Source organism: Diabrotica virgifera, chromosome 3, assembly GCF_917563875.1.
Source record: "Diabrotica virgifera virgifera chromosome 3, PGI_DIABVI_V3a".
Classification (NCBI taxonomy): domain Eukaryota; kingdom Metazoa; phylum Arthropoda; class Insecta; order Coleoptera; family Chrysomelidae; genus Diabrotica; species Diabrotica virgifera.
Genome location: NC_065445.1, coordinates 166,834,160 through 167,108,791, shown reverse-complemented (window position 1 = coordinate 167,108,791; position 274,632 = coordinate 166,834,160). Strand labels below are relative to the sequence as shown.

At 34.0% G+C, this 274,632-nt stretch overlaps 2 protein-coding genes across 2 annotated transcripts; both read right to left on the bottom strand.

Annotated features, from left to right (window-relative positions):
- Positions 1-39,233: 39,233 nt before the first annotated feature.
- On the bottom strand, positions 39,234-61,847 carry LOC114329448 (uncharacterized). Its single transcript, XM_028278561.2, has 2 exons — positions 61,522-61,847; positions 39,234-39,554 (listed from the first exon to the last, which is right to left on the bottom strand). The coding sequence occupies exons 1-2, from the start codon at positions 61,801-61,803 to the stop codon at positions 39,258-39,260; spliced, it is 579 nt and encodes a 192-aa protein (XP_028134362.1). The 5' UTR covers positions 61,804-61,847; the 3' UTR covers positions 39,234-39,257.
- Positions 61,848-67,585: 5,738 nt separating this feature from the next.
- LOC114329458 (facilitated trehalose transporter Tret1-like) lies at positions 67,586-265,124 on the bottom strand. The gene is made up of 5 exons (XM_028278573.2): positions 264,932-265,124; positions 124,986-125,097; positions 113,383-113,521; positions 88,800-89,084; positions 67,586-68,612 (listed from the first exon to the last, which is right to left on the bottom strand). Exons 1-5 carry the CDS (start codon positions 264,937-264,939, stop codon positions 67,693-67,695), a joined length of 1,464 nt encoding a protein of 487 aa, XP_028134374.1. The 5' UTR covers positions 264,940-265,124; the 3' UTR covers positions 67,586-67,692.
- Positions 265,125-274,632: the final 9,508 nt, after the last annotated feature.

The window sequence follows — 274,632 nt, the reverse complement described above, 5'->3', positions numbered from 1 at the left end:
GCAGTCTAATTTTTGCATGAGAGTTTAATCTCTGTTCGAAGAGTTTAAGTCTGTTCTGTCGGACAAAATACATGTGCCGTTTTCGTGGTGTGACCGTTTCAAATTTTTAACCTGTTCCAAAATTAAAACTGCCCCTGTTCCAGTGTTCCCATCTTTCAAAGTTTATCCGACTAGACACCCTTAAGCTATTAACAAATTTTCAGCTTGCTATTAATCAACTTTTTTTTCATACGCGGGATCCAGACCTATATCTGAAAGACCAAAAAAGTTTAAATGTTGCTTATTTTTTTGATATTATGTTTTAAAGTTTGTGGACTTATGTTGTTTTCGAAATGAAACCATAATTGGTATAGTCGGTTCGCTAAACTCAGACGCAACTGGCTAGATATTTTAGTCGATAATTTTTTTGTTTTTTGCCAATTTTGAAAAAATTGGCAAAATTACTAACTATTTAGTGATTATTAACTATTTAGTAATTATTTTTTGCCAATTTTACTAAAATTTGCAAAATTACCGACTAAAATATTTAGAAAGTTGCGTCTGAGTTTAGCGAACAGACTATAAAGTTTTTTCTTTATTCTCAACAAGAAACAGTCATAATACGGACAACGCACACATCTTATGGAAAATATAATGTCACTCAAATTCAATAAAATTTATACGAATAGATCCGTTTTAATTTACCGATCAAATCTTATCATTGCGCCAACTCTTAATTATGATTAATTACGGCGCAAATTGCAATTAAAGTTTATCTAAATCACATTTTTGGAGTCCATAAAGTGTTAAAAGTGTTAAAGTTACAATCATTATTGCTCCGAGTGCTATTCATAAGAGCTTAAATCCCGCTGGGCCTAAGCGGATTAGTGAAACTAATCCGCTGATTTATGGAGTACCGAAAATCTGGGTAGTTTAAAATATTTTTTCTCTCTCTAACTTATGTACCTACCCATTTGATTTCAGATTTATTTGTATCAATTTCTGCTCTTATTTTTGAAAATAGAGAGTTGGCGCAATGATAAGATTTGATCGGTAAATTAAAACGGATCTATTCGTATAAATTTTATTGAATTTGAGTGACATTATATTTTCCATAAGATGTGTGCGTTGTTTTCGAAATGAAACCATAATTGGTGAAGTTTTTTCTTTATTCTCAACAAGAAACAGTCATAATACGTAGAAATTTATACTAAATTTAAAATCCAGATTCAGTAGAAATAAACAAACCAAGACACGTTAAATGCTACTAGGAGCACTCCCGAATCATAATTATTTACAATGTATTGTTATATTTCTATTTGATATGAAAATTAAATTTTGATGGTTGTAAACAGGATTCAATTTAATATAAAATATTTTCAATTTTCTCAACCACGGGCATATAAATTTAGAACACCCTGTATACAACAAATTGTTATATTTAATTTTAAGAAGTGATTAGACGGAACTCGGGACAGTGCGCTTAAAATAAACAAAGTGAATGACGCGTACCATTATCGTTCTTCTCGGAAGGTCGATCATTAGCCTATGCTAAATAAAACTCAGTGAAATAGATGATAGTTCATTATCGTTTTTCGCGGAAGGTTTCGATCATTAGCCTATGCTAAATAAGACTCATTTGAAAGAGAGAATAGGTCATTAAAATTTGTAAATAGTAGAAAGTGATTTTAGAATGGGAATTAAATATTTTCTTTTGAAATCCATTAAGCATATTTAGAAAGATTAAAAATTGGTTTTTGAGGAATACTGAGAATGAGAGTTGGTGGTGGAAGGTTGATTTGTGAATCTGGAAGGGATATTGAGAAAGTAGGTGAATGAATGACAAAGTGGGATCAGAATGTTTTGAGCTGTCGAGAAGTGAAGTCGAGTAGTAGACGGTAGTGTTCGAGGAGTGAGAAAGCCGGTAGTTCCGTGAGTGTGGAGTATCTATCGTGGAACGAGAAGTAGGCCAGGTCGAGAGTAAAAGAACCTCCTTGAGCCCAGAGTGTCCCGGTAGCTGATAGCAGTTTCGAAAAAGGTAGAACACAGCATCACGACAAAAGCAGGAACGAGAGCTATTCGAGCTAGTTTTTCAAAGGAGAACATCACTGGAAGCCAGGACGAGGTTTGATCGCAGCCAAGGATAGCAGGAAAGGGTTTTGTGTGAGGACATTTTCAGTTCACCAGGAAAAGGTCAGTCTCATTTGTTTGGACATGAATGTATGGGTTTTTCGTATTAAATTCCACATAAAAAATTGAATAACATAATCAATAATATCAGAAAAGCTTCATCAAACTTAAATAGAGTTGTCCCTAATAACTCCTAATAGTTAAATGTTAATAAAAACTTTCAATAGAAAACCAAAAGGAAATAAAATTCCCAGTTGTAAATGTTATGTTTAAGAATAATAAGAAATAGCAAATATTAAGCATTGATTGCCTTTTGAATAAAATAAAAAATATTTTGATTATAATTGTAACCCATATTTGTATTTTTTTTTACTCTTTTCTTTTCTATCCCGATTAGGAACCATTAAGAAATATTCAGAAGCCACGAAAGTAAGTAATTAATTTATAATTCGCCCTGAGATTGAAAACATATTGATATGTGATCTGGTTAATTAATTAGATTAGTATTAATACATTGATTAAATTAAGTGACATATAAGAATATTATCTCATATCAATAATCAAGATCACATCAGTATATACATTGTAAATTCCAAGTCATGATTTCCAAAGTTTACACATTGTAAATTATGATTCGGGAGTGCTCCTAGTATCATTTAACGTGTCTTGGTTTGTTTATTTCTACTGCATCTTTACTGTTTCTGTTAACTAATCTAAACGTAGAGATATTTTTTGAGATTCTTTAACTCTTTCAATGCTGGGGTTTGTCACATCCCACCTGTCTGTTAGTGGCAAAAAAGTTCACCTGTCGGATGCCGGGTTAAAACATGACAAATTAGATGTGGAATGAAAGCTTATAACCCAAAGATGGTACTAAAGGTGAGAAATTTGGCCTCCGACTTCAGGATAAAGAGTTGCAACCCGAAGTATTGTTCTAAATTCGCAGAAATAGTACAAACTATGTATTACTCGACGCGCCTTAGAAAGACGAGAACAAATATTTATGCCTGTCCGGTTTTATGCCTGTCTGTCCGTCCGTCTGTCAGATATAATCACAGAGGTTGAATGAAAGATTATAACCCATAGATGGTACTAGCGATTAGAAATTTGACGCGCATTAGAAAAATGAGAACAAAGAAATACTTTTTTTAGTTTTACACCACTTCCGGTTAAAATGGTGTACCCGGAAGTGACACACATAGTCACAGAAAAATATACTTGATCAATTTACGTGTATTAAGAGGTCGAAACCGAATTTCTTTAATTCTGGTTTTGATGTCATATGCGGTTAAAAAATTGTCTGGAAGTGGAAGAAACCAGTTTAATAGTTGTCCCCTTCGAGTAGCGAAAAATAAACAATACTTTGTAAAAACATTCAACATTGGTTGATATTCCGCTGTTTTCATATTATTTATTGACCTAAGTTTTTGTAAAATGCACTAGTCTTTTTTAAAGATATCATTGGACAATTTACTCACTGTTTTTGGATTTTACAAAATCGCTTGGATTGGCATGAAATTTGACATAAGCATAGCTAACATGTCAAAGAAAAAAGTGATATTGTGCCAGTGTGTGCTTTTTTCTGGGGATGAGTACCACCCCCTTCTCGAGTGTGAAAAAATATAGGTAAAAATATGTCCGTAAGTGGATAAACTAATTAAATTCCTTGTATTTTTTGTTTTTAGATGGTTTTTCGTAAATAAATCAAAAAGTAAGTATTTGATCGAAAAAACTATTCTTAGCAAATATAAAGCTTATAAAACAGTAAAAAAAATTATGTATGTATGAAGTCTGGACACACAATAAAAACAGAGTTGGAGCTGAACCACAGTTGGTTCTTATTCGTCGAATTCCAAATCGACTAGTTCAACGTAAAATATCCAAAAAATAACGCACTTTTCGGGGAAAACTCGCCACAAATTTTTTAAAGTGTTTAAAAAAGTTTTATTTTTGTTATTTAAAAAGTATCTATTCTATCACCATCAGCATCAAAAGTAAGTTACGCTTTAAATAAAATATGTCCCTTTTTTTGCTAAAAGAAATCGTGAAAATCACCACCTAATTAGCATTCCATATGAAATTAATAGTTACCGCCCTAGTTAATTTACTTATATTATACTGTTTATATGATCTATAAGATTTATTGGCAAGAAATGCTTATTAAAAAAAATTGGTTTTAAAATAAAAAAATTTTAATTTTGAAAAAAAATGCCTTGGTTTAAAATAACTTAAACATTAGTGATACTAAATATCTCAAAGAGTAAAAAATGTACATATCACATAAACAATACATAAGTAAATTAGGCGGTGATTTTTACATTTTTTTAACAAAAAAGAGACTTCATTTTGATGCTAACTAACTTTTGATGCTAGAAACGTTTATAAAAATACAAATAAAACTTTTTAGACATTTTATAACAGTTGTAAGTCATGAGTTTTTCCCGAAAAGTGCTTCGTTTTATGGTTATTTCATGTTAAAATATTCGATTTGTATTTTGACGAAGTAGAACCTGCTTTTCATTAAGGTGATACAGTAGCGATCAACAGGTAGCCAAAACGCGTTCCAAGATTGCGGCTGTAATTTTGAATATTTTTTCGAGATATTTGGCACACGTATTCGTAATATAATAAAGAATGGCGGTACAGAGCCGAATTTGAAAAATATATTAATATGTGGAAATTACTCTGTAATTAAATATAATATTAAAAAAACGAGCCTGTACCGCCATTAAGAAGAACAAAAAAATACACTTTCTTCAAATAAACTTTTTATCCGATGCCTAGATTTTGTGTCATTTTGGAACTACTAATGAAATACAAAATTTTAGTAGTTCCAAAATGACACAAAATCTAGGCATCGGATAAAAAAGTTCATTTGAAGAAAGTGTATTTTTTGTTCTTCTTAATGGCGGTACAGGCTCGTTTTTTAAATATTGTATTTAATTACAGAGTAATTTCCACATATTCATATATTTTTCAAATTGGGCTCTGTACCGCCATTCTTTATTATATTACGAATACGTGTGCCAAATATCTCGAAAAAATATTCAAAATTACAGCCGCAATCTTGGAACGCGTTTTCGCTACCTGTTGATCGCTACTGTTTCCTCTTAACTACAACTCTACTTTTACAGGGTCTACAGACTTCATACATACACCATTGTTTTCACTTTTTTATACGCTATATTTTTGCTAAGAATATTTTTCGTTAAAATACTTTTTGAGTTTTTTTCTAAAACCGTCTAAAAACGTGACTTTTTTGTTGAAAAACGAACATATATATTCACTTGCAAATAACTCAAACAGTATGTTAAGAAAAAATCTATAGAACAAAAACTAGCTTAGAATTACTCAGTTTATCCACTTTAGGACTTATTTTGAATGTATGTCTTTTCACATTATAAAAGTGGTTGTACTAACTCCCAAGCAAAAGCACACGTCGGCACAATATCACTTTTTCTTTGACCTGTCAGCTATGTGCATACCCAATTTCATGTCAATCCAAGCGGTTGTTTAAAATTCGGAGGTTTTGCAATATTTACCGTGAGTGGATGGACTACAGATATATGTATATTAGATAAAAATTATAGTCTCAGCGAATCTTTGAAATATCTCCATTCCTTTGAAATGTTACATTTTTTAAGCCTTGAGGGAGTAGGCGCAAAATTATGACCAATGCTATTTAAATGCATTCAGTTTATTCGAATCCTGAGAAAACTAATAAGAATTTTGGAAAAATTTAAACGCAGAATGAAAGATTACATTATAACCGAGGGCGAAACTCTCTAAAAACTTTTATGTTTATATTGATAAGTGAAAGGGTGAAAAAAAAAGAAAATTTAGTGTGATTTTTTATTTCAAATATTTAATTCAAAAGAAATTTTTGTTTATTCTATTCTTTTTGACATGAGGCTGTATTTGATTTCTCTATGTCATTGTATGCTATTGGTTAGTTCCTATCATTTCAGCCGACGTACGTCACGATTGGATCAATAGGGCCGAACATACATAACTAAGGCCCTTTTGGCATGATGCTGTATTATTTTGAAGTCGATACAGCCTGAAAATTTTTTTTTATTTTTTTACGTTCTATGTGATTAAAAAAATTAAGAATCACCGCAATTTTAGCCCACCACCCCCTTCCCCTTTCCCCACATCAAAAAATGTCAATTTTTCGATTTTATTTTTTTTTAAGTTGGTTTGCAATTAAATTATAAATTACAAAAAATTCACACGCACAGCTGAGGCTTTTACAAAACATATATTTTTATGGACCCGAAGGTCGAGTGTACATAACCTCAATGTTTTTTGTTTTTTTAATAGGTACGTATAACTTTTTTTGGCGATGGCTGCATGTCTAATTTTTTTGCGTTTTGTGAATTTTATCAAAATCTGTATTTCTGACTTTTTTCAGATTTATTCGTAAGGTGCGCCATCTTCAAAAATCCGGAAAACTGGTTTTTTCGGTAGTTTTTTGGGATTTTCTCCATTTTATATACTTCAAAATAGACTAACTCAAGGTTTTTTATAGGTTACGTATATATAATTTGAAATAACTGAGTTTTTAGGGATATTCAAAAATTATGTAAAACACCTAAACCCCCCAAAAACTATGTTTTTTCAAATTCTTAAAAGTTTCTTAATTCTTTCGTACCCCATGAAGTTAAATTACAAAGCCATTAAAATATAACTAGAGGTGATTCATACCTACTTACCATCTCAATTGAATGCAATCATCGGCAAAGCCATCTTTTAGTGTCATTGTGTCATCCCCAAAAATCTACCTGGGTCTTAAAATGCAGGTATGCATACTTGTTCCGTTATAACTCTTATCTTTTAAAATTTTGTAGTAAAAGCATTTCTATAGCTATAGTGAGTTTATTGCCCTACCTCTTTATGTGGCTTAATGATTTGGATTGTAAACACAGATAAGAAAGGGTGTGATAGACCAGAGAAATTAGCAAATAAATGGCCTCTTTCGTGACATCCGTTGATACAGGTATCTAAGAACTGCTTATGGCATTAGGGTAAATTTAGTTACAACAGTATCCAATATAAAAATTATGCAAAAAATCAAACGTACTTTTTAACTTATAAACAATATATAAACAATTAAAGATCGCTATTTGATTGTAAATATTAAAGGTGGAGACCGGTATGCTGTATGGAAAGGTGATACAATTTTACTGAAGAGCATAGAAAATTCTTTAAAATGAGTGTTTGGAAAGTTCTTTTTGTTAATTTGTTGCTTAGTTATTGGGAAAATAGCTTCAAAAGTCGATTTTTTGAAAATAATTAATAACTTTTCTAAAAATACACTAAAAGCTTTATTTTCGCGTAAGTAAAGGAACAATATTAGAAGTATTCAGCCGTTAAAATTTCAAGAAGTTTTACCTAATAGTTATTGCAAAATTGAAATTGTTTATCCCAAAAAGCTTCTATCTACAGCGTTATTATGCATAAACTATTAGGTCAACATAAATTCTAAAGACATCAAACCAAAGAGAAAGGTTCAATTTATCAAATTAGATCAAGTCTTGAATAAAAAGTTTATAATAAATATTATAAATAATTATAAAATAATTTTGAAAAAGTAGTGTTATTTTAAGCTTATTCGCGAACTCAAGCGAGGGTGCTGCCGCTTATTTTGAACTAGAGGAATTGGGATGAAGATTTAAACAAAACATCCGTTAACCTATATATCAATGTCGATTGAATGCTTGTCTGGTGTGTTCATTTAATGAATGATTTATTTATATTAATTAATTACATCAATAAAAATATTAATTATATCAAAATGCATTATCCCAATTACATCGGCCATTTTCATGCAACTGCACTGCCACCTATAGTCGATTGAGTTCGCGAATAAACAATTAAAATAACAACCGCATTAACATGTGGGAATTAACTAATTTTGATGGGAAATAAGCCACAATTTTACTAAAAAAAATGGTTTTATTTTGACAACGACACCCGATTTGAGCGTCGAAACGTTAATAAAATCAGTTTTTTTAGTAAAATTGTGGCTTATTTCCCATCAAAACTAGTTAATTCCAAAAATGCCACAAGAAAATAGCTTCAGAACAACAACACGTAGGAAGTTAATTTTTTTTATTCGACATGTTGGTATTCTTATAGAAACTGAAACAAAAATTTAATGCCCTACAACCCTTAAAACCCGAGTTAGCCACTTTTTTCAAAAATTCACCGGGGCTTTGTTTATAAATATTAGAAAATTTTAAAAGCAACATTTAAACGAATGAAAGAGCATGTTTATACAAAAAAAATTAAAACGATTCTTTTAAAAACGAGCCGTCCATGATGCGCCAAAAGTGAAGAGTTTAAAAGTAAAGCGATTCTTACCCTCTTGATTTTATTATCAAAAACTTAATTCACAACTACACATTTATAAAAGGCGCAATACCTCCGGTAAGATTTAGGTACAAAATTAACAAAACCCAAAAAAAAATATATAATACAATATTCCAGTTACCCGTCGTTTGTCACCATTAATCCCTTTATCCTAAAGATAAATAACAGTTTGTCGACGAAAATTCCATTCGATCAAATGTTCGTCGATGAATTGTCCATTCGATGAATTGTGCATTCGACCAACTGTTTGTCGACCAACTGTTGTCGACCAATTTTCCGTCGACGAAGTGTTCTCGACCAGCTTTCCGACACCGGATTTGGGTGTCATTGTATTCTGTTGGTTAATTCCTACCATTTTAGCCACCGTACGTCATGATTGGAAAAATAGCAGCGAATATACGTAACTAAGGCCCTTTCAATATTTTACTGTAATTGATTTTTCTGTGTCATTGTATTCTGTTGACTGATTCCTATCATTTGAGCCGCCGTACGACACGTTTGGACCAATGGGAGTGAAGATACGTAACTAATACCTAACAAGAGGTTTACTCAAACTTCTTTTTTGTACTTATACCACTCGGTAAAAGTACAAAAAAAAGTTTGGGTAAACTTTTGCACAACTGTGTAAATACTAACGAAAAATCTAAAATATTAAAAAAAATTAGTGGAATCCGTTAATCTGTTCTCGAAAAAATTAGCTATGAAAATGAGCATAATTTTCTATATCCCTAACTTTTGACGAGCAGTTTAGCTTAAATGGGGAAAAGCGGTAAGCTTAGACCAAACACCAGTAGGAGGCATTCAATTAATTGAGGAAAAAAATTAAATGGATAACAATATTTATTTCAGTTACACAAAAGGCATTGTCCCGCTAGAATGTTTGAAATCACAATTAATAGTCCTACAAAAAAGACAGGCGTTTAAAAGTGATAAGACCATTGAACAATAAGCCTGTGAGCTACCTTTTAAACACATTCTTAAAAATAATCCATAACACAATTAAAAAAAGGTTTGTTAAGAAATTCTTTTATAGACTTCAGAAATTCAACAACTTCTCCTGATTATGTTTAAAAAACGTACGGAATGCACTAAATGAAAAAAAAAAAAAAAGAAAAAGATTTATCATACCGTTATACTATAATATATCCTTACGTTGAATATTTGATGCTTCCCTGTGGAGTATAAAACGGACAGTTGTGTTTTTCCCGTGATCTGCCTTGTTTAGTCTTCTTTGTCGTTTTATTCGTTAAATCCTATCCTCTTAAGTCACAGCGTCAGAAAGCAGTGGGTATATGCAGTGAACGGGAGGCCTATGTCGAACAGTGAACGTTGGGGCCCTTTCGCGTTTATCATATGTAGAGAAGTCGCTTGTCAAAAACTGGACGTATGTAATCGTATTCTATTTGTTAAATACTCTCACATAATATGTCATACCATGTGCGTTAATCCATTTTATTTCTACAATTTTAAAGTGTTATTACATGCCGTCATTTTCATTTGTCTACACCATCGTATTCTGCCAGTTAAATCCCATCGTTTCAGGCGCTGTACGTCACGATTGAACCAATAGGACCGAAGATACATAACTAAGGCCCTTTTGACCTGCTGCTTGTTTGATTTTTCTGTGTCATTGTCTTCTATGATGCCTAAGGCATATTTATGACATGTCTTATTTTTAAAGAAAACAAGTAATTGGACTTCGTAAGTCCTAGGTTTTCACCCAAAGTAATCGAAAGTAGAATTGGAAGTCGATATTTGAATTCTTCGTGTAACTTTGCGTGGATTGATATACAAATTTACTAATTTTGAGTCATTTTTACTAAACTGTTTACACAGAAATAACTCTAAAGATTCAAACCTTTCAATACGCTTCGATTTATGTGTTCGTATACTATTTCTGAGTCTATTGGGACCGTGCAAGTTCGGCAAAACGACACCTGGTTTCTACGCTCTGCAACTTTATTCGCACTTTTAATTATATTGGCCAATTATATTAGTCCTGGTTACTGGATAATTGTCAAGGCCATAATCCAAAAAAATAATAAGAAGAAAAAATAAGATTCAGGTTATGTTATTAAAACGTAAACAATTGTATGTAGTAAATAAAATTAGTTATTAAAATGCAGTACTGCAAGCAAAATACAATTAATTTAATTTGCCTTCATATAATAATTGCATATAATATCAATATTGCAGAGCAACATATAATTTTTCTTCTTCAATGACAGTAGGTATGAAATGTACGTCAATTTGACAATTTCAATGGACAATATGAATTATTTAAGAAAGTTGCAATATTTCTCCGCTATTCGCGCACGATCGTTTCTCGTATCCGTTCCAAGTACTTGCACACCGCGAATAATGGCATTTCCGGTTATAACTTTTTAAGCGGAAATTACGTAAAAACCAAAATTTTACATTTGTTCTCATCTTGCTAAGCCACGTTGAATAATATATCACTTATTCTCTTTCGGCAACTTTAAAATAGTAAATACTTACGGTTGCAACTCTAAAACCGGAACTCCGACGTCAAATTTCTCATCTTTAATAATACCATCCTTAAGTTAAAAGCTTTCATTCGACACCCGATTTGTCATTCTATCTGTATTAATAACGGAGGATTTGTATTCGCGGATGGACAGACATACGGACAGACAGCCTAGGTAAAATTTTTCATCTTTAATACCATGCTTGAACTATAAGCTATCATTTGGCACCTCATTTGCCATTATACCTGGTATAATGACGGAGGATTTATACTCGCGGTCGGAGGGATCGACGGACAGACAGCCTAGGTCAAATTTTTCACCTTTAGTATCATCCTTGGATTATAAGCTTTCATTTGACACCTCATTTGTCATTCTACCTGGTATATTGACGGAGGAGCTATATTCGCGGTCGGACGGACCGACGGTCAGACAGCGTAAGTCAAATTTCTCACCTTTAGTACCATCCTTGGATTATAAGCTTTCATTTGACACCTCTTTTGTCATTCTACCTGGTATAGTAGAGGAGTTATATTCGCGGTCGGACGGACCGACGGACAGACAGCCTAAGTCAAATTTCTCACTTTTAGTACCATCCTTGGATTATAAGCTTTCTTTTGACACCTCATTTTTCATTCTACCTGGTATAATGACGGAGGAGTTATATTCGCGGTCGGACGGACCGACGTCTCACCTTTAGTACCATACTTCGATTATAAGCTTTCATTTGACATCTCATTTGTCATTCTACCTGGTATAATGACGGAGGAGCTATATTCGGGGTCGGACTGACCGACGCGACGGACAGACAGCCTAAGTCAAATTTCTCACCTTTAGTACCATCTTTGGATTATAAGCTTTCATTTGACACCTCATTTGTCATTCTACCTGGTATATTGACGGAGGAGCTATATTCGCGGTCGGACGGACCGACGGTCAGACAGCGTAAGTCAAATTTCTCACCTTTAGTACCATCCTTGGATTATAAGCTTTCTTTTGACACCTCATTTTTCATTCTACCTGGTATAATGACGGAGGAGTTATATTCGCGGTCGGACGGACCGACGTCTCACCTTTAGTACCATACTTCGATTATAAGCTTTCATTTGACATCTCATTTGTCATTCTACCTGGTATAATGACGGAGGAGCTATATTCGGGGTCGGACTGACCGACGCGACGGACAGACAGCCTAAGTCAAATTTCTCACCTTTAGTACCATCCTTGGATTATAAGCTTTCTTTTGACACCTCATTTTTCATTCTACCTGGTATAATGACGGAGGAGTTATATTCGCGGTCGGACGGACCGACGTCTCACCTTTAGTACCATACTTCGATTATAAGCTTTCATTTGACATCTCATTTGTCATTCTACCTGGTATAATGACGGAGGAGCTATATTCGGGGTCGGACTGACCGACGCGACGGACAGACAGCCTAAGTCAAATTTCTCACCTTTAGTACCATCTTTGGATTATAAGCTTTCATTTGACACCTCTTTTGTCATTCTACCTGGTATAGTAGAGGAGTTATATTCGCGGTCGGACGGACCGACGGACAGACAGCCTAAGTCAAATTTCTCACTTTTAGTACCATCCTTGGATTATAAGCTTTCTTTTGACACCTCATTTTTCATTCTACCTGGTATAATGACGGAGGAGTTATATTCGCGGTCGGACGGACCGACGTCTCACCTTTAGTACCATACTTCGATTATAAGCTTTCATTTGACATCTCATTTGTCATTCTACCTGGTATAATGACGGAGGAGCTATATTCGGGGTCGGACTGACCGACGCGACGGACAGACAGCCTAAGTCAAATTTCTCACCTTTAGTACCATCTTTGGATTATAAGCCTTCATTTGACACCTCTTTTGTCATTCTACCTGGTAAAGTAGAAGAGTTATATTCGCGGTCGGACGGACAGACAGCCCAAGTTAAATTTCTCACCTTTAATACCATCCTTGGATTATAAGCTTTCATTTGACATCTCATTTGTCATTCTACCTGGTATAATGACGGAGGAGCTATATTCGCGGTCGGACGGACAGACGGACAGACAGCCTAAGTCAAATTTCTCACTTTTAGTACCATCCTTGGATTATAAGCTTTCTTTTGACACCTCATTTTTCATTCTACCTGGTATAATGACGGAGGAGTTATATTCGCGGTCGGACGGACCGACGTCTCACCTTTAGTACCATACTTCGATTATAAGCTTTCATTTGACATCTCATTTGTCATTCTACCTGGTATAATGACGGAGGAGCTATATTCGGGGTCGGACTGACCGACGCGACGGACAGACAGCCTAAGTCAAATTTCTCACCTTTAGTACCATCTTTGGTTATAAGCTTTCATTTGACACCTCATTTGTCATTCTACCTGGTATAATGACGGAGGAGTTATATTCGCGGTCGGACGGACCGACAGCCTAAGTCAAATGTCTCACCTTTAGTACCATCCTTGGATTATAAGCTTCTATTTGACACCTCATTTGTCATTCTACCTGGTATAATGACGGAGGAGCTATATTCGCGGTCGGTCGGACCGACGGACAGACAGCCTAAGTCAAATTTCTCACCTTTAGTACCATCCTTGGATTATAAGCTTTCATTTGACACCTCATTTGTCATTCTACCTGGTATAATGACGGAGGAGTTATATTTGCGGTCGGACAGACCGAAGGACAGAAAGTTTAAGTCAAATATCTCACCTTTAGTACCATCCTTGGATTATACGCTTTCATTTGACACCTCATTTGTCATTCTACCTGGTATAATGACGTAAGAGTTATATTCGCGGTCGGACAGACCGACGGACAGATAGTTTAGGTCAAATTTCTCACCTTTAGTACCATCCTTGGATTATAAGCTTTCACATTTTTTCAAAATTGGGTGAAAACAACTTGATGCCAGAATGATTTGTTGATGAAAATAATATATACATTCTCAAATTGCCTATTTTTCGTTGTGGATAATATTGTATTCAACAGTGATGCCAAATTTCTGATGCCAAAATGATTGATAATGAAAGTGGGATATACGTTTTCATGTATATAGCGGCAGCGACAAAACGGTAAAACACTGAACTAAATGTATATAATATTTTCACTGTGCCATCATTTTGAACTCAAACATTTTATGGAATAAACTTATATAAGTCAGTAAGGAATAAACAAAGAAAGCTGATATATTAAAGTAACATCAAGGAATCAAATCTCTAACTACAGAGTTGATTAGACTTCTGCTAACAAGTACAGGAAAAAAGTTATTAAGGTAGTGTAAAGTGGCATCGATATACAGATGCCACTTTGCAAGACGATGCCAAATTGATAGTAGGATTTATATATATATATATATATTTATATAAATATATACATATATATGTAACAAGATTTTATATATATATATATATATATATATATATATATATATATATATATATATATATATATATATATATGTTGTTGTGATCTTGATTATTGATATGAGATAATAATTTTATATGTCATTTAATTTAATCAATGCTTTAATAATAATCTAATTAATTAACCAGATCACATATCAATATGTTTTCAATCTCAGGGCGAATTATAAATTAATTACTTACTTTCGTGGCTTCTAGTATTTCTTAATGGTTCCTAATCGGGATAGAAAAGAAAAGAGTAAAAAAAAATACACATATGGGTTACAATTGTAATCAAAATATTGTTTATTTTATTTAAATGGCAATCACTGCTTAATATTTGCTATATCTTATTATTCTTAAACATAACATTTATACATGGGAATCTTATTTTCTTTTGATTTCCAATTGAAAGTTTTTATTAACATTTAACTATTATGATTTATCAGCAACAATTCTATTTAAGTTTGATGAAGCTTTTCTGATATTATTGATTATGTTTTTTCAATTTTAAATGTGGTATTTACTACGAAAAACCCATACATTCATGTCCAAACAAATGAGACTGACCTTTTTCTGGTGCACTGAGAATGTCTTCACACAAGACCCGTTTCCTGCTATCCTTGGCTGCAATCAAAACCTCGTCCTGGCTTCCAGTAATGTTCTCCTCCGAAACTAGCTCGTATAGCTCTCGTTTCCTGCTTCTGTCGTGATGCTGTGTTCTACCTTTTTCGAAACTGCAATCAGCTACCGGAAACTCTTGGCTCAAGGAGGTTCTTTTACTCTCGACCTGGCCTACTTCTCGTTCCACGATAGATACTCCACACTCACGGAACTACAACGACTTTCTCACTCCTCGAACACTACCGTCTACTACTCGACTTCACTTCTCGACAGCTCAAAACATTCTGATCTCTATTTGTCATTCATTCCCCTCCTTTCTAAATATCCCTTCCAGATTCACAAATCAAAATTCCACCACCAACTCTCATTCGCAGTATTCCTCAAAACCAATTTTTAAACTTTCTAAATATGCTTAATGGATTTCAAAGAAAATAGTTAATTCCCATTCTAAAATTACTTTCTACTAATTACAACATTTAATGATCTATTATCTACTTTCACTAAGTCTTCTTTAGCATCGGCTAATGATTGAACCTTCCGCGAACAACGATAATGACCTATTTTCGATTTCACTTTAGTTTTATTTTAAGCGCATTGTTCCGAGTATCGTTTTAATCACTTCTTAAAATTAAATATAACAATTTGTTGTATACAGGTTGTTCTAAATTTATATGCCCGTGGTTGAGAAAATTGAAAATATTTTATATTAAATTGAATTTTGTCTATAATTATCAAAATTTAATTTTCATATCAAATAGAAATATAACAAATCCCCGCCTTGTATTCGATAAAATTTATCTGCATTTTTAAATAAATTTTCTCGAGGCAAAACCAACTCCCTGTATATTTCCTTACTTTAATCTACGTCTTATATCCTAACTTACTATCTACTTCATGTAATTCTGTCTTTTATTCGTGATATTTGTATACATCGTGAATATTATAAATTCCTCGGATCTTTTCCGAGTTCCTGTGCCTCAACTCATAACTATTTATCCCATTTTCATTATTCACGATGTACGGGCCTTCGAAAACAGGCATCAACTTTGCGCAAATGCCGCCAGGAAGATTTGATACTCGTAATGCCCTCACGAGTACTTTTTCACCCTTTTGGAAAGTCACTGGTCTTCTTTTTCTATTTTGTTCCTGTCTTTGGATATATTTTTCGTTGCTTCGCCGTAATCTTCTCTGTACGGTTTCAATCACCTGTTGATATTCTTTTGGCTCTTGGTCTTCCCATGGCCTTATCGGCATTACACCCTTCATGATGTATTCTGGGGTCTCCTTTGTTACTGTGCTCGGAATTGTATTTAGATACCTTTCTATTTCCGCCATTTTCCTGTCCCAGTGGCGATGTTGACCATCTGTTGCAATCATATTCTTTTCACTTTCATTTTTTAGCTTTATTTCTTCTTCTCCTGAGCCCGTCTCTTCTTTTGAGGAATCCCAGGTTTCCTTTGTTTCTGATACTCTCAAATTTTCTTCTTCTGGGCTCAACTCTTCTTTTGAGGAGCCACAGGTTTCATTTTCTTTTATCTTTTTCTGACCTTTTCTCCTTTTTCTTCTTTGTCCTTGCTTCGCTGCCAAATTCATTTCCACTGTTTGTTCTTTACCTGATTCGTCCATATTTTGTTTCTCCTGTTCCTTGTCCTGTTCCTTTTCTTTTTCTTCTGTTAGTTTCATCGTATTATTTTTAAAATCTATCACTACATGTTTTTCTGCCAATTCGTCAACTCCTACTATCATGTCATGTGACAGATTTGGCATTATTACACATTGTAGTGCATACATATTCTTACCCAGTCGTACCATTACTCGTATGCCTTCATTTATAGTTGCCAATGTCCGTTTGTTTGCGCCCACTAAATTTACCCTAGGTATTTTGTAAATTAAATTTGTTAAGTTAACTTCTTCTATTAGTTTTCTGTTGACCAATGTTATTTCCGATCCAGTATCTATCATAATTTTAATTGGTGTCTCGTTGATAAATCCATCCACAAATTTTAAATTAATTACATTTTTCTTTTCGTTGTTTCCTGCCAATTTAATAAACTCCTTGGGGTGACAAAAGATTCCTGTTTGTTTTTTTGTTTTTAGTGAGCGCCGTCGTGAAAAGACGCCGGTTGCTCATTGTTGTTTATATTTTCGTCATAATTTCTCTCTCCGTCATATTCTTCTGTCTGGGTATTATTTACCTCTCTTCTATTTTCTCTTGGTCTGTCGGATCTGTTTCGGTTTTCTCGATATCCCTGTTCATTTTGTCTACCATTATTTCTGTTTTCTTGATTTGAGCGTGTGGTGTTTCTATTCTGGTATTCTCGATTTCTGTCCTCATTCCATTGCCTATTTCTTTGTTCATAATTTCCTCTTCCGTTGTCTCTATTTTCGTTTTCCCTTCTGGGATTAAAATCTCGTCTTGTATAGTCCCTCCTATTTTGATTTCTATCTCTGTAATCTTGTGTTTCTCGGGGCCTGTAATCTTCTCGCGACTTTCTTGATTTTCTTTCTCTTAGACGTGATTCTCTTATTTGTAGGAATTGGCATAAACTATCTATGTCTTTGTAGTTTTGCAATGTGATATGGTCTTCCAGCGTTTCCTCGAAATGTCTTGCAATCAGTTCGACTAATTGTTCCGATGAGTAATTATATTGTAAATGTTTTGCATTATTGTACATTTGCAAAGCATATGTCCTTTCTGATACACCCATCCTATCATTGTATTTCCCATTTTGCAATTCCTTGTTAATTTCCAATTGTTGGACCTTTCCCCAGAAATAATTCAAAAATTTTTGTTCAAATTGTTGCCAATTGCCGAATTCTTCTTCTTTGCTATCGAACCATAGGCTTGCTTCATATTTGAGATGGTTTCTGATAGTTTCTTTTGCTGTTTCGAAATTTCCGATGTGCTGTATTTTCTTTTTCAGGCTATTTATGAACGGCACTGGGTGTAATCTTTTTACATCCCCGCCAAACCTTATCTTCACGTCATCTGTGCTATGTATAACCATTTCTCTTCTTTCTCCGACATTCTGTTGCGTCCTGTTTTCGGTGACTTGTTTTTCTATTTCTGTGATTCTTTTTTCCACTTCTTCTCTGTCTACTTGAATAGCATTTTCTAACTTATTTTCCAAATTTTCTAGTTCCTTTTTCTGGCCATTCGTTAACTCCTCCATTTTGTTTTGAATTATCATTTCTTGTTCTTTCATGTGGTCCTTCATTCTAATTTCTTGTTCTTGCATGTGATCTTTAATTTTCATTTCTTGCTGTTCTATCTCGTTTTTCATTGTTGTCAAACATCCTTTTATTTCCTTTTCATACTTTTCTATGCGTTCCTCTATTTTCTTATTGTTCTCTTCTATTGCTTGTTTTGTTTCCTTTTGGTTGTCATCCATTTTTTGATCCACTTTATCCATTTTCTTTGATGTTTCTTCCATGGCTTGTTTCGTTTCACGTTGATTTTCATCCAGTTTTTGTTCCATTCTTTGTGACTGGAGTTGCATCATTTGTAATATTTTATCTATTCCTGATAATTCTTGCTGTTCTGATGCCATGATTGTCGTGTCTAAAATGTCTTCTTGGTCTGAATTATTCTCTTGATTTGAATGTTCTTTTTGTTTTTTGTTGTCTTTGCTTTGGCTTCTTGTCACAGACATTTGTTTTCAAGAAGTACTGTCCCCGCCAAATATGAAATTTTACTAGTATGTTACCAAGACGACTTTTTCTCACCCAAATATTATAAATTGTCAATAAATATATCAAATGTAATATCGTAAAAATAAAATATTAAATCAGTTATGTAAAATTTGTACCTAAAGAGATCTAAAATTTTATGTTATCAAATGTAAGTATCTCACTTTTTACCACAGGCACATAAATTTTCAAATACCGGCTTTACTCTTTCTATCCTTCAAATTTGCCACCAGAAATACTTTACAATGCCCTCCACGTTGGACGACAGTTGTTGTGATCTTGATTATTGATATGAGATAATAATTTTATATGTCATTTAATTTAATCAATGCTTTAATAATAATCTAATTAATTAACCAGATCACATATCAATATGTTTTCAATCTCAGGGCGAATTATAAATTAATTACTTACTTTCGTGGCTTCTAGTATTTCTTAATGGTTCCTAATCGGGATAGAAAAGAAAAGAGTAAAAAAAAATACACATATGGGTTACAATTGTAATCAAAATATTGTTTATTTTATTTAAATGGCAATCACTGCTTAATATTTGCTATATCTTATTATTCTTAAACATAACATTTATACATGGGAATCTTATTTTCTTTTGATTTCCAATTGAAAGTTTTTATTAACATTTAACTATTATGATTTATCAGCAACAATTCTATTTAAGTTTGATGAAGCTTTTCTGATATTATTGATTATGTTTTTTCAATTTTAAATGTGGTATTTACTACGAAAAACCCATACATTCATGTCCAAACAAATGAGACTGACCTTTTTCTGGTGCACTGAGAATATCTTCACACAAGACCCGTTTCCTGCTATCCTTGGCTGCAATCAAAACCTCGTCCTGGCTTCCAGTAATGTTCTCCTCCGAAACTAGCTCGTATAGCTCTCGTTTCCTGCTTCTGTCGTGATGCTGTGTTCTACCTTTTTCGAAACTGCAATCAGCTACCGGAAACTCTTGGCTCAAGGAGGTTCTTTTACTCTCGACCTGGCCTACTTCTCGTTCCACGATAGATACTCCACACTCACGGAACTACAACGACTTTCTCACTCCTCGAACACTACCGTCTACTACTCGACTTCACTTCTCGACAGCTCAAAACATTCTGATCTCTATTTGTCATTCATTCCCCTCCTTTCTAAATATCCCTTCCAGATTCACAAATCAAAATTCCACCACCAACTCTCATTCGCAGTATTCCTCAAAACCAATTTTTAAACTTTCTAAATATGCTTAATGGATTTCAAAGAAAATAGTTAATTCCCATTCTAAAATTACTTTCTACTAATTACAACATTTAATGATCTATTATCTACTTTCACTAAGTCTTCTTTAGCATCGGCTAATGATTGAACCTTCCGCGAACAACGATAATGACCTATTTTCGATTTCACTTTAGTTTTATTTTAAGCGCATTGTTCCGAGTATCGTTTTAATCACTTCTTAAAATTAAATATAACAATTTGTTGTATACAGGTTGTTCTAAATTTATATGCCCGTGGTTGAGAAAATTGAAAATATTTTATATTAAATTGAATTTTGTCTATAATTATCAAAATTTAATTTTCATATCAAATAGAAATATAACAATATATATATATATATATATATATATATATAAAGTCATCCGCAAAGCAAATAATCATATTATTCTAGACTGGTATCAAAAGCCTACAACATCAGGAAGGTTTCTTAACTTTGCATCTAATCATCCTAAAAGTCAAAAATTTAATACCGTTATTGCAATGAAAAATAGAATAGAACAAATCAGCGATGAACAATTTTTACACCAGAACAAAAACAAATTATTCCAATTGTTTCTAAATAACGGTTATCCTAAAGCTATTTTAAAACAGCTAATCTTCAACACACGATTTTATGATGGACAATTAGATCATCCTCCACAAGATATTAAATATAAGAAACTTCCATATATTCCAAATTTAACTAATCAACTAACTTCCCTATTTAAAAACTACACAAATATAAAAATTAGCAAATACAGCAACCTTAAATCAAAAAGCATATTTTCTAAAATTAAAGACCGAACACCAGTCATGTATAATAACAATGTTATATATCAATTACAATGTTTAGGTTGCCAAGGATGTTATATTGGGCAAACAAGTCAGTGGTTACAACAGCGTATCAGTCAACATAAAAGCGACTGCAAAAGAAGAAATAACACATGCGCTGTTGTCGAACATTTTATACAAACAGGCCACCAGTTTGATTATGAAAACGTAAAAATATTAGAATCATTAACAAATTACAAAGATAGGCTGTTTCTCGAGATGTGTCATATTAATCTAAGTCAAAATTCTATTAACTATAAAACTGACACGAGTAACCTTAGTAACATATATTGCAATATTCTAAAAACTTCAAAGTAACATCAAAAATAATTTTCAAAATAACGTCAAAAAATACCTCTAATAAATTTAATCAATATGTAACATAGTACGTTAACCCTTGACAACTTAATAAGAAGTCATGACAACTTAATAAGAAGTTAGTCACAGATAAATTCCCGTTACCGCGCATAGATGCAATTCTAGATCAATTAGGAAGATCTAGGTGGTTTTCAGTCCTGGACCTAATGTCAGGTTTCCACCAAATCCCACTAGAAAAAGCCTCAAGAAAATACACCTCCTTCAGTACAGAGAAAGGATCATTTCAGTACACAAGATTACCGTTTGGGTTAAACATAAGCCCAAATAGCTTTTCAAGAATGATGTCGATAGCATTCTCAGGATTGACACCCGAAAAAGCATTCCTATATATGGACGATATAGTTGTAATAGGCATATCAGAAAATCATCACTTAACTAACTTAAGAAAGGTATTCGAAACATGCCGGAAATTCAACCTAAAACTAAATCCTGAAAAATGCCAATTCTTCCGAAAAGAGGTTACTTACTTAGGGCATGATTTATCTCAAGACGGCGTACGACCAGATAAAGCAAAATATTCGGTAATTGAGAATTATCCTACCCCTACAAACGCTGATGAAGCAAAAAGATTTGTAGCTTTTTGTAATTATTACAGACGATTTATTAGGAAATTTGCAGAAATTTGTATACCGCTAAATAGATTGGCAAAGAAAAAAGTGAAATTTGAATGGTCGACAGAGTGCGAAAATTCTTTTCAGAAGCTAAAACTGGCATTAACAAACCCTCCTATACTTCAATATCCGGACTTCAACAAACAATTTATTTTGACAACGGATGCATCTAATACAGCATGTTCAGCAATTCTGAGTCAAAACTATGATGGTATAGATCTACCCATAGCATATGCATCACGTGCCTTCAAGAAAAGTGAAATCAATAAGCCTATAATTATGAAAGAACTGCTAGCTATACATTGGGGCATAAATCATTTTAAATGCTATCTATATGGGGCACCGAAATTTATTATTAAAACAGATCACAAACCATTGACCCATCTGTTCTCCATGACAGAACCTACATCTAAACTCACAAGAATTAGGCTAGATTTGGAGGAATACAACTTTGACATACACTACATCACAGGAAATAATAACTACGCGGATAGTATTTCAAGAATATCCGTGGATCAGCTGAAAGACTTATATATTGATAATACTCATATCTTGGCAATAACAAGGGCCCAAGCAAAAAGAAATGCAGGGTCTAAGGTAGAGTGCGGAAAGCCCGTCCCGAATCAAGCAAAGATTAACACTCACAGTCAGGGAAAAGCTTTAAGGAAGGTACTAAATAATTTAGAAGCACATAAGCTACCAATCCTGTCTTTAGTAGATAACCGTATTTCTCTCGAGATGAACATACGGATCAGAAACAGGATACGGGTTTGCGAAAGACTGCCTACCAATTTTACCAACTTTGATTTAGGTCAAGCGTTGGGAAAGCTTAATAAGCTTGCGGAGGCTAGAGGAATCAAAAGAATAAAAATATATACGAATGACGTTATTTTCACACACTGCACAATCACAGAATTTATAGAGAAAGGAAATAAAGTATTAAAAAATATAGAAATATGCATTTGCGAAGTACCTAGAACAATAACGGAGAAAAAAGAAAAAAAGCAATTAATAGAGACCTATCATAACCACCCGATGTTTGGAGGCCATGTAGGGAATAATAGACTAATAAAGAAACTAAAAGCCAATTTTAAATGGAAAAATATGGAAAACGAAGTAAGACTGTATATCAAGAATTGCCACAAATGTCAAGTAAACAAACCAAAGAAAGGCCATACAGAGGAATTCGTAGTAACGGACACTTCAGAGAAACCATGGGATATAGTGTATATTGACACGGTAGGCCCATTCCCACGGAGCAGAGAAGGAAATCGGTATTGCATAACAATGCTCTGCGGACTGACGAAATACGCAGTAAGTATCCCGGTGCAGGACAAGGAGGCGCATACAATAGCTAGGGGTATATTCGAAAACTTCATACCCACCTACGGGCTAATGAAACAAATAAGGACGGATCAAGGGACGGAATACAAAAACGAAATAATGTCGAGTTTGACGAAAATGCTCAACATCCAACATAACTTCTCGGTAGCTTACCACCCTCAATCGATAGGAAGCTGCGAAAAATTACATCGCACACTTAACGAGTACGTCAGGTGTTTCATCAACGAAGGTAAGGATGACTGGGATGAGTGGTGTAGAATGTTCACATACTGTTACAACACCACCCCCAATTCATACCATGGGTACACACCTTTTGAATTAGTATATGGGAGGCCAGCAAATATACCTGAGAACCTCACCTCTAACATCCAACCATGCTACAATATAGACGCATATTATAATGAGCTTAAGTATAAACTTCAGTTTGCGCATACCAGAGCCCGCAAAATTTTAATACAACAAAAAATAAACAGGCAGGGGCAAAGCCAAATCGTAGCATCACCTCAGAAATTTAAAGTAGGTGACTTAGTCTTAATTAAAAACGAAGAGAACACCAAATTCGATTCATTGTACAACGGTCCATATAGGATATCAGAGATAGGTAAAGTAAATTGCAAAATTGAGTTAAAACCGGGAAAAATAAAGGAAGTTCATAAGAATAGGCTATATTCATACAAGAAGTGAATTAGTGTGAAAGAAAGACTAAAATATATTTAATTTGTAAATAAGATTTAATCTGGTTATAAAATAGGTACCAATTTATTAGAATAAGGAATAATATAAATATTTTATTGCTATATTTTGGATAAAAATAGGATTTCTGTTAAGTTAGGGTGATAATATAGTTGAGGACTTATATCTGACGATATAAGCCCTCCTCTCTAAAAGGGGATGATGTAACATAGTACGTTAACCCTTAGCATTGAATAAAATATTATAAGTATAGTTTATAGTAATGTAAATATGTTTCGGCATTGACCGGTATTGACCTTATGATTTATTGTATATAAACGAACCAAAGAATTGACGAGACATTCAGATCCATCGATTAGTCACGATGAAGCAATAATACCTTAGTTATTGTTTACATATATACTGTTGTTTAATTGTTTAAACGAACGCTGTGAAGTTCAAATATATTTATAAAGTGAAAATGGTATATTATTATACATCCCGCACTTAGGGCACAATAGCTCAGCCACCAGACCTAGTACCACGTCAAATAACATCCAGAAAAATAGTTAATAGTTTCCCAAATTAATCATATAATGTGTTGGCATGTAGTTTAACGATTCCGCTCTGTAGGTTTTAATTTTTTTTTGTAAGTATTTTTTAATTATTAATTGTTTCTTATTAAAATTTTAGTGTACTCCTGAAGAAGCCAATAACCATTGGCGAAATATAGAGTTTTCGAGAAAATAGAATCGTTTTTAATTTTGACCGCAAAACCTGATATAAAACACCTTTTTTACTAACTAAACGGTCGATAAGATATAAAAAAAAATACTATATATATATATATATATATATATATATATATATATATATATATATATATATAGATATATATATATATATATATATATATATATATATATATATATATATATATATATATATATATATATATATATATATATATATATATATATATTGATGCACGTTAAGTTGTGACTTCCGGTATACAGAAGAGGCTGTCCGACTTCCACCTTTTCTACTAGGAATTATTTTTTAAAAATTGTGTATTTGGTAAAAGGGGGGCTTATAAAATGGGTCTACCTATTGAGGGGAAAGGATTTAACAAAATAAATTTTGTATATATATACGTATATACCGAAGCGTACAGCATACGTTATGGCTTCCATATATAGGGTAGTTCAAGGCGCGTTGTCACTTCCAGCGGTGTTGTCATATTTTGGAAGTCACAACGACTCGTCTGCTAGATTTACCTCCTATTTTGAGCGTAATGTGTGATCTTTTGAAACTTTTACTGTGAATACAGTTGTCTGTGTTTTAAAGTTGTCTATTTAAATTAAAATATTGATATTCTTTTGATTATACAGGTTTACAAAAAAATACATTTCGGACTATTTGACGAAACCATATGACTAGGGGGGCTTTTGGGGTCGCTGGTTACGAATCCGGGGTTCGCTAACCTCTATCACGTCAGGTAAAGGTTATTTCAAGGACAAATCAAGATAAATCGACAGTCGCTCTGAAAAAGTATATTAGGAGGGTTTTGGGGTCGCTTATAACGAATCCCGGATCCGCTGACCTCTATCACGTGTAGCTGAAGGTCATTTCGAGGTCAAATCAAGATAAATCAACACAATCGCTGTGAAAAAGTATATTAGGGTGTTTTTGGGGTCCCTGATCACAAAACTGGGGCCCGTTGAGCTCAACCACGTCAGGTAAAGGCCATTTCAAGTCAAATCAATTTTGTTAACTCCTCCTGATTTGAACTTGAAATGACCTTTACATGACGTAGTAGAGCTCAACGGACCGCAGTTTTCATGATCAGCGACCCCAAAACTCCCTATACTTTCAGAGCAATTGTGTCAATTTATGTTGATTTGACCTTAAAATGACGTTGAACTAGACGAGATAGAGGTCAGCGGACTCCGGATTCATCTTCAGCGACCCCAAGAACCCCCTAATATACTTTTTCAGAGCGACTGTCGATTTATCTTGATTTGACCTTGAAATGACCTTTACCTGACGCGATAGAGGTGAGCAGACCCCGGATTTGTGATCAGCCACTCCAAAAACCCCCTTGTCATATGGTTTCGTCAAATTGTCCGAAATTTAGTTTTTTTTGTAAACCTGTGTTATTTATGATAATATGATTGATATTTATTTTAACAAAAATACTAATATATTATTATTGCTGTAAAATGGATTTATTGGAATTAATTAAAAAAGTGTTAATAGTAAGTCATTTATTTATGAAAATTATATCAAAAATGTTAATAAATAAATTTGAACTTATAGAAAATTTTAATATTTTAGATTTTATTACAGGCACCGTCCTTTTAATTTTTGATGTACCAATAATAATATGTAATAAAAAATTAAATGGCTAAACCCTCCAGGTGGGGATTACCCGCTAAAAAGCTATCTAGATCCATCTTTTTCGAGCAGATTTTTCCCAATCTGCTACTCGATACTATTGACTATGCTTCTCCATTTCTTTATCCTCTTTTGTTTTTCTGCTAGTCTCTAATTCCTGCCCTATATAAATCTTCCTTTAATTCCTGTAACCATTTATTCTAGTTCCTCCGCGTCTCCTTCTAACTCCGGGTCTCCATTGTAAAATTGAGTTTATAGTTGTTGCGCTACCTGCTCTCCATATATGCCCCAACAATCCAACTCTGTGCCCAAATCTGAAAATCTGGAATAATATCTACCCGGGTCGAAACATTTTTTTTTAATATATGAAAATAGTTATTTATGAAACGGAGTGAGTGCTATACATCGCGTAAGTTCGCAAAAAGTACTTCACGCACAATTTCATACAATATTTTATCTACGATAAACAAATAAAAATACTGTAACTCTTCGTCACTGAAATTCATTTCTATTCTACAATTCTTAGAACTGTGACATATAAAAATTCTAATTTCTTTCAAACCACAAAACTGTCAAATTTTTTTTTTGTAATTTATTGCTCATTATGTCATCACCTCTCTTGTGCTCTGCACAAGAGATCTAAGGTTAGAGCTAAGAATAAGGTTGGCTAGGTGCTACGTTTTCTCGACTCTGTTTTACGGAATGGAAGCTTGGACCTTGAATGCGGCATCAATGAAAAAACTAGAATCATTCGAGATGTGGGTATATAGAAGAATTCTAAAAATATCATGGACAGAACACGTCACAAACAAAGAGGTTCTGAGAAAGGTGAATAAAGAAATGGAAGTCTTAAATACAATTAAAACCAGAAAATTGGAATATCTCGGACATATTACACGTGGAGAGAGATACAACTTGCTCCAACTCATTATGCAGGGAAAGATTCAAGGAAAAAGAAGCATAGGGAGACGCAGAATATCGTGGTTGCGCAACCTGAGAGAATGGTACGGATGTACATCAAACGAACTTTTCAGAGCAGCCGTCTCCAAGGTCCGAATAGCTACGATGATTGCCGACCTCCTTCGCGGAGATGGCACTTGAAGAAAAAGAAGATGTCATCACCATGAAATTCGAAAGTTAAGAAAGAATATTTAATTATATGAAAGTGTGTCAAAAACAGTGAGAAAAAGTAAATCCCATTTAAAATACATTGTTACTTCATGCTTACTTTAAAGCACTGCTATCTATAATGACAGTTTTCACAAACTAAAAATTTATATATTATAATATGACAGAGTAGATAAAAGTCATTTATTAATTATTAATTGATTATAGTCAGAAGAAAATTAGATCATGCACCCCTTGTTTTTTATAATTGTTAACATACTAAATTACATATCCAATAATTATTGTTATCCATTAAATATATCGATGCAGATCGGCCTTATATCGGATCCTCTTCTATTAGTCCGTTCGCTGAGGGTAAAATATTGCAAAACCCATAAATTTTAAAAAACCACTTAAGATTGACATGAAATTTGACATACACATAGGTAACATATCAAAGAAGAAAATTGATATTGTGCCGATGTTTTCTTTTGCCAAGCAGACATTCCGTTAACATTTTTAGTCACAACATAATATCAATGTTAAAGTATTATTAGAGCAACGCGTTATGGTGTCACATTTCTTTTAACCCTTTCACCCCCAGCTACTAATTTTTTTGAAGTCAATAATCCCAGCGATTTTAAGTTTGGACAAACGGCATAAGTTTCCATGCTTATATACCAACGGCCGTACGTTGTACGTCATAGGAACGAACCTACACTGAAAAATGTTTTAACTTGTACAAAAAAAGATATTTTCTATTAAAATACATGATACCGTTGAGTGAAAAGTATAAAGAGACGCAACCAAATGTACTAATTTGTGCCAAATTTTTCTCACGGATAGATGGCACCTGTACAGGATTCTCCAGGATTTCCCACACTTTTTACTTATTTTGATTAGAGATTCAGTGGCGTATTGTTTTATAATAATATGATACAATTGATTCAAAAGATGGCATAACCCAGACATCCAAAGTGAAAGTTATCCTCCAACACCAAATTGTTCTATATGGTCCATATAATTTTCAGGAAAAAGTCACACCATTTTGAGCCTCGTGTTTGGGGGGGGGGGGGAGAGAGGAGGGAGAAATCGGTAAATTCGTAGTTTTTTACGTTTTTCGTCAATATTTCTATAACTATGCGGTTTAGCATGAACAACCTTCTATACAAAAATGTTCCAATTAAATTCGAAATAAAAAAGGCTCTATGCATACTCCTTCTAAAATGAACAGTTCCAAAGTTACGGAGGTAGTATGATATAATTATTGGTCCAAAAAGAGGCCAAACCCAGACATCCAAAGTAAAATTTTTCCTCCAACACCAAATTGTTCGATATGGTCCACATATTGTTCAGTAAAAAGTTACACCATTTTGAGCGTTCGGTTTAGGGGGGGGGAGAAGATGGTGGAGAAGTCGGTAAATTAGTAGTTTTTTTACGTTTTTGTCAATATTTCTAAAACTACGCTTTAGCGTAAACAATGTTCTATACAAAAATGTTCTACATAAATTTTAAAACAAAAAAGATCGTATGCATAATTGTTATAAAATCAACGGTTCCAGAATTTCGGAGGGTGAAAAGTGGAGGTTTTCGATACCTTTTATATTTTTTTGGCAATTGATAATGATTTTAGGTGGTGAGGTTGACGTTTCTTCAAGGGCTTATCACCATCGGCCACTGAAATAGCAAATTTTATTTACAAAACAAAATCGTGTTAAAGAAAATTCCTTTCATCAGTAATAATATTATAAATTGCCCAAAAATATAAAAAGTATCGAAAACCTCCACTTTTCACCCTCCGTAACTCTGGAAACCCTGATTTTATAAAAAATATGAATAGGACCTTTTTTGTTTTATATTTTATGTAGAACATTTTTATATAGAACATTGTATACGCTAAAGCATAATTTTAGAAATATTGACGAAAAACGTAAAAAACTACTAATTTACCGACTTCTCCCCATCTCACCCCAAACCGGACGCTCAAAATGACGTAACTTTTTACTGAACAATATCAGGGGTGTAAAAATAACACAGAAAGGGAAATACAGTTTTTTTATTGATATGATACATAATTTATACTTTTGTGATACATAAATTATTTTATTTGACATTTACAAAACATGATTATAATTATTAAAACAGTTTGGCATGCACAAAGCAGGTTTAGTAGGGCACAAATTGCAAAAGTATCTAGTATCGCGTCGTATTCTATTTGAAAAACACATAACGCATCTTCGTTGTGGACGCTGACGACGAGCAGTAGGTAGAAATGTCGAAGGAGTATGAACGACAGGTCCGTCTGGAACTACAATATGTTGTCTTCGACGTCGTCTACAGAGTGGCTCATTTGCATCCAATCTTTCAATCTCTTCAGAACGCCCTTCCACGAAATACACGATCACAAAATTTAAATAGGTCAATAATGACATATTTCTGCCGCTTAATTCTTTGTAAACATAATGTGAATTTAATACTGCACGTTGAAGGAAATGTAATCCTAATTTCTTAAACCAGGTGTAAGATTTTCGGCAGCAATTATAAGAATGAAGTAATTGATCTATTTTATCGACGCCTCGCATGCAGTGAGTGTATTGTTGAATTGCTGCGGGTTTCATGAAAAATTATCGTTACCCACCTGCAACATATCTCTCTCTTTCCGTAAGTTCTGCACTATTCTGCAGTGAACTCTGTCGATAAAACATAAACATCCCTTGTGTCAAAATATTTTAAAATAAGTATATTATTTTTTCTTGAAAATGCTGATTGGTGTCTATTGAGTAGAGAATTTTTTAGAATATGTGGAACCCCTCTATCTGAACGTATTGTACCAGTAAGTAGCGTTTCTCTTTCTAATAAATATTCAGCAAGTCGAGTGCTACTGTACCAATTATCTGTATAGAAAGAATAACCCAAGTTCAACCAATTTCTACCAAGATGAACTACAATTCTTTCTGAAAGGGATAATCTAGCATTAGCAATATCGTCAGGAAGAGCAAACTGCTGCTGACCTTGACCAGTATAAATTTCAAAGCTGTACATGTATCCATCTGAGGAACAAAGGCTAAAAACTTTTGCTCCGAGTCTGGACCGCTTTGATTTAATATATTGCCGAAAATGTAAACGGCCTTTGTACAACATCAATGATTCGTCGACTACAACATTCTTCTTTGGTTGGTAGTTATGTTGAAATAGTCTTTCTAAACGTTCTAGAAATGGTCTAATACGGCATAATCTATCATTTGCTTGTAGGTTATTTGGATCAGCAAATCGTAAAAATTTTAAAATTGGTAAAAATCGGTTTCGACTGAGACCTTTCTCTCGAAACCACGGAGTATTTAGATTAGCGCGCGTACTCCAATACATTGATATCTGCGCTTTTTTATTCAAACCCATATTTAGGATATATCCAAAAAAATTTTCATTTCTTCTACTGTTACATCGCGCCATTGTAGTCCATGAATTTTAAAATTGACTTCCGGATGATTTGCAAAATATATAATTGTGCTTTAGAATTTGTGCATTGCACAATAAAATGAAACAAGTCAACTGGTAAAAAGGCATCTACACACCTTGTAAAAGATACATCTTCGTCAGGAAACACATATGGATTTGGACCTGGAATCCCAAGGAATTCTGGCACATTATCAGGTCGAATATCTCCAAATGGATCACCTATCATATTCCACGCAGGTGGATTATTACCAACAGATGAAGCATCACTATTGTCTGATAAAAACTCATCATCACTACTATCAAAATATTCACTTTCAGTGCCGGACGTAATATTGTCGAACAAAAAATCGGGGTCTGAATCACTGTCACTCATGATGAGAAATAGATTTCGAGATAATATAAAATAATTTCAAAGAAGACTGCACTTCGAACTACCGTTTGAAACTAAATCGAAAACTAATATCTTTGCGATTTCATTTATTTATTTTAACCATAAGTAGCCTATCAGCAGAGACACATAAACTTTCATCCGGATTATTAATTTAATCCTCAAGAAACTGTGTACCTGCAAAATATACATTCTTCAAAATATACATTCTTTACCTGCAAAATATACATTCTTATCTGGAACTAATTCAGTGTTTACCTGTTGGAAAGTTTATTTACTTTTATTCAAATTTTGGGTAAATATACCTGAAATCTAATGACACAGTATTTATCAATCATAAAATAGGTTTTCCCAAAATGTACTTACTAATTCTGGTTAACTATTACTAAATATAACGGTCTTTTCTACCTGTCTAATCTTTGGACAAAATTGTTTGTTTGAAAAGGGGTCGACCCACGATATACTAAACTGTGACTGAACTAAATAATTGTAGACAGATACTAATTTTCAATATTTATTTACAGTGGAACCCCGATAAGTCGGCCTCCGATAACCCGGAAGTCCGGCTAACTTGGATCGATTTTCATCAGATAAAATAAAAATGTTTTCACTTTGACTGAGTTTTTTTACCAAGAAATAAATAATAATGTATACAACTGTACGTAATTTAGATGTACTGGACATAAGTATTTCATTTTTTTGGCAATTATAATTAAGTTTATCTGTAAGAGTACCGTATTTTATTAATTTTTACCATATTCTCCGGCTAACCCGGATTTTCAATAACCCGGATCGGCCGCGGTCCCGATTAATCCGACTTATCGAGGTTCCACAGTATTTATTTATTTTGAAACGTTTTTTCAGTGTAAGCAAAAAATCCAAATAAAAATAGTTCAAACGTAATAAAATAAATTTGACGTACGTCGTACGTCCTGAAGTATAGTAAGTGGACGTACGTCGTACGTCCACTGGTGTTGAAAGGGTTTGACCGACACACAAAATATTTTAATGACGGATCCCACACTAGAACCAGATTTTTATTACCTACTGCTGATAAGGTAAAGAGTTATTAAATATCACTCGTTGTCATCTCTGTGTTAATTTGAAATAATAAAATATAAATATTGTAGTTTTGTATTCTAAAATATTTGGAAAAAATATCTATGTATTTTTTTTTTCATTTAGGTACACATCATTTTAAGGGATTGTCCGGAAGAGTACAGGCTCAGTATATCGGCAAATGAATTTTGTTTTAAATACCGTCCGTATAGAGGAGGTGCTCGTTGGGGATAGGCGCAAAATCTTAGTCCAGTGCTAATTAAATGCATTATTTTTTTTCGAATTCTGAGAAAACTAATAAGTATGTTTGAAAAATTTAAACGCAGAATGGAAGCTTACATTATTACCGAGGGCAGAAAGTCCCTGAAAACTTATATAATGTTTATTTTAATAACTTATATACCTAATATATGTTTATTTTAATAAAGATAATGGGATGAAAAAACAAGAGAAAAGTTAGTGTGATTTTTAATTTCGAATATTTCATTCAAAAGAAACTTTTTTTTATTCTAAGGGACTTTCGGTCCCCCGTAATAATGTTATCTTTTAATTCTGGGTGTATGTTTTAAAAAATATTTATTAGTTTTCTCAGGATTCGAAAAAAATAAATGTATTTAAATAGCATTGGACAGAGATTTTGCGCCTACCCCCTTAAGAGAGAGTTTACTGTATTTTATATTATTACTAGAATTTATTACTTTAAACTTTTTATCGCTCTTGATTCATTTTATCGTGTATTTAATTCCATTCAATTATAATTGTACATTCAATTTTTTTGTAATTTTTACACGTTTTATTACTTTCGAAATAACAATAACTATAAAATCGATTTTTCAGCCTACTTGGGTCAAAAAAATACACAATTTTCGGAAATTTCGTTAAATGAGAACATTTACCTACATTTCTTGTATTTAAGCTTTTAATAAGATTTTTAAAAATAATTTAGATTATTTAATAGATACATTCACCGGCACGAAAAACGGGCACCCCAAAAAATGGGTCATTTTTGATGGCTCGTATCTCCTAAACCTATTCTCCGATTTAAGTATTTCTTTAATATGTTATAGCCTTATTCTTTAACTATATCGCTGTAATAATATTGTTTCTAGACAGGTAAATTATCATTGTATACTGGGCGTACCAATCAAACTGGTTTTTTTTTTCAATTTTCACAACACTCTGTGGAATATTCTAGCCTTTATACAATATTGAAATTAAAACCCAACTATAGCCCCAGGTTTTCTTAATGTTCTGTTTGTTATTCATTCGCTTATGTTGGATAATAAAAAAGTTAGGGACTTTAACAATTAAACATGTTCTTTATCAATACATGGTGTTTCTAAATAAGTGCGATAAACTTTAAGGGGTAATTCTGCATGAAAAAATAATGATCGTTTACTTGATAAAGCTATGTCCGCAAATGCTTGCAAATATAAAATTATTTTGCCAAACGATCATTATTTTTTCATGCAGAAATTACCCCTTAAAATTTGTCGCACTTATATTTAGAAACACCTGTATCGATAAAGAACATGGCTAGTTGTTAAAGTCCTTAACTTTTTTATTATCCAACGTAAGCGAATGAATAAAAAAACAGAATGTTAATAAAACCTGGAGCTATAGTTAGGCTTTAATTTAAATATTTTATAAAGGCTAGAATATTCCACAGGGTGTTGTGAAAATTGAGAAAAAAACCCAGTTTGATTGGTACACCCGGTATACAATGAAAATTTACCTGTCTATCAACAATGTTATCATAGCTATATTGTTAAATAATAAGGCTATAACATATTAAAAACATTACTTAAATCGGACCAAAGGTTTGGGAGATACGAGACATCAAAAATTACCCATTTTTTTAGGGTGCCCGTTTTTCGTGCCGGTGAGTGTAGATTAAATTAGAAGTTCATTGTAAAAAAGGAAGTAAACAAAAACACGAGAAAAATGAATTTATATAAGTAAATAGGTAAGTAAATATTATAGATTGAAATAAGTACAGAAAATATATAATTATAGAGATATATAATCACTTATTGTACCTTCATTTAAGGCTAACTTTAAAAGTAAAGCAGATCTGCTATTACTCATGTTTAAAAACAAAAGGCACACAAAACACTAAGTACGATTAGGACCGCGAATCTACAACAGATAAATGTCTGGAAACCGTTACACAGGGTTGCCAAAAAACGGAAGTCACAACGAGCGGTGTGGTATACGGAAGACGCTACGCGTTGTGTACATAACCTGTATAGTAGCACGGGAGCGACACTAGCGCTGGTGATATACCGTCGAACTAAAATCTGATCTTATGAGTATGTTAGATACGATATGACTTCCAGCGAAATTTTTAATATAAGCCTTCTGATACCATCTAGTAGCCAAATTCGTAAAAATATAGGCAAAACGTTGTGACTTCCGAAATCGGAAGTCATAACGGTATATATGAAGTAACAACGTATTACGAGAATCTACTTTGGAAGTCACATGGATACATGTATCAATATATATATATATATATATATATATATATATATATATATATATATATATATATATATATATATATATATATATATATATGTATATATATATATATATATATATATATATATATATATATATAAAAACATAAGATGTAGATCTTTGAAACACACTCAGTGAACCAAAGATCCAAGGTTATTGGTTTAACGACCACTCGTACGAAATCAAATAGATGAAATAGAGAATGTGGAAAAATCCCCTTACGAACAATTCACACATCCACCATTTCGGGCTGGGAAAAATTTTTCGAATAGAATCAAAGATCCAAACACCAGTTCTTAGAAATGTGTTTCGCCCTTTTTTTTTTGTTTTTTGATTAGAATGTGTCTAAAGATATTCAACCTCTTGTCTTTACCGACGAGCCCAGAGAGGTTGAAGAGGGCGAAACACATTTCTAAGAACTGGTGTTTGGATCTTTGATTCTATTCGAAAAATTTTTCCCAGCCCGAAATGGTGGATGTGTGAATTGTTCGTAAGGGGATTTTTCCACATTCTCTATTTCATCTATTTATATATATATATATATATATATATATATATATATATATATATATATATATATATATATATATATATATATAATCTGGGTTTTATTTCAATTTCTATCGATTCTCTGATTTCACGTTTTTTATTTTTATGTTAGCTAACATTGTTGTTTGGTTCAGGTTTATTCTATGTCCTGTATTTGCGACATGTTGTGCAAGGGATTGACAGCCAATCCGAGAGAAAAGCCCTGAAAAAACTTCAAGCAAATCCAGATCTAGTCATTCTTCCTGCCGATAAAGGAAACGCCACTGTCATATTAAACACTTCTTCGTACATCGATAAGCTGTCAAATCTCATTAACACCCCCCGACTACAAGCCAATTGCTAATAATACCACAACTTACTTAGAAAAAACAACAAAAGCCATAATCAATAAAATCTCTCTTCCTGCTGCCGTAAACCAAACTTTAATTCCTCGTGAAAAGTCTTCTAGACCACCTCGAATATATGGCCTACCCAAAATTCATAAACTCGATCTTCCTCTGCGCCACATTGTTAGTGCATACAACTGTCCCACACAACCTTTAGCAAAATATCTAGCCAAAACTCTTCAACCTCTTGCCGAAAATGCGTCATCTTTCGTCAAAAATTCTTTTCATTTCATAGAACTTCTTAAACATGTACCACTGGTGGTACATATCATTATTTGCGGTGGTACACAAAACACACAAAAACTTAAAATAGTAGTACATATAGTATTTTTACTACAAAAGCGATATTACGTAGGTCAAAATTTTTGACGTAAGAGAACTGTCAAAACATTAGAATGTGACGTTTCATTATTGTCATGTTTATTATAAACATGGCAATAATGAAAAGTCACATTCTAATGTTTTGACAGTTCTCTTACGTCAAAAATTTTGACCTACGTAATATCGCTTTTGTAGTAAAAATACTATAGTAAGCCTTGATTATACAATCTAAAAATATAGAAATATAATAAAAGAAACTTTAGATGGTACATGACTCAAAAAGATTAAGAACCGCTGTCTTAAACAATATCCTATCTCACCCTCAGACATTCTAGTAAGTTTCGACATCGTTTCACTTTTTACTAACATTCCTATAGATGAAACCCTAAATATTCTGGAAACGAAACACAATATCCAGTAAGACCACCTATCTCTCATTAAACATTGCATGTCCAACACATATTTCATCATCCAAAATCAATTCTACAGACAAATAAATGATGCCCCAATGATGTCACCACTCTCTCCAGTAATTGCTAATATCTTTATGGAAGATTTCGAGACCCGAGCACTATCCACATTTACGCTCAAACCCACATGTTGGCTACGATATGTTGACGATACATTCGTCATTTGACCCCACGGCAGGGATGCTTTAGTGTCTTTTCAGATCCATCTGAATGGTATACATCCCAGTATCCAGTTCACGATGGAGATGGAGACTGACTCATCCTTACCGTTTCTCGACGTTCTTATTAAGAAAAACCAATCCCAAGGTTTTCATCACTCTGTTTATCGAAAACCCACCCATACCAACCGCTACTTGCATGGCAACTCTCATCATCCACCTTCTCAAATTAATTCAGTCATTAATACTCTTGTCTCCAGATCAATACGCCTTTCCGATGATGCAAGTAGATCTACTGAACTCTCTTCTTTAAAACAAGTCCTCATCCAAAACGGTTACCATGAAAATCACATCAATAGGAGCATATATAAACTTCAATCTCCCGCTCAATCCCAACCCAAAGAGTCTGATCCTGATCATACAAAAGGTTTTCTTCCCTATATCAAAGGTGCTACTGACAAAATCGACAGAATTCTTAAACCACGAGGAATAAAAACAATATTTACCCCCCAACAAAAACTTTCAATCTCTTGTCCGATCCGTCAAAGACAACATTCCAAATGAACAACACGGAGTTTATGAAATTCCTTGTGCAGACTGCCCCCGATCTTACATAGGACAAACCAATCGTAGAATCCAAAATAGGATTTATGAACATTCCATATCTGTTCGCAATTCCGATTCAGTTTCAGCCCTAGGCCAACACATTCTTCATACAGGTCACAAAATTGACTTTGATCACTCCAGAACCATAGCCCCCATCCGCTTCTATAAACAAAGGATTATCCGAGAAGCTATAGAAATAGAAAAACGACCAAATTGCCTCAATAAAAGAGATGACGGCATCCGTTTACCTTCGACTTGGAGACCCCTCCTAAAGAAAACATCGTCTGCTCCAATTCCCGCCGTCAAAAATCTTCGCGCCAATCCAAATCCCGCTCCGAATAGTCTTCGCGCTAATACCCTTTCCGCCACGTCATCGACAGCCACGTCAGTCACGTCATTTCACGGTATAAATAACCGCCCCAGCGCCAACAACAACAGTAGTCCAGTGAGTAGTGAAGTAGTGAGTAGTGAGTAGTGAGTGTTGTGTCTGGAGTCTCAGGAGACTGAGACCCCGGAAGCTCTGAAGATGACGTCAGAGAGGACGTCGAAATCTAGGCCTAGAAACTAACGACGCGGTTCAACCCGGAAGCCTGGTGAGTTTATTTTTAATATTAATTCTTTTATTGATATTGATTTTAGCTTTAAGTTTCGTATATATAGATAAGGAAAACTATTGACAAACCTCGCAACATGGTATAAAGAATACCCAAAAATATTTGAAATGATGTAATGCAACCGCAGACACGTGTTTCTGACTCCTTAGTCATGATCAGTACGGTATAGCCAAGTTAGAAAAAGGTGGAATTTTAACTTGGGGAACGATCACTACAGGAGCAAGTGCCCAATTGTGGCAAAATGCTAGAAGACCCCGTTGGATTCAGGGCTACAACTAACACATCCACACTAAGGAGCTACAACTACCTGAGGAAAAGAACGCCAAAATGTTTAAAACATAAAAAGGATGTTGATTAATGCGAGTTCAAAGTAAGGTATAGATAAGGAAAAAGTATTGGCAAACCTCGCAACATGGTATAAAGAATACACAAAAATATTTGAAATGATGTAATGCAACCGTAGACACGTGTTTCTGACTCCATAGTCGTAATCAGTACGGTATAGCCAAGTTAGAAAAAGGTGGAATTTTAACTTGGGGAAGGATCACTACAGTAGCAAGTGCCCAATTGTGGCAAAAATGCTAGACGACCCCCCGTTGGATTCAGGGCTACAACTAACACAGCCACACTAAGGAGCTACAGCTACCTGAGAAAAAGAACGCCAAAATGTTTAAAACATAAAAAGGATGTTGATTAATGCGAGTTCAAAGTAAAGTATAGATAAGGAAAAAATATTGGCAAACCTCGCAACATGGTATAAAGAATACACAAAAATATTTGAAATAATGTAATGCAACCGTAGACACGTGTTTCTGACTCCTTAGTCGTCATCAGTACGGTATAGCCAAGTTAGAAAAATGTGGAATTTTAACTTGGAGAAGGATCACTACAGTAGCAAGTGTCCAATTGTGGCAAAAATGCTAGAAGACCCCGTTGGATTCAGGGCTACAACTAACACAGCCACACTAAGGAGCTGCAGCTACCTGAGGAAAAGAACGCCAAAATGTTTAAAACATAAAAATGATGTTGATTAATGCCAGTTCAAAGTAAAGGTATAAATAAGGAAAAAATATTGGCAAACCTCGCAACATGGTATGAGGAATACACAAAAATATTTGAAATGATGTAATACAACCGACAGGTGTTTATGACTCCTAAGTAGTCATCAGTACGGTATAGCCTAGTTAGAAAAAGGTGGAATTTTAACTTGGGGAAGGATCACTACAGAAGCAAGTGCCCAATTGTGGCAAAAATGCTTGTTGGGCACTTGCTTCGCTTCGCTCGCTCATTCTGCAAACTTTCACATGCGTGCCTTAAAATTGTACTTTCAACACTTATATCATAAATAACTATTATTTAAATGTTTTTATCATATATGTACATTTTCGAATTAAGCAGTACAAGGTTTTAGGCATGTTTATTAAAATAAAATAATTATGAAGTAAACTTTTCAAAAATGTCCTTATAACTTCCAAAATAAGGTTTTCTAACAATTTCGTACTGTTTAACAGACTCTCTATCTAATCGACTTAGTAAATTCAAATTTCTCAAGAGTCTGTTTTTGATAATAGTAATTCTAGCTGCCCAGATAAATTTGTTGAGAATAAGATATTTTCGAAACCATGGCTCTACGTTGCATGGGATTTGATGATCTTGAGCTGGTATTTCATGAGCTCGACGCTCTGTTCTCTTCTTAAGCAATAATCCACTTGACGTAATTGGTGCACCATGCTAAAAATGTGTTACTGATAAATTAGGAAACGCCGGATCATACGTACCAGAGTGACAGCTAATATGACATACGGAGGTAGCTACTTATAGTCCAGGGCGCATCGGTAAAAATATGACTACATTTGGATGTTAAGAGATTACTCTTATTTTTTTGCAGAAATTGCTTGGAAATAACATATAATAATAATTAAGTTATCCTCCCACTCAAAAAGGTTCGGAATATTGTTTAAATAATCAAAATGTCAAATAATGAAGAAAAAATTCGATTTTTAAAGTTATACTTCTTTACGATCGGGGGTGAAATTTTATAACTCCCTGGCGCATGCGCAGACACACAGAGTCAGGGACAGGGACAGGACAGACGCGTTGCTAATCTTTCAAATTTTGTATGTATCAGCGTAAATAAGTCATTAAAAGAATATATTATTGTTATTAATCTTCTTCTTCTTCTTCCTTCTTTTGTGTAGGCTTTAAAGCCTGTTTCTGCTTCAATATTAGCCTCCTAAATTATTTAAGTTATCGCACCATCTTTTTCTTGGTCTGCCAATACTTCTTCGTCCATTTGGTGACTTATCTCGTGCTATTCGTAATATCATATCCTCTGCCATTCTACTAATGTGTTCGTTCCACTCCTGTTTCCGTTTTGTCACCCCATCCATTTATGTCTTCTACATTGCATGATCTTCGTATGTTTTCGTTTCTCTCCCTATCCAACAGACTTTTCCCTGATATTCGTCGGAGTATTTTCATATCTGTTGTTTCTAGTAGTCGTCTCGTTTGAGATGTGTCAGGTCTTGTCTCCGCCGTGTATGTCAATATAGGTCTAATTGCTGATTTATAGATTCTTAGTAAATGTTCTTAGTATAGTGTTCTTAGTAAATGTATTATTTATTATAATTTTTGTGTCTTTAGATTTGTCTTCCTCGGGCGTAAGATAATAAAATATCTATGTTTATACTTCACTTTGATCTATTTGTCACTGTAATGTGTAATTATATCCGACACGTCAATAGCACGGGGCTTCATAGCTCGGTTGGTATAGCATTGGACCAGAGATCGAGAGATCGCGGGTTCGAATCCCAGATGATTCATATTCAGATTAATTTTTTTTTGGTTAATTTTTGGTAATTATTTTTAATTTTTGATATTGTAACTGTTAAGTATATTTATTTCGTTGAAATTAGAAAATATAATAGAAGTATAACTTCTTCCGTGCGTACAAATTACACACACATTCTTTTTTTCAATTTAATTGTGGTTTATTTCCCATCTAAATAGTTAATCATAGTAAAAATTAGTACAAAAAGGTTCCTATATCTCCTCCATCTTGTATTTTTTGATATAGCAATGGGGGTTGACTAATATATCACAGGAAAAATTAGTCATTAAATAAAGAACTAATTTTGCTGTCATAATTAAATGTTCAGGAAAATCATAAAATCGAAGATTAAAGGTTTATGAAATTATAACAAACAAAATAAGGATGCAAAACAAAATTCTTAGATTTAAATAGAATAGAATAGAATAGAATAGAATAGAATAGAATAGAATAGAATAGAATAGAATAGAATAGAATAGAATAGAATAGAATAGAAGAGATTTACAATCTCTTCTATTTGGGTTTGGTAAAAAAACATTTAATTGGTCCATTTTTTTCTTGGTTTTTTTTATTATAACTTTAAAAGTATTCATTTTCGAGAAATGTTGTACTCACTTAAAAGATGCTTAATTAAATTTCCTAAAAGATAGGATTGGTTCAAAATTTTAAAAACTGTCACCCTTGTTGCAAAATAGCAATAATTGCTAAAAATCCATAAAAAAAGAAGTACTGGCATTTTACGTTTTTCATCCATTTATGCTACACTTCAGAACCCTCATGTTTTACTCAGAAAAACATTATTATGATACACAATTACACAATATAGTACTGAAAACAATACTGTAAATTTCATTAAAATTGGATTAATACATTTTGAGAAAATAATTTCGCAATCCAGCTTTCGCAAAAAAAATGCAATTTTTTAAAATCTTGCAGGACTGAAAATAAAGAATATAGCAAGTGGATTTTTTTACATAGAAGAACACTGTAGGTACCTTTCATTCGCAATTTGCAAAATTAAAATCGGTTAGTCAGAGCGGTGGAAAAGATATTTTTAAATAAACATTGCTACGCGCTAAACTTTACTACGCGCAGCACAGCAGATACGTTTGCTCTGATTGGACATTCTAATGACCTGTCAAAAATGATCGAATATTGAGGCTGTGGACAAAAAAATGTATTGTTGTTAATAATTTGTTAAGTTGGTGTTTTAGTTTTTATTGTTGTGAGAACAGAGACAAAAGTAAGTTTATACTTTTAGTGACTTTTTAAACAGTTTTACTGTTTAAATGTACCCAATTAGACATGCGAACTGAACGTTTTAAAGTTTTTCACAGTTGGTCATAATATTTGCTTATTGTCTGAATTAATCAAATTAGTTTGATTTTTGTGGAATTAAAATATTAAATACAACAAAATATAGACTAAGAAAATAATATATTAGATAAAGGTTGGTAGAAATTTTGTTCGAAATCAAATTGTGTAAATCGGACATTTTACATTTTCCAAATAGAATATATAAATTTTCATTAGAATACTAATAGTGAAGCCGATATGTGAAACAATAATTGTGCATTTAATGATAGAAGTATATAATCTGCACCACATATACTACACATATAAAGGATTAAATTTAGATATGAGGCCATCTCAGATTTTGCCTTTTACAAAAATGGCGAGCATTCAAAATGGCGACTATACATATGTGACTAATATCACGACAACTTTTGAACAAGGCATCAGATTTTAACCAAATTTGGAATATAGGTTCCTTTTTATGTATAAGATCGAGGTATTAAACCGGAAGAATCGGTTTACCAGAAGTCGTGTTTTTCCTAGTTATCATGTAAAAATATGTTGTTGTTTTTTCAATTCTTTCACCCTGTATGTATTAATTTTTCAAAAAGTTAATACCGCCATTGAAAAGAGCGTAAAAATATGTTTTAGGACATATTTTGAACTTTTTAGTTATGTTAATTACCATTTAATAAATGCATAACCTATCTTCACTTGTTGCTATGTGCGGCAGATTCGGGCAAATATTATAAGAATTATTGTGCACTTAATGGTAGAAGCATATAATTTGGACCACATATACTATACATATAAAGGTTCAAATTTAGATACGAGGCCATCTCAGATTTTACTTTTTACAAAAATCCACGAGGAAAAATTTCCTGTAGTTGGCTGTATACCATTACAAAAACATAAAATCCTTTATAAAAGGTATATTTGTTAAAATCCCTATACAGGGCTACATCAAAGACAGAACTAGTTTTCGATCGGTTGACCGATCATCATCAGTGCAATCCTAAAATGTGTACAACCAGATAAAATGATGCAAAGTATTTAAAATGTTGACTAAGGTTATAAAAAGTTATAGGTTATACTCACTTAGAATCTACATGCAAGCCACCAAACTAAAAATAACAGGATAAAAACCCTTTACAATTGATCCGTCATCGGAACATATGACAAAGATGTGAATTATAACATGGATGATTAAGATTAAGATAAGATGATTAAGATTAAGAAAAACATTGGATATCTTAATCATCCATGTTATAATTCACATCTTTGTCATATGTTCCGATGACGGATCAATTGTAAAGGGTTTTTACCCTGTTATTTTTACTTTGGTGGCGTGCATGTAGATTCAAGTGAGTATAACCTATAACTTTTTATAACCTTAGTCAACATTTTAAATACTTTGCATCATTTTATCTGGTTGTACACATTTTAGGATTGCACTGATGATGATCGGTCAACCGATCGAAAACTAGTTCTGTCTTTGATGTAGCCCTGTATAGGGATTTTAACAAATATACCTTTTATAAAGGATTTTATGTTTTTACAAAAATGGTGAGTATTCAAAATGGCGACTATACATATGTGACTTAAAGCACGATAACTTTTAAACAAAAAGTCCGACTATAGTCAAATTTGGTGTATGGGTTCCTACTGTGATGTATAAGATCGAACTCCTGAACCGGAAGAATCGGTTTATCAGAAGTTGTGTTTTTCCTGATTTTTTATCTAAAAATATGTTGTTTTTTTTTTTCAATTCTTTCAACCCGTATGTATTAATTTTTCAAAAAGTTAATACCACCATTGAAAAGAGCATAAAAATATTTTTTAGGAAATATTTTGAACTTTTTAGTTATGTTAATTACCATTTAATAAATGCATAACGTATCTTCACATGTACCTATGTGCGGCAGATTCGTGCAAATATTATAAGAATTAAGCAAAAAACCCATTATGAACGCCCGGCACGGCACAGCCCGGCACGGCACAGCACAGACCGGCACCTCCAAAAACCCATTTGTAACGGCCGGCACGGCACGGCACCGGAAATATTCATGTATTTTAAAAACTATCGTAAAATAAAAGTTTTTAAAAGACATAAACTACACTATTTTAATAAATATTCGTCATGTTAAAAAAACGAATTCACGGTTAAAAGATCCCATACAGTACACAACGTCCGATGTACGTCCATATAACGTACATTTAAAGTCCAAACGTCCATGGACCAAAAATGGACGTACTATGTACGTACATTACGGGACGTCCATTGGACGTTTGATTTCAACGTACATTGGACATCCATTTGTGGTCCATGGATATGTTACACAAAACGCGACTATTAAGTCCCAATACAAACTAAATGAGAATCTTCTTGACAACGTTGTCGCTCTTCGCGCTATCGGTCGTGAAAGGTAGTATTAGGCAGGTACTTTTAGGGGATTATCGCTGTTAATTGTTGTGGAATACTGAAGGAGGGTTTATTTATGATAATTCACAGAATGGCAAACCTGCTTGTAATCTACAACAACGGTACAAGCCGACAAGCGCGTGACCTTGAGCGAAAATACACGGCGACAAATGCAGAATACGAGAAGGTCAGCCGCCACCACTCGCTTGTCGCACTGTACTGACTCTAAAAATAGTTTGGAACAAAAACAGAACAGAGATTAAACCTCTTTTAATGTGCATGCTTCCTAAGGCGTGATTATCTGAATCTCGTCTTTATGAAAATACATTTTGTGATATATTTGTGTTTTCTGTTTATCGTGCAAGTGCAGTCGTGCATTAATGAAGTTCCTAGTTCCTATAATAAAGAATATATTATAATGAGGTTATAGTAAAGAGAAATAAAAAAGGTCTTTTGTGTAATATTTTTAAGTATAAGTTTAGTATTATAAGGAACTATTTCCTATAAAGGCTTTTTGCTACGTATTCACAAAATTATGGATACTAGATTGCTTTCTGAAAAGTGCCCTACAAATGTACATAAGACGTATATTGAATGTACATAAGGTGTACACTGAAAGCTCCAATACAACGTACAATGTACGTTTGTAGCGGACGTTCTATGGACGTCCAATTTTGTGAACTCTGGACATTCGTTGGACGTCCATCGGATGTCTATTGTACCTTAGCGGGACGTCCATTGGACGTTCCAATGTACACAGATGTACGTCCATTGGATGTCCATAAAACGTACTTGTGCTATCTGGGATAATGTACGTACCTGTCCATTGATCAAAAGTTTCGAATATTTGTACCCATGTATTGTCCATTTTCTTACTATCATGATAACTTGAGTCCGATGCATCATACAAAAATGGGTATTCTCTGACACTCTCAATGAAAAGTTCTTCCATATTATTTTATTTCAAAAGAAACAACGCGCTTTCAATTAAAAAATCAACAATATATCTGCTTAATACCAACAATTATGACGCACCGGCGCCGACTGGCCGTTCAGGCCGTTCGACTTCAACGGATTTTATTCTCCTCGAAGAATTTTGGCCGTTCCGTTTGCGTGCTGGCCTGTGCCGGGCCGAGCCGGCCGCTCATAATGGGTTACGTTGCATTTAAAACTATACAAATGAATTTGGACTGTCCTGTGCCGGGCCGGGCTGTGCCGTGCCGGCCGTTCATAATGGGTTTCTTGCTTTATTGTGAATTTAATGGTAGAAGCATATTTAGACCACATATACTACACATATTAAGGTTCAAATTTAGATACGAGGCCATCTCAGTTTTTGTTCCTTTTACAAAAATGGCGGGCATTCAAAATGGCGACTATACATATGTGCCTAATACCACGATAACTTTTGAACGAGACGTCAGATTTCAACCAAATTTGGTATGTAGCTTCTTTTTTTAATGGATAAGTTCGAAGTCTAGAACCGGAAGAATCGGTTTACCAGAAGTTGTGTTATTACTGGTTTTTTATGTAAAAATATGTTGTTTTTTTTTTCAATTCTTTCACCCTGTATATATCAATTTTTCAAAAAGGTAATACCGCCTTTGAAAAGAGAATAAAATATTATTTTTAGAAATATTTTGAACATTTTAGTTAAATAAATTACCATTTAATAAATGCGTAACGTATGTTCACATGTACCTACGGGCGGCAGATTCATTTTGAATGCCCGCCAGTTTGGTAAAAGACAAAATCTGAGATGGCCTCATATCTAACTTTGAATCTTTGTATGTGTGGACGAAATTATATGTTTCTACCATTAAATGCACAATAATTCTTATATTAATATTTGCACGAATCTGCCGCACATAGGTACCTACATATGAAGATACGTTATGCATTTATTAAATGGTAATTAATAAAACTAAAGGGTTCAAATTATTTCCTAAAAAATATTTTTACGGTTTTTTCAACGCCGGTATTACCTTTTTGAAAAATTAATAATAACAGGATGAAAGAATTGAAGAAATAAACAACATATTTAAAAAAAAATCAGGAAAACACAATTTTTGGTAAACCGATTCTTCCGATTCAAGAGCTCGATCTTATACATAAAAAAAGAACCTATACACAAAATTTGGTTGAAATCGGACTTTTCGTTCAAAAGTTATCGTGCTATTAGTCATACATGTATAGTCGCCATTTTGAATGTCCGTTTTTTTTGCAAAAGGCAAAATCTGAGATGGCGTCATATCTAAATTTGAACCTTTGTATGTGTAGTATACAGGGTGTCCCGGAAAATAGTGCGTTCCTTCAAGGTATGGGCTAAGTGCACCATTTAGAGCAAAAAAGTCTAATAAATTTTTTTTGTTAAGTCAACCGTTTTCAAAAAAATAATTTATTAATTTTAATGCATTTGATTAATGTCCACAGAAAAGCAAATACAGCCGGCAGCGCTGCGTTCCTTCTGTGCTAAAATAATTTTACTGTAACTCAACTATCATGAATCATCGATCATAGGCATAATACACATTGATAAAATACTGATAACAGTAATAGAAAAACAGCATAATATTTGTGTTTATTAAATATCTAATAAATAAGGTTTGTATAGTGTTTTAACTTACATAAAAATTTTTTATTACAATAAAGCTACGTCTTCAAGAAGCATCGATAGAACATGTTGCAAACATTTGAGTACCTGCATTTCTCCATTCAATCTTCTGGGAAGTTCGAATGGTTCAATTAGATGATTATAAAAAATATTCCCAGCCCACAAATTCATACTTTTGTCAACCACGAAAGTTAAACACACCATTCGTAAAAATAAACTTTATCTGCACATAACCTTTACACAGAAATTCGGGTTCTCTGAAGATCTTATTTTACTTGGAGGTAAATAGCCTTGCTGTAAATCTTGCACTAAACGTAATTAACATAATATCATGATACTCGCTATCGAAATCATGACAATATCACAACAATAGGATGTACCTATTCTGGGGTTACAGGTGATTATGATATGACTGTTTGTGTTTACAATTTGTATATTTTTATCTAAGCTGTGTCAAAATAAATAAAACTGCCGTGTTGCCAAATGTAAATTTTAGTAAAATACATTATTTTAATTTTTTGGGGCAACAGATCACTTTAGAAAAAAAATTTATAAGAAAGTTTTCTATTAAATGGTGCATTCTACCCACACCTTTAAGGAACGCACTATTTTCCGGGACACCCTGTATGTGGTCCAAATTATATGCTTCTACCATTAAATACACAATAATTATTATAATATTAGCACGAATCTGCCGCACATAGGTACATGTGAAGATAAGTTATACATTTATTACATGGTAATTAACATAACTAAAAAGTTCAAAATATTTCCTAAAAAATATTTTCACGCTTTTTTCAATGTTGGTATACCCTTTTTGAAAAATTAATATATACAGGGTAAAAGAATTAAAAAACAACATATTTTTACATAAAAAATCAGAAAAAAACTCAACTTCTGGTAAACCGACTGTTCCGGTTCAAGATATAGATCTTATACATCAAAAAAAGAACCCATATACCAAATTTAGTTGAACTCGGACTTTTGGTTTAAAAGTTATCGTGCTATTAGTCACATATGTATCGTCACCATTGGCCTCATTTGAACCTTTATATTATGTATATGTGTAGTGTATGTGGCCCAAATTATATGCTTCTATCATTAAATGCACAAGTCTTATAATATTTGCACGATACGGTACGGTGCAAATGTATGGGCACACAGACTAACAAATAATAAAAATAGTGAAAAACTAAATAAAGCACAAAGAGGTTTCCTTGTTAGAATGACAGGAGCTTCCAGTACTACAGCAACAACAGCTTTAACAGTCTTGACTGGTGTAATGCCCATGCACTTGGAGGCACAAAAACGTGCATGTAGATATTGGCAAAGAAAAGAAAATTATGAAAAAATAATACAATTAATGGGAATGGAAATAACAACAAAAAGAGAATTAGAAGGAATAGTATATAGAAAATGGCAATACGAATGGGATAATTCCCATAAAGCAAGACGTCTCTATAATTTTATTCCAAATTTAAGTAATATAACAAATTATTTTAACCCAAAAAAAGGATTAATACTTTTCCTTACAGGGCCGGTCCGTACCCTACATACCTGCATAGATTTAATTTAAAAGATGATGAATACTGTGAATGTGGAGAAATAGGCACACCAGAACACATAATATTTAATTGCGAAAGCCAAACAAATACACAAGAATTACAAATAATGAGAAGAGACCTTGTTGGCATAAATATAGAAAACATAATACAAAATTAAGAATTATATAATACATTAAATAATTTAGCAGACATAATATCAAAGAAACAATTAGAATTATATAATATCAGACGAAGAAGAAATCAAGTAAATATCCAACCTATTTGAAAATGAATAAGAAATTATAAAATAAAAAAAATTAAAATTATATATAAAAATATGGATTAAAATAAATATTAAACCTAACTAAATAAATATTTACATAATAAAAAATTAAAAATAAAAATTTAAAATTAACATTAAATATAAAATAAAATTAGATTAAATAAATAAAAAATAAAAAATTCAATGGTTATTTTCGGCTAAGGGTCTGAGGCTCACCGAAATACCATTGGGAATATTATAGAAGTCAAGTAAATCTACACTTACAATTATTTATGACTATTTTTAGATTAATAGTGCTGGCATTTCTCATCTGAGAATGAGAACTGGAAGCACTATAAAAATTATTTTCACAAAAAAAAAAAATTTAAAATAAAAAAATAAAAAAAAAATTAAAATTATATTTTTATTAATAAAATTGTTTAGAATTGTTTATTAAAATTGTTTATTAGAATTATTTATAATTTATTAGTTAGAGTTAGTAATAGATTAGGGCCATTATTATTTATTTAAATTAAATTAAAAAATTGTTCAAATCAAAATTATATGTATCAACTATTTACTATAAATAAATAAAAAAATATTTCCACTAATTTGCCGCACTATAAAATATTTACATTTAGGTAATTGTTGATTTAAAAAACTATTTAAAAAGTTACTACAAGTATAAACTTACTTTTGTCTCTGTTTTCACAAAAATAAAAGCCAAAACACCAACTTAACAATTATTAACAACACATTTTTTTGTTCACAGTCGCAATATTCCATAATTTTTTACAGATCATTATAATGCTCAATCAGAGCAAACGTATCCACTGTCCTGCGCGTAGCACCAAAAATTAATGTTTATTTAAAAAAATTCTTGACGGCGTGCTAATTAACCGATTTTAATTTTGCAAATTGAAAATGAAAGGTACAGTGTTCTTCTATATCCAAAAAAAATCAACTTGCGATCTGCTTTATTTTGAATCCTGCAAAATTTTGAAAAATTGCAGTATTTTTGCGAAAGCTGGATTGCAAACTTATTTTTTTAAAATCTATTGAACTATAGTACGGTATAGTTAGACCCAAACCCAGACATCCAAAGTGAAAGTTATCCTCCAACACCAAATTGTTCTATATGGTCCACATAATGTTCAGAAAAAAGTCACACCATTTTGAGCGTTGGGTTTGGGGGGAGAGGGGGGAGAAATCTGCAAATTCGTAGTTTTTTAGGTTTTTCGTCAATATTTCTAAAACTAAGCGGTTTAGCATGAACAACCTTCTACACAAAATTGTTCTACATTAAATTTGAAATAAAAAATGCCCTATGCATAACCCTTCTAAAATGAATGGTTCCAGAGTTACGGAGGTAGTATAGTATAATTGGTCCAACAAAAGGCCTAACCCAGACATCCAAAGTAAAAGTTTTCCTTCAACACCAAATTGTTCTATATGGTCCACATATTGTTCAGTAAAAAGTTACACCATTTTGAGCGTCCGGTTTGGGGGAGATGGGGGAGAAATCGGTAAATTAGTAGTTTTTTTAAGTTTTTCGTCAATATTTCTAAAACCTTGCTTTAGCGTAAGGAATGCTCTATAGAAAAATGTTCTACATAAAATTTAAAACAAAAAAGGTTCTATACATAATTGTTATAAAATCAATGGTTCCAGAGTTACGGAGGGTGAAAAGTGAAGGTTTTCGATACTTTTTATATTTACCGATTTCTCCCCCTCTCCCCCCCAAACCCGACGCTCAAAATGGTGTGACTTTTTCCTGAGCATTATGTGGATCATATAGAACAATTTGGTGTTGGAGAATAACTTTCACTTTGGATGTCTGGGTTTTTGGTATAGTTATATAATAAATATTGCCCAAAAAATATAAAAAGTATCGAAAACCTCGAATTTCGCCCTCCGTAACTCTGGAACCGTTAATTTTATAACACTTATGTATAGAACATTTTTTGTTTTAAATTTCATGTAGAACATTTTTGTATGTAACATTGTTTACGCTAAAGCATAGTTTTAGAAATATTGACGAAAAACTTAAAAAACCTACTAATTTACCTACTTCTCTCCCATCTCCCTCCCAAACCGGACGCTCAAAATGGTGTAACTTTTTACTGAACAATATGTGGACCATATAGAACATATTGGTGTTGGAGGAAAACTTTTACTTTGGCTGTTTGGGTTAGGCCTTTTTTTTGGACCAGTTATACTATACTACCTCCGTAACTTTGGAACCATTCATTTTAGAAAGATTATGCATAGGGTCTCTTTTGTTTCAAATTTAATGTAGAACAATTTTGTATAGAGGGTTGTTCATGCTAAACGGCATAGCTTTAGAAATATTGGCGAAAAACTTAAAAAACTACTAATTTACCGATTTCTCCCCCCTCTCCCCCCAAACCCGACGCTCAAAATCGTGTGACTTTTTTCTGGACATTGTGTGGACCATATAGAACAATTTGGTGTTAAGGGATAACTTTCACTTTGGATGTCTGGGTTATGCCATCTTTTGGATCAACTATACTATACTACTAGTCTTAATGAAATTTACAGTATTTTTTTACTGTATCTTTTAGTTTTTCTGAGTGAAGCATGAAGATCCTAAGAGTAGCATAAATGGTTGAAAAGAGTAAAATGCGAATACTTGTTTTTTTATGGTTTTTTCGCAGTTATTGCTATTTTTCAGCAAGGGTGACAATTTTAAAAAATTTTAACGAATCCAATCTTCTAGGAGATTTAATTACGCGAAAAACTTTTCTCGAAAATGAATACTTTTAAAGTTATAATTAAAAACTAAGAAAAAAATTTAATTTTGATTATTTATACAATGTTCCGGACTTTTTTGTGTGGGGGGATAACTCAATTATTATTATATGAGTTATTTTCAAGCAATTTCTGCATAAAAATAAAAGTCACCTCTCAACATCCAAATGTAGTCATATTTTTACAGATGCGCCCTGGACTATTAGCTATCTTCGTATGTCATATATTAGCTGTAACTCTGGTACGTATGATCTGTAAAAAATATGAGTCACCTCGCAACATCCATCTCAAAACAAATGCGCTCAAAAAGTTGATTTTATCCTTTCTATACTCCAGCAGTCAAAAATGAAATGAGTCATAAGCGTGATCACTTACATTTTTTATCGTATCATTTATAGGCCTGGATTCCGCGTAAAAAAAGTTTATTAATAGTAAGCTGAAAATTTGTTAAGGGTGTCTAGTCGAACAAACTTTGATGTACGGGAATACTGGAAGAGGAGAAGTTTTAATTGTGGAACAGGTTACAGATTTGGAACGTCTGACTACGAAACCATCTCATGTATTTTTTCGGACAGAACTTCCAATTGATTTGTTACCCTTTCATTAAACTCTCATGCAAAAATCAGACTGTTATTTACCACCAACAAAATTTCTATCATTTGACATGTTCCACATGTCACATTAAAATGCCCAACATTTCTGCCAGATAAACATGTTTTCATATATTATATAAAGTTTGCTATTGAATAAACTTAAAACCAACCTGTTGACCTGTTGGTTTTCACAATCATAAATTTGTCAGGATGGCACGTTATACAATTAAAATCACGTTTCACAATTAAAACTTCTGCTGTTCCAGTGTTCCCATACATCAAAGTTTGTCCGACTAGACACCGTTAAGCTATTAACAAATTTTCAGCTTGCTATTAACAAACTTTTTTTTGGTACGCGGGATCCAGGTCTATTAGCTATCTGGATAACTTTTACCCCGACGCGTTTTGATAACGGCGAAACATATTTTTCCGAAAATCGGACAGGAATTTAAATATTTTTGACAATATTTTGGAAAGAAATGTTTGATATTCCCGTTGCTTTGAAACGAAAAATAACTGTACGGAATAGTTACCTATTTATTAAACAGTTCGTGAAGTATACCCTATTCTACGAACATACGCCTGTTTTGGATTACTTCGACAACGAATATTTTATTGTACTAAATAAGGAGAACGAAAGTAAATTGCAAATTACATTGTTGTTTATTGGAATAATTGTAGTGCTATTTATTTTCGTACTTCTTATGTTGCACAGTAAAATATTCGTTGTCGAAGTAATCCAAAACAGGCGTATGTTCGTGGAATGGCCCATATGCTTTTTGCGAATGCACGCGATGTTTAGAGCACGAGCGACAACGGAGTGAGTGCTATACATCGCGTAAGTTTGCAAAAAGTGCTTCACGCACAGTTTCATACAATATTTTGTCTATGATGAACAAATAAAAAAACTGCAACTCTTCGTCACTGGAGTTTATTTCTATTCTACAATTTTTAGAACTTTGACATTTAAAAATTCTAACTTCTTTCAAACCACAAAACTGTCAAAACTTTTGTCGTAATTTATTGCTCATTATGTCATCACCATGACAACGCGAAAGTTAAGGATATTTATTGATTATATAAAATAGTGTCAAGAACAGTGCGAAAAAGTAAGTCCCATTTAAAATGGCACGCATACTTTAAATACTTCACGCACTGCTATCTACAGGGTGATTGATTAGTAGGGTAAAGCTCAATAGCTCCGCTATAGTAATAGATAGCAATAAAAGTTAATAATAAAAATTTTAGCCACCTTTGAGCATCACATTACAAAATTAGTTAGAATGTTACAGGGTGTTCGACAACACAGTGGCAGACCTAACTTATGTTTTTTTTAAATAGAACACCCTGTATTTTATTTTATATTCGAAATCCTGTTAACTTCTCCATCACAAAAATATAAAGGCTTGTAATGTTATACAGGGTATTTACAAAGTTATAACCAATTTTGTATTAAAATCATAACAAGTTCAACTCCCTGTATAAATAAAAATAAGCACAACAGCAATGGTTTATTAATGCCATATTTTTTTATTTATTGTCAAAATTTTTAAGAATCATTGATATTGCTAGTTTTCTTTATATCAAATACTTTATGTCAAAACGCAAGTACATTATTTTCTCAGTGATGCTAAATAGAGCACCCTGTATTTTATATCATTATTGAAAAGTAACATTAACGTACTTTAATTTTGATATAACATTCCCTATGCCCAAATTTATTAGTTTTCGAGATATTTTCATTTTTCAGAGCAAATTATTTAAGGTGTTTAAATTTATCTAAATTTTAATTAAGCCATGACTGAATTGACAATTGAAGATTACCGATTATCAATCCGGTAATCAATGTAACACTGTAGCAAATAAAGAAATAAAAATAATTTATTAGTAATACATTTTACAAACAAAAGCACAACCACTACATGCAACAGTTTTGAAACAATTAAAAACTATCTTTTTATGTAAATGCAACAAATAAACAAAGAAAATTAGTAACAAATTTTACAAAAAAACACACAAACACAAAATACAATATTTTGTGAAGACAATTAAACACTACTTTTGTATGTAAATGTAACAATGTAACAAATAAAGAACGAAACATAATTTATCAGTAATACGTTTTGCAAAAAAACATGTTTGAAAAAATTAGAAACTACCTTTAATAAAATATTTTTAATATTTAATTACATAAGGTGTTCAAAATTATCTCTTAACACATTTATGTACGCCTAAAAACGATCATTGAATGAGCTACTTACTCTACACGGAGCATTTGTAAACTAACACATCGAAATACACTTTGTATTCTATTTTTCATCTCATCCCTTGTTGTTGGAGGTATTTTATAAACTTCATTATTAACGTAACCCCAAAAAAAGCAGTCCAGTTTATTAAATTCTGGTGATTTGAGTGGCCACGCTATTGGTCCATTGAAAAATGAAAATATCTCGAAAACTAATAAATTTAGACATAGGGAATGTTATCTAAAAATTAAAGTACGGTAATGGTACTTTTCAATAGTGATATAAAATACAGGGTGTTCCGTTTAAAATTACTGAGAAAATAATGTACTTGCGTTTTGACTCACCCTGTATTTTATATAAAGAAAATTAGCAATATCGACCATTCTTGAGAATTTTGACAATACGTTAAAAAATATGGCATTAATAAACCATTGTTGTTTTGCTTATTTTTATTTATACAGGGAGTTGAACTTGTTACGATTTTCATATAAAATTGGTTATAACTTTGTAAATGCTCTGTATAACATAAAAACCCTTTAAATTTTTGTGATGGAGAAGTTAACAGGATTTCGAATTTAAAATAAAATATAGGGTATTCTATTTAAAAAAACATAAGTTTGGTCTGCCACTGTGTTATCAAAAACCCTGTAACATTCTAACTAATTTTGTAATGTAAAGCTCAAAGGTGGCTAAAATTTTGTTATTAACTTTTATTGCTATCTATTACTATAGCGGAGCTATTGAGCTTTACCCTACTAATAAATCACCCTGTATAATGACAGTTTCCACAAACTAAAAACTTATAAAAAAACCTAAGTTTTCGATCTAAGAGCACATAAAACAACATCCAAAAATGTCATTCTACATCCTACCAGACTGAAAACAAGGTTATTTCGTGTTGCAATGAAATTGGAAATGGTTATTCATTTTTAAAAACTTATACATAATATGACATGCAAGCAAGCATAGTGGTTTAACCCAGCCTGAGAGACTTGCTCACCCCTAGAGAATGACATTCGGGTGATACAATTCATTGGGGCGAGGAGGATTAACTCCCGTAAGCAGGAATCACTCCACCCCGCTTCAATGCTCTAGACCATCCACTTACCCCCCGATAGCACTCTGATGCGCTATAGGGGCTCTCAATCAGCAAAGTGCTTATCATATAGGAGTCTTGGGTACACAGTTACACAGACTCCCATATGAAATCCTACCCCGATCAATGCAGGCCAGCGTAAGGCGCTCTATTCCCGCTATCTCTAGTGACTTATCTTCGATCTGTTTTGCTTGCTCGGGCGCCGAGTCCCCGCTCTGGGCTATGTCCAGTTCGGCGACTCGGCGCTCGAGGATGTGGGCCCCTCATGCCCGCTTTTTGGGTTTTGTTACTAATATTTTTTTGTGGCTTTCGCCTATTGTTAATATTTTATTGATTTGTTTAGTGGCTGAAGCCGTTTTGAAGTTTTTTGTATATTTTTTTTGAGGGATGTCTGAAAATTATAAAAATCAACATTAATAAATATAATGAGATGCCAAAGGTGAGCAAGTTGTCTTCTTTTGATAGAGCTACGATTATCTAGCATTTATTATATATTTACTAATATTTGTTGTTTGGGTCTCCTATGTTTCCATCTATGGTACACATCATACCTTAATATCTCTTGCAAGATCCGGTTTGGGTGGTCTTCTAGCTCAGCAAATTTTGTTCTGGCTTTTTCCTCCATAATATCCAGTACTCTTATTTGTTTTAGGTCTCTAAATAAGAACCGTTCGGCGACGTATCTGGGCACGTTTGCAGCTTCTCTGAGGCAGTTATTGTGTGCCGCTTGTATCTTATTTTTGTTACTTGGACTTATGTGACCCCATGCAAGAGATGCGTATGTAATTATTGGCAGTATAATGCTATTTATCAGTCTTAATTTTGTTTTCATAGCTAATTTGCTTCTTCTTCCTGTGAGTCCTCTTATTGCCGATCTGGCCGCTGCTGTTTTCTGGACTGTTGCGTTGACATGTGATGTGAATATAAGACCTTGGTCCATTGTGACTCCTAAATATTTAACTTCGTTTTGCCATTCGATGGGTCTGTCTTGCAATGTTAGCTGTTCTTCTGGGTTATCTCTTCTCTTTTTGAAGATGACCGCTTGGGTCTTATCTGGATTTATTGCTATTTTCCATTGGATACTCCATTCTTCTATTGTATCCAATGCCGTCTGTAGATTTCTTATAGCTATATCTAGGTTTATGTGTTTTGCAGCAATTGCAGTGTCGTCTGCATAAAGGCTGATCAATGTTCCGGGTGTTCTTGGAACATCTGCTGTATATATGCTATACAGAAGGGGTGATAAAACTGCCCCCTGTGGTACTCCAGCTTCCGGCATTCCGTGTTCTGATAGAACTGGTCCTATCCGGACCCTGAACTTCCGGTCGCTTAGGTACGAGGAGATGAGTTTCTTCATGGCCCCGCTGTATCCATAATCTCTCATTTTGTAGGTCAGTCCTTCATGCCACACTCTATCAAAGGCTTTGCTTACATCCAGAAAGGCTGCTCCCGTATATTGTTGGTCATTGAATCCAGCTACTATATATTCGGTAAGTTTTAATATTTGAAGTTCGCTGGAATGCTGAGCTCTGAATCCAAACTGTGATTCTGGGATTATGCCTAGCCTGTCTGTCTCTGATTGGAGCCTGGTTTGGATGATCCGCTCCACTATCTTACTGACTGCTGGAAGTAAGCTAATAGGCCTGTAATTTTGAGGAAATATGTGGTTCTTTCCTGGCTTGTGTATCATAATTACATGGGCTTCCTTCCATCGATTTGGGAAGAGCCTGTATCTTAGTATTGCGTTTGTTATATTTGTCAAATACACAACCGCTTTCGAGGGAAGATACTTCAGAGCCCTGTTAGTGATTTCGTCTGGACCAGGTGCTTTCTTTGGTGAACTTTTTCGAATCAGTTCACTTATTTCTCTTGGTGACATAATATGACATAGAGCAGATAAATATTATTTCCTTACTGTAATTTGACAATTCAACATTTTTGTATCTATAGCTACAAAACCTGCATTTGGTGGCATCACGAATATTTGAGTCAAAATTTTAACATGTTTATTTTAATGACGGTCATGACGGCTCAGTTGGATGAGGCGCAGTAGATCGACAAGTTTAGTGGATTTGCGATCGAGGTTCGAGCCTCAGCCAGGTCATTTGAAAGTAATAAAAAGCCAACTTCGTAGTATAAAATTCAACTTTATCTGGCAACGGCACCAATACCCATCTGTTTGGTCAAAATCTATATTCTTCCTTTTTTCAAAAGCCAAAAATCTCGTCTAAACCTTGATTCTTATAGACCAATAAACCTAACTTATGCAATGGGCAAGCTACTAGAAAAAACTATCAAAGCAAGGCTGATTTGGCATCTAGAAAGTTCAAACTTACTTATAAATGAACAAAATGGCTTTTGACAAAATCGATCTAGGATAGACAGCATATTAGACCTGGAAAGTGATTCACGAATCCCTGGCAATGAAACAAAATTGTATCGCGGTGTTTTTGACTTAAGAAAATCGTTTTACACATGCTGGAGATACAACATCTTAAGAAAGTTACAGTCGTGGAATCTTCGTGGAAATTGTCTTCATTTTATTAAGAACTTTCTAGATAATAGATCGTTTTGTGTAAGAAGTAACAGCTACTATTCCGAAAAACAAGAGGAAGAAAATTTGATTCTACAAGGCTTAATTATCAGCCCTGCACTCTTCTTAATCGCCATTAATGATATAATCAGAAATCTCATGAAACCTTAAAAAGCACTTTTATATGCAGATGACTTGGTTGTTTACGTAAAAGGCAAGGATATCAGTTTAATTTCAACAGGTTTCCAAAGCTTTTTACAAAATGTCGAAAAATGGTCTCGCGATACATGCTTTCAGTTCTAAGCTACAAAAACCGTAGGTATGGTGTTCTCTAAAAAGAACCGTACAAATAATCCTAATCTCAAATTTTTCAACACATCGCTTTCATTCAAACCATGTGTGAAATTCTTAGGTATATGGTCTGATAAAAAACTTACTTGGAAAGAACACATTAGGCAGTTAGTATTGACTTGTAATAAGAAACTTAATATAATGAGAACATTGTCAAACAGATATTGGGGCTCTGATCGCTCCACCCTGATAACTATCTAGAGAATGTTAATAAGATCAAAACAAGATTATGAATCAATTGCCTACGCCTCTGCATCCTCCATATTATTAAAACAGCTAGACTGTATACACAACACAGCACTAAGATAGACCAGACTAGATTAGATTATCTCTTGGAGCATTCCGAACATCACCTGTAGAAAGTTTATATAGTGAAAGTGGGCAGTCTTCTCTATATCATCGACGAATTTCCTTAACTCTGTCACATGCAACATCAATAGCTTCAAACCTAAAAAAACCTCTTTAATAACACATTCACTAATAAATAAATAAATCTCTTTACCAATAGTACTAAACACAAACCTTACTACGAGCGAGTATGGTGTTACCTGAGATGCCTCGACGTCGAATTCCCAGATTCTTTCAATCAATATTAAAAACCCCTCACCTTGGTTAATTAATACTCCTAATATAAATACTGGGCTATCCCAATTTGACAAACATAGTAGTCATGCAGAAATCCATCAAAATCTGGATTTAGTTCTCAAAGAGAATTACGAGTATAGTTACAAAGACTTTACAGACGCATCAAAGTGTGAGTGAGGAGTTGGTGCTGCCTTCCCTACCCCAAGCAATACATATAAATTTCGTCTCCCATCCTACTTCTCGATTTTCTCTGCTAAGCTCTATTAAGACAAGAGCTAGAGCCGAAAAATCATCATCATAAGTAATATGGAGTTTGGTATGTGAAATGTGTCTATTGTATATTGATAATTAGGACCCCTTTCAGGCTGACACCTCAGTGGATACAGGAAGTAGCAATAAGGGATGAAAGGGGAAAGTTAGTGTAGTCTTTAAAGGTTTTCACCTCCTATTTTGTTAAACCTCCAGCGATTTGCATGAAAATTGGTGACTAGTTAGAACATACCTCAGGAAATGAAAATGATTTGGTACCAACTTGCACTTTTACCCTGGGGGTGGATACCACCCCTTATCGGGGGTGAAAACAAGTTTATTAAAAATAACCCCACAAATCGATAGACGGACAAATTATAAATAAAATTTGTTATATCATGTTATTAAAATAAATCAATACTTTTTGAGTTATTAAAGATCAAAGATTTGTCTGTTTAAGAGCACATGCGTGAAGTTACGGATGATAAAAAGAACATATTAATTAATTGTATGTTACTAAAATATTATTTTTATATTATTTCGATATTTTAAATTTAGCAAAAATGTATTCGAATATGTCAAATGTACCCATTATTGGACACCCCCAGTTTCTGGACATATTCAGTTTATAATAAAAATAAATTCAATTAAGTATCGAAATAATATAAAAATAATATTTTACTAACACACAATTAATTACCATGTTCTTTTTATCATCCGTAACTTCACGCATATGCTCTTAAATAGACAAATCTTTGATCTTTAATAACTCAAAAAGTATTGATTGATTTTAATAACATGATGTAACAAATTTTACTTAAAATTTGTCCCTCTATGGATTTGTGGGGTTATTTTTAATAAAATAGTTTTCACCCGCGCGAAAAGGTGGTATTCACCACCAGTGTAAAAGTGCAAGTGGCACCAAATCAGTTTTGTTTCTTGAGGTATGCTCTAACTAGTCACCAATTTTCATGCAAATCGATGGAGGTTTAACAAAATAGGAGGTGAAAACCTTTAATGACTGCACTAACTTTCCCCTTTCATCCCTTATTGCTACTTCCTGTATCCACTGAGGTGTCAGCCTGAAAGAGGTCATAATTGTCAATATACAATGGACACATTTCACAGGAAAAACTCCATATTACTTATGACGATGATTTTTCGGCTTTAGCTCTCCGTCTATATGCAGTGCTCAAAGCTATTATTATCAATTCTAATGACATTTATAATTCAGCCATCTTAAGTGACTCACTAAGCGCTCTTTGAGAAACACATAAAGTTCGAACTGATGCAGGCTCAAGAAAATGCTAGACGAATCAGATTTATATGGATACAATCCCACATTGGCATTGCAGGCAACGAAAAAGCTGACCAGTGCGCGATTGAAATTATTGCCGTATGTGCCGATATAGAAAAAGATAAGTGTCAAAATACCGCAAGTGATATAAAAGCTTACATTAAGAATCATGTTTTGTGTAAGTGGAGAAACGAATGGCAATCATCTCAAACGTCACTGAAACTAATTAAAAATGATATTTCAACCTGGGAACTCTCAACTCGTAACAAAAGAGAACAGTTTTTGATAACTCGATTAAGAAATGGACATACAAGACTTACTCACTCATATTTATTGTCTAAAAGCGATCCAGCTGTATGTGATGTGAAATATGTAATGTACAAATTACTGTTAACCATTTGTTAATTGTATGCCCCCGATTTGCCAATTATCGCGCCATGTTTAACATACCTAACTGTATAAGTAATTTATTGGGCAGTAATTGTTCAACGGACAATATCGTAAAATTTCTAAAATCCATAGAAATATTTTATAAAATTTAGCTTTGTATTCTGTAGCCTCCGCTAATCACCATTAAGGTGGATGCGGCTGTATTTTCTAAATAAAAAAAGTAAAATTGTATTAGTATTAGTATTAGTATTGCACATTTTAAAATCATTTTTAAACAAAATTCATGTAAGTCTTCATAAAAAATTGTAGAAACTTAGATTTAATTTTGGAAAAATCTTTATACAAGGTTTTTTTTTGTAAAATTTTCTGAATTTTTCAATGATCAAGTCAGTTTTTTCTAAGATTTATATTTTCGTAGGTATTTAAAAAACAACTAATTTCGTAGTTCATTTGTTTAATAAAAAATGAATCACCCACTACTGCAGTAGAACTTTTTGATATGTTGTTTATTAAATATTTCTTAATCAAATTACAAAAAGTTCTATCTTGTTTGATTTTTTCCGAAGTGAGAATCTCTATTGACTTCCCTATAAATAAATCCATAAAAATTATTCTTACCTTTGAATTTCTATTATCCAGGAAACATAAATCTAATCCCTCGATATAATTCTCATGCAAGCGAATCTTATAAGTATTAACAGTATCGGCGTTCATTTTGGCATATTTATGACAAGCTTCTTCGAACATTCTCTTCTTCTCTAAGTAAATTTCACGGTTTTCGTCGTTATACCGATTGTAGGGACCCATTTTATCTTCATCAGATCGGATTTTTGGTGGATGCGCAATAATTTCCTTGTGTACTTCAGAATGTTTAAGAATATTTTGTTTATTTGAACCCATTTTGTAATTTGAACCCAAACTACTTCAAAATTAATAGCAGTGACATTAACAGTTATTTGATTCTCTTGTCAAATTTTAATGAAACAATTTACTCTAGGAAGCCACTGTGCATCCGCTAGAAAAAATATTCTGATTTGGCTTTTTTGCACAATATTACTCATAAAGGAGCCTTTTTAAAAAATTTTCATGCTGGTAGGTCGAAAAGAGCGTCAAAAATTGTTTAAAAATTATTTTTAATATTGTTCTGAAGCTATTTCTTTGTGACAATTATGTAAATTACTATTCTAAGTTAGAAATAAGCCACAATTTAACTTAAAAAATGATTTTATTGACGTTTTGACTTCCACCTCGGACGTCGTTATCAAAATACAAAATATTACTAAATTAAACAAAAATGTTGTTGCTAAGTAAAAAAATTATTCTAATAATTTAATTTAATCTGATTTATTTAGTCAGAATTTTGAAATATACACTGTTCTGCATGTACTTAACTTACCTTATCTTAATCTGACGATTTCGAGTTTTTTTAAGGATAGATTTTTCTTTAAGGAACTTTAAGGCCCTTAAGGAACTCCCCTGTGATTAGAGCCAATATATGGTACAGGTACATCTACAGGGTACCAGGTTTCTCCCCATATGATAATCTGACGCGCTCGAGTTACTGCAAAAATCCCCGCTTGGGCTACCCTACCATTTTGACTTTTTGATATCACTCAGAAATCAAAACAACGAAACTTTTTGCACAAAAAAGGACGAAAATCAACATCTTTATTATTGTTAAATAAAAAAATAGGCATAAAAAATATATCGACAGCGGAATCTCAAGGAATGTCTAAAGAAAATACCTATATACAAAATTCCAGGTGGGTCGGTCAAGTAGTTTCTGAGTTACAATGTCTACAGTCTTTGAAAAAAGCAGTTTTGAGAAAAAAGCATTTAAAGTATTGTCAACTTTTATTTTCAATTTCTCTTTCATCTGTCAAATCGTAAAATGATACACACAAATAATTTTTGAATCGCGGAGTAATTTACAAAAGAAAATGAGAACAGCTGTTGACCGTTGTTCATTACGTTCCAGCGTGCTGACGCGAACCTGCTGCAAAGCGAGTCGAAGGTAGGGATATTCAACACTATATTCCTACCTTCGACTCGCTTTGCAGCAAATTCGCGCCAGCGCGCTTGAGCGTAGTGAGAAACGGTCAACAGCAGCGCTGTTCTCATTTTCTTTTGTAAATTACCCCGCGATTTAAAAACATATTCCGGTGTGCATCACTTTACGATTGGACAGACAAAAAAAAATTGAAAATAAAAGTTGACAATACTTTAAAAGCGTTTTTCTCAAAACTTTTTTTTCAAAGCCGTAGACATTGTAACTCAAAAACTACATGACCAACTCACCTGGAATTTTAAACATATTTCCTTTAGACATTCCTTGAGGTAACACTGTCGAGATATTTTTTGTTTTGTGCTTATATTTTGTTTACCAATAATAAATATGTTGATTTTCACCCTTTTTACTGTGAAAAAATTCGTGGTTTTGACTTTTGAAAAAATCGTGAGTGATACTAAAAAGTCAAAGACCATTAAAGCTAAAAGAAACTTGACAGCGTTACCTCAAAAAACTTATAAGCTAATAAAATATATTTGAATTTTTTGTCTACCATGATCCAATGATAAATTCTGATGTCTACCGCAAAATTCATTGTTTTTTGAGGTGTCGTTAAAAATTTGCCACCGTTTACCACCGTTTACCAAGGCTTATTTTTCAATCAAAAAACAGATAAATGGTAACCTAAGAATGTTGTCTACAAAGGAACCAAACACGCACGTGGAAAACAAGTGGCAAGACTTAAAAGAAGCCCTAATAAAACCCGCTCAGAATATCCTTAGCAGAGGAAATACGACAAAAAGACAAGAATGGATGGCAGAGAAAATTTTAAGTCTCATGGAGGAACGAAGACAGTTTAAGGGAAAATGCAAACAAAAATACAACGAGATACACAAGCAAATTAGAGATGAAATAAGGTCAGCGAAAGAAAACTTTTACAAAAGAAAATGTGAAGAAATTGAAGAACTGCAATTAAAACATGATACGTTTAACCTACATAAAAAGGTAAAAGAATTGGCAGGTATACAAAAAAGGAAGCATCCCAATGTGCTATACAACGCAAATGGACAAATAATAACTGACCTACAAGAAAAGCTTACGACCTGGAAGAATTATATAGAAGAACTCTTTGCCGATGAAAGAGAGGATCATGATATTGGTAACATACAAGGTGAGGAAGGACCAAAAATCTCTAAAGAAGAAATACTATATGCTATAAAAACAATGAAAAATGACAAATCATCGGGTCCAGATGGACTTCCATCGGAACTTCTTAAGCTTGTGGAAGATGAAACAGTAAATGTTTTGGTTGACCTCTTTAACTACATTTATAAAACGGGAGAAATACCTAAGGAATGGCTTCTGTCAACTTTTGTGACTATTCCAAAGAAAACAAACGCAAAACTGTGCACCGACCATCGCATAATAAGCTTAATGGGACACACACTAAAAGTATTTCTTAAAGTGATACATACAAGAATTCACAAAAAACTAGACGCTGACATCAGTGATACTCAGTTCGGGTTTCGAAACGGGCTTGGAACAAGGGAAGCACTATTTGCACTTAATATCATGTGCCAAAGATGCCTGGATGTTAACCAGGATATATATATGTGCTTTATTGACTACAACAAGGCGTTCGATAAAGTTCGCCACGAACACCTGATGAGACTGTTGGTAGAGAAAAACTTGGATAAAAGGGACCTCAGAATTATTTTCAATATTTACTATTACCAGAAGGCGAATATTAGAGTAGAACGGGAAACAACCGAGGAACTCGAGATCAAAAAAGGCGTAAGGCAGGGATGCATACTTTCACCAACCTTGTTTAACTTATATTCAGAAGATATTATAAACAGAGCCCTTGCTGACCAAGATATAGGAGTTAAAATAAATGGCACTTTAATAAACAATTTGAGATACGCTGATGACACAGTATTAATAGCAGAAACCCCGGAAGATCTCCAAACACTGATAAACAGAATAGTAGAGTGCAGCGAAAAGTTCGGTTTATCACTTAACATCAAAAAAACAAAAAGAATGATGGTGTCGAAATCTCCACAAAATTTTTCTGACATTTTTGATCTCGAGTTCCTCGGTTGTTTCCCGTTCTACTCTAATATGATCAAAGAATTGAGCGTGTTAGAAAATATAATTACCTGGGAACTGTGATTAATGAAAACAACGACAACTCTGAAGAAATCAAGATCAGAATAGAAAAAGCTAGAGCTACTTTTACCAAAATGAAAACAGTTTTATGCGGAAGAGAGCTAAGTTTAAATCTTAAAATTCGCCTGATGAGATGTTACGTGCTATCAGTTCTTTTCTATGGAATGGAAGCTTGGACACTGAAAAAGATCGATACAAGGAAAATAGAAGCATTCGAGATGTGGATGTACCGCAGGATACTGAGAATATCGTGGACAGAGAGAGTGACCAACATGGAAGTGTTGCGAAGGATGCAGAAAGAAAAAGAACTTGCGCTTACTATTAAAAAGCGCAAACTGCAATACTTGGGACATATAATGAGGGGACAAAAGTACCAGCTACTACAATTAATTATTCAGGGAAAAATAATAGGTAAAAGATCCATTGGCAGAAGAAAACATTCATGGTTGAAGAATTTAAGAGATTGGTACAAGTGCATCAGCTGCCAATTATTTAGATCTACGGTATCAAAAATACGCATAGCCTTGATGATAGCCAAACTTCGGAACGAGGACGGCACCTGAAGAAGAAGATTTTTCAATATTTTTTCTTGAATTTTTTTTTGAATATTCTTTGAAGTATACTTAATTTGCATGCTTATTAAATTTAAAAATAAATTTATTCTCTCATACTTTCAAAAAAAAAAACTTACAAAAATGTACTTAAAATATTGATTTCAACCCGTACGCCCCCCCCCTTAAAGATAGCTATGACACGATTTTGATAGGCAACCCATGCTAGTCGTGTTTGTCTATGTATGAAATTTAATAAAAAAAGTGTTTCATCCAGCAAGCAGATGGGTACATTTCGACCTCATATTCGGATCCCGTACTAAATAGTAATTTACAATTTTTTTTAAACTGCATGATAATTCAAAATCATTTTAAAAAAACAATTTCTGAGTGGACTGCTGATATTTCTAGTGTTGTGTGTACAAACAGAAATCGTCAGCATATTGTATAATATTAATGACTAGTTGCACCAACAGATATTCAGTTTAAGACATACCTTAAGCTTAAATATAAATTTAAATCCTTATGCTGGCGCCACAGTAGCGTCCAATGCCGTTAATTGTCGCATTATTTGACAAATTTATTATGCAAATAATGCGATAATCAACAGTATTAGTTGATACATAGTGTGGCCCAGTGTAAGCTAAGCTTAGCTAAGCTGGAGCTTAAGATCTGTTGGTGCAACTAGGCATAAATGCAATAATATGAATAGTGATGTTGTGTAGATATATACAGGGTGTCCCAAAAGTAGTGGAACAGTCGAATATTTCGCGAACTAAACATCGGATCGAAAAACTGAAAAATACTTGTTCAATAATTTTCAAAAATCTATCCAATGACATCAAACAACAACCCCCACTACACCCCTGGAGGTGGGGTGGAGGGTAACTTTAAAATATCAAACGTAAAGCCTTAGTTTTTCTTGCAGATTTGGATTCGTTACGTAAAAGTAAGTAACTTTTATTCAAGACATTTTTTCGAACTGTGAATAGATGGCGCTATAATTGAGAAAAACGATTTATCCTGATACCATATGTAAATTGTAGAAACAGTCTAATATCTCGAGAAATACACTTCCAAATAAGAAACCAAAAAAAAAAGTTTTTAATACTTTTCTAAAACCTATCGAATAACACTAAACATGACCTTCCAACCCACCCCCTGGAGGTGGGGTGGGGGATAACTTTAAAATCTTAAATAGCAACCCCCACTTTTTATTACAGATTCGGATTCGTCATGAAAAATTAAGGAACATTTATTCGAAACATTTTTTAAAATTGTTGATAGATGGCGCTTTAATTGGAAAAATACGATTTATCAGCGCCATCTATCAGCAATTTTAAAAAATGTTTCGAATAAATGTTGCTTAATTTTTCATGACGAATTCGAATCTGCAATAAAAAGTGGGTGGGGGTTGCTATTTAAGATTTTAAATTTACCCCCCCCCCCCCCCCCCGTCTCCAGGGGGTGGGTTGGAGGGTAATTTTTGGTGTTTGTCGATGTTTTCGAAAAATATTTAAAACCTGTTTTTTGGTTTCTCATTTGGAAGTGTATTTCTCGAGATATTAGACCGTTTCTATAATTTACCTATGGTATCAGGATAAATCGTTTTTCCCAATTATAGCGCCATCTATCCACAGTTCGAAAAAATGTATTGAAAAAAGTTGCTTACTTTTACGTAACGAATCCAAATCTGCAAGAAAAACTAAGGCTTTCCATTTGAGATTTTAAAGTTACCCCCACCCCACCTCCAGGGGGTGTAGTGGGGGTTGGTGTTTGGTGTCATTGGATAGATTTTTAAAAATGACTGAATACGTATTTTTCAGTTTTTCGATCCAATGTTTAGTTCGAGAAATATTCGACCGTTCCACTACTTTTGGGACACCCTATATAATAGTTGAACAATAATATTAATTGTAATCGTCGAAAATAAAAAACAAAATATTCTATTTCTAGTATTTTATTTCTAATAATAAACTAAAAATACTGTAGTAAAACTTAAATATCTAACGGAGTATGCTCCCGAATCACAGATTTCAAAAAGATTAACGAATTAATCTGTTATTTTTTATTTTTAAAAGAATCCTCAATCTCATGTAAAGGTCTTCCCTTAGTTTCTGGTAGATAGAAATAAACAAATGTGCTTCCAAAGAAAGCCACTAGACTAAAAATACAGAATGTACCATGAGAACCGTACATCTCAAACATACTTGGAACGCTCTTAACTACAGAAAAGAACGCTAGAAAGGCCATGAATGAGGAGAAACCACTACCTATACTTCTATGTCTTAGAGGATAGAGCTCAGCCATCATTGCCCATGGCAAAGGAACAAAACCAATTGTAACGAAAACTATGTATAAAACTAAGCAGAGCAACGGAATGTACCCTGAAGATATTTGAGGATATATTCTAACAAAATAAGTGTACAATGAGAGTGCTACAAGAGTGGTGAAGGTACCAATTCCACTAATTAATGCAAGTGGTCGTCTTTTTACGGTTCTTAGTAAAACACATGCAACTGTTGACATCACGAGTCTCATTATATCTACGATAAGAGTTGCAAGGTATTCATTTATACCACCACCTACTATATCCTTCATTATATTAACGGAATAAAAACTTATGGCATTGATTCCAACCCACTGGTTAGCTATTATGTAGACGGTAATAATCCCCAAAGGTTTTAAAAACTCCGGTAATAAAAACTCTTTTAAAACCTCATTGAAAAACTTTTGTGTTTTATGAGCTGGTGCGTGGCGATCAACAATTACTTCCAGTTCCTTTTTAGTCTCATCAGTTGTTCCTCTGCACCAGTAGAAAACACGTTCCGCTTCTTCTAATTTATTCCTACCAGCAAGCCAAGATGGCGATTCTGGTGTGAAGAACATTAAAATTTGGCTCAGCAGAGGCAACAGTGAACAAACCAAGGCTGTGTTTTGCCAAGACAAGAATGTTCCTATTAGATGGGCTAGGAAGAGACCTGAAAAAAGCAATAGATACATTAAACATAAAATAGTAATGCTAAATTAACGAGTAATAAAAATATGGCACCAAATAAGCGGAAAGTACTTCGGGATAGGTCATAGAATAATTATACAGGGTGTCCCAAAGGTAGTTGGACGGTCAAATATCTTGCGAAATGATTATCGGATCAAAAAACTGAAAAATAGCTTTTCAATATATTTCAAAAAGCGAACGACACTAAATACGACCCTCCACTCCACCCTCTGGAGTTGGGAGGGGGGGGGGGGGGGATTTTAAAGTCTTAAATGGAAACACCCATTTTTATTACAGATTTCGATTCCTTACGTAAAAATAAGCAACTTTTATTTTAGACACATTTTCGAATTGTAGATAGATGATGCTATAATAGGCAAAAACGATTTATCGTAACACCATTGTTAAATTATAGACATTGTCTAATATCTCAAAAAATACACTTCCAAATGAAAAACGAAGAAACATGTGGTTAATATTTTTTTAAAACCTATCGAATGACAAATTATGGTGCAATAACCCCAGAGGTCAGCGATCGCAATCAGCACTTTTACCTTTTATATTCAGCATTTTGATTTTATATAAAAGTAATATCATTGTAATTAATTTCAGTTATTTTCGATCAATTAAAAGTGAAGTATATTTGTAAAAGTTAATAAAGGGTCTTTTTAAAAAGTACCTAAGTGAGTTTAAACCTTTAAGTGGCACAGTGCAGTAAGATAAGTGGGAGAGTCCTTTAGTGATCCTCGTCGTTTTTAAACGTTTACCCGCTACGAACCAACTTCCAGGGAAAACCACAGCCGTTAAACCCCAGAAGTCTACGGAAGACCAGTGTCAAAGTGTAAAAATCCATTTATATGCCGAAAGACGATAAGAAGAAAGCAGAAAAGAAGCCAGTTCCTTCGAGAAGAAATGCACCAAAGCATAATCTTCTATCTGTAAGCAAATTTAATATTTTTTCTAATCCTAATTTAATTGCTTTACAAATTTCATCGCTTAAAATTAGTAATTCTCTTGCAACTATCAGTGAATCGATTGTCGAACCTGGTGCTGCTTCTATTTCGCAAAATAACTCAGTTGCTCAATTTAGTTTAAAAGCTAACAATAATTCTTCAAATAATACTCCAATAAGCTTAGATATACCAGCCATAATTATTACTCCTGCTCCCGCTAGTCAATTAGATATTATGGCCGTGGCACCCGCTCCCGCTCTTGTTTTTGATGTCAATAAACATCTATTTGTCGTACCTGATTACGATGGAAACCCTAACGAACTGCATAACTTCATTGAAGTTACTACAATGGTTCTTGATCATTTCTGGGATCGTGCTAATCCCGAAAGCTTTCAAAATCATATGTTGACTCGAGGCGTAATGAATAAAATTAAAGGACGTGCTCGAGAAGTCATTTCTGTATATGGGTGTAAAGACTGGAACACAATAAGGACCACGCTAATACAAAATTTTGCCGACCAACGCAATGAAAATTCACTCACACGAGATATGGTAAACTTGAAGCAAAGGCCCAATGAGTCTCCCCAACAATTTCATGAAAAAGTAATGACACTTTTAAACACAATTTCAAATCATATCGAACTCCATAACGATAATGAAGCTGTAAAAGCAAGCAAAAAGACATTCTTTCAACAACAAGCCCTAACTACATTCCTAGCAGGATTAAGGGAACCAATAGGATCAACCATACGATCAATGAGGCCTACAAGCCTCGCTGTCGCTCTCCGATTTATCCAAGAAGAGAACAATATGAGATACTTACAAAGAACCAATTTCTCATTGCCAAATAAAACTACTCACATACAACCCCAGAGACAGCCGCAGTTCGTAACAGCACCACAATGACAACAACCCATGCCCAGGCCCCAGTTACATCAACCATTTTTTGGAAATAATCCAGGACCGTCACGACCACAACAGTCCACATTTAATCCAAGATAGCCAATACAACCCGATCGATTCCAACCACAGAAACAACAAGCCATAACAAATACACAACCTCCAAGACCTAACCCATGGGCAAGCAAACCACCGCAACAATACAAGCCAACACCGATGTCTGTATGCACACGCCAAACAGGATTTAACAGAGAACAAAGCTTCAGAAATTTTAGACCACAGCCACAGCAACAATACGCTTCAAATATCATCGTAGAAGAGCTGTTTAATATTGAACAGCAAGACGAAAACGACACCAATGCCTACTATGGAGAACAGGCATATTACTACCCAAATCAGGACACATATTCGGATGACTACCACGTAGAAGACTACCAGAATACCCAATACGAGGAGGAAAAAGATGTAAATTTTCCAAAACCCCAAGAGGAAAACGAAGAAACGTAGTCGAACTCAATTCTTATTCAGACAAAAAAGAACTTCCATATATCAAAATCCAAAATCCCCCACTCAAACTTCTTGTTGATACAGGGGCAACCAAATCATTTCTTAACCCCGAAATTGCTTTAAAATTAATAAAAATTTCATCAAGCACGAACCGTTTGTAGTCAGTTCAATATTTCAAAACCATTCGCAAGAATATTGTGCCGAAATTCCCATCTTCCCTGAATTTAATTCTAATATTAACCTAAAATTTTACCTTTTTAAATTTCATAAAACATTTGATGGTCTTATAGGCCTTGATAACTTAAAACTTCTACAAGCACATCTTAATTTCCCAGCATCCACACTAACTACGGCACATTCATTTCTCCCTATCTTTTATTATGAAACCAATAAGACACAGTTTTATACAATTCAATTAGAACACAGAACAATCACACAAGTACGACTTCCAGTGAAACAAACAAAAGGCACCATACTTATACCGAAACAAGAAATACAGGGGGCGATTTTAAGAGAAACTCTCAGCGAAGCCTGCAATCAACTAGCCTGGACCGAAATGATCAACAACACCGATGAACCTATTCAAGTAGCACTCACCGATCTTGTTAAGAGCAATCCAATAGATCTTCATGAATACCATCTGTACACTTCGGACATCATTCCTATGGAAACAGAAACACTAATAGACATTGATCCCCTCATCAGAACAGATCATCTAAATCCAGAAGAGGAGATGCATATCAGACGTTTATGTAGAAATTTGCAGACATATTCCATAATCCTGATGAGACTTTAACATTTACAAATCAAATAAAACACCATATAAGAACAACAGATGAAGTCCCAGTTTTCACAAAATCATATCGATATCCACATGTCCATCGAGAAGAAGTTAACAAGCAGATAACATCAATGCTGGACCAAGGCATCATCAGACCAAGTCAGTCGCCCTGGTCGTCGCCCATCCGGGTCGTGGCAAAAAAACCAGACGCCTCAGGAAAAATCAAATGGAGAATCGTAGTCGATTATAGGAAGTTGAATGAGAAGACGATAGATGATAGATACCCAATCCCAAATATCACGGACATCCTCGATAAACAGGGACGCTATCAATATTTTTCCACCCTTGATCTAGCCAGTGGATTTCACCAGATAGAAATGGCAGAGGAAGATATACAGAAAACAGCATTTAACGTTGAAAATGGCCACTACGAATATCTCAGAATGCCTTTTGGATTGAAGAATGCACCAGCTACATTCCAGAGGATAATGGACAACGTGCTTAAAGGATTTGTAGGAGACATCTGCTTAGTATACATGGATGACATTATCGTATACTCAACCTCACTCCAGGAACACATGGTCAACCTTAAGAAAATCTTCGAGAGACTACGAGAAACAAAGTTCAAGATACAGATAGATAAATGCGAATTTCTGAAAAAGGAAGTCGAATTTTTGGGTCATGTCGTAACTCCTGAAGGAATAAAGCCAAATCCAAGCAAAATTAAAGCCATCATAGACTATCCCATACCAAGGACAGCAAAAGAGATTAGAGGATTTCTCGGACTACTTGGCTATTACAGGAAGTTCATCAAGGATTTCGCAAAAATAACAAAGCCTCTCACCTCATGCTTGAAGAAAGATGCCAAGATAGAACACACTGAATAATTCCTCCACTGTATCAAAATCTGCAAGAACCTGCTAACCAACGAACCACTTTTACAATACCCGGATTTTACGCAGCCTTTCAACCTCACCACAGATGCAAGCAACTTTGCTATAGGTGCTATCCTGTCACAGGGTCCTGTAGGACAAGATAAACCCATCGCATATGTATCACGAACACTGAACGAAATAGAGCTCAAATATTCCCCTATTGAAAAGGAAATGCTTGCAGTCGTATGGGCTACTAAATATTTTCGACCTTATTTATTTGGAAGAAAGTTCAAAATCCTCTCCGATCATCGACCACTTCAATGGCTATTTTCTCTAAAAGATCCGAACTCAAAATTTGTTAGATGGAGGTTAAACTTGAAGAATTCGACTACGAAGTCATATACAAAAAAGGAAAATTCAACACCAACGCTGATGAATTATCCCTTATTGAAATCCACACTAAAGAAATGAACACCGTTGATGAGCACATGGAAGAAATAATCAGCCTATTATCCAGAAAAGAAGATGACGACATATCCATGGTCAACCACTCAAGTTCAGTATGCGATCCAGACGAAGTAATTCCTATGGATGACTTAGAAGAAATTATTAAAGAAAAACAAACATCCGGCCTAACTGCAGAAGAAATAAAAGTAATAGATGAAATTCTTCAGGAACAAAATCAAAAAATTGAAAGTCAGCCAGAAAGTCTCTATATCAACAAAGCAACAACACAGATAGTACCCAGCATTCTAAAGAAGAAAACCCAACACTCGGAATTCCAATCAGCGAAAGACCATTGAACTGTTACAACAATCAAATCATATTCAAATTGGTAAACTACAATCCTGCAAAACCCATAACAGAACAGTGCTTCGTAACAAAGAAAAGAATGCACGTCCAACTCGACAAAAGCGACCTGAAAAATGATATTTTCAACTTCTTCAAAAATTGCGTTGACACAAAAAATAAATACGCCATCCTATTCGAAACTGATGAACTCTACCAGACTGTCTGCAACATACTTCGTGAAACATTCAAGAATTCTGAATTTGATCTTGTCAAATTCAACAACCTCCTAGAAGATATAAACAGAACAGAGAGACAGAAAACCATCTTACAAGATTATCATGAAGGAAAAACAAACCATAGAGGAATTAACGAAACAGAAATTCAAATCAGAAAACACTATTATTGGCCAACGTTGAAAAAGGACATAGAAGAATACATTAATCTCTGCGATACTTGTCAAACAAACAAATACGACAGAAATCCCGAAAAACCGAAGTTTATGTTAACCCCAACACCAACGAAACCACTGGAAATTGTTCACGTAGACACATTCCAAGCAGCAGGACAAAAATGCCTTACCATCATCGACGCATTTTCAAAATACGGACAAGCATACCCAATAGAAGGATCAAACGCTATCAACATTTTAAACGCATTTCTGTTATTCATCACACATCATGGACTACCACATATGATAATTTCGGACAGTGGAACCGAATTTAAAAATGGACTCGTTCAAGAATTCGTGGACACTCACAAGATTCTAATCCACTACACAGCACCTGATAACCCGCAATCCAATGGAATGGTCGAGCGCTTTCACTCCACAATCACAGAGCATCTTCGAATATTAAAAGAAAAAAAGAAAACACTTAACATAAAAGATCAGATGCTTTACGCCATTATGGCATGTAACAACTCTATCCACTCAGCTACCAAACAGAAGCCCATCAACGTTCTCAATGGTCACATGGATGCCCAAGATCCATTCGACATTGACATTAACAGAACACTTATAAATAATTACACACAGGAGCACAGATTGAAAACAAAAGAGATGTATAAAGAAATAAATGAGAAATTGCAAGACAGCAAACAGAAAAATATTGAAAAATTGAACGAAAAACGACACTCACCTATAACATATAAACCAAGCACGAAAATCTACACTCGAAAAACAGTAAAACGAAAGAAATTGCTCCCCAGATTTTCATCTAAAATAGTCAAAATAACAATCCTGTTACTATTGATACCCAAGATAATACGGTGCACAAGAAGAACATTAAACATCTACCACCAATGAAAACTAACCCCAAAAATACTTTACAGATGTATCTCAGTAACAGCCCAAGAATTGAAGATCCAGGACCTTCGAGACAATCCAGGGATCTCTCCTGTTAAGATCGGAGAAGCCAAAATCCAAACTAGCACTCACGATTTCATCCACTATTTCCAATTAGAACCAATAGCACAAGAAATCGAAACATTAGAGTCTCAATATCAAACTACAACCATAGCTATAGAAAATGGACTCAGCCAACCCTACTTCGACAGTCTACAGAACTTCGACCAAACATTGCAATATCTCCTCAAAACAGCCCAAGAGAAACTCGACTCAATCTATCCAGCAATCAGAAATAAAAGAGGTCTTATCAATGGCTTAGGAAGTATTATAAAATCCATATCAGGAAACTTAGATCAAGAAGATGCAGTAAGATATGATGCTGCAATTCAGACACTTGAACTTAATCAACAGAATATTATTAACAACATGAACAACCAATTAAGCCTTAATAAGAAAATAATGAACAACTATAATGAGACAGTAACGTTGCTAACCCACAATCAAGAGATAATAGCAGCAGAAACCAATAGAATCAGAACGGATTTAAACCAATTCGTCTTTGATTTCAACCACTACATGCAAGTTCGAAACGTTCTAGACCAGATGAATTTAGCCTTACAAACTATAATACAAATATTAGATGACTTACAGACAGCAATTACGTTTGCAAAAATCAAAACTCTTCACAATGGACTTATAAAACCAGACGAAATCAGATGGACCATCCAGAAGATGCTAGAACATCATCCAGCTTCTCAGCTACCATACCTCCAAGAAGAAGATCTGATGAAATACTACGAGATAGTAGAAGTAGATGGTTACTATTCCAACCATTCTCTAGTCTTTATCTTAAATTTCCCCATTCTTCATTCCAAAGTATTTACACATTTTCATTTATATTCACTTCCCACCATCAATACAATAATTATCCCACCTGGGCCATATTTAGTTTCTAATTCGGAACTTTTCCAATACATGGACCTACCATGCAGAAAAAGCGAACCGAAGAAATTCATCTGTCCAGAGAAGTTCCCACAATAAAATACAGAAACCGATGACTGCATAAATCAAATCCTAAAATTATCCAACGACGCCGCTCAATGTCAAAACGTGCCGATCACAATTAGCACAACAATTATCCAAAAATTATCTGAAGCCCACTATATTGCTGTTTTTCCAAAAGCTACTAAAATTTCCACCCACTGTTCTGCTTCCAAAATTAAAGTACTAGAAGGAACATTCCTGATAGAACTACCCCCAGGATGCGGGTTCAGAACCAACAACGAAGTTTACATCAACTCCAAAGCAGCAGTAAAAGAAGAACTTTTAACCTCTAAAGAACCTCTAACGTTAGACAGAATCCAATTAGATGAACTGCATAAACTCTCAACCGAAGAAGAAAGACTCCAACCCGTGTCCCTGACAACAATGGACCATTCTCATCTGTGGACACCACCAATATATTTCTTGGTAATTGCCCTTATCATTCTCTTGGTTTACAAATTACGAGAGTTATGGAAAAAGGAGAAAATGGAAGAAGACGAAGAAGAAGAGGATGCAGCCGATCTGGAACCAACGCCTTCAGTTTTGTTCATCCCTCACAAAACTTCTCAAGGGGATGGAGAAATTATGGTGCAATAACCCCAGAGGTCAGCGATCGCAATCAGCAGTTTTACCTTTTATATTCAGCATTTTGATTTTATATAAAAGTAATATCATTGTAATTAATTTCAGTTATTTTCGATCAATTAAAAGTGAAGTATATTTGTAAAAGTTAATAAAGGGTCTTTTTAAAAAGTACCTTAGTGAGTTTAAACCTTTAAGTGACACCAAACACAACCCCCACTCCACGCCACCCCGAAGGTAAAGTTAGAGGTAACTTTAAAATCTTAAATAGGAACCTCCGTTTTTATTGCAGATTTGGATTCCTCATAAAAAATAAGTAACATTTATTCGAAATATTTTTTAGAATTGTTAATAGGTGATGCTATAATTGGAAAATACGATTTATTAGCGCCATCTATCAACAATTCTAAAAACTGTTTCGAACAGATGCTACTTATTCTTTCATATGGAATCCAAAACTGCAATAAAAAACAGGGGTTCCTAATTAAGATTTTAAATTTACCCCCACCTAGCTTCCAGGGTGTGGAGTGTGGGTCGTGTCCAGGTGTCATTCGATATGTTTTTGAAAAATATTAAACACCTATTTTTTAGTTTTTCATTTGGAAGTATATTTCTCGAGACACTACACCATTTGTACAATTTACAGGCTATGGTGTCACGATAAATCGTTTTTTATCAACATTTGGAAAAAAATGTCTCGAACAGAAGTTTATAATATTTAGGTAAGGAATACAAATCTGCAATCAAATTTGGCGGTTTCGATTTAAGATTTTAAAGTTACTCTCCTAGGGGGTGTAGTGGGGGTCGTGTTTAGTGTCATTCGATAGACTTTTGAAAAATGTTGAACATGTATTTATCAGTTTTTCAATACCTACGATGTTCATTTCGCGAAATGTTCGACCGTCCCGCTACTTTTGGGACACCATATACAGGGTGTAACAAAAATACTGGTCATAAATTTAGTCACATATTCTGGGACCAAAAATAGTTCGATTGAACCTAACTTACCTTAGTACAAATATGCACACAAAAAAAGTTACAGCCCTTTCAACCACCCCAAACCAAGGTTTTGTTCCTTTCAACCACCCCAAACTTTTGTGTACGTTTCAATTTGATTATTTTTGTAGTACCATTAGTTAAACACAATGTTTTAAAAACTTTTTTGCCTTTAGTACTTTTTAGAAAAGTCAGTTTTTATCGAGATATTTTGAATATTTGTCAAATCCACCACATATTTGTATATGGTTAAGTACGATTATGGAGACTTGGTAATAATATGAAAATTTATTTATGATTTACATTTTTAGGTACATTTTGAACCATATTAAGAAAGAAGCCACATCTGGATAAAAGGTGCCTTATCGAAGAAATACAAAGAGACAAAAAAGTTTTAAAAATACTGTGTTTAACTAATGGTACCGCAGTAATAGTTTACTCAGAACGTACACAACCCTTTGGGGGGTTAAAAGGCACAAAACCCCCATAAATTTTTTATATAAACATATTAAAGAAGAAGCCGCATCTCGATAAAAACTGCATTATCGAAAAAATACTAGGAGGCACAAAAGTTTTGTAAATAGTGAATTTAACGAATGCTACCACAATAATAATTTAATTGGCACGTACATAAAAGTTTGGGGTGGTTTAAGGGAACAAAACCCCATAAAATTTTTAGGGGCTGTACAAATTTCACTATAATTTTTCTTTAAGATGTCCCTGCCATAAGAATGCCACCTGTCCATTTTCAATAAAAAATCTCTAATAGTTTTCGATATATTCGAGAAAATCGATTTTCATTTTGTAATTTCAAAGGGCTGTAACTTTTTTTATGTGCATATTTGTACTAAGGTAAGTTAGGTTCATTCGAACTATTTTTGGTCCCAGAATATGTACTTTAATTTATGACCTGCATTTTTGTTACACCCTGTATATTGGAAAATATGTACTTCTGGATAAAGTAATAGTTATTTACGTACAAAGACAGTAAAGTTACTCTTTATGGGACGAGTCTAATATTATGAGCATAGCGAGCGAGGCGAATAACAGACGAGTTCGATAAAGAGTCTTTACTGACGTGGTGCATACAAAATTTTATCACCAACAAGTAAATATTGGTTTTAACACTTACTTACAATTTACAATTTAGAAAACTTTTTAAATTTAAGACGTCATAATAATTTCATGACAGTAATAAGGATGACAGATAACTTTTGCAAGATGGCCGCTTTCGATTTTTAATGGATAGATATCAATATTGAATAATTACTAAATCGGTAAAGTTTTAATTTATTTTATATGAATATAATTACAAAATACTACAGAGTTTTCCTTTTTGACATAAATGTAATTCATAATATCGCGAATAGTGTATAATATTTTTAAAAATTAAAGTAAATAAATTTTAAGTTCACTCAAATACTCGCCATTCGATTACTGCCATCGACCACTTACATTCAATCTCGGTTAATTTTATTAATCGCGGCAGGTAAAGTAAAATTCTTCTTTCAGTACAATAAAGTGTTACTTTACTGCCGCAAATGAGGGCAAATGAGTACAATAATGAATGACTTTAGTGACGGTTGGCGATAAAAATATATAATATCATAAGTTATTTTTCTGAAGCTATTTTATTGTGATATCTTAATGGCATTTATTATTGTGGTTGGCGATATGTCACAATTTTATTTTAAAATCAGGTAAAAAGACGAAAAACATAATATGTTGTGTAATAGAAAGAGATGAAACTCCTAGAGCTGGGAAATTATCAATAAAAACCTATAAATTTATATTATATTGATATTTTCCCAACTTCAGACGTATCAGAGTCAAACTGTCACAGGGGAATTTTATAAAAATCTCCTGTCACAGCGGCAGTTGCCAACCTCTTCCGATACGTCTAAAGGTGGCAAACTATCATATCAATATAACGTAAATTTTTAGGTTTCTGTTGATTATTTCGTTCATAGAGATTCTGACCAATACAAATAAAAATTACAGCGATTATTTCATTCATAGGAGATTCTGACCAATAGAAAACTACAGAAATCTGAATTAAATCGATAATTTTTGATAATCTCTCGTCGTTAAGTATATTACGTCAGATGCCCTTCGTTGCTACGAAAAAATACATTCAGTGACATTAATGACGATTAATGTTTTAAAAATTATAAAATTAATGACTTTTAATCGTCAAATATTTATAAAAACTATGTGTTTAATGGTACTTACATAAATAAATTACAATAAAATTTTGGTTTTGAACAGTTTTATTCATGAAATAATCGCAACAAATTGCACTCGACCTCTGAAATTAATATAGAATTTTTGCTCTCGTGACACTTTGACATAATTTCACTCGCCTCACTCGGGAAAAATTCAATAATTTCAGAGCTCTTGTGCAATTACTACTGATAATTTTTGATAATTTCCCGTCGGCAAGTACTACGTCAGATGCCCTTCGTTGCTACGCAAAAATACATTCAGTGACATTATGTAAAGACAATTAATGATTTATAAATTGTCACAGAGAACACCAGCCAATACGTTTAGCAAATATTTAGATGAAGACATCAATAAAATAGTAGTTAAAACTATTTAAAAAGACCGTTTTATTCATGAAATAATCTTATCGAATTACTCTCGAGCTCTTAAAAATTGTCGATTTTTTTTTCCCTCGTGACATTTTGACATAATTTCACTCCCCTTCGGGTCGTGAAATTAAAACCGTAAATGTGTCACTCGGGATATAAATTGATAATTTTAGCGCTCTCGTGTAATTATTACTGATTATTTCATTCATGTATTTAATTTATTAATATTTTGTATTTTGATTAGGATTTCCGAAGTCGAAATCGAAACGTCAAATAGACTTAATTTCAAAGTAAAATTGTGACTTATTACTTATTACCAACTAAAGCAGTAATAGTACATTGTTTACCGGGTAGGAAAAGCTTAACATTCCTGGACGACTGTGAAGATTGCTAAGTCGAGGCGCAAGCCGAGACTTAGCAACACAGAGTCCAGGAATGTGGCTTTTCCTACGAGGTAAACATACTATTTTTCCGCAAATCGTTTAAAATTCGACAGATATTGATTGATTTAAAAAAAAACGCGATAATTTTATTCCCAAATAAATGGTGCTTTGAAATTCCTAATAAAATTACTTGGGTTACTATGGAAACGTATTGAGGTTGAATTGTCAAACTTGACGCTTATAAATTTAATTGCTGGTGTTCTCGAAAGTAAAATGATAAGTGATGATGAAATTTCCATTCCTGGGACTCCTCCAGAGCTGGTTGAGGCAGTGAATACTGCTTCATTAGAATTATTGCCAAAGAAATCAAGAGAAAAGTACGAAAATGCATACAGACGTTTTATGGATTATCGCATGAGTAAAAATACGAGTTCTTTCTCAGAAAATGTTGTAATGGCATACTTCCTAGACCTTTGTTTAAAGATGAAATCTTCAACATTATAAGCAATGACTTGATGTTTTCAAAATATAAATTAATTCCTTATAAGCAATGTGTTTTCTATCATTTATGTAGAACACTAACAACTGTACGGAAATATCATTTCCTTACAGTAAGGAAATGACATTTCCTTACAGTAAGGAAGTCCTGACTTTTTCTTCAAGAAATTTTGACAGGAATGTCAAAATTTCCTGGCGATTTGCGGAAAATAGAATTTTAATACAGATTAAAAAAAATAATTAAAGCTGCAGTGTTTGTAGCTTGGGATGTATGTTAATTAGACATGGATCCCGCGTACCAAAAATAGCTTATTAATAGCGAGCTGAAAATATATTAATAGCTTAAAGGTGTCTCGTCGGACAAACTTTGATGTGCGGAAACACTGAAACAGGAAAAGCTTTAATTGTGGAACAGGTTACAGGTTTCGAAGTTCAGACTACGAAAACGTCCTATGTATCTTGTCGGACTGAACTGCCAATTGATTTGTTACCCTTTCATTAAACTCTGGTGCAAAAATCAGACTGATATTTACCACCAACATAATTCCTGTCATTTAATATGTTCTACCTGCCGGACTTATTAAAATGCCCAACATATTTGTCGGACAAACATTTTTTCATATATTATATAAAGTTTGCTATTGAATACCTAAACTTAAGCACAACCTGGTAGTTTTCACAGTCATAAACTTGTCAGGATGACACGTTCCACAATTATAATCACGTTGCACAATTCAAATTCCCCTGTTCCAGTGTTCCCGTACATCAAAGTTTGTCCGACTAGGCACCGTTAATTTAGGCTATTAACAAATTTTCAGCTTGTTTTAAACTTTTTTTTTGGTATGCGGGATCCAGGCCTCAATATAAAAGTATGCGTCGATTTAATTTTGTAGTTAACGTCCTATAAAAGTCGATTATATTATAATAAAGAAGTGTGACTGATACAAAAATTTTTCTGCACAGTTTGGATTTTGACAAAGCGTTTTTATCGTCAATACCAATAGGCGAGACAATGTTTCATCTCAATGAAACTACATATTATGTAATTACATTCGATTCGTTAGGCAGGCCGCACATCAAAGAAACATGAAACGTAAATTACGTTTCATGGAAATAAACCACTGCTAAACAAATATACGTCCGGCCATTTATGAGACTCTCCGAAAATAAAAATGTGTCATGAGCATGAATCACACTCGTTTCATTGGTAGGCGGACTTTGAGATTTGTTTAGCAGTGTTTTAGTTTCATGAAACATGTTTTTCGTTTCATGTTTCATGTTTTTCGTTTCATGTTTCTTTGGTGTGCAGCTTGGCTAAGAGCGCCTTATTAGGAAACTTTGTTATAAGTGATGATGACGAAATGAAAATTGCATTTTAAAGTGATAAAAAATGATAAATTTGTAATTCGCAAATAATTTGCGGAAATGAGTTCAATATTACTACTCGGGGGATTTTGGACTCACCGAACACACATTCGATACAAAATCAGTGTTAACTCGTTACTCAGATGTTTTTCGGATCGCTGAAAACATATATTGTATCTGAGATAGTCTCTGAGGCATCTCTTAATTATAGCGATCCTCACCTCCTGGAGTTTTGTGGAAATTCAATGCAAAATATGTGCAAAAAGGTTATAACGGTTTTTTTCTGCGGTCGCCGGTCGGTTAATACGAATATCAACTCGGAGATGGAATGTAAGGCACCTGAGGCAAAAGGACCTACTGATTTTATATAAAATTTCCATAAAACTCCAGAATACGAGTCTTCTCATGGGTATCTTGTACCTCGGAGACAATTGTCGACAAGCTACTCGTGTTCAGTGATCCCAAAAATTTACCAATAACGAGTTTGCGCTGATTTTGTATCAAATTTTTCATAACACTCTAAGCGAGGCCTATCCTTGAAAACAGGTGCCTCGGAGAGTATCGTCACAGTATAAAAAGGGACAGTAGAACCACTCTCCGAAAAATTGGAAGTAAAATCTGTAGTCGCGCATGGCGACCGCGCAATGTTGGCAGTCGCTTTTGCCCCACTCTCGCATTGCAAGTCGCATAGAAACGTACGACCGGTATTACTCCTTGAGATTAAAGCGCCGACAGAGGAGTGATTTTACTGTGGAACCTCTATATACTGTGGTATCGTTGTCATTAGGCGCGATGATTCGTATCGTACACCGTGTTGTTCCAAGCTTCAGATCCATGTACCGTTTCGAAATCGGTAACTGAACGGTCCTTTTGATACATGCCTTCAAGCAGAAACTATTTGTACTGCCTTGCGCAGTTAGGATTGTTTTCATTTTTACTGGTCGCTGCTATGAGATCAGCTGATGATTCAATAATAGAATAATCCACAATCCACGCTATTAATACCTGTGAATCTTGATTTTCGTTTAAATAATTGTTAATTCTTTGTTTTTTTTTCAAATTAATCTTAGAAATATGGATAATTCTTTTTTTCATAGAAGACAGCGATTTTATGTCAGATATCGATTCTGATGATTTTGAAGTTGAAGTGATGTTTAATGAACATGTTAGAAATGATAATTTCTAACCATGTAGCAAACTACTAATGGTAGGGGAGAGTTGGATAAAACGGGATACCTATCCTAGAGACCCAACTAGTGCTGCTATCAATCGGACAGCGACGAAAACTTGTTTTTAGTCGTCTTTTTAACATTTCTCAGTTCGTTTTACTTCGATGCTATTATGTGATGAAAAGTTGTTGTGTTTAGAATTGTTTGACTGTATTTTTTTGGTACTTTGTACTTTTAAGTGCGTTGTTTTCTACATTATATTGCCTACATATCTGAACATATAATTCCGGTGACTATTACATTTAATTAAGCACTCATTAACGAATATTCTCATGTGTAGTCTATCTAATTTTACTTTCACGTTTAGGCAGGAGCCATTCTTGTTTTGAAAAATGTCTTAGTTGGACAAAACGGGACACTTATAATAAGTTGGATAAAATGGGATACAGTTTTTTATGTCCCGTTTTATCCACCTATTTATTTGTTGGCCTAATATTTTTTTAAATAGCGATAAAGCGTGTTGTCATACTACTGAAAAGAACAACATATTTTTATGTGACTTTTGTTCTGATATACGTACCTAGTCCTAAATAAAATTCTTATTTCCCATTTTGCAATAAAACATAAAAAAGGCCTATATTTTTAAGTTTCTGACTATTGAAGATATTGTTTTTTCAAATGCAAATTTTGCTTTGCAGTCTTATATCTACTTAAATATACTTTTTAGATAATTTTATGCAAAAAATTAAATATTGTGAACCTATCCCATTTTATCCAACCGCGGTATGCTAAAACGGGATGTGCAGGACTTTAATAAATATTTTATTTTACTATTTTCCAGTCATTAAAAATAGCTAAAAAATATGTTTTTTGTGTGCTTCAATAAATTTTATACCTATAAAAAATAATAATATGATAATTTCTTTAACATTTTTTCCGTAATAAAAATAAACACGAATGGTATCCCATTTTGTCCAACTCTCCCCTGCTAGTACTGAAAATGGCTCAGGCGCAACTCGAACTTGAAATGGTACACAAATACGTTCCAAGAGAGTTACGTACCGGTAATCGGTTCGGGATCGAAAGAAAACCGTTCAAGGGCGATTCTGCGCATTAAAACAGTCCAATCGATTTCATGACGGTTCAAGGGATCGTACAAATGTGTAGTCTTGGAACGAACCTATTATGTTTGTGTTCAGCCTACCCAAAAACCACCGAGTAGTAATATAGAACTCAATTTCACGATCTAATAATTCGCGAAATTAAGATTGGATCGAAAAACTGAAAAATAAGTGTTCAATATTTTTCAAAAATCTATCGAATGACACTAAAGAGGACCCCCACTCTACCCCTGGAGGTGGGGTGGGCGTAACTTTAAAATCTTAAATGGAAATCCCCATTTGTTATCACATATTTGGATTGCTTACGTAAAGATAAGCAACTTTTATTCGAGACATTCTTTCGAATTATGGATCATCATCATCAACCCGTACTCGTCCAATGCTAGACATAGGTCTCTCTCAGCTCTTTCCATCTTTCTCTGTTTTGTGCGGCTTGCATCCAGTTGCCGACAATACGCTTCAGATCGTCAGCCCACCTGGTTGGTGGTCGTCCTCTGCTCCGTAGTGCTTCTTCTCGTGGTCTCCACTCGACAATACGTTTTGTCCATCGGTTGTCTGACAATCTGGCGACGTGTCCTGCCCAATTCCACTTGAGCGACGCGATTCTTTCGACGGCTTCCGTTGTTTTTGTTCTACGACGTATGTCTTCGTTTGGGATTCGATCCCTCAGGGAGACACCCAACATCTGGCGCTCCATAGCCCTCTGAGTTATGCGAATTTTGTTCACTACCTTTATTGTGAGTGTTAATGTTTCCGCTCCATAAGTGAGTACAGGCAATACACACTGGTCAAAGATTTTCCTTTTCAGGCATATGAGTAAGTGTGATTTAAATACATATCTCAGTTTACCAAACGCTGCCCAGGCTAATCCTATGCGACGTGGGAGCTCGCACGTCTGGTTATCTCTTCCCAACCGAATTTCATGTCCCAAGTACTTATCAGATACAGTCTGCTCAATACCCATTCCATCAACAACAATATTACGATTTAGCACCACATTAGTCATTATTTGGGTCTTGTTGATATTAATCTTTAGTTCGACCTCTAACGAAGCCTGATATAACTTGTTCAATATTATATAAAGGAAAAGATTCCTCTCATTGGCTGTATACCATAATAAAAAACTTACTAATGAAGTAAAACTTCACTTGTAGGTAGATGGTATATAAATTTATTAAAATTTTTATCTAAAAAGATCCAAATTGGATTGAAGTGGGTACATCTATAGTACAAAAGACACAAACGTTTTCGGACCAATCAGTCCATCATCAGGTTGAAACTTTAGATCCAAAGTAGTTGGAACTAGCTACATAGATATGTCAAAAGACGTTAGTGTTAAAATAATTAGGCCATTTCGGCTACAACAATGTCGACAATAAGTCGATGTTAAAAGGATATAGAAATGTAGTGAGTATGTTTATGTCCTCACTACATTTCTATATTCTTTTAACATCGACTTATTGTCGACATTGTTGTAGCCGAAATAGCCTAATTATTTTAACACTAAGGTCTTTTGACCTATCTATGTAGCTAGTTCCGACTCCTTTGGATCTAAAGTTTCAACCTGATGATGGACTGATTGGTCCGAAAACGTTTGTGTTTTTTGTACTATAGATGTACCCACTTCAATCCAATTTGGATCTTTTTAGATAAAAATTTTAATAAATTTATATACCATCTACCTACAAGTGAAGTTTTACTTCCTTAGTAAGTTGTTCAATAATATTATTGCATCATCCATACGATCGGCTCTAAGGACGATGTCATCTGCGGATCTCAAATGACTGAGCTTCTCTCCATTTGTATTGATACCATATTCGTTCAGATCCGCCTTCTTAAAAGTGTCTTCTAAAAAGGTTGTGAACAGCTTTGATGAGATGGTGTGTCCTTGCCGTACTCCTCGCTGCATACAAAATTTATTAGTTTGTTGATCAGAGAGTCTTACGCTAGCCGTTGCCTTGTGGTAGATATGTTTTATCATGTTAGTGTAGCGATGGTCTATTCGGCACTCTGTCAATGGTTTTAACATTTTCTGCTGGTTTATGGTATCGAACGCTTTCTCGTAGTCCACGAATATCAGTGCCAATGGTTTGTTGTATTCCGCCGACTTCTCTATCAAGTTTTTTATTACCAGTAAGTGGTCGTTAGTGCTATATCCGGATCTAAACCCAGCTTGTTCGCTAGGCTGATAGAAGTCTAACTTAGCCTCCAGTCTTTTTTTGATAATTTTTGTGAAAAGGTTGTGTGATAGCAGACTGATACGACGGTAGTTTTTTAGATCTGTTGTCGCCTTTCTTGTGCAATAAAACAATGACTGTATTGTTCCATTGGGAAGGGGTTTTTTCTTGGTAAATGCATTCGGTGAAAAGTTCGGCCAAAACCTGGATAATTTTATTTTCACCTTGTTTAATTGCCTCGATCACTATGGATTATGGATAGATGGCGCTATAATCGGAAAGAACGATTTATCGTGATACCATTGTAGGGAAATTATAGAAACGGCCTAATATCTCGAGAAATACCAAATGAAAGACCAAAAATTACGTGTTTAATATTTTTCAAGAACTTATCGAATAACATCAAACACGACCATCTACTCCACCCCCTAGAGGTGGGGTGGGGTAACCTTAAAATATTAAATAGGAATCCCCGTGTTTTATTGCAGATTTGGATTCCTCATGAAAAAATAAGTAACATTTATTCGAAACATTTTTTACAATTGTTGATAGAAGGCGCTAATAAATAGTGTTTTTCCAATTATAGCGCCATATAACCTATCGAATAACATCAAACACGACCCTCCACTCCACCCCCTGGAGGTGGGGTGGGGGGTAACATTAAAATATTAAATAGGAACCCCCATGTTTTATTGCAGATTTGGATTCTTCATGAAAAAAGAAGTAACATTTATTCGAAACATTTTTTACAATTTATTGTTGATAGATGGCGCTAATAAATAGTGTTTTTCCGATTATAGCGCCATATATCCATAATTCTAAAAAATATCTCGAATAAAAGTTACTTATTTTACGTATGGAATCCAAATATGCAATAAAAAATGGGGGCTCCTATTTAAGATTTTAAGTTTACCCCCCACCCTACCTTCAGGGGATGGAGTGCAGAGTCGTGTTTTATGTTATTCAATAGGCTCTTGAAAAATATTAAACACTTATTTTTCTGTTTTTTATTTGGTAGTGTATTTCTCGAGATATTAGACCGTTTCTATAATTGACCTACGGTGTCACGAAAAAAATATCTCGAATAAAAGTGGCTTACTTTTACGGAAGCAATCCAAATCTGCAATTAAAAATGGGGTTTCTATTTAAGATTATAAAGTTACCCCCGTCATACCTCCAGAGAGTGGGTTGGGGCGAGGTCGTAATTAGTGTCATTCGATAGATTTTTGAAAAATATTGAACACCTATTTTTCAGTTTTTTGATCTAAAATTCATTTCGCGAATTATTCGATCGTCCCGCGAATTATTCGGTCGTCCCAGGCGACAAGTTCCACCCTGGGCACCAGGTACCTCGGAGACCATCACCGTCATGAAATTCGTGTTCAGTGACCTCCAAAACCCCCAAGGTTAAAAGTTGAACTCATTTCCGACAATATTTCCTTAGTTCTAAATTTTTTATTTTCCATCTCTTCGAGATGCACTTTAAAGATGCATTTTCTCATGCACAAAAATTTCTGCCCGAGATCAATTTAGTTCACCAAATTGCCTGACACTCTCTCGAATCGAATGCAAAAAGTTGCATGACGATTCATCTTACTTCACAAAATTCCTAGGTTTAATGCTTCGTTGCCTCGTCTATTAATAGTATTTGACTCAAGATATATTATCTTACGCAAATTTTCCTAAGGCTCGTACGAATCGAATGCAATAATAAGGGAACTTCACATTGCAAGTCAACGTAGAAATATAATAAATGAAAGTAGAATTGTTAAAATTCCTCAAAAAAATCTCTTTCTGAGAAAGTCTGAGAGGAAAAAGTTATGCGATATTTTAGTATTTACTTGAGAAAAAATCTATGGAAGAAACTTATTATGGACATAATAAGAAAACATAATAAATTCGTATAAAAGGCCTCTATTTTCCTTTTTGAAGGGGAGTTGAACGCACCTTTTAACTAACGAGTCCCTAATCTTTAAGAATTATAATTTAAATTCAAAAAGATAGTGACAATTTGATATAACACAATAGTCAAATAATTAACTTATTCATACGCTTTTTGATTTTTTTTTACGAAAACTATGTACTTACCAAGAGCAATACAAAATGATATTGCACCCAATAAAAATCCTCTATACTTAGGATCTGATGTTTCGCCAATATAAACTCCGGTTACTGTGGCTAGCATTCCTGTTGTAAATCCAGTAATAAATCTTCCGATTATAATCATGTACATTTTGTTCGCTAAAAATATTGTCAACCAGCCCAAAAAGGTGGGAAGGCAAGAAATTGAGTGAGTCATTTTTCGACCAAGCTTTGCGGAAAATATGCCTCCAAAAACTGAGCCTACGGCCATGGGTAGAGCTGCTACGGATGCTGTAAAAATACAATATCATATTTAATATATTATTTTCACCCTCTTATCACCGTCTATTTTAAAGTGACTATCTATAAAATAAATGTTTTTTTAAGTCAGATATATTAAGGAAGAAATATTTTTACAACCCACAAATCAAATATTCATGGGAATCAGTAATAGTCCAGAAAGCCACTGCGCATCCGCTAGGAAAAATGTTCTAATTCGGATTTTTTGCACAATCTTACTCAAAAAGGACCCCTTTTAACAAATTTGCATGTTGCCAGGACCAAAAGTTGGTCAAAAATTTTTTAAACGTTTTTTTTTGTTTTTTTCCTAAAATTATTTTTTTGTCATGGAACAAAATTTTTTTATGTTTATTGGATCATTCCATACCGAAAAGGTCTTTAGTGACTTTTCTCTAAAGTTGATAGTTTTTGACATATAAGCGATTAAAAACTGAAAAATTGCGAAAATTGGCAAAAACTATGTGAAAAACTGAAAATTTGAATGTTGCCAAGCTAGGTAGATATTCTTTAAACATCGATTGATGAAATCCCGAAGAGTTTTTTGTAATACAATATCAAAAACCCCTTTGTTTTCTAATTGCCAATCAAGCGTGCGCGACACTATTTTCCACCGTTGCATGTGTATGCAGTATGGTGCAAATGAAAGGAATAAATTCGTTATTTCGTAAACCGGCGACTTTAAGGAAAAATCCTGAAACAAGTCGATTTTTATTTTTAAGTTATGATATTGTGACGTATATGGTACACTAGTGACGTCATCCATCTGGGCGTGATGACGTAATCGATGATTTTTTTAAATGAGAATACGGGTCGTGTGCTAGCTCATTTGAAAAGTTCTCCATTTATCTATTCAGTAATATAAACATGTACATAATTGTTTACACAGGGTGTCCAAAAAATTTTTATTAAATTAAATCATTTGGCAAATTGACAAAAAAATTAAATTATTGAACACCCTGTATAAATAATTATGTAAATGTTTATATTACTAAATAGACAATTGAAGAATCTTTCAAATGAGCTAGCACACGACCCCTATGCTCATTTAAAAAATCATCGATTACGTCATCACGCCCAGATGGATGACGTCACTAGTATACCATATATGTCACAATATCATAACTTTAAAATAAAAATCGACCTGCTTCGGGATTTTTCCTTAAAGTCGCCTGTTTACGAAATAACGAATTTAGTCCTTTCATTTGCACCATACTGCATACACATGCAACGGTGGAAAATAGTTTCGCGCACGCTTGATTGGCAATTAAAAAACAAAGGGATTTTTGATATTATGTTTCAAAAAAACTCTTCGGGATTTCATCAATCAATGTTTAAAGAATATCTTCCTACCTTGGCAACCTTCAAATTTTCAGTTTTTCACATAGTTTTTGAGGGTTAAAAATGGCCGATTTCGCAATTTTTCAATTTTTAATCGCTTATATGTCAAAAACTATCAACTTTAGAGGAAAGTCACTAAAGATCTTTTCTGTTTGGAATAGTCCAAAAATTTAAAAAAAATTTGTTCCATGCAAAAAAAAATAATTTTAGGAAAAAAACAAAAAAAAAACGTTTAAAAAATTTTTGACCAACTTTAGGTCCTGGCAACAAGCAAATTTGTTAAAAGGGGTCCTTTTTAAGTAAGATTGTGCAAAAAATCCGATTTAGAATATTTTTCCTAGCGGATGCGCAGTGGCTTTCTGGACTATAACACCATTGCTAAAGTTGGTTGAGAAAATATCTCAGAAAATCATAATAAATGCTAAATCATAATTTAATTCTAACAAGAGAACAAAAACTCGTTTAGTATGTTGAATACGATAAATGGTTTGATGGACAACAGTATCTATGCTTCTTTCTTTTATCCTTCTTCTTCTTCTTCTTTGGAGTTTGTCATTATATAAGGTTCGCCGTTTTCATCCTCCACAGAACTTTATTCTTTAAGTCACCTTCTCTGAGGCCTCTATCTCTCACAGCTTTATGAACTTTATGAATTTTATGAACGTTTTCCACCTCACAGCAGGTTTTCCTCTTCGTCTTCTTCCCGGCGGATACCAGTCCAATAATCTTTTCGGCCAGCTGTGCTCTAGTATTTTTTGTACATGCACGTATCACTACATCGCTCTCTTTTCCAACTTTTTTGTAATTTACCATTCTACTTCAATTCTGTTCCACATTTTTTCTGTTCTTATTCTATCCCCTCTGGTGATTTGTAGACATCTTCCCATAAAGTCCAATTCAACTGTTCTTATTTTATTTAATAATGTAGTTGTCATTAGCCATAATTCCGCTCCATATAGGGTAATATTCAACACTATTAATTTATTCTCTGAAAGATCTGTTATTTGTTTTCTTTTGTTGGAGTCTTGTTTCATATTACTCCATGTCGTATTGTTGTGGCTTGTTTTTCCCGTCCTATTTTCATTTCTATATCTTTTATACAATTATACTATCTTGTTAAGATTGGAAAAAATCATTGAACCTAAATACGTAAAAGCCTTAATAGTCTGTTCTTCTAAACTTAAGTTGAAATCTGCAAGCTCGGATAAAATACATAAGTATTCGGTCCTCGACATATTTATCTTGAGTCCATGTAGTTCATATTCTTTCTTTAATTTTCTTATTGTATATACCATGTCCTTTCTGTTTTTTTTTCAAATATGACTCGGTACTCTGCAAAGGTAGTAAATGAATTAGGTACATATATAATATACTCTTGTACCGATATGCTCATTGTTCCACATTTGATACTATCTTTTCAAAGCCTGATCTATGAATACCTTTATTAAAAAGTGTAGGTGATAGACTACATCCCTGTTTGAGGCCTTTTGTTACGCTGATTGTTTTTGTTATTTTGTTATTTCATTGCGTAACTTTTTTGCACTCGTTTTTCTTTATGCAGTCCTTGTGTTATATTCAACCATTTCTCTCTAACATGCATTCTTCTCATTACTTCCCTATTGTAATGTTAATGTTTTCCGGGAATGCTATCGTATGTTATGTCCAGGTCGATATAGGTCATAACTATATGATTAAATCTCTTTTGTTCTATGCATAAAATATATTCTATTCACCTATGTTCTCTTTGCTCTATACAGTATCTATGCATTTTAGTCCAGAAAGCCACTGCGCATCCGTTAGGAATAATATTCTAATTCGGATTTTTTGCACAATCTTACTCAAAAAGGACTCCTTTTAACAAATTTGCATGTTGCCAGGACCAAAAGGTGGTCAAAAATTTTTTAAACGTTTCTTTTTTGTTTTTGTTCCTAAAATAATTTTTTTTGCATGAAAAAAAGTTTGTTTTAGGTTTTTTGGATCACTCCAAACAGAAAAGGTCTCTAGTGACTTTTCTCTAAAAATGATAGTTTTTGACAAATAAGCGATTAAAAATTGAAAAATTGCGAAATCGGCCATTTTTAACCCTCAAAAACTATGTGAAAAACTGAAAATTTGAATTTTGCCAAGGTAGGTAGATATTCTTCAAACATCGATTGATGAAATCCCGAAGAGTTTTTTGCAATACAATATTCAAAACTCCTTTGTTTTTTAGTTGCTAATCAAGCGTGCGCGACACTATTTTCCACTGACAGTATGGTATGGTGCAAATGAAAGGAATAAATTCGTTATTTCGTAAACCGGCGACTTAAAGGAAAAATCCCGAAACAGGTCGATTTTTATTTTTAAGTTGTGATATTGTGGAATATATGGTATACTAGTGACGTCTTCCGTCGGGGCGTGATGACGTAATCGATGATTTTTTTAAATGAGAATAGGGGTCGTGTGGTAGCCCATTTGAAAGGTTCTTCAATTCTCTATTCAGTAATGTATACATTTACATAATTATTTATACAGGGTGTCCTTCTACTTCTTTTTTTGTCATATATTTTAATTTAATAAAAATTTTTTGAACACCTTGTATAAATAATTATGTAAATGTTTATATTACTGAATAGATAATTGAAGAACCTTTCAAATGAGCTAGCACACGACCCCTATTCTTATTTAAAAAAATCATCGATTACGTCATCACGCTCAGATGGATGACGTCACTAGTATACCATATATGCCACAATATCATAACCTAAAAATAAAAATCGACCTGTTTCGGGATTTTTCCCTAAAGTCGCCGGTTTACGAAATAACGAATTTATTCCTTTCATTTGTACCATACTGTCGGTGGAAAATAGTGTCGCGCACGCTTGATTAGCAATTAACAAACAAAGGAGTTTTGAATATTGTATTGCAAAAACTCTTCGGGATTTCATCAAACGATGTTTAAAGAATATCTGCCTACCTTGACAACATTCAAATTTTCAGTTTTTCACATAGTTTTTGAGGGTTAAAAATGGCCGATTTCGCAATTTTTCAATTTTTAATCGCTTATTTGTCAAAAACTATCATTTTTAGAGAAAAGTCACTAAAGACCTTTTCTATTTGGAATGATCCAAAAACCCTAAAAAAACTTTTTTCGATGCAAAAAAATAATTTTAGGAATAAAACGTTTAAAAAATTTTTGACCACCTTTTGGTCCTGGCAACATGCAAATTTGTTAAAAGGGGTCCTTTTTGAGTAAGATTGTGTAAAAAATCCGAATTAAAATATTTTTCCTTGCGGATGCGCAGTGGCTTTCTGGATTAATTGTAACGATCTAGAAATATCCTTACTCACTTAGTCCTAAACCTTTCTACCTTTAGGTGTAAGGCTGATGGAGTTAAGTTTTTGCACTTTCCAATACTTCAATCCTTGCTTCTCGACTTCTTTTCTCATTTCATCTACCCACAGAACACTTGGTCTTCCCCTTTTATTTTTCCCCGGCACTCTCGTTTCGATCACTCGGTATGTAAGTCTCACGTTCAACATTCTGCATACGTATCCGAGCCTGTCCGAATCCGAAGTTGTCCCTCTACTATATTTTCATTTATTGCTTCTAGTTTTAGGTTTTGTGTGATTGGTTTGTTTCGTATTTTGTCTGTCTTTTTTCTGTTTGCTATTTTTCCTAGGGATCTAATTTCCATAGCATTGACTCCCCTTGATTTTTGTCTCCCCGTCAATGTTCATGTCTCGCTGCTTTACATGAACATGATTTTTGGTCTAACTACTGATCTAACGATTGCCGTTTTTAGGTTCTCCGGTATCTTTTTTTTTTCACAAAAATGTTGTTTTCATAGTGTTAAATAAGCTTTCTCTTCGTCGAATTCTCTCGTTTATTACCATGTCTTGTTTACCATTTGATTCAATTATTACTCTTAGGTATTTAAAATATTTCACCTCCGCTAGTTGTTTTCCGTCTAATTTTATTGCGTGGGTCTTCCTCGTATTTTAAATTATCATTGTTTTTGTTTTCTCTGTATTTATTTTCATATTTATGATTGATAGTCCTTCTTCTAGGATTTCAAGATTGATCTGTAAATCTGGTCTGTTTCTACTATCAATACTATGTCGTCTGCAAATAGTAGCGCCGATACTTGAGTTTGTTTCATTTGCCAGTATCCTTATATTAGTTTTCTCATTCTTTTCTTGGCTTCTTTATTGCTTCATCCAGTACCCCTGAGAATAGCGGTGGACTCAACACGCATCCGTGATTGTTGCCTTGATTTGTAGTAAATTCGCTGGGTTCCTTGTCATTGTTTCTTACTTTATTTGTATTATTTTTGTACATATCCTTTATTACTTTTATTATGTTCCTATCAACTCCCGTTCCTTTTAGTGTCTTCCATACGTCCTTTCATCGGATTCTGTCAAACACCTTTTCCAGGTCTATGAAGCATACATGTATCTCTCTATTTTTATTGATAACTTTCTCACTTACTTGTCTTATTGTGAATATTAGGCATTTCGAGCTTCTGTCCTTCCTGAATCCACACGGTGTATCTTCCGTAGTTGTTTCTATTGGGGTTTTTATTCTTCCTCGGTGGTGGTACCTCTATGTTAATACCTCGGTATTTATTACAGTTTCTTTTATTTTCATTTTTGTGTATTGGTAATATAATATCTCTCTTTCAGTCCTTTGGTCTTTCTGCTCTATTTATGATATCATTCATTAGTTCTTTCATGATGTCCATTCCGTCTATTCTCATGAATTTTATCATTTCCGGGGTAATATGACCCTTACCTGGTGCTTTTAGAAATGTTCTCTCCATCTTTCCATTATTTGTTTTTTTTCTGTTAGTACGTTTCCATTCTTGTCTTTTATATTCGGCATCGTGTGCTCTTTTTTTTGTCTGAGTTGTTTTAATGAAAGCTCCTACAAATTTCAAATCACTTATTTTAAATCCCGTCCTGTATATCATAAAATGTTTAGAGTTACCGAAACCCATAAAAGATTTACGCATTATATCAGGACGGTAGTGTGTTATTCTAAATTAACAAACTTGGGTGTTTGTATAAACTTCTTGAACATTTCTAAGTGAAAAGTACTTTGAAAAAGTTTGTTGATTTAAAGTATAGCTGAGATTCATGAAAAAGGATTAAAACCAAGGAATAAAGGAGCAATGACTTTGCTCCTTTCTTTGATAACAGAAATTCCGATAAATAAAGTACATATATCCGTCCGCGCCATCCACGAATATTGCAACCCTTGAAGCAGAATCGATACTGTCTGTGTCGACCATGTCTGTTATACATAAGTAGTGTAAAAATTCTTCAACTGGCAGTACAAATATAATTGTAGAGAAAGAAGCGAATAAATACTAATTACTTATTGTTATGATCAGTAAAGAGGATAAATAGTTGTAAAGAAAAAGGAAGAGAAAGTAATTATCACGTCGAATTATCATGTCAGAAAGTGTAAAACAAAGAGTCAAAAGAAAAATAGAAACTTATTTGAACCCATTTACAGTTAGAACAATTATATATATATATATATATATATATATATATATATATATATCTGAATTATTTGCAAACAATCTACCTACTTGTTTTGGTAATGAAACCTGTATGGCCTTCCACTTTGAAGGCACTAGATGGCGCCCGGTATTTAAAATAAAATACCTAGAACGCCGAAAACAAGAGGCAATAATTGCTGCTTTCTACTTTAACAAAAGTATGAAAATAATGTGTAAATAATATACGAAATTAATATTCACACCTCCGTCTCTCCCACCATTCGTAGACCGGTTTCTGCATTATTGCGTCATCAGTACGACTTTATAGGAAAGACGAAGATGAGAACATTCCTTTCGTACATCTAAGGCCGCGATGCAGCCAAAAAGTCATTCAAAGACTGGTGCAATCTGAATTATTTGCAAACAATCTACCTACTTGTTTTGGTAATGAAACCTGTATGGCCTTCCACTTTGAAGGCACTAGATGGCGCCCGGTATTTAAAATAAAATACCTAGAACGCCGAAAACAAGAGGCAATAATTGCTGCTTTCTACTTTAACAAAAGTATGAAAATAATGTGTAAATAATATACGAAATTAATATTCACACCTCCGTCTCTCCCACCATTCGTAGACCGGTTTCTGCATTATTGCGTCATCAGTACGACTTTATAGGAAAGACGAAGATGAGAACATTCCTTTCGTACATCTAAGGCCGCGATGCAGCCAAAAAGTCATTCAAAGACTGGTGCAATCTGAATTATTTGCAAACAATCTACCTACTTGTTTTGGTAATGAAACCTGTATGGCCTTCCACTTTGAAGGCACTAGATGGCGCCCGGTATTTAAAATAAAATACCTAGAACGCCGAAAACAAGAGGCAATAATTGCTGCTTTCTACTTTAACAAAAGTATGAAAATAATGTGTAAATAATATACGAAATTAATATTCACACCTCCGTCTCTCCCACCATTCGTAGACCGGTTTCTGCATTATTGCGTCATCAGTACGACTTTATAGGAAAGACGAAGATGAGAACATTCCTTTCGTACATCTAAGGCCGCGATGCAGCCAAAAAGTCATTCAAAGACTGGTGCAATCTGAATTATTTGCAAACAATCTACCTACTTGTTTTGGTAATGAAACCTGTATGGCCTTCCACTTTGAAGGCACTAGATGGCGCCCGGTATTTAAAATAAAATACCTAGAACGCCGAAAACAAGAGGCAATAATTGCTGCTTTCTACTTTAACAAAAGTATGAAAATAATGTGTAAATAATATACGAAATTAATATTCACACCTCCGTCTCTCCCACCATTCGTAGACCGGTTTCTGCATTATTGCGTCATCAGTACGACTTTATAGGAAAGACGAAGATGAGAACATTCCTTTCGTATATCTAAGGCCGCGATGCAGCCAAAAAGTCATTCAAAGACTGGTGCAATCTGAATTATTTGCAAACAATCTACCTACTTGTTTTGGTAATGAAACCTGTATGGCCTTCCACTTTGAAGGCACTAGATGGCGCCCGGTATTTAAAATAAAATACCTAGAACGCCGAAAACAAGAGGCAATAATTGCTGCTTTCTACTTTAACAAAAGTATGAAAATAATGTGTAAATAATATACGAAATTAATATTCACACCTCCGTCTCTCCCACCATTCGTAGACCGGTTTCTGCATTATTGCGTCATCAGTACGACTTTATAGGAAAGACGAAGATGAGAACATTCCTTTCGTACATCTAAGGCCGCGATGCAGCCAAAAAGTCATTCAAAAACTGGTGCAATCTGAATTATTTGCAAACAATCTACCTACTTGTTTTGGTAATGAAACCTGTATGGCCTTCCACTTTGAAGGCACTAGATGGCGCCCGGTATTTAAAATAAAATACCTAGAACGCCGAAAACAAGAGGCAATAATTGCTGCTTTCTACTTTAACAAAAGTATGAAAATAATGTGTAAATAATATACGAAATTAATATTCACACCTCCGTCTCTCCCACCATTCGTAGACCGGTTTCTGCATTATTGCGTCATCAGTACGACTTTATAGGAAAGACGAAGATGAGAACATTCCTTTCGTACATCTAAGGCCGCGATGCAGCCAAAAAGTCATTCAAAGACTGGTGCAATCTGAATTGGCTTTGCAAAGACTTTTGGCTGCATCGCGGCCTTAGATGTACGAAAGGAATGTTCTCATCTTCGTCTTTCCTATAAAGTCGTACTGATGACGCAATAATGCAGAAACCGGTCTACGAATGGTGGGAGAGACGGAGGTGTGAATATTAATTTCGTATATTATTTACACATTATTTTCATACTTTTGTTAAAGTAGAAAGCAGCAATTATTGCCTCTTGTTTTCGGCGTTCTAGGTATTTTATTTTAAATACCGGGCGCCATCTAGTGCCTTCAAAGTGGAAGGCCATACAGGTTTCATTACCAAAACAAGTAGGTAGATTGTTTGCAAATAATTCAGATTGCACCAGTCTTTGAATGACTTTTTGGCTGCATCGCGGCCTTAGATGTACGAAAGGAATGTTCTCATCTTCGTCTTTCCTATAAAGTCGTACTGATGACGCAATAATGCAGAAACCGGTCTACGAATGGTGGGAGAGACGGAGGTGTGAATATTAATTTCGTATATTATTTACACATTATTTTCATACTTCCCTAATAGCACAAGGACGTCCAATGGACGTCCATTGGACGTCCTTCACGGACTTTAGGGACGTCCTTTGGACGTCCGTTTTCGTCCGAGGAACGTCCTTTATACGTCCTATTTTGGTCCAAATGTCGCGCTACCGAACGTCCATTGGACGTCCATCTAAGGTCCGAGGGGACGTATATTGGAACTTAATCGGACGCAAATTGGACCTTAATCGGACGTCCTAGGGGACGTAAATTGGACCTTAATCGGACGTAAATTGGACCTTAATCGGACATAAATTGGACCTTAATCGGACGTCCTAGGGGACGTAAATTGGACCTTAATCGGACGTAAATTGGACCTTAATCGGACGTAAATTGGACCTTAATCGGACATAAATTGGACCTTAATAGGACGTAAATTTGACCTTAATCGGACGTAAATTGGACCTTAATCGGACGTAAATTGGACCTTAATCGGACGTAAATTGGACCTTAATCGGACGTAAATTGGACTTTAATCGGACGTAAATGGGACCTTAAGCGGACGTAAATTGTACCTTAATCGGACGTAAATTGGACCTTAATCGGACGTCCTAGGGGACGTGAATTGGACCTTAATCGGACGTCCTAGGGGACGTGAATTGGACCTTAACAGGACGTCCAATTTTGGTCCAAAGGCCAAGTTGTTAAACGTCCAATGGAGGTCCACCTAACGTCGGAGGGGACGTTCGGTGGACGTCATTTGGGCATTCATAGGATGTCCCAGTTTGGTCCAATGTCTTGCTGCTGAACATCCATCTAACGTCCTGGAAGGTCATTCGGTGGACGTCTAGCGACGATATTTAGACCTGTGGAGAATGTATTGTGGGAAATAAAAAATATATTTTTTAAGGAACTTATATTTCATCTTATATCAAATTACAATTATTGGATATTACAGTATTTACATTAAATTACAATACACTTCTCCAAGAAATTAACGCACCACCTTAAATATGGGGCATATTTGATGTCTCGTATTTCCTAAACCTGTTGTCCCATCTAAGTGATGTTTTTATAATATTATAGCCTAGGCTATAGGTTACCTCCTTAAGCTTGTCATGCTGTAATATATGTATATTATATCATATCGCTCTCTATAGTAATGTGATATAATATATTTTACAGTATAGCTCCCTGTGCATGACAAGCATAAGGAGGTAACATATTCTAGGGCCTAGGCTAGAATATTATAAAAAAAATCACTTAGATGCAACAACAGGTTTAGGAAATTCGAGACATCAAAAATGCCCAATTTTTAAGGTGGTGCGTAATGGGCTGTATATACAGGGTGTAACAAAAATACAGGTCATAAATTAAATCATATTATTCTGGGACCAAAAATAGTTCAAATGAACCTAACTTACCTTGTACAAATATGCACATAAAAAGTTACAGCCCTTTGAAATTACAAAATGAAAATGGATTTTTTCGATTATATCGAAAACTATTAGCGATTTTTTATTGAAAATGGACATGTGACATGTGGCATTATTATGGCAGGAATATCTTAAAGAAAAATTATGGTGAAATTTGTGCACCCCATAAAAATTTTATGGGGGTTTTGATCCCTTAAATCCTCCCAAACTTTTGTGTATGTTCCAATTCAATTTTATTATTGTGGTACCATTAGTTAAATTCAATATTTTTGTTTCTTAGTATTTTTCAGATAAGGCAGTTTTTATCGAGTTGCGACTTCTTTTTTAATATGTCCACGTAAAAATTTTATGGGGGTTTTGTTCCTTTAAACCCCCCAAATGTTGTATGTTCCAATTAAACTATTACTGAGGTACCATTAGTTAAACAGAGTGTTTTCAAAACTTTTTTGCCTCTTTGTATTTTTTCGATAAGGCACGTTTTATCGAGTCTGGCTTCTTTTTTAATATGGTTCAAAATATACCTAAAAATGTAAAGCATAAATAAGTTTGCATATTATTACCAAGTCTCCATAATCGTACTTAACCATATACAAATATGTGGTGGATTTGACAAATATTCACAATATTTCGATAAAAATTGACTTTTCGAAAAAGCAATAAGAGGCAAAAAAGTTTTTAAAACGTTGTTTAAATGGTAGGTACTACAATAATAATTAAATTGAAACGTGCACAAAAGCACATTGTTTTCGATACATTGGAAAAAATCACTTTTCATTTTGTAACTTCAAATGAGTGATAAAGGCACAGAGACTTAGATCACGAGGTCACATTGAAAGGATGCCAAAAACGAGGACTCCGAAAAGGGTACTAAACTACACTATAGCTTCAAGAAAGAGAAGAGGAAGACCGGAAAATAGATGGAAGCAAGAGGTCGAAAAAGATTTGGAAAGAATGGTGTTACAGGGTCAGAAAAGAAAAATGAATAAGAGGAAGGAATGGAGAAAAATCACATATCAAGCCAGAGAAGATCTCAGTACATAAAGAAACGTGAAAATGAAGAAAAAACAAACTTTTCAAGCCATGGGCCTCTAAGGCCCTTGGTGCTATTAATATATAACTTCAAAGGGCTGTAACTTTTCTTTTGTGCACATTTGTACTAAGGTAAGTTAGGTCCAATCAAACTATTTTTGGTCCCAGGATATGTGATTAAATTTATGACCTGTATTTTTGTTACACCCTGTATATATATAAAGGTTATATTTGGTTCTTGGGACATCAAAGTATATTTTTTAAACATTCCCTGGATATAGTCACTGATGTGACATACCTCCGATTTGTTTTTTCATGAGTTTTGTAAGAGAGACTAAAAACTTTTTTATGGTTACCTCCTGTTTTCATATATTTTTTGACATGTTTTGTAGTAAATTCAACTATCTATTTACTACAAGACATGTCAAAATTTACATGTGAAAGCAGGAGATGATCCTAAAAATGGTTTTTCGTCTCCTACAAAATTCATGAAAAATCAGATAGGAGAATTTGTACATTACAATTCTCTGATGTTTGGGAAAAAGGGCTTAAGTCAGAAATGCACATCGATAATGTTTTGATGATTTCTGGACCAGAAAAATCGGCTCTTTTTATTGTTACATACAGTTTACGTCTACAACAGTTTTTTGCTGGTCCAGAAATCATCAAAACATTAGCAATGTGCAATTCTGACTTACGCCCTTTTTGCCAAACATAAAAAAAGCAATCTGGTCATAACTGACCAATGAGCAATTTTAATTTAACCTAAATTACTAATGTTTCTTAAAATGAAGAGCTTACCCGATAGCATCTCTTATCTAATCTAACAAGATCGTGCACTATTCTAACATACACAGCCACATCACGCACTATGCTCTGCTTTTCACTATCACCTATCACTCAAACTAGTTCAAAAGGCTTTGTCCTCTTCAATCTTCTAGTTTGCCCAGTAGTATCGAGGAGGATTTCCTCAATATTCTTGTACTTATTTAAGTTGTTTGTCGGGATTCCTGCTATCTTCTTGATGATTATATCCAGGTTCCATTCCTAGGTATTAATATTTGTTTATAAAGTAATAACTTATTATGCATGGACTATTATGCATGGATTATTATTTCTTCCAATTAGCCAATACACTTTTTATATCTTTATTTTGGTTATATCTGGTTTTTTGTAGACCACTTTCAGCTGATTCTAAAAAAAATTAAAATGAACGGTAATTTTTCTATTCTTTACAATTAAAAATCAAAATATTTACAGGTAATACATGCATAAATGATTCGTTTCATAAAGAAAATTGAAAACGGATTTTATAATACTTACATAATTGTTTAAGAGATCCAGCCATAGCCAAAACTAGCATACTAAACAGTACAGTTGAGTACAGCAAAAAAAGCCACTAATTTCCATTTTTCACCCCCTTATCGATGCATTTTTTTCCAATCAAAATTTTTACTAAATTTTTAGGTTATCTTATGATGAAAATGAAATAATTGATGACTTGATGACCAATGACCACGCGACGCTACATAGATACTCGCGCGGCAAATTTGAAAATGAACGCAAATTGAATAGTAAATGGCCTCTCTTTAGAGTATGGAAAATTTTACCCCTCCAGGAGGACATTGTACTCTTTTCATAGAATATCTTGTGGTAACTTTCCAGCCATAATTTAATCAGATGTTCACGGAATAGAACTTTGATAGTAGAATTCCTGGAATGTTTTGTTGTTAGGGGAAACTTTTATTTTATTTATTCTTGAATATTTCCTGTTGTTAAACATTGTAACCAATAATTTACAAATAAGATTTTCATTACATTACATGAAATCAAAACATGTTTTGGATATTAAACTATATAGTTTTATAATTGTAATAATTTAATATACAATTTTGAATTAAGATTTAATCTTTCGATCTAATCGATTTAAACTACAGTAAAACTTGTGTTACCGGCCCCCTGCCAACACCGGCCACCTGTACTAACGGCCAGTTTAAAAATTCCCCACACTAATTATAGTAAAACCTGTCAGTAACGGCCGCTAAAAATGAAAAAGCTATTGGCCGATATAGAAAGGTGACCGGTATTGCCAGTTTTTGTAGTCTAGATATAATTGGTTTGGGGAATTTTTAAACTGGCCGTTAGTACAGGTGGCCAGTAACACAGGTTGTACTGTATATCTAGGCTACAAAAACTGGCAATAACGACCACTTTTCTATATCGGCCAATAGTTCTTTCATTTTAGTGGCCGTTAGTGACAGGTTTGACTGTATTTCATTAACGTAAAGTTAACGCAAGTTAATATTTTATTGAATTATTTTGCTATTTGATCTCGTAATTGGTATAATGTGTCCAATATAAGCGTTCATAAAACGTCCGTATTTCGTCCAGTATAGACGTCCAAAGTCGGACGTCCAAAGGACGTCCATATTTATTCCGTCCGAAGGACGTCCATATTTATTCCTTCCGAAGGACGTCCAACATGGGACGTCCGTTTATAGTCCATGGACGTTAGGACCAAAAATGGACCTATTTTGGACGTCCAAATGACGTCGTGTGCTATTAGGGAATTGTCCGTATTTCGTCCAGTATATATACGTCCATATTTGTTCCATCCGAAGGACGTCCAACGTCGGACGTCCATTTTTATTCCGTCCGAAGAATGTCCAACGTCGGACGTCCAAAGGACGTCCATATTTATTCCTTCCGAAGGACGTCCAACGTCGGACGTCCATATTTATTCCTTCCGAAGGACGTCCAACGTCGGACGTCCAAAGGACGTCCATTTTTATTCCGTCCGAAGGACGTCCAACGTCGGACGTCCAAAGGACGTCCATATTTATTCCTTCCGAAGGACGTCCAACGTCGGACGTCCAAAGGACGTCCATTTTTATTCCGTCCGAAGGACGTCCAACGTCGGACGTCCAAAGGACGTCCATATTTATTCCTTCCGAAGGACGTCCAACATGGGACGTCCAAAGGACGTCCATTGATAGTCCATGGACGTTAGGACCAAAAATGGACCTATTTTGGACGTCCATTGGACGTCGTGTGCTATTAGGGTTTTGTTAAAGTAGAAAGCAGCAATTATTGCCTCTTGTTTTCGGCGTTCTAGGTATTTTATTTTAAATACCGGGCGCCATCTAGTGCCTTCAAAGTGGAAGGCCATACAGGTTTCATTACCAAAACAAGTAGGTAGATTGTTTGCAAATAATTCAGATTGCACCAGTCTTTGAATGACTTTTTGGCTGCATCGCGGCCTTAGATGTACGAAAGGAATGTTCTCATCTTCGTCTTTCCTATAAAGTCGTACTGATGACGCAATAATGCAGAAACCGGTCTACGAATGGTGGGAGAGACGGAGGTGTGAATATTAATTTCGTATATTATTTACACATTATTTTCATACTTTTGTTAAAGTAGAAAGCAGCAATTATTGCCTCTTGTTTTCGGCGTTCTAGGTATTTTATTTTAAATACCGGGCGCCATCTAGTGCCTTCAAAGTGGAAGGCCATACAGGTTTCATTACCAAAACAAGTAGGTAGATTGTTTGCAAATAATTCAGATTGCACCAGTCTTTGAATGACTTTTTGGCTGCATCGCGGCCTTAGATGTACGAAAGGAATGTTCTCATCTTCGTCTTTCCTATAAAGTCGTACTGATGACGCAATAATGCAGAAACCGGTCTACGAATGGTGGGAGAGACGGAGGTGTGAATATTAATTTCGTATATTATTTACACATTATTTTCATACTTTTGTTAAAGTAGAAAGCAGCAATTATTGCCTCTTGTTTTCGGCGTTCTAGGTATTTTATTTTAAATACCGGGCGCCATCTAGTGCCTTCAAAGTGGAAGGCCATACAGGTTTCATTACCAAAACAAGTAGGTAGATTGTTTGCAAATAATTCAGATTGCACCAGTCTTTGAATGACTTTTTGGCTGCATCGCGGCCTTAGATGTACGAAAGGAATGTTCTCATCTTCGTCTTTCCTATAAAGTCGTACTGATGACGCAATAATGCAGAAACCGGTCTACGAATGGTGGGAGAGACGGAGGTGTGAATATTAATTTCGTATATTATTTACATATATATATATATATATATATATATATATATATATATATATATATATATATATATATATATATATATATATATATATATATATATATAATATAGCTCAACAGATCTTAAAGGCCCATGGCTTGGAATTTCTCCACGGTTTTTCTCCATTTTCTCCTGTCCATGGCCGCAGTTCTCCAATTTGATATCCCGATTGTTTGCAGGTCTTCCTTACATGCTTCTAGCCACTTTTTCCTGGGTCGTCCTCTTCTCCTCTTTCCTTCCCCTCTCAGCAGCGAGTCCTTTGCCCACCTTCCGTCAGCCATTCCCGCAAGATGACCTAACTAACTTAGTCTCTTTGTTCTGACCATCTGGCTTATTTCTGGTTTCCGGTACAGCTCTCTGATCTCTGCATTTGTTCGTCTCCTCCAAATGTCTTCATCGTTTTTTACTCCCCCGAATATCTTCCTTAGGACACTCCGCTCCCAGATGTTCAGCATATTTTCTTGGTTTTTGTTCATGACCCATGTTTCGCTCCCGTAAAGAACTGTGGGCTGGATCACTGTTCGATAAAGTCTTAATTTTGCCTCTCTGGAGATCTTTTTGGCTCTTAGTAGTTTGTGTAGGGCTCCGACTGTCTTTCTTCCTCTCGAGATTCTTTTTTCGATTTCCTGGCTTTCTTCCCATTTACTTGTTAGCGTTACTCCTAGATACTCAAACTCCGTCACCTTTTTGAAGCAATACTCTTTATTCTCATTGTTTGTGGTAGTTTTCAGTTGTGTGTCTTCATTGGAGTGTCCCATTTCCATATACTTTGTTTTTTGCTCATTAATTCTCAGTCCATATTGCTTAGCCTTTACTTCAAAGAGTTTGAAAATCCTCAGCAGTTCCCTTTCCGTTCTTGCCATTAGCACTATATCGTCCGCAAAGGCCAGAACCTGGTTTCTGTTGTCAAAGATCATACCTTTCGTTCGTATTCCACTCTCTCTCTCAATATTGCCTCCAACAAGAAATTAAAAAGTACTGTGGACAGCGGATCTCCCTGCTTTAATCCCCTTTTAACTTCAAATTTTCCTGATAGGCTTCCTTCTATCCTTACTCTGTTGTCGGTCTTCACTAAGGTCATTTTTACGAGTCTGATCATCTTTTCCGGAATTCCAAGAACAAGTTAGAACAATTAGATATTTTGAAAAATATTATACCATTCCGTATAAGAACTTGATGGTACTGGAAGAATCCAAAAAGATAATGAAATAATAATGAACATAGCATTCTTCTTCTTACGGTGCCTTTTCCTTAAGGACGTTGGCCATTACATTTGCTCATTCAATCTTATTTGCAGACGCCCTGAACCTGAACAGTTCTATGGAGGTCATATTCGTCCATTGTCGTAGGTTTTTATGCCAAGAGTTGCATCTTCTTCCTAGTTCCCTTTTGCTATTTATTTTACCTTCGATTATAAGTTGGAGCAGTTCATACTTTTGATTTCTTACGACGTGACTAAAATATTGTGTTTTCCGTTCTTTTATCATAAGCATAAGCTCTCTTTCCTTATGCATCCTCCGCAAGACTTCCGCATTTGTCGTATGGTTCATGTAGGATATTCTGAGCATTTTACGGTAACATCAGAGTTCCAATGCTTGGATTATTTTTTGTGTTGCTTCTGTCATTGTCCAGGCTTCAACACCATAGAGCAAATTGAAGAAAACATAGCAGGTAAGTACGGCATCCGCCAAAGTAAACAATACCGAAATCAGGAGGGCTGTGAAATTGGGCACACAAGTTGAATTTATATTTGGTATAGGTACTTGTCATTAGTTGCCAACTTGACATTACGTTACGGTTAAAATTGTTATCATTGCGGTTCTTTCTACCAAAGAAAAATTTTTTTTAGTAGAACATTATTTCCGCTCATACGGAGTTGGACAGAATAATGGCCCACGTTTAAAACAAGTGTCAGAAAGATATCAATAACATTTTAACAAGACGTGCCCTAGTAAAACTGTAATGCTAGCGGTTGTTGAGAAATTTCGTCGCACTGGTAGTGTATTATGTCAACGTAAATGCTCTTTAGGTTGTCGAAGAACAGTTTGTACCAATTCAGGGCACGTGTACAGGGCACATGTTTAATCAAATCATCCACTCTTCGCAAAGGAGTTTTGTACGAACAGCCAGTCCCAGATTCTGAATCTTGAGGCCCCTAGGCCACCCAAGCTATGAGGTCCCTTAAGGCCTCCGCCTTCTCCCTCCAAAAGCACCTTGGTTAACTCCTCCATATCCATCCTCCATCTGCTGTTTTAAGTTCAATCTCTTCCCTCTGTAATGATTTACTGGCAGGGTTGATTTAATTTACTGATGCGTTCTAAAATTGTTACCCAAAACTCATTTATTACGAATGTTTCTTTTTTTGACATTTCTTTCAACAAACACTTAGCCTCTTGAACTGTTTTGTCCTTTTGACTAGTGTTTTCAGCAAGATAATGTACAGCAGATTTAAAGACGTTGTCACCTTTATACAAAGCTCTTGTTGCGTCAGTCCTTGCACTCCATCTAATCTGTTAATGACTAGATTGTGGCGAAGGGGTTTGCTTAGTGAATTTTCATTTAAGCATTGACCATGTCTTTTCAACGGTGGGTAGAGTCTGAAAAAAGTTGTACACGGACTGAACAAACCCAAAACACGATATTGCTCCAACCTAACTTTCAGCAGCATTTTCTCCAACTACATTAAGCGAGTATGTGACAAAAGGAATGTAAATTGCAAGTTTGTTTCTTAGATAAATGAGCCTGGATACCATTATATTTGCCTGACATGTTTGCTGAATGATTGTCCCCTCATGTCGTTTTCGTCAATGTCACAGTCGTTTAAATTGATTAAAACAGCAAAAGAAAGATTTTCTCCAGTATGTCTACTCCCTCATACACTTTACTATCTGCTGGATTTACACAGCTCAATTAATAGTCAACTGCTCAATATGAAAAAGATCTGGTATTGAATCGACATTTTAGGAGTATTATTTGGCTTCCTTAATTTCTTTAACAATTATTGTATTCAAAACGTGTTTTCCCATTACTTACTTCTATTATTTCCTTCCATATCTTTGAAGATAAGTAAGAAGACTTTCCAGGACCCTTATCGCCATACTTAGCTAAATGAGAGCTTAAAGAGTATCGTAATTAGCTCTAAAATGCCTAAGTAGTTCCTATTATTTTGTGAACGAAGGATATCTGTATCACTTCTAAACGCTAATCCGCGAGAAGATAGAAACTTAACAACAGAGACTTAACTACTATTTTCAGAACTTGAATCCAGTAATCTCGTTCGTGATTAAATTGGATTTTCAAAGAACTGTCATTTCGATCATGAAGGCGCTGCCTTATTCGCCAAAATGAATATCTGGAAAGCAGTAAATATTTCCATTTCATGGAGAGTACGTTAGCCAACCTCTTTTAATTTTTGTTGCACTGATATATTTTCGAAAAACCATAGATTATGTAAAAAATCTTGTAATGCCTTTAAAATTTCATTTTGATGCTGAAAAACTTCCATCCAGATTTTTCATTCTGAAGAACCTTTCCCAATTCAAAATCTCCATATTTCTTCAGGTCTGGTATTCCATAATCCTATGTTGTTTCCTAATTCTGGGCCCAATTTATCTTTAACTTCAATTTCTAACTTAGTTTCGGTCTCTGGTTCTTTTCTTGAACTGGAATATAATTATCATTGCATGTTTTTTCATCTTCTTCAGTTAGGGAAGCTATGTTTTCCTCAGCTATTTCTATTTCATCACGTGCATTTTCATTGGTTGCAGCTTCACTAGCTGTGAATTTCCGTTTGAAACCGAGTTTACGGTATTGCGCGATATTTGAATTTTTCAACATACATACCTATATGATTTATAGTTTTTATTTAATTCTAATTATTATTTTTTCGTTTTGGACCCTTTGGGGCCGAGGCCCCTAGGCAACTGCCTACTTTGCCTAATGGTTAATCCGGCACTGTGGAACAGCACGTTAATTGAATATACATAAGTGACACATCTAAAGGTCGAATGTTCAAATCTATTGGCGGTTTACTATACCGAATTCAAATGGGACAACGACTAAATGTTGTTGATAAACGTGAAAGAGAAATTCAATGTAGACGCGTGCTGAGCTTAGTGTATGAAGAGCCCTATTTTTTAAGAAACGTATGGTTTTCTGACGAAAGTAATATTCACCTCAATGGTTACATCAACCGACAAACAAATGTCCTTGTGTTTGGATGTCCTGGTGCCATTGCTGAAAAGCCTCTCTACAGTGCTCGAGTAACCATTTGGGTTGATGTGTCTGGTCATGGAAAATTGGTCCTTATTCTGTTGAAGGCGGAAATGAGCAGCCAGTTACTGTCAACAACTGACACCTTTTGTCAGAGGTTTGAAGACCTTTTGTCGTGCGCGTAATTTAAGAATCTGTAAACAATGGTTTCAACAGGATGGCGCAACAAGCCATGCAGCCGAATGCTCCATAAAGGGCCTAGCCGGTTAACCTTCCGCCGGTAACGTGAATTCTTGTAACATAGTTGGTAACGTCGGTCTACGACACCGACTTTTTTAATAATGAATATCTTAGGTTGTGATTTTCTGTTAATATTTTGATATGACTAAATGTTTAATATAACTATATTTAAATAAAAATATAGTAAGAAATGATCAATATTTATTTATGTTCGAGAAAAAAATGCACATTAAAAAAATTGGCTTCTTTTAGATACTAACGTAATTGACAAACAATTTACAAAAACATGTCAAGTTTTTGAATACAAAATATCAACAAACATATCGACAAGGTTTGAAATGTCACAAAAAAAATAAAATTATTCAACAAATGTCCAACACAAACTGAAATTATTGTCCGTTTGTTTCCTCATTTTTTTATACACTCCACTGCACCGCACTGTCCGGTTCTGGTTCGGAATTAGCAACAATTTCGTCGAAAAGTTGTTGCAACCTGATTTGTTCTCTTTCATAATAAATATTCACATACAAATCCTAAAATTAATATCTATTATTTAAATTGACTATGGACCAAAAACAACAAAAACTATCCGTTAAGTATAGCATAAATGGTAACCTCGGTCTCTCACACCGTCAGGTCAAATAACATATGAACTATCCACACTTGGCCACAGATATTTCAAGACTAAATAGTGTGATAAGAATTTGAAAGCTACCTGGCCGCGCGGACAAAAAAATATGCGCATTTGAATTTTACCGCGAAAAATCCATTACGTCGGTGTCAGGGACCGTACGTTACCACTCGAAGGTTAAGATGATGAAAACTGCCCCCAACTCGATTCGAATTCCATATAGGTCACCGTACAGCATATATAGTGAAACTCACTTTCTGAAATTTTCAGACCCCTACGTGGTCATGTGACCCACCTAGAGCCTAATTAGGGTTTTTATGTATTTATTTTTTATCTCAGCCGCATCGAGAACTAGCGAAAAACTTTAAATAAAAAAGTTGTAAGCTTTAAAAAGTTCTGTCCGATTTTTTTTTTTTAATTTTTAGCGGGAAATTTAATTTTTAGAACGATTTTAAAATTTTAAATGAGTATAAAAAAATAACTAAGACATTCGTTTTCACGAAAAAAATATATAACGTGTATTTTTGCATAATGTTTCACCATGATTTTTTTCAAATTTTTAAAATTGGTGAAACGCACCTTTAAAAATAAAAACCGCATTTTTTCAGTTTTTTTTTTCTTTTTTGATACAATTTTATATATGTTTTTCAAAAAAGATAACACCGTCACTAGAATAGGTAAAAAACTGAAAAAGAATTGGGGTTTGCTTAATAAAAATTTTTTGTAACGGCATCCATTTTCAAGATACAGGGCGTTGAAGAAAACAAAATTTTACACATTTTTTACGATTTTGCCGAAACTACTGGCAACATTGTAATAAAACTTGACGGGTTGAAGAGGTAGTTTTTGTGAATGTTTTGACATACAATTAAGGATTTGATATTCATAATTGGCGGGCATAGGGGTAATGGTCTGAAATTTTCAAAGAAAAAAAGATAGTACGCCACCGACATATTTCAAATTAACAATCATTTTTGAATTCCTCGTTCAATTTGCGATAAAAAAACTATCTTCTTATTTTTTCATATGACGTGCCGTTTTGCTGCAAAAAAGAAAATATCTTAACGCTTCCAAAGTATTCGAATTAGTTTTTATAATGGATGTACGAGTTTATGTAGATGTAGAAACTACTAAAAGTTCGAATTCTTTGTAAGGGTTAAGATGTTTTATTTTTTGAATAAAAATGGCGCGTCGTGTGAAAAAATAGGAAGATAGATTTTTTGTCACAAATTGAACGAGGAATTCTAAAACGATTGTTAATTTGAAATATGTGAGTGGCGTACTACCTTTTTTCTTTAAAAAGTTCAGACAATTACACCTATGCGCGCCAATGATAAATATAAAATTCTTAATTGTATGTCAAAAAATGCACAACAACTACCACTTAAAACTTGCCAAATTCCATTACAATGTTGCCAGTAGTTTCGGCAAATTCGTAAAAAATGTGTAAAATTTTGTTTTCTTCAAATCCCTGTATCTTGAAAAGGGATGGCATTACAAAAAATTTTTATTAAACAAACCCCAATTATTTTTCAGTATTTTATCTATTCTAGTGACGGTGTTACCTTTTTTGAAAAACATGTATAAAATTATATAAAAAAAAACCGAAAAAATGCGGTTTTTTATTTTTAAAGGTCTGTTTCACCAATTTTAAAAATTTGAAAAAATTCAGAAAAATTCAGTGAAACATTATGCAAAAATACACGTTATAAATTTTTTTCGTGAAAACGAATGTCTTAGTTATTTTTTTATACTCATTTAAAATTTTAAAATCGTTATAAAATTTAAATTTCCCGCCCAAAATAAAAAAAAAAATTAGACAGAACTTTTTAAAGCTTACAACTTTTTTATTTAACGTTTTTCGCTAGTTCTCGATGCGGCTGAGATAAAAAATAAAAACATAACAACCCTAATTAGGCTCTAGGTGGGTCACATGACCACCTAGGAGACTAAAAATTTCAGAAAGTAAGTTTCACTATATATGCTAAATGGTGACCTATATGGAATTCGAATCGAGTTGGGGGCAGTTTTCATCATCTTACCCGGCTAGGCCCTTTGCTCCGTGAATATTTTGGTAACAGAATCATTTCTCGTCGCACAGATTTCGGGCATCCACCTCATTCACCGGATTTAACAGCACCTGATTTCGCTCGGAAAATCTGCCAGAAACTGTTGGAGAACTACGGCAAAGAATAATAACATATTTTCAACATTTGCAGCAACCACTTTTCTGAAATATGTTTAATGATCTTCAGAAAAGTTATGAAGCTTATTTGCAACGCCATGTTGCACGTGCACATTTTGGACATAATAATATGTATTATAAAAATTAATTCATAAATATATTTTTTTATCTTCGGTACTGTTTATTTTGGCGGGTACTGTATTATATTTCTCAATGAGATACCTAGCTGGTGGTTGCATAGAACGTTTTGTATTTTGTAAAACACACGTGCCTTTTCTAGACGTATCCTTATATCTAGTGAGTGGTCCCAAGTTTCATCAAGATTACTTCTAAAGTGCGTTATTCTTGTTATCCATTCCAGATCTGTTCCGTCGACATTGACATTCACCCTTCTGTTTTGGTGCTTGCTGATGACCATCATTTTTATCTTCTTTTGCATAACATTACGCGCTTTATAGAGAGTAAAGCGCTGGTTTCCTCGAAAGCGGTGCCGACAACCTGCGCTCGTAACACTACGATGAATGACATCATAAAAAACTGTACCATGCAAAATAATAGCGTTGGTTTCCAAGGATGCGTTGGAAGCCACCGCTTGCTGAGCTTGCACATTCCATTGCCCCAGTGAAGAACCTTGAATTTATCACCGTAATCTGACGTAATTTATCGCAGTGCTACGGTCGCTGTTTGTCGGTGCCGCTTTCGAGGAAACCCAGGCTTAAGTAACATTTTTAAAAGCTGAAAAACCAATATATGATGAGGCTAGACAATATAAAAATAAAAACTGATACGAAAACTAAAAAAAATATGAGAGAATGAGGATGATCTTAGAAAGATAAACGTATAATAGTGAAACAGTCATGAGAAATAGTAACTCCGAGTTATAAGGCAAAATAAAAAGAAGTGTATATTTGGTAAAACCTTAAATTGTTAATACATTAATTACCTGGTTCAAATTCTAGTTAATTTTATTTGTAAGTTCTTACCAATCCATGATGCCTCTTCTCTGTCAATGCTTAAGGTAGAATTCTCTAAAGATTGCAATTGAGGCAGCAGTATAGCTGAATACCCTACTGTCATTCCAGAACATATGGTCAGAAGCATTGGTCCCAATGCAATAAAAGCCTAAAAATTGTTGTGGCAGTTGATTATCTTGTCAATGTCAATTGTTAAAAGTACTGGTGAGAATAATATGAATAATAATTAAAGGTATATACAGCGTGTCTACTTAAGTTGGAAACATATGGGAAAATTTTTTATTATTAATTTTACGAAAAAAAGTTATTTTTTATAAAAAGTTCTGCATGCCCCAAAACCTAAGATTCAATCATCAGATATCAAATTTTCTCAATATTATACGAGGTATGTCAAAAAATATGAATTTCGGTCCGGAGTAAAATACCTTTATTTCTCTCAACATCGAAAATTCTTATGATAAAAAGTTGTTTGGAATTAAAATCTAAGATCAAATATGCAATTACATATTTCTAATTGAAAAAAAATTTTTTTCTCAAATTTATGGATACCCAACATCGTTTTTAATTATTACAAATATGATAACTCGTTTATTATTCATTTCACGAAAAAAAGATATTCTTCATAAAAAGCTTTGCATGGTCTAAAATTTAAGACACAACCATGATATATCAACATTTATTAATTTTATACGAGGTGTGTCAAAAAATATGAAATTCGCTCAAAATTATAAACACCTTTATGTAGATGGTAAATGGTAAATAGTAAATGTAAATGGTACCTTTATATTTCACAATATTTCAATTAGAAGGATGTAATTGCATATTGAAACACAGTTTTTAATTATAAACAACTTTTTTAATAACCGTTAAAGGTATTTTACTCTTGAGTGAAATTTATATTTTTTGACATACCTCGTATAAAATTAATAAAATGTAATATCTGATGGTTGCATCTTCGGTATTAGGACATACAGAGCTTTTTATGAAGAATACCTTTTTTTTCGTAAAAGTAATAATAAAAGAGTTATCGTATGTGTAATAAATAAAAACGAAGTTAGTCTCAATAAATTTGAGAAAAATTTGGAAAATATTTTTTTCCAATTAGAAGCATGTAATTGCATATGTGATCTTAGTTTTTATTTCCAAACAACTTTTCATAATAAGAATTTTCGATATTGAGAGAAATAAAGGTACTTTACTCTTGAACGAAGTTCATATTTTTTGACATACCTCGTATAATATTAACAAAATTTGATATCCGATGATTGAATCTTAGGTTTTAGAGCATGCAGAACTTTTTCTAAAGAATAACATTTTTTCGTAAAATGAATATCAAAAAAGTTTCCCATATGTTTCCAACTTAAGTAGACACGCTGTAGGTATTTTTTTCACATGTTCACAAAAGCTCTTTATTTCTAACATTAACTGCACATTATGGAGGTTCAGTGTTCAGTTAAAGTAAATAGTTTTTTAAAAAATTTAAAATTTAAAATTTTTTTGACAAAATCTTTGCATGCTTTTCACTAAATGGTTGTAGACCGGGAAATATTATACAGAAGTTCAGCCACGATTTTCTCAGTCCTGCCTTTTGCAATACTGGAAGGATAGACGAAGTACCTACAATCTGTGGAAACATCCTGTGACAATCCAATTTCCTGTGACATTTTCCTGTAAAAACTAGATTTTCCCAAAAAATAAAAATAAGGTTTTGCGATGAATTTCTGAGCCCTGCCATATCCGTAGAATGACAGGATATTATCGATTTTATGAAGAAAATTTTTTGGGCAGGAGGGTTGCAAACGGGCTAACGGAGTATATACGTATACAAACATGTAAGAAAAATAATGAAATTTTCATGATTTTCTGGGTCCTGCCAACTAAATAAATTAAACATATCGTGGGTGTACTGCAAAAACTGACCAAGTCAATTTTTATCGATTTTTAGTTTATGTGACCAAGTCACTCCAAAGAACTCACCGAATACCTGAAAAAATTCCCAAGGCAAAATTATAAGGTTTGATGCCGCAACACACATAACATACAAATGTCTATGTCTGGGTATGCGTATCAACAGATTGGAAGAAATTAACATGTTGACTTGGTCACTTTTGCATGAAATATATTTTATTCATGTCAACATTGAACTGCGACAATTGGATATTATGACTTGGTCACTTTTCTATATTTTAGTTTTATCTATACGTTCTATGCAGTGGTGTCATGGTGTGGGAACGCGTGGGAACGCCGTTCCCGCACTGGTTAAGAAAAGAAAAAAAAATAATAGAGAATTTAGGTTTTGTAAACAAAAATTAGCAGTGCGTTCCGGCACTGCGTTCCCGCACTGCTAATTTTGCCATGACACCACTGGTTCTATGTTTATTTGTTGAACGATCATGTGTTGGAAAAGTAGATATTAAGTTTATCTTTCATTTTATCGTATAAAACAGCAATTTAAATATTGTGCAGCATAATTTTTTAGAATCTAGACATTCTTACATGGAAGTAGATTATATGCACAGTGCCATAGAAAATGCTAAAAATAATGTTCCAGTACACACTATGCATGATTAGTTACACATTTTTAGACTGACCGAAACAAAAAAAGTGATGCATATAACGTACAGGAATTAAGGTATAATATAATGCTTTTCTTGATATATGTAAATACTCTAGCTGCTAATGTAGGTACTCTTAAAAATAGAACCATTGACGAAAACTGAAATCGTGTTAATTGGCTAAAAATTATATGTATGTGATATGGAGAAGACAAACCGCAATATATTATTTTTTAAGTACCTATATAGTGATCCAGACTTTCTTATGTTCAATGTAATTGGGCGTACTAAACGAGTTATAAATCTTATAAAAGAAATTCAACTACTATTTTACTCCAAAGAAATTCCTATTTCTAAACTTAAAAAACAGGATCTTCTAAAATTGTGTAGACAGGAACAACTCACTCTGAATTCCATGCTTGAGTATCAGTCAATACCATCAGAGTCGGAAGATGTTGCTCCAGAGCCATCAGTAATGTCCGATTCGGATTCAGATTAATTCTACTAGAGAAGCGTTTACGTTTTTCTTATTATTTTCCAATTTAAAAAATAAAGTAAATGTTTTTATTTGAAACTTCAGCCTTAAACTGTAAATAAATAAAATTAGAAGTATTTTCTTTGTGATTTATTGTTGATAAATAAGCACCTTTTTGTGACCATAATTTAAATTTGAGCAAATTTCTACATCAAAAAGTGACCAAGTCAATTTTTTTTCGAAAATCAAAAAGGTTAATGCGATTTTTAGAGCTACTTAGATCCACTAACTTCAACCATTTAATACCTGGAAAGAAAAAATACATATCCTTTTATAATGATTTAAAAAAAATTAAATAAAATTACAGAATATTCAACATCAATTATCTCGAAAGCACGATATTTGACTTGGTCAGTTATTGCAGTATGCCCACGATATTTATTTCAAAATGATCAAAAAAATATTGGCATGACGTCTCCTAATGTTTAAGTATACTTATCGCTTGGAAAATTCTGCGCAAAATTTTCACCCTGATTCCGTAATTTTCTAAGTCCTGCCTTTAAAAAGTTTTAATACTCAAATGCAATCAATACTTTTTCGGTACTCGGCAGGAAGGTTAAACGGTTCTAGTAAGACGGCAGGAGTCCCAGATTTTTAAGAAAATGCGTGAAAAATTCCACGATGTTTTGAGTCATGCCATTTTGCATATGTTTCAAGAATCTTAATATAAGTCTATTTACAAAGAGGCAGGATGGTTTTATAGTTATTTCGTATACAGAGCGGGGCATTAGTGTGATTAAGTCTAATTACTCGTTTGTCGTAAGAGATACGAAAAAAAGTTATTTAGGTAAAACGTGGGGCAAAGATAGGATCATAATTTAAAAATATTTTCTAATATACAGGGCTACCCGTATTGACAGGGCGACACAAACTTATGTTTTTTAAATGGAACACCCTGCATATAATTTTAAGATTCCTAACATCATTTTAAGACAATTTAATACAATTCACCTAATCCAAATATGTTTCCTAAGGGAGCTAGAGCTCTTTGAAGATGGCGCCTTGTAATTAGTTTTTTTATATCTTCAGAACGCTTCCATTTCGATACACAAAAACTAGTCCGCCTTTTTATCTGCCAGAGATAAATTGATTCCATCAATTGCGAATCTCTAGTACCGGCCATAGGAGTCCGTTTTGGGTAGGACAACGGTTATTTTATCGCATAACTTTTTTGTCTTTACCTTTTAACCTTTTTTTGACACTATATTATTAAATTGTTAGGTATTCTAGTACTAAAAGGTACTCTTGCTTTAAGTCGGTAGGATGCACCGTTTTTTAGAAAAATCAATTTTCAAATTTTTCGTATTTTGAATTTAAGAAAAATTTTAATAAAAAATTAAAAAAAACGGTGTATTTATCGACTTAAAGCAAGAGCAACACTGTCAAAAATGCTTAAAAATTAAAGCAAGCTATGAGATTTCGTTGATCTACCCAAGACGGACGCCTATGACCGATACTAGAAATTCACAATTGATAAAATCGATTCATCTCTGGAAGATAAATAAACGTACCAGTTTTCGTTTTTCTAAATAGTTTTTTTTTTATTTTCTTTTTTCAAATTTAAAAACCGCAAAATTTTTCAAATCGATTTTTCTAGAACCTGGCGTATCCTACCGACTTAAAGCAAGAGTACCTTTTAGTACAAGAATACCCCATAGTTTAATAATCCAGTGTCAAAAATGCTTAAAAGTTAAACACAGAAAAGTTATGCGATAAAATATCCGTTTCCCCACCCTAACGGGACGCCTATGACCGGTACTAAAAATTGACAATTGATGAAATCGATTTATCTCTGACAGTTAAATACGTGTACCAATTTTCGTTTTTCTAAATAGAAGTGTTCTGTAGCTATTTAAAAAAAACTAATTTACAATACGCCATCTTTAAAGAGCTTTAGCTTTCTTAGGAAGCATTTTCGGACTAGGTGAATTGAGTTAAATTTTCTTAAAATAATCTGAGGAATCTCCGGGCTTCGTTTGTTAGAAGAGTTTCTGGACACCCTGTATAATAGGTACAATCCCCTACTATAACCAATTAATTGTAAAATTATTGATTTTCTTTCTACTACTTTTATTAGGTTTACTTAGGATACACATATGATCTAATCGCTTAAAATAAAGATCTTACAGTTTGGTATTAGATTTGATAGGTGTGTAAAAATCCGAGACATTACTCAGGAAAATAATAGGTTTGTTCTAGAAAATAGTCCAACTAGTCAGAAACCGTCAGCAAACAGTTGGTCAGTGAGAAAACATAATACAGTCACCAGTGCTATCCCCTCTACTTGCGCTGGTCCACTATTCGCTGATGGTTTCAAACCGTTTGAAACTGATGCTAGAACAAACTTAATATTAAAATAATATATATAATATAATAAAAAAAAATTAAAATTAACTTTTTTTGTATTAAATATCTTTGCGTTATCCTGCCACGTTGTAAACGGTTTTAGATTAGTGTTTTTTAAGCATACTTGACATGCTATGACTCAGAAAATTGTGGTTATATGAATAATATGTTTGTATAACAACCAGCAATAATTTTACAGACTTAAAATTTTTATATTTTTATATACGAAATAACTACACATATGTGCAAAATGGCATGACTCAGAAAATCGTGTAACTTTTCATAAATATTCTTACACATTTTTTAACTCTGTATAGAAAAAAAGGTGTAACTGAACATCCTGCCATTTTAAATATTGTCTATTTAAATTATTTATTTTATAATACAATTTATTTTATGACACAGAAAATCACGGAACCAGGGTGAAAATTTTCCACAGAATTTTAAATGGGACAAGTGCAGTTAAACATTAGGAGACGTCATGCCAACTTTTTTTCGATCATTTTCAAATAATAATTATGCTTAATTGATTAAGTTGGCAGGACGCAGAAAATTATGAAAATTTCATTATTTTCATTACATGTTTGTATATCTATATACTCCCTTAGTCCTTTTGCAAACCTCCTGCCCAAAAAATTTTCTTCATAAAATTGATAGTATCCTATACGGATATGGTAGGACTCAGAAATTCATCGCAACTCCCCATTTTTTTCCTCATGAAAAATCTAATTTTCACAAGGAAAATGTCACAGGAAACCCGTGGATTTTTCCATAAATTGTAAGTATTTTTTGTTAACCTTCCATTATTGCAAAGGGCAGGACTTAGAAAATCGTGGTTGAAGTTCTGTTAATATCTCCCTGTTTATTGGTCCATGCTTATTCTAGTTGCATTCACAGTTGACCGAGTAGCTACGTTAACTGCTGAAAGGATATTCCAGAATGCGGTTCGAATGTGACTAGTATTTTATGTTGTTGACTCTAACCGTCAACCAGCATATCTATATTTTATAGACGTGTCGAAGGCTGTCGATCGCATCCAAGTCGAAGATGTCTTACACTTACTGTATAGAAGAAACGTAAAAATCAATATTATACAAACCATCGAAAACATCTACTTCCATAATCGAATACAGGCAAAGATAAATGGAAAACTAACGGAGTTTATACCAGTACAAAGCAGAGTCAGACAAGGTGACTAATTAAGCCCTCTGCTCTTTAATATAATAATGGACGAAATAAGAGAAGCAGTACGTAAATTTCATGGTTACAGAATGTGGAACAAAGAAATCCAAATATTATGGTATGGTATACGCCGCATTAATCGCCGAGACAGAAGACGATCTCCAAAGATTAACACGCATCTTCAATACAACAGCCAAGAAATGCAATATGATAATATCAGCAGGCAAAACCAAATGTATGACATCTAAATACCCACTACAATGTAAAATAGAAATTGATGGGAAAATAATAAAGTAGGAAGTAAAGTTTAGATATCTGGGATTACATAGAGCCAGTTACGGAGATGTTGAAGAGGAAGTAAGACAACAAAGCTTAAAAGCAAGTAAAGCCGCGGGATCTCTTAATGACACAATCTGGAAGAACAAACACATTAGACAAGACACAAAAGCCAGAATCTATAAAGCAGCAATTAGACCTATATTGACATACACGGCGAAGACAAGACCTGACACGTCTAAAACGAGGAGACTACTAGAAACAACAAAGATGAAAATACTTCGACGAATATCAGGAAAAAGTCTGTTGGATAGGGAGAGATGCTAAAACTTAAGAAGATCATGCAATGTAGGAGACATAAATGGAGGGTGGCCAAACGGAAACGGGAATGGAACGAACACATTAGCAGAATGGCAGGAATTAGGACAGTACGAATAGCACGAGATAAGTCACCAAATGAACGAAGTATTGGCAGACCAAGAAAAAGATGGTGCGATAATTTAAACAAGTTAGGAGGCTAATATTAAAGAAGAAACACGCTTTAAAGCATACATGCAAGAAGGAAGAAGAAGAGGAAGACCCTAAGCGTATTCAATGCAGTTGAATTCAACGGAAAGTAAAGGCAAATGGACATAGCCTAAATTTTGCCGAACTTGAAGTAAAGTGGTAGACAGTTAAGGAATTGCATTAAAAAAATATTGCCCAATAGCAATAATATGAAAACTTTACTAGTATATAATGCAACGAGCATTTAATGATGATTACTATGAAGCGAGTATAAGGGACACGAAACGAGCCGCCTAGCGGCGAGTACGAGCTCCATAATGATAATTAAATGCAAGTTGTATACACGATTTTTTCTATGATCATTCAAAACAAAAAATATATTCAAATTTATTAATTTTGTAACGCCAACAAATTAAGTAGTTTGTCAATTTGACAGTTTGTTTACATATTTAGAATTCTCAAAGCGTATTTATTTGACTCGCCATTGGTCACTGAGCGTGTGCCACCTTCATCGCAAATGCCATATCGCGATTCTATTGGTTAAAAAGCTGTATCGTAATGATAATCTCTATCATAATTAAGTTCAATATGAAACAGGTAGTGAAATCATAATTGATATATTATAGTACGAGAATAGAAAAATACTATTTTTCTATTCTCATACTATAATATATCAATTATGATGTCACTACCTCTATCATAATAAACTTCATTATGATACAGATTTTCATTAAGATACAGATTTTTAATCAATAGAATCGCGATATGGCATTCGCGATAAAGGTGGTACACGCGCAGTGACCAATGGCGAGTCGAATACGAATACATACGCTTTGATAGTTCTGATATGTAAACAAACTGTCAAACTATAGTATTTTTACTACAAAAGCGATATTACGTAGGTCAAAATTTTTGAAGTAAGAGAACTGTCAAAACATTAGAATGTGACTTTTCATTATTGCTATATTTATTATAAACATGGCAATAATGAAAAGTCACATTCTAATGTTTTGACAGTTCTCTTACGTCAAAAATTTTGACCTACGTAATATCGCTTTTGTAGTAAAAATACTATACTTAATTTGTTTGCGTTACAAAATTAATAAATTTGCATACATTTTTTTGTTGTGAATGATCATAGAAAAATAATGTAAACAACTTGCATTTAATTACACTGGTAAACACACAGTTTGCTGCCGGAAATTTTTTGACTGTTTCTAGGTAATTTGGGTCTGCTGAATCTAAAAATGCCACCAGATTTGCTCCATCAGATCGTTTTCAGAAAATACGACAAAAGATCACATTTCTAACACTAATTTAACGCAGCACTACCAACATATATGTAGTGCTGCTACCCATGAAATAAACAAAACACGAATAAAAAGTAAGATATGTATTGTACAACAATATACTTACATAAATCATGACACATATCTGCCAAAAAAAAACTTAACTTTCCATCTAACCTTACCAGCATCGCAGCAAAAATGTGTTATTCGGCGTCACCTAAAAACTTCCTTTTATATAATTTTCTTGTAAGGCTTTAAAATGACGGTCTCTTCGAAGACTCCAGCAGTAATCTGCCATCATGTGATTGCCCCATCTCCCCTGATACCTCTCTTCCATCGTTTTGATACCTTGGTGGAAGCGTTCCCCTTGTTCCTCACTAAGGTCACCAAGATTTTCTAGGAAACGGTCTAAATGGCTGTAGAGGTATTTCAGTTCTCATATGACAACCGTGTTTGTTAAAGTTGTTGAGCATTTCTTCCACTCTAATGCCCAACTGATATACTTCCATATTTTTTGCTATTATGTAGGACACACTTGTCGCCAAGTGATCTTGTGTATATTCCGATACACCCATTTCTTCTAACAGTCCTTTAATATTGTTATAAAAAACCATGTAATCTTGCTGAGAAAAAAAGGCAAAAGGTTTTTTTATCTATTACGGTAGTATAGAATTTTGGTGTCTGAGTGAAGAACATTCTTTTCTTTTAGTCCGGAGGCAAGCAACTCGGAAAAGTCCTTTGGAAGGTTTAAATCTCTGATAAGATCGCTTAGCTCTTCCTGAGTAAAGCGCTCAGGACGTGTTGAATTCCCTTCAAAATCACTGTCGTCTTCCTCAAATCTATTAGTCTGTAGTTCGTCAGATAAAATTTTGACATTATCTTCTGGTAGCGTAGGTAGACTGCTAAATATTGGAATGGGTATCTGCTCAAGCTGATGTGGAATTGGTCTTATTGCTGAACCAAGGTTAGGATGGTCTTTGCTGAATCGTCAAAATGATTTTTGGTTCCCTCCATACCATTGGAACACCAAACTTTAAACATTTTCGTTGTCCTTTCGTCCACTGTCGCAAGTTTTCAAGACAAGTTTTGCACACAACATATGGAGCCCAGGATTTATCTTGATCTCCTAAATGAACACCAAAATAGTTTTGATATGTCCTTTTGTACATTTGCCCATTTGTCTTGGAATTTGTTAAGTTTTTTTACAAACATATTGCAATTATAGTGGTGGAATATACAGAAATGTAATAATATTTAAGTATTTGATGAGTATGTTATATCTCGAAAACTAGAGCTGATACAAAGGAAAGGTTTGTATTTTTGGAATCAGGACATATGAATTAACTAAAATCAGTTGATTTTTTTTCGGCAGCAAGACAAAAAATTTCTTTGGTTGGGCTGTGTTATCATTATGAAGCTCGTACTCTATACGAAACTCGCCGCATACGGCTCGTTTCGTATCCCTCATGTGACCAGCATTAAATGCTCGTTGCATAGTATACTATTATGAATTTATGACGAATTTCACTCTATAACATTATTTTTCTTAGTTGTTAACCTGTTTCAGATATGTCGATATCATGATTTCATGAACTCATTTCTCCGATATCCCTCCAGTTCTATAAATCTTCTATCATTTGACTTTTTCCTGTAAGGTAAGCTTCTCGAGATCACCTCTTCAAAAAACTTATAGTTATAAGTATACGAGTATAATAAATAAAGCAAAATGTGTGAACAGTACTGGAGAGTATGAAAAGTGATATCTTTGTAGTTTAGAAGCAATGAAAAATGAACAGGAAATAAAAAAATGAGGAGATTTATTTATGTATGATGTTGAAATCCAGTGGCAGTTTCCTAAAACAAGTCCTGTCAGAGCAACAGTATGCGTACTCTTTCCATCACTGCGTACTTTTAGCCTTATGAAAATGATTCCTTTTTTCTTGGTTATGCAAATATGCAAAAAGTTTGCCACTCCTACACCCATGCTTCCATGCTTTTCCCCAAAACCCCCCCCCCCGAAGGGGAGAAACTGAAAACGTCGATTTACCAAGAATCTGTACGCCATATCTGGTTCGAGTCCAGAATTCCTGTAGAGTCGTGGAATGCCACTTTAATAATGTGAACCTGTACTCTAATGAAACATTTCACTAATTAATTCAGTCCAGTTAACTATTTTTTGTCGGACTATTTTTCATTCCATCTAGGAATGTTGTCGGTTATAGTTGAAGGACTATTTTTCATTCAAGCTCGCTCATTCCAGCGCCACTGGAAAAGTGTGGACGGCTAATCCAGTTCTTGATTATGACACAAAAGTATTGTCACTATAGTGTTACCGATCTAACAGCTTTTGAATGACTGGAATACTGTGGGCTATATGATCCACTCCAACTGTACTGGATTAACTTTATGCATACTGGACTGGAATAATGTGAACCGGACATCTAACAAGAAATGTATTCTCTTTCTGAAACCTCTAAATTCCTACTACAGCCTTCGTCCTATGCACCGCGAGAGCAACATAGCGCTTAAAACATAAGCTATTTGAAGATTTGTCTGAAATCGGAAGCCGCTTTCAAAATATATTTTTTAAGAAAGAAGGAATATTTATGTGAGAATGAGAAAGTATCTGGTGTCTGGTATCTGGTGTCTAGTGTGGAAACCACAGACACTAGTCCCACTTATAATTTAATCTTAACTATCTGGCTTACGTTGACAAGTGAAACATATCAATACACATTTTAAAGTACGAAATTAAAAAAAATAATAAAATAATGCTGCCAGTAATTTTGTGTTGAGTTTCTGTGGCTAGTAGTTCAGTTGATTTGATTTGCATTATTAAATCACCGCTAAAATATGATCTGGACTTTTGTAATTTACTTTTGTAAAAAGCGTTTCTGGACTTCCTGAATAAAAATCATTTACCTGTTTTAGAAAAAGTGAAACATTTTTGTCGGTTTTAATTTCTTTTTCTTGAATTTCATTTTTTTCCAGTTTGATACGTAGTATATACGCAGATAAAAACTTCTGATGTAACCTGGAAAAAAAGTTTAAATTAATTTCATAGTATTTTATTTATAATTTAATAATAATAAATTTAATAATAATTTTAAATTAAAGTACAGATACAATTAAAAAACTTTTGGGAAAGGATCTTACATCTACCAAAATAAATAAATAAACTAAGCAGCAAAATTAAGGGCCTCCATAAATATACGGATTGCAGAGTGCAGTCGAGACACAACTGCACGAGTGCGGTCGTGTTGCGGTTGTATGTTTCACATCAATAATTCCATAAATATAGATTCATGTGATTTAGTTTCATTTATAAACCAATCATCATCCAAATCAGCTATATTTTGCATTTTTCTTGATAGTAAGCACGATCATAGTATGCTGTATCGTGGTACAACACTGGAACGATGAATGATCTAATCGGAATTCTCGAGAGAAAAGACGCGGTTTGCAGTCTGGCTGCAGACTGCTCCATGCGGTTCGTGTGTGACGTGTCCAACCTCATTTTGCTGCCGACAGCACGGCGAAACTCGACCGCAAATCAACTGCAATTTTGCAGTTGGACCGCATGTGCGGTCCGTGAATTGTGAAATGATAATTTTTTATTGAAACTGCAGATCGCCCAACGGCGACCGCATGATGCTGCTTGCAGTGACCGCACTTTGCAGTCCGTACATGGAGGCCCTAGCGCACCACCAAAAATGGGACAATTTTGATGTCTCTAATTTCCTAAACCTCTTGTCCGATTTTAATTATTTTTTTAAATGTTTTATAGCCTTGTCTTATTTTGTCTTGTTTATTTGCCTCTCCACCGTCTTAAAATAATTTTTCGGCCATATTGCAAGATCAAGTGATGATAATCTTGAGAGACTTATAATTTCGGGAAACGTTGAAGGGCGCAGAAGTAGAGGTCTCTCACCGACTCGATGGACGGATCACGTACAGAAAGCCAGTGAAAGCCAGTGAAGCTCAGGACAGAAGCCGATGGAAAGAGATAGTTGCTCGTATTATAGGGAATCACGACACTCAGCAATGAGGAAACGACTGAGGAGGAGGATAGCCTTATTCTTTATCAATATCCCTGTAATAATGTTGTTGCTAGACAGGTAAATTGTCTTTGTATACCGGGTGTACTAATGATACTGTGTTTTTTCTTAAATTTCATAACACCCTGTGTAATGTTCTAGCATTTATAAAATGGTAAATTTCTTAAAAAGTCGATTGTAGCATTAGGCATTCTTAACATTCTATTTTTTGATTCATTCGCTTATATTGTAAAATAAAAAAGTTAGGCACTGTAACAACTATTCATGTTTTTCGTCGATAAATCCTCATTTTCTGTTTAGTTTAATATCCAAGCCTACGTGGGCTAAGAAACAATTACGAATTTGATAAATTTCAAATTGGTAATAGTCAAAAATTGTTTCAATTAAGTCCGTAATATTTTTTGTAGTTTGGTGGAAAGGGAACGCGCTACAAAGAATTTGACCCGCAATGGGTGTGTTTAAGCAGTGACCTTACATAGTGAAGGATTAGCTACCATGCAATCGGCTCCTAATATTCTTAACAGTTTTCGCTAATTCACAATAATGCAAGACCTCACGTTGCACGAAATGTTACCGAATATTTACAACAGGTAAATCTTCGGACTTTTGAATTGTCCACCGCATAGTCCAGATCTTAACCCAATTGAACATTTGTGGGACATAATTTGCAGAAGACTACGACAGCGTTTGCCACCTGCTAGAACCTTGCAAGAGGTAGAAAGATAATTTAACTAATACCCAGCTCTAACGGTAGAGCAATGGTTGTAAAATTAAAAACCCTAACTGGCGAAGTAATTCGTCCAATCACTAAATTATAACTACTACGCCAATATTTTTCCGGAGTCTTCGAGCAGCTCTCCCCCTGTTTTTATAATTCACTTTAGCTTTAGCCCCTTAGTTTTTTTAAATCATTATAATTTCCCCGCTTCCCGTAGGAGCCGAGTTATGTTTCATAAAGCTGGGCACACACGAAGGTGATTATTAACAGATTTGAACTGCCACCGAAAAAATCCTTTATGAATCACTCTATTTTATCTACACGTTTATGCCCATGCCCATCATAGTCCTGTCGCCAGGGGGGTACAATGGCCTCCTTTATTCAGATGGACTTACCCAAGTTTTTTTTATGTATTTTGACCCGTAGAACACGAATTTTTTGGGTAACAGTTGATCCGGATGTCGATAAGATTGTTATAAACAAAGAACTTGACGAATTACATAACAGCGATTTCTCGCAAAATAAAACATGTTTTTGTATTTTTTGGGTCATTCTAAGCAAAAAATCTAAAAGTTTTTTTTGTAAGATGCATAGTTTTCGAGATAAACGCGGTTGAACTTTAAAAAAATCAAAAAATTGCAATTTTTGAACCCGAATAACTTTTGTTTAAAAAAGAAAATAGCAATTCTGCTTATCCTATTTGAAAGTTCAAGTCAAATTATATCGTTTGATTATTTGCATTGCTAAAAGTTTATTTTTTTATTGTTAAACAAAGCTATAACACATATAGTGTTTGAGTGATGTTTTCAATGATTTACCATTAAAAATCGAACGAGTAGGTAGAGTAGCGAACAAGTACAAGCGAGACAATTTCTACGTAGCATGCGTTAAAACGCATGTATTGTCCACGGGAAACGCTATGTGTTTATAGCTTATTTTAACAATAAAAAAATAAATTTTTAGCAATGCAGATAATCAAAACCGATATAATGTGACCCGAACTTTCAAACATAAGCAGAACTGCTATTTTTTTTAATCAAAAGGTATTCGGGTTCAAAAAGTGCAATTTTTCGATTTTTTTAAAGTTCCTACATCCTACGAAAAACTTGTAAGAACATTTTTTGTTTAAAATTACCCAAAATATACAAAAAAATGTTTTGTTTATCTAGAAATCGCTGTTATGTAATTCCTCAAGTTCTTCATTTATAACAATCTTATCGATATCCGGATCAACTGTTACCCAAAAAATTCGTGTTCTACGGGTCAAAATACATAAAATAAACTTGGGTATGGCCATCTGAATAAAGGAGGCCGTTGTACCCCCCCTGTTGACAGGACTATCAGACATTCTAGATAAATGAAATATTAGACCGCCAGTAGTTTGGATCTGGGTCCGTCGCGGGATGTTTTTTTAATAGTATTTACCGCGTGAAAAGTATATTATGCACATTCCATCAAAATCTACATTCAAACTTAGGAATATACATAATAGGGTGGTGCGAAAAAAGCCAAGTTGATAATTCCGTATCGCTATAGTGCGGAAAAGTTGCGATTGGTAATTACAAGAAAAACAAGAAAATAATTATTCAAATCGGATTTTATCTTCCGATCCCGCAACGAACCTAGAGATTAAGAAAAAAAATGAAATTTTACCTTTTTTTCAAACTTTTTTATTTATCCTTCGAGTACGTTTTATTTATCGCTATAGTAAAATTACCAGAGAACATACCTGGCAGTTCTCGCCAGTGGCGCACACCTACACCCCCTACACGCGACACTATATATTATACACGAAATTTTCGATTTTCTAAATCTAACTGAATTGAAAATTGGGCCAACCCTCATCTTAAAGTTCAGGAAAAGACTCACCCATTCATATGTCAAGCATCCATTTTGGTCCAAGGGTGTGGATTTTACGGCCCTTCCTATTTAGGGTCTGTTTTTCGCCCTCGTCCCCAAAACTCCCAAAAAATTCGAAAATTTAACTCCGACCTTTGCGGCTGCTAATAGTACTGATCATTACCATTCCAACGCATGTCTAATTTTGAAAATCGGTTATACCGTTCAAAAGTTACCGAGCTCAGAAGTATGAGTTAATTTTTATTTAAAAAAGGGAAAATGTTGGTGGATATATGTATGTATGTATGTATGTATGTATGTATGTATGTATGTATGTATGTATGTATGTATGTATGTATGTATGTATGTATGTATGTATGTATGTATGTATGTATGTATGTATGTATGTATGTATGTATGTATGTATGTATGTATGTATGTATGTATGTGTGTGGAAAAGTTAAACCGATTTGAATTTTTTTTTCTGTGTTTGAAGAGGGGGTGAGGGCCGATTCAGAACCGGTGTAGTTTGTGAGTTTTGACTACCTATAAGCCAGCTATAGGACTTATATATATATATATATATATATAGTGACTGTACACCCCGATATGGGGCTAAGTCGCGTAAGCTTTCTAGATCCTATTTCTTAGGAGGATCAGTCCCTTTTGCTTATGTTATCTTCTTAACGATTTCTCTCCATTTTTTCCTATCTCTAGTTTTTCCCCGCCGTTCTCTGACTCCTGCGTTTTTAAGTACATAGGACTTGGTAGGTACAAAACGGCATATTTTTTGGCGGTATATATCTTCGGTTCAAGAAGAGACAGGAAAACAGTAAATAGACCAAATCAATAGACCATATCAATTTGAAGTAAACGCGCCACAAAAGAGTTTCAAAATTCAAACTGTATCAAAGTTACTCTTTTGCGGCGCGTTATACTTCAAATTGGGCAAATATTATGAAAAAATCTTTTAAAATAAAACAAGAATTTTGTTTTACATCAAAATGAAAATACATTTTCGCGCCACGTAATATTCATATCAGACCTTTGTAGCTGGAATATTGTATGCGCCACTCATTTTTACGGCGTTTAGCGGTTTTTTTATTCCTGTTTATTTACACTTCACATGGTTGAGTACTAAAAAAATTGTTTTACGCATTTAACAGATATTTTCCGATCCCGCAAGATCAATCAAAATCTATAAAAATTTGAAATTTTTGATGATTTTGAAAAATTAAAAAACATTTAGTTATCTCATTTTTTTGTTACATTGTGAAGCTCTTCGCTTGTTTAGATATTGTATGACAATATTTAAACAACCCAGATCTCAAAACGAGAGGGTGGTTGCTCTTCCAGCTCCACACGCACCCTTCTTTCTAACCAACCAATGAGTGTGTGCTTTTTACATTATTTACATATGTACATTTCTTTTTCATCTTTTTGTGTCCAGCTCTCAAACACCAACTGTGCATTGTGATTTCTTGGTAAAATCTGGCAGCATGGACCTTGATTTAAGTGTTGTCCTGATGCATCCATCTCTTGATTGAGGCCCACATACATTAGCATTAGACGATGCTTCCGTGGCCAACTTTAGACAGCGCTCATAAGTTGGCTTGTAGCAGGGATAGTTTTGTACATTCCAGTCTGACATTTCGTCCGATGTAATACAAGGAGTTATATCTTCATTTGAAACTCTTCGAGGAAGTGGTGGAGAAGATTGTTTTGGAACATTCCAGTCTATTATTTTAGTTTAGTCCTGTGCTTCAAAATGTTCAAGTAGTAGGGAGAATGGAAACACATTAGAGAGCTAGGGCCAAGGAGAGTGTTAAAAGCCGGGCAGACTAAAGCCAAGGGCAAAAAGCCAAGGAAAAAAGGTAAAATTTCATTTTTTTCATAATCTTTAGGCCTGTTGCGGGATCGGAAGATAAAGTCTAATTTGAATAATTATTTTTTTGTTTTTCTTGTAATTACCAATCGCAACTTTTCCGCACTATAGCGACACGGAATTAACAATTTGACTTTTTTCGCACCACACTAATACATAATAATATGTTAGTTAGGCTGTAGTGCCGCAGAAGATGGAGAAGAAGAATTATGAAATACTTTTGTTCGTCAGGTATATTAGCGTTACTTAATCGACCACTTATGGACAGGAGGGCCTTTAGCGCCGGACTCCACTTCCAATTTGTAGTCGCGCGATTGTTTTGTTCCGAAAATTAAACACATTGTTTCAATTTTCATTGTTTCAATTTAATTTGCGACTAAATAATCGTGGATTGACTTGTATTTGAAACAATGTGTTCAATCTTCGCGACAAAACAATCGCGCGACTACAAAATCGCAAGTGGAGTCGGCGCTTAGAGTTCAAAAATGGGTTTAGATTGCAAATATATAATTATTAAAAATTGTTTTTGAGAGTTTTAGTTCAAGAATTTCTTTAGAGAAGTGCAGACTTTATGCAGAAAATCTGGAGAATATTTCGTTGATAAAAAATGATAAAGCCGTTCTTTTAGTGTCTAGAGAAGTGTGTTCTGGTGAAATAGGGGCAAATATGAAAAAGTGAACTTCATTACGCTGCCAGGAGAGACCTAGTACCTTGCTACTTATATTTTCAACATTAAGTTCATAATTTAGCGGAGGGTTGCTTATACAGGGTATTTCATAAGCAATCGAAGACCTGAAATGATAATAGATCAAAGTTTCACTTTTTACAAATATCCTTTTATTGTTGCTAAGTGATATATGTCCCTATGCTAAAGCACTGTTAAAAAATCTGTTAAAATTTTTTGTAGCCGTTTGGAGAGTGTTTGGTACATAGATGTTTTAGAAGTGCATTGGCATAGCGACATAGATCACATAGCCACAATAAAAGGTAATTTTTAAAAAGTGGCACTTATATCTATTAGCATTTAAGGTCTTCAATTTTCCATATCGTAACTGGAGAAACCTTAGCAAAAAATACGAAGATTTTAACACAAAACACTTAAATAAAATATTCATCCTTACCGAGATACAGAGTCTTTTATTACAAATGTTCTAAAATGATTTTAGCCGATTGTTAAAGCACCTTTTAATATTTTTTGTTCAAACGTGGTAAGGGCGCACTGCCGCGACGGACGTGTAGCACGTCCCGACTCGTGGGAACTACATGGATAGATTAACACAAAAAAAAAACGATAGGGAGAAATGACGAACATAGGCAAAACATACAGGAAAATAAGAAGGAAAACGATTTAAAAACGAATAGGCGAGAACAGTCGCCAAAAGACTTTAGAAAGGATGGAGAAGAAGAAATGACGAGTTTCGAAAAAGAACTCTTAAGCACGCACAACGAACGAAGGAGAATGAATAGGTCGACTATCCAAAAACAGTCAACATTAGTCGGGGAGACAATCCATTTAGAAGACAGCGAGAACGATGAGGAAGATATAGGGGAGGAAAAATCGCAGGCAAATGCAGAAGAAATGGAGGAAGGATGTCGAAATGTTCTTCAAGAGAATATGCTAGCCACCGTCTTGCTTGAAGAAGAAAGAGATGGGGGAGTATAAACATAACAAAAAGAAAGGGCGATAGCGTAGAGAAGATAAATGACCTCAAGAGGGAAATACTAGAGCAAAGAATAAAATTCTCAAAAGAAAACAAGAAAAGAAAAAATAAATACAAAATTGCAGGAACTATTCGAGAAAGTAAGCGATAAACTAGGGGAGGGAATGGATACCGAAATAAGAAAACTGTTTGGGATTATAAAATCTACCAACAATAAAATAGACGACAGCATAGACGAAATCAACAAAAGCCATGAAGACACAAAATGTGAACAATGTGAATTAAATTGGAAAGAAAAAAACAGAAAGAAGAACAAGAAAGAATTACAAAGGCATTACATATGGGGGGAGGGAAAAATTTTTCCTAAGCATATGCAATAGTAAATGGGAGGAAAAGGTATTTACGAAAACAAAATGGGAACAAGGGGGGCTACTGGAGTCAGCTGAAAAGAAAACAAGCTTACTAATAACCCAACAGAATACTAAAGATAAAGGGGTAGAAAACATTTTAAAGAAGACATGGGAGGATCTAGCGGATATGTTAGAAAAAGGCGAGGAAAGAGAAATAGAGTACTTATTTAGAGACCTCCAAGAAAAGAGATAACAAAAAGACAACCTGGTATACCTTTGTGGCCAGGATTGGAAAAGAGAGGGGAGAAAGCCTATACGACATGGCAGAGAAGGCAGTAAAAGCAATGAAACGTGTAAGCGAAATCCCAACGGTCGTACGAGTGGTAATTGGAAACGATCTGAACTAAGAAACAATACGAAAAGTACTCGAGTACGCAGGACAAAGCGAGGATATTTCCTGGGAAATAATTATAAGAGGTAAGGAAATAGGTGTAGAGAGAAAATGAGAGCAAGAGAAAGCCCTCCTAATAAAGATAGGAGGAAGGAAGTACACTGAAGTCTTAACGGAGATGAGAGAAACAATTTATATAGGGAAAATGGGAATACAGGTAGAGAAATTAAAGAAAACAAACGAAGGAGATCTACTAGTAAAACTAAAGGGCAGGGGGCTGCACAAAAATTAATAACGGAGTTTGATCAAAAAATGACTGGTATGGACACCGCAATACGTAGAAAAGAAATGTATTTCACGATAACGCGTTTAGATCCGGGGTTAATGAAAATGCCCAAAAAAATCTATAAGAATCTACCTGGACATCCCAGAGGAGGAAGTTAATGTAAGAGTCCTCCTCAGGACAAATAAATATGGGGAGAAAGTAGCCACAATAGCCGTACGACCCTCCAAAGCTGAGGAGTTGAGGAAGTACGGCGATAAAGGTAGGATGGGTGATATGCCCAGTCATAAAGAGGCACAACCCGATACGGTGCTACAAGTGTCTTAAGTTCGGTCATAATACATATAACTGCAAAGAAGAAAGTAGAGCGGTTTTTTGTTACAACTGCCTGAAAAATGGGCACACGGCAGTAAATTGCACAAACAAAGACTTTTGCTTAGTGTGCAAGGAGGAGGAACCTTGGTTTACGGCAGGAGAGGAAAGGGAGAACCCCCCCCCCCCCCCAGAAAACGAATAATAAAGAAACAACAGATTTCTTGGGAAACGAAGTTGGGCCCATATACAGCCCACCTAGGGTATATATTTTAATTATTTATTTATTTATTTATTTATAGTAGTAACTATTTTACTTATATGTCTATTTATTTTATTTATTTATTAGTCAATTTTATTTATACTTATTTATCTATTTATTCTATTTGTTCATCTTATCTATACCAAATTTTAATAATTTTAAATTTATTAAAAATGGAGAATCCAATGTAGGGGCGACTCTCGGGAACTGAACCAAACGGACCTCAAGCATCAACCTGGCATACGGATATTGCAGGTGAATGTGGGCAGGGCTCGAAGAGCACATGACCTTCTCCACGCAAAAGCCTGCATGCCAGAAATTGACCTGCTCATCGTCCCCGAACCGAACAAATAGATAACCTCGGAAGGTGGATGGGTACAAGACAACGGAAAAAATGTGACGGTGCTCATTAGAAATAGTGATCTAGGAGTGTGGGGGTATTGTCAGGGGCGGAAATCATATCCTCATTAAACTGAGGGACTTCAGCCTTCTGGTATGCTACGTATCTCCGAACGTCCCTATGCAGAAATACCAAACAATCGTAGACTAAATAATGAGTGCCGCTACAAACGAAAAAGACGTGATCGTTGCCGGGGACATCAACGCGAAGTCAAGGTTGTGGGGTTCCCCCATAAATGATAAAAAGGGGGAACTCTTGAATGAATGGATAGCCCAGGCTGGTCTCCAAGTTCTGAACAACAACAAACCAACTTTTGTGAGAGGGGCCAGCCAGACACACATCGATGTAACATTAGCAAGTGAAGGGCTATCCCGCAGAATACACGGCTAGGATGTCCTCGACGACCAGCTGTTTACCCACCACCGATAAATTAGGTACGAAATTAAGGTGAAGGGGTGAATAAGATGGCCGATAGGACACACTGACATCTATTTTAACAAAACCACGTACTTGTCGGAGGTCAGAAAGATCAACGAGGAAAAGATTTCTGACCTTAGCCAACTGAGAAGAGCACTAAAAGATGCAGCAAAGTTGGCCACCGTGAAAAAAAAAGAATGATAAAAATCCCCCTATTGGTGGACGGATGAGATGTAAGGTCTACGGGAGAGATGCCACAGAGCACGCAGGAATTATACGAGAAGCCAGGGCAGCCTCGAGCTCAAAGAAATATACAAACAAGGAATTAAAGAAAGAATTAAATAAAAAAAAAGAGGAAAAAAGGAAAAATGGTAACGAAGATAATAGCATAACTATTAAGGCCCCGAAAATAATCGCCCCATATAAATTGGATGAGGACCAGCGGATGGAATCGCCTGAACTCCTCTTCCCTACCAAAGACATCCAGAATTTTATAAAAATATTTCCAAACATGGTGGAGGAGTCCACAGAAGAAGAAGAAATAAAAACCGCTGGCCAAGAGATGAAAACAAGGAAAGCTCCTGGCCCTGACGGCTACCACCAGAAGCAATCAAGATAGTAGCATAGTAGCAACGGAGAAATCAGGTGTGATCAGATGAATATGCAACAACCTACTGCAGAAACAAGGAGTTTCCCAGAGACCTAAAGAAGCCAACCTAGTTCTGCTCCTAAAACCTGGAAAACCCCCCGATTCGGCATCCTTTTATCGGCCAATATGCCTCCTGGACGGCCTTGATAAGTTCTATCAAGCGCCTATCAAGAAGAGACTGAAAGGCGTGTTGGAAGATGAGAGAGTGCTATTAGACCAGCAATATGGATTAAGAAAAGGCCGATCGGCAGTCGATGTTGCGGCCTGGATAAGGGACACGATTAGAGTAAGCAAAAAAAGTGGGTGGCCCTTGTTCTGTTGGACATTAAAAACGCTTTTATCTCTGCAAACTGGAGCCTTAGTATAGACAGAATAGTCGAAAGTGGGGCTCCGGAATATGTGTCCAACATAAACCTATCTGAAAGAACCGTACGCATATCCAAGAAAAAGAAGATGAAAATGACCGCGGGAGTAGCCCAGGGGTCAGTGCTGGGACCCTCACTATGGAATATAACGAGGTACTAGAAGTAAACAAGGAGAGAGGAGTAAGGGCGATTGCATACGCGGACGACCTGGCCTTACTAGTCGAAAATGATTGGGGCATAATAGAAAAAGTAAACCGAGCAATAAAAAGAACCGCGGAATGGATAGAAAAAAATGATTTAAAACTAGCAGTAGAGAAAACAGAAGCGATACTCTTGAGGGGACCGAGATATAGAGAAAACATATTATTCGAGTACAAAGACTACGTAATGAGACTCCATAGAACAGTTAAATACTTCTGAATAACTTTTGATGACAAAATATAATTCGGACCACACATACAAGAGGCATGTCGGAGGCGGAATAAAGGACATCCACACTAAACAAATTAATGCCAAATATAGGGGGTCCAGGATCACAAAAACGAATTGTAATGTTGCAATCAATCATGTCCATCTTATTATACGGTGCCCCAGTGTGGCACGAGGTTCTAGAGATGGCCAAATACATAGACATGCTTGTTAGAGCACAGAGGAAACCTCTGATCAGGGTGTGCAGCGTGTACAGAACCGTTTCAACCATTGCCTTACAAATGGTGGCTGGGTCTGTGCCGGTGCACATCCTGGTCAGAGAAAGGGTCCGAATGCATCAGAGGGGCAACGGGGCAATTGGTTCAGTGACACAAGAAAGAAAGTCGGAAAGGCTGCCTGGACGAGATGCCTGATTCCGGATGTAGTGAGGTGGTACGAGTGCCGACATCGTCGCGTCAACTACTACATCACACAGTTCTTGACGTGGCATGGATCGTTCAGAAACTATACCTTCCGTATAAGGAAAACGGCGGACAATCTATGTCCTGAGTGTGGGGTGGTGGATGACGCGCGGCATGTCGTATTCGTGTGCTCTGCATATCGTGCGGTCGAGCTGGATCTTGGGTCTCCTCTAGGTGAGCCACAAGAGCTCATGGATAGAATTATCGGGAGCAAGAGGGACTTCGACTTGGTCATTGCTTTTGTCACAACAACCATAAAGCACAAAGAAGAAAAAGAGAGACGACTACAGGCGGGATGACCCATATTATTTATTTACAAAAAAATCGTTTTGTGTTGTGGTTGGTAGTCAGCGGGGGGAAGACCCTATACACCCTAACCATCTGACTGCCTATTTTATTTTATCTATTTTACTTTTTAGCTGATTTTATCTTTTATTTATTATTTTAGCGGATTTTATTAATTACTCTATTTAATTTTATTTTAACTCTTACCGTTCTTTAAACATTTATTTTCACTTTCCGCTTTTTCCTGTTCATGTTCTCTATCTTTTGTTTCTATTCTTTGTTTCTCTTCCTTTTATTTTCTCTTCTTTTCTCTCTCTCTCATACCCTCTCTGCTCTTTTCTTTTTCTCTTTTCTTTTATTCTTGTTTCTTCTTTATATGTTATATTTGTCTGTATCGTTGTGGGGCAGTCGGTGAAGAAGGACCTTTTACATCCGACCTACACAGACTGCCCCATCTTAATATCAGAATGAATGGGTGGATGAGAAAGTGTGCATAGATAAAATCATAAATGACTGGAGTTGCTCGTAACTGTCAACTGACATTCTTCGGTTGGTTCCATTTTGCTTTGGGTGGCGCTCTGGGAGTGCCGTAGGGAAGCTATTAGTAAGGTCGACGGGTCAGATATGCTCGCTAAGAGCGGTTCCAGACCCGTCGGCTGGAGAAAGAGGGGGTGGGTTTAGTCGGTAGGCGGCCCGGCAAGATAGAGATAGGACGGACTGAATCCGACACACCTAGGACAACTTCCTAGGTGGTCTTAAGAAGATTCCCACCTCCCAAAAAAAATATATTTTTTGTTCAAACTTGACACACAGTTTACACATGTTAGGAAACTTTAACTAGTGCTAAAAGATAGTTTTCCTCTGTTACCAGAGGCGTGCTTTAGGGATATATACTTTATTTTCGCCCCCTTTCCCCCCTCACAATCTACGTCACTGTCGTAATAATCATTTCAGAATGTTTTTTTATTCCCATTAATTTTTACGTAAATATCATCCTTTTGTTTCAATGCGATAGAGAGTAGTTTTCAAGTTATTTGCGTTTAAAGGTAATGGATTTAATGAGATTATATGTATTTTAAACACATCATCTGATTCAAGGGGATGGGTACGTAGTTTCTGCTCCAATGCTATTTAAATTGAATTCATTTTTTTTCGAATCCTGAGAAAACTAATAAGTATTTTTGAAAAATTTAAACGCAGAATGAAAGATTACGTTATAAGCGAGGGCCGAAAGACCCTGAGAACTTCTATAATGTTTATTTTACTAAATTACAGGGATGAAAAACTAAGAGAAAATTTAGTGTGATTTTTAATTTCAAATATCTCATTTAAAATATACTTTTTATTATTTATTATAAGGGACTTTCCGCCATCCATAATAATTTAGTCTTTCATTCTGCGTTTAAATTTTTCAAAAATATTTATTGGGTATTTCAGGATTCGAAAAAATGAACAGAATGTTCGTGGTAATATTTTCCAAATCTATCTTTGTCATACAACGCACTCAGTCGAATAGAATATTGTCAGCATATTGCCAGAGAGACAGTGACAATTTTATATATTTGACATGGCATCGGGAATATTTTGAGTTGTTGATTAAATAATATTGATAGTGTATTTCATAGATAATTGATTAAAGACGTGAATTTAATAAAGAGTTATTTATTATTTATTATTTATGGAAGATCCAAGCAGAGAATACACCAGGATATTATTCAGTGATCCAAGTATTTTGTTTTTAAAGATGTTCAAAATTGTAAGCGTTTTGTAGTAACAATATATTTTATTAAACAATTTATAAAAAATCACCTGATCACTTTTCCTCTTTTCTCGATTGATTATTAGTTTTTGTTGTACAGTAAATAAATTATTACAATCACTGAATACACAGTTAGTGAAAAAAAATATCATATTAATTAACTGAATTAATAATTAAGGCAATTAATTATACAAGTAACAGTTATCCAAGAACATTCAAAAGCCATCTTAGCCAAAGAACTAAAGGAGTATATAGATATAGAAACCTGTAATGAAAATAACTGCCAACTTATAGGGCAGTCAATGAGAGCAAGAACAGGTTATTACCTCCGAATTCTATCCTACTGCATGGATTTTAATGAAATTTCAGGAATAGCCTGAAAATATCTCCTTATTCAAAGTCTACCCTATGCCGATGTGTGCTTTTGTCTTGGGGGCGGTTCCCACCCCTTCTCGCGGGTGGAAATACGGAAGTTGCTGGAGAACCTAATTCTAAGCAAAACCTATTCTATAATTTTTTTTTCGAACACTCAATACTTTTTGAGATATTCGTGGTTGAAAATTGGCCCTTTTCATTGAAATATAACACCTTTTCAAACGGTTTTTTGCGAATACCTTAAAATAATGCATCTAACCGAAAAAATTATATACAACCTTTTTGTAGCTCATAAAAACAAAGAGATTCGTTCCTTCTTCAATCGTCTAGTTATAACACAAAAAGGGATATGGTAGGTAAAAGGAGTTTGTTTTTTTGGTGCATGCTCAAATCAGTGTATTCAACTTGAAATAACAGAGAAACGGCCGATATTATGTGTATAATGCTACCAATACCTTTTATTGTGCTTGAAAAGTCCTTTCAAATAAGCAATATTAAATGTCGATTACATTCAAACTAAGCGAGATACGCTGCAAAAAATTGAGGACTAACGAATTTTAAGAAAAAAATTCAGAATTATATTTAACCCCTCATCCACAAGAATTTAAATACATCGTTTTCCTCCTACAATACATTTTACTACAGTGTTATTTTTATGTTCAAAAAGTTGAGCGGGTTTAAAATGATTGGTTTTTGAAAAAAATAAGATCAAATTAGAGAGCGCCTATATACCTGAAAATTATCATTAGTATTAATAATTCTACATCTAGTTTACCAAAATGCCGACAAAAGAGGTATAAATTAAATCAACGAAGAAAACTTGTTAGGTTTGGATCCCGCGTATGAAAAAAAAGTTGATTAATAGCAAGCTGAAAATTTGTTAATAGCTTAAGGGTGTCTAGTCGGATAAACTTTGATATATGGGAACATTGAAACAGGGGCAGTTTTAATTGTGGAACAGGTTAAAAATTTGGAACGGTCAGACCACGAAAACAGCACATTTATTTTGTCCGACATAATAGACTTAAGCTCTCCGAACAGAGATTAAACTCTCATGCAAAAATCAGACTGCTATTTATCACCTGTCAAAATTCCTACCATTTGACATATTCTACATGTTTCACTCATTAAAACGCCCATTTGGTGATAAATAGCAGTCTGATTTTTGCATGAGAGTTTAATCTCTGTTCGGAGAGTTTAAGTTTGTTCTGTCGGACAAAATACATGTGCCGTTTTCGTGGTCTGACCGTTCCAAATTTTTAACCTGTTCCACAATTAAAACTTCCCCTGTTCCAGTGTTCCCATATATCAAAGTTTGTCCCACTAGACACCCTTAAGTTATTAACAAATTTTCAGCTTGCTATTAATCAACTTTTTTTTCATACGCGGGATCCAGACCTATGTGTGAGATGGGGAATATGGAGTCTCTGCGAACCATACGTGCATCTCAAGACTATGCTAATATTTATAAGATTTGACAACGAAAATATCCGCCAATAATGCAAAAAAGCCGATAAGGCTGCACTCATACGAGATATCTGGACAGTGCGGAATAAAAATGTGCAATAAGACTACAAACCATCCCAATGCATAACCATAGATGAACAATTGTTTCCGTTTAGAGACCCTACCTACAAAATGTACACAATATATATCTTCCAAATACACTAAACATGGTATTTTTGGTTTGTAATGCATCAAACACCTTATCCCATACAAATTCATCTTAATATTTGAAAAACAGAATATAGTTCCCGACAAATTAACGTTGGCAAACGAACAGTTTTGGATCTGGTCACGTCTTATAAAGGTTCTGGGCGAAAGGTTACCACAGATAACTTTTTACCAGTTTTGAACTCGCTAAAGTCTAGAATTCGTGTCACATGATGTTAGTTGGCTCATTTAGATAAAAAAAATAAGAGATTTCTGATCACCAATATGATAGCTAGCAAGGAAATAGCTGTTTTTCTACAAATCTGGCATACAATCATGACGCTAGCTAAAGAAAAACAGCAGTAGTGTTACTCTCGTCCATGTATATGACAGGACAAGTAGCCTGAAATTATTAAGTATTAGAGTAAAACTAAAGGGAGGTTGATACGATGGATAAAATGCTGGGTGAATGTACGCTCAAGCGTCGGACATTAAGTTGGTGCTTGACCTTTTTTTTATAATATGATTGACGTCACTGGCTTAGCAACCTACATTATATAGAGACCACAATGCATTAGGAAAAAGGACCAACGCTTCTTGCGTTGTCGTTTTTTTTGAAGGATCGTTTGCGTTTTTGAAGGATCTTTCTGAAGATCTTTGTCTTGCTGTAGATACTCCTCCTCAAGTATCTCACAGCATTCGTAGATCTACTTCACTAACCGGAAGTTACCATGTTTGTCGAAATGAACGGAAAAACAGCCTAAAACCAGAAAAAGTTTTGTAGTATGTTTTCTACCTGTGTGTGACGAACATTCTTTGTCTAAAACGATATGTATATTGCGAAAATCCACACTAACATTCAGTTTTGAATTTTAGTTCAAATAAACTAACATTTAAATACAAAATGTATTGATTTTTTATAACATTTATTTAAAAAAAAAATACAAGGTACAAATGTACCTATGTCGTCGTTTATGGGGGTAGGAACAATTTAAGCCCCCTGCTGGGAACTGAATGAAGATTTCTTTGTTATATTTGGCTCACATAATCTATTGGATAAATGTAGAGATGTCACAAAAGTTCAAGTCTCTATCTCTCTAACAAAAAAAGTTATCACAATTTAAAAACTGAAAAGTTACAATTGTACCTTTGCCGCCCGACGAAGGTTAACTTACCTTATCTTAGTCTGACGATTTCGAGTTTTTCTAACGATAGATCTTTTATCGGACCCCCCTTAACGAACTCCCCTGTATTAAGAGACAATATGGTAGGGGTACATTTACAGGGTACAAGGTTTCTCCCCATATGATAATCTGAAGCGCCCGAGTAACAGCATATATCCCCGCTTGGGCTGCCTTACCATTATGTGTTTTATGTAGTTTGGGCTAATCTTTCTTTATATCTTTTGGTTTCGGTTTAATTGGATGTTCAGAAAACTGAGGAAGAACTATGACGATATTTACTAGAGCAACATAAGACATCTCACGTTTTCATGCACATACCTGACTTCAGCATTGCAACATCAAGATTTCGTTGTCAAAAAAACGCTAAATCACTATTTTAAAATTAAGCACCTTCTTTAGTTAACTAAAGAATCTATAGTTAACGGGGTGCTTCTCTACAACATTAAGGCGCGGTACTTTATGTCTCGATTAACAGCCGGTTAGTTCTGGGGTTTAATCGGGACCCCTTTAGGGTCTCTTGCGTTGTAATAAATGCAATTACAAGTATTATTATAATTATAAATAAGTATAATAATAATTATAATTGCATTTATTACAACGCAAGTGACCTAAAGACGTCCCGATTAAACCCCGATTAACTAACCGGCTGTTAATCGAGACACAAAGTACCGGGCCTAAATATGCCGATGACGCAGTAGTTTGTGTAGATAGGTTAGGGTTAGGGTCAGAGGTTAGATAGTTTGCAAAGAATAATGTCGCGCATATCAGATATAAGTAGTAGACATAGACTTGCTCTAAATACGAAAATAACAACGTACGTTGTAGTCAGTAACCGCGAAATATTAAATACACGGATTGTGGTTAACATACAACCAATTGATAGGGTCGACGCCTACAGATTCCTTAGTACCAACATAAACAGTCAATAGAACCTCTTTACTGAAATAAAACAACGCATGGGAAAAGGAAGATCAGCGTTTGTAAGTCTCTTGAAGTATCTTTTCAAAAGTTACGACTTAACGTGGTATCGAAATCTCTATTAGGTATCAGATGCTATGACATGTATTTTCGACGTTAACCCGTCAGTGGTCGCTATATGAGATTTCCTCTCACGGTTTCAGAAAATTGTGCATAACTTTTTTCAGGGAAGTTATACGCGCTGTAGTTCCTTCTAGTCTCCTAACTATCCTCCCTCGACAATCTAATAGACTCGTCCGTTCACATAGTGACTCAGTCGACTTAGTATCACCATATTGTTGAGTCAGTGCGCTTCATGTGAGAGATTCTCTCATCAAGCGACCACCGGCGTCACCAACTGTGTACAAAAATTAATTTTATTTTTCCCATTAAAACCTACCCCACAAAAAGCAAACTATAGTGCAATGTAAACGATGCCAAAGTTATGGACATACAAGAAACCAATACACTCAACAATTTCGCTGCGCGAAATGTGCTCAGTATCACGACTACCGTACTTGCAAAAAGAAAAAAGAGGATGGCAATCTAGCAAAATGTGCATTATGTGGAGGAGCAAATCCTGCAAATTATAAAGGTTGTCAGGTATACCCTTGAAATTTTAAATAGAAGATATCCCTCCAGTAATGGTGTGGCTGTACAAAATCAACTGACAAGACCAAAAGTACAAGAAAAAGAATCACAAAACACTATAAGCAGCTCACACGCTCCAGTAGAGGTGAAAACATATGCACAAGCAGCTTCAAATCAAAATCAAGTTCAAAATACAAACAGGGTAGAGTTATTACCGCAGTCAACAAACAATCAATTCACCACGTTCCTTCAACAGCAAAATAATTATCTCCTGCAACAAAACGTTCAACTTCAACAACACATAGAAAAGCAACAGCAAGCAATCCTTGAACTAACCAAGGAAGTAAGACATTTGAGAGATCTAGTACAGCAATATACTAAATACAATAATTAATGGCTCAAATATTTAAAATAGCTTTAGGGAACGCCAATGGGGTCATAAACCGGAAGAATGAAATTGAGGCATTTTTAAAATTTCACAACCTAGATATAATTCTAATATCTGAATCTCACTTAACATCAGAAAATAGTTTTAGAATATCCAACTATTCAACGTACAATGCTGCCCATCCAGACGCAGCAAGAAGAGCTAGTGCTGGAGCAGCTATAATCATTAGAAAGGGTATAAAACACCATATTTTACAAAAGATTGAACAACCAGATCTACAAGCAGTCTCCATTGAAATAGAAGATTGGATCGGACCAATCTCGATAGCTGCTGTATACTGCCCACCAAATTATAGAGCTAACAAAAATTCTTTAAGTAATCTCTTTAACCAACTTGGTAACCGTTTCCTGGCAGGTGGAGACTATAACCCCAAACATACTAGTTGGGGTTCAAGATTGTGTGCTCCTGGAAGAGGCAGGGTACTACATCAAATCATATCAGAACAACACTTGGACCATTTGTCTACGTATCAGCCCACATACTGGCCATCCAACCCGCAGAAAAATCCCGACTGTTTAGATTTCTTTGTTACAAAAGGGTTCTCAAGGGGATATCTAAGTATCGAATCAAATCTTGATATAGAGTCTGATCATACTCCTGTAGTAGCAACTGTACATTCAGGAATTAAAGAAAAAGAGCCTCTGCCCAAGTTGCGCAATTACAAAACCAACTGGCAAGCTTTCAGAGAAAGGGTTGAAGCAAATATTGAACTAAATGTATCACTAAAGTCACCAGAAGAACTAGAAAAAGAAATCCAAAATTACACAACAACGATTCAGGAAGCTGCATGGAAATCAACACCGCCACCAAAAAAAGCAAAACAAAAAATTAATTGTCCAATAAATGTCAGAGAAAAAATAATTGAAAAAAGGTATCTGAGTAGAACTTGGAAGTAAACTAGACATCTAGATGACAAGTTAAGGCTCAATAGAGCAGCACGACAATTGAAGGAACTACTAAAACAACTAAAAAATAACAGCGTTCAAGAATACCTAGAAAATTTAACGCCGTTAAATGCCAGCGATTATGCGCTATGGAAGGCTACAAAAAAATTAAAACAGCAACATCGTCATATCCCACCAATTAGAAAATCCAACGGAACATGGGCCAGAACAAACAATGAAAAGGCAGAAACTTTCGGCGAATACCTAGAAGAAGTTTTCAAACCTATACCAGCTGCTGCAACAAATAACGTTCAAGAAATTTACAATTTCCTACAGAAACAAACTCCGACAGGAGAAAACACACTACACGTTTCACCCAAAGAAGTTCAAAACATAATCAACAATAATCTAATAAAAAAGAAAGCACCTGGCTATGACTTAATCACAGGTGAGGTAATTAAAAATCTACCTACCAAGGCAATTAAAATGCTAACTCAATTGTGTAATGCGGTACTAAGGCTAAAACACTTCCCAATCCAATGGAAAATTGCGGAAATTATCCTTATACAAAAATTAGGAAAACCTCCAAATGAGCCCACTTCATATCGACCAATTAGTTTAATGCCAGTAATGTCTAAGATCATGGAAAAAATAATAGAAAAAAGACTTCTACAAATACTAACAGACAGAAATATGATACCTGACCACCAATTTGGCTTTAGGAAAGAGCATGGTACCGTCGAACAAGTTCACAGAGTGGTCAACGTTATAAATAAAACATTTGAAGAAAAAAGTTACTGTTCAGCAGCATTCCTCGATGTTAGCCAGGCTTTTGATAAAGTTTGGTATCAAGGACTGTTGTATAAACTGAAAAAGGACTTACCAGAGGAACTATATACACTACTTAAGTCGTATTTATCAGAAAGATACTTTCGAGTGGAGTTTGAGTCAGCCTTTACAAAACTGTATCCCATTAGATCAGGGGTACCGCAAGGAAGCGTTCTGGGACCACAACTGTATCTGATTTACACAGCAGACTTACCCACAAATCGTGATACAACGACCACCACCTTTGCAGACGATACTGCAATCCTAGCAGTACACAAAAATCCCGTCGAAGCTGCTGCAAAACTCCAGAGAGTATTAAATCAAATAAATACATGGGCACAAAATTGGAGAATTAAATTGAATGAACAAAAATCAAACCGTATTGTTTTTACAAAATGTCACGGTGAATCACCTACAGTAACAATAAATAATAAGGTAATTCCCTCAGTTACCTCTGTAAAATATCTGGGCATGCACTTGGACAGGGGATTAACCTGGAGAACCCATATATGGAACAAACGGAAACAACTGGGCATAAAATTTAGTAAGCATTATTGGCTTCTAGGGCGTAAGTCTAATCTCACGACAAGAAACAAACTGCTAGTCTACAACGCAATACTCAAATCAGTCTGGGCATATGGTCTGCAGCTCTGGGGAACAGCATCCAAGTCGAATGTATCCATAATTGAGAGATTCCAGTCCAAGGTGTTACGTTCAATAATCGATGCTCCGTGGTTTGTTACTAACAGTGAAGTGATAGTGGAGTTAAGTGCAAAATACATCGTACGTCTTGAAAGCCACGCGAATGTGCTTGCAATTAATTTGTTAGACAACAGTCAGGAAACAAAACGGTTAAAGAGACAGACACCATTAGATTTACCGCACAGACATTAATATTGTTACAGTAGCTAAGTTAATATATCTAATACAGTAATTTAATATTATCACTATAGAGATGTGTGGCGCTGGTCACAATCTCTTCATGTCATTATTTCTCAGATAAAATTTGCCTATTTTTATATGTTATAACAGATTGACTAATAAACAAAAAAAAATTAAAACCTAAAATAATATCCTTTTATGATGTAATAAAAGGCGCCGTGGATGTGGTCGATGATATGAAAATCCTATATTATGTTTGACGGGTTAGTTGTAGATGGTCACCTAACCATATATTTTTCAATGTTAAATATTGGCGGCATCAATAGTCACATTTTATATAAAGATAATAATGATAAAACAAAAAAACGTTGTGCCTTTTTAAAACAAATGGTTTTATCGTTGATGAAACCTAATCTTTTTTGTAAAATTTTGTAAATAAAGGCAAAAGTTGGATATGTGAGAGAAAATCTCACGCGCGACCACTCGCGTAACAACCTGCCTAGCGACCAATGCCGGGTTAAAAAACGCAGTAGAGGACTAGACACTTTCTAAAGGTTTGTTAACAAAACTCGAGGCCTTCTAGATGCTCTAAAACAGGATGCGTCTATTTTTGACAACAGATGCATATGCAGCACGCAAATATGATCATAAAATCATAAAAAATATTTTCGTTCACTTTACTGTGAATTAGAGGACTTGATGTACACTGAACTCCTGAAACCAATACATTCAGAAGGCTGTAGCTTCAGAATAATAGTTTTTCAGGCCTAGGTCCCATTGAACTTTTTAAGCTACACACTTAGAACTATCATTGAACAAACATTCGTTAAATTTGACCGGAGCCACTTTTCCATAAGGAGTCTTGCGGTGTCACTTGCAATTTCGTTTAATCAAAGTGTTGATAAGAAACTGGAACAAGTAACTCCATAAGTAATAAAAGTAAATTCGATGCATTTCATTTGGGTTAATTCTCCAGAGAATGTTTTGGCGAAAAGTTTGTTCGGGGTTTAAATATCAAACAAAATAAGTTGTACCTGATATCCAGTGAGTCAAATTTTATTAAGACAGTGCCCAGAAGTTGATTTAGAGCTACAGCCGAAAACTACTGGAAGTTTGGTAGCCGAAGAATCTTTTAGAATGCAGTGATGGGACAAAAGTATTTATTTAGAGAGTGAGAATTGCGCAGAGTTTAGAGATTCGTTTTTATTGAAATTTAGCACACGTTTTTCTAGGCGGAATATGGAGGATAAATGTTATGTTCAAGGGATCGAAAATTTTTTAAGGAAAAACTACATTTTTTGCAGTTATTTTTTCCAATTATTGCTATGTTTTAAACAATAAACCTTAAATTTTCAATTCCTAGCTAGTATTATGTAAAATTGAAAATCAAAAATTTTTCCTTCTATTTTATGTGCGCAAAAAGCAAACATTTTCGACTTTTCCAGATTTTTGTTAAATAAAAAATTAAGCACAAGGTTTGCGGCTGGCGCATAAAATATCGTGATTAGTGATTATTGATACAAGGTATACATCCTGGGGCGATTCCACCAAAAAAAGTAGACTCCTATATGTAGAAAAAGTCATTATGATCTGGTTTTCAAAAGATAGACCAATAATTTTTAATTTATTTCCACCGGCACACTATTTCGTTGTTACATATGATCATGTAAACTGACGATCATTAAATTAATTGTCAACCATCTACGTTACCGTATTTGAAGAAGAAAAATTCAAATACGGTTATGGTTGCTGGATAGTGAAATGTACGGAGACAAATTAGTGAGATATGGAATAAATAAATAGAATTAGTTCATTTTAGTGCTGGCTCATATCTTTAAAAATGTTCTGCTTACCTTAAATACAAAATATACGCGTAATAGTATATGTAATATTTTAACAACTACGTTTAATTAAATTATATATCTTTACATGCATGAAATAATCTCTTAATGCCACGACATACTTATACTTTCACCGATTATATCTGAAAATATCTTAATAACCTCTCGTTACTCATACCATCAATTAGATACACGAATACTCCAAAAAATGACTATTTATTGTTGGATTTTAACTAATGGAATAAATAGTACATTTCCTTTTTTCACTAGACTTTTTGTATTGTGAAATAAACAAACACGCCTAAGTAGACACACATTATTAGTTATTTCGAGAATTGTATGTAAGTACCTTGAAATCATGAATTTCTCAAAGAAGTAGGTATTTCCTTGATGAAGAGATCTTATGCAACGCTCTTCATATACATATATATTATGTTCAAGTATTGTCACGAATAATTTCTTACTTACGCTAATAGAAAAACAATCATGGTTAGATCATACATACACAGTTTGGATAATCATATTATGGATGTCATATTATTATTTTTTATTTAATAAAACTCTAACAGGAATCTTATGATTATTGTTATCTGATCAATCAATGACCAATAAGCAAGTTAGTTCTAACTAAAAAATATTACAAAAAACATATCTAAGGACATATTCAGCAATAATCCTTAGGCTCTAATATACAATTAATATGTATAATTAATTAATGTGTAATAGTACTACTAGTTAACGTGTACACTATAGCCGCACTTTGCTCTGCTTTTTCACTTAACGCACTTATGTAACTTATAGCACTAACTCATGTTGACGTGCTTGCAGGATTTTCTTGGACCCACTGACGTCTACCCAGCGTTCTTCTAAATGTTCACGGATCTGTTTTACGGAAAGTTCTTTTAAAAGTCCTTCCGAATACCGAAAAATTAACCCACTTTAATTATTCCCAACAAGTAAAGTTCAAAAGTCTTTTTAAGTCTTTTAAAGTCACTTTTATTTCTACTGCACTAAGTTTACCGCATTAAGTTTACCGAACACCTAACACCAACTGTACCCGACTTACAGTTAAAATAAAACGATCGGTTCAAATTTATATACGAATATTTATTTATACAAGTTTACAGTACGAAATTCTATCTATAACTAACTTTAAAATAACGCGCACTGCTTAAATAGTAAACAGGTTCTTTTCTAGAAATGTCTGTCCATCTCTAGATCTGCTGAATATTCCAGAGAGATCCTCGCTCATCTCTAGCACAGCGCGGTCGATTCTCTGACGTCAGGCCTACTGTTCTCCGCACGGTTGGTTTTTTAGTCGTGAGAATCGTTTATTGCGTCTATTCGAAACTCTTTCGTTACATAACAATATATACAATTACAGATTTTCGTGATACATTGACAGTATAGTTCTGACATCGTTTAAAAATGCCATGAAATTTAGTTGCTAAGTACTTGAAGTCCGTTATGTGAGGTCTACCCTCTGGTAATTGTAACCTACGTAGAAAGAATCATGTGATGCCTGGTAGTTAAATCCAGGAATATTTCAAACGTCACATCTTAGTTTATAATATCATGTAAATAATTGTTAATGTTATATCAATTAAAGGGGGTTTTATCCACATATCTTGGTGGCTCAAACATATAATGTGACCTATAAGTATAACCGTTATGTAATTTTTTTTCAACCTTAGTCAAAATTTAATCTCACGTTTGTCTCAGTGTTCAATTACATCCTTCTAGTTAAAATATTGTGAATAATAAATGCACTTAACTTTTAAGAAAAATTCATATTTTTTACATACCTCGTATAAAATTACAAAACTTTGATATCTGATGGTTGCATCTTAGATTTTAGATCAGGTAGAGCATTTTATAAGGAATAACTTTTTTTCGTAAAATTGATAATCAAATAGTTTTTATACCTAATTTTAATAAAATGATAACAGGTATCCATAATTTGAGAAAAAATTGAATTTTTTTTCGATTAGAATGATGTAATTGTATACTAAAAGATAGTTTTTAAATGCAAACAACTTTTCCTAATACCATTTTTTGATATTTAGGAATATAAAGGTACTTTACTCTTTAACGGAATTCATATTTTTGACATAACTCGTATACTATTGATAAAATTTCATATCTGAGGGTTGAGTTTTAGATATTTGACTATCCAGAGCATTTTAAGAAGAATAGCTTTTTTCGTAAAATTGATAATAAAAAAGTTTTCCATGTGGTTCCTAGCTACGCAGACATACTGTATAAGAGCTTCTGTATAAAAATTTTCAAATTTTATTGCCATATTCGGATTCAGCATAATCAAAAACAAAATAGAAACATGTTTGATCAAAGTAAAATGATGAATTCAACTAATTTTTAAAATTATTTACACAAAACAATTTTTATTGTTTAAACAATAATTAATAAACAATGAGCGGCCAAATCTGCGAGTAGAACTTTTTATTTTAACATGTATGTATATAAACTAACAAAAAAAGTTTTGGAAAAATATAAGCTAGTTTGAATTTTTCCGAAAAAATGCATGTTTTCGTTCTAGTTGCACTCCCCTAAAGGTAGGCCGTTCATTTTGCCAGTGAGTGTATTAATAATAATATATTGCTTTTGATATTAGTAAAGTCCAAAATACATATTTATATTTGGCCTGAAACACGCTTTTTAAATTTGGTTTTCTGGACGACAAGTAAAACGCTTAAACGATTTCATCATTTGTAAATGTATTCTTTTGGATAATAGGCTTAAAGGTAAACAGATAGAGCCTTTAACGAACGTATGTATACTAAAGGACAAAAGATTATTAGTGCGGCCGATATGTGAAACAATTGCACATTTAATGATACAACCATATAATTTAGACCATATATACTACACATATAAAGGTTCAAGTTTAGATATGAGGCCATCTCAGATTTTGCCTTTTACAAAAATGGCGGGCATTCAAAATGGCGACTATACATATGTATTTAATAGTACCATAACTCTTGAACGAAAAGTCCGATTTCAACCAAATTTGGTATATAGGTTATTTTTTTGATTAACAAGATGGATGTGGTGAACCACATCCATCAGAATAATCGGTTTACCAAAAGTTGTGTTTTTACAGGTTGTTTATGTAAAAATATGTTTTTTTTCAACTTTTTCCCTCTGTATATATTAATTTTTCAAAAAGGTAATACCGCAATTGTAAAGAACGTAAAAATATTTTGTAGAAAATATTTTAAACTTTTTATTTATGTTAATTACCATTTATTAAATGCATAACGTACCTTCACATGTACCTATGTGAGGCAGATTCGTGCAAATATTATAAGAATTATTGTGAATTTAATGGTAGAATCATGTAATTTGGACCACATATACTACATACATCAAGGTTCAAATTTAGATATAAGGCTATCCCAGATTTTACCTTTTACAAAAATGGCGGGCCTTCAAAATGGCGACTATACATATGTGACTAATAGCACGATAACTTTGGAACGAAAAGTCTGATTTTAACCAAATTTGGTATATAGGTTCTTTTTTTGATGTGAAGTCCAAGGTCTTTAACCGAAAGAATTGATTTACCATAAGTTGTGTTTTTCCTAATTTTTATGTAAAAACATGTTGTTTTTTACCAATTCTTTCACCCTGTATATATTAATTTTTCAAAAAGGTAATACCAGCGTTGAAAAGAGCATAAAAATATTTTTTAGCAAATATTTTGAACTCTTTAGTTATGTTAATTACCAATTAATAAATGTCTATTAAGCTAGAAAGACCATTTCATAAGGGAGCCATAAGACACACCCCATATTTTTTTGCTATTTTATTGCTAATTTATTACGCAAATTAAAAATTTATTGCTTCATCCCCTTCAGAGAAACAGGTGGCCATTCCAGCTTAATATTAAGCTAGAAAGGCCAACATTCATATATCCGGAACGAAAGTAGATAGAGAGTTGCTTCTGGTGGCCTATTTTATTGCTAATTAATTGCTAATTTATTACGCAAAACAAAAATTTATTGCTTCATCCCCTTCAGAGAAACAGGTGCCCATTCCAGCTTAATATTAAGCTAGAAAGGCCAACATTCATATATCCGGAACGAAAGTAGATAGAGAGTTGCTTCTGGCGGCCTATTTTATTGCTAATTAATTGCTAATTTATTACGCAAAACAAACATTTATTGCTTCATCCCCCTCAGAGAAACAGGTGGCCATTCCAGCTTAATATTAAGCTAGAAAGGCCAACATTCATATATCCGGAACGAAAGTAGATAGAGAGTTGCTTCCGGTGGCCTATTTTATTGCTAATTAATTGCTAATTTATTACGCAAAACAAAAATTTATTGCTTCATCCTCTTCAGAGAAACAGGTGGCCATTCCAGCTTAATATTAAGCTAGAAAGGCCAACATTCATATATCCGGAACGAAAGTAGATAGAGAGTTGCTTCCGGTGGCCTATTTTATTGCTAATTAATTGCTAATTTATTACGTAAAACAAAAATTTATTGCTTCATCCCCTCCAGAGAAACAGGTGGCCATTCCAGCTTAATATTAAGCTAGAAAGGCCAACATTCATATATCCGGAACGAAAGTAGATAGAGTTGCTTCCGGTGGCCTATTTTATTGCTAATTAATTGCTAATTTATTACGTAAAACAAAAATTTATTGCTTCATCCCCTTCAGAGAAACAGGTGGCCATTCCAGCTTAATATTAAGCTAGAAAGGCCAACATTCATATATCCGGAACGAAAGTAGATAGAGAGTTGCTTCCGGTGGCCTATTTTATTGCTAATTAATTGCTAATTTATTACGCAAAACAAAAATTTATTGCTTTATCCCCTTCAGAGAAACAGGTGGCCATTCCAGCTTAATATTAAGCTAGAAAGGCCAACATTCCTATATCCGGAACGAAAGTAGATAGAGAGTTGCTTCCGGCGGCCTATTTTATTGCTAATTTATTACGCAAAACAAAAATTTTTTGCTTCATCCCCTTCAGAGAAACAGGTGGCCATTCCAGCTTAATATTAAGCTAGAAAGGCCAACATTCATATATCCGGAACGAAGGTAGATAGAGAGTTTCTTCCGGTGGCCTATTTTATTACTAATTAATTGCTAATTTATTACGCAAAACAAAAATTTATTGTTTCAACCCCTTCAGAAAAACAGGTGGCCATTTCAGCTTAATATTAAGCTAGAATAGCCAACATTCATATTTCCGGAACGAAAGTAGATATAGGGTAGCTTCCGGCGGCATATTTTATTGCTAATTAATTGCTGAAAGATTGAGTATACAAAAATTTACAAACTCACCCCCTTCAACCCCTACCGGTATCATCATTCCCTGGAATCCACAAAAAGTGAAAATAACCAATTTAAAGAGTTAAAACCACGTACGTATTTTTTGCTCATTAATTACTACATGTCTAAGCCAAAAATGAATGTTTTGCTTCCTCCCCTAACGAGCCACAATGGCTACAGTGGTTTAATACTTAAGGCTGAAATACTCAACACTCCTATTTCAGGAAAGAAAGCAGATAGAGGGTTCGCTTCTGGCGGAATATTTAATTTTTAATTAATTGCTGAAAGATGGGTTATACCAGTATTTACAAACTCACCCCCTCCAACCCCTACCGTTATCATCGTTCCACGGATTTCACAAAGCGTGAAAATAATCAGTTTAAAAACTTAAAACCAAGTGGGTATTTTTTTTCTAATTAACGGCTGCAGGTCTACGCCAAAAACTAATTTTTTGCTTCATCCTCTAACGAGAAACAATGGCTACTGCGGTTTAATTCTTAAGCTACAATTCCCAACACTCCTATTTCAGGAACGAAAGCAGATAGAGGGTTGTTTCCAGCGGCATATTTTATTGCTAATTAATTTCTGAAAGATAAGGTATACAACAATTTGCAAACTCACCCCCTCCAAGCCCCACCGTTGTCATCATTCCCCGGATTTCACAGAAAGTCAAAATTACTAGGTAATTTGGTATTTTTTTCCTAAGCAACTGCTGCAGGTCTACGCCAAAAACGATTGTATTGCTTCATCCCCTAACGAGCAACAATGGCTACTGCGGTTGAATACTTAAACTACAACACTCAATTCTCCTGTTTCAGTAACGAAAGCAGATAGAGCGTCGCTTCCGGCGGCCTATTTTATTGCTAACTAATTGCTTATTTATTACGCAAATTACAAATTTATAGCTTCAACCCCTTCAGAGGAACAGGTGGCTATTCCAGCTTAATATTAAGCTAGAATAGCCAACATTCACATTTCCGGAACAAAAGTAGATAGAGGGAAGCGGGTATTTTTTGCTTATTAATTGCTACAGTTTTAAGCCAAAAATGAATGTTTTTCATGTAGCCAAAATGGCTACTACGGTTTGATACTTGAGATTACAATACCCAACCGTCCTATTTCAGGAAAGAAAGCAGATAGAGGGTCGCTTCTGGCGGCATATTTTATTTTTAATTAATTGCTGAAAGGAGGAGTATACCAGAATTTGTAAACTCACCCTCTCCAACCCCTACCATTATCATCGTTTCCCGGATTTCACAAAGAGTGAAAATAACCAGTTTAAAGACTTAAAACCAAGTGGGTATTTTTTCTAATTAATTAACTTCTACGCAGGTCTACGCCAAAAACAAATTTTTTGCTTCATCCCCTAAAGAGCAACAATGGCTACTGCGGTTTAATACTTAAGCTACAATACCCAACACTCCTATTTCAGAAACGAAAGCAGATAGAGGGTCGCTTCCAGCGGCATATTTTATTGCTAGTTAATTGCTGAAATTTGTTGTATATAACAATTGACAAACTCACCCCCCAACCCCAATCGTTATCATTCCGCGGATTTCACAGAAAGTGAAAATTACCAGTTAAAAACCTAAGACCAAGTGGGTATTTTTTTTCCTAAGTAACTGCTGCAGGTCTACCCCAAAAACGATTTTTTTGCTTCATCCCTGAAGGCCATCGCTGAAGGGCAACAATGGCTACTGCGGTTGAATACTTAAGCTACAACACTCAACCCTAGTATTTCAGGGGCGAAAGCAGATAGCTGGTCGCTTCTGGCGGCCTATTTTATTGCTATATTATGCAAAATTAAAATTTATTGCTTCAACCCCTTCAGAGAAACAGGTGACTATTTCAGCTTAATATTAAGCTAGAATAGCCAACATGCATATATCCGGAACGAAAGTAGATAGATAGTTGCTTCCGGTGGCCTTTTTTGTTGCTAATTAATTGCTAATTTATTACGAAAAATAAAAATGTATTGCTTCAACTCCTTCAGAGAAAAAGGTGGCTATTCCAGCTTAATATTAAACTAGAATAGCCAACATTCAGATTTCCGGAACAAAAGTAGATAGAGGGTAAGTATGCAATGTCCTTAAAACAACGAATTTACTAAGAGAGTTGACCATAATTTTTGTACTTATGCGTGCTAATAATAAGCTGCGAAAGAATTTAAGCATAGGTTTCAAAAAATTAAAGCAAGTGTTGTTTATTTAATTTTAATTTATTTTATCTTTAATGTAAATTAGTAATCTGGGCGCTAATTTTTTGTTTCTTTAACGAAAAATTATTTTTCTAGTAAATTATGGAAGCCCATCCAAGATGTGTTTCCTCTTCGATAGGTATAGGTTATGTAGTGACCACCTCGATTTTCATTAAAATCAGACAAACTGGTTCCTCCTACACCAGTGTATCCGATAGCACCCATTAATACTAGCTGATGATCGTCGTCGTGGGGTATGTTTAAATTTTTATGGAGTGCATTTAATGGTATGGTTTTAATTTCTTCATGTTCATTATAGACTTGAAAAACCACAACATCCCCTATGTAAATTAATTAACTTTTGTTTTTTATAAAATACCTGTAGAGAATTTGGAATGAAATTGAGTACAAAAAGACAAAAAGGGTGGTCATTAGCAAGCACCTAAACAGAAGTGTGAAGGTCAATGTCGACGAAACAGATCTGGAAGGAGTGAAGGAGTAACAAGAATAACGTACCTTGGAAGCAACCTTGATGAAACTTTGTACCACTCACTGGAAGTAAGAACACATCTGGAAAAGGAACGTAAAGTGTTTTACAAAATGCAAAAAGTTCTATGCAACCTCCAGCTGGATATCTCATTGAGAACTAGAATACATAAGTGGTATGTTTTCTCCATCTTCCTCTATGCGGTTGAAGCCTGGACAATGACAGAAGTAACACAAAGAAAAATCCAAGCATTCGAACTCTGGTGCTACCGTAAAATGCTCAGAATGTCCTACATGAGCCATACGACAAACGCGGAAGTCTTTCGGAGGATGAACAAGGAAACAGAGCTTATGATTATAATAAAAAAACGGAAAATACAATTTTTTTTCATCGTAAGAAATCAAAAGTATGAACTGCTCCAACTTAACGAACATAATCGAAAGCAAAATTAATAGCAAAAGGGGACCAGGAAGAAGACGCAACTCTTGGCTTAAAAACCTACGACAATGGACGAATATGAACAGGATGGCTGCAAATAAGATAAAATGGGAAAATGTAATGGACAACGTCCTTAAGGATAAGGTACCGTAAGAAGAAGATAAAATATATGAGTAATTCCACATAAATTCTCTAGATTTCTGTCACAGATTGTGGATTTTTTGAAATTTAGGGGCATGCTTCTGAAATAACTCTTTGTTTGTTCTCTAGGACCTGAAAGTCAAGCTTTTTTGGGAATTAAAATTGAAACTGATGTCGCAATCTGTCCGAATTATCTTTCCTATCCTTGTTTGCATTCATTAAATGCTATTTTGTAAATTGTTTGGTACAATATATCAACACTCTCGATGTAAACTTGCACGCTAAAGTCCAAAGTAACGTTCCTATTACCTATTTTTGAAAAAGAGACAAGTGTATTTTAGCATGTTTTTAAAGCGAAGGAACATTCCTACTAGCTATTTTTGAACAAGTGTATTTTAGAATTTTTTGCGTTTTTCTGTACTCCGACTATAATTTCAACACAAAAAAAGATACAAGAAACATTTCCATATGGCATAAACAGAATTTACCTAAAACCGTAAGGAACTATCCTATAAGCTATTGTTTTAATGAGAGATTAGAGTATTTTAGCATGTTTTTTTTTCATTTTTATGCATTTATTTGTAGGTACTCTGGCCATAATTACAACGATAAAAAGTAACAGGTAGGTAATATTTTCGATGTAAAATTTTACACTGAAAAACATGATACTAACAGAATTTAGCTAAAGCCTGAAGGGACTTTCCTATAACCAATTTTGGAAGGAGAGATTAGTGGATTTTAAGATGTTTTTTTAAGCTTAATTACTTTTTCTACAATCCGTTTTGATGCGCCATTTTGGTGGTGATTTAGTTTGAGATTTTTATCTGAATACAATATTAAGAACAGTAAGGGTATTAAATTACTTTTAAGTATAAAAGTATTATTTTTAATCAATTCATCACGAGAACGGCACATGAAGATGGATTATAGAAAAAATCCACTAACATCTACTTTAAAAATAGCTTATATGAATGTTCCTACGAGCATTGTATTAATTGTTCTATTAGTGTCATCTTCTTTATCCTGCAATATTAAATCCAAAATGTTACCTGATACTTTTTTTAGGGTTGATATTATGGACAGAGTGCAAATAAATACATAAAAATGAAAAATGATGCTAAACTACACTTGTCTCTAATCTATCCTTCCAAAATTGGTTATAGGAAAGTTCCTTCAGGCTTTAGCTAAATTCTGTTAGTATCACGTTTTTAAGTGTAAAATTTTACATCGAAAATGTTACAGACCTGTTACTTTTTTATCGTTGTAATTATGGCCAGATTACAAATAAATGCATAAAAATGAAAAAAAAAACATGCTAAAATACTCTAATCTCTCATTAAAAAATAGCTTGTAAGATAGTTCCTTACGATTTTAGGCAAATTCTGTTTATGCCATATGGAAATGTTTCTTGTATCTTTTTTGTGTTGAAATTATAGTCGGAGTACAGAAAAACGCAAAAAATTATAAAATACGCTTGTTCAAAAATATAGCTAGTAGGAATGTTCCTTCGCTTTAAAAACATGCTAAAATACACTTGTCTCTTTTTCAAAAATAGGTAATAGAAACGTTATTTTGGACTTTAGACAAATTCTGTTAAGGTCATCTTCTTTAACGTGCAAGTTTACATCGACAGTGTTTATATATTGTACCAAACAATTTACAAAATAGCATTTAATGAATGCAAATAACGATAGGAAAGATAATTCGGACATATGACATAAGTTTCGATTTCAATTCCCAAAACAGCTTGACTTTCAGGTCCTAAAGAACGAACAAAGAGTGGTTTCAGAAGCATGCCCCTAGATTTCAAAAAATCCACAATCTGTGACAGAAATATAGAGAATTTATGTGGAATTACTCATATATTTTATCTTCTCCTTACGGTGCCTTATCCTTAAGGACGTTGACCATTACATGTTCCCATTTAATCTTATTTGCAGCCATCCTGAATATTTGTGTGGATGTCATATTCGTCCATTGTCGTAGGTTTTTAAGCCAAGAGTTGCGTCTTCTTCCTGGTCCCCTTTTGCTACTGATTATTTTCGTTAAGTTGGAACAGTTCATACTTTTGATTTCTTACGATAAAAAAAATTGTATTTTCCGTTTTTTTATTATAAGCATAAGCTCTGTTTCCTTGTTCACCCTCCGAAAGACTTCCGCATTTGTCGTATGGCTCATGTAGGACATTCTGGGCATTTTACGGTAGTACCAGAGTTCGAATGCTTGGATTTTTTTTGTGTTACTTCTGTCATTGCTCAGGCTTCAACCTCATAGAGGAAGATGTAGAAAACATAGCACATGTATTCTAGTTCTCAATGAGATATCCAGCTGGAGGTTGCATAGAACTTTTTGCATTTTGTAAAACACCGTACGTTCCTTTTCCAGATGTGTTCTTACTTCCAGTGAGTGGTACAAACTTTCATCAAGGTTGCTTTCAAGGTACGTTATTCTTGTTACTCCTCACTCCTTCCAGATCTTTGTTTTGTCACAGTGTGAAGGTCAATGTTTTGTCGACATTGACCTTCACACTTCTGTTTAGGTGCTTGCTAATGACCAGCTTTTTGTCTTTTTTTGTACTGAATTTTATTCGAAATTCTCTACAGGTATTTTATAAAAAACAAAAGTTAATTAATTTACATTCATTGCAGGGGATGTTGTGGTTTTTCAAGTCTATAATGAACATGAAGAAATTAAAACCATACCATTAAAGACACTCCATAAAAATTTAAACATACCCCACGATGACGATCATTAGGTAGTATTAATGGGTGCTATCGGATACACTGGTGTAGGAGGAACCAGTTTGTCTGATTTTAATGAAAATCGAGGTGGTCACTATATAACCTATACCTATCGAAGAGGAAACACATCTTGGATGGGCTTCGATGATTTACTAGAAAAATCATTTTTCGTTAAAGAAAAAAAAAAATAGCGCTCAGATTATTAATGTACATTAAAGATAAAATAAATTAAAATTAAATAAACAACACTTGCTTTAATTTTTTGGTACATATGCTTAAATTCTTTCGCAGCTTATTATTAGCACGCATAAATGCAAAAATTATGGTTAACTATCTTAGTATATTCGTTTTTTAAGGACGTTGCATACTTTATTTTAAATGTACAGATTTTAGAGAATCTGCCAATATTACCATTTAGTTATTAAAAAACGATATACAAAATCTGAGCATTGGGTCACGTGCTACAGATATGTGATAATGGATATCGACAATTTAACATGGACTCTAAAGTATAAAAAACTCTACAAATCAATATTGAACTGTACAGATATTCCTAATGAGCATTTAAGAAAATTATAAATGAAATATGAGTGTTGGGTACTGTGGGTTTATTATAAAACTGCAGTAGCCATTCTTGCTCGTAAGGGGATGAAGTAAAAAATTCATTTTGGGCGTAGACCTGCAGCAATTAATTAGCAAAAAAATGCACACTTGATTTAAATCTCTAAACTGGGTATTTTCACATTTTGTGAAATTAAGGGGATGAAAATAACATTAGGGGTTGGAGAGGGAGTGTCTGTAAATGCTTCTATACCCCACCTTTCAGTAATTAATTGACAATAAAATATAGCGCCGCAAGCGACTCTTTATCTACTTTCGTTCCTGAAATATTAGTGTTGGGTATTGTAGCATAAGTATTAAACCGCAGTAGCCATTGTTGGTCGTTACGGGGATAAAGCCAACAATTCCTTTTTCGCGTAGACCTGTAACAATTAATAAGCAAAAAATACCCACTGGGTTTTAGGTCTTTAAACTGGTTATTTTCACTTTTTGTGGATTCCGAGGAATGATGATAACGGTAGGGGTTGAAGGGGGTGAGTTTGTAAATTCTTGTATACTCAATCTTTCAGCAATTAATTAGAAATGAAATATGCCGCCGGAAGCTACCCTCTATCTACTTTTGTTCCAGAAATATGAATGTTGGCTCTCCTAGCTTAATATTAAGTTAGAATAGCCACCTGTTTCTCTGAAGGGGTTGAAGCTATAAATTTCTAATTTGCGTAATAAATAAGCAATTAATTAGCAATAAAATAGGCCGCCGGAAGCGACGCTCTATCTGCTTTCGTTACTGATACATGAGAATTGAGTGTTGTAGTTTAAGTATTCAACCGCAGTAGCCATTGTTGCTCGTTAGGGGATGAAGCAATACAATTGTTTTTGGCGTAGACCTGCAGCAGTTGCTTAGGAAAAAAAATACCCACTTGGTCATAGGTTTTTAAACTAGTAATTTTGACTTTCTGTGAAATCCGGGGAATGATAATAACGGTGGGGGTTGGAGGGGGTGAGTTTTTAAATTGTTGTATACGATATCTTTCAGAAATTAATTAGCAATAAAATATGCCGCTGGAAGCGACCCTCTATCTACTTTCGTTACTGAAATAGGAGAATTGAGTGTTGTAGCTTAAGTATTCAACCGCAGTAGCCATTTTTGCTGGTTAGGGGATGAAGCGATAAAATCGATTTTGGCGTAGACCTGCAGCAGTTGCTTAGGAAAAAAATACCCACTTGGTCTTAGGTTTTTAAACTGGTAATTTTCACTTTCTGTGAAATCCGTTGAGCGATGATAATGGTAGGGGTTGGAGGGGGTGAGTTTGTAAATTCTGGTATACCCAATCTTTCAGCAATTAATTAGCAATAAAATATACCGCCGAAAGCTACTCCCTATCTACTTTCGTTCCAGAAATATGAATGTTGGCTCTTCTAGCTTAATATTAACCTGTTTTTCTGAAGGGGTTGAAGCTATAAATTTGTAATTTGCGTAATAAATAAGCAATTAATTAGTAATAAAATAGGCCGCCGGAAGCGACGCTCTATCTGTTTTCGTTACTGAAACAGGAGAATTTAGTGTTGTAGTTTAAATATTCAACCGCAGTAGCCATTGTTGCTCGTTAGGGGATGAAGCAATAAAATCGTTTTTGGTGTAGACCTGCAGCAGTTGCTTAGGAAAAAAATGGCCACTTAGTCATAGGTTTTTAAACTAGTAATTTTGACTTTCTGTGAAATCCGGGGAATGACAACAACGGTGGGGGTTGGAGGGGTGTGTTTTCAAATTGTTGTATACCATATCTTTCAGAAATTAATTAGCAATAAAATATGCCGCTGGAAACGACCCTCTATCTGTTTTCGTTCCTGAAATAGGAGTGTTGGGAATTTTAGCTTAAGAATTAAACCGCAGTAGCCATTGTTTCTCGTTAGGGGATGAAGCAAAAAATTAGTTTTTGGCGTAGACCTGCAGCCGTTAATTAGAAAAAAATACCCACTTGGTTTTAAGTTTTTAAACTGATTATTTTCACGCTTTGTGAAATCCGTGGAACGATGATAACGGTAGGGGTTGGAGGGGGTGAGTTTGTAAATACTGGTATTACCCATCTTTCAGCAATTAATTAAAAATTAAATATTCCGCCAGAAGCGACCCTCTATCTGCTTTCTTTCCTGAAATAGGAGTGTTGAGTATTTCAGCCTTAAGTATTAAACCACTGTAGCCATTGTGGCTCGTTAGGGGAGGAAGCAAAACATTCATTTTTGGTTTAGACATGTAGTAATTAATGAGCAAAAAATACGTACGTGGTTTTAACTCTTTAAATTGGTTATTTTCACTTTTTGTGGATTCCAGGGGATGATGATTACGGTAGGGGTTGGAGGGGGTGAGTTTGTAGATTCTGGTATACCCCATCTTTCAGAAATTAATTAAAAATTAAATATTCCGCCAGAAGCGACCGTCTATCTGCTTTCTTTCCTGAAATAGGGTGTTGAGTATTGTAGCCTTAAGTATTAAACCGCAGTAGCCATTGTGGCTCGTTAGGGAAGGAAGCAAAACCTTCATTTTTGGCTTAGACCTGTAGCAATGAATAAGCAAAAAATACGTACTTGGTTTTAGCTCTTTAAACTGGTTATTTTCACTTTTTGTGGATTCCGGGGAATGATGATATCGGTAGGGGTTGAAGGGGGTAAGTTTATAAATTCTTGTAGACTCAATCTTTCAGCAATTAATTAGCAATAAAATAGGCCACCGGAAGCAACTCTCTATCTACTTTCGTTCCGGATATATGAATGTTGGCCTTTCTAGCTTAATATTAAGCTGGAATGGCCACCTGTTTCTCTGAAGAGGATGAAGCAATAAATTTTTGTTTTGCGTAATAAATTAGCAATTAATTAGCAATAAAATTGGCCACCGGAAGCAACTCTCTATCTACTTTCGTTCCGGATATATGAATGTTGGCCTTTATAGCTTAATATTAAGCTGGAATGGCCACCTGTTTCTCTGAAGGGGATGAAGCAATAAATTTTTAATTTGCGTAATAAATTAGCAATAAAATAGCAAAAAAATATGGGGTGTGTCTCATGGCTCCCTTATGAAATGGTCTTTCTAGCTTAATAGACATAATTAATAAATGCATAACGTATCTTCACATGTACCTTTCAACCTATGTGCGGCAGATTCGTGCAAATAATATAAGAATTATTGGCACTTAATGCTAAAGATGACGATGGAAAACACAACAAACGAAATAGCTTCGAAAGGGTATACATCCAAAAAGTTTGAAACCAAGGAAGGATTACGACAAGGAGACCCACTATCAACAATGGCATTCAATCTAACATTGGAAGGAATAATCAGGAAAAGCAGAATAAACATGCAAGAAAGGATATTTAAAAACGGTCACCAATGCATAGCATTTGCAGATGATCTGACGCTATTAGCAAGAAGCAAAAAAGAACTACAAAAGTTAATGAAAAACATAATAACGGAAACCAAAAAATTCGGACTTAAAATAAATGAAGAAAAGACAAAGTATATGATAATGGGAGAGATCCAAAAAGAAAAAGAGAATAACATCATAGTACAAATAGATGGAGAAAAAACATACTTGTTCAAAAGAGCCAAAGAAATTATTTACCTGGGAGCCAAAATAGATGAAAATGGTCATGAAGAAGGACAGATAAAGGCAAGAATAGCTAAAGGAAATAAAAAATATGGAGCATTACGCACATTATTGAAATCCAAATACGTATCAAGAAAAACAAAAATAAGAATTTATACGACTGTTATCAGACCTACAGTAACATACGCAAGTGGTGAAACATGGGTGCTCAAAAAGTCAGAAACAGACCTATTAGAAAGATGGGAGAGAAAAATGCAAAGAGCAATATATGGAGATGTGAAAATAGAAGGTCAGTGGAGAAGAAGAACCAATAAAGAATTGGAAGAACTATATCAAGAGCCAACGATTATGACGACGATCAAAGCACAGAGAATACGATACTTGGGGCACATAGAGAGAATGGGAAGTAAACGAATGCCAAAAATGTTACTCTCACGAAAACCAATACAAAAGAGGAGGAAAGGCAGGCCAAGGAAAAGATGGAAGGACAGTGTATATGAAGACTTTAAGAAAAGTAACATTGAGAGATGGAAAGAACTAGCATTGGACAGAAGGAGATGGAGAGAGGTGGTGAAGGAGTGTATAAAAAGACTGAAGTGTATTTAAATAAAATTTACAAGTTTTATAAGTTATGTAAGTTATACTAAGTTATTTATTATATTATTTATCTAATCAGAAATGTAAACATTTTAGCCCTAGGCCTACAAGGCCTGCTGCGCTTAATAAATAAAAATAAATTAATGCTAAACGCATTTAACTTGGACCACATACACTACACATACAAAGATTCAAATTTAGATATGAGGCCATCTCAGATTTTGTCTTTACAAAAATGGCAGGCATTCAAAATGAATCTGCCGCACATAGCTACATGTGAAGATACGTTATGCATTTATTAAAAGGTAATTAACATAACTAAAAAGTTCAAAATCTTTCCTAAAAAATATTTTTACACCCTTTTCAATGGAGGTATTACCTATTTGAAAAATTAATATATAAATAGAGTGGAAGAATTGAAAAAAGAAACAACATATTTTTACATAAAAAACAATAAAAACACAACTTTTGGTAAACCGATTCTTCTGGTTCAAAACCTAGATCTTACTCATCAAAAAATGAACCTTGGTGCCAAATTTGGCTGAAATCGGACTTTTCGTTCAAAAGTTATCGTGCTATTAGTCACATATCTACAGTCGCCATTTTGAATGTTCGCCATTTTTGTAAAAGGCAAAACCTGAGATGGCCTCATATCTAAATTTAAACTTTTGTATTTGTAGTATATGTGGTCCAAATTATATGCTTCTACCATTAAATGCACAATAATTCTTATAATATTTGCACGAATCTACCACACATAGGTACATGTGAAGATACGTTATGCATTTATTAAATGGTAATTAACATAACTAAAAAGTTCAAAATATTTCTTAAAACATATTCTTACGCTCTTTTCAATGGTGGTATTACCATTTTGAAAAATTAATATACACAATGTGAAAAAATTGAAAATAAATTATTTACATAATTTAAAATAGTTTTACAAAAGAAACCAGATAAAACATAACTTCTGGTAAACCGATTATTCCAGTTCACGATATCGATCTTGTGAATCACAAAAGGAACCTATGTAGTAAATTTGGTTGAGATCGAACTTTTCATTCAAAAGATATCGTGCTATTAGTCACATATGTATAGTCGCCCATTTTGAATTACCGCCATTTTTTGTAAAAAGCAAAATCTGAGATGGCCTCATATCTAAATTTGTACCTTTATATGTGCAGTATATGTGGACCAAATTATATGTTTGTATCATTAAATGTGCAATTCTTATAATATTTGCACGAATCTGCCGCACTATATTGAATATTAAAAACCGTGCATTAGACTCGATGAGCTGAACTCGAAGAAAAATTTGTATGCGTGAAGACATCTCGCGTATGTTCTAATTAATAGTTTATTGTAGCTATTGTATACAAATAACTTTCTTTGTCAATTATTATTATTTTGAAACGATACTTTCTGTGCCACTGATCGCCATGGTTAGCGTCCCGTAAGCAAAACAAGAGTATTATATCGTTCGACTTTCTAAATAATATAAGTTTTAATGAACTGAAACCATATAGATCAATGCAATTAGTGTGCAACAAAAAAATTTATTTCGCAGACTGAAAAATTGCAGCGTATTTCTGAAATAAAGTGGATCAAGGCGTTTAACTTTATAGCATGCAAAATACAACCGTATCCACCAAAATAAACAATATCGATTATAAAGACAGGTATTGCATTCTTCTGTGATAAGTATATATTTGAGGAAAGTGATAATAGGGGCTTTATGAATTTTTTTAATAAATCTTTTACCATTTGGTACATCATGTACACACGTTCTTTAACCTTTCGATGACCAACCTTTTTTTGTTACACAGATGACCAACGGGGGTAAAAAATGACCCCAAGTCAAAAATGACAAATGACAAAAGAAATACGTTGTTTTAAGGAATAAAATAATGTATTCATAATTTTAATATTATCCTCATCGTCAATGGCGCTACAACTCTTCGTGAGTCTTTGCCGCGTTTACTATTGCATTCCATGTTTGTCGGTCCTGTGCCACTAATTCCCATTGTCGCACTCCCATTTTCTCTAGATCTTCTTTGACTGCATCTTTCCACCTTTTTCTAGGCCGCCCTACAGACCTTCTTCCATCTGGCCTTTCCCAGAACACATTGTTTATAAGGCGATATAAGGCGATTGTCGTTACTGCGTATCACATGCCCTGCCCATCTGAGTCTATTTGCCTTTATATATCTGATTAGATTTTCTTTTCCGAATAGAGACTCTAGCTCGTTATTGTATCTGCGCCTCCATTCGTTTGTCACGCTGTCTCTGCAAGGGCCATATTATGTATATCATTCGAAGGATTTTACGTTCCCACACCAGCAATTTATTTACTTCTCTTTTTGTTAACGTCCATGTTTCGCTTCCATACGCGACTGCTGGTCGTATTATGGTCTTATATATCTGGATTTTTGCACCTCGTGAAAGAAGTTTTTTACTTCATTAGATGTTTCATGGCAAAGAAAGATCTGTTTTCTGCCATTATTCGCGCTTCAACTTCTCGCTCTAATTTGTTGTCATTTGTGATTGTTGCTCCTAGATATTTAAATTCTTTAACGATTTCGAAATGATCGTTTATAGTAATATTTTGCATTATTCGTCGTCGTTCTTGTTTTGAGACGACCATGTATTTTGTTTTGTCTTCGTTTATTTTTAGACCGATATTTAATGCAGCTTCTGCAAAGCTCGAGAAAATCCTTAATTTCTAATGTTTATTGTGCTACTGCGTCTACGTCATCGGCAAAAGCGAGTATAATTTTTGCTCCCCGAGCAGTTATGTCTGGTTTGATTTTTGGATAAATTTTTCGCATGACATATTATAAGGCCAGGTTAAACAACAATGGGGACAATGGATCTCCCTGTCTCAGTCCAGAATTTACGCAGAAAGCATTTGATATTTTTCCCCCTATTCTAACTTGTGCAAAGGAGTTACTTACACACATTTGTGTTACCGCAGCAAGTTTTTTGGGTACGCCGATCTCGACCATTGCCTTCCATAATGTTGCACGATTAATTGAATCATAAGCCTGTTTGAAGTCTATAAAGATCTAATGAACGTCCTGATTATATTCCCAATACTTTTCAAGCATTTGACTTATTGTAAATATTTGAACAATAGTCGATCTGCCAGGCCTGAAAACACACTGGTAGTCACCAACTATTTCTTCGGCGTATGGTACTAATCTATTTAATAATATCGAAGCCAATTTTAATATTATAATTGTATCAATAAAATTTCAATCACAACTGAACCAAAAGAGGAATCATCATTCTGAACATAGAACTAAAGAAATTTTGAAATAGGCATACACTAATTTACGTCGCCACAGGTTCAACAAACTACTTTTTATCAATATTGGAATGTTTCTTACAAACAATTCCACATAATAGACGGTATTTCGACTGTCGATCGGATAGCTCAGTGTGACTAGCGGCTGACCCACACTTCACTTCGCCTTGAGGTATGTGAGTTCAAGCCCAGCCCAGGCCATCGGAAAAACAAAAAGGCTAACGCGCCAGTATAAAATTCTAAATATGAATCTGGCGCTTAGACTGGAATATGCGGGCATCTGATCGACCTATGAGGGAGCAGTACGGCAAGGGATAAGGGCTTGCGGCTCGGTGATACCTCCCCATAGATCCCTACCGAAGGGCGTTGACGCCTAAGAACGGTGTAATACACACATTTAGTTAATATAAAATTGGAATATGAAAGGCCAAGGGAGTTTGTGTTTGACCCCAAATTCAGAAAAAAAAAATTTTTCGTAAAATATAGGGAATTTTTTTTATTACAAAATATGAGGGTATCTAGAATTATATTCTAAGGCCAGGTTAAACAACAATGGGGACAACGGATCTCCCTGTCCCAGTCCAGAATTTACGCAGAAAGCATTTGATATTTTTCCCCCTATTCTAACTTTTGCAAAGGAGTTACTTTCACACATTTGTGTTACCGCAGCTAGTTTCTTGGGTACGCCGAGCTCGACCATTGCCTTCCGTAATGCTACACGATTAATTAAATCATAAGCCTGTTTGAAGTCTATAAAGATCTGATGAACGTCCTGATTATATTCCCAATACTTTTCAAGCATTTGTCTTATTGTAAATATTTGAACAATAGTCGATCTGCCAGGCCTAAAACACACTGGTAGTCACCAACTATTTCTTCGGCGTATGGTACTAATCTTTTTATAAGCCAATTTTAATATTAGTATTGTATCAATAAAATTAAATTTCAATCACAACTGAACCAAAACAGGAATCATCATTCTGAACATAGAACTAAAGAAATTTTGAAATAGGTATACAGTAATTTACGTCGCCACAGGTTCAACAAACTACTTTTTATCAATATTGGAATGTTTCTTACAAACAATTCCACATAATAGACGGTATTTCGACTGTCGATCGGATAGCTCAGTGTGACTAGCGGCTGACCCACACTTCACTTCGCCTTGAGGTATGTGAGTTCAAGCCCAGCCCAGGCCATCGGAAAAACAAAAAGGCTAACGCGCCAGTATAAAATTCTAAATATGAATCTGGCGCTTAGACTGGAATATGCGGGCATCTGATCGACCTATGAGGGAGCAGTACGGCAAGGGATAAGGGCTTGCGGCTCGGTGATACCTCCCCATAGATCCCTACCGAAGGGCGTTGACGCCTAAGAACGGTGTAATACACACATTTAGTTAATATAAAATTGGAATATGAAAGGCCAAGGGAGTTTGTGTTTGACTCCAAATTCAGAAAAAAAAAATTTTTCGTAAAATATAGGGAATTTTTTTTATTACAAAATATGAGGGTATCTAGAATTATATTCTAAGGCCAGGTTAAACAACAATGGGGACAACGGATCTCCCTGTCCCAGTCCAGAATTTACGCAGAAAGCATTTGATATTTTTCCCCCTATTCTAACTTTTGCAAAGGAGTTACTTTCACACATTTGTGTTACCGCAGCTAGTTTCTTGGGTACGCCGAGCTCGACCATTGCCTTCCGTAATGCTACACGATTAATTAAATCATAAGCCTGTTTGAAGTCTATAAAGATCTGATGAACGTCCTGATTATATTCCCAATACTTTTCAAGCATTTGTCTTATTGTAAATATTTGAACAATAGTCGATCTGCCAGGCCTAAAACACACTGGTAGTCACCAACTATTTCTTCGGCGTATGGTACTAATCTTTTTATAAGCCAATTTTAATATTAGTATTGTATCAATAAAATTTCAATCACAACTGAACCAAAACAGGAATCATCATTCTGAACATAGAACTAAAGAAATTTTGAAATAGGTATACAGTAATTTACGTCGCCACAGGTTTAACAAACCACTTTTTTTTAATATTGGAATGTTTCTTACCAACAATTCCACATAATAGACGGTATTTACTTAATATAAAATTGGAATATGAAAGGCCAAGGGAGTTTGTGTTTGACCCCAAATTCAGAAAAAAAAAATTTTCCGTAAAATATAGGGAACTTTTTTTTATTACAAAATATGAGGGTATCTAGAATGATATTAAAGTTAAATAAAAAAATAATGAGCTTAACATTACAATATTTCTGAAAATTTATTAAATAAAATCATACATTGGGGTCGAAATTTACCCCCCTTGGTCATCCGAAGGTTAAAATTAGTAGGTAAGTGTAAAAGTGGTGGTGATGTTTCCAGGAGACATTTCCGCTCATTGTATATCTTTTTTAATCTCTCTTGTCCATTTTGTATAAGATGATGTTGATATTGAAAAGTGAATGTGATGGTTCAGTTTTTGCAAAGTAATACGTTCTTGACCAGACTTTCTATGATCATAAAACATCATTCTTGATTTTCTCGTGTTGGTAATGTTTAGTGTATAGTGTGAACACACCTTTAGGTGTCAGTGTATTTGTCACATTTTCAACGTCAATCAGATCAGAGCACTTGTCACGGTCTAAAATAAAACATGTACAAAAGTTTGTAATCATATATGTTTAATAAATATTTACCGTAATCTGTAATCCTTTATTCGATTAGTTATCGGAATATTAAATATTAAACATGGCGCTGCGAAAGTAAAAGAATATTTCAAGAAGGATTGTGACAGATAACTGAAAATTAACAGTGCTTGAATAGAGGTTAGGTTATAAATTCAAATAACCAGAAAAATGGCAACAAATTTAGGCCTGGTGTGTGTAAAACTTCCCCCCGATTTTGACTTGCAAGGGCAGAATGCTGCTACAGAGTGGAAGTTTTGGTACACGGCTTTCGAAGACTACTTGATAGCTATAGGGCAGCATGAGTCAACAGATAGGGTAAAACTGTCCCTATTGAGAAACATAATGGGAACCGAGTCAGCCTGTATTATGACAACATTTAAGATTCCAGATGACCAAGTTGATAAATATGATTATATGATAAAAACGATATCGAAGTATGTGAATCCGAGAATGAACGAATGTTTTGAACGTTATAATTTTTTAAAGAGGACCCAGAAAGAGGGTGAAGTATTCGAACATTTCCTAACAGATTGCAGACACTTGGTAAGAACATGCAACTACAATCGTAATGATCCAGATGAGACGGCAGAAGATAAGGCACTCCGTGATAAAATTGTAATGGGTATCAGAGATACAACAACTAGAGAAGCCCTTCTTAGGATAGATAAACTAACACTGGAAAAGGCCATAAGTTTTTGCAGAACCAGTGAGCAAAGTAAAAGTCAAAATTTAAAATTTCAGAGTACAGGAAGCAATGAAACAGGTTTTGAAGTAAATGAAATAAGAAATAAAAAAACTGTAAGTACAAAATTTTTAAAAAGTAACAAAAATTTAAAGCAAGGTCATGAGAAAATTTCAAAATCTACTGAGACGTTTCGCTGTAAAAGGTGCCAGACTCAGCACGGCCCCCGCAAATGTCCAGCTTATGGAAAAGCTTGCAATAAATGTGGTATTCTAAATCATTTTTCAAAATCATGTAGGGTAAAAAATGTTAAAAATGTTGAACATGAAGATGGCGACAGTTCAAGTGAAATTTTTGTAGATAATGTAAACTTAAGTAATAACGTTGTAGCTTGTAATTCTAGCAGAGGAAGTATCTGGGAAGAGTTTTTAGAGATTGAAGGGAGAAAAATAAAAACTAAATTGGATACGGGTGCTGACGTAAATATAATTCCTTTAAAAATATTTAAATATGTCAACAAACAATTTAGAGTCAGGCCAACAGAGTACATTTTAAAAGCTTTTGAAGGTACTGTTGCCAAACCGATAGGCATAGTAAATTTAAACTGTAAATTTAAAAATAAGGAAATTTTTGAGGATTTTGTGATCGTGGAAGGGGCAAATCAGGTTCTAATAGGTGGTCAAGCTTGTTTGCATTTAAATTTAATAAAAAGAATTAATATTGTTTCTACTGATAAATTCCAATCAGACATAACCAAACAAACTTTTATAGAGAAAAATATGGATATTTTTTCAGGTTCAGGTGTTTTCCCTGGTACATGCCATATAACCACTAACAAAAATTTTGAACCGGTTAGTCATCCCCCAACTAAAATACCTTTAGCCATACGTGATGCTTTTAAAAGCGAGTTAAACAGATTAGTTAAAAGAAATGCCATAGAAAAAATTGAACAAATTGACTATAGAGCGAGTATAAATGTGTGTGTGTGTGTGTTTATGTTTTATTGGCACTGGTTTAAGCAACCAACTGGCCAGTCAATGAGCGAGTATAAATAGAATAGTCTTAGTTGAGAAATCTAATGGAAAAATTAGGTTATGTTTAGACCCATTAGACTTAAATAAAAGTATAATTAGAAAACCCCGTACAAATTTAAGTATTGAAGAAATAAGTTTAAAATTAAGTGGTAAAAGTATATTTACAGTCTTTGACTTATCGGAAGGTTATCATCATTTACAGCTTGATGAAGAATCATCCTGGAAATGTTGCTTCGCTACCCCCTTTGGAGTATATAGGTACAAGGTGTTACCTTATGGACTTTCAGACTCACAAGACTTGTTTGAAGAAGAAGTTGAAAAACATTTTGGTGATCTTGAAAATGTTACAATTTGTCATGATGATATGATCGTTTCTGGAGCCACTCAATTGGAGCATGACAAGGCAGTCAAACAAGTACTAGCGAGGGCCAGACAAGTAAACGCAAAATTTAACAAAGAGAAATTTCAATTTTGTCAATTAAAGGTTAAATTTATGGGTCAAATATTTTCAAAAAATGGTATGCAAATAAATCCAGATCGTATTGAGTCCCTAAATAAATTAGAATCGCCTAAAAATAAAACAGAACTTCAAAGAATCATTGGTTCTTTTAATTATGTGAGACGATATGTCCCAAATATGTCTGAATACATGAGTCCTTTATGTGAATTATTAAAGTCTAATATTGAATGGCAGTGGTTGCCAAAACACCAACAAGTTTTTGAAAATTTAAAAAAAATTATTAATGAGGCACCAGCTCGTTTCTTTTGACGTAAATAAAAAAATTGTTATTCAGTGTGATGCCTCTAAAAATGGTTTGGGGTGTTGTATGTTTCAGGAGCACGAAAATACTCTTAAATTAGTAGCATGCGCTTCTCGTACAATGAACGACCATGAAATTAACTATAGTCAAACTGAAAAGGAGCTGCTTTCAATATATTTTAGCACACAAAAATTTCTCAATTTTATTTATCGTGCAACAGTAGATATACAGACAGACCACAAGCCTATAATTTCGATAATGAAAAAACCGATTTGTAAGATAGGGTCTGTACGTTTACAACGTTTAAGATTAAAATTATTAAAGTATAATTTAAATGTATATTATGTCCCTGGGAAATATGTCCATTTTGCAGACATGTTATCCAGAGCTAGTCTTAAAGTCAAGACACTTGATCTTGAGATGTTAGAAATGGTACACACTGTATCAATACATTTGCCTATGTCTGATGAGAGAAAATTAAATTTTAGAAGGGAAACTGCCAATGATAAAATATTAAAGAAAATTTCAGATTTTTATTATAATGGTTGGCCAAGAATAAATAGTATTTCACCATTGTGCAAGCCTTACTATGTCCTGAAAAATGATTTATATGTTGAAGCAGGTCTGATTTTTATGGGTGATAAGATAGTGGTACCAAATAGTTTAAAGTCTTTTATTTTAAATTTAATACATAAAGGGCATTTAGGCATTAATAAAACTATACATAAAGCTAGGCAGTTATTTTTTTGGCCAAATATGTCATCTGACATTACATTATTTATCAAACAATGTCGAACTTGTGAAAAGTACATGCCAAGTAATCGTAGGGAACCCCTATTACCCCACTCAGTCCCAAAACTACGTTTTAATAAAATAGGAGCAGACATACTGGAATTTGGAGCAAAGGCATATCTAATCTTAATAGATCATTTCTCTCATTGGATTGAAATATGTCCTTTACCAAATAAAACTTCAGAATCTGTTATAGATGCGATGCAGAATGCGTTTACAAAATTTGGTTACCCTCAGCACTTAATCGCAGATAATTTACCCTTTGTATCATTAAAATGCAGGGAATATTACAAGAACAAGGATATCACAGTCTCTACTTGTACACCATACCATCATCAGAGCAATGGTTTGTCTGAAAAGGCTGTTAGCTTAGGAAAACAAATTTTACGGAAAAGTTTAGCAGAAAAAAGTGATTTTAGAGACTTGCTCTTGGAATATAATAATACCCCTATCATTAGTTTAAAAGCCTCCCCTGCTCAAATTTTACAAAGTAGAACACTTCGAACACAAATTCCAGTGACCCAAAATAAATTAGAACCAGAAATTCACATGCATATTGTCAATTATCTAAATGAACAAAAACAAAAGATGAAAATACATTATGATAAAACGAGTCCTAAATCCTTAATAGAATATAAAAAGGGAGATAAAGTAGTAGTTAAAAGTAATAGAGATAAAATATGGTATAAGGCAGTTGTTCTAGAGAAAGCTCGAGAACCAAGAGCATACTGGATACGTAAGGAAAGTAATAATAAAGTTATTAGGCGCAACAGCAGTCAATTAAAACCATCTTTAACAAAATCAAATTATGATGCTATGTTGGAACCCGAATTGTTTCCCGACCAGTATATACCTGAACAAAAAACATATTTGAATAATCAGATTCCTATAAGTAATAATGATATTGTAGATGATATCAATCTATTATTTAGGACAATAGATGTTAATAAAAATGAACAAGTAATCTCTGACCCAGATACTTCAGGTTATCAAAGATCTCGTTTTGGACGATCTATTAAACCCCCAGCGAAACTTGATCTTTAAGGGGAAGGTGTTTAGTGTATAGTGTGAACACACCTTTAGGTGTCAGTGTATTTGTCACATTGTCAACGTCAATCAGATCAGAGCACTTGTCACGGTCTAAAATAAAACATGTACAAAAGTTTGTAATCATATATATTTAATAAATATTTACCGTAATGTGTAATCCTTTATTCGATTAGTTATCGGAATATTAAATATTAAACAGGTAACAATATCTTCCAAGGGTTCGTATAACTCATGATTGCGTATTTTTTCATTTTCTTTGATTGGCCCTCATTTAATCATGACGGAAGATTTTTTTAAAAAATTTTACGACAGTGATTACGACAATAAACTTGTGATAGGTCAATTCGAGTTTATATTCCAGCCATAACAATTGTTTTTTTAAATATAATTCTTTGTGTCCATAGAATGATTAGATGTCTTTTCTATTCGCAGTAGATTGAAAACATGGGATGGCTGGCAAATAAACTCGGATTACCCACTCAAGTCTAGCGTCATAATCACTAGACCATTTCGGCGATAATGCTTAAATGGATTATACTTTTGGAGTTCAATAACTTCTAAACGACTTAAACAATTTTGATCACTAAAAATGAGTTTGAAAGGCACTGACAAGTAGTGTCTGATGCACTCAAGGTCAAATATAATGTCTGAACTTATTATAGGATTTAGTGCGCTTGAAAATCCATTTATGGCCATAAGAAATTTGATCAGAGTTATGAGGCAGATATTAGGTATACGTACACCGTTAGACGCGTCTGGATTCCTACAAATGCTCAGTTATTGGCGTAAGTGGTAGGTGGAAATTTGAAGTAATTACCGAAAACCAAAATTTTCAAAGTTCAATTTTTCAGTTTTTCGGCTATACTGATCCGTGTGTATGTCCGATCCTGACCACTTTGGCACTATTCGACAGCTGGACTCAGGCGCTATTTATTTGGTGTATTTGTGGTTTTCCTGTCTCTATTTGTACCTGAGATATATTTACCCAAAAAATATGCCCTGCTATACCTACCCTACCCAGTCCTATGGCTGTCTTATGGGTAGTCAAAAGTCACAAACTATACCGGTTTTGAATTGGCCCCGACCCCCTCTTGTAACGTGAAAAAAATTCAGATCGGTAGGTAATACCTACCGATCTGAATTTTTATTTAGTTGTATTTACTAGATATAACTTTTCCACAAACATACATACCCACCTTTTTAAATAAAAATTGATTCAAATTTCGGAACTAGGTAAGTTTTGAATGGTATCACTGATTTTAATAATAATTAGACATGGATTAGTAAAGTAATCGGTGGGCTGAAAAGTTCGTAGGCTAACATGGAAAGAATTTTTTTTTTTTTAAATTTGATTTTATTATTCAATATTGTTACCTTCGACGGAGACACAACGATTATAGCGGTCGTACAACTTTTCAATACCATTTTTATAATACAATCTGTCTTTGGCCTCAAAATAAGCCTCAGTTTCGGAGATTAACTCTTCATTGGCGCTAAATTTCTGTCCAGCGAGCATTCTCTCGAGGTCAGCGAACAGTTGGTAGTCGCTGGGAGCCATATCTGGTAAATACGGTGGCTGCGGAAGCAATTCGAAACCCAATTCATGAAATTTTGTCATCGTTTTTTATCGATGGCCAAATTCGAATTGGTTGTTGTTTTTGATCGATTGCGAGCTCTCGCGGCACCCACTTTGCACAGAGCTTTCGCATACCCAAACATTCATGCGCAATATATCTAACATGTTCCTTTGATATTTTTATAGTCTGAGCTATTTCGATCAACTTCACTTTATGGTCATCCAAAATAATTTTGTGGACTTTTTTGATGTTTTCGTCGGGAACAGCCTCTTTGTGGCATTCACTGCGTGCATCATCTTTAGTGCTCATTTCGCCTCTTTTAAACTTAGTAAACCATTTCTCAATGGTTGATTTTCCCGGTGCAGAGTCCTAATAAAGCTTATTAAGCCAAGCTTTGGCTTCAACAGTGTTTTTTCGCCAAAAAGCAATGCTTTATTAAGACATGGAATTCCTTTTTATGCATTTTTGTTAAACTAACACAAGTTCCTTTACTCAAAATGCTATATCTCAAAAATTAATAATTCGACAGCTGTCAAATTTATACACGCATCTTTTGAAGGTTAGGGCTCACTAAAAATCATATGAATTTAATACCAGTAGTACCATCTATGTGTCAACCTACGAACTTTTCAGCTGTTAATTATCACTACTATCAGAACCCGCAAAGGTCGGACTTGAATTTTCAAAAATTTTGGGAGTTTTGGGGATGAGAACAAAAAACAGACCCCAAATGGGGAGGTTTCGTAAAATCTACACCCTTGGACCAAAATGGATGGTTGCCATATGGATGGTCGATTATTTTCCTAAACTTTATGATGGGATTGTAGTCAGATTTAGAAAATCGAAAATTTCGTATATAAGTGTCGCATGTAGGGGGTTGGCGCCACTGGCGAGAACTGCCACTCTCTGTGATATAAAAAAGTTATTTATTACTCTTCTTCTTGTTTAAGCTCCATCTTCTATCTTTCTATGGCTGGAAATCATCATGGCAATGCGGACCCTGTTGACTGCCGCTCTAAATAGCTCTGCACTACTGCATTGGAACCATTCCCGTAAGTTCTTAAGCCAGGATGTATTTCGTCTTCCCACATTTCGCTTTCCTCGGATTTTGCCTTACATAATAAGTTGTAATAATGAGTATTTTTGCCCTCTAGTCACATGTCCCAAGTACTCAAGTTTTCGTCTTTTGATAGTTATACTAAATTTACGATCAAGATGCAGTAGAAATAAACAAACCAAGACACGTTAAATGCTACTAGGAGCACTGCCGAATCATAATTTACAATGTATAAACTTTGTAAATCATGATTTGGGATTTACAATGTATATACATTGTAAATTATGATTTGGGAGTGCTCCTAGTAGCATTTAAAGTTTCTTGGTTTGTTTATTTTCTACTGCATCTTGATTGCAAATTTAGTATAGTATTATTTCTGGTTAATTTCCCATCCTTCTAGTTACTTCCACGTTTGACATTTTTTGACATTCATTACTCATGTCAAATTAAATTGGAGATAAAGTGGACCGCGTTATGTAATAGCGGATTAAGCGCCAAAATGTAGTTTTGAGATAAATCGGTTTAAAGATTTTAAATTTGTTTTTGGTACTATTTCTAAAATATAGTACTGACATGTTTCATATTTAATATATTAATGCAAATGTAAATAGACTTTTACATGTGTATAAAATTTTTTAAAATAATTTATATTTTAAAAGTTATTCGATCAAATGTCGCTTAATTCGTTAATGATTTTTTAAGATATGCATGAGTTAAGATCCGAATACCGAATTAAAAGACATATTTGGCGCTTAAAAATGATGTTACCTGACAAAGGATGTTTTCTATTCGATATCTTAAACGTTAGTAAATATGTTATGTTTTGTAATAAAGAATTAACCGACTATTCGTGGCGTTTGATTCGTTATTACACTTACAAAGATGCGGATTTTTGTTTATGACAATGGATTATGTACCATTATTGGCGTTTAGTTCGATATTACAAATCCTAGTGTGAGATTTTTTTTAATAAAATAAAAAATGTCGCTTAATACATGCATTTAAAAACAGCTTTTTTTTAATTTTTTTACAAAAAACATATTTTTATACATAGATTTGCACCCTAGCTGCAAGATAGCACTATTATCTCGATTTTGGACTTTTGGCGGTTAATCCGTTATTACATAACGCGGTCCAAGTAGAGTATACCTATTACTCGCAATAATAATGGCTAATTTTCTCCTACACATACCGTGTGTCCACGGATGGGTGCCAAGAGGAAAAACTTTTTATTTTCAATTTTAGCGAAAAATGTTACTCTTGATCAAACGTTTTGCTTGTTCTAAAACCCCATAAAACGAAATAAAATTTAAATGTAAATCCCTATAATTTTTTGCACCAAGTTCGAAATCGTAACAATAATCTAGTGTTGCTAAGCTACAATGTTGCTAAGTTACTAAGTTTTTAAGCTACATTGTAGGTTAGTAACTGCCAACTCCGATAAATAATTTGTGAATTGTCTTTTTTTCGACAATGTTAAGCGTTGAACAAAGAATTTATTGTTGGATGCTTAACATTGTCTTGTCGAAAACGAATGACAATATGCAAAATATTGATCGGAGTTGACAGTTACGATTTCAAACTTGGTGCAAAGATTTATAGGTATTTACAAAAAAATTGGCTACAAAACTAAACAGATTTTAAAAAAATTAAATTTTCTTTCGTTTTATGCAGTTTTAGAACAAGCAAAACTTTTTGACAAAAATGACATTTTTCGCTAAAATTGAAAATAAAAAAAATTTTCCTACCTAATACTTTCTAAAGGTATGTTACTATAAAAAATATATAGGTATGTGGATACGTAAATAAGCAAATTTATTGTACTGTTTTTCAATGTTGATTTGTTTATAATGCCGGTTCAGATATGGAAACTAGACGGTAAAGCACCGAGATCAAAAACAAAATGACGAAGATCAGAAAAGTTCAGAATTATTTATTACCAGATTTAGAAAAAGAAGATCAGAATTTATTACCACCCTAAGAATTTTCCCCCTCTCAACTACCCCTTTGTGGGGAGTCAATAATTCTCTTAGTTTAAATTTGACGTGAAAAAAACCTTTTATATTTCCAAAGCCAATACTATTTTTAGAAATAATTGAATATGATATGTACCTAATTATAAAACCTGTTATAAATACAATATTTTCGAAATACAGCGGAACCTCGATTATCCGTCTCTCCATTAACCGTCACCTCTGTTAACCGTCAGGGTACATACAGACGTTGTATTGACTACATAAGCAAAAATTTTAATGTAAAAAATAAAAAAAAAGTTAATTTGATTTGTGATAAGGATACAAACGGCTATCCATTGCTGACAGATAAAAAAACGTTGAAATGGCAACAAAGGCGGACGAAACAGATTCAGAAGCTGACACAGACTTGAAATTTGATTGTAGATATGTTGATGAACCTATTGTAACTGACAAAGATTTGCGTCAATAACCTAGAGAAGCTGCATCGCACATGCAATAATTCATCGAGTGGTATTCTCAACAAGAAGAAGCCAATAAAGTAGATTACATGATCTTATGCCGATTAAGAAATTCAGCCGTCGCAAAATGTGAAGAAACAGTAAAACAAGCAAAGATTTCAGAATATTTTAAATTGATTCGATTGTACGAACACAAATCCCTCTTATATTGTCAAACAAAACATATAAATGAAATTTGAAAGTTGTACTATGAATTTTTAATTTTTTTTAATGTTCTGTTAACCGTTTTTTCGATTATCCGTCATACCCTGGGTCCGGTGCCCTGACGGATAATCGAGGTTCTACTGTATATTGACAAAGTATATATTAGTCATAAATATTTATGTTCTACAATAAAAATTACCTCAAAGGTTACTAAAAATAAATAAAAAGTAGAAAAAATAATTGTTTAAACAAAATAGATGGTTTATATATTTAACAATTTATTTACATATCCGTAATGTACGCACAAAGTACATACGAATTAAAAAGAAATCATCGAAATCCATAAACAAAAACCAGTGATACAGTGAACAGAACAGCTCCTTCCTTATCCAACGCTCTCGCCAGTTTCAAAACCATATTTTGAAGTTTTGTGGATGAGTCCGTTAAATCCAATATTTTTCGAATTTGGCGTATTCAAACTTAAGTATGTTGCTTCAAATGACGCTAATTAGATCTCTTAATTGTTATAAACAAAGCTGCTTTGAATTAAAAAAAAAGAGTAACTTCGTTCCAAAATGACATAGAACAACTTGTATTCTTTTAAAATTATGAAACAATACAAGCTTTATTTTTATTTTTTACGTGCCATTTCCGCGACGAAAGTTGGCAATCATTATTTCTATTCTAACTTTTGACAGTCTGAGGTTTCCTGTCATTATTTTTTAATGCAGAATTTCCCCTTAAATTTTGACATACTTATTTAAAAAAACACTCTGTATTGATGAAAAACAAGGCTAGTTGTTAAAGTAACTAACTTTTTTATTAGGGATCCAACATAAGCCAATGAATCAAAACAGAATATTAAGAAACATGAGGCTATAGTTGGATTTTAATTTTAGTATTTTATAAATGCTAGAATATTACACAGGGTCACGCGAACTTTGAGAAAAAATCAGTTTTATTGATATACCCGGTATATAATGATAATTTACCTGTCTAGTAAAGATAGATATTATCTAGATATTTGTGAGAAGTGAAACGATAGCCTCATCTGTGGGAACAACAAATGTAAACGGCATAAATATAATAACCATTGAGATCGGAAAATGCACAATAACTTTGGTATACAAGCCCCCAAATGAGCCTTTTATATTTTCACCCCCAACTAACTTCCAATCACAACCGAATATCAGCTAATACTGGGAGATTTTAACAGTCATAGTTTACTATGGGCCTATGCAGACTCGGATGCAAATGAAGACGCAGTAGAAGCATGGACTGAAACGAGTTACCTCACGCTAATCCATGATCCTAAACTACGACCATCTTTTCAGAGCAAAGTTTGGAAAAGAGGATATAATCCGGATATCTGTTTTTCAAGTAATAACCTCGAAGACCGATGTTCCAAAGTAGAATATGGCCCCAATTGGTATAAAAACCTTTCCAATTGTCAGACTACAAACTATTCCATTCAGGAGATTTAACTTCAAAAAGGCAAACTGGTAAAAGTATGCAGGCATACTATATTCTGAGCTGCTACGTCTTGAGCAAAAAGTAGAGAACTACGAAAAATTTTTATAGGTAATAAAAAATGTGTCTAGAAAAGCTATCCCAAGAGGATGTAGGCAACAAAATATTCCCGGAATGTCCAGCGAGTTCAAACAACTAATGAGAACATACGAACCCTTCTATTTCACTGACCCTTTTAGCCAAGAAAAGGTTGACTGCGGAGCAGTCTTACTCCAACAGCTGAGTCAAGCCAAAAAGAAAAAGTGGATTGAAACCTTGGAAAAAATGGACATGACACATAGAAGCAAAATAGCATGGAACGTTGTAAAAAACTTAGCGGTAACCCAAAACAATATAAACCACCTTGCAAGGTTACAGCAAACTAAGTTGCTACTCAACTCCTTTTGAATGGGAAGAACTAAGAGCACATATAAAGACCCATATACTAAAAAAAGATTGAATCAGGAGACAAACCGCTAGGAACTCCTTTTACACTAAAAGAACTCCACGACGGTATGAACAGGTTAAAAAACGTGAAAGCTGCAGGTGTGGATGATATATGCAGTGAACAAATAAAGCACCTAGGCCAAGGAGCAAAGGACTGGATCTTGTAACTTTATAACACGTGCTGCAAGGACTGCAAAATTCCAAAATCATGGAGAAAATCTAAAGTATTAGCCTTGTGAAAACCAGGAAATGACCCAGAATTCCCAGTAGCTACAGACCTATTTCGCTGTTGTGCCACTTTTTCAAAGTACATGAGAGACTCATCCTCGCCAGAATAGAAAAAATGTCGACAAGCACCTCATCCCACAACAAGGAGGATTCAGACCCGGTAAATGTTGCACCGGTCAAGTCCTTGCCACAGTATATAGAGCAGATTGTCCCAAACTACTTTTTCTCGTAGACCACTTTAAAAAATTTACTGGTTTCGGTGGACCCCCAGCAGAAGTGGTATTTCGTGGCTGTGCACGTCAGTGGCGGGTCTAGAAAATTACCTGGGGTGGGGGGAACTTGGATGGAAAAAATAAGACATTAATGAAGGTCGAACCGTCTTTTTCTTCTTTTTTCTTCTCAAAATATCATTCCAAGCGATTTTACAGTGATTTGTAATTTATTTAAACTTTGCATTTTTTATCTTAAAGTATCAATGGAAAAAATAATGTTTTAATAGAAGAAATTTTAGGGTAGAATACTGTTTTTTACATTTACCTCCATTCCCAAAATACATGTTCTTCTATTTGGCTGAAATTTTGCCCAGAGATAGTCAAAACACAGGACTTTAAGTTGTTAAAAGAATTTGTATAGTTTTACAGTACAAGAAAAGTTACATGCACTAATATCAGAGTCAAAATTATATAGTCCAGTCGGGTTAGCATTTGATCTTGCATGCCGAGCTACCCAAGCAAGATTCTATTTTTCTAAGCTTGAGGGGGTCAATAGTAGTGCAAATTTAAAATCGCGAATGAATTCTGCCGTTGCGTTAGCCGACATCTTGATTTTAAAGGAGAACCGTTTTTGCTCAAAATAACTCCGCTATTTTTAACTTTCCGACAAAAAGTGTAAGGGCTGAAATTATTGAAAATATGATTTCCTATAAGTAATTTCTTTTATTATAAATTTTTTTGTGCCGTCTATATTTTTCGAGTTATGGGGTGAAATAGTGACAATTAGAGCATAATAATTGAATTATCTCGTGTATTATTAGTTTTATAACAAAAATGTACCTATACAAAAATGAACAGAATTAAATTTTATACAATTTTAGTCTCTTTCATTTTTTTTGCTAAAATCAATATTTCAGGTAGTACCTATGCGGTAAATGCGCGAGCATAAGACCTGATTGGTTTGATAGCAGTGGTTTTTGTTCAATATCTCCGCCATTTTGAAATTTTCGACAAAAATTTTATGAACTGAAATTGTTCAAAATAAATCGTGTTTACAATAATTATTACAATTTTTTTAACCATTTTTTTCGTACGGTCGATATTTTGACTCTGATATTATTCCACCCGTTTTTTATATAGTAAATCTATAAAAAATAAACGAAAATTTTCGATGAAAATTTAACCACTTAAAGTCCTATGTTATGGCTATCTGTGGGCAAATTTTCAGTCAAATTGAAGGACATGTTTTTTGGGAATGGAGCAAAATATAAAAAACGGTATTTTAACGTTCTCTACACAAAATAAAATTTTTAATAAAAATAACTTATCTATTATATTGCGATATAATGACATTTTTGTGTCCCTACTATTAAAACATTATTTATTGATTTCCATTGATATATTACGAAAAAAATGAAAATTTGTTTAAATAAATACCAAATCACCATAAAATTTTCGTGGACCCCCACTTACAACTTGTGAACCCCCATTTTAATTTCACGCCAACGTAGACCCCCGTTGAGTCCCTCGTGGATCCCTGGGGGTCCACCTGGACCACTTTGGGAATCACTGATATGGAGGTTCCACAGTAAAATCACTCTTCTGTCGGCGCATTGATCTCAAGAAGTAATACCGGCAGTACGCAATTGGCAATTCACCAGTGGTGAATCCCTAGTGGATCCCTAGGGCTTCTACTAAATCTCTTTCAGTCACTCGACTATTTTCCAATACCATATCCTGTATTTTTTCCACGATTTCTTGGGTTGTTACTGTTTTTGGACGTCCTTGACGTGGATCGTCTGCTAGGCTTGTACGACCACGTTTAAATTCAGCAACCCATCTTTTTACTGTACTAATTGAAGGGGAAAAGTCCTTATACACTTTCAACATTCGTTCATAAAGTTCCTTTGCTTTTAAACCTTCCAAAATAAAAATACTTGATTGTTTCCATTTTGATAAAGAGTGTGACACGTCAATAATAAATGGCTTGTAAACAAATAATTAATTGACAGATTGGCATGCAACTTCACACACGTTCATAGGAAGAGTCTACCAACATAACCTAAAAAATTTATGCTGGTAGCAAAGCTCACTCTTATCGAACCGCAAAACTTATTGAACAACCTAGTATAATGTAAACTAGTGGATTCTTTCTCCTTCCTGGTCTGGTCAGTCCTTTGTTTTTGTTCCTGTATTTTAAGCTGATGATGGCTCGTGATGAGCCAAAACGCGTTCTTATATGACGTTTTAATATAAAAATTTTGTGGTACTTCTTCGAGTTTTTTGTACTTCGTTAAAAAAAATCAACTAAAAAGCAAAAATAAAAAAAAACAAAACTCGGCGGATTATTTGAAAAAAACGTTCGTTAAAAAAATGAAAAAATCTAACACATTCGTTAAAGAAAAACAAGGGACGAAACCCGTTTATTCGATGAAGACACGCTTTTCTTTAACGAATGTGTTAGATTTTTTCATTTTTTTAATGAACGTTTTTTTCGAATAATCCGTCCAGTTTGATTTTTTTTATTTTTGCTTTTTAGTTGATTTTTTTATATGTTCACTTTTAGTTACTCATAACTAAATAAAAGCGTTTTAAAAAAAATTTCATGTTGTTTTATTTTTTACTTTTTAGTCTTACACTTCTCAAACATAAATATATCGTCATGTTTAAACAAAATGATGTAGATCAAAATCTCCCAGACAGTGTGTTGGGAGTCCTCATCTCTCTAATTAATGATTCTTTTGAGAAAGGTAAATTTCCAGAGTTCCTAAAGACGGCCATCATTATTCCTCTTCATAAGGGTGGTGAAAAATCAAATGCCTGCAATTATAGACCTATTGCATTATTACCGCTACTCTCCAAAATTATTGAGAGACTCATAAAAGCCCGACTTATGTCCTTTCTCGTTGATAACAATATTTTATCACAAAATCAGTTCGGCTTTTTAAATAATAAATGTACCACAGATGCCGTGTTTTCTGTACTACATGAGGTTTATCAAGCATTAAACAATAATCTGCACACTGCCACTGTTTTTTATGATTATGTCAAAGCTTTTGATTGTGTGAATCACGACATTTTGATAAAAAAACTAGATTCCTACGGAATTCGAGGTATTTCTTCGAACTGGTTTCAATCTTACTTGGATAATAGGAAACAACTGGTTAGAGCAAATGATATAGACTCTAGTCTCAAAAATGTTGTATGTGGGGTATCACAAGGTTCAGCATTGGGTCCTATACTTTTCCTTATCTTTATTAATGACATCACTAACTTAAAAATCGATGGAAAAGTTTTTCTTTTTGCTGATGATACCAGTATCACTTGGAGCAACTCAAATATCGCTCTTCTGATCTACTTACAATGAAATCCTGGTCCGATTCAAATTTACTCTCTTTTAACGTAGATAAAACAGTAGCATTGTCCTATAAAGGAGCTCTTCAACCCTTACCTCTTTATAACAGCCAGATCAGTATCGTTGATTCTGTAAAGTTTCTTGGTATTTTTATAGATAGCAATCTGAAATGGTCCCTTCATATTGATGTGTTAAGCAAGAAACTATCCTCAGCTTGCTTTGCAATGAGATCTGTTTCGAAGGAAATGAATTTAGCCTCTTCCAAAATACCATATTTTTCTTTGTTCGAGTCACATCTTCGATATGGTCTCCCTTTTTGGGGTTCTGGTACGGCTGCTCAATCTGATGTTATTTTTAAATTACAAAAAAGAGCAATAAGATATCTGTTTGGCCTCAGAAGAACAACACATTGCAGAAGCTCCTTCAAAGATCACAGGATTCTAACACTACCTTCTTTATATATTTTAGAAACTGTTTGCTTAATTCGTAAACATCTACATGTCTTTCCAGCAAGACCTAGACATGACTATTCCACCAGAAATTCTACCTTTGACATCTATTTACCGATCCCGTCCAGTGAGTTAGTAAAGGAATCTATATTATATTCTGCAAAAACACTTTACAACCATCTCCCTCTACAACTTAAATGTGCAACATCTTTCCCCAAGTTCCGTAAATTGACTAAAGTCTATTTATCTGAAAGACCATACTCTTCAACAGCAGAGTTTCTTAACCAATAACTAAGAAAGTACAGTATTCTTATTTATAAGTATAATCTTAATCTATATTTGAGTGTGATATGCAGCAGCTTAACTTAACTTATTAAATTTCTTAACCTTTAACTACCCGCGCATCAAGTTATAACATAACTACACGCGTGGCGTACTTTATACGCCACAAGAAAATCGAAATGGGACGTTTCGATACCGCCGGTTCATCGCCAGTCCATTTCATCGCCGTCATATCTCGCATTTCCTAGAATTCCTAATTAATACTATAAATAACTAATAATGTAACTGTCGAAAATTCGGAAATATATCAGATAGCGATTAATTGACTGGCGATGAATCGGCCGGCATCGGCATCGAACTGGCGGCATCGAAATGGCGGCATCGAAACGGCGGCGATGAAACGTCCTAGACCCCAACAAAATACATTTAAAAACAGCGGATTTGTTTTTTTTTTGAAAAAATACACTTAGTTGTTTGTATAAACCTTATTCGGCATCAGTGAATATTTGGAGTTCCTTCTCAGTAAGCCAATTGGGATTTATAACTGGAATAATGGAATAACTGGATTCCATGATAAATAAAATTACTAATAAAAAATTTTTTGAAATGTGATTTTTTACAGGAGAAAAAGTATTGTTGATAAAGAAAAATATATTTTGTGCCATAATGACTAAAAAACAATTGAAATATGTACTTATATTGCTACTTATATTAATATAATCATGGCGTATATTGTCCACCACAGAAAGCAACAAATAATAAACTGTAAATTACGATCGACCCAGAACGCCGATTATAATGAAACTAAAACCAAATTGTAAAGCACATTCCAGTGATAGGTTAGAGAGATAAACAAGGTCAAAAATTAAATTTTTTAATATATTTTCATTACAATTCTTTTATATGGCGTACAAAATACGCCAGCGCGTGTAGTTAAAAGTTAAGTTAGATTATGCAATTTGAATTTTTTTTTAAATTTTGCAATAGATTGTTACTGTTCTTTTTTGTTTCTTTTCATTATTTTTATTTATATAGACGATTTATATCATTTTAGTAAATTGTATTTGTTATTTGTTATTGTTCTTATTTATGATTCTTGTAAGCTTTGTCTATAAAATTTTTTAATTTTTCATGACAATCAAACATATTTCTATTCTATTCTATATATGACAGATACCTTTTTTGCATTTATTTTAACTTTTGATACATACATTGTAGATTTTCTGTAATTTCTTCATACATTTCTTAAATCAAAATCATTATTTACGACTACTACAGTTTTCGCAGTATTTCCATCTCTTGTAATACTTTACTATTGCACAGTGTAGACGCTGTTAATTTCTCGCAATGCAGTTCTTCGATGCGCAAGCCGTCTAAAGGTACGTATCCATACAAGGGTAAACCTCGCTCGGTGTAGTAGCTCCACTTAGTGGATACGTCGGTGATCGCCGCTTGGCGCGCACACTCTTCGTTCCAACCGGTTTGCGGTTTATATGTAAGGGAGCGCATGCTGTATCCATTTGAGCAGCTACACCGAGCGGGGTTCACCCTTGTATGGATACGTACCTTAATGATCGAACTCGGCTCAATGAAACGTAAGCTTTGCAGGCTCAATGCAGGCTTTTAAGCCTGTCCTTACGCAAATACTTTCGGGCCCAAGTTCACGACAGCACAGCGTAGTCAACAGTCGAACCTGGCGTTTTACGGACAGTCAAAGCCCACGACAATACTAAGGGCAGCATTCGTCCCTCTGCGGTGCCATAAATTTTTCGCTGAAAACTGGATAGAAATCGGACAGAAACTGGATAAATTTGAAACTTTATTGTTTATATATGAAGCATAACGTAAACAAATAACATAAAAAGTGAAATTATGCATAGTTCATATAATTAGCTACAATCTGTAAAAGTTTCAAGATTCTACATTGTAAAAAACAAAAGAATTAAAGCATTTTCCATTAATTTTTTTTTATTTTAATAATTCATAAACATAAAAAAATTTTTTGATCGACTATTCGTGTATTGTTCTCGCGAATCCTTATGTCTACAAAATTTCATTCATTTCCATTGAAGAAAAGGCAGTAAAATTAACGTCTAAAGATTTGACGCCAACGATTGAACTAAATAAAACGTTTAAAAACGATAAATTAGACCTCCAATCCTATACCAAGAAGGAAATTGAGGAATGCAGTGATGGAATATTTCAATTAGTTGAAAATCAGAGATTGGAAGCTGACAGCTAGGGATAGAAAACGATGGAAATTATCCATCCAGCAATGGGCCTAAAATATCTGTTAACGTTATACACACATACATAAGTGCAATATTTGAAAGATTAATCGCCACTAATTAAATTTTCTACTTTATTGTATTTTAAGTACTACGTTTTTATAGGCTATTAATTAAAGTAATATCCCATGTTCCGTGAAGAATTAAACGTAATATGTTTCCTATCTACTTTACAGACATATGCATGAATAGTGACATAACAACCGGTCCTTGAAAAAATACACGTGGAAAATGAAACGGAATATAAACCGGCACAACACGATATTATTACCAAAAAGAAAGCTGAAAATTACCGTAAGTGGATAAATATAAGGTATTATGAATTTTTTATTGCACAAAATTAACGACTGACATGTATTAGTAAATATTTACATAAAATGCATAACGTTTCAGATTTTGCCTTATTATGCCGTAATATAAATGAATATTACGAGGCGAGAAAATGTATTTTCATTTTAAGGGAAAATAAAATGCTAGTTTTATTTTGAAAGGTTTTTCAATAACATTTGCCAAATTTGAAGTAAAAAGCACCACAAAATAGTAACTTTGATACAGTTTGCATTTTGAAGCTCTTTTGCGGCACGTTTTACTTCAAATGTTTCAAAATAAAACTAGAATTTTATTTTCCCTCAAAACTAAAATATATTTTCGCCCCACGCCATATTCATATCAGCTCTTTTGTGTCTGGAATATTGTATGCGCCACTAATTTTTAAGGCGTTTAACGGTTTTTTGTTCTGGTATCAATAGTTTTTAAAGTTTTTATTAATTAAATGTCTTAAGTTAAATGTAATGTTTCTCGAAGCTACTCCTAACACGAATGCTGGATATATGTGTTATAGTCAAAGCCCGAATTTCAGGCACTCCTAGGTTTGACTAGGCAATCCTCAGGTCTGATTGACGGTCTTGGTCAAAGCCCGAAATAAATTACAGTTTCGGCCTTTCACTAGTCAAACCTAGGAGATACTAAGTTGGTCAGGCAAAGGTCGAAATTTAATTTTATGAAATCGGGGTTTGACTAGTCAAACCCCGATCAGCTATTAAGATGTTGTAATTTGTTAGATTAGGTTTATTAAAACGTAATTTGTTTAATTTTAATGTTTATTACTTTTATATTGTCGTAATTAAAATTAAAAAAATAGTGTTTATTCTCACATGTTGAGGCATTATGGCATTTAGAGTTGCACAATGCGTTACACCGTTTACACTTTTGAAGAGCATTTCGTATTGCAGTAGCATTTTATAAAGCCTTGTCCCCCAAATTTAGAATTATTTGTACTCATTTCTCTTAGACACAGCTTAACGTCTGGAACATCTTCGAAACTAAGAAAATTATCTTTGCATTCTCTTATTTGATTTTTTGAAGCAAGTTTGTTTGTATTTCCGTATTTCGTACCAACTCTATATAAACCGTCAATTGTTTATCTTGTGTGATACTCAAAATATTTCGAGCATCTGCTTTGGCTCTATCAAAGCTGGGGATAGGTATTGTTACAGTTATTCCGATCGAAATTGGAGGAAATTTTTTTTTCACTTAATTGTTTTATAGTATTAGCCTGGGCATGAAGACCTTCAATCGCCTTTCCTATATTTATTTTAATATTTTCTGTCTGTGTAACAATACCTATCCCCAGCTTTGATATAGCCAAAGGAGCCAAAGAAGGAGGGCCCGAAATATTTTTGGTATCATAAAAGCTAAAACAATTTACAGTTTATATAGAGTTGGTACGAAATAGGGAACAATAAACATTCTTTTTTCAAGAAATCAAATAAGAGAATGCAAAGAGAATTTTCTTAATTTCGAAGATGTTCCAGACGTTAACATGTCTCTAAGAGAAATTAGTACAAAAGATTCTAAATTTGGAGGACAAGGCTTTATAAAATGCTACGGCAATAAGAAATGCTCTTCAAAATTATGTAAGTGTAAAAAAGGTATTAGGTATTGTGCAACTCTAAATGCCATAATGCCTCAACATGTGAGAATAAACACTATTTATTTTATTTTAATTAAGAAAATATACAAATATTAAACATTAAAATAAAAAGTGACGTTTTATTAAACCTAATCTAACAAATTACGACATTTTAATAGCTGATCGGAGTTTGACCAATCAAACCCCGATTTCATAAAAATAAATTTCGACCTTTGCCTGACCAACTTAGTCTCTCCTAGGTTTGACTAGTCAAAGGCCGAAACTGTAATTTATTTCGGGCTTTGACTAAGATCGTCAGTCAGACCTGATTATTGCCTAGTCAAAGCTAGGAGTGCCTGAATTTCGGGCTTTGACTGTAACATATGCATTGAAGACACAACGAGCAGCTGCAACATTACAATAATATTCGAAGAAGTTTCGAATATTATCAAAGAACTGCATAACTGGAAGTCTCCTGCACCAGGCAGTGTTCAAAACTTCTGGCTAAAGAAATTTTGGAATATTCAGGACTGTTATTCAATATTAATTAATCATGTTCTTTCTATATTTTCGCCGGAAAAACAATCATTATTTGTTATTCACAGAACCACTTATTTATTGAATGATCAAAATAACATCCAAGTTCCAGCCAATTGTGTACACATTGGTTACATCCTGTGTATCCCGGCATATCTACCAACACTGTGCTCTAATTCTACATAATATTATTGAACTTCGACAAAAAGGATGCACTAAGGCAAGCCGCACACCAAAGAAACATGAAACGAAAAACATGTTTTATGAAAAGAAAACACTGCTAAACAAATCTCAAAGTCCGCCTATCAATGAAACGAGTGTGATTCATGCTCATGACACATTTTTATTTTCGGAGAGTCTCATAAATGGCCGGACGTATATTTGTTTAGCAGTGTTTTATTTGCATGAAACGTAATTTACGTTAGGTAAACAAATATACGTCCGGCCATTTATGAAACTCTCCGAAAATAAAAATGTGTCATGAGCATGAATCACACTCGTTCCATTGGCAGGCGAACTTTGAGATTTGTTTAGCAGTGTTTTCTTTTCATGAAACATGTTTTTCGTTTTATGTTTCATGTTTTTCGTTTCATGTTTCTTTGGTGTGCGGCTTGCCAAGAGTTTTGTGGATTGCAAAGAACGAATTTTTATCGATCCCGATATTCTTTTTATCCTTTTTATGACTACAAGTTCAGTACCACATGATGAATAACTTATTAAAAATATTTGAAGTGGATGACAATGTAGTGGTATTTTTAAAGCATATAATAGCGGAGAGGAAGACCAAAACTCACCTTCAAATACTAAGTGAAGACAACATGGAAACTGAGGATATTCCAATTAATTGGGGCCTTTTCAGAGGGACTCGTTAAGTCTACTTTGGTTCTGTGTAGCGACGAACCTACCACTATCTCAGTTACTGAACTCCACTGGCTCACGTTTTACCATCAAAAACAACAATACTGTTGTGGTGAAGCTTTGTCATATGTTATATACGGATGACTGGAATTAATGAAAATGAAAATATGTAATCGGTTTCGTTTTGATTCAAATTGAGGCTCTTGCTATTAAAGAGTCTTCGCAAGAAGACTGATTTAAATCAAAACTCACCGAGAAGAGGGTGTAAATATTTAAATATTTACACCGGAGTATGGTTAGACTGACCTCTAACGGGAACGATGAAATGAGTAAAATAAATGCCCACAACAAATCAAGTAATCTGTTAACCCAGGTACTATGGCGAATGGATTTAGTGTCCGCAGTCATATAAAACCAAACAAAAAAAAACCCAGGTAATAAAGTTCCAACGGGCGACGCTAGAATATTATTCCAATGCATCTCAGATTACCCATATGAAACGCCATCATTTTGTACTCTAATAAATACAGAGTATGGTATTTATATATATATATATATATATATATATATATAATATATATATATATATATATATATATATATATATATATAATATATATATATATATATATATATATATATATATATATATATATATATATATATATATATATATATAGTCTTTTGAGTCCCTTTTACTTTTCAGTGTCGGGACTGGCACATCCTTTCACGTGTGTACAAATGTTGAACATTGTTTCTTATTGTATGCTAATCGGCTTGCTTCTGCTATTGTTTTCCCCTTCCTTTGGATGATTTTAGCGACTACTGTATCCCAATCTTCTCTAGGTCTTCCTCTACTTCTTTTCTTTTGTATCCTGGCTTCCCATATTTTCTTCACCGGTATGTTGTCTTTCATTCTTTTCATGTGTCCCCACCAACTTAGTTGTTTTTCTTCAATATACTCAAGTACAGATTTCGTCTTAAGATCTGTGCGTATGTATGTGTTTCTTATTCTGTCTCTCATTGTCACTCCTCTAACTCTTCGTAAATACTTCATTTCTAGGGCTTGTATCTTCCTTTTTAGTTTTCTAGTTAGTATCCATGGTTCACAGCCGTATGTAAGCACTGGTCTATATATGGTGTTGAATACAGTTAGTTTGGTTTTTCTTGTGATTTCCTTTTTGTTTAAGAAGCTATTTCTTATTGCATGAAATAGTTTTGATGTTTTACTTATCCTCTCTTCAACATCTTTGTCCTGCCTTCCATTATTTTCGATTGTAACGCCCAAGTATTGGAAATGGTTTACTTGTTCTACTGCCTCCTCATTAATTTGCATATTTATTACGACTGGTTCTTGCGATATTACCATGGTCTTCGCCTTATGTGTATTTATCTTCATACCGTGTTTACATAATGCGTGATTCCATGCTTGCAGGTTATTTTGCAGGTCTTCTTCTTTTTCTGAGATAACTACTACATCATCTGCGAATGCACATTCCGAAATGGTTACGCTATGGAGATTCCTATACCCTACATGCAATTTCTTTAGTTGTGGTGTGCACTCTATCATGATTTCGTCCATAAAGATGTTGAAGAGGGTTGGGCTCATGACACCTCCTTGCCTTAGTCCTTCAGTTGTTTCGAATTCTGTTGATTTCATGTTTTTATGTATTATGTAGTTCCTATTTCTCTTATAAAGACTATTGATGATTTCAACTAGTTTATCGTCAACCCCTCTTCTTATCAAGCTGTCCCACACAGTTTGCCGTTTCACCCTGTCGAATGCCTTTTCCAGGTCTATGAAGGCCATATATGTTTTCTTTTTAGACAGTAACGTTTTTTCAATTATTTGTTTTACCGTTAAAATATGGTCTTGTACTCCACTTCCCTTTCTAAAGCCACTCTGTGCTTCATTTAAAGTAGTTTCTGTAAAGTTTCTCAGCTTTTTTTCTAGTACTGTTTCATAGACTTTGAGAGAAGAACATAACAGTGTAATTCCTCGATAGTTGTTACAATCTTTGCGGTCTCCTTTCTTATATATCGGCACTATTACTCCTATCTCCCAGTCCTTCGGTATTGTTTCTTGTTTGCTTGCTTCTTTGAATATTTCAGCTAATTGTTTTACGCCTTTCATTCCCATATACTTCAGCATTTCCGGTGGTATATGGTCGTGTCCAGGTGCCTCTCCGTTTTTAAGTTTGCCTATTGCTTCTATTGTATCTTCGATTGTTATCTCGATGCTTGTTCTCTGTTCTATTTACTACCTGTCGCGTTACTGTTTTCTTTATTCCGATCCTCTTTTGTGGTAGTTAATATTTCTTGGAAGTGTTGTCGCCATCTCTCAATAATTTCTTTTTCTTCTGTGATTATTTTTCCTTCTTCGTTTTTAATTCTCATATCCTTACTAGGTTTGTCTGTTCTCAGAGATTTTAATGTTCTATAAAAAAGTTTTTGATTTTCTTTGCTATTGTGTTCCAGCTGTTGTCCAAATTGATGCCAACCCTTTTCCTTTTCTGTTTTTATCATATCGCTTACTGCAGTTCTTGCCTCTTTGTATTTGTTGTAATTGTTTACTGTTTTGTTTCCTAAATAATTATTCCAAAGTTTTTTCTTAGTTTTCACTTGTTGTTTTATTTCGGCATTCCACCAGTTTGTTTGTTTCACCTTGTCATTCCTTTTACAAATGCCACATACTTTTTTCGCCGCTTCCAGTAATATATTTTTAAATGATTGACATTTTTGTTCTAGGTTGTTACTATCATTTGCATTTTCCATAGCTGCTATTTCTAAATCAACCATTTCTTTGTATATTAGGGCAATCTCTTTGTTTCTGAGCTTGTAAGTTCTGATTGATTCGTATTCAATTTTTCTTTTGTCTTCTTTTGTATGTTCCTGGGGTTTTTTGTTTTTATTCTTTATTCTAGTTTCCAACAAATAATGGTCACTACTTATTTCTGGTCCTCTTCTGACTCTAACGTCTTGAATTACCTTTCGATTGTCGCGTTCTACTGATATGTAATCAATTATTGATTTTTCTGATTCTCTTGGTCCTTGCCTAGTAAATTTATGTATGTCTTTTTGTTGGTAGTGTGTGTTTGTTACTATTAAATTATTTAGTACGCAGAATTCTATTAACCGTTTTCCATTATCATTTCTCACTTCTTCACCATACCTTCCAATTACTGTCTCATCTTTGATTCCTACTCTTCCGTTGACGTCTCCAATGACGTAAATCCGCCCTTTACTGTTTTCTATTGCTATATTTAGGTCTGTCCAGAATTTTTCTTTGATTTCTTTTTTCTCATTTTCATCGGGTCCATATGCCGTAATTGTTGTCTGTGGCTCTCCCTGTTCATCTTTCATCTCAAGAGCGACTATTCTTTCTGACCAGCCTTTCCAGCCCTGTATATTTATTACTTTTTCTTTTTTAATTATAGTACCTACTCCTGCAGCTGCTCTCTTTTCCGGTGGAACCCCGCTATATATAAGCAAATGACCGCCTTCTAGGTATATTTCACCAATTCCTTTCTTTTTTGTTTCTGTAATACCTAATATTTCTATTTTGTTTTTATCAAACTCGTAGCTCAATTCTGTTTCTTTACCATTTAGTCCTCTGGTATTCCACGTTGCTAGTCTCCAAATATTTTTCTTATCCTGTTTGCCATTGTCATTACCTATTTCTTGCCTTGTCGTTTCCTTATGGTCCTTGCACTTGCTTTTCCTTGCAGTTAATTTGTCCAGTTTTTTGTATTGGCATTATCCCTTTCCAATTCGCTGCTTTTTGTATTCCAAGTCCATTTCTGCCCATTGATTATAAGTTTGTGGTATCCAATTTTTACTGTTTTCCTTTCTTCTATTTTTTGTTTTGCCATTTCCTTCAGTTTTTGTTAAATTTTTCTTTCGTTTGGTATTTATTAGATTACAAAATTATGGCGTTTCATGTGGGTAATGTGAGATGCATTGTTGGAATATTTGCCTAGCGTCGCCCGTTGGAGAATATTACCTGGGTTAACAGATTACTTTATTCGTTGTCGACATTCATTTCACTCTATTAATTGAAATTAATGGCTTCCACTCAAAACCTGCTAGGTGAAATACTAAAAACTGTAGAAACTTTCTCAAAAATGATATCAGTATGCATCGTAGACTAGAAAGTGCCTTGCACTAAATATAGTCAGAGGAAAGGTTCAGCACGGAGGTTCCGATAATATGCAAGATAGCCAAAATATCGAGGCAATGGATGAAAATTAAATATGTATAAGTAGTATCTCGGAGTAAAGCAAGAGCGAAATATTGACCATGCACAAATGAAAACCGAAATAATCTCCGAGTGCGTACGAAGAGTAAGAGAGCTAAAGCAGCTATATCTTCTTCTTGATGTGCCTACCCGTGACGGATGTTGGCGATCATCATGGCAATCTTGACTTTATCTGTAGCAACGCAGAAAAGTTGCACAGATGTAGTGTTGAACCAGGTTCTGAGGTTCTTTAACCAGGATGATCTTCTTCTTCCTGAACCTCGCTTTACAAATATTTTTCCATGTAGGATGGCTTGTAGGAGGGCATATCTGCATTCGTTTCGCATAATGTATCCAAAGTATTCCAACTTTCGAGATTTGATGGTGGTTAGTACTTTTAGGTTCTTCCCCATTCTTCTAAGAACCTCCTCATTTGTGACCCGATCAGTCCATGATCCACATATCCTCGTTCAAGTTCCATGATTTAACGCCATAAAAAAGGACTGAGAAGACGTAACATCTCAGCATTCTTACTTTTATACCAAAAGAAAGGTTGTGGCTCTTGAAAAACGCCCCCATACGGTTGAAGACTGATCTAGCTTTTCCGATGCGCGCTCTTATTTCTTGGTTGTTGATCCATTCTTCATTTATTATGGTGCCAAGGTAGTTGTAGTGCCTCACTCTTTCTACAGGGGTTTGGTTGATATAGAGTTGACCTTCTGTTATCTTTTTCTTGCGACGATGATAAGCTTTGTTTTCTTTGCGTTTATATTGAGTCTATATTGTTGACTGTAATACGTGATTTTGTCCATGAGGACTTGTAGGTCTTCTAGGTTGTCCGCAAATACTATGGTGTCATCTGCATACCTGATATTATTTAGCCTGTATTTAGTAGAATACCTTTCTCAGTTTCGTGCAAAGCTTCGATAAATATTCTTTCAGAGTACAGATTGAAAATTAGGGGGGACAAAATGCAGCCTTGCCTCTCTCCACGCATGATTTTGACATATCTTAATAGTACAAATTTGATTAATTGAGGCATTAAATATATACGTCTGTTAAGCGCTTATCTATTTATTTGGACATAAAAGGATATAAATATAATGTCTTTAGCGTAAGGCAAGAACAATTCTCATAAAGGCACAAAAACATCATACACGCAATACAGTAGAGAGAACAAACATTACATTAGCGGTATCTAGGAGGAAGAGGACGTAAAGACATACGGTGAGCAGATAAACCGGTGGCTACTTTGATCCCATTTTCAGACAAAGGCTTAAACAATTTGGCGCAGTACATGACACAACGCCGGTTGAACTGGAGGAACAAGAAATGCACAAAAACCATCTTTCTAAACAATGAAAAATGCACACCTGGATGAATAAATCTGTGCATGATTTCAATGAGATCAGTCAAAAATATATCGACAATACAGCATCAAACTATTCTTTGATATGAGGAAATAATATGCTTCCCGAGACAGAGGGTTTCCTATTTTCCATTCAGTATCAGGTCATTCCAATTAAAAATTACCTGAAATATATTGTTAGATATCATCAAGTCCAAAACGACAAAGCCGATATGGCTGCTAAGCTCAAGAAACTATCAAACATCTTATTGGGAGCTGTCAGGGGAATTTGTTAGAACTCATTTACCTAACAATAATTACCCAACAAACTGGGACTTCTGTAATAATAATAATCTGCGTATTAAATACAAAAATAAGATCGCCGAGTATAGAGATCTAGAAATACAAATAAGGAGACAATGGAGAATGGAAAGTATCCAGACAGTACCTATTATTATAAAGCCTACTGGTGTTATTTCGAAAAACCTCCTAAAAAATAAAAAATCAGCTGGGTCTAAGTGAATTCCTGTATAATAACATGTAGAAAGCTGTACTACTCTCGACGGCCAGATGTGTACGAAAACTTTTGGGAGATACACCTGCATACCAAGTCACCTAGGGCTCGATAACACGGAAAGAGTCCTACCACTTTTGATACCTGCTTAGATACGTATCTGGGATGGGTGGACTTTTTCTTTAGAGAAAGTATTGTATGGCATTTTGGCCAGAGAAATCTTTTCGGGTTATCGTTTCGGCCCCAATTGAACCTTTATTGCTGTTTCAGGTAACTATTGTCGATGCATACTTGCATAGAGGGACCGACGGCTTCACGTGCCCTCCGAAGCATGATTTAATTTAGTACATTACTTACTATATGGGACTAAACCACAATTTCAGTTTAAAATAATTTTATTTCTACCTCTAGAAAACCTTTTTCCACATGATGTAAAAAAACAACTTGAGCATTAGTGCAGTAACTGAAGGTTTTCACCTCCGATTTCGTTTAACCTCCATCGATTTTCATGGAAATTGGTGAGTAATTAGAGGATACCTCAAGGAACAAGGTGACATCATGCCAACTTGCGCTTTTACCCTGGGGGTGGATGCCACCCCTTCTAGGGGGTGAAAATTATTTGATTAAAAATAATACCGTAAGTCGATAGAGGGACCAATTATAAGCAAAATTTGTTAAATAAAGTTATTAAAATAAATCAACACTTTTTGAGTTATTAAAGACCAAAAATTTTATTTTTTTCGTAAAAAAATGTATGTTTCAAATCGGTTTTTCGCGTATAAATCAAAAATTATAAGCTTTTTCAAAAAGTTATTATTACTGAAATTGAAGATAATAAAAAATTGAGTACGCTACTCATATAAAGAACTAAACTAATGTTAGTTCAAAGTGAGTTATTGGCAATTGAATGTGTATTTTTTTCGACGAGTACTCAAATCTAAGTATTCAAGCTTAAATAACGGGAAAACGATGCAATGTATAAAATATTCCTGCTAAACATTTGTCAAAGTACTTTGGAATACCTATCAAATGAGCTTCAGAACAAGGTAATAGCGTCAAAATTAAGCAAGTTATAATAAAGATAAAAGAACAGTTTCGAATATTTTAGGAAAAAGTGAAAAATAAAACATACGCCATTTCCACAAAAATTAAAATTTATAGTAATCCTTACAAGAACTTCTTTATATTAGCAAAGGTAATGTTTTCGATAATTTTGACCGATTTAGAATGTATATTTTTGAAAAAAAGATATAATTTAAAAAAATCATAATTTTTAAAATTATTGTTATTCTCATATTATTTTTATAATAACTCCAAAAATACTCAATATACGTAAAAAATTATATAAAACCAAATTTTAGTTTTTTCTGTGCCAAATACTTTACCTGTTTTACTATTTCTATAGGGTAAAAAACAACCGAGATATAAACATTTAAATCATAAATTTTGCTGTGAGAACCATGCAACCAAGGTCATTAAAGTTTTACTTTTAAAAAAAGTAAGGGGTTTAAAAGACTATAGTCTAAGAGCTGGGAGCGTATTTTGTGCGTGATAAGTAATATGGAAAAACTATAAGTGGATATGTTGAATTAGTTGTGTACATGACTTTCACCAACGGCCGGAAACCAGAGTGGGGACCAAGGGTAGTTTTAAGGGGTCAAAGTCGCTGTTTTATTATTTTTTTTGTGATGCTTATGATTGAGATAGTGCACCAAAATTTGGGAATAAGTAGGTCATGACGTCCCTAAGTAAAATCTCTAGGGGCGCAACACTGCGTGGCCGACAAAGGGGTGGGGGTAGGGGTGAATATAAAAAATATAAGGGGTTTTTTGCGACGTTCGTGATTGAGATAGTGCACCAAAATTTGGGAATAAGTAGACCATGACATAACTAAGTAATATCCCCATATATCTGGACGGAAACCAGAGTGGCGGACTGTAACATTCCGTTAACTTCTAATTATCTTTATAGTTATTTTATTTAAATTTTAATAACGGTTTGTCATTAAGTTATACTTAAAAACAATAAGATCTAATTAAAATATATCTTTGACTGACGTCATACTTAACTATTAGTTGGCACAATTTCTTCAGTTGGTATTAGATACCATTCGCTGTCATGTAAGTTTCATTCTGTGAGGCTCCTCGTCTAACGACGGAAAATATTTGACACTTCGCTTGGTAAGCTAGAACGGTACGGCAGATGGTTGATCGAAAATAACGGGAATTTTAATACGGAGTTTCAAGCTCCTATAAGGATTTAGTGACAAAATTAATAGTGTTGTTGTTTGGAAGAGCTAGGAGACAAAGTTTTGGAAGATCCCGTAGGGATTGAAGTCATGCCATCTGGTAATTTTTTTACTTTTAAAAAAGTTTGAGAAAAAAGAACAAATATGGCCGCCATCATGTCATATTAAATTCCTATGGAATTTATTTCTGTAAATTTATGAATCGAGGTTGTTCTTTGAATTTAGTATCTTTAATTCTATCCATGGTTCGAAAATATACACTCAGATGAAGATTATCTTGTCACATATCCTGTATCTATTTAATTTGTGGGGTTATGCTAACCTCATAATATTCAATTCAAATTTTACAGATTACATTCATTATTATCTAAAGTCTATTAAATTGCGTGCATTCTGGACACCTTAAACGTCGTTCCAATTATTTTTCCTAAATTTTACAACATATTACATTATCCCATATCATTTTTATTAATAAAAAATACCCTTTATAGAAATATTACTTTCAGGTACAAATCATATTCTGTATTAAATATTGAATTTAAAGTTAAATCCCAAATTAATGTGTCTGTCATGTGAATCAAGGTCAAATCCATCAGTGTTTTTACTAATGATCTTCTTTTTGTTGTGCATTCTAAAAAAAGATATCTCATTTCTTTTTCCTTTTTGTTTCTTCTTTTTACCTTTCCTTAGATTTTACATTGAAAGTAAAAAGGGAAATGTTTGTTTTAGCCACTTGGGTGAAATCATAAACTAACCAGTCCATCAGCTCTACTAACAACCGGGAGCAACCGTTCTACGCCAAGCCAGGTCACTTGGAGACCAGCCTGGAGAATCTCCTCCCACGTAGCGTTGAATTCTGCACTTTGCCCCGAAGGGCACCTTTAATAATTGGTACAAGCTAGCACCATCCCTGTGCTAATTCTACTACCAGGGATTTTGGAATACATAACAAGGAGACTTTTGGGAACCATATAGGGTTTGTTCTGAGGACACTTGGTATTTGCAAGTGATTATTACTTCTACCATCACAACACGTTATTATTTTTGTGTAATAATCAGGACATTTAGTTCAAACATTAAGTTTTATAGTTTAATCACATATATTTTTGTTTCAAGATTTAGATTACATATTTTTTTTCCATATTATTATATCTATAATATTTGATAGTGTTTCCCAAACCGGTAAACTCTCTGATCAAAGAGGTTTGAGCTCAAATCATCTTTTCCCCCATATGAGATTCTCTTTACCTTTATATTATATTACCTGAAATTTACTTGTACCATTTATTTACTTAATTAACTTTATATTTTTTATTACTAACCTTGTTAGTCTCCACTTATCAATTTAAATTTATATATTTTTACTCTTTATTTCCTAATTTATTAACTTACTCATATAACTTTAGCATACTTTAGTCAATCATTATAATTAATCTAACTTATTTGCTTAACTTTTTACTTAAATTCATTTATTCAACTTTTAATTATATCCCTGGACGCTATTCCCTTTGAATAGCTATCCATTTTACTTGTTATATTTTTTAGTGACTACGTGTCGAAGGAACTGATTTTTATATATCAAGTAGACCGTAGGTTCACAATAATGAGGCTGGTGCCTATTTAACTCTTTGAGAGTCACGGAGATTATTCATTGTGAATAATCCTCCCTTAATTATATTATTGTTCATTCGTTTGTAGAGTTTAGCGTTGCTGTACGAATTGTAATCCTACTATCATTTGGTGAAGGGTTGTCATTTAACCTAGATGTAAGTTGGGGGTATGCTTCCTAGAAAAGCTATTCCAATACTAATTTAATAGGTAATTATATTTATACTTAGATAGGTAATTATTTCCCATTGTCATTTTAGAGTTACATAGTTTGTATTTTTCTAACTCAGAGGTTGTTAAAAATCTAAGTAGTTATATTTAATAAATATTTATTTGTTTTTGTATATCAATTATTTTTTTTCTTTCCCATTTTTGAATTTAATAATTTAATATATTTAATATTTAACAGCAGTGTAAGATACCTGGGAGTTTGATCTATCCCAACTTCTGGCGCCCATAATTCAGTCTATTGTATTTATCTCCTATATTCTTCTATTTTTATTATATTATTATATTTATTTAGTCTATTTTCTGAGCATATATTCTTATCTTAATATTTCCCTTCTTAGTTATCATCACTATCTATTTTGATCTACTGTTCTTCGACAGGCATGCAAACGAGCCGTATCCATCCTTGAGTGTCAAGTTGTTTTCTTGCATCTCTTGCTAGCCAATTCTATTTAGTTTGCCTCTGTCTCTCCATACTTCTTCTACACAGTTATCCCCTTCTCTTCACTTCTACATCCTTCCAATTTCCTTCACTCATTTCATCTTATCATTTTCGTTCTACAAATACTACTGCAAAGTAGTATTTTTGTTACAGGACGAGAGTAGTTATAAGGGGTAATATTTGCGGTTTTTATTATTTTTTTTGTGGCATTCATGATGGAGCTAGTGTACCAAAATTTGGGAGTAAGTAGGACACGACGTAACTAAGTAAAATCTCCAGGGGCAGAACGCTGCTTGGGGTACAAAGGGGTGGTAGGCATGGGTGTGTATAAAAATATATGGGGGTTTTTTTGCCGTTCGTGATCGAGGTGGTGCACCAAAATTTGGGAATAAGTAGATCATGACATTACTAAGTAAAATCTCCAGGGGCGAAACGCTGCGTGGGGGACAAATATTGTGTCAGGTCACAAAAAAATAATACACACTGCGACTTTGACCCCTTAAAACTCTCATCCCCAAGTTTGGTTTCCGGATCTGGGGATATTTCTAAGCTAAGTCATGGTCTACTTATTCCCAAATTATGGTGCACTAACTCAATCTAGAACGTCGCAGAAAAACCCCTTATATTTTTTATATTCACACCTACCCCCACCCCTATATCGGCCACGCAGCGTTCCACCCCTGGAGATTATACTTAGTTATCTCATTACCTACTTATTCCCAAATTTTGGTGCACTATCTTCATCATGAGCGTCACAAAAAAAAAATAATAAAAACGGCGAGTTTGACCCCTTATAACTACCCTCGTCCCCCACCTCAGGTTTCCGGCTCTGAGGATTTTACTTGTTATGTTATGCTCTATATATTCCCAAATTTTGGTGCACTCTCTCAATCACGAACGTCGCAAAAAACCCCCTATATTTTTTGTATTCACCCCCACCCCATCACTTTGTCGGCCACGCAGCGTGCCTCCCCTGGAGATTTTACTTAGTTACGTCATGACCTACTTTTCCCAAATTTTGGTGCACTATCTCAACCATGAGCGTCACAAAAAAAATAATAAAAACGGCGACTTGGACCCCTTATAACTACCCTCGTCCCCCACTCTGGTTTCCGGCTTTGGGGATTTTACTTAGTAATGTCATGGTCTACTTATTCCCAAATTTTGGTCCACTATCTCAATCACGAACGTCGCAAAAAACCCTTTATATTTTTTATATTCACCCATACCCCCACCCCTTTGTCGGCCACGCAGCGTTCCGCCCCTAGAGATTTTACTTAGTTACGTCTTGACCAGTGCCGGATTTAGGGTACTTGCGGCCCTAGGCCAAATTACCCCGAGCGGCCCCCGATAAATTCACGATTATGTAATTAAAGCATAAACACTTAATAATAATAATAATAATTAAAACGTTTATTTAAATTTTACTTTGTAAAATTCGTAATACAAAGTATAACATAAATGAATAGAAATGCCTCTAATGTTCTATTTGAACACGGATATAAATAGGTTGAAATGTATTCACTAATTAAATAATCTTGGTTGCAAGGTTAAAGCCCCAAAACAGCGCTAACAACAATTTCTATATTTATAGAAATTTCGAAAAAGGAAATGTATAGAAAGAATTCTATATTTATAGAAGCCTTTGAGATGTTGGTGTTTCGAAGGATGCTGAAGATCTCTTGGACAGATCACGTGACCAACAACGAGGTGCTGAGAAGAATGAAGACTGAGTGAGAACTCCTAAATATTGTAAAAAACAGAAAACGAGTTATCTAGGACATAATTTACAGAGAAGAAAGATAAAACTTTTCACGGCTCATAATGGAAGGGAGAGTGGAAGGAAGAAGAGGTTCAGGAAGAAGAAAATGCTCCTGGATGAAGAACGTAAGAGATTGGACAGGCATGGACACACGTTCGATACTAAGAATCGCTCAAGATAGAGAGCAATTTGCTGTAGTTATAGCCAACCTTCAGTAATGGAGAAGGCACCTTAAGAAGAAGATAGAAAATGTATAATTAAAAATGTTAGCAAACAGCAGTTATTTGTAAAATTATTAATATTGCTAAAATTATTATATTATAAATTAGTATTGTAGTTAATTGTTAAAACTAAATAAAATTTAAACATGACAACAAAAGTCTAAAAAAAGCAGAGTTGAAAAGACATTATAAGTAAAAGAACAAACAAAATATTATGAACTGTACTAGTAATAGGCTACGGTACTTAAAAATAAAAATCTTACTGCCTGGTTGCACCGACAAATCCTAAGCTACAGCTTAACCGAGCTCAGCTTATAGATAGGGCCGAATTAAGTGTCACATACGTTATACCATAATTTTCAATTCTTATCAACGCAATCCACATGACAATCCATTGTAGCAAGCTGAAAATTGATCTGAGACTCAATGGTGCAACGCATATGTTTTGTTAATGCACGCCTTAAACTTAAGATTTGTTGGTGCAACCAGGCCTAAGAAGACAACAAATAAACTTCTATATCGTTCAATTCATTATTCATTATTAGGGAGCGGATTTTATGCTAAATGCATATTGCTTGCATATTTCGCATATTTGGGAACTTTACCAAATTTGGCATATTTTTAAAGAAATATGCATATTATGTGCCTTTTTTGAAAACATTTTTGTCTAAACGGAAAAATTTGAAAATTTTTTAATTCGACACAAAATATTACCCCGCACATGCTGTCATATTTTTTCGAGAACACCTGAAGTAGGCTCATTCACTAACTTTTCGGTTTTTCTTAGAAAACTCCTGATCTTTAGTGCGATGCCACATTATACGTTTTGACCGGATGCGTTTCCACCGCATCCGGTCAAAACGAATAGTATGACAGGTCGGTCCGGTTGCGTTGGAAACGGATGCGTTTTGAGACATCGTCACGCGCTTAGAAACTGCACCAGACTAAACGCATAGTGTGACAGATAGGTCCGGTTGCGGACCGCATGCGGTCAAAACGCATAATGTGACACCGCACTTTCCCACAATGTGCGTCTAGTACGCTGTCATAAAATGATTGTAGGATGTTAAATACCCTATTGTTAAGAGAATATTTACACCTCTAAACATCGTTTTACGATTCTCTAACGGAAATTTAAATATGGTTTAAATCAGATCCCGTAAATCAGTACAATTAATCACCTTTATTCAGAGAATTCGAATGTTTAGTTTTTGTTCAAAAGTACTTTTGTTTGTGAATAGTGCAATAAGCCGAAAGATTCTAGCCTGGTTTATTCCCAGATTAGAATCTATCCCCAGCTTCTCTACACCAATGGAAATTATTCTGCAAGTCATGTAATAGAATGGTGAGTTTAAGATTGCATACTTCCTCTTTTTTCTTTAATAAATAATATTTGGCTGATTCCTCAACATTTTAAGTTTAAACAGTTTGAAAAAGTATGTGTTATTGCCGTAGATACCACCTTAGCGAAAAACAACACTTCGGGACAGAACTACATAAGTCAAAATGCAAGAAGATGAGCAAATCGAAAGCAGTTTTGATCAGTTACCAATTGACAGTAGACAATCGTTGATGACTTCATCCAATGAACAATATAAATTTAAGTCGGATTTAATAAAAACTGGGAAATCCTATAATTAAAGTCTTTTTGGAAATATATTGCAAGAAAAGGGAGGGGTCGATGAAAACTCATTGAAAAAAATAGAATGAAAACAACGATACCATAAAAAAAATCAAGAAGATAGTGGAAAATCGATAAATTCATTTTATTGTAGATAAATATTGGTTTCTCAAAATACGCATTTTTTAAATTTTTGTGCATATCTTGCGCATATTTTGTAATTTTTTACTGCATATGTATGCGCATATTTCATCAAAATTGCTCGCATATAAATCCGCTCCCTATTCATTATTCTCTTATACTGAAAAACGTCATTGTCATGTTCTTAATTTGGATACAGTTGGATTAGTGTTTAACATTGACACTCACTCCACTCCATACTCATAATACTTAAATATCATATCTAAACTATAAACACTTACTTTTCTAGCTTTTTTGGCTACAAAATCTTTAATCAAATTTTTAAAGCCTAAGGCTTGAAAAAGATCAGCATTTGAAACAAAACTAGCCAAGCTAGACAATCTAGAATCTTCGTCAGAAGTCGAGTTCCTCAAGTAGTTTTTGATTCTTTTCAACACGCTGAATGATCTTTCTCCAGATGCATTAGATGTCATAATGCATAGTAGAGTGCGCAAAGCCGTGTCCATATTCGGAAATAATGATAACCGTTTTTTATGAATGATTTTCAGATATTCAAAAAGTGTATTTTTCGGAGGCTTGGTAATCTTGTTGTCATGAGGTTCTTTTTCTTCATCAAATATACCTTCAACAAAGCCTTTGAACTGTACACTCCAAAGTCACCATATATGTCGATTCGATACTTTTTAGTCAAAATAGAAACTTTTACCCTGATTAACTATTTTTATGGGAAATAAGCCACAATTTTACTAAAAAATAGGTATTTATGATATAAGTGTTAAAAGTACACGTTTAAGGCACGCATATGAAAGTTTGCTGAATGAGCGATAGCGAGTTCTGCAATTCACATGAGTGCCTTAAAAATGTACTTTTTAACACGCATATCATACAATATTTTTTCTACAAACGTAATTACAGGACAATATCTACAAAAACTTTTACTTGAGCTTGACTGACATTCCATTTTTATATTTTTTTGACATTACATCAAAATTGCCTATACGGTCAATACGAACTGCAGTGCCATAAAAATTTTAAAGCACTAGTGTCTTAAAGTAGCATTTTTAACGCTCGTATGGAGTGCTAAAACTTGCATTTTTAACACGGTTGTAGAAAAATGAATTTATTAACGTTTCGAAGCCCAAATCGGGTTTCGTTGTCATTGATATTTAAATAAATCGTATTTTGACAACGAAACCCGATTTGGGCTTCGAAACGTTAATAAATTCATTTTTTTAGTAAAATTGTGGTCTATTTCCCATAAAAAATAGTTAATTATAAAAAATGACACAAGGAAATAGCTTCAGAACAACATTTTATCCTGATTTCTTCATTGGAAATTGACGATAAGTTGTTTTAAAATCCAAATTCTTCATTAAGACTTAAATAAACTTCGGACCTTTCATTCAATTCTGAATAAAGGGTGTCAATTACAACATTGAATGTATTAATCTTGTAAGTTTTTTTTGTCATTAAAGTGGGGTTCAGTAGAATTATCTTCTTTGTCTTAGCCAGGGAGAGCTTTTCTTTTCAGGCGTCTTTTTATTTCAAGAATAAATATAGGTTTCATTTTTAGACAACTCTTTTCCTCTTTTTTCATAGGAATCAAGGTTGTCTCTTAGACTCAATGCGCACTCCTTTAGAGATTTGTATGTTGCAAGTCACATTCAAGTCTGTAGCAGTTTTTGCAATGTTTTGCAATTTTTTTACCAAAAAAGGGGGGGCCCCCTTTTGCTTGCGGCCTAGTCGGCCTAGTGGTAAATCCGGCACTGGTCTTGACCTACTTATTCCCAAATTTTGGTGCACTATCTCGATCATGAGCGTCACAAAAAAAAATAATAAAAACCGCGATTTTGACCTCTTATAACTACCCTCGGCCCCCACTTTTTTTTGCGGCTGTTGGTGAAAGTCATGTACGCAACTAATTCAATATATCCCCGTATAGTTTTTCCATATTACTTATCACGCACAAAATCCGCTTCTATCTCTCCGACTACTAAGTTCAACGTGCTTAAATAGCACTTGGAATTAGCTTTCAAACAGTTTTTAGATGAACCTGATATCGTAAACCCGAACGAAGTTATTAAAAAAAAAATAATATTTTTTTGAAAAATTTTTAAAAGATAAATTTTGAAAAAATTTTGGAGCATAAATTTTAACACTATCAACATGCACGGGGGCTCATTTAATAGATATTTTTAAGTACTTTGACAAATGTTTAATAAGTTTATGTTATAAAATGCATCAATTTCCCGTTATTTCAGCTTGAATACTTACGAGTTTTTTACTCGCCGAAAAAAATTTACAATTAGTTACCTATAACTCACTTTTAGTTAACACTAAAAGGTATTTCTAGTAAGGGGTTTATTTAATGTTTTATTAGCTTCAGTTTTGATAATAATAATTTTTTTGTAAAAACTTACCTGTTTTTACCGGACCGGACCTGTAGGAGGTCCGGTCCTGACAAGAAGGTAACAAACGTAGTCCGGTGCCAGCCACGGGAGGAAGACGTGCCAGCAGCGGAGCGGAATAGCAGCGACACAGCCAACGAAGTAGGAGTGGCTCGACTGTGAACTTTTCAGTTCAGTCTTGAATGTAAGCAAAATAGCAGTTGAGCGCTTCTCACTCTCTGAGGCGAGAAGGAGAGGCAAAGGCCGATCGACTGGATGTGGTGAAACTTAGGAAATTTTATTTTATTGGATTCTCTGAGACGCCACAGCTAGAGATCCGTTAGCAGAAAAAGTAAAGCGGGCTCTACGTGAGCCCGCTACGGGATTTTTACTGTGCCTCCGTAAGGGTAGACACTGCAAGGTGTAGTTCTTTGGAATCTACATCGGGCAGCCTCGGCCCCTAGGTCAGTAGAACGAGAACATCAAGAGGATCCCGTACTTAGTTCTGTCTGGGTACGTGAACAACCGCGATGGGGACAGGGAAACCAACCCTGAAGCCGAGCTGGCGTCGGGCCAGTAGGCGGAAAAAAGGTTCGCCAAAATTAGAGATTCTGCCCCCCAGACGATTGATCGAGCTAGGTCTCGATCACCCCCCCCCCTATGGCCACTCCGCCAACACATGAAGATCCACGCAAAGTGGTTCTTAGCCTATTACAGAAAGAGCAAACAGATGAAAGCGAAGAGGAAACCGAAGAAGATACCGAGATGAAATCAGAGGAAGACTCCGAAGAGGACACCGACACCGAAGACACGGAAAATGAAGCCCCCAGAAAGGCAGAGAGAAAGAGCTCCCAGAGAGAAAGAGCAAGAAGGGCTGTGAGGAAGGTGGCCTTGCAAAAGCTCGAAACCCTGCTTGAAGATCAGCATGATCAGACAGAAAAGCATGAAGAAGAGACAGCCCGGCATAGTGTCGAAAAGGAGCGACTAACTGCCGAAATCGAGCGACAAAGAGAAGAGATGGCGAAGATGTCAGCCCGGATGGACAACCTGCTGAAAGAGTTGAAAGAAACTTGGAAACTGATAGAGAAGCAACACCAACAGGAGAAGCAGCCACCAAAGCTACCGAGGCCACAACAGGACAAAAACCCAGCGACCAAAAAGCCACCGCCGGCTGAAGAACTGAAGCCAAAAAAGAAGAAAGAAAACTTCCCACCACTGTCACGAGGACCAGAAAGCCAGCCTCCCCCAGAGCAAAACACAGATGGTGAGATGATCCTTGAGAACACCTTGAGACGATCTGGCGATTCAGAGAGAGAAGACATGGAAACAAACGAAGAAACCACCGTGTTGCCCGAACAACAAGCAACCCCTCACAGAAAGCAGCCTGTAATTAAATTACAGAGCGTGAATGAGACAGGGGCTATCCTCACCATAGCCCAAAAATTAAAAGTCTACACGACAAACAAAATCTCCAGGAGTGGCAAAGAAACATTCATCCAGGCGAAAAGCCTGGAAGATTATAAAAAAATGGTGAGGATAATAGAAGAGTACGCAGAGGCACACAAAGACAAGAAGCTACAATGGGTAGCCTTCCCAGTAGAAGTGGATATAAAACCCAAAGTGGTTTTAAGAGGATTGCCCTCAAACACCACCAAGGAGGAAATCCAAGAAGAGATGGAAGTACAACACCAAATAGTCTGCCAAGCAGCTAAGAATATGACCACAAGAGCCGGCCCCAAAAGGAAACTACCGATGTTCGTACTGACTCTGAATCGCGAGGACGTAGAAAAGGCTAAGCTGATCACCAATCTGTGCCACATGAACGTAGTAGTAGAAGACCTACGAAAAGCGACAGGGCCAACGCAGTGCTTCAACTGCCAGGGCTTCCACCATGCACAGAACGCGTGCCACAAAGACCCCAGATGTGTGAAATGCGGAGAAGATCACCCCTCGAAGCAATGTAAAAGGCCCAGAGAAACAAAGGCAACCTGCGCCAACTGCCACGGAAGCCATCCCGCAAGCTACAGAGGATGCCCTAGATGTCCAACCTGGAGCAGACCACCAAAACAGAGGCCACAACAGCAGACCAACAGACGACAACAGGTAACCGGAGTCTCCTATGCCAAAGCCACACAAGCCAATAACCAAAAAGCCACCACAGCGATCCTCCCAGACGAAGACTACCTAGTCAGACTAGTCACCAACATAGTGACCAAGGTAGTCCAAGAAGTCATCCAAGATACCAGACAGACGATCAGGTAAAACCAGCATACAAACAAAAAAAAAACAAAAAAAAACCAAAAAAGGCGTAAGCCACCAAAAAAATCATAAAAACAAAAAAATCATAAAATTCTTGATTTCCAAGCCATTGGACCGAGCTCAGTGGGGCTTGGTACAATGACTTGGGGCCCAAGCAAGCAATTTTAGTTCCGCGGATAAGTAAGTAAGAAGATAAAGGCATAGAGCGCATCACGCTTGCCTAGTTTTTGCTTTCGATTAGGGCACCACATTGGAATCTTATTACCCAGGATTCCATTGTGAAGAGCATTTGGCTACGATAGTTGTGCCCCCATCGCGCATCAGCGTGCTATGGGGGGGGGGGGAAGGGATGGCCTGGGGCATTGGAGCGAGGTGGTGTGATCCCTGTTTTTAAACTCGGGTTAAAACACCTCGCCCCAATGAATTTGTTACACCCGAATGCACTTTTTTCGAAAGGGTGGACATTCCCACAGGTCGGGTTGAATCAAATTGCTTGCTTGCTTGCTAGAAGGTAACAAACACGGTGTGATAGCAGCTCCTGACAAAAGATATGTTTTAATAATACAATTATAAAATTAAAACTTGGAAACATTTTAATAGTGTAAACATAAGTGCAGTGCATCAGTGGACGAAAAGGCATCAAAAACTGTAAGTCATTTGCATGCCTTTTCTATTATAAATTACTCAAATTTAAAGCTAAACACAGCTTGGCTATCATTGTCAATAAGCATTGTCAATAAACTTTTTGCTAATTACCTTAATTAGGAGATAAGGAACAAGAGACAGACAACAGAGCTCTTGATACTTGAAAAATTTAAATTCAATTATAGGAGACATAGGCGGCATTAGAAATATTTAAAGGAAATAAAAACAAATACTTTCACGAAAGATAAGAAAATCTGCTAAACGAAGGGAGTAGATTGACGGGTATATAGAAGGGTAGCTTAGGTAACTGGTCGGGGGGTGGACTGAGTAGCTTTTCGGCTGTTTCCCTGAGACACCCAATATTCGCCAAAGCCTTTAAGGGATTTTCTCGAGAAAAACATGAGTTCAGACGACTATCCAGATGATCAGAATAAGAAAAGACCGGCTGAAAATTTCGATATCTTACAAAACAGTAAGAAAACGCATCGAACACCCACCAATATAAGTGATGAAAAACTCGAGAAAATACTATATCTGATGCAAGACATGAAAGCAGAAATAAAAGATGAGATGAAATTAATAAGAGAAGACCAAAAATCATACGCAATGGAAATGAAAAATTTAAAAGAAGAGAACGAGGAACTCAGAAAAGAAAATGAAGATATAAAAGCAGAATTAACACAAATAAAACAGAATATGGAATGGATCGATAAAGAAAAAAGGAAAAATAATATTGTTCTAAGCGGCCTGAATATTGATACAAGAGATCAAGCAGGCCTCAAAATAGCCACGGAGAACTTTTCACAAACCAATCTACAGCTAGAAATACACATCAGAACTGTAATAAAAATAGGAGAATCCCACTATCTCATCCAACTATATAATGGTGAAGACAAGCAAACAGTCATGGAAAACAAATATAAACTAAAAAATATAAGAAATCAAAAAATCTTCCTAAACAATGACATGACGAAACAAGAGAGGAAAATACAAAAACAGCTCCGAGAACTAGCTAAAGACGAAAAAGAAAAGGGAAAAGAAGTAAAAATAGGTTACAATAAAGTTACAATAAATGGGGAGGAGTGGAGATGGAACAGAGTAAACGAAAAAATAGAGAAATCTGTTCCAAAAAACTAAGGAAACAACAAACGAGGGATAGTAAAGACGATGACGACAACGCAAAGACAACGGAATGGAATTTGGATAAAGAAAAACATATAGAAGGAAAGGATAATCAACAAGAACATGAACAAGGGACAAAGGACATTGAAAAAACAGCTAGCACGATTGACGTGGAAAGGAAACAAGGAGAAGACGCAAAAACTAAAATAAACGAAAATAACAACTTGAAAATTGGAACATGGAATTTAACATGACTTAGAGGAAAGGAATGCGAATTAGAGCAAGAAATGGAAGAATTTAAAATGCAAATAATAGGTATTAGCGAAACAAAGAAATGTGGAAGAGGAAACAGCATTCAGAGCCAAAAGGCAAACAGTAGACAACATAAGCCTACTACGAAATATAATGGAAAGAAATAATGATCGGGGAACAAACATATATATGACCTTCATAGACCTTAAAGTAGCGTTCGACTCAGTAGACCGGAAAGTATTGTGGAATACTATGGAGGAGCTGGGAATAACGAGGCAACTATTAGAGATAATTAAAAGTACATACAGCAGAGTGGTGGGAAAAGTACAAATGGGAGGTAGCAGATCACTAGAATTTAGGATGAACAAGGGTATAAAACAGGGAGAGAGCCTAAGCCCACTCCTATTCGTCATAATTATGGATAAATTATTTAAAAATGTAAAAAGAAGAACAAACCACTTAAAAACAATAATAGGCTACACGCACCTAACACCAGTTATGATAGAAGGATTATTGTATGCGGACGACGTCGTTCTCTTAGCAGACAACCCGAGAAAAATGCAGCGACTAACTGATGTATGGACTGAGGAAATAGAGAAAATGAAATTAGAAATAAACATCAGCAAATGCAAGACGATGAAAATAGGTCAGCAGGAGCAGGAGATTGAAGACGAAACACGAGTGTTCTGTAAAGGACAAGAATTGGAGAGGGTGACGGCCTACGAGTACCTGGGCACGATAATATCGAATGACGGAAAGCTAGACCTAGAAATTGCAAATAGGACAAAGAAAGGTACGAAAATATATTATGCGATTAATAATACGATACTGGGAAAACGGGAAATCAGCCAGGAAACAAAAATGCATGTATATAATACAATCACAGTACCAACTCTTCTATATGCAAGCGAGACATGGGTCACAAATAAAAGACATGAAAGTGCGATAAATGCAGCAGAAATGAAACAGCTGAGAAAAATAGCTGGAAAGACGAAGATGGACAGGGAAAGGAACGAAAACATCAGAAACGTGCTAAGTCAGGAACCAATAGAGAAAAAAATTGAAAAAATAAAACTGAATTGGTTTGGACATATAACTAGGATGAACGAGAACAGACTAGTAAAGAAGGTGACAGATGCCAAAAGACAGGGGAAAAGAAGAAGGGGCAGACCTAGAAAGGGGTGGATGGAGCAGATCGAGGAAATCGGGACAAAGAGAGGGAAAATAGTGCAACAGATGAAGGAAATGGCAGGAGACCGGAAGGCGTGGAAGAAATGGGTAAAAGATGGATAGGTGATACCAAAGTGCGACGCTCTTATAGGGCATAAGGACAACGAGAAGAAGAAGAAGAAGTAAAAACTTACACTTTTTGAGTTATTGATGAAAAATTCGTTAAAAACATGCATTTTTCTCAAGAAAAATTAAAATCTTTGATGTTTAATAACTCAAAAAGTTTTGATTTATTTTAATAACTTTATATAACAAATTTTACTTGAAATTCGTCTCTCTGTCGAATTATGGGGTTATTTTTAATAAAATAATTTTCACCCACGAGAAGGGGTGGCATCCACCCCCAGGGTAAAAGCACAAGTTTGCACCATGTCACCTTTGTTCCTTGAGATACCCTCTAACAACTCAGCAATTGTCATGCAAATAGATGGAGGTTCAACGAAATCGGAGGTAATAGCTCATATCCAACTTCAGTGACTCCACTACATGAGACATGGTATATAAGGTAATGTTATATCAACCGTAATGTATTGAATACCGGGATCCTTTTGTATATAAATACTGAATATATCCTTGGAATTGATTCAGCTCATTAAATGCAATTGTGCTGGTCTTAAAATACCTACGTGGATAGTGATAAGATGTGTCTAAACTGATTGACTCCAATGATGTGACGTCCTATGGATATATAGGACATAGGGCATGTATGCATCCTAATGATGAATAATATGGCTCCGGTCGCTGACTCCGTCTTCTTCCTATAGGTCTCAATGACGCGAATAGCGATTCTACAGTTGAACTTTCAGCATAGTGAGGAAGGTGCCTTGAGCATAACTCGCATAAAACGTCAATACTTGTCGTAAATGTAATTTTAAATTTGAAAAAGGAAAAAAGTGTAATAACAACATTTTAGAAGTGAAGTCTTTATATGTATTTGAAAAATAAAATCCAATTTCGCGATGTATTTATTTCTGAACGGAGGTAGTACCAAATAGCATATACATTTATTTATAGGACAATACACTCTGTGACAAATCCTCGTTCTCGTTGCACATTATCACCACGTCGCCTTTTTATTTGCATCATTTGCAATGTTAACAAGGCTACTTTAGATATTATTCAACTCTTATTGGAATACAAAACCTTTGTCTCTCTGTCGCAAGAAAGTGAAATTTCAAGGTGATGTTTTCACTGAGTTGACCGACGGTATTCACCGGACAAATATACTAATTCATTTTAAAAATATACCCACTCTTTAATTTTTTCTGCTAGTTTATTAATATTGCTTAAAATGTTTATTATACGTATATTATGTAAATAATATACATACATTATTTAATATGTTGTATTGTTTACCCTACGTGTAAAATTTAAATTTAAAAAAAGAAATTTGAATATTTATTGTTAACTGTTAAATTTTTATTTTTACTATCATATTTGTAGTGTAGCTACCATGTAGATATGTACAATAAGATACTACTCTGGGCTAATTAGCAAAATTCATGGAAAAGTTATTTACCAGCAATTTTATTGCTGGAATGGAATTATAAGGTCCTATATATTAATAATATAGGTATGCAAAGTCCGCAGATAGTGTGCTACTTTTTTATAAACAAAATGGCGCCGACAGATCGTATTTTTTTCAATTATTGCTCTATTATAACTCCGAAGATTTTAACTTTACAACAAAAACACCCAAATAAAAATTCACCGCAATTAAATTCTGCATAGAGATATGTTTTTCACGATTTGCTCCGACGAAAATTTTCCTCGGAAAATGCGGGTTTTCCTGACAAAAACTATAATTTTCAAATAAAGTTTTAGGTAAGTAATTATTAATCAATAATTAAATAACTTAGTGACATCAAAGATTTCTTGGTATAGATTATAATTCCAGAAGCTGGTGAAAATTAAACGAATATTTTAGCAACAATTCAATTGTTAATTAACAATTTACGATCGCAATAATAACCAAAATAATCATGATACATTGATCAAACTTATAAAGATTATAAAGATGAGATGATTGTTTAATATTTTATCGACAAAATATAAATTTTTCTTTTTTTTTGCATAATCTTTAAATTAAAAAAAAAATAGTTATAATACGTTGGTCTAATTAGTAAAGTACAAAGAAAGGTTTTTTACCAGCAATTTTATTGCTTTAATCGAATTATAAGATCCTATATATTATTAATATAGGTATGCAAAGTCCACAGATAGTGTGCTACTTTTTTTATAAACAAATTGGCGCCGACAAATCGTATTTTTTTCAATTATTGCTCTATAACTCCGAAGATTTTAACTTTACACCAAAAATAATCAAATAAAAATTCACCCCAATTTAATTCTACATAGAGGCATGTTTTTCCCGACTTGCTCCGACGAAAATTTTCCTCGGAAAATGTGGGTTTTCCCAACAAAATCTCGAATTTTCAAATAAATTTTTTGGGCCAGTAATTATTTATCAATATAGCTTGGTGAAATAAAAGCTTTCTTAGTATAGATTATAAATTCAGAAGCCGGTTAACATGAAACGAATATTTTAGCAACAATTCAATTGTTAATTAACAATTTGCAATCGCAATAACAACCACAATAATCATGAGACATTGATCAAACTTAGAAAGATTATAAAGGTGTGATGCCTATTTAATATTTTGTCGACAAAATATAAATTTTTCATTTTTTGCATAATCTTTAAATGTTTAAAAAAATTGTTATAAACAAATTAACATTTCTTAGAAATTGTTTATTATATTCTAATTTTAAAAAATACTTAAAATGCGTATTTCATAGGTCTTGAAAATGAATGCTTTAAAAAATTTTTCCAACCATTTGCAAAAAAGTTAGGAAACAGCAAAATGAATATACGATATCTCCATTGTTTATAATTTGGTTTTAATTGTTTCAAAGCTTAAAAATGAGTCTATGGTACAATCTAATTACTCACAAAGAATGTCAAAAATTAGTGCAATGGTTATATTTTAATCAAAGATTTAAAATACTTTTTTTTTGTAATTTTTAGCGCGAAAGTAGGCTTGATACAGAGCCATAGATAAAATGTTCACTCGAAGCGACTGACACGCTTAAACTCGCGCGAGTTGTGTATGTGGGCGGGTAGCTACGGTACTGTATTATTCTACTTTCGCGCGTGTAAATTACAAAAAAATATATTTATAATCTTTAACTAAAATATAACCATTAAGCTGATAATCGATATTGTTTTATAAATAATTAGCTTGTACTTTAAACTCACTTCTACGCTTTGAAAGAATTAAAAAAAATTATTAACACCGTAGTAGTCGTATGTTTACTTTGCTGTTTCATAACTTTTTTGCAAATGGTTGCAAAAAAGTTTTAAAGCATTCATTTTCAAGATATTTGAAATGCGCATTTTAGCTATTTTTTAAAATTATAATATAATAAACACTTTCTGAGAAACGCTAATTTGTTTATAACTATTTTTTTTAACATTTAAAGATTATGCAAAAAAATAAAAAAATTATATTTTGTCGACAAAATGTTAAATAGGCATCTCATCTTTATAAGATTTCAAAGTTTGATTAGTGTATCATAATTATTTTGGTTATTATTGCGACCGTAAATTATTAATTAACAATTGAATTGTTGCTAAAATGTTCGTTTAATTTTCACCAGCTTCTGGAACTATAATCTAAACCAAGAAGGCTTTTAAGTCACCAAATTATTTAATTATTGGTAAATAATTACTTATCTAAAACTTTATTTGAAAATTAAAGATTTTGTTGGGAAAACCCGCATTTTCCGAGAAAAATTTTCGTCGGAGCAGATCGGGAGAACACGTCTCTATGCAGAATTTAATCACGGTGAATTTTTATTTGAGTGTTTTTGTTGTAAAGTTAAGATCTTCGGAGTTCTAGAGCAATAATTGAAAAAAAGACGATTTTCGGGCGCCATTTTGTTTATAAAAAAAGTAGCACACTATCTGAGGACTTTGCATACCTATATTATTAATATATAGGATCTTATAATTCGATTCCAGCAATAAAATTGCTGGTAAATAACTTTTCCCAAAAATGGCCTATTATCCGATAATCAGCCCAGACTATACGTATATGAAAAAAAAAATGAAAACAAAAATTTAATCACATATTATAATAATAGACAGTATGTAATTAAATTTTTCTACGACCGTTTAATAACATGCTCATTATTCGCTATTTTTTAATAGATAATAACAATAACACCAATTACTTTTTACCCGTGAGTAATAGTTCATTACTCACGGGCTGAAGTTAGATTCAAGTGGATTACGATTCATTAATCGTATATAAATTGCAAATAAAATTACTTAATCTTGTTTATTCAATACAATATTGTAATTTATATCAATAATTAGCTTCGAAAAGTTTTTAAAGGAATTTTAACTTTTTACAATATCTTGTTTACTAAAAATTTTGATGTTTATCATTATTTATTTTAGGGACAGTGCATTAGCGCATTTTGTTTGTATTAATTGGAATAAACTAATAGTATGTTTATTTTTTAAATCATATTGTGTTAAATATGTTATAACCTATTATACCATACCGGGTTGTGAATCGTAAAGCGAGCCACAGGAAACTCAATGTAAAATTCTAAACTGTTAAATTACTGCTTCCCTAATTATTTTACATCAAAAGTCATGGGAAGCTATTTGTAGAGGATTAAAATCTGTATTAAAAACAAAAGTTGAAATTGTTCTATGATTTAAACACATTCCAAAATTTTGAAAAATATGATACATTTGCGACAGTAGGTATGTGTGTAAAATTTAGGCCCACGTTATTATTTAACTAACAGTGCGCACACTATTGATTGAATAATAGTATATTATTCAACGGGCATGTAATGATGGTTATCACTCACGATGAAGTTTGCGACACGAGCCGTAGGCGATTGTCGTTATACATCAGAGTGAGTAATAGCCATTACATGCGGGTACAATACTATACTTTTTCTACGACCTTTTTTTTTAGTAAAAAATTTAATTATCAACTACTCGACATTTAAATTATAATAATTTACAAAAATACCTAAATGCTATTTACCCCTAGTACATGGCTGAATAATTGGTTGCCTACTATTACCAAATTCTTATTTATTGCAAAAATACAACTAGAAATAATCAATATAAGTTCTATTCGTTTCCGAAAAATTATAAGCTTAAATTGGTACCTACTGTCAGTGAATCTAATAAATAGGAAATGGCTGTTTTCGGTAGACGTATTTACATTTACATATAATATAATAATATAACTATACATCATATGTTATAACATATTCAACACAATACATCTTGAAAAATAAACACAATATAAGTTAAAAATTCCAGTTAACATAAACAAAATGCGCTAATTTCACTGTCACTAAAATAAAAATGATAAACGTCAAAATTTTTAGTAAACAAGATGTAACCGTAAAAAATATACTAACATTGTTACAGTTAAAATTCCTTTAAACATTTTTCGAAGTTAATTATTAATATATATTAAAATAATTATTGTATTAAATAAACAAGTTTAAGTAATTTTATTTGCAGTTTATATACGATTAATATTAAAAGTGGCATGCGCCACTTGAATCTAACTTCAGCCCGTGAGTAATGACCCGTGAGAAACTTCAGCCCGTGAGTAATGAATTATTACTCACGGGTACAGTAATGGGTGCTATTATCTATGAAAAAATGGCGAATAATAAGCATGTTATTAAACTTTTTGATACTTTTTCTGAAATTGGCCCTAAGTAGGATAAGGATCTATAAATAGATGCCTTGTTGGATTCGTTTTCTATGTTAACATCTTGGTTTAGTCTCTTTTTGAGTATTGACTTTCTAATGACCTTATCTACAGTAGAAGAGGGGAAGCCATTGTTATATTTGCTAAAATGTCATATGTCAACTGTCACTTGATATGAGAAAAAGTGAAAGCACCTTAACGAGCACACCCTTGTCTGTGTCGGCTGTCATTAAAAGCCTCCATGCCCATAGAGTTATATATTAGCATAGAGAGAGTGTCATTCAGAGCGACGTGACGACACCATCTTTTTTATTTGGATTAGTTCTGTTTCACTCTTACGCATAATAAAGCTGCGACAGTTGTCCTCCCCTTCCGTACCTATACTCACACTTAATGTCATCTTAGTTTCTCGATACAATGTGTTAGAAAGAGATGCCGCAAACCAGTCCATGAGATCTTGTCGTCAGGAAGCGCGGAAGGTAGGCTCACTCTATGTTAATATATACCTCTATGTCCATGCCACATGCCGCCATTCTGCATGCTGACACCGTAGACTTCAGATGGTAAGGTTTCTTGACCTTACCATGATTGACTATTCGTTTTATGTAATGTAATTTTTCGTGTGCAAGTCCTTTGTGTTGTAATAGATGTTTTTAACTTTTCTGACCATAAAACAATAACTGGGTTGAGCATTTTTCAACAATCAGACAAGGTTTTTTTCCAATTTTTTCCATTAATTAAAAAACTGCATAAAAAAATAGAAGTATTTTTATATCATACATGGGATCCATCTCTCTTCGTAGTGGTATTTTGAACCTTTTGACGTAAGTTAAACTTTTGAATTCTAAAATCAATTATTCATTAGAGACCTTTTTATTGTAGCATAGCTCTGAAGATGGCTTTATAAGCCGAAAACGCTCAGCTAGGAAGTATTTAATTTACACACTTCAAAAGTACACTTCTCCCTATTTACCTGTATTCATAAGTGTGTACAAAACTATTTCAGTCTTTACAGTTCTAATAAATATTGCCAAATATCGAGGTGGACTGCTTTCTTTGGCCTACTCTGTATATCTACGGTGTCGAATTTTTGTGCTTCTTAACCGTGCATTTCTGGATACTTTGAAAAGCCATTAAATTAATACTTCTCTCAAATTAATACATACATTCATATCTTAAAGTTAATCATAAATTTTCCCCCTTAACTCGGAAACTATTGACTTCACAAAAACATTTTCAAAAAAGAAATTATAGAAAATCACATTTGCAATAATTTCAGTCCTTGCCATTTTTGTCGAAAAGTTAAAAATGAACGAGAGCCAAAAACCGACCGCTAATTAGGTGTTTAGATGGAGTTGAAGCCGACTTAGCCGCTAATTTTTTATTAATTGTTTAAACAATAATAATTGTTTTGTATAAATAATTTTAAAAATATCGTTGAAATTATCATTTTATTTTGATCAAAAATATTTCTATTTAGCGTTTGATTATGCTGAATCCGAATTTGATGCTACAATTGAAAAATAAAAAAATATTATTATACAGTATGTTTGCGTAACTAGGAACCATAATATGGGAAACTGTTTTATTATCAATTTTATGAACAAAAGTTATTCTTTATAAAATGCTCTGCATGGTATAAATAAAACCTAAGACTCAAACCACCAGATATCAGATTTTATCAATTTTATGTATGGTATACTATGTACCTATGATTTAGGTATGTCAAAAATATGAATTTCGATCCAGAGTAAAGTACCTTTATATTTCGGAATATCAAAAATTGTTATTATGAAAAATGGTTTGAAATTAAAAACCAATTTTGGAATTGTGGTTTTAATATGCAATTACATCCTTATAATTAAAACAATTGAAATTTTTCTCAAATTACTGATACCCAACATCAATTTTTTTCAGTTTTATACGAGGTATGTCAAAAAATATGAATTTCACTTAAGAGTTAAGTACCTTTATAGTTCACAATATTTCAATCAGAAGGATGGTATTGAATATTGAAACATAGTTTTTAATTCCAAACTATTTTTTTAATAACAATAATTTTCAATATGTTGAAATATAAAGATACTTTACTCTTGACCGAAATTCATATTTTTTTACATGCCTCGCATAAAATTAATAAAATTTGATATCTGATGGTTGCATCTTACATTCCATGCCATGCGGAGCATTTTATGAAGAAAAACTTTTTTCGTAAAACTGATAATAAAAAAGTTATCAATAGGTTCCAAGTTACGCTGAGATACTCTATAAGAGCAAAAAAATAACATTTCGATGCCTCAGAAGCCAATCAGTCAATAAGTGTTTAAATTGAGATACTAGGATGTTTCTGAAAATAGTTGCAGAAATATAAGTAGTTATTAAAAACAAATAAACTGTATTTTTTAGCATAATATGGGTAACATAATATATAAATAAAAACAAGGAAATAATAATATTATTATATATAACAATAAGTGTTATATCTCATCAGTAATTTTTAGGGAGAATGTGACTTACAACGTTTGACTTCTGAGACATCCATTTATTACGCAGGTTTAAAAAATAAAATAAAATTTTTGACTATTTGACGAAACCATACCGATAGGGGGTTTTTGGCATCGCTTTTGAGGACGTCAGAGAAAGGTCATTTCGAGGTCAAATCAAGATAAATCGACAATCGCCCTGAAAAAGTATATTAGGGTGCTTTTGGGGTCGCTGATCACGAGTCCGGGATCCGCTGACCTGTCTCACGTCTAGGTTAATGTCTGTCATTTCAAGTTAAAATCAAGATAAATCGACACAATCGCTCTGAAAAATATATTAGGGGGTTTTTGGGGTCGCTAATCACAAAACTGGGGTCCGTTGAGCTTTACCACGTCAGGTAAAGGTCATTTCAAGGTCAAATCAGGAAAAGTCCATAAAAATGATTTGACCTTGAAATGACCTTCACCCGACGTGATAGAGGTCTGCGGACCCCGGATTCGTGATCAGTGACCACAAAAACCCCGTAGTCATAATATGATTTCGTCAAATAGTCAACAATTTTTTTTGTAAACCTGTGTTATTTTTTAAGCTTAATTAAAAAAATGTATTTTAGGTAAGTTGTACAGAAAAAAGTTTTGTTGACTTTGTACAAACATTTTTTTACTGATATTTTTCTCTTTTTGTATTACGTTTTTATCTTTCTTAATTTCCTGAAAAGGAAGTTGTATATTTTATTTCTGAAATAAAATAATTTATAGCTCGATCAAAAAACAATCTGACCCAAAAAAATAAAGGAAGGATGAAAATTTGGAAATAGGTAGGTAAAAAAATTGTCTATTATTATATAGGAAAAAGTTTAAAATTGTACATCCTCTCCATTTTACAGAAATGGAGGGGTATACACCCTTCTCGGGGATGAAAAATATACATTCAAAATAAGTCCGGAATTGGATAAAATGACTAATTCTAAGCAACTTTTTTTCTATAGAGTTTTTTCACTTAGTTTATACTTTTCGAGTTATTTGCGAGTGAATATGTTCATTTTTAACAAAGAAAAACATGTTTTTGGACGGTTTTTCGCAAACAACTCAAAAAGTACCTAAGCATTTTATCGAAAAAACATTCGTAACAAAAATATAGCTTATAAAAAAGTGAAAAAAATTGTATATGCACGAAGTCTGCAGACCCAGTAAAAGCAGAGTTGTAGCTAATGATAAGTAGGGGTTCTTATTCGTCAAATTTCAGATTAAATAGTTCAACGTGAAATAACCAAAAAACAGAGCACTTTTTGGGGAAATCTCGTTACAACTTTTCAAAGTGTTTAAAAAAGGGTATATTTTTATTTTTCAAAAAAACTTCGAACATTAAAAGAAAGTGATTTACGCTCAAAATATTTGTGGTTCCTTTCATTTTTTTTGGTAAAAAGAATCGCGAAAATCACCCCCTCATTAGCATCCAAATAAAATTAATCGTTACCCGCTTTACAGGTTACTTTATTTATTACTCTGGGCTAATTAGCAAAATACAAGCAAAAGTTATTTACCAGCAATTTTATTGCTGGAATCGAATCTTATTATTGTATGTATTAATAATATAGATATGTAAAGTCTGCAGATAGTGTGCTACTTTTTTTATAAACAAAATGGAGCCCGAAAATCGTGTTTTTTCAATTTTTGCTCTATAACTCCAAAGATTTTAACTTTAGGCCAAAAATACCCAAATAAAAATTCACCGCAATTAAATTCTGCATAGAGACGTGTTTTTCCGATTCACGTCGACGAAAAATTTCCCTGGAAAAAGCGGGTTTTTCCAACAAAATCTTTAATTTTCAACTAAACTTTTAGATAAGTAGTTGTTAATCAATAATTAAATAACTTGGTAACGTAAAAGCCCTATCCGTATATATTATAATTCCAGAAGTCTACGGAAACTGAATGAACAGTTTAGCAACAATTAAAATGTTAATTAAAAATTTACGGTCGCTATAATAACGACAATAATTACGATGCGTAAGAATAACTATGATTTTTTCATAAAAAGACACTATATCTATCTAATGTACTTTACATAATTGAAATTGGACTATTTGAGCGGCCTCAGGAATATTTTAAAATTATAAACAATTTCTTGGTTTATAAACAAATAGAATATCTCGAGAAATATTAAACTAAATTAAATTGTGAATACGGTATTCAAAAGTCAGTGGCGGGACGCTTCTTATAAAAGAAAAAATGTTTAATTATGATGAGTGGTTCCTGAGATACAACCGGCCAAAATTGACCGGAATTTACGGCAAAGATATAAACAATAGGATCAATAGGGGTGTAGCGATGGATCGCCTCCACGTGGTGCACCCTGGGTAACGCCAAATGATCCATCCTCCCAATTCTAAGGTGTAACACCATCGTGCCGACGGGATGCATGGTACAGGGAGTAAAGTGTATCTAAAGCGATGCCCTAGAGAGATGGCGAACTCTGGGGGATTATAGCCTTAGCACGGTAAGGGCGCACTGCCGTGCCTGACAGCAATTCGTCCCAACTCGTGGGAACAAATATGGAGAACGAGATTGAAAAAACAAACACAAAAACGGGAACGGACACAGAGGCGACTTCAGTCGTGGATTCTGTATCTGTCCCAAATACTGAGCCAGAAGTTGTTCCAAGCGGAACAGACTCTGCACAAAGTAGCAAAAAACGCCTTTCTGGAGCTCAAAAAAGAAAGATGACGAAAAAGGCAAAAATGGCTGCTGGAACATGGACCACAGCAAATCCCCATAAAAACAAAACGGGAGTACTGGTAAAACCCGAGGGTAAAAAGAGACCGCGGGAGAATACCATTACCCCCCCGCAACAAAGGGTTGCTAAGAGACCAAGGAGCTCTCATGAGCAGACTAGGTCATACAGCAATGTCACAAAAGTATTCAGGATAGCGGTGGCACACAGGCACCATCCGGATACTCAACTAGATCAGGCTCACGCAGACCTGATCATCAACAAACTAAAGCTAGCAGTGGATGAGGCTCCTGTTGGAAGTCAAAATCAACTGCTACAGTTCCATAAAACATCGTTTAGCGCAGGTACTCTGTGGGTAAACTGTGCTAACGAACATACCAAAAAATGGACTACTGAGGTGGTAAGGACTATGGAGGGCCTGTGGGAAGGAGTCGACTTAAATGTGGTCGATCCCAGCCACATGCCAAAACGCCCTATGGTCCTCGCCCGCATCCCCGAGAAAGAGGCTGAAGAATCAACAGTCAGAACCCGTTTAGAGAGGCAAAATAAAGACCTTAAGACGGAAGACTGGTTGTTGAAAAATCGGAAGGTCGGAGAGGACATGCAAATCCTCGTATACACGATCGACGAGGTCTCCTATAAAACATTGAAGGCTGCAAATTTCAAGGCGTATTACAGACTTGAAAAGATATCCTTCAAAACCATCAGAGGCATTGATGGCTCCAATCAGAATCCTGCAAGCGAATCTCCAGCATAGTAAGTCAGCTTCAGCAGAACTTACTGTCGCCATGAGAAGGTTTGATGTAGCCTTGATACAAGAACCCTGGGTGTACAAGGGCAAAATAAGAGGTCTATCGGGTATTGGTGCAGAGCTTATATATAGCCGGTCTGTCGATGTCCCGCGAACTTGCATAATAGTCAAACGAAACATCAAAACACTGCCGTTGATAAATCACTGTTCCAGGGATTTAACCACGGTAAAGATGAAGATCATAGATGGAGGAGGGGTGAAGCAGATAGTTTTAGGATCAGCATACCTCCCATATGATGATCCCGAACAACCACCATCAAGGGAATTGGAGCAGCTAGTGAGAGATTGCAGGAAAAATGGATTGCAATTAATCATTGGCTGTGATGCGAATGCGCACCATCTGACTTGGGGCAGTACAAACACCAATGCAAGAGGTGAGTCAGTACTACAGTTTATAATGCAACATAATTTAGACATATTAAACGTAGGAAACAAACCAACCTTCGTGACTTCACGACGGAAGGAGGTGATTGATATAACAGTTGCCACGACTAACGTGGCTAGAACTGTGAAAAACTGGCATGTGTCAGATGAGGTGTCCTTTTCAGACCATCGACACATTTGTTTTGAAATGACAGGAAATGAGCTTATCAAGGAAACTTATCGTAATCCTCGTAAAACAAACTGGGAAGCATATCAAGCAGACATAGAATATAGCTTAGGCAGGATTAACGGGAAGATAAGGCATACATTGGACCTAGACATGGCTGCCGAACAATTTCAAGAGATTGTCACGTCAGCGTTCGAAGACAACTGTCCGGAGATAGTCAGGAATTCCAACAGAAAAGTTCCCTGGTGGAATCATAATCTTGCAAATCAAAGGACAGAGGTTAGACGAAAATTTAATTTCGCCAAAAGGTCAGGCGAGTGGGGCGATTATCGCAAAGCTCTGACTGACTACAATAAGGAACTGAGAAGGGCAAAAAGAGAATCGTGGAGAAGGCATTGTGAAGAGATAGAAGGGACTTCAGAAATGGCAAGGCTCCATAAAGTTCTCTCAAAGGACCCTCAGATAAGTATTCCCTCGCTCCAAAAAGAGTCAGGTGAATACACTCAGAATGGTGAAGACACCCTGAAAGAGCTTTTCAGGGTGCACTTTCCTGAGTCTGAGACAAAACTGATACCACTAGACACATGGCAAACCGGACTGGATATCATGAATTATGGTTCTAGGGAAAACTGGCATGTGGCAAAAGAAGTTATAAACCAGGACAAAATCAAATGGGCAATAAACTCATTCGAGCCATATAAATCACCGGGTCCGGACGGGATTTATCCAATACTTCTACAGAAGGGAAACGACCTTCTTTTCAAAAAATTGTGTAAGATACTGCAGGCTAGTTTAGGGCTGGGGTACATACCAAAAGCATGGAGGCTGATAAGGGTGGCTTTTATACCCAAACCTGGCAAAATCGGACAGGAAAGGGCCAAGTCTCTGCGGCCATTAAGTCTGATGTCATTCGTACTGAAGACCTTAGAAAAACTGCTCGATAGGCATATCAGGGATGGTGTATTGGTTGAAAGTCCGATACATCGGGGACAATATGCATATCGAGCGGGAGTCTCCACAGAAACGGCACTGCACCATCTTGTACAGAGAGTGGAGTACGTTCTAGAAAACCAAGAGGTGATGTTGGGTGCATTTCTCGATATTGAGGGAGCATTTGACAACACCTCTTACGAAGCGATCACAAGGGCGATCCGTCTAAAAGGAATAGACGAAACAAGCTGTAGATGGATAGACTGCATGCTGAGAAGCCGTGTGATATATGCTACGTTGCTAGGGGATACAGTGTCAGCTCAGGTAGCCAGAGGCTGCCCACAGGGGGGAGTCTTATCTCCTCTATTGTGGAATCTGGTCATGGATGGCCTGATAGCTAGACTCGACAACGATAGGCATCACGTCCTGGGCTATGCGGATGACCTAGTCATCTTAGCCCACGGAAAATTTAATGGTACAGTCAGATATCGAATGCAACAGGCTCTGACAGTAGTTACAGAATGGACTTCAAATGTAGGGCTTAACATCAGTCCTCTAAAGTCCAAAATCATGAAATTTGCTAAAAGAAGGAATTCAGAGGAATTGGGTCCCCTAAGTCTAAATGGTATACATTTAAATCTGGTGAGTGAAGTAAAGTATCTCGGGATAATATTAGACTCAAGACTTACTTGGAATCAGCAGATAGAAAGAATAACGAAGAGAGCGGTATCTACGTTAATGGTAGCCAGACGTACTCATGGAAAAATGTGGGGTTTGAGACCAGACATGGTATATTGGACTTATAACATGGTAGTAAAACCCACAATTACATATGCATCAGTGGTATGGTGGCCAAAAGTGCAGCAAAAAAGTGCCATCATCAAATTAAGCAAGGTGCAAAGACTTGCTTGTCTCGGGATCACGGGGGCTATGAGGGGCACACCTACGGCAGCTATGGAGGCACTACTGGATCTCCCTCCTTTACATATAACAATAAGAGGTGAGGCGAGAATGGGCTATTATAGACTGCGAGAAAACCTGAGCAACGTACCAGTTAAATCAGGACATAGTAAAATAACGAATGAAATTAATGATGCCGAATGGATGATGATTTCTGACCATATGACATCAAGATATATGCCTGAAGTACCTTTTCAAGGACATTTGCCCACGAGACGAATGGGACAGAGGAAACTCTCGACCCAGACTGCAGGGTTGCACCTGGTATACGGACGGGTCTAAAACTGCAGACGGTTCGGGCGCAGGAATATTCTATAGTGGTGGAAATTTCAACATTTCTATTCCACTGGGAGAATGTACCTCCGTATTTCAGACAGAGATTTTTGCAATCTTGCAGTGTGCAAGAGAAAACAACCTGAGGGCATTCGAACTGCAGCGGGTTAACATATGCACAGATAGCCAAGCAGCCATTGGGGCTCTTATAAGCCCTAAGGTGAACTCTAGGCTGGTGTGGGAATGTCGACAAGAACTTGATAGACTGGCACAACATAACAGTGTTATACTGGTATGGGTTCCAGGTCATCGGGGCATATACGGCAATGAAAGAGCTGATGCACTTGCCAAGAGAGCATCAGCTACAAAATACCTGGGTCCAGAGCCGGTCGTGGGAGTGCCAAAAAGCACCGTCCGCGAACGAAAAAAAGCCTGGATCCGAAGCCAACACAACTCACACTGGGAGAGTGTACCCGGTCAAACACATGGCAAGATGTATATCGGACGGACATGTGCTAGTAGAGCTGAGTTACTGCTGAAAACAAGCAGGAATCAGCTCAGAGTCATAACAGGTTTCCTCACTGGACATGCGCCAGTTAAGGGTCACCTGCATACAATGGGGCTGTTTCATGGAGACTTGAGCTGCAGACTCTGTAACAGAGAACCTGAAACAGTCAACCATATTTTGCATGACTGTGAGGCATTGGATCGGAGGCGGCAAACACTTTTCGGAGACATCGAAATGACTCCAAAATTATATGGCACCCACCCACTAGACCTGTACAAGCTGGTACAGGGTTCCAGAATTCTGGAATGGGTTTCATAAACAATGGAAGATGTACAATAAGCCAAGTGGCTGCAGTACAACCGGTTCACAACAGACGGCTTCCAGGGAAAAAAAAAAAAAAAAAAAAAAACAATAGGATCATAATTTTCAAACCATCACCTTTTTATTTTTGTCCTCTTTCTCCACACCAATTTTCATATCTTTAAAACCCTCATAACATATATTATTATAATAAAAACTATCGATAATACGTGTGAAAATTGCCAAAAATGGCAAAATTCCAATCAAAAATTAGGTTGAATAAAATGTAACCCTCAAAGTTCAAAATCGGTATACGTTAACAAAATGCATTTTCTCGGCTTCCCATGGAGCAATTTCCTTCATTCTTTTTTTGTTCCCTAATAACTCGAGTAGAGCCATCGAACTAACGCATTATTAAATGCCAAACTTGCTTTTGTTTTGTTATAGTATATTAATTTATTTATAATAACAGAAAATTACATCTTTATTTTTTCCAGTTGTAGGCTTTTTTTTAGATAAACTTACTACAAGTGTACCTTTTAAAGTTAAAAACGTAAATATTCTCATTTGAAAGCTGTATAATTATTTAAACAATTTTTATTTAAACAAATTAAAATATTGTGTTATAATAAATAAATTAATTTATTATAACAAAAGAAAAGCAAGTTTGACATTTAATAATGCGTTAATTCGATGGCTCTACTCGAGTTACTTGGGAACAAAAAAAGAATGAAGGAAATTGCTCCATGGAAAGCCGAGAAAATGCATTTTTTAACGTATACCGATTTTGAACTTTAAGGGTTACATTTTCTCCAACCTAATTTTTGATTGGAATTTTGCTATTTTTGGCAATTTTCACACGTATTATCGATAGTTTTTATTATAATAATATATGTTATGAGGATTTTAAAGATATGACAATTGGTGTGGAGAAAGAGGACAAAAATAAAAAGGTGATGGTTTAAAAATCATGATCCTATTGTTTATATCTTTGCCGTAAATTTCGGTCAAATTTGACCGGTTGTATCTCAGGAACTACTCGTCATAATTAAACGTTTTTTCTTTTAAAAGAAGCGTCCTGCCTCTGCCTTTCGAATACCGTTTTCATAATTTAATTTAATTTAATATTTCCCGAGATCTTCTATTTGTTTATAAGCCAAAAAATTGTTTATAATTTTAAAATATTCCTGAGGCCGCTTAAATAGTCCAATTTCAATTAAGTAAGGTACATTAGATAAGTATAGTGTCTTTTTATGAAAAAATCATAGTTATTCTTATGCATCATAATTGTGTGTGTGTGTGTGTGTGTGTGTGTGTGTGTGTGTGTGTGTGTGTGTGTGTGTGTGTGTGTGTGTGTGTGTGTGTGTGTGTGTGTGTGTGTGTGTGTGTGTGTGTGTGTGTGTGTGTGTGTGTGTGTGTGTGTGTGTGTGTGTGTGTGTGTGTGTGTGAGATCCTGGCATCAAACAAAATCTATTTGCCACAAAACATGTAAATTCTTAATTACATTAATGATTTCATATTGTCTATTTCTAAACTATACCGCTATATTTGAATTTCTGATAAAATTAATGATGGAATCTAGTACCGCTTTATCTGAGGAAGGAAGGAGAGCTGTAATATTTAGTGGCAATGGACACTCGTGATGAATTAGTTCTTGATACAGAATTGAAGAAGATTGAGAGTTCAGAGAACATTCTAGAAATATATGATTTAGATCACCAATGGATATATTGTCACAACTACAGACAGGGGAGTTAAGTATTCCAATTTTATATAAGTGAGATGGAAGCGAGCATGGTTCAATTTTAAACGAGTCAATACTGACATGTGTGCTCTATTATAATTAAAGGTGAAATGAGGAATGTTTTTTGGAAGTGTAGGGTGAATTCTAAAATAATGGTTAGTAGATTTACTTGCAATTCTTTTGTAATCAGTTTCCGATTTCCTTCTGATATTAGGTTTCAGAGCATTATTCAAATCTTTTAAATTAAATACTTTGTCAATATGGTGGCAACTGTGACTACTTTTTGCGGCTATATCCGCAATTTCATTACCTTCGACTCCGCAATGTCCTTTCGTCCAAATAAACGAAACAGTTACATTATTTTGTTTAAGATCCATAATTAATTTGTTAATGTTCAAAATTAAGGCATTTCGGAATTGGTTTATTGGGTGACCGCTAATAGCTTGTAATGCTGATTTTGAGTCTGAAATTATTGCCACATTCGTGCATGTTTGAGTTGCACACCATTTTAGTGTCTTTTCAATAGCAAAGGACTCGGCGGTAAAAATGGAACAATAATTTGAGATTCTGTACTTTTCAATATGATTTATGTTTGAAACAAAAAATGCCGAACCAGTATTTAGCTCCGTTTTTGACCCATCTGTATATATTTTAGTTAAGTTCGACCCGAGACCATTCACAATGGATTTTATCATGGCTTGGTTTAAGATATTACAATCTGAATACCGAGGGAATATGGTGATAGGTTTGTCAATTATAGAATCGAAACTGTGTGCATACAATGGTATTTTATTAAGTTTAACAATATCATTTTGAAATAAGTTTGTATCAATAAATGCATCTGCCAAAGGAGGAGAGTTTTTCTTTTTCCAATAATGATTTGTCAAATTCTCAATTACAAGAAAGTTAATTTTTGCGATCAAATCACTGTTGTAACATTCATATTTTAATAGACTTTTATTTGCTAAAAACTGTCTTCGAAAACTAAGAGGAAGTTCTTGAGACTCTGCCAGAATGGCATGATTTGGTGAAGATGCCAAGGCTCCCAAAAATATTTTCAGAGCTCTATATTGTATTCGATCAAGAGTAAGTTGGTTCGTATTGGAGGTAGAACCATAGAGAGAACACCCATAATCCAAAATCGAGCGAATATAAGACTTGTAGAACATTAAGGATTTTTCTATTAGCAAACAAATTTAAAATATTTATAGAGACTCTTTTATTGATACCAAACGTTACCATTTTTGAATATAATATTTTCAAATCTACCACATCATAAGCCCCTTTAAGGTCCACAAAAAGACACAACATGTAATTATTTTTTGATAGACACAATTGAGCATCTGTAACTAAATGGGAGATTGCATCAATTGTACCTATACCTCTACGAAATCCATACTGATTTTTTGGTAAAATTGATCTGTTTTCGACAAAATGTTCGAGTCTAAATTTTATAAGCCTTTCGAAAGTTTTTGTAATACACGATAACAATGAAATAGGTCGGTAGGACGAAGGTAAGTCAGGTGGTTTCTTAAGTTTCGCTAGAAGACACACAATTATATTTTTAAGACTATCTGAATACTTTTGTTTCAACCACCAATCATTAAAAATTTCTAATAGAAAAAGTTTACCATTTTCAGGCAATTTATTTATTATCGTATAAGTGAACCCGTCAAGTCCAGGTGCAGTATTTTTTTATTTTTTTAAGGCTAATTCTAATTCCGAAAAGATAAAATTTTTTGAAAGGGTGTCTGAGTCTTGATGGAAGTGAAATTGATTAATGTTGTCGTTAAAAATTGGACCTGCAGCAGATGAAGGAGCCAATGTATCAAGAACTTTTTGAATAAGGCTTTCGTCTAATTGTGGTTTCCTTTTTTGATGGTGTTTATTGCAAATAGATCTTACAGTGTTCCATATCTCAGTCAGAGGAGTGTTTTTATTTAGTTTATTCAAAAACATTTTCCAACTGTTTTTTTGTTTAAGTTTAAACGTACGTTTGACATTAGCAGGAATTGTAGATAATTGATAAAATTACCTTGTTTTTTAAACTCGCTGAGAGCTTCTTTTCGTTTTTTAACAATCGCAGAACATTCTTCATCCCACCAATAAGGTCTTGGTAGAGAAGGTGTGAAAGATTTCTTAATAGGCATAGATTTCGATGCTGCGATTGTGATTGCATTGAGGAAAAATTCGATTTTCTCTACTGAATTTGAATTCCTATCTAAATTATTGAGCTCACTAATTTCTAATTCAAAAATATTTCCAAAAACAGACCAGTCAGCACGAGAGTCATTCCATTTTGTTGATGGGTTGATGACAAAGGAGGAGGGATTGATTTGAATTTCTATATTGATTGGGTAGTGATCTGAACCTAATGAATCTGAATCTACTGACCAAGCTATGCGGTCGGCTAAGAAGGGAGATGTTAGAGTTAAGTCAACGGCTGAATGATTACTAGTTGGGAATATTCTTGTTGGTGTTCCGTCATTTAATATAATTATTTCACATAATCCATGGCCTCCACTAATATTCTACCATTTCTGTCGTCTGCAATTGGCCCCCACATGCCGTGGTGAGCATTAAAATCTCCCAGAGAAATAGTTTTTGCAATATTAAACTGAAGGAATAGGTTGATCCAGTCATTTATTTCTATTCTAACATCTGATGATCTATAGATTGATACTAATGAGAGATTAATTTTGTTCAAAAAAACTGTGCATGCTTCTATACTGTCATCGAAATTATTATTAATTTCGGATTCTTGGTAATCTATTCCCTGTCTGATGAAAATACCTACGCCACCGTAACCATCTTCACGACATTTATTGATAAAGTTATATCCTTTAAGTCTAAAATGATGACCGGATTTGAGCCATATTTCTGATAGAACTATTATATATGTATGGTAGTTGTTAATATGATGCATAAGACTGCCTTTGTTACTATAAATGGATCTACAATTCCATTGTAATATGGTTAGTTTTTCTGTAATATTTTTAATAGCCATTTTCACTATCTGTGAGAACGGATTCTAAATTATCTTCATTATTATCGAATATTGTAATGGTATTGTCCCTGATCTTATTTAATTCAAATTTTCCTTGATTATTAATTATATTTGTAATTAATGAATATATCTGTGAGATAAGTTTATCTCGACAAAACATGAAATTATTCTGTTGTGGAGCAGGTGTATACGGGGGAAGAGAAATTTGTCTTTTTTGATGGGAATTTTCTAAAGCTGAATTACTAGTGCTTGGAGTCTGAGAAGAAGTCTCAGTTCTTCGCCTTTTAATTGTTTTTGATTCTAATGCGGTTGAATTTGATTTTGGTTTATTTAAAGGAGCATAATAAATTGTTTTGTTTGCTGGTGCTAAATCGGGAAAGTTTTCAAGATTATTTAATATATCAAACCTATTGTTGGTATTAATTTTGGCATAAGCTGGATTGTTAATCGATAATTCGGCATCCTTAAAACTTTTATTTTCGAAAGCCATTACTTTTTTTATGTCCTGTTGTTTTTATACATTGGGCAGTCTCTTGAAATTGAAGGATGATCAGAAGATTTACAGTGAACGCACATTTGCAACTCGGAATTACATTCAGCGGAAGAATTCTCATTTGCACATCGAGAACAACGTGATTTGCCTTTACATTGAACGATATTGTGACCGTAACGTAAACATTTTACACATTGAACAACGGGATGGATGTATGGTTCTACAGGAAAATTAACCATATTTATATTAATAAAGGACGGAATTTTATTACCTTTAAAATTTATTACTACCAATTGTCTATTAACAAATTCTTCTTTTTTGGTTTCAGCGTTTATAATTTTTCGTTTCATTCTTCTCACTTCCGCCACTGGAACTATGGAATTAATTGCTTTTTTCAAGTATTCTTCAGTAAAAAAGGTATCAACGCCGCGTATTATGCCTCGTTTATGCGTGAAAAATCTTGGAATATAAGCAATCAACTTATTTTTTGTTAATATTTCGTGATTAATTAATAAATTAGCGATTTTGTATGTTCTAAAAATTACCTTAACACGTTTTAAACCTACAGAATGAATATCAATAACATCATTTCTAAATTAAATTACTTGTTGTAAATAAAAGCCAATTCTAATAGGAAAAAGACGACCAAGATTCTTATCGGTATGTTCCAAAAATACCTGATACGGACCTGCATCCGTCGGTTGATATTTATTATCAAAGTCATATTTTTCTAAATTTGAGGATACTGTATCCATTGAAGAAACATTAATTTGACTATCATTATTATTCATTTGATTATTATTATTTAAATTAGCCGAGGTCGGGCCAGGACCGCCCCCGTTACCTGACATTTTCTGTAAAACAAAGCTGTCTTCTAGTTTTCCACAAAGTACCACAAAACAGAAACTATTGATAACACTCTGCACGTGGAAACAAGGCCGGAATGTACCAAAACACTGCCAAAATTAATAATTCTTTGACACGAACTCCAAAAAACGAACACGACTTTGACAGTTGCACTTATATGTGCATCATAATTATTGTCGTTATTATAGCGACCGTAAATTTTTAATTTACATTTCAATTGTTGCTAAACTGTTCATTCAATTTCCATCGGCTTCTGGAATTTTAATATATACGGAAAGGGATTTTACGTTATCAAGCTATTTAATTATTGATTAACAACTACTTATCTAAAAGTTTAGTTGAACATTAAAGATTTTGTTGGAAAAACCCGCTTTTTCCGGGGAAAGTTTTCGTCGAAATAAACCGGAAAAACAAGTTTCTATGCAGAATTTAATTGCGGTGAATTTTTATTTGGGTGTTTTTGGTCCAAAGTTAAAATCTTTGGAGTTATAGAGCAAAAATTGAAAAAAACACGATTTTCGGGCGCCATTTTGTTTATAAAAAAAGTAGCACACTATCTGCGGACTTTGCATATCTATATTATTAATATATACAATCATAAGATTCGATTCCAGCAATAAAATTGCTGGTAAATAACTTTTCCCAAAAATGGCCTATTCTCCGATAATCAGCCCAGACTATTATGTATTGTTTATATTATGATCTATAAGTTTCATTTGTCCAAAGTGCTCCTTAAAAAAATGGTTTTAAAATAAAAACATTTTTTAGGTTTGAAAATTTGTTGTTCAAAGTAACTTAAAACTTATAAGTAATACCAAAAATCTCAAAGGGTAATATAGTGATTGTTTTGCTTTTCTGAATATTTTAAAATTCTTGTTTTCCTGTTAGACACAAATTGCTTATGCTATGGCTGTTCCATTTTTGAATAAACTCGTGATTAGTGACTCGTTCAAGCAATTTTAACTTCAGCCTTTTCAAAAATAAGCACTTTGAACCGACCAAACTTACAGATCATATTATAAAGAATACATAATCAAAGTAACTTGTGAAGCGGTAACGATTAATTTTATAATTTTATTTGGGATGCTAATAAGGGAATGATTTTCGTGATTCTTTTACCAAAAAATAAACAGGACCAACAATATTTTGAGCGTCACTTATTTTTAATGTTAGAAGTTTTCTAAAAACCAAAAATAAACCTTTTTTAAACCACTTTAAAAGAGTTGTAATGAGTTTTCCCCGAATAGTGCTCCGTTTTTGGTTTATTTTACGTTAAAATATTCGATTTGGAATTTGACGAAAAAGAATCTACCTTTGGTTAGTTACGATTTTCCTTCTACTTGGTCTACAGACTTTATGATGCATACACCATTTTTACACTTTTTTATAGGCTACATTTTTGCTAAGAACATTTTTTTTGACAAAATAATTATTTTTGAGGTATTTAACCGCCCAAAAATATGTTTTTCTTTGTTAAAAATGAACATATTCACTCGCAAATAACTAGAAAAGTATTGACTTAGTAAAAAAACTCTATAGAAAAAAAGTTGCTTAGAATTCGTCATTTTATCCAGTTCCGGACATATTTTGAATGTATATTTTTCACAATTAACTATTTAGATTATTATTACATTTGTACTACCATTAATTCTCCTTGTAGTGAACTATCAAAATTTTTATTAAATATTATAAAACCATTTGCAAATAATAATGACACATTTATAAAAAGTACACAACATTTTTTAAACAAATTATAAAATATTGAATTTAATCCAAATAATATTTTAGTAAGTTTTGACATAAATAATTTATTTACAAATTTGCCATTAGATAAAACTTTAAACATAATCAAAACGAAATTAGAGAATGATAATACATTGACAACTAGGACAAGACTAAATGTATTAGCTAAATGGAGTTATTGACATTATGTACTAATAATAGGTACTACCTATTTTCAACTAAATAATGAACTCTATAAACAAAATTTTGGTCTAGCAATGGGCTCTTCTTTATCTCCATTATTGGTTAATATATTTATGGAGGATTTCGAAACTACTATCATTCTACACTACACAATATGGCCTCATAGATCATAGAATTGTTGGATACATTCTTAAATATTATAAAGGATCAAGAAGAGACCATAAAATTTACAATGAAAAAGGAATATAATAACACCCTGCCTTTCCTCGATGTTTTAGTCTCAAAGAAGGATACTAGACATGAGACTCAAGTGTATAGAAAACCAACACACACACCAACAGATATCTCAATTACAAATCGAATTATAACATCAACGGTAAAAAAGGAATTATTAAATCCTTATATGATAGAGCCAAAATTACTTGTTCTAACGAAAATTCATCTTTAGAAGAAAAACCATTGTTAAAATCTGTATTATTAAAAAATGATTATCCTTTACCGTTTATAAATAAGGAATTGTCAAGATTGGATCGAATGGAACAGAACAACTTAGAACGGGATCCTACAACATTCACAAGAAATAATACGAGGAAAATATCAATACCATATATAAAAGGACTATCCGAGAAACTGAAAACAATAGGAAATAAATTCAACATTTCAACAACATTCAAAACAACAAACACATTGATATCTATTCTATCTAAAACTAAACCTAACCATAAGCAAGAAAGAACAAAGAATTGTATTTATAAAATACCTTGTGAATGCGAACAATTTTATTTAGGTGAAATATCAAGACCATTAAACGTTAGAATAAGTGAACATCAGTCTTAAATAAGGAATTTCATAGATCTCAAATATGTCAACACGCATGGGATAATGAACACAGAGTTCAGTGGAGAGATTCAAGTATACTCCTGAAAGAAACAGATAGTAAAAAGAGAAAAATCAAAGAAAGGGCTCTAATTATGCAAATGAAACCAATTATGTCGCAAATTCCTCGGAAGAATTCAGTAGGATGTGGTTACCCACACTGAAAGAGGAAGTCAATAGAAAGAAAATATCACCATTAGTAAGTCAATAGCATATCTAGTTAGTACATATTTTATATTTTAGTATTACTTATATATCTTTGTATTATTAATATTATTTATAATTTAAACAACATATATACTATATATTGAAGTCAGAATTTGGTATTAGTTTTGAGAGTAAACTAAATGTAAGACCAAATACTTGATGTAATACGATGTCGGGATAGTATCACGAGGTTTTTTCCTGGTTTCCCCTCATGATTTAGATTTACTATGGAATCTCTAACGCGAGAATTTTACTGTCACCGTTGCATTTGGTTGTCTTATTAAAGACAGATCACATGCTATGATTTTTTTGTGGCGGATATTCTTGAGTTGGGGTTGATTTCAGGTAATCGAATAAACTATCTTTCAGTAAAGTCGTCCCAGGAATCAACTCATAAATATTGGCAATATCATTTTAAATTCTTCTACTTTAAAATGTATAATATATTATGTCTGAATTGCCAATATAAATGAGTCAGAATAAATAAATTATTACAATAATTTTTTACTAAGCAACAACATTTTGGTTTAATTTAGTAGTATTTTGTATTTTGACAACGTCACCCGATTTGGACGTCGAAACGTTAATAAAATTATTTTTTTCGGTTTAATTGTGGCTTATTTCCATCTAAATAGTTAATTATAAAAATGCCACAAGAAAATAGCTTCAGAACAATATATTCTTCACCCCCGAGAAGAGGGTATACCTACCCCTCCATTTCTGTACATTGAAGGGGGTGTAGAATTGTAAACTTTTTCTTTTTCAACTACCTATTCGCAAATTTTCATCCTTCCTTTTTTTGAGGTTTTCGTAAAGTTTTGTGTTCTTTGCTCCAGCTATTAGTGCATTTTAAAGATTGCATCTTAAGCTTTAAAAAACTCTATAAAATTGTATTATGTCTTTAAACTTGAGTGATACCCTCTTAAAGTGGTAGTAATTCTGTAAAACACCTAAAACTACGAGGTTTTCAAAAACTACATTATTTGAGACGTCGCGGGTCGTATAATTTAAATTAAATTTTTGAGATTTTTTTTAATAAAACAACATTTACTAAGGTGCTTGAAAGGTGTGTTGTGCAAATTTGATAGTTTTATAGGCAAAATTGGATTATGTAGTTACACATTTTTAAACCATTTTGAAACAAAATTCATGTAAGCCTCACTTTTTTATTTTATTCCTTTTTTTTTGTAACTATACGATAGCTTTATTGTTCTTTTTTCATTTCCAATTTATAAAATTTAATTTGATTAATTATATTAAAATAACTCAACCGTGCGCTTCTGCGAACGTTACTATTCGGTGCGCCAATGTGTGTGAGAAGAGAGGTTTAGCGTTATATAAATAAAAAATTATAGAAACTATATATTTTATTTTAGGAAAATCTTTAATTTAGGTTTTTTCTGTAAAACTTTCTGAATTTTTCAATGGTCAGGTCAGTTTTTTTCCGAGATTTATATCTTCGTAGGTATTTAAAAAACAACTTATTTCGCAGTTCATTTGTTTAATAAAAAAAGGAAGCACCCACTTCTGGAGTAGAACTTTCTAATATGTTGTTTATTAAACATTGCTTAATGAAATTACAAAAAGTTCTATCTAGTTTGATTTTTTCTGTAACCAAAAACTCTATTGACTCCCTTTAAAACAATGCGACTGTCGTGTTTAGTGAACGTTATAATTATTTCAGTAAGATGTCTGTAAACGCGAACATAGGATATTAGTATCAATGATGGATTGATTAGACCAAAAGTTTATCCATACTTTGAGTTATTACAACCAAAATTGAAACAAACGGTAACTTACAATATATACTTAATACAAAACGTTTATGCTTATATTAAGTGAAAGTGCATTCTACAATGCACGAATTTTCGTAAATCACGCAAACACATTATATACATACTTGTAACGTGTTTCTATTACTTCCCATTCTTCTCTGAGAAAGCAATTTTGTTTGCAGAGTTTATGGCAACTAAAGATTTTATTATTATTTAAATTAGCATATATTTTCCTCGTTTTTGCTTATTATGTAATGTGATTTCTGATTTCTCAACTATGAAACTGCGTAGGCTATTGCAGAAATTCAAATACATACGAATTTGTAAAATAAGTACGTATATATCAGATACTGGTTACATATTAGTCATATAACCGAGAGATGGTTTGGTGAAACAAAACAACAGAGCAAAAGGCAATAATAGAGTTACAAAAAGTATAAAGACTCACATATGTAGAGTAACAGATATAATACAATAATAGTGTGCCCTACAGGAGTTATGGACGCCGACCCTTTGTATGTGCAACGACCTATAGTGTACTGATTTTGCATTATGATTTATTGAACTATGGTATTAATTAGTTTGAATTTTCGTAATTGCAGGTTTTAATTTCAATAATTACGTTTTGTTCAATTCATACATTCATTCTGTTCATAGACTTCGTAGAAGAAACATTGCTCTTAAAATTGATAATTGTACTTTTATTTACGTATTTTGTATTTTCCAAAATAAATAATATTTTTTTAAAATTAAGTATTTCTGTCGGAAACTTATGTCAGGTAATGCTGGGACTTAGCGTTTTACATATATACTAAAAAGGGTCAGCATCTAAAACTCAGTGATCTGACTAGACACCTAGTGATTTGAATGGTATGTTTGATGTATGTTTGAATGGTATGTTTGATATATATTTCCCAAACAAAATTTAGAACCTACAGTTCAAAATCATCATAAATGATTGTGGGTTAATATCAATCTAATGTTATAACTAATATTCTAACTAATTTGCACAAATCACAACAGATGCCCTCATTTTTAATACTGATTAAGCAAAAATATGGAGGTTACTGCTTCTAATATCAGACTGTCAATAACCCTCGGACAGACTCCTACAGTATTTCCAGCAAAACTGCTATCAATAGATTTTTGTTTGCAAACTTAATTCATCAAAAATATTTACTGCCTTAGATAAGCTAAGCTGAAATGAAGACACCGGATTCTACAATATATGAATCTCTAGCAGCGGGTAAAAAACTGCCTCTTAAGTACAAAAAAGTAACTTTTTTATGTGTCCAAAACATAATAGTCCAGAAAGCCACTGCGCATCCGCTAGGAAAAATATTCCGATTCGGATTTTTTGCACAATCTTATTCAAAAAGGGCTCCTTTTAACAAATTTGCATGTTGCCAGGACCAAAAGGTGGTCAAAAATTTTTTAAAGGTTTTTTTTGTTTTTTTCCTAAAATTATTTTTTTGCATGGAAAAAAGTTTTTTTAGGTTTTTTGGATCATTCCAAACAGAAAAGGTCTTTAGTGACTTTTCTCTAAAAATGATAGTTTTTGACATTAAGCGATTCAAAATTGAAAAATTGCGAAATCGGCCATTTTTAACCCTCAAAAACTATGTGAAAAACTGAAAATTTGAATGTTCCCAAGGTAGGTAGATATTCTTCAAACATGGATTGATGAAATCCCTAAGAGTTTTTTGCAATACGATATTCAAAACTCCTTTGTTTTTTAATTGCTAATCAAGCGTGCGCGACACTATTTTCCCCGACAGTATGGTGCAAATGAAAGGAATAAATTCGTTATTTCGTAAACCGGCGAGTTTAAGGAAAAATCCCGAAACAGGTCGATTTTTATTTTTAAGTTATGATATTGTGACATATATGGTATACTAGTGACGTCATCCGTCTGGGCGTGATGACGTAATCGATGATTTTTTAAATGAGAATAGGGGTCGTCTGGTAGCTCATTTAGTAGTCTATTTAGTAATGTAAACATTTACATAATTATTTATACAGGGTGTCCTTCTACTTCTTTTTTTGTCAAATAATTTAATTTAATAAAAAATTTTTGGGCACCCTGTATAAATAATTATGTAAATGTTAATATTACTGAATAGAGAATTAAAGAGCCTTTCAAATGAGCTAGCACACGAGCCATGTTCTCATTTAAAAAAATCATCGATTACGTCATCACCCCCAGACGGATGACGTCACTAGTATACCATATATGTCACAATATCATAACTTAAAAATAAAAATCGACCTGTTCCGGGATTTTTCCTTAAAGTCGCCGTTTTACGAAATAACGAATTTATTCCTTTCATTTGCACCATACTGTCGGTGGAAAATAGTGTCGCGCACGCTTGATTAGCAATTAAAAAACAAAGGAGGTTTTAATATTGTATTGCAAAAAACTCTTCGGGATTTCATCAATCGATGTTTGAAGAATATCTGCCTACCTTGGCAGCATTCAAATTTTCAGTTTTTCACATAGTTTTTGAGGGTTGAAAATGGCTGATTTCGCAATTTTTCAAAAAAACAAAAAAAAAATCGTTTAAAAAATTTTTGACCACTTTATGGTAATGGCAACATGCAAATTTGTTAAAAGGAGTCCTTTTTGAGTAAGATTGTGCAAAAAATCCGAATCAGAATATTTTTCCTAGCGGATGCGCAGTGTCTTTCTGGACTATAAAAATTCGAGTCGTTCTTCGATATATAAAAAGTAGTATGGAGTATAGTGTACGTGGAAAAATAGAAAAGTATTATGTATTTATTTCAAGTGTTTTCATTGTTCAATTGTTCGTCAACGCCATAATCTATAATCTGACAGTAAACGTAGAACAGATCGTTTCAGAACCTTACCAGATAACAAATGTTATCTGGTCGTTATCATCTTCAAATCCAATCCATTCACTGTTGATTGTAAAAAAGCTAAACGGGTGGGACGACCTGCAGCAATCCCAATAAAATGCCCAAAATACAAAAATTTGTTGAAATTATTACACTTAATATCTCCTATTCACAACGATATTTACCGTAATCTAAGCCATTAACACTTTGGCTACTGTGTGTACCATTTCTGGTACACAGTTGATGTTTACCAGAAACTGCGTGTACCAAATTTGGTCACATGAAATGGTAATGTTTCAAGCTGTGTGTACATTTGGTGAACACAGTTCTGATGGTTTTAAATGCGTATCTAGGTTCCTACAGTTTACTGCTAAATTCTGGCGAAGCAGTTTGGGACTTAATCAACAGATGGCTGTACTATGACCGATTTTTTAAAATTATGACGGAGCAGTTTGAGACTCCTTCAGCAGATGGCATATTATGGCCATTTTCTGACTTGCAGAAACTTGTTGTTTGTGCAATATTAGTCTTGTGTGTTTGCGGTTCTAAAATTAGTACTTAAAATGTCAAATAAAAAATTAAGTGATGCTGAACTACGTGAAATAGCCGAGAATATGAGTGAAATGGAGTATGAGTTTATTAGTGAAGATGATGATGATGATGCTATGGATATAGATGATCCAAATGATCAAGATTCGTGTTCTTCTTCCTCTAATTTAGAAATTAACAGTGATGGGCAAGAGTTAGAATTCGAATCTGATCTAGAATCTCTCAACAACGATTCTGAACCTGATAATTTTTTAAATAATCCTAATCCTAATATCATTTGGAATAATTGTGCAGGTAATATATAAATTAGTATTCACTTTTATAGTTTTGAGTTTATAATTTTGTAGGTAATTTGAACACATTTACTTTCACGGAAGATTCAGGATTCTCCCAAAGTTTTTTTGCACAAAGGGAAGGAGATCATCCAATTCATTTTTATAAATTATTTATTGACAACGATATCTTATCACTTATTGCCGAGGAAACCAACAGATATGCTGAACAGAAAATAGTATCAGGAATTACAAATGAAACATTAACAAAAACAGCATTATTGGGACAATGGAGAAACACAAATCAATCCGAAATTTTTGTTTTCTTAGGTCTTCTAATATGGATGGGTTTGGATCGTAAACCCACTTTGAAAGATTATTTTAGCACCAATATGCTGTACAAAAATGAAATTGGAAAATTTGTTCACATGTCCAGGATAAGGTTTGAGCTTCTTTTGTCCAATTTGCACTTCTCAAACAACGAAATTGCCTCAGATGATAGGCTCAAAAAATTCCTTCCCTTGCAAAATTTGTTAATCAAGAAGTTCCAATCAGCATATACTCCTGACAAGAATGTGTGTATAGATGAGACGATGATTCCTTTTCGAGGACGACTGAGCTTTTGCCAATATATACCGGGGAAGCGTCACAAATACGGTGTGAAATTATTTAAACTATGTGGAGTGAAAGGTTACACATACAATTTTAAAATTTATACAGGAAAAGAGCAAACACCTAATGAAAAGCCAATTGGTACAAAAGTGATGCTACAGCTTATGGAACCACTTTTACATTCAGGTCGCGTTTTGTGCACAGATAATTATTACACTAGCGTGAATTTAGCACACGAACTTCTGTACAAAGATACACATTTAATAGGCACACTGAGAAAACACAGGAAGCATAATCCAAAAGTAGTAAGTGAGGCTAAATTAAAAAGGGGTGAATTAGTCATGAGACAGAGTAACAGTAAAATCATAATTGGAAAATAGAAAGACAAAAGAGATGTCATGTTTCTCACTACGGAGTCAGTGCCTGAAATAGTGGACGTGCCAACAAAAAGGGGTGTCGTGAGAAAGCCTTCCACAATCGTGCAGTATAATAATGTGAAATCATTTATAGACGTCTCTGATCAAAAAGCATCATATTCATCAGCAGTGCGTAGGGGTATTAAGTGGTATAGGAAAGTTTCAATTGAACTTTTGGTTAACACATCTATTATAAATGCACATACTGCATACGAGGCTATAACAAACAAAAAGATAAGTATCACTAAATTTAGAGAAGAAATCGCCTCAGAAATTTTTCGTAATCAAAATATTCAGATGAAAAATTTGGATGATCGTCGTGTTAACCAAGAAAGAAATCACAAACTTTCCGAAGTGGAACAGAGAGGTCGTTGTACAAGATGTTATAAAAATAATAGTGCTAGAAATGGACGTAACTTTGCTATAAAAGAAACAAAACATCTTGTCTAGCATGCAGTGATAAGTTTTTGTGTACCAACTGCTTTTTTGACACTCATTACTGTCAAGCAAAAAAATGAACATTGTGTCCAAAAATGGTACACATAGTTTCTAAGAAGATAATTACGCATTTATTTCTGCCACAAACTGTGTGTACCATTTTTTGACACGGCCCTTACGCATGATTTTTTTTCAAAAAAATACCTAAATGTTGATATTTACATGTTTTTAGTATTAAATATTGTGAATTTTACCAAAATATAGTTTCAGTTTCTGACAAAAAACTTCAAATTTATAGCCAGTAGCCAAAGTGTTAAGGAACTTCAAATAGCGAAACGCGCACTAACATGGAAGCTATTTCCAAGATTTGATGCTGGATATCCGGTTGGAAGTTGCAGAAATTACAGAACTAGACCTGGTATTGTATTATGATGAATAAATATGTTTTTTAAGAATAAAAGTGTTTGACGCCATTTTTCTTTTATTTTACTTAAAAAAAATATCTAAATAATTAAGTGACAAAAAGAAGTAAATATGTATACAAAATTTGAACTGTACAGCTACAATCGCAAATATTTTTTTTTCAAAATTTCAAATATTTTAAAGAAAAAATAATTAGATTATTAAAAAATAAAAAATAAATCCAAAATAAGTCTTTAATGCCCAGTTGCACCAACATATCTTAAGCTTAAGTCGAGAATATCATAAGAATTATTATAATATAATTATAATATATTACAATAAGAATACCCTAATATGATAATAGATATAATTGATAATAAGGTAAGAATCTAAAATTATGGTGCAACGTCATGGAGGCCCTATCTATAAGTAGAGCTTAGCTAAGCTGGAGATCTGTTGGTGCAACCAGGCATATGTGATTAATTCGCTGTAAATTTATAAATTTAAATGTAAATTATAAATGCAAATACTTAGGAACCTCGATTTCAGACAATAATGATCAAACAACAGAAATAGGGCTGGAATAGAAATAACAAGAAATGTGTTTGTGAAAACAAAAACAATTCTCTGCAACAAAGAGAATTGTTTTATTAAAAAAAATTTACTATGTAAAGGTACTATTTTTTGTCAAATTAACAATTTTACTCTCAATAAACTATATACTATGAACGTTATCTATTTTTTATTTAGAATGACTGAGTTGTATATGTATAATAATATGCTTGCAAGGTCCATTGAGTTAAATAATAGTAATTTATGTATCAAGGGCGTAAAATAGGCGTTTAGGGACCGCGACGTGCAAGTAAGAGCCCGAGCCTATAGACGAGGGCTATTAACACATAAGGTTCATAAACGCTGTTTACGCCCGAAATGCATACAAATTTTTATCCACGACTGTTTTAATGATCATTTATTAATAAAGATACAAAATTCCTTGCACGATCGTCATAGTGATTATTTTTTAATGCTTCCTTTTTTCTTTCCACCTTTTGCGAGCAATTTATTATAAATACCTACCGTTTCCCGTTTCAAAAGTTGCATGGATTTTATAGATCAATGTATTAAAAAATCATCATGTATAACAATTCACCGAATCATTTGTATTGGTTAGTTAATAAAAAATGTCATATTGAAAGAAATATGTGTAAGAAATAATAATATGATAGAATAGTAATCTCTAATCTCTATGTCTATGTTCGCGTTACCCTAGCAACAAAGTAAATAAGTCAAAAATAGTAAGTCGCTATTATTTATCGTATTGAAAGTTACATAACAAGTTTTTTAAGAAATTCTTTTATAATGGCAACTAGTGACGATGAAACATTTTCTGGAACACCACCGGAAATTTTTAAAGCAGCAGAAGATGCAAAATTAAGTTTACTACCCGCTACATCTAAGAAAATTAGAATAGAAAGAGAATATCCGTCCGGCGGGCGATAAAGAAGCCCACGGCCGCTAAAGTGGCACTTTACGCCCGCCAAATATATACATAATATGGACTTTACCGCCCGGTCGTGCATAAATTAATTTTATTTATTCTCGCCTTTCTTGTTTATTTTTATTATTCATTGCCACAAAGTTGTGTGGTTCAATTTATAAGTCCGTAAGCTCTGAGTTTGCAGACTTTGAATTACTATTTGATTTTTAACTATTTCGGAAAGCCCCAATCGTATTTTATCCGCTTACTATATTAGGATATTATGTCCAACACAAAATGCAGAGTTAAGCAGACATTAAGAACAATGGTTAAAAGAACAATGCGCATAAATAGAAGAATACCAGAAAAGACATGATAGTTTAAACATAGGTACATAATAAAAATTAAAGAATTAACTCAGAACAATAGAACAAGAAACCCGGGAAAACTGAAATATACAAATAGGAATCTTGTTTTGAATAATAACAACAACTTAAAAAGTTGGACATAATACAACAATGAACTGTTCAAATACAATAGAACAGAGCAGACGAAAATAGAAGTAGAAGAGGATATGGTTTTAAAGATATTAAAACAGCAAATTGAAATGGCCATAAAAAAATCAAATATGGTAAAGCAGTAGGTCCAGACAAAATCCCAGTAGAAATCTTAAAATGCTTAAAAATGATGAATCCTGAGACATTATGGTATACCTATTTAATACAGTGTAAAAAACAGGACACATACCGAAACAACGGTTATTCTCCACCTTTTGTGCTATCCCTAAAAATACAAACGCTAAAGATTGCAGTGAATACAGAACAATATCAATAAAAGGCACATTCTCAAATTATACATACAAAATTGGGAGAAGCAATAGATGATAGTGAGTTTAAGTTCAGAAACGGACTAGGAACCAGAGAGGCGTTATTTGCTTTTAATGTGTAAGTTCAAAGATAAATGGATATTAATGTGGATGTGCATGTTTGTTACGTTGATTTTAAAAAAGCATTTGACAAAGTAAGATATGAAAGATTAGCTCAAATTCTTAAGACAAAAACATAGACAAAAGGGGCCTACAGATAATAACAAACCTTTACTGGAATCAATGAGAACAAATTGTAATAGATAAAGGACCCAGTCCAGAAATTGAAATCAGGAGAGGAGTTCGGCAGGGATGTATTATGTCTCCATTACTCTTTAATGCATATAGTGAAGCCATTTTTGAAGAAGAACTACTATCTCAAAGTGAAAGAATAATAAAAAACGGAAGATCAATTAACAACATAAACATATGCAGATGACACCATGATTATGGCAAGCTCTGCTGAAAAACTACAAAATTACTGCTAAAGAAAACAAACGGTTGCTGTGAAAAAAATGGACTAAAAATGAGACCAAATCCATGACAAAATAAAAATGCCAAAGAAAACAAATATACAAACAAATATACATTTGGGAAAAGTACAGATAGAAAAGGGATTATAAATGCAAATACCTAATAGGAACCTGGATTTCAGAATAGTGATCAAACAACAGAAATAGGGCCGGGATAGAAATAACAAGAAATGCGTTTGTGAAAACAAAAACAATTCTCTGCAACAAAAACCTTAGAATAGCACTGAGAGTAAGAGCTCTGAGATGCTACGGGTTTTCGATACTGCAATATGGATTTGAAACCTGGACATTGAAGCAAGAACACCTAAATAAGTTACAGTCCTTTGAAATGTGGCGTTCCGAAAGGATGCTTAGAATAGCATGGGCACAGGTGAACACTAATACTTCTTTTTCTTTAGGTGCCGTGTCTGTATTCAGACGTTGGCCGTCATCATGTTTACAATTTCCTGAAATCTCTCTCTATCGGCTGCTGCGCGAAATAATTCTTCTACTGTGCAGCCACACCATTGTCTAATATTACGCAGCCATGAAAGTTTCTTTCGACCAATCCATCTCTTTCCCTCCACTTTTCCTTGTAGTATAAGGCGAAGCAGATGGTATTTAGGTCCTCTAATTATATGGCCGAAGTATTCTGTTTTTCTCCTCTTTATGATGCTTATGAGCAGACGTTCCGAATTCATCATTTGAAGAACACCTTCATTGGAAGTGTGCGAAACCCACGATATATTTAGGATTCGTCGATAGCACCACAATTCGAATGCTTCTATTTTGTTTAGCATTGTGGTTTTTAACGTCCATGTCTCACAACCATACAATAGGATAGACCACACATAACATTTCAGCACCTTCTTTCGAATATTCATCGACAGGTTTTTATTACATAAAACTGGTTTCCAGGTCATAAAAGCCTTCCGTGATATTTCGTTCCTAGTTATTATCTCTTCATCAGAGTCACAATTTACATTTAACCAGCTGCCAAGGTACTTGAAATGATTTACCCGTTCTAACTCCTCTCCATCAAGAGAAAGCTGACCTTGATCTATATTAATCTTTCCAAATGCCATCCACTTTGTTTTTGAAATGTTGATTTTAAGGCCTCTCCGATAGCTTGCTTCACCGACTAGATTCAGCAGTGTCTGAAGATCTTGTAAATTGTCAGCAAGAATGGCTGCATCGTCAGCGTATCTAATATTGTTGACCACTTCTCCGCCTAGCCTTACCCCCTCTTGTCTGTCATCCAAAGCATCCCTAAAGATTTCTTCAGAGTACAGACTAAAAAGGGTGGGTGATAAAACACAACCTTGTCGTACTCCACGTTTTATCGGCAGTTTTTCAGTACGACTGTCTCCAATTTGGATAGAGGCTACCCGATTGTAATAGTATTTCAGCAGTCTTATATCGTAGTGGTCAAGTCCTGCTGCCTGCAGGCAATCGAAAAGTGTATCATGTTGTACTCGGTCGAATGCCTTCTCGAAATCGATGAAACAAACATAAACGTTCTTTCGGAATTCACAACTTTTTTGTAATAGAACGCGCATACAAAATAGTGCTTCTCTAGTTCCTAGACCATTTCTAAATCCAAATTGCTTATTACCCACTCTAGTTTCGCACAGAAGGAATACTCGGTTTTGTACAATACGTAAAAGTATCTTAAGTGTGTGACTCATCAAACTGATTAGTCTAAAATCGCTGCATTTGGTGGGCCTGCTTTTCCCTGGTAATGTTATAAACAGTGACTCCAACCAATCATCTGGTATTTTTCCTCCGTTGTAAAGTCTGTTAAAGAAAGTAGTCAAGCAGGCAATGTCCCCCTCGTCCAAAAGTTTAAGTAGCTCAACAGGGATTTGATCTGGTCCAGGTGCTTTATTGTTTTTGGCTTGTTGTATTGCTTTTATGACTTCTGACTTCAGTATACTGGGACCTCTGTCTAATTGGTTGTCACAGGTAGTATTTGGAGCATTTTCTTGAGAAGCATCGTCAAAAAGGTCACTGATGTGTCTCTCCCATTCTTTGCACTGTTGTTCGTGATCACAAATTTTTCCGTCTGCGGTTTTAAGTACGTGAGCATTTTTCTGTTTTCTAATTCCGGAGGTATATTTAAGATTCTTGTGGAGGTTGAAACTGTCATGCTTTTTTTGGAGGTTTTCTATTTCTTTATATGAATTCTTGAGCCAGGATTCTTTGGCCTGTTAAATTTTTCTTTTTATGAGTTTGTTAATTTCACGGTATTTGATAATATTTATATTTTTGTATTTTCGTCGAACTTCCATCAAGTCTAGAATTTCTTGGTTCATCCATTCATTTTTTGCCAACATTGTAGGTGCCCTTAAAGATTCCCTTACGTCCTCTAAAATCGAGTTTTGAATATCGTAACAACATTCGTTAATAGTTCTGTTTTCGTTTGTGCATTCTGATATTCTGTGCATTTTACTATTTATCTGCTAATACGGAACACTAATACGGAAGTATTGAAAAAAAAATGGGCAAAAATACGAAATAGTATACGCAATAAAAATAAGAAAGTTACATCTGGGACACGTAATGGGGGACAGCGATTTGAACTGCTGAGGCTAAGACTGATAATACAGGGAAAGATAAGAGGAGAAAGGAGTATAGAAAGAAGAAGAATGTCCTGGTTGAAGTATTTAAGGGACTGGTTTACATGCAGTTCTGTAGAACTCTTCAGAGCAGCGGTAGATAGAGTAAAAAATAGTGACGATGATATCCAACCTCCGACTGGGAGACGTCACTTAAAGAAGAATAAGTCCAAAAATTAGGGTTAAAATGAGCTATATTGTTAAAGGGGTTTTATTATTTCATATGCTCAATGGGCCCCGAAAGATGAAAAATCCCCGGAGTGCTACAATTTAACGGGGTCCGTTTTTGAGGAAGGGCTGAATAGAATAGAATAGAATAGAAGTATGCTTTATTGTCATGAAAAATTGTACAATTTTATCGACAAAGCTTATAAAAAGTCAAGACAACAAAACAATAACAATTCAATTTACTAAAATTACATAAATCGTCAATATATTTACAATAATAACAATAATAATGAAGTTAAACAGAAGTAGTCAATTGCAAAATTTAAGTAAATTGCAAATGCATAGTCTACCTAGTAATTAATAAGTTTAAAAGTTAAGCTGCTGCATATGACACCCAAATATAGACAAAAAAAAAATGATAATAAAAATACTACTTGTGCAAAGTGTACTGTAATTTCTTAGTTATTGATTAAAAAATCTTCTACTGAATAATATGGTCTTTCAGATAGGTAGGCTTTTGTCAGTTTACGGAATTTGGGGAAAGATGCTGCAGATTTAAGTTGTAGAGGGAGATGGTTGTAAAGTTTTTTTGCGGAATATAATATAGATTTCTTTACTAACTCAGAGGACGGGGTCGGCATATAGACGTCAAACGTAGAATTTCTCGTGAAGTAGTCATGATTAGGTCTTGGTGGAAAGACATGTAGATGTTTACGAATTAAGCAAACAGTTTCTAAAATATACAAAGATGGAAGGGTTAAAATTCTGTGATCTTTGAAGTAACTTCTGCAATGTGTTGTTCTTCTGAGGCCAAACAGATATCTAATTGCTCTTTTTTGTAATTTGAAAATAACATCGAATTGGGCAGCCGTACCAGAACCCCAAAAAGGAAGACCATAACGAAGATGTGACTCGAACAAAGAAAAATATGTTATTTTGGAAGATGCTAAATTGAGTTCATTCGAAACAGATCTTATAGCATAGCAAGCTGAGGATAGTTTCTTCCTTAACAAATCGATATGGTGGGACCATTTAAGGTTGCTGTCTAAAAAAATACCAAGAAATTTCACAGAATCAACGGTACTGATCTGGCTGTTATTAAGAGGTAAGGGTTGAAGGACTCCTTTATAAGACAATGCTACTGTTTTATCTACGTTAAACGAGAGTAAATTAGAGTCAGACCAGGTTTTTATTGTAAGTAGATCAGAAGTTATAGTAGCATGAAGAGTTGCAATATTTGAGTTGCTCCAAGTGATACTGGTATCATCAGCAAAAAGAAAGATTTTTCCATCGATTTTTAAACTAGTGATGTCATTAATAAAGATAAGGAAAAGTAGAGGACCCAATACTGAACCTTGAGGTACCCCACATACAATGTTTTTGAGACTAGAGTCTGTATCGTTTGCTCTAACCAGTTGTTTCCTATCATCCAAGTAAGATTGGAACCAATCTAAAGAAATACCTCGAATTCCGTAGAAATTTAGTTTTCTTATCAAAATGTTATGATTTACACAATCAAAAGCTTTGGCGTAGTCACAAAAAACGGTGGCAGTGTGAAGATTATTGTTCAGTGCTTGATAAACCTCATGTAGTACAGAAAAGATGGCATCAGTGGTGCATTTATTATTTAAAAAGCCGAACTGATTTTGTGATAAAATGTTGTTTTCAACTAGAAAGGACATAAGTCGGGCTTTTATGAGTCTCTCAATAATTTTGGAGAGTACCGGTAGTAGTGCAATAGGTCTATAATTGCAGGTATTAGATATTTCACCACCCTTATGAAGAGGAATAATGATGGCTGTCTTCAGGCACTCTGGAAATTTACCTTTCTCAAAGGAATCATTAATTAGTGAGATGAGGACTTCTAACACATTTTCTGGGAGATTAGAAATAATTTTTATCGATAGACCATCAGTACTACAGGAGAATTTGCTTTTGATACTATTGATTGTTTGGATCAGTTCAGATTTATCGACTGGTTTTATAAAGAATGAATTCGAGACCTTTCTTGAATTAGGGAGATAAGCAATGGGATCTTGTTGTGGCAAAATAGTTGATGTAATATTTTTACTCACATTAACAAAGTATTCATTTAGATTTTCAGGGTCTGGAAGGGAAATTGTTTTAGCAGTGTGGGTTTCATTTCGAAGATCGTTTATTATGGACCAAGTTTCTTTTGCAACACTTTTTGAGCTTCCCAAACGGTTATGGTAGTAGTCTTTTTTAGCTGATTTTATAAGTTTAAGATAGGTTGCCCTGTACTTGGTGATATATTCAGTGATAGAAACGTTGGTAGTAAATTTCCTGATATAGAGAAGAGAACGCATATTCTTGGAAGATATTCGGATACCTTTAGTAGTCCAGGGTTTGCGATGTTTTGGCTTAATTGCAATTAAAGGAAATGCTTTATTGAAGATACGGACAAGCTTATCCAAAAAAGCACTGAAATTATTATCCACGTCCATAGCAGGAAAGCGCCACTCAGAGGTTGAGCATAAATTTTGGAAATTACGAAAGTTCCGGGTGGAAAAAATCCTGCCTAAACGTCGGGTTTTCGAGGAGGGTTTGCTCAAGATATTAAACTTCGTATAAACTGCTTCATGATCAGATAGTCCAGCATTAATAATTGTAGAGTGGACATCAAGGGGTGAAAAATCTGAGACAGTATAATCAATTATGGTAGATGAAGTTTTTGTTATCCTTGTAGGAGAATCAACGTGCATTGTTAGACCATAAGATTCAAATATGTTGACCAAGGATATTTGTGTAGCACTAGCAGCAGCATAATCAATGTTAAAGTCCCCGCATAAAATTTTTCTACTTTTATGGGGCAGGTCATCTAACAAATTTAGCAGGTTCTGAAAAAATAGTTCCACGGAAGAGTTAGGTGATCTATAAATGCAAATAATATAAAGATTAAGATTCTTATTGTAAATTAACGAAAACTCAAAGAAGGCTTCACTTAGCAGAAAGTCATATTTTGTTACCGAAGAAAAATCATTGCTCGTAGATAGAATTAGGGTGCCTCCGTAAGCTGAGCTTGGACGATCATACCTAGCAATTGTGGTGTATTTTTCTACAAAAAAAGGCTCGTTGACTTCAAGCCAGTGCTCAGTAACCGCAACTACCGGGGGAAATCCTAATTCCTCTAGGAACAAAAACAATTCATCAGTTTTGTACCTTATAGAACGAATATTAATCAGAACCATGCTAAAGTTGTTATCACTAAAACAATTTGAGGATTCTAGTCCCTCAGAACACGTCGTGATGTTTAAAAATTTCGTTTTGGAGAGGCAGCGGAATAGTAATTTCGGTGACATTCCCTTGATTTCTGCAGGTGAATAATTCTTTCAGAAGTGAGAAAGGATCTGTAAGCATCAAGATCAGCTTCCACCTCATCTGGACCAATCCCATAGGCATTGTTAAATTCCAGCAGAATTCGTCGTAGATCTTCAGTCTTAGTGGGAAGTCCCTCGGAAGCCAAAAAGAGTTTAACGCTTGTATTGGTAAATCCATCGTAAAACACTGAAGCTGGTTGGTCGTGTAGATAAGCAAGATGAAGTTTAATGGCTTTTAAGATATCCGGTTCCCTTAATCTGGCTAGAAGATATCGACTATTCGAGTTATTGGTTAATCTAACTCTTGGTGGGGTCAAAGGATCCAGATTTATCGAAGGTTCTAAAGTATCCTTCTTAATGAAATTTACAGGCGAATGGAACGGATTCTTAGATTTACAAACTTCGATGGCCTGCTTGTCTGTACGTATGTTTGTGTTTTCTACTTCATCTTTGTTCTTGCGAGAATTGGTAATTGGATTTTCCAAGGTGACAGAACTTCTGAGATTCTTCGGATTCTTATGTGACTCAGATGAAAGCGTATGTGACTCAGATGAAAGCGTTGGTTCAGAATTGGATGATTCTACAGACCATTTGATGTTAACACCAGGTGGCCAAATTTCCTTATTAAATAATAGGTTAATAGCTGTTCTAGATTTTATACCTATTTTGAACGAAGAGCCAGTTGCTGTGTCGGCATCTTTAAGGAGTGTGTAACATCTAATGTATTCCTTAATGCCTAGCCTCTCTTTGATATAGTGCACAACTTGTATAGGGGTGTACGTTGGGGTCAAGTTACTAATAACTACAAAGTGACATTTATCTTCTGTAATTTTTGGCTTTTGCTCTGGACTTGGTTCGATATGTCGGGGCTCTTCAGTTTGGGTACTTGCGGTGGCATAAGATGTATTTTTCTTCAATATCTCTTTTTTAGTTGGTATATTAGATAGATTTTTTGTAAGACTGCTCATTTGATTTGACATATCACCGATATTTGAAGAGAGCCTTTCTAATCCCAACTTAATCTCAGTTGAATTTGTGTCTTGGATTTCAACCTTGATAGTCTCATCTGAAGAAGAGCCGAAAAAAACTGACGATATATTAAAAATGTCGTGTTCCATCTGCCTTACAGATTTTAAAACCTTCTCAGGATTCAGCAGGTTGTTTAGTTTGTGGATCTCATCAATTTTTTTCGTAAGATAGTCCAGTTTGCCGTCATTTTTAGTTAATAGGTCATAAGTCTCGATGAAAACAGGCAAATTGTCATTTAGTTTTTTAGTAACTTGAATTAAGGCCTCAAAGTTCTCTAAAGGTATTTGATTTTTTGATAAATTTGTAATTTTGTCATTTAAATAATTTAAACTTGGAGAGTCACATACGGTACAAAAGAATCTAAGGTGAGAAGACTTTTGGTCCAATAGGGCTTTAGTGATGGTCTTGTTTAATTTTGTACATTTCATACAGAAGTTTCTTTGGCAATCTCCATTACATCTTAACTGGTTGTATTTATCCGAGTCAGAATATTGTGTAAGACAATGTTCACAAGTGTACGTCATTTTCAAGGTTAGATGTGCAAAAATTAACTAGGTCGATGTGATGATGGTAATAAAAATTGAAACACTTACAGCTAGTATTCACAACACATAAATCAAAACAAATAACAAAACTTGTAAACACAAGAAAACAAATCAAAACATACATCCGTATACTTCCACTGCTGGTAAACGAATGAATTAGTTCATTTTCAGTTTTCTATTTTTAACTCGAATTCTCTGCACTTTTCGTTAACACGTTGACGGACAGTGCGTCAAATGTATAAGCAAGTGTTGTGACACTATATGTATTTTGCAAAGTAGAGTAAAGAAAAATGCAACGTCTATAAACGTTGTGTCTCATTACATCAATGGAGATTAGACGCCTATAGACGTTCTGTCCGTCAACGTGTTAACTCATTAAAATTTCTCATTTTAACTTCGTTCCTTGTTCGTTTAGGTATTGGTCCGAGAGCTGTTAGGTCATGTTTGAGTAGGTATTTCAGGCGATCTGAAGATTTTTCAGGTGACTCTTCCATGATAACCTAATACAAAAATGCCGGTTTGGCTGGAGGGTAGCGGTTATTTTCTCAAAAAATTTCCCCCAAAGTTAAAAAAAAGGATAAAAATTGTTATTAAAAAAAATATCATTGACGTGACTTAAAGTAAATTTAAATATTCAAATATAAAGAAAATAAACAGGTCAGGCGATTTGCGAGAAAGTTTAACTCTGCAAGATGCTTTCATGGGCGCCGCAGGATTATTTTTAAGGGGGTGCATCTGAGCTTCAGAAGATTGCATCTGTATCTGTACAGACTATTAACCAGTATAAAATATACAACTATACATGCATAGCTATGTACTTTCTTTTCAGACAAAGAGGTGCATTTGCTATTTTGATAGGCTATTTTTAATATTAAGAATAAATAATAATCTAAAAAAGTCAGGTTTTTTGGGTGAGATTTTCTACCTGCCAAGTAATCAAAAAAATACGCGTTCATGTGAATGAAGAACCCTATAGGTAAACTTTAATGTGATAAAGAGTAAGATAGATGTTTGCGTCCTCGATCGCAGCGATTCCATCCGCTCAAATCACATGACTAATCTCATTCACTCTCCTACTGAAGAGAAGAATCTAGAAGAAAAAGAAATGTTTTACCAGCATCTAGACACCGCCTACAGTCAGTCACCAAAAAAATGACATAAAGATAATAATCGGGGGCATGAATGCTAAGATTTGAAAAGAAACCGAATAAATGGGAACATGGAGGCTTAGCCTCCATGAGAGAACTAATGAAAATGGAAGCCTACTAATAGACTTCGCTGCTAGCAAGGAAATGATCATAAGCTCAATCTTTTTTCCTAAAAGAGATATCCACAGGGCCACGACATGGCTATCACCAAACGGTCAAACAACCAACGAGATAGACCACATTTTAATAGACATAAGAGAGACAACAAACGTAATAGATACGAGGTCCTGGAGGGCAGCGGTATGCGGCTCGGATCATTTTCTTTTACAAATAATGCCGTATTTTATATTATATTATAATTTAGATGCCGTATAAATAGACAGAAGAAGAACAAATACACAAAAATAGAAAAATTAAACCTGAACAATCTGAAAAATCCAGAAATAGAAAAACGACTTCCAAAAGACTTAAATAGATAACTCGTAGAACAGAGAAAGAGAAAACAATACAAGAAGAATGGGATAAGATTTATAAATAACATGAGACACTGGTAAAAGAGTGATAGGAACTCAAAACACCAAAGAAAAGATCTTTGATTTGATCAATAATATAAACAAGCAATAGACAAAAGAAATGAACTATACGTGCAGTTCACTTAAAGTCGAACATGAGAAAGACGTGAAAAAGAAACATAATGAAGAACAACGATGAAAGGCAGACACAATATGCAGAAGAAAGGAAAGGAAATACGAGAACGACCATATACTAAGAATCAAGGAAGACTTCAACCAAGGTGACACTAGAGGGGCATATAAATTCCTGAAACAATACTCAGACAGGGATATAAACACAAGGGACACAGCAATAAAAGTAGGTTGAAAAAATTAATTCGAAGGTAAAGCACTGAAAAATAGTAAAGCCCCAAGGATTGACAATATACCAGCTGAAATTCTCAAAATTGGAGGACACGCACTGGAAGATAGCTTCCATAAACTGACAAGAGGCCTGTGGAACAGAGAAGAAATTCCAGGAGACTGGAAAAGAGCAATTGTATGCCCACTCCACAAGAAGGGAGACAAACTCAGTTACAGAAATTATAAAAGCATTACCTTACTTTGTGTGAGTTATAAGGTGTTTACGTGGATCATAAACAAAAGATTAAGCCACTTCACACAACAAATCATAAGAGTATGCCGGGCCTGATTCAGACCAAAACAGTCTGCTATTGACCAGCTATTCAAAGTAAAATAAATATTAGCTAAAGCCTAGGAGCACAACATATCTACCAAATCTTTGTAGATTCTCGACAAGCCTATGATAACATACATTGAGATAAAATATATTATGTAATTATGCAAGAACTTGGTATACCAAGGAAATTGGTAAAGTTAGTTCAAGCCACCATGACACAGAAGAGCAAGTACGAGTTCAAAATGAATTAACAGATCCCTTCCAGATAGCTAAAGGGCTAAAACAGGAAGATGGGCTGGCACCGACTCTGTTTAATGTATCTATGGAATATGTCATAAGGAGAATAAGGTACTAAATTACATATCAAATAATTTTTATCCATTAAACCCGGTGCAGATCGACCTTATATCGGATCCTCTACTATTAGGCCTGGATCCCGCGTACCAAAAAAAGTTTATTAACAGCAAGCTGAAAATTTATTAATAGCTTAACGGTGTCTAGTCCGACAACTTTGATGTATGGGAACACTGGAAGAGAGGAAGTTTTAATTGTGGAACAGGTTACAGGTTTCGAACGTCAGACTACGAAACTTCCTAGGTATTTTGTCAGACAAAACTTCCAATTCATTTGTCACCCTTTCATTAAACTCTGATGCAAAAATCAGACTGTTATTTATCACCAACGTAATTCCTGTCATTTGACATGCTCTACGTGTCGGACTTATTAAAATGGCCAAATATTTGTCGGACAAACATTTTTCATATATTATATAACTTTCGCTATTAGTCCGTTCTTTAACGGTAAAATATTGCAAAACCTCTAAATTTTAAAGAACCCCTTGGAAAGACATGAAATTTGGCATACACATAGCTAACAAGTCAAAGAAAAAAAGTGATATTGTGCCGATATGTGCTTTTGCCCTGGGGGTGGTTTTCACCCCCTCTTGGGGGTGAAAAAATATTCGTCCAAAGAAAGTCAGGAAATGGATAAACTGGCTAATTTTAAGTAAATTTTGTTCTATAGAGTTTTTCACTAAGTCAATATTTTTCGAGTTATTTGGCAGTAAATATGTTAATTTTTTCAACAAAATAACCACGCTTTTAGACGGTTTTTCACAAATAACTCAAATAGTAAGTATTTTGTCGAAAAAATATTCTTACCAAAAATATAGCTTGTAAAAAATTGAAAAAAATAGTGTATATATCACGTCTCTACACCTAGTCAAATATATCAAATATATCAAATATATTCGTCAAATTTCAAATGGAATATTTTAACGTGAAATAACCAAAAATAAAGCACATTTCGGGGAAAACTCATTACAACTTATTTAAAGTGTATAAAAAAAGCTTCATTTTTGTTTTATAAAAAAAATTTCTAGCATCAAAATTAAACGAGTTACGCTCAAAAAAAGTTAGTCCCTTTTGTTTTTGGTAAAAAAAATCCAGAAAATCACCCCCTAATTAGTATCGTAAATGAACTTAATCGTTACGACTTCACAAGTTTCTTGACTCGTGTATATATTGTTTATATGATCTGTAAGTTTCATCAGTTCAAAGTCCTTATTATTGAAAGGGCTGTAGTTAAAAGGAGTTGAACGAGTCACTGATCACGAATGTATGCAAATTTAGAAACACCAAATCTTAATCAATTTTTGTCTAACAGAAAAACAAAAATATACATGATATTCAGAAAAGCAAATCTGACTTTTTTTGTTTTTCGAGATTTTTGGTATCTCTAACAATTTTTAAGTTATTTTGAAAAAAGCATATTTTTCAAAATTTAAATTTTTAAAAATTTTACTTTGAAACCAAAGTTTTTCAAAAATAAGCACTTTAAACCGATGAAACTTACAGATCATATAAACACAACATAAGTAAAATAATTTGTGGAGCGGTAACGATTAATTTCATTTAAGTTGTTAATTAGAGGGTGGTTTTCCCGATTTTTTTTGCAAAAACAAAATGGAACAACTTTCTTTTGAGCGTAACTTGCTTAAATTTAAAACTAGAAACTTTTTGTAAAAACAAAAATAAAGCTTTTTTTTTCCCCAAAAAGTGCTTAATTTTTTGAATATTTCACGTCGAAATATTCTATTTGAAACTTGGTGAATATGAATCTATTTTTCATTGGCTATAACTCTGGTTCTACGAGATGCAGAGACCTAACGCGTACACCATTTTTTTTTTACTTTTTTATAGGCTATATTTTTGATAAGAACGTTTTTTTCGACAAAATACTTACTTTTTGAGTTATTTGCGAAAAACATTCTAAAAATGTGGTTATTTTGTTGAAAAATGAACATATTCACTCGCAAATAACTCGAAAAGTGTTGACTTGGCGAAAAAGCTCTATGGAACAAAAGTTACTTAAAATTAGTCAGTTTACCCATTTCCGGACTTATTTTGGACATATATTTTTTCACCCCCAAGAGGGGGTGAAAGTCACCCCCAGGGCAAAAGCACACATCGGCACAATATCACTTTTTTCTTTGACATGTAAGCTATACGTATACCAAATTTTATGTCAATCTAAGCGGTTCTTTAAAATTTAGAGCAAAAACCGTGAAAGAATGGACTATATTGAATAAACTGAAAAGCAACCTGCTAATTTTCACAATCATAAACGTGTCAGGATGACAAGTTCTACAATTAAAATAACGTTCCACAATTAAAATTTCCGCTGTTCCAGTTTTCCCATACATCAAAGTTTGTCCGACTAGACACCGTTAAGCTATTAACAAATTTTTGGCTTGTTATTAATAAACTTTTTTGGTATCCGGGATCCAGGCCTATATTGCCACAATAAAGAGTAGTTTTAAAAATGAATAAACTGTACTGATGATGAATCATAGCGAACTGTAAAATTACGAAATAACTGATACAAATTAAAAATTTTAATTTATCTCTCTACGCCAGTCAATGAGAGCAAGAATATGATGTTACCTCCGAATTCTATCCTACTGCATGGATTTTAATGAATAGGGAGCGGATTTTATGCTAAATGCATATTGCATGCATATTTCGCATATTTCAGAACTTTACTAAATTTTGCATATTTTTAAAGAAACATGCATATTTTGTGCCTATTTAAAAACATTTAAGTCCAAAAACAAATTTAAATTTTTTAATTCAACACAAAATATTTCCCCGCACAGGCTGTCGTATCTATTAATTCGAGAACTACCTGAAGAGAGGCGGCTCATTCACTGCCTTTTCATTTTTTCTTAGAAAATGCCCGATCTTTACACCAAGTATTTACTTATAGTGCTTATAGTACGCCGTTATAAAATTATTGTAGGATGTTAAAATGATGAAGGATGGTTTACCGGGAAATCCGAATTTTATTTACTTTTATTATATTTAGTAGGTACCTATAATCCTGCTGATTCTTTTAAATCCCCTATTGTTAAGAAAATTTACACTTTTAACCATAATTTTACGATTTTCTAACGGAAATTGAAATAATCGTGCTTTAGATCAGAACCTGTCTTTAAACGGCTTTAAAACTTTGGAGGACATATAATGCGAAATTTTTAATGGAAATTTTGAAATTGATTTTGGTGCAAAATTTTCGGTTTTAACAAGTTATTTTAAATACGCCCCAATTAATTATGTTGACGTTGAAAGGAGTTTTTCAAGTTATAAAAATATTTTATCTGATCAAAGAAAATGTTTCCCGGTAAAAAATTTGGAAAAAAACATTGTAGTGAATTATAATCGAAGATATATTATAGTGATACTGTTATTTTATTTTAAATAGGTAACTATTGGTACCAGCTTTTGTAAAAAATGTGAATAAATTGCATGTATTAAAAATAATGTTTTTATTTGAAAGATAATCAATAAGATTGCCGCCCCCCTATAAAGGAACTAGAATAGAATAGAAGAGCAAATTTGTGGTTTCTCGCCATGCGCATTTTTTGAATTTTTGTGCATATCTTGAGCATATTTCGTAATTTTCTACTGCATATATATGCGCATATTTCATCAAAATTGATCGCATATAAATCCGCTCCCTATTAATGAAATTTTGGGAATAGCCTCTATTTATTCCTTAATTAAAAATCTACCCTATGTTGATGTGCGCTTTTATCTTGGGGGTGGTTCCCACCCCATCTCGGAGGGGGAAATTTTTTTGGGTAAAATAACCATGGAAGTGGCTAGAGAACCTAATTCTAAGCAAAAACTGTTTTGTTTTTTTTTGAAAACTCAATACTTTTTGAGTTATTCGTGGTTGAAAATTGGCCATCATCATTGAAACATTACGCCTTTTCGAACTGGTTTTTTGCGAATACCTTAAAAACTATGCATCTAACTAAAAAAAAACTATATACAACATTTTTGTAGCTTATAAAAAAATAAAGAGATGATTCATGAATCTTCTAGTTATAATACAAAAAGAGATATGGTAGTTGAAAAGAGTTTGTTTTTTTGGTGCATGCTCAAATTGGTGTATTTAACTTGAAATAACATAGAAACGGTCAATTTTAGGTGTATAATGCCTACCAACACCTTTTGTATTACTTGAAAAGACCTTTAAAATGGGCAATATTAAAGGTCGATTACATTCTAAAACTAAGCGAGGTTGCAAAAAAAGTTGATGACTAATGTATTTTAAGAAAAAATAAGAAGTATATTTAACCCCCATCCACAAGAACTTAAATGTATGGTTTTCCTTCTACAATACCTTTTATTATAGTGTTATTTCTATGTTCAAAAAGTTGGACGGGTTTAAAATAAATGGTTTTTGAAAAAAAAATAAGATCAAATTATAGAGCGCATTTTCAAATTTTTTTAAAAATCTTTCTTTTTCTCCAGGTGACTTGAAAATAATAAGAGATACAGTAATGCAAAATAAATACCAAATTTTTATCTAAAAAACCTTACATTTTTGTATAGTATCTTTTTTCGTATCTCTTATCATTTTCGAGTTACATGGAGAAAAAAAAGGTTATTTTTTTCAAAAATGATTCATTTTAAACCCGTCCAACTTTCTGAATATAGAAATAACACTATAATAAAAAGTATTGTGAAGGAAAACAATGCATTTAAATTCTGTGGGATGTGGGGTTAAATATACTTCCCATTTTTTATTAAAATACGTTAGTCATCAACTTTTTTGCAGCATATCTCACATAGTTTGAATGTAATCGACATTTAATATTGCTTATTTTAGAGGTTTTCTCAAGCACTACAAAAGGTAATAGTATCAGTTTACACCTAAAATTGACCGTTTCCCTGTTATTTCAATTTGAATACACCGATTTGAGCATGCACCAAGAAAACAAACTCTTCTCACCTACCATATCTCTTTTTGTATTATAACTAGAAGATTCATAAAGGAACGAATCTCTTTGTTTTTTTATAAGCTACAAAAATTTTTAATATAGTTATTTTCGTTAGATGCATAGTTTTTAAGGTATTCGCAAAAAACCGTTCGCAAATGTGTCATTTTTCAACGAAAATGGCCAATTTTCAACCATGCATAACTCAAAAAGTATTGAGTTTAAAAAAAAATTATAGAACAGTTTTTGTTTAGAATTCGGTTCTCTAGCGACTTCCGTGGCTATTTTAACTAAAAAAATGTTCACCCCTGAGAAGGGGTGGGAACCACCCCCAAGATAAAAATGCACATCGGCATAGGGTAGACTTTGTTTATTAAGCTATTCCCTACTTACTGTGAAAATATCAAGTAAATCGATGTAGTAGGATTGAATTCGGAGCCAAATACCCTCATTGACTGCCCTACTCTTTAACTCAGGTTGTATTGAATATTAAAACTCTTATAAAAGGGGTCCTAATACTGTAGAAAAATATTGTTCTGAAGTTATTTTCATGTCGCATCTTATACAATTTACTATTTTGTTTGGGAATAAGCCACAATTTGAGTTTGCAAATAATTTATAAACAATAAAAAAATATATAGGTATTAAAAAGTAACTGAATACACAAAAGGTGTACAAAAATATTAAGTAAAATCCCTTAAATAATTTAAAAGATAAAGCAATAATATCCTTTAAACAGAGTAATACAGTCGATTTTGTTTTAAAACGGATTGAACTCACCCCTTCATGTTTGCGTATTACTAATCCGGATGTTATTAAATACAATTCAATTGTTCTCTACGCACTTTCAACTTCACCGGTTAAAGAATATCGCCATTGGCAGCACTTGCACTGTGGAACATTATCAGCAAGTAACACTGAAAATCAAGACATAAATTCCACGGTTTCTCCTTCTTCAAGACCTACACTCCCCATAACGTACCTACCTACGAAGGAATGCTAAAACAGTGAAGCGACTTAAATCACCGTGATGATAAAATGTTAAATGCATCACCGTTAATTGAGGAGAAAATATTTTTATTTTTTGTTAGACTTTTAAAAATGCAAACAAATAACCTGAGAAATATAATATACTGAGGTGATATGATCTGTAATATATAATTAACTTCCTTCAGAAAATAAAAATCGTGTTTCTGGTTCTTCAAACCTAAAACTTAATCATAACTATAACTCATCAATGACTGTTGTCTTGTAATCAATGTTGTTGTCATGGCTGATAATATGGCCACGTTATGCCATTATTTATTTCTGATTTTTACTGTGCAACTGCGGCAGCCATTATCAAGGCGACGACGCAAGAAAGGTCAAATCTATTTTCCGCTAACTGAGAATGTTTCCGAACGAATAAAGAATAATATATCTTGTTGATTATTAGGGGAGTCAATATAGAACGAAAACATCCATCGTTTCGGAAAAATTCAAACAAGCTTATATTTTTCTAAAACTCTTTTTGTTAGTTTATATACCTACATGTTAAAGTAAAAAGTTCTACTGACATATTTTGCTGCTAATTGTTTATTAATTGTTTAAACAATAACAATACTTCTGTATAAATATTTTTAAAATATCGTTGAATTCATCATTTTACTTTGATCAAATATGTTTCTATTTTGTTTTTGATTATGCTGAATCCGAATATGGCATTCCAATTTGAAAATTCTTATAAAGAAGCTCTTATACAGTATATCTGCATAGCTAGGAACCATATGGGCAACTTTTTTATTATCAATATTGCGAAAAAAGTTATTCTTCATAAAATGCTCTGTATAGTCTAAAATCTAAAACTCAATGTTCAGATATCAAGTTTTATCAATTTTATACGAGGTATGTCAAAAATATGAACTTCGTTAAAGAGAAAAGTACCTTTCTATCCCAGAATATCAATAATTGTTATTATGAAAAGTTGTTTGGAATTAAAAACTATGTTTCAATATACAAATACATCCTTCTAATTGGAAAAACAAAATTTCAATGTTTTCTCAAATTACGGATACACATCATCATTTTATTACAATTATGATAACTATTTTAATATCAATTTTACGAAAAAAAGTTATTCTTCATAAAATGTTCTTACTGGTCTAAAATCTAAGATGCAACCATCAGATATGGTGTATTCCACGAATATACGACTGTTTTGGATTATCGCGACAACGAATATTTTAGTGTGCAACATAAAGGCGGAAATACATATCCGCGCCGCGAACTCCGCGCCGTGTGAGCGCCGCACGTTCGTGGCGCGGTTAATGTTCGTTAAAATTTTTCATTTTGACGAACCTTCCGCGATCCAGAGGAAACTTACGAACATTTAGTAATTGTAGATAATTAGTATTAAATGTGGGTGCCTACATTGGATCCGTCTTTCTCCGATCAGATCAGATCCGATATCGGCCGACGTCGGGAGTAGCTTCTCCTATTCTCATCGAGAAGTGTTTGGTTTCATTCCGATTGGTTGCAAGTTGAGTTGCAAGTTGGTTGCAAGTTGGTTGCAAGTTGGTTGCAAATTGGTTGCAAGTTGGTTGCAAATTGGTTGCAAATTGGTTGCAAAATTGTTGCAAATTGGTTGCAAGTTGGTTGCAAGTTGGTTGCAAATTGGTTGCAAGATGGTTGCAAGTTGGTTACAAGTTGGGGGTTGCAAGCTAACATGTTTAAATATATTCAATGTCATCATCTCATTTTCACTTTCCACGGTAAATATCAAAAGTTTGATATTTCCTTCCTAACGCTCCATTACTAACAAATATTCAACTCAGGCGCCCCAAAACCATCAAACCACTCGCAAACCCGTCCAAATACGTATTGCGAACCATCAAAGCATTTGTTGAAAAGCCGACAGAAGTTAGATCGTGGTGCGCCGTGTGCGAGCCGTTTGTGGGCCACTTGAAAACACATACTAATCTAACAAATACGCTGCGCGCGAGCGGCTCGCACACCGAGCAGAGCGCATATGTATACCCGCCTTAAGAAGTACGAAAGTATTTTGTTCCAATAATTACTCCAATAAACAACAATATAATTTGCAATTTACTTTCGTTCTTCATACTTTGTATAGTAAAATATTCGTTGTCGCGATAATCCAAGAGGGTTGTATATTCATGGAATGGGGTTTACAACTTTTCTTGATATCAATTTTCATATACATAGTGAAATATAAAGGTACTTTACTCTTGAGTGAAATTCATATTTTTTGACATACTTCGTATAAAATTAATAAAATTTGATATCTGATGATTTCGTCTTAGATTATTTACGATACGGCTTAGATTAAGTATTTTATAAAGAATAACGTTTTTTCCTAAAACTGATAGATAATAGTGCAGTCACCGAAGGTTTTCGCCTCCGATTTCGTTGAACCTCCATCGATTTTCATAAAAGTTGGTGAGTAGTTAAAGAATACCTCAAGGAAAAAAGGTGACATAATGCCAACTTGCGCTTTTACCCTGGGGGTCGATTCCACCCCTTCTCGGGTGTGAAAATTAATTTAGTAATAATAATACAATAAATCGATAGAGGAACAAATTATAAGCAAAGTTTGTTATATAAAGTTATTAAAATAAATCAAAACTTTTTGAGTTATTAAACATCAAAGATTTTAATTTTTCGTGAGGAAAATCCATGTTTTTAACCGATTTTTCATAAATATCTCAAAAACTATAATACCCCAGGCTGTGGGTGAAAAAACGTGATATAATTCAGGAATTTTTGAAACCTATCGGGTGTTGTAAAGGACGATGCCAGGAATAACTTCTACTAAAATGTAACCAAAAATATTGTGCGCTTTTTTTTAATTGCGATTCTCATTTGTTAAATTTGCAATTTTTATTGATTTTTAATTTTGTAGCTTAGGATATTGATTTTAGACAAAAACTTTTTAATATAACGTTGTAGTAAATTAAAAAACCTACAATTTGAGGTACGGCAAGTTTAATTTGGTTAATTGGTTATTGCAAAACAGCCTGCGAAAGGTCCAAAATGGCCGTTTCTTACAATTGCATTATTTATTGTACAAATAATTTTTTTTATTTTTTAAAGCTTTATAATGAAGATCTTTGGATTCCAAACATAAAAAAAAAATTTAAAGCCAGATTAACGAATTTGTTGCTAAGATATTATAAATTGTTTATCCCAGGAGGTCAAATGTCGAAGGCTATAACTTTTTGAAAAAAAAATCGTAGAAAGTTGGTGAAACATCCAATCTCCTTCGAAAGAGTTATATTTTCATATTCTGATGTAAATAAATGCGTAAAACATTTTTAAACCTCTAATTTTTGGATTTGAAAATAAGGGGGCAAATTTCGTTATAAACATTTAGAGCTGAAGCGGCCCTGTACATCCTATGAGTTTTTAACTTACATATTATTGTTGCTGAAGATGAAACGAAGATTTATAAAAAAAATTAAAAATTTCTACGACCAACTGAAGCCGAGATAACTTTTGGGTTTGAAAATAAGGGTGCAAATTTCGTTATAAACATTTAGAGCTGAGGCGACCCTGTATATCCTATGAGTTTCTAACTTACAGATTATTGTTGCTAAAAACGAAACGAAGATTTATAAAAAAATTAAAATTTCCTACAACCAACTGAAGCCGAGATAATTGTTTTTTTTTTTTTCTTAAATCATAGTGCCTTTATTTATAACAACTAAGAATTTATTTTACCGTCATTGACTAAAGAAAGACTTATATTATCTTAAAATGAAAATTATTTTAAAATAGAATTACATTTAATTATTAAAATTTTTTTTTAAATCGGTGCTTTTGCAAGCGGCCGAATTTTGCAAATCGCCCGGCTCGCTTTAAATCCGCGCGCTCGGAAATTTTTTACGTAACTTGTATTAAATTTTGACAGAAAACAACTTAATAATATTACCATTATAATATACAGTCTATTTACCACTGTATTTGTTTTTCTTGATAATCTTTTATATGTGAAATCCAAAAAGAATAGTCACTACAAGAAGAAAAACTTTTATATTGTATATTATAGTAAGAAGGAACATTATTATTATTATACAGTGCTAGTCAAAAGTCCGTACCCCCCCTCGTATCTTTTGCACGGTTGTACCTATAATAGTGATATTTGGAGGGAGGAAATAAACGGACGTAAGCTTCTTAACTGGTCATGGCAAATGACGTAATTATGACAGATGACTTTACAGCGCCACTGTGACAGATAATTTTAAATGGGACCTTAGGCAAGTGATACCTCGTTTGAAAGGTATTGAAAATACCTATTCAGTCATACTAATTTTGTTTGAGCTTAAGCTAACTTTGATGAATAAATGAAATAAATATAAAATTGTAGTTTCGCACTTAATTAATAAAAATTTAAAATTCCGCATATGATTACTTGACAAAAAGGTTGACGTTGACGTAAAAATTACTAGAGAATTGAAAAACATCAACTTTTTTGGCAAAAAAACCATTGGCGGACATTTGAATTTTTATTAATTAAATGCGAAACGACAATATTATATTTATTTAATTTATTCACCAAAATAAAAATCGACTAGAATCCAAAAAACTTAGTAAGACTGAATAGGTATTTTGAATACCTTTCAAACGAGGTATCACTTGCCATAAGCTCCCATTTAAAATTATCGGTCACAGTGGCTCTGTTACATCATCTGTCACTATTACGTCACATTTCATGACCAGTTAAGAAGCTTACGTCTGTTTATTTCCTCCCTCCAAATTGCAATATTATAGGTATAACCGTTCAAAAGATACGAGGGGGGTACGGACTTTTGACTAGCACTGTATTTATATAACAATGAAAAAATTAAAATATAGTATTTCATATATATGTATCATTTTTGTAATATTATTTCTTCAGAAATGATATTTCACATATAAAATTTATCAAGAAAAACAAATACAGTGGTAAATAGACTGTATATTATAATGGTAATATTATTAAATTGTTTTCTCTCAAAATTTAATACAAGCTACGTAAAAATTTTTCGACCGCGCGGATTTGAAGAGAGCCGGGCGATTTGCAAAATACGGCCGCTCGCAAAAGCACCGAATTTAAAAATAATTTTTAATAATTAAATGTAACTATATTTTATAATAATTTTTATTTTAAGATAATATAAGTCTTTCTTTAGTCAATGACTGTAAAATAATTTCTTAATTGTTATAAATAAAGGCACTACGACTTAAGAAATAAAAAACAATTATCTTGGCTTCAGTTGGTTGTAAAATTTTTTTATTTTTTTATAAATCTTTGTTTTGTCTTCAGCAACAATAATCAGTAAGTTAGAAACTCATAGAATGTACAGGGCCGCTTCAGCTCTAAATGTTTTTAACGAAATATGCCCCCTTATTTTCAAACCCAAAAATTATCTCGGCTTCAGTTGGTCGTAGAAATTTTTTATGTTTTTATAAATCTTTGTTTCATCTTTAGCAACAATAATCTGTAAGTTAAAAACTCATAGGATGTACAGGGCCGCTTCAGCTCTAAATGTTTATAACGAAATTTGCCCCCTTATTTTCAAACCCAAAAATTAGAGGTTTAAAAATGTTTTACGCATTTATTTGCATCAGAATATGAAAACGTAACTCTTTAGAAGCAGATTAGATGTTTTACCAACTCTCTACGATTTTTTTTCAAAAAGTTATAGCCTTCGACATTTGACCTCTTGGGATAAATAATTTATAATATCTAAGCAACAAATTCGTTAATCTGGCTTTACAATTTTTTTTTATGTTTGGAATTGAAAGATTTTCATTTTGAAGCTTTAAACAATAATAAAAATTATTTGTACAATAAATAATGCAATTGTAAAAAACGGGCATTTTGGACCTTTCGCAGGCTGGTTTGCAATAACCAATTAACCAAATTAAACTTACCGTACCTCAAATTGTAGGTTTTTAATTTACTACAACTTTCTATTAAAAAGTTTTTCTCTAAAATTAATATCCTAAGCTGCAAAATTAAAAATCTTTAAAAATTGCCAATTTAACAAATGAAAATCGCAATAGAAAAAAAAAGCGCACAATATTTTTGGTTACATTTTAGTAGAAGTTATTCCCGGCATCGTCCTTTACAACACCTGATAGGTTTCAAAAATTCCTGAATTATATCCTGAAATCGACCTATTTTTCACCCACAGCCTGGGGTATGTTTTTAAAAAAATAGTATTACGAAAATTGAAGCTAATAAAATCGAAATAAACTCCTCGCTTAAAAAACTATACTAATGTTAATTGAAAGTGAGTTATGGGTAAATAATTGAATGTATATTTTTTTAGACGATTTCTCAAATCTATTCAAGTATTCAAGCTTAAATAACGGTTTCTTAATGTTGTTCTGAAGCTATTTTCTTGTGGCATTTTTACAATTTTAACTATTTAGAATGGGAAATAAGCCACAATATTATTAAGAAATGATTTTTATTAACGTTTCGACGCCCAAATCGGGTGCCGTTGTCAAAATACAAAATACTATTAATATAAACAAAAATGTTGTTGCTTAGTAAAAAAATTCTTCTAATAATTTATTTAATTTGACTCATTTATATCGGCAATTCAGATATATATGATACATTTTAAAGTAGAAGACTTTAAAATGATATTGCCAATATTTATGAGTTGCGTTCCTGGGACGACTTTACTGAAAGATAGTTCATTCGATTACATGAAATCAACGTTAATAAAAATCATTTCTTAATAATATTGTGGCTTATTTCCCATTCTAAATAGTTAAAATCTTAAATAACGGGAAAACGATGCATTTTATAACAGACACGTGCAATGCACTTATCAAAAGTACTTCGCAATACCTATCAAATGAGCTCTAGAAGAAGCTAATAGCATCAAATACTGGCAAGTTATGATGAAAATAAGAGAGCCCTTTCGAATTTTTTAGGAAAAATTGAAAAATAAAACGTACGCCATGTCCACAAAAATTAAAATCTATAGTAATCCTTACAAAAATTTCTTTATATTAGTATAAGTAATGATTTCAACAATTTTGACCGGTTTAGAATGTATATTTTTGAAAAAAAGGTATAATTTAAGAAAATCAGAACCTTTAAAATTATTGTAATTTTCATTTTCTTTTGATAATAACTCCAAAAATACTCAATAGACGTAAAAAATTATATATAAATAAATTTTAGTTTTTTCAGCAACAAAATATTGTACCGTTTTCATTATTTCTCTAACCTTTTATTTTTTTAAAAGTAAGAGATCTAAAAAGATAAATTTGACGTCGTTTAATATCCCTTAAAATTAACTTTCAAATGGTTTTTAGGTGAACCCGATATCGTAAAAATTGACGGAGGTATTCAACATTTTTTGGAAAAATTTTTAAAAGATAAATTTTGACAAATTTTTGAAGCATAAACTTTTAATGCTATCAACTTGTTCGGGGGCTCATTTGATAGATATTTTTAAGTACTTTGACAAATGTTTAATACTTTATGTTATAAAATGCATCATTTTCCTGTTATTTAAGCGTGACTTCTTGGATTTGGGTACTCGCCGAAAAAAATATACATTCATTTACCTATAACTTTATATTAACACTAACATGTTTTTTTGTAAGGGGTTTATTTCATTTTTTATTAGCTTCAAATTTGGTAATAATAACTTTTTTCTAAAAACTTATAGTTTTCGAGTTATTCATGAAAAATCAGTTAAAAACATGCATTTTTCTCACGAAAAATTAAAATCTTTGATGTTTAATAACTCAAAAAGTTTTGACTTATTTTAATAACTTTATATAACAAATTTTGCTTATAATTTCTCCCTCTATCGATCTGTGGGGTTATTTTTATTAAAATAATTTTCACCCACGAGAAGGGGTGGTATCCACCCCCAGGATAAAAGCGGAAGTTGGCATCATGTCACCGTTGTTCCTTGAGATATCCTCTAACCACTCACCCATTTTCATGCAAATCGATGGAGGTTCAACGAAATCGGAGGTAATAGCTCATATCCACCTTCAGTGACTGCACTGTAATAAAAAGTTACCAATAGCTTCCAAGTTACGCAGACATACTGTATATGAGCTCAAAAACATTTTTGTTGGGCATAATTTATTATTGTTGAAGCTTATTATTAAATGTATTTTAGATAAGTTTTACAGAAAAAAGTTTTGGTCATTTTTTATAAACATTTTTTTATCTTTCTTAATTTTCTCAAAAATAAGTTGTGTATTTCATTTCTAAAGTAAAATATTTAAGTGCCTTTTAAAGACTACATCCTAAGCTTTAAAAAACACCTACAAAATTGTAATAAATCTGTTTATACTTAAGTAATACCCTCTTAAATTGGTAGTAATTCTGTAAAACTACGAAGTTTTCCAAAATTACATTTAGAGACGTCGCGTCGTATCATTTGAATTAAATTTTTGAGATTTTTTTTTAGTAAAGCATTATTTAGTAAGATGTTAGAAGGTAAGTTGTGTAAATTTGAGAGTTTTTTAGGTAAAATTGTATTAGTTACACATTTTTAAATCATTTAAAAAAAAATTCATGTAAGTCACACTTTCCGCCCATACCGTACTTATGACCATACATTTTTTTTATTATAACCGTAATATAGCTTAATTGTTCTTCTTTCATATCCAATTTGTAAAGTTTCATTCGATTCATTAGTTAAAGAATTATCTTACAATAACTTAAGCATATACTTCGCCGAACGCTAGTTTACAGTGCGCCAATGTTTGTGAGAAGGGTGACTTTAGCGTTAGAAATATAAAATTATATAAGCTATAGGTTTAATTTTAGAAAAATCTTTATACAATAATTTTTTGTAAATTTTTCTGAATTTTTCAATGGTCAAGTCAGTTTTTTTCTTAGATCTATATTTTCGGAGTTATTTAAAAAAACAACTAATTTCGCAGTTCGTTTCTTTAATAAAAAATTAAGAACCCACTTGTGGAGTAGATCTTTTCGATATGTTCTTTATTGAACATTTCTTAATCAAATTGCAAAAGTTCTATCTAGTTTTATTTTTTCGAAGTCAAAATCTCTATTGACTCCCCTATATTATGTTTCGAGATTTCGTATTTGATTTTTGTTGATACCTCGTTTAGACGTTTGCTCATCTTCAAGGTATGTTCTCATGTGTTTAAGAAATATTATTTTCTTTTTGTTTACATCGAAAATTAAGCAAAAACTTAAGTTTGCTTTTGTACCTTTAGATAAGGAAATATAAATATATGATCTTTTGGCCGATTTTTTGAGAATCCGTTGCATGTGGGATACCAGAGAGAGATGAGGGGGACTGTGAGTGTGAAGCGAGAAGTGGCAGACTGATATGGTAGTATGCGCGGGAGATTTGGAACGGAATAACGTATTTTATGTATCGCTAGGCCTAAAAATGCCTTCCAAATAGTGTAAAAAGTTTGTGGACTCTTTTTGGTAGATTTGTGGCTAATTCTTTAAGGTGGGAGCCAAAAAATGTTGT

Bases quoted from the DNA above. Each gene is read 5' to 3' on its own strand.
- LOC114329458 (XM_028278573.2), bottom strand. The intron at 113,522-124,985 runs GTAAATGATTTT...AACAATTTTTAG, and splicing joins TTTCACTTTTTCTAAAACAG to GCTTTTATTGCATTGGGACC. The intron at 89,085-113,382 runs GTAAGAACTTAC...GTATTTTTACAG, and splicing joins AGAAGAGGCATCATGGATTG to CATCCGTAGCAGCTCTACCC.
- LOC114329448 (XM_028278561.2), bottom strand. From the start codon at position 61,803: ATGGGTTCAAATAAACAAAATATTCTTAAACATTCTGAAGTACACAAG. The intron at 39,555-61,521 runs GTAAGAATAATT...ACACATTTTTAG, and splicing joins TGGATAATAGAAATTCAAAG to CATGGTGCACCAATTACGTC.